This window comes from Gorilla gorilla, chromosome 7, assembly GCF_029281585.2.
Source record: "Gorilla gorilla gorilla isolate KB3781 chromosome 7, NHGRI_mGorGor1-v2.1_pri, whole genome shotgun sequence".
Taxonomy (NCBI): Eukaryota; Metazoa; Chordata; class Mammalia; order Primates; family Hominidae; genus Gorilla; species Gorilla gorilla.
Window position 1 is genome coordinate 137630971 of NC_073231.2, and position 243793 is coordinate 137874763.

The window sequence follows — 243793 nt, forward strand, 5'->3', positions numbered from 1 at the left end:
GCCACTGCACTCTGGCCGGGGTGACAGAGTGAGACTTCATCTGAAAAATGAAATAAAATTCTTAAAACACATCATTTTGCATATATGTGTTTCATGAATGGATTAAATGATAATATACTTAGTCAATTTTTTGTTGTTGTTGTTCTTCCTCCTCCTCCTTGACTTCCTTTCCTGGGCTGTGAACATCTCCAGGATGGGTACATGCCTGCTTAGTCTCTCCAGAGCCTAAGTCTCTCCAGAATTTAGAACAGTCTCCATATAGTGATTCTCAAAAAAGCAACAAATGCATATGGGTCCAGGTCGAACCAAATTCTAAATGTTCCAGAGAACTAAAGGTTACACACATGAAATGTTTATAATGCAATTCAAAATGATTTCATTATGCTTGCTGACACAATTTGTGGGTGCAGTAGCTGAGCTCCCTACAAACTGTTAAGAACCAATCAGGTCTCTGAGAGAGAACTTGAGGAGTAAAACAGAGGGCTTCAGTCCAGTGCACTGATTGTGATTCTTATTACAAATGGTACCACTTAATTCTCTTGTTCCAGACTTTGCTCCACATTGAGATAACCATGGTTTTACAGAAAGAATCCTGGAGTCCCAAGACCCATGATTAAATCCCACTTATAAGCTCTTATCATTTCAGGTTATTTATTTATTTATTTATTTTACTTTTTAAGGTGGCCAGACTTTAAACACAGGGAATAAGCAGCATTTACTATAAGAATTTGCATGGGACACAACTGGGACTTTGAAGTAAAACATTATCAGGGACGGAAACAGCTCTAGAGATTAGCTACTTTTTTACACTCTCTCTCGAGGGCCACACTGTGAAGTAGTATGCAGGGAGGGGAAGATGTTTATGGACCTGATATTCTGCCAGTAAAAACATACAAGCTGTTAAATATTGAAAAACTCTCAAACTAGTTGATAAATAAGTTGCATCCCACCTCAGGTTCTTAGCCCCAACTGCTCTATCTTTCTGCTGGGGTCTTCATTGACTTTCAGATTTTCCTACATAACAGCTGGAGTAATGTCAGGTGGCGCAGGTACTGAGGTGCTGCTCAGGTACCAGTCCTCCCATTTAGGAGCTCTGTTGTAGTTCATCATACCCTTGCTAAACTGGCTGTTGGCTACTTTAGACAGGCTTGTGTGTGTGTATGCATGTGGGACTATGTCTGTGTGTATCTCCGTGCCTCTCTTTCTCTGCTTCTTTCTGCACAAGGATTCCATTCTCCTCTCTCTGACATAAGGCTTCATGTGCCTACCCCTGGTTTCTCTTCCCTTATCACCTAGGCGGGCACAGAACTAACATGACCTCACTGCCCCTTCTTCATATCCTCACCCATACATCTCAGCTCCTATTTCTAGCTTCCAGTTTCAAATTCCTGGTGGCAAGAACGACATTGACCCAGTTAACTTTTCTATTCAAAGTCACATCACTGAGCCCTAGCTACCTTGATCTGACCGCCAAGAAAGCAGGGTGGGGGAAGACGATGGTTCAGCTTCCCTTGGAAGGGTTTGAGTATGGAATTGATCTCCACAGAACAAACAGTTTTTGTAGAAAGTAATTCTGAACTCGTTTGTAAAAATTCTTTTGAAAGAGCCTGGAACATAGTGGAGATTCAATAAATCCCTTCCAAAGCTGACTCTGTGAGAAGCTAGAAGTCAGTTCAAGACCAGTTCCATCACCTATCACCTGGGATGTCAAACTTGGTGAGCTCTCTGAGCTTCTGTATTTCACAATGCAAAGTGAAGAGGAGTAGCATTTCTACTTTATGAGACTATTGTGAGATTGAAATAAGAAGTTCCCTGTGTGTGATAGTAAAGATTAAGAGCTTTGGGGTCTATCAAACTTCTTCTACTCATTAGCCAGAGGATTGGAGGCAAATCATTTAACATTGTATATCAAACAATTCCCGATAATTGGAGTTGAGGTTTTTGGAAAATTGAAGCAACTCACATAGTCTAAGGCAATCTCCTGTCCAGGTTGGAAAGGGAAATTCGGCTGGTGAAGCCTGTGAAACTTTCTTTCTAGGGCAATACCACAGGACATTTGTTCCACTCCAGTTTCACATTTCTACAAGGAAGCATCCGACTGGCTCAGCTTTGATTACTGTATGCAATAGACTGAATGTTTATGTCCCCACCCCAAATTCATCTGCTGAAATCGAATCCCCATTGTAATGGTATTTGGACACAGGGCCTTTGGGAGGTGACTGGGTCATGACGGTAGAGTCCTCATCAACAGCATTAGTGCCCTGATAAAAGAGTTCCCAGAGAATGCCTTTGCTCCTTCTACCATGTGAGGACACAGAAAAAAAAAAAAAACAGTTGCCTATAAATCAGGAGTCAGGCCCTCACCAGATAACCCAAATCTGCCTGCACCTTGATCTTGGACTTCCAGCCTTCAAGACTGCAAGGAACAAATCTCTGCTGTTTGTAAGCCACCCAGTCTATAGTATTCTGTTCTAGCACTCCAAATGGATTAAGGCACTCTCTTTCCCTAAACGGGTCAGCCTTGGCTCAAGGACAGTTGGGTTGGGATGAGAAGAGTAAAAGGAACCTCCCCGCATGACAACTAGGACAATCACTATGGGTGAAGAATGAATGACAGAAAGCACTTAGCTCACTGTCAGACACATAATAGGGCCTCAGTGCAGCGTTGCTGTGTGATAGTGTTTTGCAAAGTGTGAGATCCTTATTCTCCTACATGACTATCAGGTTGCTGACATGGTACTACATTCCAGAGGGCAGAGAGAAGTATAAGAAATGGCCCTGCCTTCTAGAATCTTACAGTCTAGATGAGAAAAATAACAATGCATAATTATAGGCTTGATTTTATAATACAGATTATAAGCACAAAAGGACAAAGCGGAGCACCTTAACAGAGGGAGGGGTGAGAACAAATGAAAAAAAATTCCAAGAGACAAATAGAAGTGTTGTAAGAAAAATAATTTGGAAAAAATTGATTTTGAGGCCAGACTAGAAAGTAATTTTCTATTCCATTTCCTGAGCAGTCTCATACCCATAACAAAAACAGACTTATTTATAACACCATTGATTGTCTTGTATATAGAGTTAAGAATATAAAATAGGAGGGGGGCACATTCCATTTTGACAGATGCAGAAATAATAAGAAAAACGCAGTCATCATTCCTCCACTGCTCCCTCTGGATCTTTTCTGTTTTCTCTGACTCCCTGCCTTGCCAAGCAATTTAGTTTTATCCCTACGAATGAAGCAATTTACATGATTTGAGTTTGGCTTTGTTTGTGTATTACTGAGAAATGTCCTATACCTCCACCATCAATTACCTTGAACAATATCGTAAGGATTTATTAAAAAATAGATTTAAGCAAAATGTATCTTTCACACACACAGAGAATCAGACTATAGCATTAGAAGATAAATTAACATTTCCACTAATCTAATCCAGGCTGTCTGCGAAACATTTCTTAATAAGATAGACGAAAGGGCTGCATTCTGCTTATGCGCCAGCCTGTGGATTTTCACTGGGGCTCTGCCTCGCACCTCCACTTTATGTTCTTTCTCACACAGGCATTTCAATATTGCCGCATTCTGATTTCCTGCAGTGAGAGGCGATTTCATAATGAACGGTCCTGCAGTGCAGCAAGGCCAAGGATAGCTTGGACATGACACCTTCAAAGGAAATCTCTGTTCTAGAGCTTAGAGACTGGAGGGTGTGTGTGTGTGTGTGTGTGTGTGTGTGTGTGTGTGTGTGTGTGTGATGCTGAGGCTTCCTTCAAAGAGCTAGCTGGTCCAGGAAGGAAGAATAATTCTGATCTTGTCTCTTCCTTATTCCACAAGAAAGTAAAAATACCCAACATTTTTCATGCTGTGTTCTGGGATTTTTATACCTATTAATACTCATTAAAGCTTCAAAATAACTGAGTAAGGCTCATAGGATTATTATCACCATTTTATAGATGAGGAAACTAAGGCACAGAGAGGTTAAGAAAGCTGGCCAGATGGACGAACTGGTGGTACACTCTGGAGGCAGGTTTTGAACAGAGGTAATTTGACCCTAGAGCTTATACTCCTTTTCACTGTTTACTAGATTTATGAGTTACATGTGCATGTTTGCTACATGGCTATATTGCATAATGGTGAGGTTTGGTCTTCTAGTGTACCCACCAACTGAACAGTGAGCATTGTACCCAAGCTCAGTATACAGAAATAACAATATTACAGTATACAGAAATATTATAATGTACAGAAATAATATTCTGTATATTCTTTTTTCCCAACCTTCCCCCTTTTGGAGTTCCCAATGACTACTATTTCCCTCTGTAGGCCCAAGTGTACACATTGCTCAGCTCTCACTTATAAGTGGGAACATGTAGCATTTGATTTTCTGTTTCTGAGTTATTTCCCTTGGGATAATGGCCTCCAGTTCCACCCATGATGCTGCAAAATGATTTTATTCTTTTTTAAGGCTGTATAGTATTCCACAGAGTTTATGCCCTTAATCCTTAATCATACTACCAGAAGACATTTTGAGGGCCCTCCTACACATACACCAGCACCCAGAATATGATCCTGAAAAAAAAAACAATTTAAAATGTAGTCACTAATTGAAATAGTCAATTTCAGATCCTTGGCTCCAGACAAAACGGCTACACAGATCAACTTGATCTGGAAACATAACTCTGGCCTTTTATTTCCCCCTCTGCCCCACTTACTGTCAATGATTTTCCATTCCCATTCTCCCCAATGAATACTACTATGCTATACAGATAGGAGAGCTGCCATCCCCCTGTACTCTGCAAAAGTTACCCCATTTAGGGTATAATGGCCTGTTGTGGGTGCCATGGTTATTGTTATTATTATATAGTTATGAAGTGCTCATTATATTCTAGTACTCATATCCTAAGCACTTCCGACACATTATATTATTTAAACCACATCCCAACTCCATATGGGTTACTACTGCTATCCCCATATTTTCAGAGTTTGAGAATGAAATGAGATTTTGCATTTAAAGCCCATTGCTTATTTCACTTAGCATAATGTCCTCTAGGTTCACCCATGTTGTCACAAGTCATAAGATTTCCTTCTTTTTGAAGGCTGTATAGTGTTTCATTGTGTTTTTATATCACATTTTCTTTATCAGTTGATCACTTGATGGACACTTACGTTGCTTCCCTATCTTGCCTGTTGTGAATAATGCTGCAGTGTACATGGGACTATGGCTACCTCAATTATTATTTGTCAGTTAAAAATAACATATTTTTAAGCTCATTGATCAGTAACTAGTTCATAGAAAGCACCCAAAAATGTCAGCTGTTGTCATTACCATCATCTTTATCTTTTATTATTATTGTACTTTTTACTATTTCTTTAACACAGCTCATAGGGAATGCAGCACAGGTTAGAACTTGGATCTGCGTGCCTCCAAAGCCTATCCCTTCGTCATCCCCATAAAGTCTCTGTGTAGAAATCGGCAACCAAAATGGTGAGAGAGCTATGAGCCAGCACATCTGGAGTGGTTAACAGACAGGGTGTATTCAGTGGGGTGTAGCTAAGACTCAGGGAAGTGGAAATAATATTCTGTATATTTTTTGCCACTGAAGGGCCTATGTGGGACCAACAGTCAAGACTTCAGAAAGGTAATGTTTAACTCTACTTGTGGAGCATTGTCACAATCTTTCCTTATTAACAATGAAATAGGATTTTCTGCATGGTAGCTGGTATTTTTATCCCTGGGAATACTAACTTAGAAGATATACAACTATCCATCAGAGACCATGAAAAGAATTTCTGGAGATAGTGTCATGAGTTAACTTCAACCACCCCCTACAAATGAAATTCTATGATTCATACAGAAGTCTGGCAGCCTAGGAAATTTCCCTTCCTTGTCCCAACCCAGACACAAGTTGCAAGCCTTCTCCTTTGTTTACTTTCTATTCCATCCCTTTCAAATTTCAGGACCTCAAAACTTATCTGATAAAATAATGGTCTTAATGTATCGCATTTTCAGTGAATCAATATCTTACTCCTTCTAGTGAATTTGTTTTAAAACAACCAAAAATATTAATTACATAAATAAAATATGTATATTAAGGAAAATTAGAAAATATTTTTAAAAGATAATTATGAAACAAAATTACAAAATCTAAGAAAAAGAAAGAAGATAACTTATCTATAATCTCTATCAATATGTTGATACATATTTTCCCAACCCCTTTTTAACTTTTTGCAATTTGAAAGATGAATTCTGAAAACACAGATATGGCTCTAAATATAGAAATGTTCTGTAGAGTGGAAATTATACATATTTTCATTGCAGTAGACCAAATATTGAGCACTTAACTATATGCTAAACATTGTGTAAGTTACTAACAATACACAGTCAAATAAGTCAGGATTCTTTCTTTCAAGACTCTCATAGTCTAGGGCAGGAAACAGCACATACATAAACATTAATAAAAGTATGCGTGTAATAAGAGGTTCTGTAACAATAAGCATATATAGGCTTATTCGTGCTCTTAAAAATAATAATGGCCATAATCACAGTAACTAACAGTGACCAAAATTTTACATTTACTTTAGCTAGTTTTAACCTTAAGACAACCTTGGGAGTTGACACGCATTTTTATCTTAATTTCCATTTTAAGGTAAACAGAGAAATATAATGGAAAATCTGTGGGCTTTAGAACCAAGGAGATTTACATTCAACTCTAGATTCTGGTTCTGACTGGCCACATAGCCCTAAACTGTCACTTAGTATATTCAACTACCTCTCACGGTTGCTTTCAGGTTTAGAACTGACATCTGTAATGCGCCTGACACGTGGCAGGTAATCCCGAAAATGCAGCTTTTATTACTGAACAAAGCTCAGAATAAGTCAGTGATTTGTCCAAGTTCACACAAGTAGTGAACAGAGTAGGAACTCTAAAACAAAGTGTCTGATTCTAATCCTGTCTTCCTCCGCAGCACCACTTATAGCACTTAGGCAATCATCTATTGTAGGCAATGGGACGGTTCGAAAATAGAGCAGGTGCTACATAAATATCTCCATGTATCTATATATATACATTTTACATATTTTTCTCAGTTTTCTTTTTTTCTTAAGCGACCAGAAAAAAGAAAAGGTCAAATAAAAGTTGGTTTTTTTTTTTTCCACTGAAAATCTGCTGCCCAAATTCCCAGTTCACAGTCGCCAACGTCAATAGTACAGGCTGCAATTAAAAGAGAAAATGAGAGGGGCTCATTATGCCTATGGAGAAATCCATCCTATAACTGCAAAACCTTCAAAGTAACTCTGTTCATAGGATATGGGCCATTTACTTTCTAGGCTATGACTCCACTGTCCTGTGGACTGGGCTGAAAAGCCCACCCAAGACCTCTCAAGATACCTGTTTAGTTTCCGTTTTAATTTAATGGGTAATGAGTTCCCTTTATGGAAGATAGTCACTTTCCTTAGCTCTCTGTAATAATGAAACAGGGCTGCTAAAGAAAACACAGAGCGGTGGTGAAGAGAAAACCCCAGTCAACCAGGCCACTGCCTGCTGACCATGAGTCAGCAGGTAGCACTGTTATGCAACATGAATGCTGAAATGAGCCACACGATCTGAGAACAACCACAGAAGCTGGAGTTGCAAGAAATCTTAGAGCATTCTTTTTCAAAACAGATTTTTTAACTCATTCCACAATCAGAAATACATTTTACAATTACAAGCTAACACACATGTATAAATACATAAACAAAAAACTTTCATAAAACAATTGTTATCCTTACCACATGGGATGCAGTCCAATATTGCCTATTCTGACCCATTCTCTTCTTTACTACTTGACAGTAAGTTAATTTCTCAACATGCTATTAATCACCACATGTGGTTTGGTTGGAAAAAAAAAAAAGCTGCTTTGAAGAATATCTCATTCAATCCTCTATGCAATGTCCATGCAAGTTCTGATTCATGCCAGCATGGGGTACTCTTTAAGAATGTCAAAATCATTCAAGACACGTGAGTTTACAGAAAATGATGAAAGAATAATAATCTTCACCTACCATTGTGAACACTTCCTAGGAACTAGGCTCCATGCTGTGGCTCCAAATCTATATACTATTTTATCGTTACAGCAAGCCGTTTAGATGGTTCTGTTATCAGCCCTGTTTTACAGATGAGGAAATTGAGGCCTCCACTGAAGGCTAGCTATTTCTTACAAAGGGTCACTTGGAGCTCAGTTATTTGCAGTTAATCCATTAATCATCATCTAGTCCATTTAATCATCTAATCCATTTGGTACTCTCTCATCGGCAGGAGAGATGATACTAGTGACTAAAGCTTTCGTTACATTTGCTTTTCCTCTTGGATGTCACTTGACCCTGGCACTTGAGCCCTTTTTGATCTTGCCCTACTTTCTGTAATAGGAAGTTCACTGGTGTGTACAGCCAGAGTTAGCCCTGGAATGACAACATGGAATTCAACAAATCATCCCTGGAATTCTATCTGTATGCATTTCTTCTCTCTATCTTCAGCCTGTTCACTTTCATTATGAGGGCAAAAGGCTACAACAGTTCCAGGCATCACAGTCTCACTTGACTGCAGCCAAAGCGGAGAGAAAAGGGAGGAAAAGCGCTTTCTCCTATTTTTATTTTTGGTCGTTGTTGTTGGGTTTTGTTTTTGTTTTTGTTTTTTGTTTTAAGTTTTTGAGACAGAGTCTCGCTGTATCGCCCAGGCTGAAGTGCAGTGGTGCAATCTCGGCTCACTGCAACCTCCGCCTCCCGGGTTCAGGTGATTCTCCCTCCTCAACCTCCCGAGTAGCTGGGATTATAGGCACCTGCCATCAGGGAGGCTAATTTTTGTAGAGATGGGGTTTCACCATGTTGGCCAGGCTAGTCTTCAACTCCTGACCTCAGGTGATCCACCTGCCTCAGCCTCCCAAAGTGCTGGGATTACAGGCATGAGCCACCCTACCTGACTCTCCTATTTTTGGATTGGAAAACTTTTTTTTAAAGACCTCAAAATTCTTCCATTGGCCATATCCCAATCACTAGCTCACCTCAGACCAATCACTGATATATCTGCTGCCTTCCCTAAGGTGGGCATTTTGCCAGGTGTACAAAATCATGATTTTGTTATTGAGAAACGGGGTTGTGACTGTTGGGTAGGCAACTAACGCTACCTGCTCCATTGGCCTTTTAGAATCTGCATCATGTTCACCTTCCCAGCCATATCTCTCCCCACTTTCTCCCAACATTGAACTCCCACGCAAACTTTACTGACCTTTTTTTTCTTTAGTTCTTTCAGTGTACAATGACTTACTAATCTTAGAACTTTTACTCTTGTCCTTTCCTTTGCCTGAAACATTCCTTACCCGACTTCCATCTTCTTCTACTTGTTAATTCCTATGCTTGCTTAAGGTCTTGAATTAAATGTACTCTCCTTCAGTAAACCATGTCTGAGTAAGGTCTGGGTTAGGTCCCTCTCATACCTACTCTCTACTTGGCTGAAATGAAATTTAGAGGCCATGTCTGTCATTACCTTTCTTGTACCCTCAGTCCCTATTAAGGTACCTTCAATGGTCTTTTGCTAAATATTTATTGAGTAAATGAGTAAAAGCTGCAGTTATTCAGTTGAAAGGGCATTGTATTTTAATATCATCGATCTTGAGTACACATCAGAGACATTATCAAATTTTTATAAGCCACATAACAAAATTGCAGACTGTGTTCATCCCAATTTTACTCAATAGGAAATGAGACTCAAAGGGATCATGTTCAAGGCCACACAGCTTGTGGATGACAGAGACAAGATTCAAAACCTTGTCTGATTCTAGAGCCCAGGGATTTTCTGCTCCACCATGCTGCTGTCCAGTAAGAGACACATCAACTCAAAGTCCTCCACCAGCCCTAGTTTTTGATATGACCTAGACAAACATTTTCTGTAAAGGGACAGATAGTGAATATTTTAGGCTTTGAAGGACATATAGTTTCTGTTGCAACTAATCTACTCTGTTGTACTTTGAAAGCAGCCATGGATAACATGTAAACAAATGAGCTTTGTTGTATTCCAATAAAACTTTATTTGCAAAAACAAGTAACAAGCCAAATTTGGCTCATAGGCCATAGTTTGCAAACCCTCTAACCCAGAGCAATTCAATTCCCCAATCTTAGCTTTGTATTTTTCATCCATAAACTGGGTGGTTTGGATTTGATGCCTACTAAGGTGACTTTGTACTCTGAAACTCAAGTATTAATTACTGTTCTGAAGTCCCCCAAAATCCTGTTATGTTTATTGTATCAGTGATAAGAAAGGTACAATGTAAGTGTTATTCAATAAAAACATTAACATAAATGTGTGTTCAGAAAAAGAAAAACTATTAAAAAGAAACACACAATGTATACAGTGAAAAATGTAGCCAATATAAACTAAAGCACAAAAAAGGAAAAGCTTTAGCCATGCATTATCATACGAGAGTTTTTTGCTTTATCATTTCTACTATATAAAATAATCTAACACTTCTTTAAAACTAGGCTTTTAATTTTAGCTTGTTCTATCACTTAAAATGTAGGTGCCCTCATTCCCCTTTAAACATTTTAAATATTGATTCTTGCTTTTAGAAGGTTATAATTAACACATATGGAAATATAGACTTACCCATTATAAACCTTTAGAGATCCATAAATAAATATTTACTCTTATAGCATACAGTTGTTGTAAGCATTGAATAAGATTGTGTACCTGGCAAAAACCTGACCAAACGGAGGTGTTTCATCCATTTTAATTGTTGTTGTGGTAATCAGTTTTACTGACTTCTATTTCATGTTGATGTCAGAAGCAATGTTTTATACATTAGAGCTGTGATCCTCAACTGGGGGCAATTTTGACTCCCAGGAGATATTCAGTGATGTCAAAGATATTTTTGGTTGACACGACTAGGTGCTGCTTCTAGCATCCAGTAAGTAGAGACCAGGGATGCTGCCAAACACCCTTCAATTCACAGACTAGCTCCTCACAGCAAAGAGTTATCCAGCCTAAATATCAATAGTGTTAAGGTAGAGACACACTGCATCAGACCCAATAACCCCTATTCCTAGCATGGTTCCAAACAGAACACAAAGTATTGTCAATAAATGTTTGTGATTGAATAAATGAATAAGTGGATGAATAAAAGTAGTTACTGTTAGGCCTCTGAGCCCAAGCTAAGCCATCATATCTCCTGTGACCTGCACACACACATCCAGATGGCCGGTTCCTGCCTTAACTGATGACATTCCACCACAAAAGAAATGAAAATGGCCTGTTCCTGCCTTAACTGATGACATTATCTTGTGAAATTCCTTCTCCTGGCTCATCCTGGCTCAAAAGCTCCCCTACTGAGCACCTTGTGACCCCACACCTGCCCGCCAGAGAACAACTCCCTTTGACTGTAATTTTCCTTTACACTATGGGCAAGCTTCCGCCCTCCATTCCCCCTTCTTCTCCCTTAGCTTGTGTTCTTAAAAACCTAAAACCTCTTCAACTCACACCTGACCTAAAACCTAAATGTCTTATTTTCTTCTACAATGCCGCTTGACCCCAATACAAACTCGACAGTAGTTCCAAATAGCCAGAAAATGGCACTTTCAATTTTTCCGTCCTACAAGATCTAAATAATTATTGTCGTAAAATGGGCAAGTGGTCTGAGGTGCCTGACGTCCAGGCATTCTTTTACACATTGGTCCCTCCCTAGTCTCTGTTCCCAATGCAACTAGTCCCAAATCTTCCTTCTTTCTCTCCCGCCTGTCCCCTCAGTCCCAACCCCAAGTGTCGCTGAGTCTTTCTAATCTTCCTTTTCTACAGACCCATCTGACCTCTCCCCTCCTCGCCAGGCTGAGCTAGGTCCCAATTCTTCCTCAGCCTCTGCTCCTCCACCCTATAGTCCTTTTATCACCTCCCCTTCTCACACTTGGTCTGGCTTACAGTTTTGTTCCCTGACTAGCCCTCCCCCACCTGCCCAGCAATTTCCTCTTAAAAAGGTGGCTGGAGCTAAAGGCATAGTCAAGGTTAATGCTCCTTTTTCTTTATCCCAAATCAGATAGCGTTTAGGCTCTTTTAAATCAAATACAAAAATCCAGCCCAGTTCATGGCTCGTTTGGCAGCAACACTGAGATACTTTACAGCCCTAGACCCTGAAAGGTCAGAAGGCCTTCTTATTCTCAATACGCATTTTATTTTATTACCCAATCTGCTCCTGACATGAAATAAAGCTCCAAAAATTAAATTCTGGCCCTCAAACCCCACAACAGGACTTAATGAACCTTGCCTTCAAGGTGTACAATAATAGAGTAGAGGCAGCCAAGTAGCAATGTATTTCTGAGTTGCAATTCCTTGCCTCTACTGTGAGACAAACCCCAGCCACGTCTCCAGCACACAAGAACTCCAAAAGCCTGAACCGCAGCTGCCAGGGGTTCCTCCAGAACCTCCTCCCCCAGGAGCTTGCTACAAGTGCCAGAAATCTGGCCACTGGGCCAAGGAATGCCCACAGCCCGGGATTCCTCCTAAGCCATATCCCAACTGTGTTGGACCCCACTGAAAATCGGACTGTTCAACTCACCTGGCAGCCACTCCCAGAGCCCCTAGAACTCTGGCCCCAGGCTCTCTGACTGACTCCTTCCCAGACCTTCTTGGCTTAGCAGCTGAAGACTGACACTGCCTGATCACCTCGAAAGCCTACAGGACCATCACAGATGCTCTGGGTAACTCTCACAGTGGAAGGTAAGTCTGTCCTTTTCTTAATCAATACGGAGGCTACCCACTCCACATTACCTTCTTTTCAAGGGCCTGTTTCCCTTGCCTCTATAACTGTTGTACGTATTGACAGCCAGGCTTCTAAACCTCTTAAAACTCCCCAACTCTGGTGCCAACTTAGACAACACTCTTCTAAGCACTCCTTTTTAATTATCACTCCTTTTTAATTATCAGCCCAGTTCCCTTATTAGGCTGAGACACTTTAACTAAATTATCTGCTTCCCTGACTATTCCTGGACTACAGCCACATCTCATTGCCACCCTTCTTCCCAATCCAAAGCCTCCTTTGCATCCTCCTGTTGTATCCCCCCACCTTAACCCACAAGTATCAGATACCTCTACTCCCTTCTTGGTGACCAATGATGCACCCCTTACCATCTCATTAAAACCTAATCACCCTTACCCCGCTCAATGCCAATATCCCATCCCACAGCATGCTTTAAAAGGATTAAAGCCTGTTATCACTTGCCTCCTACAGCATGGGCTTCTAAAACCTATAAATTCTCCTTCAAATTCCCCCATTTTACCTGTCCAAAAACCGGACAAGTCTTACAGATTAGTTTAGGATCTGAGCCTTATCAACCAAATTGTTTTGCCTATCCACACCGTGGTGCCAAACCCATATACTCTCCTATCCTCAATACCTCCCTCCACAACCCATTATTCTGTTCTAGATCTCAAACATGCTTTCTTTACTATTCCTTTACACCCTTCATCCCAGCCTCTCTTCGCTTTCACTTGGACTGACCCTGACACCCATCAGGCCCAGAAAATTACCTGGGCTGTACTGCCACAAAGCTTCACAGACAGCCCCTATTACTTCAGTCAAGCCCAAATTTCTTCCTCATCTGTTACCTATCTTGGCGTAATTCTCATAAAAACACACGTGCTCTCCCTGCCGATCATGTCCAGCTGATCTCTCAAACTCCAACACCTTCTACAAAACAACAACTCCTTTCCTTCCTAGGCATGGTTAGATACTTTCGCCTTTAGATGCCTGGTTTTGCCATCCTAACAAAACCATTACATAAACTCACAAAAGGAAACCTAGCTGACCCCATAGATCCTAAATCCTTTCCCCACTCCTCTTTCCGTTCCTTGAAGACAGCTTTAGAGACTGCCCCATCCTAGCTCTCCCTGACTCATCCCAACTCTTTTCATTACCCACAGCTGAAGTGCAGGGCTGTGCAGTCAGAATTCTTATACAAGAACCAGGACTGCATCCTGTAGCCTTTTTATCCAAACAACTTGACCTTACTGTTTTAGCCTAGCCCTCAAGTCTGTGTGCGGGGGCCGCCACCGCCCTCATACTTTTAGAGGCCCTTAAAATCACAAACTATGCTGAACTCGCTCTCTACATTTCTCATAACTTCCAAAATCTATTTTATTCCTCACACCTGATGCATATACTTTCTGCTCCCTGGCTCCTTCAGCTGTACTCACTCTTTGTTAAGTCTCCACAATTACCATTGTTCCTGGCCCGGACTTCAATCCGGTCTCCCACATTATTCCTGATACCACAACTGACCCCCATGACTGTATCTCTCTGATCCACCTGACATTCACCCCATTTCTCCATATTTCTGTCTTTCCTGTTCCTCACCCTGATCACTCTTGGTTTATTGACGGCAGTTCCACCAGGCCTAATCGCCACACACCAGCAAAGGCAGGCTATGCTATAGTACAAGCCAGTAGCCCACCTCTTAGAACCTCTCACCTCCTTTCCATCGTGGAAATCTATCCTCAAGGAAATAACTTCTCAGTGTTCCATCTACTATTCTACTACTCCTCAGGGATTATTCAGGCACCCTCCCTTCCCTACACATCAAGTTCAGAGATTTGCCCCCATCCAGGACTGGCAAATTGACTTTACTCACATGTCCCGAGTCAGAAAACTAAAATATCTCTTAGTCTAGGTAGACACTTTTACTGGATGGGTAGAGGCCTTTCCTACAGGGTCTGAGAAGGCCACCGCAGTCATTTCTTCCCTTCTGTCAGACATAATTCCTCAGTTCAGCCTTCCCACCTCTATACAGTCTGATAACAGACCAGCCTTTATTAGTCAAATCAGCCAAGCAGTTTTTCAGGCTCTTGATATTCAGTGAAACCTTTATATCCCTTAAGGTCCTCAGTCTTCAGGAAAGGTAGAACGGACTCATAGTCTTTTAAAAACACACCTCACCAAGCTCAGCCACCAACTTAAAAAGGACTGGACAATACTTTTACCACTTTCCCTTCTCAGAATTCAGGCCTGTCCTCAGAATGCTACAAGGTACAGCCCATTTGAGCTCCTGTATGGACGCTCTTTTTATTAAGCCCCAGTCTCATTCCAGACACCAGACCAACTTAGACTGTGCCCCAAAAAACTTGTCATCCCTACTATCTTCTGTCTAGTCATACTCCTATTCACCTTTCTCAACTACTCATACATGCCCTGCTCTTGTTTACACTGCTGGTTTACACTGTTTCTCCAAGCCATCACAGCTGATATCTCCTGGTGCTATCCCCAAACTGCCGCTCTTAACTCTTAAAGTAAATAAATAATCTTTGCGGGCAAGGCTATGCTGAACCTCCTTAGGCACTCTCTAATCAGATGTCCTAGGTCCTCCCAATTCTTAGTCCTTTAATACCGGTTTTTCTCCTTCTCTTATTCCGTTTAGTTTTTCAATTCATACAAAACCGTATCCAGGCCACCACTAATAATTCTACACGACAAACGTTTCTTCTAACAACCCCACAATATCACCCCTTACCACAAAATCTTTCTTCAGCTTAATCTCTCCCACTCTAGGTTCCCACATCACCCCTAATCCCGCTGGAAGCAGCCCTGAGAAACATCGCCCATTATCTCTCCATACCACCCCCAAAAATTTTCGCCACCCCAACACTTTACCACTATTTTGTTTTATTTTTCTTATTAATATAAGAAGACAGGAATGTCAGGCCTCTGAGCCCAAGCTAAGCCATCATATCCCCTGTGACCTGCATGTGCACATCCAGATGGCCGGTTCCTGCCTTAACTGATGACATTCCACCACAAAAGAAGTGAAAATGGCCTGTTCCTGCCTTAATTGATGACATTATCTTGTGAAATTCCTTCTCCTGGCTCATCCTGGCTCAAAAGCTCCCCTACTGAGCACCTTGTGACCCCCACACCTGCCCGCCAGAGAACAGCCCCCCTTTGACTATAATTTTCCTTTACCTACCCAAATCTTATACAACGGCCCCACCCCTATCTCCCTTCGCTGACTCTCTTTTGGGACTCAGCCCGCCTGCACCCAGGTGATTAAAAGCTTTATTGCTCACAAAAAGCCTGTTTGGTGGTCTCTTCCCACGGACGCACATGAAAGTCACCATCATGACAGGGTTTTGCTTTTGCCATAAACTTTGCTAAGGAGACTGAGTCTATTGACTTCATAGTATTTAATTGATATATACATTAGATTATAAACTTCATGTCATCTGTGACCCTATACGTAATGTTCAAGGTTAAACCTCCAAAGTATGGCATAGCAGTGACATGTAATAGGTGCTCAATATATAGTGACTGAATAAATAGGTCATCAAAGAATAATCGGGGGTATTTCCTTTTGCCTATTGTACTAAAATAATTCATTCAGCCATTGTTATTATTATTGTGGAGTCTTGCTGCATCCTGCCTCTGTCCTTGGTAAAGGAATGACGCAGATTTCCCTCTCACCCTCCCTCTTACCCCCCAAAAGTAGGTTTGCATGTTTACATAAAATTTCATGTAACTCTCAGTTTTTCCACAAGCCAGGGTAAGAAATCTGTGCAGCAAACCCTGGCAGCAAAGCACAGCCCTGCTTGCTCAACACTGACAAGTTGTATGCATTTTGATGGGGTAGAAATAATATATAGAGATAATTACACTGAAGGAGCTGAGGCAGCAAATGCAAGAATGGCTGCTGAACATGTAAGCACACAATAACTGGAGAATTCCACTGAGCCCCAGGCAGCAAAGGAGACTGCAGGTCCCCAAGGGATAAAATAAGTGTTTTTAGTTTGTTAGCTGATGGAAGAACTTGTTATTGCAGAAGGTTTTTGTTTTGTTTTGTGGTTTTGTTTTTGTTTTAAGCCATTGCCTTAAAGGAAGAAAAAGGAACATTTAGAGAATCATCAATTCTAAAATCTCCCATCTAGGAGAGTCCTTCACAGGAAATATTAACCTTGGCTTTATTAACCCTTGGACGCCCACACATGTCTGAATCCATAAGGCCTCAGAAGTTTATGTAAGATTATTTTTCAGATTTCTATTTTCCTCTGGACATCTCTTAACAGATTCATGACCTCCCAAGAAAAGTAACCACTTAACCACTGCTCTTGAATCATTTAATTCTATCAATTAATGCTTTTTTTTAGTATGTGCCAAGTACTATACTTAAGAATTGTATGCATATATTCTCCTTTAATTGTAAAAATAACCCTATGAACTGCATAACGAAAATGTGGTACATACACACCATGGACTGCTATGCAGCCATAAAAAAAAATGAGATCATGTCATTCGCAGGGACATGGATGGAGCTGGAGTTGATTACCCTTAGCAACTAACACAGGAACAGAAAATCAAATACCACATGTTCTCATTTATAAGTGGAAGCTGATTGATGAGAACACATGGACACATATTGGAGAACAACACACATGGGGCCTTTCGGAGAGTGGAGAGTGGAAGGAGAGAGAGGATCAGGAAAAATAACTAATGAGTACTGGGCTTAATGCCTGGTGATGAAATAATCCCTACAACAAACCCCCATGAAACAAGTTTACCTATGTAACAAATCTGCACATGTACCCCTGAACTCAAAATAAAAGCTAAAAAAAAGAAAATGTAATTATTTTACTAAGTGATAATTTATCTGTGACACTTTTTAAATGGCCTATAATGATGTTTACTCCTGGCTCAAAAAGAACATTCTATCTAGTAAGTGTCTAAGTTGCCAAAAAATAATAATAATAATAATTCTATGAGGTAAGCACTTTTATTGTTCTCATTTTCTGGGTGAGACAGCTGAGGCTTAGAGAGGTTATGGTACTTGACTATGTGTGGAGGCCAAATTCTGACCTCAGTGGTTTCAACTGTAAATCCCACAACTCAGTGATAACAATGTTGGAGTGGGTGAATTCCATTCAGATAACTATATGTCTTGGGGTGATTATTTAACTCCTCTGATCCTCTAATTCTTAACCTATAAAATTGAGTTTTATAAATAATAATAATAACCATTTCATCAGGTTGTCATGAGGATTTAAATAAAAAGAGTTTAGCAGCATGTGTGTCTGGCACAAGCAATACATTGCAAAGCAGGCAATACATTGTCAGTAAGCACAATTACATAGCCCTAAGACTTAGTTTCTCATGACTACATTTCAGATAAGGAAACCAAAGCCTCAAGAGGGCTGGTGACTTGCCACAAGGCCGGAGAGTGATCATTTAGGGAATAGATCTCAAGTCTCCCATTTAATAAACCAGGGTGATTTCTGCTGCGCCTAATCTCATCCAACATCAGGGAGAATCCCCATCTCCCCCAGCCAGACAAAAGCTACATAAAAGAAAGCAAATCCCAAGGCAGTAGGAAAAGGTGGTACTCAATTGACACCTTTTTGTAAACCACTTAAAGAGATATTTGTAAGCTACTTAAAATGGCATTAAGCAGCTATGCTCCTTCTGTGTTTTCTTTAGCTTGTTCACTGAGATTGATCTGAGTGAAATGATAAAAGAAAAAGGAAGTTAGTAAGGCAGACATTGAATTGGAGTTCATCTCTCTATAAGAAAATCCTGATTGAATTCCTGCCTAGATCATTCTCTCTCCTCAGAAGAACTTGGAAGGATAGAGCAGTCACAGGTTCTGAAATCAGACAAATCCTACTTCTGAATTGAGTAAGCAGTGTTCCAGCTGCTCTGACACTCGTGACACTCAAGTGTAAAATGAGAGGAAATGCCCACTTTCCAGTGTGGGCAGAAGAGTTCAATGACATCATAAGACAATTTGAAAATAAGGAAGTTCAGGTTCTAAAGTTCAACAGACATGAGTTCTCTCTGACTCTAACACTTACGAGCTGTATAACTGAGAAAGGTACTTCACCTCTGTAAACCTCATAGTCTTCATTTCCAAAACAGGAACAACAATAATAATATGTATCTTGTAGAGTTGTTGCGATTAAGTAAGCTGCTATGCATGTAAAGAAGTTGATAAAATACCTGGCAAAAAGTAAGGTTTTCAATAAATGCTAACTAATAACTATAATAAATTACTGTCCTTCATATTTTTGTACTGAATAGAAACTAGTGCTGATGGCCTCTGAATTGATCTGTGCATTCACTCATCAAACATACCTTGACTAATCACTATACACCATGTTTTGTGCAAGATTTTGCATACCACATTTAGAAGATCAGAACTAAAACTCAAAAAAAAAAAACCCACAAAATTCAAGTGGACATAAAAAGTGTCCTAAATATTTGAAGGGGTATGACAAAAAAAGGGTTTAATTTTCATCTTAGCATATCCAGAGAGAAAAATGAGGCCCAAGTACTAAAAAATTACAAGATGAAACATTTTCATTTTGCATAAAAAAAGACTTCTCCTTCTTAGAGATATTTAACAATGAAATAATTAACCTTGAAAGGTATCGAGCTTCCTCTTGTTCGAAACAATACAGTTTTATTTTCCTCCATTTCCCTGCCATATGAATATCCTGGTTTTCCAAACATACCATGCCAATTCACATCTCTGTGACTCTGTGCATGCTGTTCCTTATGTCTGGAAAGATCGTCTCCCACCACGTCGACATTTTCTAGTCAAGGTTGGAAGTTTTCAAGATCCTTCCCCAATGTTAGTCTATTCTCTGTGGTCCTATAGCAGGTTGTACACCCTCCATGAAAGCATTTCCATTGTTTTAATTTTGATAACGAATGCCATTCTCACTTGACTGCTTTGGGGATTAGGACTGTGTCTCTCAATTTTGTGTTCCCTTAGGGTCTGGGACTCTACCTGAACATAAAATCCCCAATCAATAAGAGCTGAATGATAATTTACTAATTGCTGTATCCTGAAAACATCCCAGAAGAAATGCTCTAACCTATGTTAGACACTTCCATAGGTGGTCTGTAAGAGTCAACAGGATAGGCTAGCCCTATGCTGAGAAATGCAAAGTTCAAAAACTTCAGGTGTTAACTCATTTAAGTTTATTTCTCATTCATGCTGTGACTCAGAAATCAAGGCTGCTTCATTTTGTGACATCATCATCTCGACCAAGACTTCTGACCTCTATAATCTACATGGAACAAAAGAAAACCTGGAAACTCTTAAAGGTAATTTTTCCTACCCAGTCAGAAGAGACACACTTCATTTCCACTCACACTTCTGGCCAGAAGCAGTTCCATGTCTTCACCTAACTTCAAGGGGAACTAGGAAGCGTAGCATTCCATAGGCCCCAAAGGGAGGAAAAAAAATTGAATTTCTCAAACTTATTCATAAGTATTATCTTTGTCACATGGTCATCGGGAGTTAGTATAAAATATTTTTAGAATGCAATTAATGTTTGCCATGCTACAAAAATAATGTTTCTGACCCATTTAAAAAATCTACTGAATTTTATTCCAATTACAATAGTATATCCATATACCTAAATATTACATAGAAATTAAAACTTACATTAGAGAAAAGTCATAAAATATTAATGCAAAATAGTATTAAATAACATGTATATCATGTCTTCAATTTTGTTAAAAAGGAATATGTGCTTACATGTACATAAAAAAGACAAGAAGCACAGGAACAAATGAGTTAAGTCTGGTTATTTCCAAAAGGTGATAATACATATATTTTTTCACTTTCTTCATGTGCTTTTTTAAATTTCCTTTTTCTTCAAGAAAGAACTATTACTTTTGTTATCAGAAAAAATAAAGTTTTTCTTCCTAATTTACCAAAACAATGTACCTGCTGAGCCAAGAAACTATTAAATCACTCAAGGGTAGAATTACCTTTTAGTGCTTTGTGTTCTGAATACTCCTGAGGATTTGTAAAATCTGCCCAACGAGAGCAGGGCTTTTGCCTTCTCCTAAAAGAATAGGCCTAAAATTAATACACTGCAGATTTTAGACTTCACATGTGAGAAATGCCAACCCTAAATTTAAAAAGAAAACTCACCAAGTTGTAAAAACATAACAAGCACAGGCTGTGCCAGGTGTTGGGTGATGGGGGCAGGGACCCAGCAGAGACACATGCCCTAGCTAAAGAGGGTGTCAAATTCATCCAAGAAAGCACCCTGAGGGTCTTCCATGGGGTCAGGAGCTCAGGAGCATTTTGAGAAAAGGGTAAATAATTCAGAAGAAGGTGGGAGAGAAGTAGGAAGGGAGAAGAGGGAGGGAGTCTAAGGTAGAATGGCAAGACAGAATGAGTGACAGAATGTGGGGGAAGAAGGTGAAGGAAAGGGTGAAAAAAGAGAGAGGGGAACAAGAGGGAGGAGGAAGAGATGAATAGTTTTGGTTTTTCATACTCAAATAAAATATTCTCAAGGTTACAAAGGTGTTTGTCAAACCTGACAAAAGCCAGCAACGGGGAAAGGATTCCCTGTTTAATAAATGATGCTGGGAAAACTGGCTAGCCATATGCAGAAAACTGAAACTGGACCCCTTCCTTACATCTTATACAAAAATTAACTAAAGATGGATTAAAGACTTAAATGTAAGACCTAAAGCCATAAAAACCTGAGAAGAAAACCTAGGCAGTACCATTCAGGACATAGGCATAGGCAAAGACTTCATGACTAAAACACCAAAAGCAATGGCAACAAAAGCCACAATTGACAAATGGGATCTAATTAAACTAAAGAGCTTCTGCACAGCAAAAGAAACTATCATCAGACTGAACAGGCAACCTACACAATGGGAGAAAATCTTTGCAATCTACCCATCTGACAGAGGACTAATATCCAGAATCTACAAGGAACTTAAACAAATTTACAAGAAAAAAACAAATAACCCCATCAAAAAGTGGGCAAAGGATATGAACAGACACTTCTCAAAAGAAGACATTTATGTGGCCAACATACATATGAAAAAAAGCTCATCATCACTGGTCATTAGAGAAATGCAAATCAAAACCACAATGAGATACCACTCACTCCAGTTAGAATGGCGATCATTAAAAAGTCAGGAAACAACAGATGCTGGAGAGGATGTGGAGAAATAGGAATGCTTTTACACTGTTAGTAGGAGTGTAAATTAGTTGAACCATTGTGGAAGACAGTGTGGTGATTCCTCAATGATCTAGAACCATAAATACCATTCGGCCCAGCAATCCCGTTACTGGTTATATACCCAAAGGATTATAAATCATTCTACTTTAAAGACACCTGCACACGTATGTTTATTGCAGCACTATTCACAATAGCAAAGACTTGGAAACAACCCAAATGCCCATCAGTGATAGACTGGAGAAAGAAAATGTGGCACATATACACCATGGAATACTATACACCCAAAAAAAAGATGAGTTCATGTCCTTTGCAGGGACATGGATGAAGCTGAAAACCATCATTCTCAGCAAACTAACACAGGAACAGAAAACCAAACACCGCATGTTGTCACTCATAAGTGGGAGTTAAACTATGAGAACACATGGACACAGGGAGAGGAACATCACACACTAGGGCATCTCAAGGGGTGGGGGACTAGAGGAGGGATAACATTAGGAGAAATACCTAATGTAGATGATGGGTTGATGGATGCAAGAAACCACCATGGCAGGTGTATACCTATGTAACAAACCTGCACATTCTGCACATGTATCCCAGACTGAAAGTATAATAATAAAAAAAAAGAATAGAATCTTTTTATTTTCTAGCTATTTTTGGCTATTTGTTCGCATGTTCTTGATATAAATGGATTCAATTTTATTCACTTTTCATATTTATACCTTCGTTTTATGTTGTTTCAATTGATTTTCTTTGGTTTCCCAATAAATTATATTTTAAGTAAAAAATAAAAATAAAAACAGAAAACAAGAAAAAGAAAAAAAGAGACCTCAGAGAGCTGCCTTGCCTCTTCCACCCTGTGAGGCCACAGCAAGAAGGTACCATCTACCAGGAAGCAGGCCCTCACCAGACTTCAAATTTGTCAATGTCTTGATCTTGGACTTCCAGTCTTCAGAACTGTGGCAAATAAATTTCTGTTGTCTACAAGTCACCTAGTTTGTGGCATTTTGTTATAGCGGCCCAAAAGGATTAAGACTGAAGGGGAGAAAGGGAGGAAGGGAGAGAGAGAGGAAGACCAGTAATTATTACTATAGGCATTCCTATTACTTTTTATTTCCCTTGGATAGATAACGCTAGTCTAGTCAAGGTGCTATCCATACCTGAAACAACCTGATTAATAGCACCATTACCTGGATATGCTGTAAGCCAAAGAGCTAAGTCAAAGTAGTGACATGCTGCTAAATTGAAACACTTCTTCATTGTTATAAAGTTAGTTCTTCATGACTTCTTGCCTCCTGCCACCTCTGTAGTATCCAGCTGATACAGACCTTCTAGTGCTAGAAGAAAAGGCTCACTTTGCAAACTTTTGCTCTGAGTGTATGATTGTCCAACACAAGCTTCCCAGGGGCTCTGGCAAATGATCACATTTCTCAGAAGATTCCTCAATCCTTGTAAACCACCCTCTTCTCGTGGGGCCTTGCAGGAGCTCTGTTAAAATCTGGTTCACTGAGTGAGGATTAGAATGTGGAATTATGCATTTCTTCACTTTGGTTCCTCTTTGACATAATCTCGCCAAATACTTAGGGTTGTATAACTTCAATTAGTCATCCTTTAATTTTTTTCTTCTGAATTCTAGTCCCAAATATTGTTCCATTAACTCTCTCTAATTTAACTTTCATGAATGTGCTTCATACAATTTGTCTTATTCTTGGTGAAATAATCTTTCACACATTTCTTTAGCAGTATAGTTTAACAACATTTTAACACCATTATAGGTACATAAACACGGTCTATTTTAAGCAGTGTTAAAATACCATGTACAATTTATTTAAAGAGTATTATTTTATGAGCCAATAAATGTTTTTAGGCCCATGGCCACAAACCCGACAGTTAAAATGATTAAAATTGAGTTTCTAATTTAAGAACGTGTCAGTTTGACCCTCCAAGAAGCAAGGATGACACAGAGTTAGGAGTGCAAGAAGTTTTCTGATGTTAATATTCATAAAAGAGTAAAGGGGTGGGGAAGACAGAATTGGGCAGGAAAAACATAAGATTCACGATGTAGATCTGAGAAAGTTTCAGCCAACTAAAAAAGACATTTCAGAACAACGATTTTCCATTCTAGGAGGCCCTAGTACCCCTGCTTTGCTAGGTTATTCGCTGGAGCTGCCTGAGAAGAATGTAGACTAGGGTCCAGAGCTGAGGCAGATCCTAATCAGGTTGACAGCTGGTGAGCATCTACATGCCAAGGAGAATACAAAGGTACATGTGTGTTTAAAGTATAATTTTAATACAATTAATTTATTTGGATTTTAAAACTATTTTTATAGTCCTAATAAGCCCTTTCTTATGTTGCCCTGATATGAAAACTTTGTACGTACAATCCACTCTAATCAACCTCAGGGCTCACCTAGGAAACACAGTAACCTCAAATCACCGAAGAGAGAAAAAAAGAAAAACCCACCTGAAGTGGTTTTTATTGGATCAAGGTTTTCCTGACCTGAGGCTTGATCTCCAAAGAGTGGGTCACCTCCACCAGGCAGACCCAGATCCAGATAACAGGTGGCTTCCTGAGAGCAATCAGTTTCTTCCCTGGCCAGTGCACCATTCTCAAGATGTTTCTTTAGAGACTTTATACAACCTGCACCTTATCATATTTGCCTTTTTTTCTGATCAAAGAGTATCTAGTGGGTTTAATGGTTGCCCCCAAAATGAAATGTCTATGCCCCAGAAGCCTCCAGAAAATAGAAGAATTTTTGTTCTCCCTTGATTGTGCAATCAGTCAGTGAGTCATTGAGTCGATATTCATTGAGTATTTATCTAGCACTCCGTTCGATGTTAATTGAAAAGAATAAACTTACTCTTGGCATAACTTGGGAGTGTGACCTTATTTGGAAAAAGAACCTTTGAAATGAAATTAAGCATCTTGAAACGAGATTATCCTGGATTATCTGGGTGGTCCCTAAATCCACCAAGATATGCATCCTTATAAGAGCTAAAAGAGGAGAAGACAGAGAGGAGAAGGCCACATAAAGACAGAAGCAGAAATCAGAATTATGCTGTCACAAGCTGTGCCAGGCCGTTCCTGCATTGCTGTAAAGAAATACCTGAGACTGGTTAGCTTAAAAGATAGTAGGTTTAATTGGCTTACAATGCTGCAGACTGTCCAGGAAGCATGGCGCCAGCATCTGCTCAGTTTCTGGTGAGGCCTCAGGGAGCTTTTACTCATGGCAAAAGGCAAAAGGGGAATAGGTGTCTCACACAGCAGGAAAAGGAGCAAGAGGTGTGGTGAGGAGGTGCCACAATTTTAAACAGATCTCGTGAGAACTCACCAACAGCACCAAGCCATGAGGGGTCCACCCTCATGACCCAGACACCTCCCAACAGTCCTCACCTTCAACAATGGGGATTTGTCAGGGACATAGATTCAAATTACATCTCAAGCCAAGGAACTCCCGGAGCCACAAAAAGCCAACACAGGGTTCTCTCCTAGAGCCGTCAGAGGGAGGATGGCTTGCTGACACCTTGATTTTCAACTTCTAGCCTCCAGAACCATGAGAGAACAAATTTCTGTTGTTTTAAGCCACCCAGATGATAATTTGTTATGGCAGTCACAAGAAACTAATGCAGATCTGGCAGAAAACAGGTTAGCAGATAAAGTCTTGTACCAGAGTTAGAAAAATAGACCTTGTCAGCTCCTCATTAAAGCTCCAAAGGGTGTTTCAATGCTTCTTGCCTCTGAGTCTGGCACCTGGGATTTGGCAGGGGGCATTTGTCTCATGGTCCCATGAATGGACACAGTTACTCTGAGTCAAAGCACCAGTCTATGGTTTCTATCAGTGTGAAGTCTAAAAACTAGGCAGTAAGAAATGTCTGCTACCTCTCTGCCTGGGGAGTAAGGGTCTTCTAGCAAGCAGGAGGTGCAGAGAGTAATATCACACAGGTCTCTGAAGTTCTCCAAGAAGGTACAATAAAAGTCTAGCTTTGGAACAAGCAGTCAAATGGACAGTTGTATTAAGGGAAACTAGGCTTTTTCCCTGGAATGTTAGAAAAATAAATCCCTTAGCAAGAGCCTCAGAAAAGCTTATTACTTTCATAAAATATTTTTCTTTCCTTTACAATGCTTAGTGAAGATTAAAAACAGAAGACAAATTGTACTCCGTTGCTTGTTTTTATGTGTGTGAACAAAAAAATCCTGTAAAGATTCAATTAAAAAAAATCAATAATGTTTCCAGAAGAATTGTATGATCTGACGTTTCCCAGTATAGAACCATAGTTTGAAGGAAGGAGAAGAAACACAGAAGGCTTGCAGAATTATTAATTAAAGAAATTGGCTAAAGTGGGATCATATTTCCCCGAAATGGCTCTGAATCATCAAATCTGGGGGTTGGAGAAGGGACACTAGAGATCACTCTGTCATCTCCTAGCTCAAACACTAAACTAGAAAAATCCTTATCTGTTATTTTCCACGAGCCTTCAGAAAATAAAAGAATTTTCATTCTCCCTTGATAGTGCAGCCACTCAGTGAGTCACTGAGTCAATATTCATTGAGCATTTATTTAGCACCCAGTTCGATATTAATTGAAAAGAATAAACTTGTTCTTGGCATAACTTGGGCAGTCAGAAAAGAGGAGGCCTTCTGGGACTTTAGCCTAGTAGGTTCTCAGGCCTTGATCCTTGTTGTTCCCATCACTTATAGTTTTATTAGCCTCCATTCCTTCACCACTAACATGAGGATAAAATACTGCCTACTCCACATGATTGATGAGAGGATTACAAAAAAAGAGTATGGGCCTTAAAGTCAGACAGGCTTGACCAAGATTTAGATCCTAGCTTTTCCCTTTTATTGGCTTTCTGATATTGTAAGTCTCTTAATACCTCTCGGATCAGTTTCCTCATCTAGAAAATGAATGAGCGAAATATCATAAAAGGTTGTTGTGGAAATCAGAGCTAATTTACACAATTTGGTGGGTACATGTCCAATAAATGAGTTACTGCTATTGTTGAAAGTACTTCATCAACTGTCAAGTACTGTATAAATTTTGGAAATCCCTGACTCCATCCAAAGCCTTTGTTGTAATCCCCACGTAATTGGTGTATTGGACTGCCCCAACTTGGGCATAGACATGAAAGGGTTTTCTTTTTCTCTCATTGCTTCTTCTTCCCCCATTCACTGCTGTCACCACCAATGGAGCATCTCTAAGCCTCTTGCTGCACGTGTCCTCTTGCCTGACTGCTCAAGCCTGAGATGGGGCAGCTCCAGCCCGGTTATGATGTGACAAAAATTCACACATCTTTGTTGGCTAAACAGTGGAAGGATAAGGCTGCTGCACCACCAACCCTCTGCTTGGCAGTTCTTTCCTGCTCTCTTTCCACCTGCCTGGGTAGGCTTGTGCCAGATCCACAGATCCAGTGTCTAAGCAGACATCCAATTAGGGCGCACTCTTCCTCTCTTGCCACTGCCTTTGCTTCAACAAGGATTCTCTGGAGTCCCATATCCCTTAGATTGGGACAAGGTAGTAGAGTGTAAGCATTCTAATCCCTTCTCCCCTGTTGGCATAGAGGCAGTACTTGTTTCACCTTCAATACACTCCTCCTAAAGATCCCAAAGACTCCTTCCTCTTGTAACCATCTTTATTTATAAAGAGGGAAGATGACGGGGTTGCAAGGACAATGACTAGCATGGCAAATCCAGCTAAGTTATTTCTTAATAAGCCTAAGAGGGATATCTGGACCCAATTTCTGTTGGCTCCTTTGTGTGCGTTTTTTTTGTTGTTGTTGTTGTTGTTTGTTTTTGTTTTTTGTTTTTTTTTTTTGGGTGGTTGTTCTCAGATTTGGGTCTTGGATGCCAATCCACCCAGCATCCTATGATACTTGACTCACTATAATTACTCTCAAGAGATGTCAGATCTGTTGAATGGACCATGGAGCCTATACACTGTGGCAACATCAATAGTCTGTTTCTTTTGTTATTCTTTTCCTTCCAACTTTTAGTTTAGGTTCAGGAGGTACATGTGCAGGTTTATTACATAGGTAGGTTGCATGTCTCTGGGGTTTGGTGTAAAAATCATTTCATCCCCTAGGTAATTAGCACAGTATCTGAAAGGTAGGTTTCTGCTCCTCACCCTTCTCCCAACCTCCACCCTCAAGTAAACCCTGATGTCTATTGTTTCCCTCTTTGTGTCCCCATGTACTCAATGTTTAGCTCCCACTTATAAGTGAGAACATGTTTCTGTTCCTGCTTTAATCCACTTGTGATAATGACTGTCAGCTGCATCCATGTTGTTGCAAAGGACATGACTTTTTTTCCTGATTATGGCTGCAGAGTATTCCATGGTGTATATGTACCACATTTTCTTTATCCAGTCCACTGCTGATGGGCATCTAGTTGATTCCATGTCTTTGTTATTGTGAAGAGAACTGTGATGAACATAATGTGTACATGTGTCTTCATAGCAGAACAATTTCTATTCCTCTGGGTATATACCCAGTAATAGGATTGCTGGGTTGAATGGTAGTTCTGCTTTAAGTTCTTTGAGAAATTTCCAAATTGCTTTCCATAGTGGCCAAACTAACAACTCCCATCAGCAGTGTATAAGAGTTCCCTTTTCTCTGCAACCTCACCAACGTCTGTTATTTTTTTACTTTTTCATTAGCCATTCTAACTGGTGTGAAACGGTATTTCACTGGGGTTTTGATTTGCATTTCTCTAATGATTAGTGATGTCGAGCATGTTTTCATATGATTGTTGGCCATGTGTATGTCCTCTTTTAAAAAGCATCTGTTCATGTCCTTTGCCTGTTTCTACTGGAGTTGTTTGTTTTTTGCTTGTAAATTTGTTTAAGCTCTTTATAGACCTTTGTTGGATGCACAGTTTGCAAATATTTTCTCCCATTCTGTAGGTTGTCTGTTTACTCCATTAGTAGTTTATTTTGATGTAACAAAGCTCTGTAGCTTAATTAGGTCTCACTTGTCTATTTTTGTCTTTGTTGCAATTGTTTTTGGAGTCTTTGTCATGAAATCTTTTCCAAGGCCTATGTTCAGAATGGTATTTCCCAGGTTTTCATTTGGGTTTTCATAGTTTTAGGTTTTAAATTTAAGTTTTTAATCCATGTTGAGTGGATTTTTGTGTATGGTAAAAGGAAAGGGTCCAGTTTCAATCTCCTGAATATGGCTGGCCGGTTATCCCTGCACCATTTATTGAAGAGGGAGTCCTTCCTATTGCTTGTTATTGTCAACTATCAAAAACCAGATGGTTGTACGTGTGTGGCTTTATTTCTGGGTTCTCTAACCTGTTCCTGGTCTATATGTCTGTTTTTGTACCAGTACCATGCTGTTTTGGTTACTGTAGGCTTGAGGGATAAACATGAAGGGGAATTTATCCAAGAGTCCTTATATAGACGTTCTTTTTTTTTTAACAGGGCCAGAATTATAAAGTCAAAAAATAATACACTCAGGGCTAACATACATTTAGCTCCAAATCCACAGAGACACTCAGATTCTTTCCCATCATCTACTTTATCTTTGATCAGCTTCTCTAATTTTGGCTTGAGAAGCCAATTACTGTTAGTCAATAGACTACATGCTTTATCAAATATTAGCTCATTTTTTCTTCACATTTATTCTGTGGAGTAGCCATTGTTATTGTTTCCTTCTTACGAATTAAAAAAAACAGAGCTTCCAAGGAGCCAAGATGGCCGAATAGGAACAGCTCCGGTCTACAGCTCCCAGCGTGAGCAACGCAGAAGACCGGTGATTTCTGCATTTCCATCTGAGGTACCGGGTTCATCTCACTAAGGAGTGCCAGACAGTGGGCGCAGGTCAGTGGGTGCACGCACCGTGCGCGAGCCGAAGCAGGGCGAGGCATTGCCTCACTCAGGAAGCGCAGGGGGTCAAGGAGTTCCCTTTCCTAGTCAAAGAAAGGGGTGACAGACGGCACCTGGAAGATCGGGTCACTCCCAACCGAATACTGCGCTTTTCCGAGGGGCTTAAAAAACAGCGCATCAGGAGATTGTGTCCCGCACCTGGCTCGGAGGGTCCTACGCCCACGGAGTCTTGCTGATTGCTAGCACAGCAGTCTGAGATCAAACTGCAAGGCGGCAGCAAGGCTGGGGGAGGGGCACCCGCCATTGCCCAGGCTTGCTTAGGTAAACAAAGCAGCCAGGAAGCTCCAACTGGGTGGAGCCCACCACAGCTCAAGGAGACCTGCCTGCCTCTGTAGGCTCCACCTCTGGGGGCAGGGCACGGACAAACAAAAAGACAGCAGTAACCTCTGCAGACTTAAGTGTCCCTGTCTGACAGCTTTGAAGAGAGCAGTGGTTCTCCCAGCATGCAGCTGGAGATCTGAGAATGGGCAGACTGCCTCCTCAAGTGGGTCCCTGACCCCTGACCCCCGAGCAGCCTAACTGGGAGGCACCCCCTAGCAGGGGCAGACTGGCACCTCACACAGCCGGGTACTCCAACAGACCTGCAGCTGAGGGTCCTGTCTGTTAGAAGGAAAACTAACAAACAGAAAGGACATCCACACCAAAAACCCATCTGTACATCACCATCATCAAAGACCAAAAGTAGATAAAACCACAAAGATGGGGAAAAAAACAGAGCAGAAAAACTGGAAACTCTAAAAAGCAGAGCGCCCCTCCTCCTCCAAAGGAACGCAGTTGCTCACCAGCAATGGAACAAAGCTGGATGGAGAATGACTTTGACGAGCTGAGAGAAGAAGGCTTCAGACGATCAAATTATTCTGAGCTACGGGAGGACATTCAAACCAAAGGCAAAGAAGTTGAAAACTTTGAAAAAAATTTAGAAGAATGTGTAACTAGAATAACCAATACAGAGAAGTGCTTAAAGGAGCTGATGGAGCTGAAAACCAAGGCTCGAGAACTACGTGAAGAATGCAGAAGCCTCAGGAGCCGATGCGATCAACTGGAAGAAAGGGTATCAGCGATGGAAGATGAAATGAATGAAATGAAGGGAGAAGGGAAGTTTAGAGAAAAAATAATGAAAAGAAACGAGCAAAGCCTCCAAGAAATATGGGACTATGTGAAAAGACCAAATCTACATCTGATTGGTGTACCTGAAAGTGACGGGGAGAATGGAACCAAGTTGGAGAACACTATGCAGGATATTATCCAGGAGAACTTCCCCAATCTAGCAAGGCAGGCCAACATTCAGATTCAGGAAATACAGAGAACGCCACAAAGATACTCCTCGAGAAGAGCAACTCCAAGACACATAATTGTAAGATTCACCAAAGTTGAAATGAAGGAAAAAATGTTAAGGACAGCCAGAGAGAAAGGTCGGGTTGCCCTCAAAGGGAAGCCCATCAGACTAACAGCGGATCTCTCGGCAGAAACTCTACAAGCCAGAAGAGAGTGGGGGCCAAAATTCAACATTCTTAAAGAAAAGAATTTTCAACCCAGAATTTCATATCCAGCCAAACTAAGCTTCATAAGTGAAGGAGAAATAAAATACTTTACAGACAAGCAAATGCTGAGAGATTTTGTCACCACCAGGCCTGCCCTAAAGGAGCTCCTGAAGGAAGCGCTAAACATGGAAAGGAACAACTGGTACCAGCCACTGCAAAATCATGCCAAAATGTAAAGACCATCGAGACTAGGAAGAAACTGTATCAACTAACAAGCAAAATAACCAGCTAACATCATAATGACAGGAACAAATTCACACATAACCATATTAACTTTAAATGTAAATGGACTAAATGCTCCAATTAAAAGACACAGACTGGTAAATTGGATAAAGAGTCAAGACCCATCAGTGTGCTGTATTCAGGAAACCCATCTCATGTGCAGGGACACACATAGGCTCAAAATAAAGGGATGGAGGAAGATCTACCAAGCAAATGGAAAACAAAAAAAGGCAGGGGTTGCAATCCTAGTCTCTGATAAAACAGACTTTAAACCAACACAGATCAAAAGAGACAAAGAAGGCCATTACATAATGGTAAAGGGATCAAGTCAACGAGAAGAACTAACTATCCTAAATATATATGCACCCAATACAGGAGCACCCAGATTCATAAAACAAGTCCTCAGTGACCTACAAAGAGACTTAGACTCCCACACATTAATAATGGGAGACTTTAACACCCCACTGTCAACATTAGACAGATCAATGAGACAGAAAGTCAACAAAGATACCCAGGAATTGAACTCAGCTCTGCACCAAGCAGACCTAATAGACATCTACAGAACTCTCCACCCCAAATCAACAGAATATACATTTTTTTCAGCACCACACCACACCTATTCCAAAATTGACCACATACTTGGAAGTAAAGCTCTCCTCAGCAAATGTAAAAGAACAGAGATTATAACAAACTATCTCTCAGACCACAGTGCAATCAAACTAGAACTCAGGATTAAGAATCTCACTCAAAACTGCTCAACTACATGGAAACTGAACAACCTGCTCCTGAATGACTACTGGGTATATAACCAAATGAAGGCAGAAATAAAGATGTTCTTTGAAACCAACGAGAATAAAGACACAACATACCAGAATCTCTGGGACGCATTCAAAGCAGTGTGTAGAGGGAAATTTATAGCACTAAATGCCCACAAGAGAAAGCAGGAAAGATCCAAAATTGACACCCTAACATCACAATTAAAAGAACTAGAAAAGCAAGAGCAAACACATTCAAAAGCTAGCAAAAGGCAAGAAATAACCAAAATCACAGCAGAACTGAAGGAAATAGAGACACAAAAACCCTTCAAAAAATTAATCAATCCAGGAGCTGGTTCTTTGAAAGGATCAACAAAATTGATAGACCGCTAGCAAGACTAATAAAGAAAAAAAGAGAGAAGAATCAAATAGACACAATAAAAAACGATAAAGGGGATATCACCACCGATCCCACAGAAATACAAACTACCATCAGAGAATACTACGAACACCTCTACACAAATAAACTAGAAAATCTAGAAGAAATGGATAAATTCCTCAACACATACACCCTCCCAAGACTAAACCAGGAAGAAGTTGAATTTCTGAATGGACCAATAACAGGCTCTGAAATTGTGGCAATAATCAATAGCTTACCAACCAAAAAGAGTCCAGGACCAGATGCATTCACAGCCGAATTCTACCAGAGGTACAAGGAGGAACTGGTACCATTCCGTCCGAAACTATTCCAATCAATAGAAAAAGAGGGAATCCCCCCTAACTCATTTTATGAGGCCAGCATCATCCTGATACCAAAGCCGGGCAGAGACACAACCAAAAAAGAGAATTTTAGACCAATATCCTTGATGAACATTGATGCAAAAATCCTCAATAAAATACTGGCAAACAGAATCCAGCAGCACATCAAAAAGCTTATCCACCATAATCAAGTGGGCTTCATCCCTGGGATGCAAGGCTTGTTCAATATACGCAAATCAATAAATATAATCCAGCATATAAACAGAACCAAAGACAAAAACCACATGATTATCTCAATAGATGCAGAAAAGGCCTTTGACAAAATTCAACAACCCTTCATGCTAACAACTCTCAATAAATTAGGTATTGATGGGACGTATTTCAAAATAATAAGAGCTATCTATGACAAACCCACAGACAATATCATACTGAATGGACAAAAACTGGAAGCATTCCCTTTGAAAACTGGCACAAGACAGGGATGCCCTCTCTCACCACTCCTATTCAACATAGTGTTGGAAGTTCTGGCCAGGGCAATTAGGCAGGAGAAGGAAATAAAGGGTATTCAATTAGGAAAAGAGGAAGTCAAATTGTCCCTGTTTGCAGACGACATGATTGTATATCTAGAAAACCCCATTGTCTCAGCCCAAAATCTCCTTAAGCTGATAAGCAACTTCAGCAAAGTCTCAGGATACAAAATCAATGCACAAAAATCACAAGCATTCTTATACACCAACAACAGGCAAAGAGAGAGCCAAATCATGATTGAACTCGCATTCACAATTGCTTCAAAGAGAATAAAATACCTAGGAATCCAACTTACAGGGGATGTGAAGGACCTCTTCAAAGAGAACTACAAACCACTGCTCAACGAAATAAAAGACGATATAAACAAATGGAAGAACATTCCACGCTCATGGGTAGGAAGAATCAATATCGTGAAAATGGCCATACTGCCCAAGGTAATTTATAGATTCAATGCCATCTCCATCAAGCTACCAATGACTTTCTTCACAGAATTGGAGAAAAACTACTTTAAAGTTCATATGGAACCAAAAAAGAGCCCGCATCACCAAGTCAATCCTAAGACAAAAGAACAAAGCTGGAGGCATCACACTACCTGACTTCAAACTATACTACAAGGCTACAGTAACCAAAACAGCATGATACTGGTACCAAAACAGAGATATAGATCAATGGAACAGAACAGAGACCTCAGAAATAATGCCACATATCTACAATTATCTGATCTTTGACAAACCTGAGAAAAACAAGCAATGGGGAAAGGATTCCCTATTTAATAAATGGTGCTGGGAAAACTGGCTAGCCATATGTAGAAAGCTGAAACTGGATCCCTTCCTTACACCTTATACAAAAATCAATTCAAGATGGATTAAAGACTTAAACGTTAGACCTAAAACCATAAAAACCCTAGAAGAAAACCTAGGCATTACCATTCAGGACATAGGCATGGGCAAGGACTTCATGTCTAAAACACCACAAGCAATGGCAACAAAAGACAAAATTGACAAATGGGATCTAATTAAACTAAAGAGCTTCTGCACAGCAAAAGAAACTACCATCAGAGTGAACAGGCAACCTACAAAATGGGAGAAAAATTTCGCAACCTACTCATCTGACAAAGGGCTAATATCCAGAATCTACAATGAACTCAAACAAATTTACAAGAAAAAAACAAACAACCCCATCAAAAAGTGGGCGAAGGACATGAACAGACACTTCTCAAAAGAAGACATTTATGCACCCAAAAAACACATGAAAAAATGCTCACCATCACTGGCCATCAGAGAAATGCAAATCAAAACCACAATGAGATAACATCTCACACCAGTTAGAATGGCAATCATTAAAAAGTCAGGAAACAACAGGTGCTGGAGAGGATGTGGAGAAATAGGAACACTTTTACACTGTTGGTGGGACTGTAAACTAGTTCAACCATCGTGGAAGTCAGTGTGGCGATTCCTCAGGGATCTAGAACTAGAAATACCATTTGACCCAGCCATCACCATTACTGGGTATATACCCAAAGGACTATAAATCATGCTGCTATAAAGACACATGCACACGTATGTTTATTGCGGCATTATTCACAATAGCAAAGACTTGGAACCAACCCAAATGTCCAACAATGATAGACTGGATTAAGAAAATGTGGCACATATACACCATGGAATACTATGCAGCCATAAAAAATGATGAGTTCATGTCCTTTGTAGGGACATGGATGAAATTGGAAATCATCATTCTCAGTAAACTATTGCAAGAACAAAAAACCAAACACCGCATATTCTCACTCATAGGTGGGAATTGAACAATGAAAACACATGGACACAGGAAGGGGAACATCACACTCTGGGGACTGTTGTGGCTTGAGGGGAGGGGGGAGGGATAGCATTGGGAGATATACCTAATGCTAGATGACAAGTTAGTGGGTGCAGCACACCAGTATGGCACATGTATACATATGTAACAAACCTGCACATTGTGCACATGTACCCTAAAACTTAAAGTATAAAAATAAATAAATAAATAAATAAATAAATAAATAAATAAATAAATAAAAACAGAGCCTCTGAAAAATTAGAAACCTAAGAGATCACAAAACTTATGTGTGAAACAGAGCCTTTTCTGATTCCGTCATTTATACTCCTTTCACTTAATGATAATATGACTACCTTAATTATACTTCCACATTATTCTCAAAATTTGCTTTCTTGGGACAAAATATAGGACAAGAGGCTAAGAATGGTCTTGGGTGGATTTTACTGCTAATACAGATTCTACTACCTACCAGCTCAGCCATGGAAAGCCACTGATCTCTCTGAAGCAGTTCCTTCATTTAAAAATGAATCAGGGGGATGTCTATGTTGAAAGTGGTAAATACTAAATAAAATAACACCTATGAAAAGTGCTCCATGTGAAAGCGTTTTAACTTTATTGCAACGGGATATTGAGTCCTAGATGGGAGGTTTTTCCACTCTCAGGTTTCAAATAAATTAACCCATGATTTCTTTTAATACTAAAATGGGCTCATTATGTACATTCAGATACCTGATTCACTTGGAATGTGTGGTATGGAATATGGATCTCCCTTTAGCTTTGTTTAAATGTCTATTCATTTCAAATCTTTTTAATTAAAATTTTTTTAATTCAAAAGAATGTATTAAAAACCCCTCCCGAAAAAAAGAAAAGTGCTGTGTAAACAGCAAAGCAATTTTTGAAAGTTAGCTGCTATTTTCATTGTCACTGCAGTGTCTCTCTAGTTTCTTCACCTTGCTCTCCCCACGTCGTATCTGGCTTTAGAGCTCTTGGATCCCTCCCCAGTCCCGGTCACTAACTGTTTGTATGTCTGTGCCTCTGACTAAACTGAAGGTTTTTTGAGGGTAGACACTTCATTCATTTTTTCTCCTACGGTTCCCGGAGTACCATCACACACAGAGTACGCACACAACAAATGTGCAATAAATTAACCAAAGAATGACTGCTCTCATACACTGCTCTTGGAACTGTAAAGTACACACCTATTTTGGAAAACAGTTTAGCAGGATTTACTGACATTAAATATACAAATATACATGTATCCAACAACAAAGCAATTCCATTTCTAGGTGTATATGCAACAGAAATGCTTACATATGTGCAGAAAAAAAAAAGCTCTGTCAGTACTACTTACAATAGCCAAAAACTAAATGTGAATCAAATATCTATGTATAGTTGAAGAGATAAATAAAATGCAGTATATTTACATAATGGAATCTTATACATCAGTGACAATACATTAACTATAAATACATGCAACAATATGGATAAATCTCACAAACGTAATGTTGAGCAAAAGAAACCAGTCACAAAAGAAAAAATACTGTACACTTTCATTTGTGTAAAGTTTATAAACAGGTAAAATCAACCTATGTTGTTAGAAGCCGGGATGGTACTTATCTTTGGGGGGAATTAGGAAGGTGCTATATGGAGTTTTTGGGTACCAATCATGTTCTGTTTCTTCATCTAGGTGCTGTTTACATAGATCTATTCAACCTGTGAAAACTTGCTGAGTTTTCCAGTTTTCTACATGTATGTTTTGTATCAACAGAAACGTTTGAGAAAGAAAAAGTAGATTAATGAATCAATAAATGAGAAAAACGTGATGGGAAATAGTACGAGTTTTGATAGAGGTGAAGAATTTGAAAAGACCCAGAATAGTATACATGAGACCTTCCATAATCTGGGTGTTTTCTACTTTTCTAGCCCCTCACTTCTGCAATATGTTCCATACACTGTTTCTAGCAATACAAAATTATTTGGGGGTACAACTGTATTGCATTCACTGCAAGTTCACTGCAAATTCTCCAATTATCTTGCATTCTCTGACCCTTTAGCATATGATGTTGAATCCATTCAAGATAGTCCTACTAAGGACTTAGGTCCAAATCTTTGTTTTAACCTATTTTTTCCCTTTTAGAATGTGTGGATTCACTTTTCCTTTTATGGGTGAATCAAGAAACAAAAGAACTCCAACTTCCTACTACTTAAACTAAAGACAATGTATAATTTTTGTGTTGTAACTAATTATTGTTACAACAAAAATATTAAACATGTAGCAAAGATATGTACCAGTTGTCATGACCCAGGAGTCAATATTTATTCCCACCATTTATTCCCCAAACTGCAGCATGAAAGAAAATGCAGAGATCAGGGAAATGCAGATAATATATGCATTTGTGTCTCCTGACACCATTATCTCCAGTCAGTGACTTTATCCATATCTTTTGTGACATTTCTGAAACCTGGATGGCTGTCATACCAAGTGACCCCCGGCCAGTTATTCCTTGATCAGCTGAAACATGTGATATCATTTTCTTTCATTTGCTAGCAAGCAAGGAAAGGATAGTCAATTAGATAGCAGAGAAATACTTGTATTGGCAGCTACCATCTGCAGAGTTGATTGATTGATTGTGGACTCATAAGATTATAATGGCAATCAAATGATTAGACAGGTCTAGGACTGTATCTTGGTGTGTGTGTCTCTTTGTTTTATCTTCTACTACTATTCCCACCTTAATTTTTTGAATTCAGAGCTATGTCCATGTTTCCAGATACAAAGATCAACTTTTTAGGTCCTGGAGGAGAATGACAATGCACTTCGGGGAGTTTGTGGCAGCTCTTGCATATTTTTGTGAGTGTGCAAGTAGTAGAGATAAATGCTTTTATTCTAACTCCCAAGACCTTATTTCCAGCTCTCTTGAGTAATAGCCAGATTCCTAGCTATTACTCAAGTTTTCCTTATTTAACGGAGGTTTCTGAGACCACCCCAGGGAGTTCTAGGGGCTCTAGGTTTGTGCTACTTCTAGTACTTTGCACCTAATTAGGTTAAAGGCGGTTAGCCCTAATTTGTACTTACCAGCCCACATTTCTTTCCACTCTCACAAGATTCCCTATCTCTCACAGAAAGAGAATGATAATCACAGTATACCTGTTACGTAGCATATGCCCTTGGCATTCCAAAAATATCTGTTGAATTACCCTCCATGTTGAAAAATTCTCATTGAGAAAAATCAAAAGCCTTAGCAAAGTCAAAATATAATGTGTTTCAATTTGTCTATCACTCTGTCACAGAAGGAAAACAGGCTAGTTTGATGGTATTGATTCTCTGCAAAGCCCTGCTATTTTTCACCCAAAACCCTGCGCTCTTACGGCTGCTTAGGAATTGATTTCTGGTAAGATATTCAGTTTGTTTGTTTGTTTCACAGTATGACACACTGATGGATCCATATCACAATGCACTATCGTGTCTACGCTTTCATGAGAATGGATTTCAAATTGCTCCTTTCATTGACTTTGATCACCTCTCCCAAGCTTCATGAATCATTTACAATCATTGCTAGTGGTTGTCATGTCCCTATTTGACCTTGGGTAAACTCGACTTTGCCAATTAAAACACATTCCACTTACTTCAAATGTAACCAAGATTCCCTCAAGACGAATCAGTATAGTGGTTAAGAATAGGATTTTCTTAACACTAATAAAAAGTCTATTTCTCTTTCCTCCTTACACACTACTATGATTCCCATCTGATGCAAATCCTTCCCCATACAGTATCCCTGGGGGTCACTGAAAATGTCACAGATGTTTGTAAACAAATTCTCTTGGCTGCCCTCCTACCATGTTCCTCCTCTCCCGCCCCTCTGCTTTGATGTGTTCTGTTGTTGCCAGCCACAAAAGCGTCATGAAGCTGCCTATGTCCCTGAGGCACTGTTAACACCCACCAAAAAGTGACATCTGCTACCACGTCTTCATGTGAGACACAGGCTAGCTCACCCTGCTCCCAATCCCTCTGTGCCACTCTCTGCCACAGCAGCCACAAAACAGCATTGCCTTAGGGACTTAGCATCTCGTGGTGCTTTTGCTGAAATACCTCCTTCAGATTTGACGCTCAGTCCTCTCTGTGTGATCAGACAAAAGTGTGGTATTTAAGCCATAAACAAACAGAGTGGCAGACAATAGGTGATTTTCCAGAATGACTCCAAACTCCTGTACAAACTATTTTTTTCTCTGTCCAAACTGTCTTCTCAGAATGATGTCTTCCCCAAGAGATTGATGGTCCATCACGACAACAGAGCACCTGTGGGTATGTGCAAGTGGCCTTTAGACATACCCCAATATGTCTGCATCATAATGTGACCATAACTTAGGGTCAAACTAAGACTCTTTTCATATTAAATAATAGAAAACTAGTAGCTACAGTTCTATGTTGTGTCTTCCTATTCTCCCATGCTATGTGTTACCCTGTCCACAGATTATAAATGACATTTAACATTTTTCTGTTTTGGGGACTTCTGTTGCCTAGTCAGCTCAATTAAATTTCGTAAAAAGTTATTGAGCAATTCCAATATGCCAGATATTTGCCACTCCATACAATATAACAATAAATAAAGCAGAAACTCTAGACTGTAGGGTTTTCTAGCCGATTGGAAAGACACGAAAAAGTATTTACCCTGTAGATTGATGAATTTCATAATAGGGTTAAATATAGATGGGAACACAGAAGGGAGGAACTTTTGTTAGTTCAGGGATCAAAGAAAACTTCCTGAAGGACAGCATGCCCCAGTGAAGTGCTAAAGGACAAATAGACCTTATCAGATGGGTCAGGATAGAGAATGGTGAGGGCAGGAGAGCATCATGAGCCAAGATTCTGAGGCATGCAGATCTGAGGCAAACCAAGCTTTGGTGTTCTTGGGAGAACTCCAAGTAATTGGAGATCATGGGATCATAAGGCGAAACATTAAAGAAGGATAGCAGTAGGGGACTGCATCTATTTGTGGCTTCTAAGGCTTATGACCACGTCTTTATATTTAGCTTATTCCCCAACTCCAAACCATGAGGATTTGCATCTTCTTTATGGGTTTTGACAAAAAAAAAAATTTAACAATCCCAAGTAACCATTACTATTAGTAAAACATTTGTAACAGAGAAAAACTAAGAAATAAACAATTCAGTGGGTTAGTATAATAATCACTTTTGCTCGCTCACCTCAGAATCCAATACAGTAGACAGCGGGCTCTGTTCCACACAGTCATTCATGTATCCAGGATTCATCCATCTTGTGGCACAACTATCTTCAATAACTGGTCTCTAAAGTTCCATGAAAGAGCAAGAGAAAGCATGGAGTATTCCAGGGAAAGGAAGATATTTGTTTAGGAATGGCATATCACTTTTGCACACATTCTGGTATTTAGAACTCAGTCACATATCCTCAACCTAATTGTAAGAGAAATTTGGAAACATGGTCTTCCCATGTGTCCTAGGAAAAAAATGAAACCATTTAGTTTAAATACATGGCATTGTCTCAGACATATTTAGGAGCAAGGAAAAACTAGAGTTGACCACTGCCTTTTGTAGTATTGATCACTGACCCAAAGGATCATAGAAAAAACATGGGGTTACCCCACCATTATATCTTTGTATTGAACACTAAGCCATTTCCTTTTAATAAAATCAGGCTCAACACACCATCCTAGGCATTGAGAATGGCAGATGACTACGTTTTGTGCCTCTGTGTCTGGATCTATATGTGCGAGAGAGAGCTAAACATTTAAATGAGGCCTTGTAAGCTACTAGAGAGAATCACAGAATGAAGTATGCAGCTTTCTAAGCAAGAAGAGTCTGTGAGTTTTATTAATGAATACTGTAGTCTGAGAACTAGCCCTTAACATTTTCCCTCTGAGTCTATACTTTTAAGGTCGTTAGCAATTTTTTCCATATAACAAGATATCACATTCATAAGAACACTTGGCAACACTGTCTCCTAAGACCATTTCTCATTGGCCATGGTTACAATAGAATCAAATTAAATTTGAGAGGAAAAAAGGTACCTTTTTATCTTCTAGGAGCAAATATCTATCTAATAACACAGCCCACGTAACATTTACACATAGATCTAAAACGTTAGCTTCTTGGGAAAAATGATAGAAAATGAGGAAGGTCATTTTGGCTCATTATATAAGATTCTTGCAAAGCTGCACAGACTTTTGAGCTAATCCTACATTTTTTATGTGTATCATTTCAGTGCCTAGCTGTATTTGTGGGGTTGTTTTTTCTAAAGACCTCTCAAAATATCACAAAACATCTTTTTATCAAGATTTAGATGTTATATACGAATATAAAGCAATAGAATAGCTTGTGAAAGGGCATTACATCTCAAGAAATACCTTTATAATGTTGGTTTAGGAATGGTATTAGAATTCATTTTACAGTGGTTATCATTTTGTGTAAGATATTTGGGTTTCCAAACTTCCTTCACTTTCTACCCTCCTCCTTTCACCCTTTGGGTAATTGTAATCATCAGTATTTTCCTAATGAGGATAATGAAAGTCACCTTCTTATAGTGCTGGTATGGGGATCAAATGAGGTAATATGCACATAATCATTTTGTAATAAAATTTTGCATCTGTTATTATCACTTGGTCTTGTCCAGGCAGAAATGGCTCTCTCTCCCCTGCCCTGGGTGCATTTCTTCATGACAGTTTTATTCCCTTAAACTGGAATTCTTTATTATAAAGTCAGGACTCTGGGATAGGTGTAAGTTAGCTTAAGGATAAACTGAATGTATTAGCTCTCAAAATGAAAAGTCTGTGAGACTAGGCTTCAAGCAAAACTAAATTTGGGTGCTCAGATTATATGGTCTCTCTCTTTCACTCCCTCCCTCCTTACTTTTTTCCTTCTTTCCCTCTCTCCTTTTCTCAGTCTCCATCTCTAGTTATGTTTTCTTTAAGAGCTTGGGAGACTATTTCTGATCAAGAGAAAGCCCATCAAGTCTAAGCTTACATGGTCTTCTAGCTACTAATTTCAGAAGGAGAGAAACACACTCAATCAGTGTTTCTTTTGGTTTCCCCATAATAACTTTAATTGGTTTTCCCGGGTGAGTCACTGTGTCCCAGGGGAATGTGAACATTTGATTAGCCAGCTTAGTCATCCACTCCAGCAGCAGTGGAGTTGGGGATCCCAAATTGACAACCCCAGCAGAATCACATAGACTGGCAAAAGGGTGATTTTCAAAAGGTATGAGGGGCAGACACAAAATGGCAGATATTGTATCATATTCTATTCCATATTAGACTGTGATCTTCTGAGGAGATGCAAGTTGGACAAAACTTAGTAGTGAGCAGATAATAATAACACTTAAAAATATTAGTGGAATAGAAGAATTGTCCATCTCACTTTTGACTAAATGCAAATTAGCATGGCTAATCAAGAAGATAAGTTTGTAAAGCATAAAATGTGTTGGTATTACACATAAGCAACTAAACCGAGATATTACCATAACCTGATAATAATCTCAGAACCTTTCAATTACCTTAGTAGTACAAAGCAAATTTAGTAAGTAAATTGAAAGTATGGAATTTGCATTGAATTCCAATGGAATAATAAATAAGAGGGGGAAAACAAGCAGACTCCTTAAAATCATATTAGATCTCAGCAGTTCAGTTTGTCTTTTTGATCTCAAAACCCAAGGCCAGGTGCACTGGCTCACACCTGCAATCCAGCACTTTAGGGGGCTGAGGTGGGTAGATCCCTTGAGGAGTCTGAGACCAGGCTGGGCACATGGCAAAATCCCATTTCAACAAAAAATACAAAAAAAAAAAAAAAAGCTGGGCATGGTGGTGTGCACCTGTAGTCCCAGCTGGCCAGGAGGCTGAGGTGGGAGGATCATTTGAGTGCAGGTGGTTGAGGCTGCAGTGAACCTTGATCATGCCACTGTACTCCAGCCTGGGCGACTGAGTGAGATCCTGTCTCAAACAACAACAACAACAAAAAGCAATAGTTCTGCTTCTAGTATACAAATGACATCTTCAAGTTAAATTCATTTGAGGTGAACTTATTTGAAGAGGGAGACTAAGAGCAACTTCAGGAGGTCCACCTTTAAGTGGAAATGGACAATTCTGTAAAAGGTTGAGGGCAATATGTACACTACAAAACACAGGCTTTAGGGGCAAAATGGGGTCACTAATAGAGAGGCGTATCAGGTAGACCATGAAAATGAGTTGGACAGAATTAAAGTTAAGAAGAAATTGATGAGGATAAAACCCAATATGAAGGATAGAAGCATAAAAACTCTCATTCCTAGTTAGCAAATGAATACTTCAATTAGAGCCTTGGCTTTATTCTCCTCATCTGAAAGAGTCAAGAGAAATGAGAAGAACTGTAAGAAAATGTTGGACTAGACCTTTGAATCTCTTCCAAGTGTTCAAACTTCTAGGATATTATAGTACTCTGTATTCCCCAGAAGTATTTTCAGATATTTCCATTAAAGACGGATTAAGGTGGGCTAGTCTGTTTTAGATACAAAGCTCCTATTTTGCAGTCATCACTACATACCTTTCAATGGGAGGCTCATACTATCTTCTTATAACCTTATACCCTAGCATCTGTATCCCCATCACTATCATCAACCATCCTCCATGATTCATGTTGTTTACCACCCTGTCTCCATCAGTAGTGTCAGGCAATTCACATCTACCCTGATGATCTATCTGCTGTGTTGACTTCATGGTCATCTCAATCTCTTCTCAAATAATGTCCTCCTCCTTACCCATTTCATCTAGCCAGTAATGTGCATTTTAATGGGGGTTGTTTGTATTTGATACCTAACACCCAAAAAAAGTGAGTTTTCAGTTCAGACATACTCAATACTAAGGTAGAGACCAGCAGGAAAGATATATTGAACTTAGGGCATCTTTTAGCATGATCAAATTTATCATCTTACTTTACCACCCTCAATCAGTCATCTATAAATGCTCACCTCATAGACCCAAACATGTAAGCTCTTTTTTACCTTTCCACTTGTCTGCTCATATTATACTTTCAGAATAAAGTTAAGACTCATGGGCTCTATAAATTAATATTGTTTTGTTGTGTAACCTTGCCTTCATCTCCCTTTCCAAAACATGAGCTAAATTTAGTCCTAAGATCTATTCTTCATCTTCATTCCTTGCCAACCAGGTAAAAATGAATTGTCACAAGATAAATAAATATGAAAGCAAAATGTTATTTCACATACGGAAATTCAAGGAACCCAGAATAGTAAAACAATTTTGGAAAAAAAAGTTGGAGGACTCACATTTCCCAATTTCAAAACTTATTACAAAGTTACAGTAATCAAGACATTCTGGGAAGGATAAACATATATATTAATAGAATTGGAATGAGACCACAGGAAGAAATCCTCACATTTATAGTCAATTGATTTTTGACAAGGAAGCCAAGATGACAATTCAGTGGAAGAAAGAATAGTCTTTTTAACAAATGGTACTGGAAAACCTGAACATCACATTCAAAGGAATTAAGTTGAACCCCTACCTTACACCATATACAAAAATTAACTCAATGGATAAATACCTAAATGTAAGAGCTAAAACTATAAAACTCTTTGGAGAAAATAAAAGGTAAGTCTTTATAACCTTAGATTTGGCAGTGGTTTCTTAAATATGATGCTAAGTGAGCAAGCAACAAAAGAAAAAATGGATACATTGGATTTCATCAAAAGTAAAAACTTTTGTCCTTCAAAGGACATCATCAGGAAAGTGAAAAGACAATTCACAGAATTGGAGAAATTATTTGCAAATTATACATCTGGTGAAAGGACTTGTATCCAGAATATATAAAGTGCTCTTACAACTCAATAATTAAAAGGCAAATAACCTAATTAAATATTGGAAAAGGAAAAAAGTAACAAAATAAATGGAAAAGGATCTGAACAGACCTTCCCCAAAAAGGATATACAAATGGCCAATAAAGACATGAAAAGATGGTCAGCATTATTTGCCATCAGGAAAATTCAAATCAAAACTACAATGAGATATCACTTCATATCCACTAGGATGGCCAGGATAAAAAAGACAAATAATAAAAAAATGTTGAAAAGGATGTGGAGAGATTAGAACCCTTATATACTGCTTGTGGGAATGTAAAATCATGTGGCCACATTGGAAAACAGTCTGGCAGTTCTTCAAAAGGTTAAACATAGTGTTACCTACCATATGGCCCAGGAATTCCACTCCTACCCAAGAGAAATGAAAATATATGCCCACACAAAAACATGTATATGAATGGTTATAGAAGCTTTACTCATAATAGGTAATACGTGGGAATAATTCAAATGTCCATCAACTGATGAATAATGACACAAAATGTGGTATATCTATGCAATGGAAAATTATTGTGCCACAAAAAGGAATAAAGTACCGAGACATGCTACAGCATGAATGAATCTTGAAAATATTAGGCAAAGTGAAAGAAGACAATCACAAAGGCCCATATATGGTATAATTACATTTATAAGAATGCCAAGAATAAGCAAATCTATAGAGACACAAAGTAGGGTCAGTTGTTTTCTAGGGCTTGGAGGAAATGGGGAGCAACTGTTAATAGGTACAAGATTCCTTTTAGAAATGATAAAAATGTTCTAAAATTGATGGTGGCAGTTGCATAACTGTGTGACTAGACCAAAAACTATTTAATTATATACTTTAAATGGGTGAATTATATGGCATGTGAATTATATCTCAATAAAGCTGTTATGTAAGAAAAAAACAGTGTCCTGTCATTTTTATTAGCCCAGAGGAAATTGAAAACTATCACAAGTTTATCGAAAATTTGTCTTTTTGATCCTGGCTTAGTAGTCATTTCAGACTACATGGTTTCTTTTTATTGATATTCTATTGGTGAGGTTTGTTGATGCCATAATTATCAGGGTTTGAAATACTTTTTAAAAAATCACCAAATACTTTAAAAAAAAAAAATACCCCGGTTTGGGGGTCCTTTTTGCAAAGCTCTTACAAACCTGTCTGTATATGTCATACTGAGTACTCTCTCGATAGATCATTTCTATTACTTGAGAACAGATCTGTAAATTCATTTTCGTTGTAAAGATAACCACTTACTGTGATAACACATGGTGGCTTCTTTATTACTTCAAGTATCAAGAGCTGTTTCTCTAGTTTCTACTACTTATATCACTGGACTCTTCCACTGAAATTTTTATGTTATTTAAGAGCTATTTCTACCAGGGGAAGGTGATGAGAGAATAATGAGTTAAGCTTCCTGGTTCTTGAGTTAGTTGGGAAAGTACAGCTCTTTTCTCTAGAATTTGCCCATCTTGTCTTCCTCACTACTTGCCTTTTGGAAGGAGATTGCGATTCTTCATCCAAGACTTCAACCCTACACCAAATGCCTAAGGCACTGTGGCCTAATGTCCAGAAAGCTCCTCCCCACAAATGCAGTCTAGAATAAGTCTGATCTGGAATAAGCCTCATGCTGCCATCTGTCTAGGTCAACAACTTTAACCACCGCCCTTCGATTACTCTTGAGGTCGTACGTTTATTAAAAAGAAGCTCTGACTTCTCACTCTGACTGAAGGTGTCTAAACAAGAAGCTTAAAATTCTGACTAGAATCTATTTAACCACATAACTAACTAGAAATTCTGACTAGATTATTTGACTACATAAACCACCAATGTGTTTGTGGTTGGTTGGGTTGGGGAGTGCTGTAATAACACTGTGGGCATGCATGGTAAGCGAGATAGGCACCAAGCATGTCATCAAGACCAATCCATATCCCATGTGAAAATAGAAAGTATACTTTCAGTGTCTTCCATCCTTAGATAAGAGGACATTAAATACCTCTAAGCCCACTTTCTGGCCTCAGACTATGGACAAGGAGATTTTCACTTTCATCTCAGCTACAGAAATGTTGGAGAGAACACATCTAATCTGGTCTGTCTTTATCTTTTACTATGCCCCATAAGAGATTGTGAGATTAGAAAGAGTAAGATATGTTTAAGACCATAGCTATCTATATTCCAACTCTTTCTTTTACCCTCTTTGTTCTTTGTTCTGCCTAAAAATGGGTTGTGAGACAAAATTAACAATTTTCCATGTACCTGAATAGATAATAGGGCAGATGCAATCCAGAAGCAGATCTTAATTTCTCAATTTGGAGGAAAGGAGATAATAGGAGAACTTCACTTTAATCTCAGCTTCTAGCCACAGTATCTAACCCTTTATTAGGGAGTTATCAGCTATATAATTAAGGTTAATGGTGAGATTATTGTTTGGCTCCTCATATTTTCTCTTTATTGGTTAGAACCCAGAGAAGAGAATGGGTGAGGAATTGGTTCCAAGCAAAGCAGACCCTATGGTGGAGAGTGTCCATGATTACACACGTTTAGGGCTGGAAAAGGCAGGGGCTAATAAAACCAAACACAGTGCATTTCTGTCAACTCAACAAACATGCGTCAAGTACCTAAATAAGTAGACAAACAACATAATAAGATTATATCTACCACATTTATTGTAAGAAAATAATTGTAAGAGACATGGCTACAGGGTAAGGAACTTAACTCTTGATACTTTTGGTATACCATCTAGATGACCCTTCCAACACATTGGCCTCTCAGTTCCTTGGAAAATCTCTCTTCCAATGATCTTGTTCCTCATCCTACCTCAGTTCCTCAATCCCATGAGCTTATCCTAGACCTCATCATTACCAATAATGGCAACTCTAGTCATTTCATGCCTTCTACTCTCTGGCTACCACCTTCTAATTTCCACTCACTCTCTTAGTAACCTATGACCAAAAATCTCCACTTCATGGATCCTTCCATTGATCCACCCCCCTGATGCTTTCTCTCCTTCCTAAACCAGCTTAAATGTCATGGTCAATTTGCATTGACCCTTGATGTCCTTGATTCCACTGCCACTCCTTTACTTCATATTACTCACTAGATAATCCACAACTTAGTTCAAATCAACTCTCCACCCACCCATGCTTGGCATTGAGCAGCATGTCTAGATATAAACACCCAACCACCGCTGACTAATATCAATTTAAATCTATGACTGGGGACTCAAGAGGGCCCTTAACACAGCTCAGTAATTATCTTACACTTCCCTAGTCTATTCACTCTTCCATGTTCCTAAATCCCTATTGTGAAATGTCTCCTCTCTCATCAAATCTTCAACGTTGCCTTTCCTAAATTCATTTTCAATGAATAACTTTGCTTTCTATGTTGAGAAAATGGAAGTAGTCAGATGAGAATCACCACCCCCTCTGACCCATCTGCACTTTCTTCTTATTTGTGCCCACAGATGGACTTTCCACAATCCTAACACCAATTCTTCCTATGTTCTAGATTCCATCTCTCTAACCTATTCAACAACATTGTTCCAACAATTCTCTTCTGTCTGCTACAGTTTCTCCCTCTGTCCTAGACCACTCCCATCAGCATACATACATGTTAATATTGCTTTTATTTTTATTTACTTAAAAAAGAGTAAATAAACCTTTTCTAGATCCTATATCTCCTGACAGCTAGTGCTTTATTTGCTTGTTTTCTTTTGTAGAAACTCTCTTTTTTAAAAGTTTTATATACTTGCTGCCTCCATTTTCTTTCCTTGCAGTCTCTTTATCCACTCCCATCAAGTTTTCACATTTACTGCCCATTAGAGGTGTTGTTTTCAAGTTTACACAGAGACACCCACATTATTAAATGTAATGGCTCAGTCTTCAGTCCTCTTCTTACCTGACTCATCAGCTAAATGAACCAACTTTTTTTTTTTTTTTTTTTTGAGATGGAGTCTCACTCTGTTACCCAGGCTGGAGTGCAGTGGCGCAATCTCAGCTTGCTGAAGCCTCTGCCTCCCAAGTTCAAGCAATCCTCCTACCTCAGCCTCCCGAGTAGCTGGGACTACAGGCACGCACCACCACACCCAGTTAATTTCTGTATTGTTAGTAGAGACCGGGTTTTGCCATGTTGGTCAGGCTGGTCTCGAACTCCTGACCTCAGGTGATCCACCCACCTCAGCCTCCCAAAATACTGGGATGACAAGCGTGAGCCACTGCGCCCGGCCTGAACCAACTTTTGACACAATTGGTTTACTTCTTTCTTCTTGACCTTGATGCTTGCTTCTTTCTTCATTTGGCTTTCAGGATATCACACTCTGTGCTGATGAACAACTTCTTTACAGTCTTCTTTGCTTGTCGCTCCCAACTTCTTCTTACTGCAGTGTCCTTGTGCTTGGAGTTTGACATCCTTCTCTCCTCTATATAGACCCCTCCTATGGTGATCTCATCCTATCTCGTGGCTTTCGATGCCAGCTGTTTCCCAATAACTCACAAGTTCATGTACCCAGCCTAGACTTCTCTTCTAAAACACTAGACTTACATATTCAACTTCAAATTTGCACTGACTTGTCTAATGCATTTATCAAACACATGTCCAAAACTCAATTCCTAATCTTTCCCACTCTCCCTAAATAGTTTGCTCCCACAGAGTGTAAACTAGTTCAACCATTGTGGAAGACAGTGTGGTGATTCCTCAAGGATCTAGAACCAGAAATACCATTTGACCCAGCAATCCCATTACTGGTTATATACCCAAAGGATTATAAATCATTCTACTGTAAAGACACCTGCATACGTATGCTTATTGCAGCACTATTCACAATAGCAAAGACTTGGAACCAACCAAAATGCCCATCAATGACAGACTGGATAAAGAAAATGTGGCACATATACACCATGGAATACTATGCAGCAATAAAAAGGATGAGTTCATGTCCTTTGCAGGGACATGGATGAAGCTGGAAACCACCATTCTCAGCAAACTAACACAGGAACAGAAAAACAAACACCACATGTTCTCACTCATAAGTGGGAGTTGAACAATGAGAACACATGGACACAGGAAGGGGAACATCACACACTGGAGCCTGTTGGGGGTTCAGGGACTAGGGGAGGGATAGCATTATGAGAAATATCTGATGTAGACAACAGGTTGATGGGTAGAGCAAACCACCATGACACGTGTATACCTATGTAACAAACCTGCATGTTCTGCACATGTATCCCAAAACTTAAAGTATAATTTAAAAAAAAGAAAAAAGTTTGCTCCCACATATAGCCCCTTTTATCTCAACCAATGGCAACTCCATTATTCCAGCTTCTCAGACAAATAACATTGAGGTTGCTCATGACACCTTTCTTTTGCTCTCATATGACATCCAATGTCAGTAAATCCTATTAACTCTGCCTTCAGAGTATATCTAATATCTTATCACTTCTCACCAACTTCACTGCTACCATCCTGGTCTGTGCCACCATTTTCACATATCTAGATGGCTGTAATAGCCTCCTGAACTGGTTTGGATATATGTCCCCACCCAAATCTCATGTTGAACTATCAGAGATGGGGCCTGGTAGGGGGTGATTGGATCATGGAGGAGGATTTCTCATGAATAGCTTAGCACTATCCCCCTTAGTATTGTCTTCACAGTTGTGAGTGAGTTCTCCCAAGATCTGGTTGTTTAAAGGTGTGTAGCTCCTCCACCCTCTCTCTCTTGCTTCTGCTCCTCCCACGTAAGACATGTCTGCCCTGGCTTCACCTTCCACCACGATTGTCAGTGCATTCCGAGGCCTGTCCAGAAGCTGAGCAGATGCCAGCATTATGCTTCCTGAATAAACCTCTTTTCATTGTAAATTATCCAGTCTCGGGTATTTCTTTATAGCAATGTGATAATAGACTAATACATCTCCTAACTCATCTCCCTTTTTCTACACTTGATGCCCTAGAGTCTGTTCTCAACATGGGAAACAGAGGGATTTTGTAAAAAAATATTAAATCAGATTTCAAATTAAATCTCTCCTATGCTCAAAAATCTCTTCCGGATCCCAATTTTAGAACTCCTAGTATTCTTTACTATAGCATTCTACAGGTCATACATGGTCGGGGCCTCTGTCACTTTCTTAATCTTGTTTCCTATTTACTCTCATTTTTATTCTTTCTATTCCAGTCCCCACAGACTTTCTGCCCCTCTTTAAATATGCCAGACCTACTCTCACCTTGGCCTTTGTACCAGCTGTTCCCTCTATCTGGATTTTTCACCTCCATACAAGTGTGTGGCTCAGATTCTCATTTCCTGGATGTCTTCACTGCAATGCCCCCTTCTTTTTTTAAATTTCAACTTTTATCTTAGATACGATAGGTACCTGTGCTGGTTAGTTACACGAGTATATTATACCCAGGTAATGAGCCTAATACCCAATAGATGGCTTTTCAAGCCCACTCTCTCTAGTAGTCCACAGTGTCCATTATTCCCATGTTTATGTGCATGTGTGCTCAATGTTTAGCTCCTATTTAAAAGTCAGAGCATAGAGTATTTTGTTTTCCATTATTATGTTAGTTTTCTTAGGATTATGGCCTCCATCTGCATCCATGTTGCTGCAAAGGCTGTGGTTTCATTCTTTTTATGGCTGTGTAGTATTCCATGGTGTATATTTACCACATTATTTTAATACAATCTACCACTGATTGGCACTAGGTTGAATCTATGTCTGCTATTGTGAAGGGTGTGGCAATGAACATACAAGTGATATGTCTTTTTGGTATAATAATCTAGTTTCCTTTGGGTATATACCCAGTAATGGGATGGCTGCATCACATGGTAGCTCCATTTTAAGTGCTTTGAGAAATCTCCAAACTGCATTCAATAGTGGCTGAACTAAATTGCATTCTCACCAACAGTCTAATAACATTCCCATTTCTCCACAGCCTCACCAGCCTCTGTCGTTTTTTAACTTTTTAATAATAGCCATTCCGACTGGTGTGAGATGATACCTACCTCATTGCAATGCCAACTTCTTAATGAGGCCTACCCTGGCCACTGTTTAAAATGACATACGATTTTTTTATTTTTTTTTGGTTTTTTGTCCTTGCGATAGTTTGCTGAGACTAAAAAACCAAACACCGCATGTTCTCACTCATAGGTGGGAATTGAACAATGAGAACACATGGACACAGAAAGGGGAACATCACACACCGGGGCCTGTTGTGGGGTGGGGGGAGAGGGGAGGGATAGCATTAGGAGATATACCTAATGTAAATGATGAGTTAATGGATGCAGGACACCAACATGGCACATGTATACATATGTAACAAACCTGCACGTTGTGCACATGTACCCTAAAACTTAAAGTATAATAAAAAAATAAAAATAAATAAATAAATAAAATGACATCTGAGCCCTTCACATTTTCTATTCTCTCGCCGTGCTCTACATTTCCTTACTTTTCTGTAGCACTATCACCTTGTACTTTGTAAAATTTACTTATTATGCTTATTGTTTAATTTCTCTCTCACTGGAACATAAGCTCCAAAAAAAAATAATAAATTTGGTATGTTTTGTTCACTGATGTATCCTAGGAACTTAAAACTGTGTGTAGCATACATTTGGTACTTAATAAACATTTGTTGAATGCAAGATTTGTGCATGCATTGTATTGTTGAATGCAAGAATGAAATCACAAGGGCATGAATGAAAAATAGATAGGAATTTATGTGTAATGAGAACAGCAGTGAGGCAGAAGCCTATGAAGAAAAGTGTCAAGTGAGAAATGCCTGCGAGTAGGGAAGCCAAAGGACTTTTAAAAATAAGGGTATGTAAAATAAAATGTGGTTTGGTTTGCATCACTACACTGTAGTTCTTTCTCTGGTGGTGTTTTTTAAAAACATCCACAAATTATTTAACACTTCTCTTATTGAGAGGTGGGAGCCTATGTTCCCTCTCCTTGAATAAATACTCCCCATCAATACAAATAGCAGGAGTGAGGCTGTGAGACTTTTGAGGCTGAGTGAAAAAAGATCGTTCAGTGGCCAGGCGCAGTGGCTCATGTCCGTAATCCAGCACTTTGGGAGGCCGAGGCGGGTGGATCACCTGTGGTCAGGAGTTCGAGACCAGCCTGGCCAACATGGCGAAACCCCTGTCTCTACCAAATACAAAGTATTAGCCGGGTGCAGTGGCACATGCCTATAATCCCAGCTACTTGGGAGGCTGAGGCTGGAGAATCACTTGAACTCAGGAGGCAGAGGTTGCAGCAAGCCGAGGTTGCGCCATTGCACTCCAGTGCAGACAACAAGAGCAAAACTCTGTCTCACCAAAAAAAAAAAAACAAAAAACATTGTGCAGCTTCTCACTGGTCGTCCCGAATGCTTGCTTGGGAGACACTGGCTCTTGGAATCCAGGCACCACGCTGTGAGAAGCACAAGTCACCCTGAGAGCCCATGGGTAGGTGTCCAGTTGGCAGTCCAAGCTGGGCACAAGCCTCTGAGTCACACATGTGAGTGGAGACTCATCCAGATGATTCAGCCTTCTGCTGACTGAGTCATCTCCTGTGAAGGCCCCAGATAGCTAGTAGGAGAGCTGCCATGGCCTCAGTGCACTGTTTGAATTCTTGACCAAAAAACAAAACGAAAAAAGTGTGCTTAATAAAGTGATTGTCTTTTTATATCACTAATTTCCATGTGGAGTTTTTAAATGTGGTGATAATGACTGGAATAATAATCTCCATCCTCCAAAGTCACACATATGACCTGCGAGACGAAGTTATATGTTTGTGGAACTCTAGATCAGCATAGGGCAGACAGTAAAGGGCAAACACAGAAAGTGAAACTCTGATTTAGAGACCAAGCATCTGGCAGGAACAAAAACTCAGAGGTAGAAGCGGCTGAGCAAAAGGTCTGCAGAAAATCTAGGGAAAGCAGACAACTGACCACAGATTGTCAGATGGAGACTTGAGATAACTTATACCGGATGACTTAAACCTGAGTCTCAGTGGGGGAAGTAGAGGACCTTTGCATGTTAATTTGCCTGTTGATTACCAACTAGGATCTAAAATGTAGGATGTCAGCTGTAGGCATCAGTATCCTAGAATTGTATCTATCAGCTGACCTTGTGTCTTGAATTTGAAATCCGGATTTTTTTTCCCAACTCTTCTCTCTCCTTCAGCCCCACATCTAATACTGGAAGCCGGGAGATTAGACGTAATTAAGTGAGTGACTTTGGACCCAGCTCTCTGGTTTTGATTCACAACAACTCCACTTTCTAGCTGTGAATTCTTGGGAAATTTGTGTAACTTCTCCAACATTCTGCTTCCACATCTGTAAGTGGAGATTATAAAAGTGCTAACTTATGGGATATTCCAAGGATTATATAAACTAACATGAGGAAAGCACTTTAAGAAGTGTCTGGGACACAGTAATTCCTCAATAAATTCTAGCTATTCACCTTATCTGTGATCAAACTTCGTTAGCCACCCTTGTCAACAGTCTTTTAAATGTGCCTCCACTGTTCCGTCTATACCTTATTTCCTTCCTTCTTCTCCTTCTCCATCCTACTCTCCAGAAATGCTCCTGTATTATCTGTCTATAAAACAGGTCACCAGCCAAGGTAAAAATAACCAATGACTCCTCATTGCCTTAGAATACCACAAAGACCTTCCCAGTGTTACCACCCCAACCTCACCACTATGATGCCTGTAGCCTTTTTTCTTGTAACTGCCTTTTTTTCCCACAAATTTGTTACCTTCAGCAGCAATGACCTTTGCCTGCACTTTCCTCATTCTCTAATGTGGTCATTTATGAAGGAATGTTCTTGGCAAGGCACACTGAAATCTTTATGAGAACCCACTGACAGAGACCTTAATTCTAAGAATTTTTTTCTGCTTCATTCTGAAGTAAAAGGTGGGTAAAGGAATGTAAGTGAGCTCACATCAGGGAAACTCCTTTTAATAAATGATTTTCAGTTTCTTCTCTAAGAGCACTTTAGGTTAAACAGTTCCCTAACTACTGCAGGGCTGCGCTGGCCACTCTTTCCCTTCTACTCCCCAGCATACGGCCAGGAAAAAAAAAATGCCCATCTGAAGCTCAGCAATTGCACCCATTCCTCTAATTCTCTGGAGGGGAAGAGATAGGGAAGAGGGAAAAACAATTCAACAAAAGGAATCATGATAATGAGAAAACTTTTAATATTATAATTATTGGTGCACGTTTGTCTTTCTACCTGAACCTCCCTGCCACCCACCCAAATAGTGCAGGCACACACATGCACACCCATCATGTGATATTATCACCCCCTGACACATTAAGTATTTGTGCTGCTGTTGTTTACTGTCTGTCCCCTCCTCCTCATGTCACAAAATGCAAAACCCCCTATAGGAGACTTAGGTTTTTGTTCACTGTTACATATCAGTACATAGTAGTAGCAGCACATAGTAGGTTCTCAACAAATATTTGATGAATGAATAAACGATGAGTGAGTGAATATTGGAAAGAACTCACTAAAATTATAATCAGTAAAAGTTTTGTTACTTCTTAACTTCACAGCCTTAAGTGGGGTGTTAAACCCAGATGGGTCTCAGTATTCTCATCTGTAAAAAGGCACAACAAGGATTTTAGAAGGAAAAGTCACAGAAGAAAGAATCCACTCTACCCATGTCTCAAGGATCAGTTACACACCATCACCCCTATGAAAGATTTTCCCGTCTCTCCAGATAGCATCTGGCATTCACTCTTCTAGATTCCCTCTACACTTTCTACACATGTTTACTGCAGTTGATCACTAAGGTCCAATAATGTGCTCTAGAGAAGAACAGAGTTTAAAGACTGATTGAGTAGAGACCCCACCTGGAAAACTAACAAGGGCTAAAGGTAAAAACTGGAAATAAACCAGGGGCATTATAAGGACTCTAACAAAAATAAGAAACTTCACAAGAATAAGGGAAAATAGAAAAGGCAATAAGAAGGAAACAATGATAAATGTGCCCTGACTTCCACAAAATCAGGAAATTATCAGCATGGAGTTAGCAGGTATTTTTAGAGCAAGGAGGTTATGTGCTCAGGGCAACCAACAGTTCCGTAGACATTAGATCTCCCTGGAAAGGGCCATACCGACATCGTTCATTGCGTCGAGATAAGGAGGAGATGCCCATTTGTCAGTGAGTCACCTTCGTCCCAGCAGAAATGCTTACACTTACAAAGTGAACAAACTAGATGCGATATTGGAGGTAGATCTCAGGACTTAACACAGTGCTGAATAAGAGGGGCCAGAGACACGGTCATTGATGTCATAGATGAAGAGGAACAGTGCCACCCAGTGTTCTGAAGATTGCTCCTGTCCACATTTAATGTTTTTCATGACTGAAAGAATTTTAGAATTTATTTCTGTTAAAACATGCTTTGAGCTAAAGTACAGCCGGTTGATTCATTCCCAAGTACAAATGTTGCAGTCACTCATTTCATGCTTTGAGAGAGGGAGGATAAATTACGGAAGAAAAAAAAAGAGGTTGTTGTGAGGTCCCAATTATGCATGAGGATATAGCCCTGCTGAAACTGAAGAGAAGGCAATCAACACAGAGAACTGGTCTCAAAGATGTCTGCTTTGTAGAGGGCTGTCAATTGACGGGCAAGGACAAACAGAAGGTATGCACTAAAGTGATTATGCCAAAGCAAAGACAGCACAGGGGGAAGCTATGCCACAAATCCACAGTAGAAATGAATGTCACCATCTGTGGGAACAGAGAAGGGTGAAACTAATTTTCCATGTACAAGAGGAAGATTAAGATGCTGGACCACTGGGGTCCTAACCCCAGCTACCATTTCCTCACTGCAGGTCTTAAGAAAAGCTACCTTAAATCTCTCTGAATCTCGGCTTCCCCTGTGAAAATGGGGTTGGTAATAACGACCACACCACATTGCAAGAAGGATTATATAACTTAATGTATTTGAAAGAGCCTAACACAACACCTAGGACCTACAAATATTCACCAAATGTGGCTTACTGTTAAAGAAAAGACTTCAGGAAAGGTTTCATTGGAAAAGTAACTTCTGAGCTGGATCCCAAAGAACTAGCACTTCCGTTTTCTTCACTGAAGAATTCTTACCCTCTTTAATTGGGGGAATAGTTCAAACCCCCGGGACCAAGTTTTTTTGACAGATGTATATATAGCAGTAAGGACTGAGGCAGCCTAGCCCTCCAGCCAGCCAGATCAAGTGACTCATTCCAAGGGGTCAGTGGGTGATGGCTGTCACAGACAGATCACCCAGATATCCCAAAGAATGTGCAAGTTATCAACGCAGAGAAAGACTGAAAATGGAACAAACTCCCTATTCCTGAACACCCTTTTCTGCAAAGCTGAGGCTCTTTCCCTGAAGGCTCATAAGCTGTGACTGAAAATTGCAGGTCAGGGAGGTGTTTGTTAAAGACGGCAAGAAAGGTTATTCTTGTAAACTTATGAGGGTGATCTGCTCCTTTTCAGCTTCTAATGAATTCAGAAGGCTTTGTCCCTAGAGAAGATTAGGCTCATTCTATTCTGAAAATACCAATTCCCAGAAATGCCTATGTTTTCCTGGTTGGTGAGCAACACATATTTAAATATTTCTCAGCCCTCACACTGAAATTTACAGATTCCTCCAAGTCCTGATCAACAATCACAGCAACACTTCAGGTGAGAGGAAATAGATATCTATTGTAAAAATGAAAAGGCTTCTTTCCCCACACATAGCTAAGTGGAAGCAAACGCTTCTGTGCATCCTGATGCTTTGCTTACAGCACCACCTAATGTTCTGGATCAAATCCTTTCCTATGCAGGAGAGCTCTTTTAGGACTCAGAAAATTCATGCTCTTTTACCTTGCATTTGGCAATCACAATAAAGTGGAGATCAGCATTGCACAAGGCAACAGAAGTGAAAGTGACACACTCCAACCTAAGAGGCATTTTTTCTTCTATTTAGAAGGGCAGGAAGAGACGTCAGAGCAGAGGAATAAACTTGTGACTATGTGAAAATTAGATGTAATTCAATATGAAAATAATAATTGAGTGCCTACTGTAGGCCTAGCATTGCGAGGTCTTGATCGTATTGTAGTGCTAAAGAGGGCACAATTTTTGCCTTCAAAGAGCTAATTTCAAAATAGACAATTAAAATACAGAGTGATTAAGTATGTGACCAAGTTATAAAGAGGGTCGTAAGGATACTAAGGGGAAGACACACCTATGAAAGTCTAGAATCGAGCCAGAGGAGCCCATGTTGAATCTTTAAACAGCTAGCCAGATAAAGGCAAAAAGAGGAAAGAGATGAATTGCTCAGGTTGTGGGGCTTAGAAGATATAAACAAGGGTGTCAACCAAATCTGGGGGTCACCCAAGAGCTGCTTACTTCACTGATGGGATGGCTCCCCAGTTGCATCATGTGTATGACATCTCGCCAAGCCCTGCTCACGGCTGAATGGGCACACTTACCCAACCGGAGCTGGTAAATTTAGAACTGAGACAAGGCAGTCTCTCAGTGGGAAGAAAGTGACATGAAACCTAAGGAGCTGTATGCAATAGACATGCAGATCTGATAAAGCAGCAGAGAGAAATAAATGCTGCAGGAGAAAAATATAGTTTACCTACTTTTCACCACTCTTCATTACCAGCATCTCTCTCCTGGATTATTGTAAGGGCATCCTAATAGGAGTCCCCGGCTTCTGCCCTTCACCCTCTCAGTCGGTTTTATAAGTACACATAGCAGTCGGGGTGATTCAGTTCCCACTTTAATCAGATCAGGCCACTCACTTCTCTCCTCATCTGCTAGCTTTTGATCTCAGAGTAGAAGCCAAAGCACTTACATTAGTCCACAAAAACCAATATGCTCCCCCTCGTGATCACCATTATTTCCCTGATCTAATCCCCTGTTAACTCATCTTCCTTGTCTTGCCCTGGGCTCCCATCTCCCTGGCCCCCTTGCATTTGTTGGGACTTGGACTTGCTGCCCCAGGACCTTTGCTCGGACTTGGACTTGCTGCCCTAGGACCTTTGCACTTGCTGTTCCCTTGGCCTGGACTCTCTCCCTCCAGACAGCCACATAACTCACTGTCTCCTTTAGGACGTGCTCAAATGTCAACTTTTTAGTGAGGTCTTTCTTGATGACCCAATTAAAAATTAAAACACTCGGCCGGCCGCGGTGGCTCACGCCTATAATCCCAGTGCTTTGGGAGGCCAAGGTGGGCAGATCACCTGATGTCAGGAGTTCAAGACCAGCCTGACCAACCTGGAGAAATCCCGTCTCTACTAAAAATACAAAATTAGCTGGGCATGGTGGCACACGCCTGTAATCCTAGCTACTCCAGAGGTTGAGGAGGGAGGATCGCTTGAACCTGGGAGGTGGAGGTTGTGGTGAGCTCAGATCGCGCCATTGCACTCCAGCCTGGGTAACAAGAGCGAAACTTTGTCTCAAAGAAAAAAATAAAAACACTCTACAACATTTCTTACCCCATTCCTGCTGTATCCTTCTCCATAGAATTTATCGTTATCCAACATACTGTATATTTTCATTATTTATTTCACTTATTGTCTGTCTTAGACCCTATTGTGACCCCCACTCTCATTAGAATATAGGAAAGATATTTTAATTAATTACCTAACTAACTAATTAATGAATAGAGTGGGTCCCTTGTGCCTTCCTAGCTCCTGATCTTGATCTCTTTCCAACCCTACACATGCCCATCACTGAATTCAGGGAAATGCTCCTGCATCCTTTTATGAAATTCTTCTCTTGTGGCTTAAGGCTTTAAAACATCTTTAGTGCATGTTTCTTACAGATTTTCAAGCTGAATGCTAACTGATACAATGAGAAGACAGCCCCTAAACTTGCTCTGTCTGTCGTTACATTCCCAGGTATCCTTAAGGCTTGCTTTGTTTCTTCCCTTAGGTCTCTGCATAAGTATCTCTGTATCATTGATCCCTTCTCGGACCACCTTATCTAAAATAGCACGCTGCTCTCCCCATCACACTCTATGCCTATCCATACTTTATTTTCTTCATAGTACATACATCTAGCCTAATATATATTGATTTATTCATGGTCTAGCCTTCTCACTGGAATGCAAACCCAGAACAGGAACTTCACACTTTTATCACTGTATCTTCGGTGTTTAGAATAGTCTAATATATAGTGGATACTCAGTAAATGTGTATTCATCTATTCCACAAACGCGTATTAAATGCCAATCACTATTCCAGTTGCTGGGGAAATTTGTGCCCTTTTGGAATCTACATTCTAGTAGGAGATTTTTGTTAAGTATGAATTCAATGAACTCAAAGATGAGAAACAGATGGAGCCTGCGCTGAAGGTGCTGCTGGACCTGAAGATTCACATGGGAGCTAAAATTAGAAATCACTTCAGGGGGCCTGGTGAGTTGCAGGCTTTGGTTAGTTGCTTCCAAATCATCTCCCTCCAACCCCTGACACAAGATCCAGATTTACCCTTCTTCCATTTTCAGCAAGAGTTTGGGCATGAGTGACCTGACCTTCAGCTCTAGGGGGCCGGCCTTAGCTGTCCTAAGCAATCAGCATGTGACCCTTTGGACACTGACACTGGTTTTCAGAAAAGCCTATGACTCAGTTAAACCAGGAAGACAGGAGGAGACATTTGTTGGAGTTTAAGGGAAGGAAGTGTCTGTTTCCCACGGAAGGAGAAAGAAAAGACTTCTCTCTTGCTGTGGACAACTGTGTGTTCTACAAATGTTGCAGCTAATATTGTTACCATAAATTAAAGGGTTAACAGTATAAGGTGACATGTGGAGGTCAAAACAACATATAGAGAATGACAGAGTCCAGAGACTTGCCCTGATGAAAATCATGAACCGTGGAAGCACAATGTCTGACTGTATTACTCCATTTTCATACTGTTATAAAGATACTACCTGAGTCTGGGTAATTTATAAAGAAAGGAAATTTAATTGACTCACAGTTCCACACGGCTGGGAGGCCTCCGGAAACTTACAATCATTGCAGAAGGCAAAGAAGAAGCAAGTACCTTCTTCACAAGGCAGCAGGAGAGAAAGGGGGCAAGCAGGGAAGTGCCAATCACTTTTAAAGCATCAGATCTCATGAGAACTCACTCACTACGATGAGAACAGCAAGGGGGAAATCTGTCCTGAAGATCCAATTACCTGCCACCAGGTCTCTCCCTTGACACATGGGGATTACAACTGGAGATAAAATTTGGGTGGGGACGCAGAACCAAACCATGTCACTGACATTTTCATCTGATGAGGCAATCAACTACCTTTATGGATTACATTCATTTCATAACTTTCAAGCTGTAAAAGCAATATATGTTTGTTGAAACATGACAGACAATAAAAAGACTTACAACACAAAGCTAGCCTTTTTTCCATATGGCTTCCCTTCCCACCCTCTGAAATATTTCATACTAACAGATGAATGTTGTTACTGGCTGAATTTCATTCCCCCAACCACCTAACAAAAATTCGTATGTTGAAGTGCTAACCCCTCATACCTTAGGATATGATTGTATTTGGAGGTAGGGACTTTAAAGAGGGAATTAGGTTAAAATAAGATCACTGGGGGTAGTCTTTAATCCCATGTGACTGGTATCGTTGCAAGAAGAGATTAGGGCACAAACACAGAGGGAGGACCATGTGAAGACACAGGGAGAAGATGGCCACTACAAATCAAGGAGAGAGGCCTGAGAAGAAACCAACCCTGCCAACACTAGGATTGAACTAGGATTAGATTTGGAGGCTAGAGCCTCAAACCTGTAAGAACATAAACTTCTGTTGTTCAAACCACTGCTATAGACTGAAGGTTTTCATCCTCCAAAATACGTATGTTGAAACCTAATCTCCGATATGATAGTATTTGGAGATGGGCCTTTGGGAGATAATTAGGTTTATTTGAGGTCATGAAGGTAGGGCCCTCGTGATGGGATTAGGGCCCTTCATATGGGATAATAGCCCAGAGTTCTCTCTCTCTCCACCATGTGAGGACGCATCCTGAAGACAGCTGTCTGCAAACCAGGAAGTGGAGCCTCACCAAGAACTTGAGCATGCTAGCACCCTGATCTGGGACTTCTAGCCTCCAGAATTATGAGAAATAAATTTCAGGTGTTAAGCCATCCAGTCCATGGTACTTTGTAATGGCAGCCCTAGAAAACTAAGCAGATTTGTATTTTTCTACCCCTTCCTCCTTGCTTTTCCCTATATCTACAATATAGCTACATATAATTAGAGTTCTATGCTTGTTTTTGTCAAAATAGAGTCACACTATACTCATTATTCTGCAATTTTCTCAAAAAGCATGGAAATTGCTAAAAACCAATTTAAGCCAATCTAATTATATCTGTTTTCTAATTTTATAATGCATATATATAAACATAATTTTACATAAACATAATCATATGTATGCTGAGGTTTTGAAGGTATTTAGGTTTTTCTGAGATTTGTGGGTTTTCTCTTTTGTTTGGGGGGTTTCTTTTGGTGCTTTTTTCTTTTCATTTTATTTTTCTCTGGGCTTGTCCCACCCTCTCTTTCCTCACACCCAAGATAAATCAAATTAAAAACTTCAAGTGTGTCCTTTTAGCCATAGTTTTCTCTGTACCTTATTATTATTATTATTATTATTTTAGAGACAGGCTTTTATTCTATCACTCAGGACAAAGTACAGTGGCATGATTATAGCTTAGTATAACCTCAAACTCCTGGGCTCAAATGATCTTCCCACCTCAACCTCCAGAGTAGCTGAGACTACAGGCCCGTGCCACCACACCTGGCTAATTTTTTATTTTCACTTTGGGTAGACGTGAACCTGATCGTCTTACTTTGCTTAAGGTGATCTATCTTCAGCAGGGCAAAGACAAAATATAGTAGAGAGACTCCAGATCCAGAGAAATGCTGTGAAGAAAGCAGTGGACTTCCACACAGGGTGGCGTCCAGATCCCTGATGTTTAGGAAACAGCTCTGTGGTTGCTGAGTGCACACCGTTTCATGCCACACACCAGCCTGTCATCAGCATGTGTGTGCCCTACCATGCTGTTCTATTTTCCAGAGCCTCTGTTTTCACCTCTTCCTCTGGCTTAGGCACACGCTCAAGACTCAAACATGCTAGAAATATCATGGATCTAAGAAATGGATCATTTTACAAATCTGTGGGAAGAAGACAATCTCTTCAAAAAGAGATTATAAGTAAAGAATACACACAGGCTATGCCGGTGACCTGTAAACGGATGAAAAAATTAATGTTCGGCTTTAAAAGTAAGCAGTAAATGCAAATCAAAACCATAACTAAATATTTTTTGGCCAATCAAAAAGTGAAATAAAAAATATAGTGTTGGTAAGTATGTACGGAAACTGGATTGTCATACACAGTTGATCAAAGTATAAATTACTACAAGCTTCCTGAAAGGCAATTTGGCAATTAATAAGCAAATAAAAATGTGACTACTTTTGACCCATAATTCTATCTCTATGAATATAAATTATGACATTTAAGTATTTTATTATCATAGAAAACTATTCACAATACATGAGGTTTTTAAAAAGTATGCATAGAGAGAACGTATTCTCTCTGAGAAAAATGTCAGTATACTCATGTGCACACATACATAAAGAAAATTCTGGAAGAATGTACATAAATTTTAACAAGGGTTACTTTGGGGCTATAGACTAATAGATAATTTAATTTTTCTTTTCGTTTATCTATATTTTTGTATGAGCATGTATTCATTACTTTTTGTTTAAGTTTTTAAAAGGTTAAAATTGCAAAACAGAAATGGAGAAAGGGGGGTAGCATTCTATTAAACAACATACCTACGTTCAAGGAGGAAAGAAATAGACTAGCTTTCCCATATGCCTTACTCTTTTTCCAAATTTTCTACAAGAAATGTACATAGCAATAGTTTTTAACTAGGAAGGACGGCTGGGAGGCAAAGCAGAGGAAATGTGGCACAGCCCTTAGAACATTCTCAGTAATGGTCTCTCCCCAAGTTTTCCTCCCCTTCTGGCCCACCACCTTCCTCCCTCCAAGCCCACAGCCCTCATAACTGGGACCATATGCAATGAATTGGATGGCTGTGTACCTCTAAAGTTCATATGTTGAAATCCTACCCCCTAGTGTGATGGTATTAGGAGGAGACCCCTTTTGGAGGTAATTAAGTCATGAGAGTGGGGTCCTCACTAATGGTATAAAAGGGACCCTGGAGGGCTGTTTTGCTCTCTTTACACCATATGAGGATACTACAAAAAGTCAGTACTCTGCAACCTGGAAGATGGCCCTCAGAGAACCCGACAATGCTGGCACCCTCATCAGGGACGTCTGGACTCCAGAAGTGTCTGAAATAAATTCCTGTTGTTTGTAGCCACCTTTGCTGTGGTACTTTGTTATAGCAACCTGAATTGACTGACACCATGCTAGGGCTTTTGCCTCTGTTAACTCTGATTCCTGCCTTTGCATTCTGCCTTATATGTGAACTCTACTCTGACCTCCAAATTCTCCCTACAGCTCACCCCTTCTCCAGTCACGAGCATTTGGCTCTGATTCAAAATACCTGGTTGACTGAATACAAACAATACTTTTTTTTAAAGAGCTTAATAGAAAACAGTGACCATTCACCAAGCACCTGCTAGATGGCTGATACTGTGATAGAACAGATCAGATCACATCACTCTTCCATCCTAATGTCTACACTAGCCTCCAATCTCATTCATAATCAACCTGTTATCACAGTGGCCTACCAGGCCTTGTGCCTCGTGGCCCTTGGTCACCCTCTAACGCATCTCTTCCTACTCCTCCCTTTGCTCACTCTTGTCCAGCTACCCGGCCTCTCTGCCACTCCAGAGTATACATGGATATACATGGACACTCTGCCTTGAGGGTTTTCTATTGCAATTTCCTCTGCTCTGGAATTTTCCCACAGATATTCACTTGGCTCACACTCTCAGCTCCAAGGCTTTGCTTAAATGTCTCCTTCTTATGAGGCTTTCCCTCATCCTTCAAATTAAAACTGAAACCACCCCTGACCTCAGGACCTTGTCCCTTTCTTACTTTTTCTCCATAGCACTCCCCACCACCTAACTCACTATGCATTTCATTCATTCATTTATTAGCTGCCTTCCCCCTAGAACATTGGCTCCCTGAGGACAGAAATTTGTTTTCATTTTTGTATCCCAGCCCCTTGAAAAATGTCTGTCATATACTAGGTTCTGAATAGATATACAGAAAATGAAGAAATTGGTGATTTATGGACAATACTGTTCATTTTCATAGCCATTTCTGGAGGCAGGCATTCAAAATTCCATTTAAAGAAAAGCAAACTGAACCTCAAATTAAGAGTGTGAAAATTTCACTCAGCAAGAAACAGTAAACTAGATTGCAAATCCACAGACATCAGGCTTCAAGGCCAATCTTCTTTCCACTACAACTGCCTTACAACCACCCTAATGAAACATGTTTTCCAAAGGTGTGGAGGGACTGGGATCATTCTAGTGCCTATTGTACCTTTCAAAATCCTGCTAGCCATATTGATAACCATATGCCAGGTTTAAGAAGCTTAAATCAATAAGATGATAAACATCTATTCCATTTGTAGGGCATTCATGCATCTTGCCAGAGCCCGGTGCTCTTGCTCCAGATGTTCTTTTTTGGCAGTGCTGTACCATTGGCCCTGGCAAAGCAACTGGCTTTGCAGTTAGACATACCCAGGCGCCAGCCCCAGACCCAGCGTGCACTATCTGAGTGGCCTGAAGCAATTTGCCTCCCTCTCCTGAGCCTCCAGGTTCTCATCTGTAAAAGAACGTTAATATTCCAACCTCAGGAGATTCTTGCTAGGATTAACTAAAAGCATGCTCACAAAATGCCTAGCATAGTGCTTGGCACTTAGTAGTAAATGTGCAATAGAAGATCCCTGTCTTCCTCAGGTGGCGATAGACAAGGGTAACAGTGAATTTCTTGGGCCCATGGTCAAGGAGCTAAACACACAGGTGAGAACATATTGATGACAAAGATGCCCTTAGGCCTTTGTACTCTACAAAGATGCTCCCATCGAGTTCAACGACTTTTAGCGAATGATTGAAAGACATTTTGTTGTCTAACTTTTTGCAGTCCCCTCATGAGTGAAGAACGTAATGAAGACAGCATTTTCATGCAGGGGGTCAATGGCTATTTCTGATGCTTCCATTTATTCCTTTGCAGCAGATTCTTAACAAATAAGAGTATTTGTATTTTGTCAGAAAAAGTGAATTGCACAAATGTTATACTTCATCCACTTTTTGCTTCAACCTCATGCTAAGGTAATTTGATTATTACAAAGTATGTGTGTGTGTGCACTGATGGCACATTCACTGTGTGTAATTAATTATTCATATACTAGTCTCAATGTTTCATATATATTACCTCACTTAAGAAGGTAGTGAAACACCCATTTACAGATGAGTACACCATGTGATTTTTTTTTACTATGGCACTTAGTATTTGAAATTACCTTATTCTATTTTAGTATCTATTATCTTTCTCTTCTAAACGGTGAGCTCCTTGAGGGGAGAGACCATGTCTGTTTTTCTTTACTCCTGCATCTCCAGTGCCTAGATCAGTGTCTAGAACATATAAGATTGGTTAATTAAAGTTTACTTTTAATGGCAAAAACCTCAACTGCTTTTGCACCAAGCTATAATTGGTGTTGAATACATATTTGTCAAAGAGAAAATGTAAAATACATTTTGCTGAAAAGAACTGACCAGCCTGAACCAGAAGTAACCATCCATGAATCCCCAGCAATATGCTTTTCTGAAAAATTACTTGATTACTTGGTTATATTACTTGATATATTAAAATCCTGAACATATTTTCTAGAAAATTACTTAACTATTATGAATATTTAAAATCCTAACTTGTACTATAAGCAACTGATACCACTTCTGGATGATGTGTACACCTTCTTCCCACCAACTTTACCCCCACTACCCAGTCTTCCTTAGGAGAACAGAAAGAAACATTTTTAAAACCATCCCTGAAATCCCAACTATATACTCAGCAGATCCTCTTTATTCTTTTTACTAAATTCTTGGAGGTTTTTATTGTTAAACCATGGTGAAATTTCATTTGTGTTTTTTATAGTGTAATAATATTACAATGAGATCTACAAATATATAAACAGCCTAAAAATATTTTTGTGCATGGCTTGGAGACGCGTCTTCAAGAGTATCCTTTGAGGTATTCTTAAGAGTAAAAATGCTCTGGAGTTCTACCCTTATTGTTGTTGTTTTCTTCCTTATTATTCCCATATAGGAGAGAACATGTTGATGACAAAGATGCCCTTAGGCCTTTGTACTCTACAAAGATGCTCCCATTGAGTTCAGTGACTTTCAGCGAATCATTGAAAGATATTTTGTTGTCTAACTTTTTGCAGTACACTAGGGCAGTAAAAGATTTTCAACATATTTTTAATAGTCTAACCAGATCTTATAAAATATGCAAGCTGTATTTTGAAGAATACAAAAAAAGCTGTAATATGTACTAAAAACTGCAAGAAGGAAAACAGTAACAAGCAAGAAAAAATAAAAATTGCTAAAGCCTTCCTTTATTTCCTGGAAGGATTTTTTAAAAGAATTTTACTGTATATATTTGAGATTTCCAAAATGATGTTATGGGATACATAAAGATAGTAAAATGATGACAATAATGAAGCTGATTAACATATCTATCATCTCACATAGTTCTTTTTGTGTGACAAGAGCAGCTAAAATCTACTTATGAACTCCCATTCACAATTGCTTCAAAGAGAATAAAATACCTAGGAATCCAACTTACAAGGGATGTGAAGGACCTCTTCAAGGAGAACTACAAACCACTGCTCAATGAAATAAAAGAGGATACAAACAAATGGAAGAACATTCCATGCTCATGGGTAGGAAGAATCAATATCGTGAAAATGGCCATACTGCCCAAGGTAATTTATAGATTCAATGCCATCCCCATCAAGCTACCAATGACTTTCTTCACAGAATTGGAAAAAACTACTTTAAAGTTCATATGGAACCAGAAAAGAGCCTGCATCGCCAAGTCAATCCTAAGCCAAAAGAACAAAGCTGGAGGCATCACGCTACCTGACTTCAAACTATACTACAAGGCTACAGTAACCAAAACAGCATGATACTGGTACCAAAACAGAGATATAGATCAATGGAACAGAACAGAGACCTCAGAAATAACGCCGCATATCTACAACTATGTGATCTTTGACAAACCTGACAAAAACAAGCAATGGGGAAAGAATTCCCTATTTAATAAATGGTGCTGGAAAAACTGGCTAGCCATATGTAGAAAGCTGAAACTGGATCCCTTCCTTACAACTTATACAAAAATTAATTCAGGATGGATTAAAGACTTAAACGTTAGACCTAAAACCATAAAAACCCTAGAAGAAAACCTAGGCATTACCATTCAGGACATAGGCATGGGCAAGGACTTCATGTCTAAAACACCAAAAGCAATGGCAACAAAAGCCAAAATTGACAAATGGGATCTAATTAAACTAAAGAGCTTCTGCACAGCAAAAGAAACTACCATCAGAGCGAACAGGCAACCTACAAAATGGGAGAAAATTTTCGCAACCTACTCATCTGACAAAGGGCTAATATCCAGAATCTACAATGAACTCAAACAAATTTACAAGAAAAAAACAAACAACCCCATCAAAAAGTGGGCGAAGGACATGAACAGACACTTCTCAAAAGAAGACATTTATGCACCCAAAAAACACATGAAAAAATGCTCACCATCACTGGCCATCAGAGAAATGCAAATCAAAACCACAATGAGATACAATCTCACACCAGTTAGAATGGCAATCATTAAAAAGTCAGGAAACAACAGGTGCTGGAGAGGATGTGGAGAAATAGGAACACTTTTACACTGTTGGTGGGACGGTAAGCTAGTTCAACCACTGTGGAAGTCAGTGTGGTGATTCCTCAGGGATCTAGAACTAGAAATACCATTTGACCCAGCCATCCCATTACTGGGTATATACCCAAAGGACTATAAATCATGCTGCTATAAAGACACATGCACACATATGTTTATTGTGGCACTATTCACAATAGCAAAGACTTGGAACCAACCCAAATGTCCAACAATGATAGACTGGATTAAGAAAATGTGGCACATATACACCATGGAATACTATGCAGACATAAAAAATGATGAGTTCATGTCCTTTGTAGGGACATGGATGAAATTGGAAACCATCATTCTCAGCAAACTATCACAAGGACAAAAAACCAAACACTGCATGTTCTCACTCATAGGTGGAAATTGAACGATGAGAACACATGGACACAGGAAGGGGAACATCACATTCTGGGGACTGTTGTGGAGTGGGGGGAGGGGGGAGGGATAGCATTAGGAGATATACCTAATGCTAAATGACGAGTTAATGGGTGCAGCACACCAGCATGGCACATGTATACATATGTAACTAACCTGCACATTGTGCACATGTACCCTAAAACTTAAAGTATAATAATAATAAAAGAAAAAATAATAATAAAAAATTTTTTTAAAAATCCCTAATACGGAGAGTCCTGTAAGGTTTTAATTAGACCCAACTTTGTTAAGCCTGGAATGGGAAGAGAATAATGAGCTTCTACTTTGGGAGGTTATGATAATCAGAAATTCTGACTATACTGATTTACTGCAAGGCACAAGAAAGGCCTGGTCTCAGATGGTGGAGTGGAAGGGCATGCAGTTGCAATCTCTGTGAAAAGGGATTAGGTGCTTGGTCAACACACTAAATCTGTGTGCAAGAGCTCAAGATCACTCCAGTCTATAGGAATGCAGACATTTTTTTCCCATCTTCTTTGGTATTAAAAAATAAATAAATCCTCTCATTGATACAGTGGGAAAGAATTTCAGAGGACATGTGACCTACATCCCTTTTTCAACCAATGGGGTTGAAGCCAAGAAGGGTTTTCTAAAGTTCAGTAAATGAAATAGACCCACAAGAAGGCAAATAGCTTTTTTCTACTTTTAGTTGCTGAAAAAATAGAACAAATTAGCAAATTATGAAAAAAAATTAAAAATCAAATTCTACTGTCTTAGTAGTTTCATTTCATCTATGTAGGCATAAAGATTTTTGAAGTTGGGATGAGAAAGATGGATGATTTCCAGAGATTTATTTTATTTTATTTATTTAATTTTATGTTTTATTTTTATGACTACATCAAAGCTTTTATTTTCAATAGAGTTGATACGATTTGATCATAAGACTGGATGTGGCAACAGAAGATAGGGATTGAAGATTCCCAAGAATCTGATGTGGGTAACTGGGCAAACACCTTACGTAAACACCATCAGCCCCAGAAACAAATCAGAATCTCATTTTCACAAACTATTCTTAGTGAATACTTGGCTATGTGAGTCCACCAATAGGTTCTACCAATAGACGCACTGGTTCAAGATGTCTATTCAAAAGTGAACAATGGGAGGCAGCCACCAGGACATAGAATTCCTTTTCCCAGAGGTCTGGGAGTGAAGTAGCAGAGGTTCAAGCGTACAGAGGCTAGCATCCTGTGTCCGTGTCCAGGCTTGACATCAATGAGGTCTACTGTATCAGCCTTGCGTTGTGTTTTAGGGAATAATTCTTGAAAATGAAGCTTTCAAACCTGATTCTTTTGATTTCCTTGGGAGTTCCTAAGTTACTTGTTACTGTAATACATTTCTTTTCTGCTCAAGGATACTAGAAGGGTATGATAACTGATCTCCAAAGATGGCCCTCTGTGAGCCTTACCTCCCAGTATCCGCAACCTTGTGCTGAACCCTCCTCTTGAATCTGGGTTGGCCCTGGGATGCACTCACAGCTGAATGTAGTGCGGTGATGCTGTGCCTTTCGTGACTGAGTCACAGGTAATCTTAAGCTTCCGCCTGTGCTCCTTGAAATGACAGCTCTTTGGAAGCTCTCATTTGGAACCCAGCTGCCATGCTGTCAGAAACTCAAGCCACCATCCCACTCCCTCCTCCTAGGAGTTGGAATTTTTTAGATTCCATATGTAAGTGTGATCATAAAAGATACTTGTCTCTCTGTGCCTGGCTTATTTCACTAGTGTAATGTCCTCTGGGTTCATCTATGTTGTCAAAAAGGACATAATTTCTCATTTTAAAGGCTGAATAGTATGCTATTGTGCATACATATTACATTTAAAAAATCACTCGTCCATTGATGGACACTTACGTTGTTTCCATATCTTGACTACTGTGAATAACGCTGCAATGAACATGGATGCAGAAATATTTTCAACACACAGATTTCAATCCCTTTGGGTAGAGACCCAGAAATGGGATTGCTGGATCATGTGGTAATTTTAGTTTTAGTTTTTTGAGGAACCTACATACTGTTTTCCAAAATAGCTGTACTAATTTGTAATATCATCAACATCCTACAAGGATTCCCTTTTCTCTACATCACTTGTTATCTTTCCTCTTTTTGATATCAAAAGCTGGGAAAGTGAGGTGAACAGGGAGAAAGGAGAAGTTACTCAACTAGTACAAAGTTTCAGATCAAAAGGAGGAATAAATTCTAGTGTTTCACTACACAGCATGGTGACTACAGTAATAATGTATAATTCAAAAGAGCTAAAAGAGAGGATTTAAATGTTCTCATCACAAAGAAATGATAAATATTTGAGGTGATGGGCATGCTAATTTACTTGATGTAATCATTCCACAATTGATACATTTATCAAAACATCACATTGTACTCTATAAATACATAGAATTATTATGCATCAATTAAAATAAAATAAAACTAATGAAAAAGAGAAACAAGCCACATGGAGAAACTATGTATAGTGTCAGGACAAATGCAAATTAAAAGTAAGAGGCTTAATTCTCCCTATTGAAAATAAGGGAATAAATTTCCCTCCCCATCTTTTCATAGCATTTCCTTTGGAAAAACCTGTCATTTTAAATACTTTCTCCTTCTTTGAGGGGATAAGTCCTTTTTTCTAGATAAACTGTTTTAAAGACTAGGTAGGCCTTTTCTCAGCAGTGTGATCCAGTAATACCTTCCTCTAGGAACTGGGAGCCATCTCTTTGAAATGGAACATCAAGGGAGACAGCACCCCTACCTCCCAATTTCTATGAGAGAATAGTAATCTAACTTTGGTGGGTATCTTGATCCAAGTTGCAAAACACCTCCTATTACAGAGATATAAGAAGTTAGCTACCACAAATGGTCGCCCGATTACCAGGTAAAGTCAGGATGAACTAAATATGACATATGGTACTGTCAAGTCGTCTTGCTTGATGGCTAGTTATTGTTTATCTTGAAAACAAGTATGCAATGGGTGGTATTTGCTTGGCTATATAAAAGGGTGAGATGTTTTTTCCGTCTTTGCAGTGTCTTAGTGGACTGCCTGTGATGTGCATTGTACTCTGGTTTAATGTTTATTCAATAATAAAACTTTTATTTATCTACTACTTTTGTGGACAGATTTTCTGTGTTGGGAAAATAAATTTGTTTTAAATTACGCTTCCCCAAAAGTAGATGCCCTGTGTCAGCCCCAGTGGAGGTCCCAGATGACAGCCAGTATCAACTGTCAGCCATGGAGTGAGCAGTCCTGACATCCAGTCCCGTGAGCCCTCAGATGACTGCAGCCCCAGCCCACATCTGACTGCAGCTATGTGAGACCCTGCAAGCCAGAAATGCCCAGCTGAACCCAGTCAATCATAGAACCATGAAAGATAACAACCAATTATTGTTTTAGGCCACTATGTTTTGAGGTCACTTATTACACAGCAAGAGACAACCAAAACAAATGACTCGTTCTTGCAATTAAGAACTCTGGCTGATACATATAAACTTTCCTCTCCTTGGTGAAAAGTATCCTGAGAAATGAGAGTGCTTTCCACCTCTGAATTCCCCCATTGAAACTGGTGTTATTTTCTTTACAGAGTAGTTGCTAATGATTTTTTTTTTTTTTTTTTTTTTTTTTGCTTAAATCTCTTTGTGGACAGATTGGGATTTAAACAAAATAAAAACAAGTTGGATGCAATGCTTGTCAGTTGAACAGAATATTTTTATCTAACAACTGCCTCTACAAAGCATTTGCTTGTTTGTTTACACACTCTGCAAATAATTTTCCTACAGTTTAAAGCCAATACACAGGAAATTGTGTTTAGAAAGTGCCAAGTCATTTTCAAAACCATTTTCAAGCTCTTCCCTTGGTTCATTGGGCATTTCAACGCTTATGCTCATTTCAGGTGACACGATTTTGGGCTTCTGTGCCCACCTTTCTTCCATTTTAACGGTATAATTAAAAGCTCCCTATTTCTTCACCATAGGGACCTTTTTCATAAGCATCCACTGAACACTGCAAAGACTGAAACGAAATGAGTAGGCACAAAAAAAATGCTATCTGGAGGGATTCATTGTTCCCTTTCTCTGGAGCGTCAGCTTGTGTATGTAGCAATTATCGGATTATGTTTCTGCAGATGCATATTGTCTCCTGCAGTTTGACTTTCCCATTCCCCTGACAGATTACTGACTCCGAAGGTTTGAAGATGAAAGCAATTCAGACATAATCTTCATGCTTTTTCAGGATTGGCAGATGCCTTTTAGTTGAGATTTAAATTGAACTTTGGAAATTTAAAGCTGCTTTCCTTAGCTGATCTGGATCTTTCCTAATGTGATTACTCCTCAACTGAGATGCTCTGGAAGCATGGGCTCAAAGCATCAATTTCCCATCCTTCCTCACGACCATTTTTAAAAGCTGCATGTGACAGGAATCAGCAGACCAGCCATTTACAGAGAAAAGATTGTTGTAAAGGAAATATATTGAATGAAAACCAGACTGCAAAGTCTATTCCAGGCAACTACCTCATGTCTGGCTTGCTGCAATCTCTGACTTACCTCTGTTATCCATGCAGCTTCGGAAAATGACCTCATGACAGGGAGTAAAAAGTGCTTGAGCAATTTAGAAAAGTAAGATGAGCAAGTGAGGTCAGGGAGAATTCATTCACAGTCTCAGCAACCTTATCTGAAACAAGACAAAATGTTAGTATGTATCTCCCAGAGTTGACAGAAAGCCAGAAAGCCTGGCTCCTTGTAAAGCACTGAATCAATGTTGCCTTTCAGTATTGCCATGTCCAGGATAACAAATGGGAGCAATGCATTCTGCATTGCACACTATGCTTTTTTTTTTTAATTATACTTTAAGTTCTAGGGTACATGTGCACAACGTGCAGGCTCGTTACATAAGTATACATGTGCCATGCTGGCCCCCTGCACCCACCAACCTGTCATTTACATTAGGTATTTCTCCCAGTGCTATCCCTCCCTGCGCCCCCCACACCATGACAGGCCCCGGTGTGTGATGTTCCCCACCCGTGACCAAGTGTTCTAATTGTTCAATTCCCACGTATGAGTGAGAACATGTGGTGTTTTGTTTTCTGTGCTTGCGATAGTTTGCTCAGAATGATGGTTTCCAGCTTCATCCATGTCCCTGCAAAGCACATGAACTCATCCTTTTTAATGGCTGCATAGTATTCCATGGTGTATATGTGCCACATTTTATTAATCCAGTCTATCATTGATGGACATTTGGGTTGGTTCCAAGTCTTTGCTATTGTGAATAGTGCCGCAATAAACATACGTGTGCATGTGTCTTTGTAGTAGCATGATTTACAATCCTTTTGGTATATACCCAGTAATGGGAGCGCTGGGTCAAATGGTATTTCTAGCTCTATATCCTTGAGGAATCGCCACACTGTCTTCCACGATGGTTAAACTAGTTTACACTCCCACCAACAGTGTAAAAGTGTTCCTACTTCTCCACATCCTCTCCAGCATCAGTTGTTTCCTGACTTTGTAACAATTGCCATTCTAACTGGTGTGAGATTGTATCTCATTGTGGTTTTGATTTGCATTTTTCTGATGACCAGTGATAATGAGCATTTTTCATGTGTTTTTTGGCTGCATAAATGTCTTCTTTTGAGAAGTGTCTGTTCATATCCTTTGCCCACTTTTTGATGGGGTTGTTTTTTTTTTTCTTGTAAATTTGTTTAAGTTCTTTGTAGATTCTTGATATTAGCCCTTTGTAGATTCTTGATATTAGATGGGTAGATTGCAAAAATGTTCTCCCATTCTGTAGGTTGCCTGTTTACTCTGATGGTAGTTGTCTTTGCTGTGCAGAAGCTCTTTAGTTTAATTAGATCCCATTTGTCTATTTTGGCTTTTGTTGCCATTGTTTTTGGTGTTTTAGTCATGAAGTCCTTGCCCATGCTTATGTCCTGAATGGTTTTGCCTAGGTTTTCTTCTAGGGTTTTTATGGTTTTAGGTCTAACATTTAAGTCTTTAATCCATCTTGAATTAATTTTTGTATAAGGTGTAAGGAAGGGATCCAGTTTCAGCTTTCTATATACGACTAGCTAGTTTTCCCAGCACCATTTATTAAATAGGGAATCCTTTCCCCATTTCTTGTTTTTGTCAGGTTTGTCAAAGATCAGATAGTTGCAGATGTGTGGTGTTATTTCTGAGGCCTCTGTTCTGTTCCATTGGTCTATATCTCTGTTTTGGTATCAGTACCATACTGTTTTGGTTACTGTAGACTTGTAGTATAGTTTGAAGTCAGGTAGCATGACGCCTGCAGCTTTGTTCTTTTTCCTTAGGATTGACTTGGCAATGCAGGCTCTTTTCTGGTTCCATATGAACTTTAAAGTAGTTTTTTCCAATTCTATGAAGAAAGTCATTGGTAGCTTGATGGGGATGGCATTGAATCTATAAATCACCTTAGGCAGTATGGACATTTTCATGATACTGATTCTTCCTATCCATGACCATGGAATGTTCTTCCATATGTTTGTGTCCTCTTTTATTTCATTGAGCAGTGGTTTGTAGTTCTCCTTGAAGAGGTCCTTCACATCCCTTGTAAGTTGGATTCCTGGGTATTTTATTCTCTTTGTAGGAATTGTGAATGGGAATTCACTCATGATTTGGCTCTCTGTTTGTCTGTTATTTGTGTATAGGAATGCTTGTGATTTTTGCACATTGATTTTGTATCCTGAGACTTTGCTGAAGTTGCTTATCAGCTTAACTAGATTTTGGGCTGAGATGATGGGGTTTTCTAAATATACAGTCATGTCATCAGCAAAAAGGGACAATTTGACTTCTTCTTTTCCTAATTGAATACCCTTTATTTATTTCTCTTGCCTGATTGCTGTGGCCAGAACTTCCAACACTATGTTGAATAGGAGTGGTAAGAGAGGGCATCCCTGTCTTGTGCCAGTTTTCAAAAGGAATGCTTCCAGTTTTTGCCCATTCAGTATGATATTGGCTGTGGGTTTGTCATAAATAGCTCTTATTATTTTGAGATATGTTCCATCAATACCTAGTTTACTGAGAGTTTTTAGCATGAAGAGCTGTTGAATTTTGTCAAAGGCCTTTTCTGCATCTATTGAAATAATCATGTGGTTTTTGTTGACAGTTCTGTGATGGATTACATTTATTGATTTGCATATGTTGAACCAGCCTTGCATTCCAAGGATAAAGCAGACTTGATCGTGGTGGATAAGCTTTTTGATGTGCCGCTGGATTCTGTTTGCCAGTATTTTATTGAGGATTTTCGCATCAATGTTCATCAGGGATATTGGTCTAAAATTCTCTTTTTTTTTGTTGTGTCTGTGCCAGGCTTTGGTATTAGGATGATACTGGCCTCATAAAATGAGTTAGGGAGGATTCCCTCTTTTTCTATTGACTGGAATAGTTTCAGAAGGAATGGTACCAACTCCTCTTTGTACCTCTTGTAGAATTCAGCTGTGAATCCGTCTGGTCCTAAACTTTTTTTGGTTGGTAAGCTATTAATTATTGCCTCAATTTCAGAGCCTCTTATTAGTCTATTCAGAGATTCAATTTATTCCTGGTTTAGTCTTGGGAGGGTGTATGTGTCCAGGAATTTATCTATTTCTTCTAGATTTTCTAGTTTATTTGTGTAGGGGTTTTTATAGTATTCTCTGATGGTAGTTTATATTTCTGTGGGATTGGTGGTGATATCCCCTTTATCATTTTTTATTGCATCTATTTGATTCTTCTCTCTATTCTTCTTTATTAGTCTTGCTAGTGGTCTATCAATTGTGTTGATCTTTTCAAAAAACCAGCTCCTGGATTCACTGATTTTTTTGAAGGGTTTTTTGTGTCTCTATCACCTTCAGTTCTGCTCTGATCTTAGTTATTTCTTGCCTTCTACTACTTTTTGAATTCGTTTGCTCTTGCTTCTCTAGTTCTTTTAATTGTGATGTTAGGGTGTCGATTTTAGATCTTTCCTGCTTTCTCTTGTGGGCATTTAGTGCTATAAATTTCCCTCTATACACTGTTTTAAATGTGTCCCAGAGATTCTGGTATGTTGTGTCTTTGTTCTTGTTGGTTTCAAAGAACATCTTTATTTCTCCCTTCATTTTGCTATTTACCCAGTAGTCGTTCAGGAGCAGGTTGTTCAGTTTCCACGTAGTTGTGCAGTTTTGAGTGAGTTTCTTAATCCTGAATTCTAATTTGATTGCACTGTGGTCTAAAAGACAGTTTGTTGTGATTTCCATTATTTTACATTTGCTGAGCAGTGCTTTACTTCCAACTATGTGGTCAATTTTGGAATAAGTGCGATGTGGTGATAAGAAGAATGTATATTCTGTTGATTTGGGGTGGACAGTTCTGCAGACGTCTATTAGGTCTGCTTGGTGCAGAGCTGAGTTCAAGTCCTGGATATCCTTGTTAACCTTCTGTCTCATTGATCTGTCTAATACTGACAGTGGGGTGTTAAAATCTCCCATTATTATTGTGTGGGAGTCTAAGTCTCTTTGTAGGTCTCTAAGGACTTGCTTTATGAATCTGGGTGCTCCTGTATTGGGTGCATATATATTTAGGATAGTTAGCTCCTCTTGTTGAATTGATTCCTTTACCATTATATAATGGCATTCTTCATCTCTTTTGATCTTTGTTGGTTTAAAGTCTGTTTTATCAGAGACCAGGATTGCAATCCCTGTTTTTTTTGCTTTCCATTTGCTTGGTAGATCTTCCTCCATCCCTTTATTTTGAGCCTATGTGTGTCTCTGCATGTGAGATGGGTCTCCTGAATACACTACACTGATGGGTCTTGACTCTTTCTCAAATTTGCCAGTCTGTGTCTTTTAATTGGGGCATTTAGCCCATTTACATTTAAGGTTAATATTGTTATGTGTGAATTTGATCCTGTCATTATGATGTTAACTGGCTATTTTGCCCATTAGTTGATGCAGTTTCTTCCTAGCATCAATGGTGTTTACAATTTGGCATGTTTTTGCAGTGGCTGGTACAGGTTGTTCCTTTCCATGTTTAGTGCTTCCTTCAGGAGCTCTTGTAAGGCAGGCCTGGTGGTGACAAAATCCCTCAGCATTTATTTGTCTGTAAAGGATTTTATTTCTCCTTCACTGTGAAGCTTAGTTTGGCTGGAATTGAAATTCTAGGTTGAAAATTCTTTTCTTTAAGAATGTTGAATATTGGCCCCCACTCTCTTCTGGCTTGTAGAGTTTCTGCCAAGAGATCCGCTGTTAGTCTGATGGGCTTCCTTCCCTTTGTGGGTAACCCAACCTTTCTCTCTGGCTGCTCTTAACATTTTTTCCTTCATTTCAACCTTGGTGAATCTGAGAATCATGTGTCTTGGGGTTGCTCTTCTCCAGGAGTATCTCTGTGGTGTTCTCTGTATTTCCTAAATTTGAATGTTAGCCTGCCTTGCTAGGTTGGGGAAGTTCTGCTGGATAATCTCCTGGATAATATCCAAGTTTTCCAACTTCGTTCCATTCTCCTCGTCACTTTCGAATACACCAATCAAACGTAGATTTGGTCTTTTCACATAGTCCCATATTTCTTGGAGGCTTTGTTCATTTCTTTTTACTCTTTTTTCTCTAAACTTATCTTCTCGCTTCATTTCGTTAATTTGATCTTCAATCACAAATACGCTTTCTTCCACTTGACCAAATTGGCTATTGAAGCTTGTGCATGCATTAAGTAGTTCTCATGCCATGGTTTTCAGCTCCATCAGGTAATTTAAGAGAATAAACTTCTCTACACTGTTTATTCTAGTTAGCCATTTGTGTAATCTTTTTTCAAGGTTTTTAGCTTCCTTGCGATGGGTTCAAACATCCTCCTTTAGCTCGGAGAAGTTTGTTATTACCAACCTTCTGAAGCCTACTTCTGTCAGCTTGTCAAAGTCATTGTCTGTCCAGCTTTGTTCCATTGCTGGCGAGGAGTGTGATCCTTTGGAAGAAAAGAGGCACTCTGGTTTTTAGAATTTTCAGGTTTTCTGCTCTGGTTTCTCCCCATCTTTGTGTTTTTATCTACCTTTGGTCTTTGATGTTGCTGATCTCCAGATGGGGTTTTGGTGTGGATGTCCTTTTTGTTGATGTTGATGCTATTCCTTTCTGTTTGTTAGTTTTCCTTTTAACAGTCAAGTCCCTCAGCTGCAGGTCTGTTGGGGTTTGCTGGAGGTCCAATCCAGACTTTGTTTGCCTGGGTACCACCAGCAGATGCTGCAGGACAGCAAATATTGCAGAACAGCAAATATTGCTGCTGCCTGATCCTTCCTCTGGAAGCTTTGTCCCAGAGGGACACCTGCCTGTATGATGTGTCAATCAGCCCCTACTGGGAGGTGTCTCCCAGTTAGGCTACACGGGGGTCAGGAACCCACTTAAGTAGGCAGTCTGTCCATTCTCAAAGCTCAAACACCATGCTGAGAGAACCACTGCTCTCTTCAGGGCTGTCAGATAGGGAAGTTTAAGTCTACAGAAGTTTCTGCTGCCTTTTGTTCAGCTATGCCCTGCCCCCAGAGGTGGAATGTACAGAGGCAACAGGCCTTGCTGAGCTGCGGTGGGCTCGGCCCTGTTCGAGGTTCCCTGGCCACTTTGTTTACCTACTTATGCCTCAGCAATGGCAGACAGCCCTCCCCCAGCCAGGCTGCCACCTCACAGTTCGATCTCAGACTGCTGCGCTAGCAATGACCAAGGCTCCGTGGGCATGGGACCTGCCAAGCCAGGCACAGGATATAATCTCCTGGTGTGCTGTTTGCTAAGACCATTGGAAAAGCACAGTATTTGGGCAGGAGTGTTCCGATTTTCCAGGTACAGTCTGTCACAGCTTCCCTTGGCTAGGAAAGGGAAATTCCCCGACCTCTTGCACTTCCCAGGTGAGGCAATGCCCCACCCTGTTTCAGCTCGCCCTCTGTGGGCTGCACCCACTGTCCAACCAGTCCCAGTGAGATGAACCAGGTACCTCAGTTGGAAATGCAGAAATCACCCATCTTCTGTGTCAATCATGCTTGGAGCTACAGACCGGAGCTGTTCCTATTCGGCCATCTTGGAATGGAAGCTGGGCACTATGCTTTAAGGGGGACATTGCAAAGTGTAGTACTACAAGAGAGGGACGAAAAGGGGAGGAGAGAGAGGAGGAAAAAGAGGTGCAGAGGAAGGATAAGGAGAAGACAGAAAAGGGAAAGGAAAAGAAGAGAGAGGAAGATAACCAGAAGGATGAAGGACCTTTCCATAAATCCAAATAAGAATGTCTGCAGGAAACTAGATATCATGCCTGGATCATATAAAACACAGAGATCATGAGACTTGAAATGCCTTATGGTTAAGGGAACAGACTTTGTTCATTTAGCAATTACAAATGTAATGCTTACTTTGTGCCCAGTGTGCTATGAAGCAGTGAGGATACAAACATGGTCCCTGCCTTCACGCAAGTGAGAGTACAGCAGAGGAGACAGGTAAGTTGAAAGGTCACTACTATACCGTGTGTTATGGTACTGGGACAGTAGAAGTACAGGTGGCTGTCCTGGAGCAGAGCATTTAAGTAATGTTTTGAGGGAAGGGGAAGGTGTGGGTTTTCCAAAAATGCTTCCACCTGGCACTCACTAGGACTAGGATACCTGGGAAATTACTTAACCATTTTAAGTCTCAGATGTGCACCTGTCAAATGGGAATAATAACAGTTCCTGCTGCCTCACAGGGGTCTTGTGAAGAATCAGTACAGCACCTGTATGAAGTGTTTTGACCAGTGCCTGCTACAGGACAGAGACTCACATTGTAAATCTGTTATTTTCACTTGGGAGGGAGAAGAAACAGAGTACTTCAGGTTCCTCTAGAGCCCTCCTTTCCTAAATGGTCACCTGTTCCCCAGAACATAGATAATAGGAACATTCATTTCTTCTTCCATTTGTTCAGCAAGAATTTGTCCAGCTCCTACAGCCCTGGAAAGTTGACAGTGTAGCAGAGGAAACAAAGAAGTGAACATTGTCATTCTGAGATATGTGCGATTATTATGAGAATATATGATTACATCTTATTATTATAAGGCAGAGAGTCAGATTTCTGCTCAATAATGTAAGTAGACTGGCCCCAAAATAAAATATAATTCACACTATATTTATTACATAGGCTGTGCTTTAGGATTTCTTGGGGAGCTTTTTAAAATGCAAATACTCAATCCTCAGCCCAGACCAATAGAATTCAAATATTGGACTATTGTATGATTTAAAAGCTACCCCCACTTTCCGAAAAGGAAAGGCTATCCAGGTGAGCCCAACATGCATGCAGGGTTATGAACGATTTGTTTAGAATCACTGCCTGCCTTTCAAATGTCAGCATCCTTCAGAGCCGCCCACATTTTCCTCTTTCCTCCTATTACCTACTGCGTGTTCTCAGCCTCCTGCAGCTTCAGAAATCTTTCCTTCAGCTCCGGACACGTGTGCCTCACTGCATGATGGTCCATTCAGGGAGAAACAGGCAATTCCACCCTCTGCCTTTATCATCTTCTAACCTCAGTACTCACCCCAGTGAACGGGGCCGCCATCCACCACATAGACCTTTTCCACGCCTAGTCCGTTAGCTGGACAAGTCCATGTCCCCCAGCAGCCTCTCCCTCCAGTCAATCTTCTCCATCCCCACTGCCCCTACCTTTGTTCCCTGAAGCCCTCATCATGACACCACATTTCCCCCAACTGCCTTCTGACCGGTCCCCTATCAACCCCGCTGCCCAAATGTGCATCTGAACATGACTGACTCACTGGTAAAAATGCTTTCTCGGCTCCTCATGGTTTTCAAAGTAAAATCCAGCTCCTGGGACAACCTGCACAACGTGCCATGGCCTGGGCAAGGCCCAGCCTGCAGCCTCATCTTTGCCATTCTCTCACCCATGCCATGAATCCTGGCCCAGCTCAGCTTCCTCCCACATGCTCCTCTCTCTATCTGGAATGTCTTTTCCATAGTTGTCACTGGACAACTACTTTGCACCCTTTAAAACTTCTCCAGAACTCTCTTCCTGACAGGCAGGCCCCCTTCACAAGCCAGAGTTGAGGGGGAAGTCTCACTCCACTGTGTCCAGGAGCCCCTGTGCTCACCGCTGCCAGATTCATTCCACTTGGTTGAACTATGCCTAGCCCATTGTCTTAATACATCTGGGCTGCCTCACAAAATACCACAACTTAGGTGGCTTATAAACAACCAAAATTTCTCTCTCACAGTTCTGGATGCTGGGAGGTCCAAGGTCAAGATACTGGAAGATTCAGACTCTGGTAAGGGCCCACTTCCTCGTTCACGGATGGTCCTCTTCTCACTGTGTCTTCACCTGACAGAAGGGATGAGGAATCTCTCCAGGGTCTCCTTTACAAGGACACACATTCTATTCGTGAGGGCTCCACCTTCATGTCTTAATCACTTCCCAAAGGTCTCACTTCCCAATACCATAACCTTGGGGGTTAGGGTTTCAACAAATAAATTTAGGAGAAGAGGGCAGAAATATTCAATCTATAACACCCATAGTAGGTGTTCAGTAAAATTTTAAAGACGCCTGATTGATTTGAACTACAAAGATCTTTAAGAAACAGCTGAATGTGTTTCTGTTCCTGAACAAATGCAGGCAGACTTGGAGAGCATGCGGGACTCTAGGCCGCCCCATTTGATCATTCTGGAGTACCCACGCAGCATTGTGTGTCCAGGCATAAGATAGGGAAACCAACTAGAACAAAAAAAGAACTGGCCCCAGTCACCAATGCCAATGTGGCACAGTTACCTCTAGCATGAGTCAAGTGTGAATTCATACCCAAACAGTAATTCGGAGGTCTGTTACTAGAGTCAGACAGACCTGAGTTCAAATCTCAAGTCCATATTTAATAGCTAAAGGGCCTGGCGCAGGTTACTTAACATTTCTAAGCCTCAGTTTTTTGAGATATAAAATGGGGGTTAATAAATTAGACGCCTTTATTATAAGACTATTGTGGGGATTTAATGAGATTACTTACCTAATATCTAGCACATCACAGCTCTACAAACAATATTACATGAGTGAGACAGCATCAGGCCACCAAGGCAGGAGATTTAGATTTATGAACTTTCTGAAGAAAACAATGCCAGGGTGCCATTTCTAATAAGAATGAAAACTGGGAACCAGGAATCAAGGACCAAGCACAAGGCCATTTCAGCTGATGGGCCACTGTAGAGTCTCTCCTCCTACTGATTCTAACCCCTTTGTTAAAATGACCCCAGCGCAATCAAGAAAGGACAGAAAATGCCTTAAGGACACTATACTGCCACAATTCCTGGTGTATTTGTTTGCAAGGGCTGCCATAACAAAGTACCATAGATAGGATGACTTAACAAACATATATTATCTCACAGTTCTGGAGGCCGGAAGTCCAAGATCAAGGTGTCAACAGGGTTGGTGTCTTTTACAACCTCTCTCCTGGGCTAAAAGACCGCCACCTTCTTACTGTGTCTTCACATCTTCCTCCCTCTGCATATACCTGTGTCATAACATCCTCTTTTGATAAGAACACCAGTCCTATTGGATTAGGGCTACCCCAATGACCTCATTTTAATTTAATGCCTTCTTCCCTTCCCCAAATACAGTTGCATTTTGAGGTACTGAGGGTTAGAGCTTTAACACGTGAATTTTGTGAGAACACAAATCAGCACATAACAGCTGCTTACCAAAATCTCTCCCAAAAGCCACGGATCCTGAATTTCACTCTATTCACACTGATAATTACACCAGGAGGCTGGTGGTAGAGGGGTACCATACCCAAGAACTTCTAGCTTTCTTAGGCTCAGAATAATCCCTTTTATCTACACCCTAAGTCTTTTCCCTCATGGATTTATCCTTTGTCCACTGCCAACATCTATCCCAAATTCCTGCCTGCCTTTCTTCCAAGGTAGAAGTTGTTAGACTACTGTTGCTCCTTTCTAAATTACTACTTCCTTTATTATTAAGGAGTTTTCTCATTGTAATGTCATTAATATGGGGAGCAGGTCTTACAACCACAGCAAGCAGAATAGCAGGTCTCCAAACACTGCCCCTGCCAATGTCTCAGTCCTATCTCCCATTTTCTACTTTACCCTGTCTTCTCTGATCGCCCTGGGCCTTGGCTGCTACTCAAATGCACAAGCAAGTTTACGTTACAAAGTCTTCAAACTTATGTTTCCCTGTGTATCCAACACTCTTGCCCCAAATCACCACTGAATTCAGTCTTCACTTCATTTGCTTCTCAGCTTAAATGTCACCTTCCCTGAGAGAAGCCTGACTACTCTGCTTAGCTAGAAAACCACCCATCTCTCCAATAATACCTCCTGAATTTCTATTCCTGATCAGGCTGAGGCCAAAGAGCAGAAAATCCACAGAAGCATGAGGCATGACACCAGCCCTGCCCAGAGGATCTCACAGGCAGGTGCAAACATCCTGTTAGAATAGTATAATTATATACACATAATACTATAATGAATAAGTCCAGCCGGGTGCCTGATGGCTCACTCCTGTAATCCCAGCACTTTGAGAGGCTGAGATGGGTGGATCACTTGAGGTCTGGAGTTTGAGACCAGCCTGGCCAACATGGTGAAACCCTGTCTCTACTAAAAATACAAAAATTAGCTGGGCATGGTGGTGCACACCTGTAATCCCAGCTACTTGGGAGGCTGAGGTGGGAGAATCGCTTGAACCCAAGAGGCAGAGGTTGCAGTGAGCTGAGATCACACCATTGCACTCCAGCCTGGGCAACAAGAATTAAACTCCATCTCAAAAAAACAAATAAATAAATAAAAATCATAACTAAGTCCTAGTAACAGGCAACATTTGTTGAACACTTCATGTTGAGCTAGTTGCAAAATCATAAACGCCAGCACACATCTTAGAGTAGAAAATGAAAGAGAAGCAAAAAGGTGGAAAATAATAACCAATTCTCACACTTCCCAAAGATATCTGGCAAACATCCACATCCCCCCAGCTGGCAACATACAGGAAGGAGGAATACTGAGCACTAAGAATTAGTGATGCCTTGACAGACTCCCTTGCAGGACATTTCCTGTCTGGAAATGGGTCCAGGAACAGCCATATGTTGGGAGCAGTCATTTAACATAGTTTAATAATTAGATTTCTAGCATCCCAGGACCCCGTGTTAGCTTCCTATCATATGGGTCTCTGACTCATCCTGGTAAATTGAGTGTGATGGTTAATTTTATGTGTCAACTTGACTGGGCCACAGGGTGCCCAGACATCCGGACAAATACTATTCTGGGTATGCCTGTGAAGATGTTTTTGGATGAGTTTAACATTTGAATCAGTAGACAAGTAAAGCAGATCGCCCTTTCTAGTTTGTGTGGGCCTCACCAATCAATTGAAGACCTGAATAGAGCAAAAAGGCTGAGTAAGAAAGAACATGTCCTGTCTGACTGCTTGAGCAGGGATATTGGTCTTCTCCTGCCCTTGGACATCATCAACTCTCCTGGGTCTCTGGCTTGCTGACTCTTTGCAGATTGTGGAGCTTCTCAGCCATGTGTGAGCCAATCAGTATGAATGAATGAATGAATGAATGAATGAATGAATCCTGTTTGTTCTGTTCTCTGGAGAAAGCTAATACAGCAAGCATGGAATCTGATCTGGTGGCTTCTGTGACCTATCCCCCACAGGAATAAGGGTGGCTGATGAGGGTGACTCTGTGAAGCCACATAGGGAGCTATGAGGCCTGCCAATGACAACAGCAGCCTCTGCTGTGGGCACAGTAAATCCCAGCCAGCCACTTCATGAGATGACTACAGCCCACTTGGTGCAGGTACTCTTCCACAGTACTTCATACCCATCATAGCTTGGAGAAGGTGCCCCTAACCACATTTCACTGAGGAAGAAATCAGTCAGGTACTTGTCCAGGGTCTGGCAGACATATTCCTGGGACAAAGTAACACTGAATATCATAAGTCAAAGTGCTTAATGATTTCCCATCGTCCAGCAAGGAGCTCGACCTGGTGGCCTGCTGGGCAGATTAACTGACATGCACTGACATGTGCAATCAGTGACTCAAAAGGAAATGAGGTGATAATGTTTAAAAATTGAGAAATTTCACAAGCAATTTGTATTTCCAGCTTATCATGGAAAATAGGAAAATCCGGCAAATGCTCTCACAGTCTCCGTTTAACAGTAGGCTACAAACGAGTAACGGTTGATCTTCTGGGCACAGTTTTGGACCTTCAGTTTGCAGTGGGCTCTAATTTCACTCTCATCTGTTACTGTCTGGCCCTGCAGGCTTTTTGTTTGTGTGTTTGTTTGTTTGTTTGTTTGTTTGCTTTGAGACAGACTGTCACTGTTGCCCAGGCCAGAGTATGCTGGCGCGATCTCAGCTCACTGCAACCTCCACCTTCCAGGTTCAAGTGATTCTCCTGCCTCAGCCTCCCAAGTACAGGTGGGAGTACAGGTGTGCATCACCACGCACAGCTAATTTTTGTGTCTTTAGCAGAGACAGGGTTTCACCATGTTGCCAGGCTGGTCTCAAACTCCTGGCCTCAAGTGATCTGCTCATCTTGGCCTCCCAAAGTGCTGGGATTACAGGCATGAGCCACAGTGCCTGGCCGCCCTACAGGCTTTTGAATTGACTACTCTTTTTCTTGCCTTCTCCCTCTTCATTTTAGCAATGTTAACGTATTTCCCCCAAGATCTCTGAGAGCTTTTATGCTTTTTCTTGCTGTTCTTGTTGCCTGATGGAGGAAGAATAAATTAACTCTTGCTGAAGAGGACTCAAATCCCATTTTCAAGTATGGAAGGATTTGTCTGGACAAAGCCGTAGGACAAATGACACATCATCCTCTGGATAGTTTTAGCCTATTAATTCAAAAGAAAACAAAGGGGGTGGTGGTGCTTACTGTTATTGTTAAAAGAGGAACATTTCTGCTCTAGCTGTTGTTTCCCTCCAGGTGGAAGGAGCACCATCACAGTAACACACCTGGGTTCTCCCAAGTTTCACTTAACTCTCTCGGGGAAGAGTGCATTTGGGTGAGTTAAGAAGAAAGACTAGTAAATTCACAGCCTAGCCCCTTTGTCTCCCCTTTTCTGCTATGGGATAATTTGCCTACAGAAAGCATATGTTTTGTTTTGTCTCTGTCACATGGTAAAAGGGACTTACCTCAGTAAACAAACAACAACAACAACAACAAAACTGCAGGTTCCCAGCCCCAACTGTGTCTAGAAGGGCAAGGCTGTGTGGCAGATTATTTGCTAAAATGGCCACAATTACTCCTTGCCCTGTATGCAGCCCTGTTAAATAGTCCATACACCTTCTTGGGGCAGAGAACTGGGGGCAGAGTTGCAGGGAGCGAGGGAGAGATCATGAGGTTTCTGGATATTACCTTTCAACTCTAACCTTATTTCTGCTTGGAGTGATTAGACTCTTCATTCTGAAGAGGACAATCTGTAGTCTTTACCCATCCAACATTTAAGCTCTCCACAGACAAAGAAGAATCCACCTTCCACTCTGGAATCTGAAATGCCAAAAATTTGCTTTTCCTTCCTTCCCTGGAGCAAGATGGCCCTCCCCACTCCAGAATCTGAAACAAAAGTCTTCCCTGCCCAGAAATGTTCTGCCAGCAGGTCCGAAGAATTTCTAAACGCCTATTCATCATCAAACCATCACACTCCACATTGCTTCTGAACAAGAATCGTATTTTACAGTGAAAAAAACAAAGACATTTAAGTCCATGGAATTCACTAATCTTGTCACACACCCTATTTCCTGGGCTCTCCTGACCTTCTTGGACTACCTTAAAAGACTGAGTTACAGTTATGCATATAAAATGTAGTATATGAATGTGAGCCAGATAGTAATACATCGGCTGTTTCTTCTACAGTCAGAGTACATTGCATTCCATTACCACAACTCTGGACATCAATGATTTAGGAAATTTAGTGTCCAAGGGAAGAATGTTCCCTCTAGGACAAGTAACACTATTTTCTTTAACGGGAAGCTGAGCTGCCACCTCCCTATGCAGGTTCCTTCACTGGAGGAGCAGGGGGAAATGAGAGTTAAGGTGTTGGTGGGGGTGATTAATTCTGTCAAGCTAAGCAAGGTGGCACTAATTACCCCACAATGGGAAATGGGAAGTCAAAAGCAATAGGAAATGTGTGGCAGAGAAGTCGTAAATGCATAAACACTAAGCACAACCTTATAAAGAGTTACAGTAAATAGTTCTCAGCATCTACTGACACTTTTTCCTCATTGTCTTGCATATACACAAATATATTGACTAATTTTCTTCTTTCTTCTCTGTCCTGCTATGTTTTATAAGGTGGATGAGTGATAGTTAACTTCAGCATTTGCTTCCACACAAGGCAGAATATTGAGATGGGATTATGACTGGACTGGAATGAGAATAAAGAACCTTCAGACACCTAGACTTGAAGTTGAATTCAGCAACTTAAATGGCATTGTGTTGGCTTTTTCATAGGAGGAGATGAGAATATTGTCAAGTTTATGAGGCATGTTTGCATTATATTAGGTGATATGTTTGTTGACCAGTTTATTTTGTGGTTTTCTTTTGTTGACAGTGAAAATGTGGAGAAAACAAAGTGGATATGGTGATGTTGAGCAGTCAAATGGGTGTGCATTTGTCATGATTTTCTGCTGTCCAGTGTGTAAAGCCTCATTTGTATAGAAAATCTACCCTGGTAAGGCAGACCTCCTTTCCTGTTAGAATCTTAAAATACCATCTGTGTGCTTTCCCACCATTCTTACAGCTAGGTACTTGACCTCAACATTACCTACCAGGTTTAACCAAGCCAAACTTTGAATTAGAAGGTAGTGGCGCAAAAGAAAAAAAGGGCAGAGCCTCTCTGAATCTCTGCTTGTGGTGGGAGGCAGCAGCAGTAGCAGCAGGCACCCTCAGTAGCCAGAGGCAATAGGAGCAATGTCCAGTGTCGGTGAACAGGGCTCGCGACAATCGTGTATCTATGTTACAAGCAGCAGCCCGGTGATGCTGCACAGGCCAGTCTCGTGTAACTTGTCTATAGCCACTGAGCTGAAACCTCAGGCTTTCCTGACTACTCCATGAGTTACCCAGTTATCATGTCCTGAATTCCTTTTTGGCTTAAATCAGTCAGACTTGCTTCCTATTGATTGAAATTTAGAACTCTGACTAATACATACCATGTATTTAATGAAGATTAACTGAACTTTTATCATGTGCCCGGCACTAGGGGCTATCAGATGCTACAGAAGCGATATTGAACAAATGAAGATGAGGTTGCTGCCTACACGGAACTTATAGGCTAGAGATGGAGATATTAATAGAATAATAATGAAAATACATTTGATATTAATTCTGTTGTCTTTTCCACATTTACAGTTCCTTGAAGTTCATGACATTACTTTCTCCTGGCATTAAAGCAAGAGTATTTAAATCAGAAGGAAAGAGGCAAAATGTTATTCATGACTAGGGGAGAGGTGAATTAGACATAATTAGTATTTGTTAAAATACTTTTCTGCATTTTACAGTTTCTCTGTAATTGGCATGCATGTCTTCTTAAAACATTTCCATTAGACAGATTGGACTTTACTCTCCAGCTGGAATCATTGAAACCTGCAAAGATTTTTAGTTAATCCTATCAAAAACTGCTTTTCACTAGCCTGCGTCATTATAATAGCAGTTGGAAACTGTAGTTGGTCTATGTGAGATTATACTAAATTTGTTAACATAATATGTCTTAATATGATTTAGAAGATATGCTTTATTTTCTTGTTAGCACTGTTATAAAACAAGTAAAGCAGGCCAGACTATATTAAGAACAATTTTATTGAATATTGGAATAAATAACCATGGAGAGAAACTACTCTTAAAAGATTTGCAATTAAATTAGACAATTTTAGAACTGACTTATTAAATGTCTAAGCTCTGTCACATGCTTAGTTATGTAAAATTGTATTACTTTACCTCCATGGTGGGAGAACAGTCATATCAACAGAAATCAATGACATTTTTCTCTCTTCTCTTTCCCCACAGCTCATTCTTCATGCTGTGCTTGTTTATCTGAGTTGTCTAATGATCCCTTATGTTCAGAATTCTGCATCCTACCAAGCCTGGCTGTAGTGGTGCCATTTAAAAGTGTGCAAACTTCACTGTGGTTTTGGACAATTAGTTCAAAACTAAGTTTGAGAGCAAAGTGGGAAATTCCACTGGCCATATATTATGAGTCCATAGGGTTTCCTTGCATCAACTACTCCCTTTGTTGGGAAACTACATTCCTTTCCACTTTGCTGCTAAACTTCTTTTTCTATAGCCTTCTTTCCTTCCTACCTTGTTTCTGTTTCATTTATTTATTATGAGTTACTCAGTTAAAAAAGCTCACTCTGTGGTTACCAGTAATCTATCTTTCTTTCTTTCTTCCTTTCTTTTCTTTTTTTTTTTTTTTTATTTTGAGATGGAGACTCACTCTATTGCCCAGGCTGGAGTGCAGTGGCGCAGTCTCCGCTCACCGAAACCTCCGCCTCCCAGGTTCAAGCGATTCTCATGCCTCAGCCTCCTGAGTAGCTGAAATTACAAGCACACACCACCAAGCCCAGCTAATTTTTGTATTATTAGTAGAGACATGGTTTCGCCATATTGGCTAGGCTGTTCTCAAACTCCTGGACCTCAAGTGATCTGCCTGCCTCGGCCTCCCAAAGTGTAGGAATTACAGGCATGAGTCACCACACCTGGCCTCTCAATACCAATTGGAAGTATTTAGCCATAGAACTCTGGGTGATGAATGACTGCTTGCTGCATGATTCAGTCACACCAAGTCGCCTAGCTTTGAAAATTATCTATTATTATGCTCTATTACCTATAATCTAAACAGAGCTGTGATTTAGAGAGAGCCATTTTTTACTGACTTTAGGCTCATTGCCTGCACACACAATAACTTTTTGTTTAAATGCTGCATTATAGTGTGGTATTTTTGAACCAATTTAAGGAACAATTAGATTTGATTGAATTCAAATTTACATTAAAATTCAATCACGTGTGATGACATTAGTGAAAATAACTGTTGAGACAATTGCCTGGATCTAGGTATGGTTGAGTCAGACAGTGACAGCTACAGTGCTAGGGAGCAGAAATTTATACCTTTCCTTCCATAGCTGGCAAGTTTCAGCTGACATCAAATGTCAGTTGTATTCTTATTCCAGAAACATTTAAATGAGAAAAAAAATATATCCTAGAATTGGGCAAATCTGGTGTTTTGATTTTGCAACTTAACTCCTTGAGCTCTGAGCATCTCTTGTGCTCACATTAGATACCTCTACAGTAGGATACTGGCTCTCGGATGCTTCCATCACTTCCCTGTTACCTCAGTGCATGTTTCTGGATCTAGCAAGGCAGTTCGATTCACGCACTTGTCAAAAACATTGAGAATTTATTTTGCTGTGTTAGGCCTAATTCTTGCTCTTTTAAAACAAATACTTTGTTGAAAATCTAGGACACAAAGAGACTTATAGACCACTCAAAGTGGTCTATAACATAACAATGCCCCTGATTCTCTAATAAAAACAATAAGCTACAACAACCAGAATTATCCACACTAGTTCCATCAATATGCTTGTGAGATGTATTTTTCCATATTTCCAAGCAGGTCTACCACCTCTCTCCCTTATTTCATTAGATATAAATAGGATTTGGTTGAACTGCGTTTCTGCTTTAAAGGTATAAAATGTTCTGGATTTACTTCTAACTACTTCCTGCTCCCACCCCCCAACTACCCCTGCCAGTTCAAGATTCAAGGTAAATATAATTAGTAGCGATAATAGCTAATCATAACTCTATTACCTAATTTGAGGCAAATTTAATAACTATCCTCCACCCACTCATCATTTACTAGCTACATTAAAGACCAAGATGGAACAATGTATGGACAAAGATTTCTCATAGGAATGCACAAGTATTGAATGTACAAGTATTGCAATATTTTAAAGTTTATTTTCTGAGAAAGATGAAGGTTGATACAATTAGAACTTGCTTGAAACAACAGTTATAGTTTGAGACCAATAGTCAACAGTCCCAATTTCTTATTTCTATCTTTTTCCCAAATGAGAGAAAAACAAACAATTACATGGTGATTGTAATTCAGCTTCAAGCCTTTAAAAGGAGACTCAATACAAAACCTACTGGCATTTTTTTAAGGAATTAGAAACAGATGGAAAGCATAATTCTTCCTCTGGAGGGTTTGACATTCTTTCTGCAAAACAGATTGGAAAAAAGACAATAATTGCCTCTAAATCCACCCGTTGTAAGTATGCATCTCCTATTGGGCCTTCTAATTTGCTCTTCAGATGACTTTGCATACTGTCTGTGGTGAAGATCTTGGGTTTGCGGGGGGCAGACAGGCCTGAGTTCAAATTCCTGGGTCATGACTGACTTGGGTGACTTCGGGGAAACTATTTAATCTCTCCATGCTTCAGTTTCCTCATACTAAAACAACAGGTATACTTGAGCGTATCCATTCAGTTTTGTGAGGATTATGTCAGAAAATGTACTTAAGGTACTTAGCATGATACTTGGCACGTACTAAAAGCTTGATAAATTATACCACCCATGATTACTTGTATACGCTATTGATTATTAGCAACAGTTATAGTGAAAACTAGTAATAGTGATTAGGGGATACATAACTAACCACTCCCAAACTTAGTGGCTTAAAGTAACAGCTATTTCTTCAGCTCGTGCTCCTGTGTGTTGACAATTTGGGCTGGTCTCAGCTGGGTGGTGCTTATGTGGCTTTTGGCTAGGCTGACTTTTGAATTCTTGTTTAGCTGGGTGACCAGCAGGGGCTGACTGATATATGGTGGCCTCATCTGGGATGATTAGGAGGATTGGCGCCTCTCTCTTCAAATAGAAAGTTTGGGCTTCTTCACCCTTTTTAAGTCTCTGCTCACATAATGTTTGTCACTGCCTCTTTGGTCAAAGCAAGTTACAAGAACAATGCAGATTCAGAGATGAGGAAAAAATTATCTCTTCGGGGGAGGTATCCCCAAATCAACTGCAAGAGTGTAGATATAGCCAGAGGTAAAAAAAAAAATCAAAGCCATTTTTCTAATCTACCACAAAGATCTCCTTTCAATACTTCAACTGACCTCTCTGTGATGCTTGCTCTTTATGTTTTTCCCCTTCCTCCCTCCCTCTCTTCCTCCAATTCCCACACTTCCTCAAATATTTATTAAATAAAATATTTCATGTGCAGGAGATACAGCAATAAATAAGATTTGATACCAATTGTCATAAAAGTCTTGTAAAAAACTCACTGCCTAGCATGAGACCATATTTAGAAGATTGTTCCTCTCCTTTCAGCAGCTCCCCTACACTCTGTGTTAAATGCTAAAGCTAGCTAACATTTTAGTAAATAACAATGAGAGTTAATGCTTTCCTCTAATTGTTTAAAATGATAGTGTTTCTAAGGAAGGGTTTCCAGCTGTTTTGTCTGATTTAATCAAGAACTCTTAACCTGATTATCTCAAGATTTTGCTCCACCCATTTGCAATTCTCTTTATAAAGCAGAGATGACTGAGACATTTGGCTCATGACATGATCGGCAGTGTCTGCCTTGCACGGTGTCCTAGTTGGCACCGAAAAGTTTGGGCAATGACCTTCTGGATTAGAGGCTGTTAAAGGGTAAGCTGGCTGGGTGTGGAGGCTCATGCCTGTAATCCTAGTACTTTGGGAGGCCGAGGCGGGCAGATCACCTGAGGTCAGGAGTTCGAAACCAGACTGACCAACATGCTGAAACCCGTTCTCTACTAAAAATACAAGATTAGCTGGGTGTGGTGGCACATGCCTGTAATCCCAGCTAATTGGGAGGCTGAGGCAGGATAATTGCTTAGACCCGGGAGAGGTTGCAGTGAGCCCAGATCATGCCATTGCACTCCAGCCTGGGCAACAAGAGCAAAACTCCATCTCAAAAAAAAAAAAGAAAAGAAAAGAAAAGAAAAAGAAGAAGAAGAAAATGTAAACTGAGGCATAATAAAATTTTAAAGAGTTTATTTGCACAAATAGCGATGCATGAATCTTCGGAGGGAACACCAGGGGAAGGTTTCTATAGGATGGACATAGAAGTAAAGCAAATAAAATATTTGATTGATTATAATTATACAGTCCCCATACTTGGTTTATTCTGTTAGAAAGTCCCTAGTTATATAAATTTGTTGATAACTTCTGATTGGTTGAGCTTAAGTTCTGTTTTTCTTGAATTTCAGCATTTACGAGAAATAGCTCAAGTTAAGTTTTACTTACATTTGCAAATCAAGCAAGGCTTAGTTCACTCACGAGGCCTAACTGGTTTTATCTGCTCAGGGGTTCTTTAGATCTGGTCTGCATCTTAATTTACTTTAGCAAGACTTATCTTTTTCGTATGTTTTCATAAGTGTTTCCAATTCCTTTGTGGGGAAAGCAGAATTCAAACTCAGGTTTTCTGTGTCTAAAGTCTGTGTTTTTTATGCCTCATAAGAACCGGAAAGCCTTAAGTTATGATTAATCAATGGTAAAATGAAATGGAATGAAATGAAAAAAAGGGCATATTATTGATATGTATTGTGAGAAAAAAACTAAGCAATGAGAGCATCAGATTGCATCATTATGACTTTTTTGGAATAAGCTTTTAGGAGGAGTGAATCTATAGCCTTATTAATTATTTCCCATAAACTGTAAATTTGCTGGCAATTACCTTTGAAGCACTAAAATGCATGCTAATTAAAAGTGAATTCTCTCAGTGCAGGATTTAGAAATTGGAACAAATACTACACTAAACTGGAAACAGAGCTATTTTGGACAATTTGAGCTAAAAGCCAATGCTCTAATAGGATATCAACGACGACCTTTCTAATATTATTTTGACCTCTTATTTTCTGAGAAGGAATAAAAGAAGGGACAAAGAACTTCTATTTTTAATGGCATGTATTCTGAAAATGTGCCAGAAAACATAAAAAAAAAGTACTCTTCTATTTAAGTGCTAGTGAATGTCTTTCTTGATTTGAACTCAACATTGGCTTTTGAAGAGTTTACACAAAATAAACAGGTACTATTAGTAATGATTAATATATAGCTAATGAGGTAACAAATGTCCCAGTCCTGACCAGCCTGTATGTATAAATAAGGACAAGTTAATGCCCACATTACCTTGGTTCTTTATCCCACCTGCACATGCAGGCCTCAGCAGCCCTCCTTAGGATCCACCCCAGTTACTGGGAGTCCCCAGTATCTGCTATGTACCATAAGAAGCACTAGGGCCCTTCAGAGACAGGATGGAGGTATGCAGATTAGCTCTGGAACTTGAAAGAAACACCTTAAAGCCAACTTAGAAGTCTTGGAAGGTCTTTTTGTACTTAGTGATATTTGAAAATAATTTGTTCCTTTTTTAAAAAAATCAGTTGCAAAGACTGCAGCAATCACTTTCCTTTTTCATTGTACACTTTCGTCTTTCTGTTCAAAGCCCTGTTTTTGTTAATTTTATTTCCCTATTCTCACTCCCTTTCCCTTCACCTCCTTATATATCATTGTTAAGATCCATGTTTTCTATGTGCATGTTTTTTAAAAAATGACACAAATAGTACTGTGCTATAAATATTGATGCTTCTTAATTCTGCATTTTTTTTTTCGAGACGGAGTTTTGCTCTTGTTGCCCAGGCTGGAGTGCAGTGGCACGGTCTTGGCTCACTGCAACTTCTGCCTCCTGGGTTCAAGCGATTCTCCTGCCTCAGCCTCCCAAGTACCCGGGATTACAGGCACCCACCACCATGTCTGGCTAATTTTTGTAATTTTAGTAGAGACGGAGTTTCACCACGTTGGCCAGGCTGGTTTCGAACTCCTGAGCTCCAGTGATCCACCCGCCTTGGCTTCCCAAAGTGCTGGGATTACAGGCGTGAGCCACTGAGCCTGGCCAATTCTGCATTTTTAAGATCAAGCCATGTTGTTGATGTGCATCCACAGTACGTATGAATCCACCATGTTCTGCAAGTGACAAACGCCTAGGTGGCCTCCAACTCCCCATTGCCATGAACAACACGTCAATTAACCTTTTTATCCATCTTCCTTGTGGACCCTGGTGAGAAATTTTCCAGGATATATTCCCAGGAGGATGATCTCCAGGTCATAGGGCATACTTAATTACACCAAACACTCACAAGGACTTTGGAAGTTAGCTAGAGCAGGGGACAGAAAAGCTCATTCCAGCAGGGCAAAGAGCATGGGCAAAAGAATGGAAGAGTGCTACAGCAGAGTGGTTTCTGAGAACTGTGCACTCATTAGGACCAGGGGAAGCAAAGCATAAGTTGCGACGCGGGGGAACTGAAGAGCTCTCAATGTCAGGCCTTGAAAGGCTTCCTGTGCTAAACTAAGGGCTTTGAACCGTAGACTGAACACTCTACTGAGCCATAGACAAGTGTTAGCAGGTGAGAGGTCATAGTCCATTTCCATTCCTATAAAGGAATATCCGAGGCTGGGTAATTTATAAAGAAAAGAACTTTATTTGGCCCACAGTTCTGCAGACTGTATAAGAAGCATGGTGCCAGTGTCTGCTTCTGGTGAGGGTTTCAGGGAGTTTCTACTCATGGTGGAAGGGGAAGGGAGGAGGCATCACATGGTATGAGAGAGGGAAAGGCGGTGCCAGACAATTTTTAGCAATCAGATACTGCAGGAACCAACAGAGAACTTATTCATTACCTTAAGGAAGGCACCAAATTGTTCATAAAGGATCCACCCCCATCACCCAAACGCCTTCCACCTAGGCCCCACCTCCAATGTGGGGGATCAAATTTCAATATGAGATGTGGAGGGAACAAATATCCAAACCATATCAGAGGTATCATTAGATTTGCATGTTAGAAAGGGCACTCTGCCTGCCCTGCACCCTGACAAAAGCATCACCTCAAATACCAAGCTCAAACACTAAAGTGGCTCAAATGCCAAGGCAGTGCGTCTTCTCTTAAAGGGATCTGGTGACTCGTCTCCATGTCTACCACACATAGTGTCCAGGACAAGAGCTGGGCAGTGTGGGCACCAAGAGAGATGGCTAAATCCTCGTTCCTGCCAGCCTAGACTGGGCTCCAAGAGAGGAGCACTGACACAGAGGGGATAGAAAGGGGAAGGGTGTTTGCAAAAGGGGATAGGAGGAGTGGCCCAAGAGGGGCTAAGACCAAGTACCAAAGATGATGGCAGACTCTCTGCTCTCAGAAGTAGGGGGTAGGGGGCCAGGCGTGGTGGCTCACACCTGTCATCCCAGCACTTTGAGAGGCCGAGACAGGCAGATCAGTTGAAGCTGGGAGTTTGAGACCAGCCTGGCCAACATGACAAAACCCCGTCTCTACTAAAATTACAAAAATTAGCCAGGCATGGTGGCATGCACCTGTAGTTCCAGTTACTTGGGAGGCTGAGTTAGGAGAATTGTTTGAACCCAGTAGGTGGAGGCTGCAGTGAGCTGAGATCGCACCACTGCACTCCAGCCTGGGCGACAGAGTGAAACTCTGTCTCAAAAAAAAAAAAAAAAAAAAATCAAAAAGGAAGCGGGGGCTGGCTGGGGGGGATACACCGGCAGAACTCTGATCCAGAGGATAGGTTAGGGAAAGAGTATGGTAATATTGCTACCAATGTGCACAAACTAGGGAAAAAAAAACCACGTAGGTACTGTATGTATAATCAAAACATTACGACACTATTTTTCCTGACATTCAGCTGTCCTTCCTTAGAATCTTTGGCTGCTGATTTTTATTTCTGGCAACAATACAAAACCAAAAGACCAAGAGGATTAAAAACAGAAAGAAACGAAAAACAAACAAACAAAAAAACAACCAGTATGTGCAGGACAATTTCAGGGCCTTTGGGATCTGCATCTTTTTCAAGGTAATGTAAGCAGAGATGTCTGCCTTTTGGAGTCATGTCTTCCCTTGGCTCCTGGGGCACTGTATCCTGTGGATCTCGTCTCTCTGTGCCTTCACTGCCTCCACATCTTCCCTAAAAGGGCTCTCTTTGACACCCAGCTTCAGCTCCTGTCCCGGGACCAAAGATTTCCAAATCTCCCACCCTGAGGTCCCTCAGCCCACCTTCATCCTGGCTTGCCCAGCTGCCTTCAGATTCATTCACTCGGATGTCTCCCTCTGATACCACCTCAAGCTCAATATGTCAAGGAGAAACTCACACCTTTCTTCACACCCCTTCCCTAAAACAGCATTTCTTCCTGACTGGTCTACTGCTCTCCAGCACCACCACTTTCCTTGTTCCAACCTTGGAGTTACATAACTAACAGATGCCTCTCTATTGCTCCCAAGTCAGCAGCCAACAAATCCAGGGATTCTTTTCCAAAGTAAGATTCAGTTCTTTCTTTTTCCACAGTCACCACCAAGACTGAGCACCTAACACTCTCTCCTGTATTGGGGCCTTCCGATTTGGCTGCCTACCTCCACGGTTTCTCTACCACACAATTCCCCCTGCAAGACCCTGCTTCTGATAATTTAATGCTACTGTTATGCTTTTTATAAAAATCACAGAACAGTTTCTTAAAAGACAAATTCCAAGGTTGAATGTAAAGTTGTTTATCAGTTTTATTTACCTGTTTTTGTTTTCATACTCTTGAATAAAATCCTTTATTTATATATTGAATTAATATACTCTGGCCCCCACCTGTGTGCCAGCCAAGGATACATAAATATGAACAGAATATGGCTTTTGCCATTTTCTGAAAAGCAAATAGGCCCATGGTAAAACACAAGCACTCATGACAGTTTATTTAGGATGCAGTGAGAAAAGTGCTGTAGCAGAGAGGAATCAAGATAATGCCAAAGTCTTAGGGAGAAAACTGGGAGCATGAAAGATTTTATAGATGATAAAATATGCAACAGGGCATTAAAACATGAATAAATACTAGGTAGTTTGGTCTTTACTGTTACTGTTATCAAGGGACAGTCTCTTTTTTTTTTTTTTTTTTGAGATGGAGTCTTGCTCTGTAGCCCAGGCTAGAGTGCAGTGGCCCGATCTCGGCTCACTGCAAACTCCGTCTCCTGGGTTCAAGCGATTCTCCTTCCTCAGCTTCCCAAGTAGCTGAGTGAGAATACAGGCATGCGCCACCACCCCCGCCTAATTTTTGCATTTTCAGTTCAGACAGGGTTTCGCCATGTTGGCCAGGCTGATCTCGAACTCCTGACCTCAGGTGATCTGCCCACCGCCCACCTCGGTCTCCCAAAGTGTTAGGATTACAGGCGTGAGCCACCGTGCCCAGCTGGACAGTCTCTTTTATAGGTACAGTACACACTCTCCTCTCCCCAGCTGCCATGACTCACTCTAAATTACCCTTCATCCTCTCCCCAGCCTCTTTCAGGGCTCCCCTAGGCTTTACTAATTCAAATTCTGCTTTCTTCCAAGTCCACCTCAAGCCAAGACTAATTTCTCCTCAACGCTTCCTGGCTCTGATCTTCATGTTCTTCATCTTCTCCTCCCAGTACTGCACAATATCATTTCTTAATCAGAAGGTTAGCCCTACTTTTTAGGACAAAGGTTCTCAGTATTAACATTGTATTTAAATCATCTGTATATGTGTTCGTAGATTTGGCTCAGCACCTAGGAATCTGCTTTTCAACAAGTCCCCAGGGGATCCAAGCACAAAAGGATCCTGGACCACTTTGACCCACTTTGAGGAAGGCTGTGTTAAACCTTTGCGGTTGGCTTTTATATCTCCATATGGGCTGTCCGCAGCCCACGGCGCCTAGCATAGTGTAGGTGCGTTGCTCAGCTCTCTGGCTCCCGGTGTCTGCTCAGCTTGGTGACTATTAGATACCTCAATTATTAATGACACCCAGAGTCAAGAAGAGTAGCTTAGCCAAGTGCACAGAGCTGCCCTCTCCAGAGGAGACTAACTCCTGAGGGATAAGGTCGCTCTGAAAGTCACAAGAGCAAAAGGAAATTACATTTTCTGCCCTCTCAAAAAATGAGCAGCCATCACCCCAAATGACCTTAGCGCATCTGAAATAAACCATGCTTTCAGAGTATGCAAAACGCACTGCAAGTTAAACCGATTGCAAAAGAAAAAGCCCACAGGTACTCCGTGCGCTCAAAGCCATCATCCTCACAAACGTAAAGTGATGCACTCCAAATAGAGATCAAGGAAAACGAATGCCACGCAGGTCACCAGGCTTTGAAAATAGAAGGCACCCGAAGTTGTTCTACGTGGCTGTCCCCAGCCACCCATTCCACCCGCTCGACAAGGGATCCTGGGCCGAGCCCGGCCATCCGCGGGGGCGGGGCCGGGACGGCGGCGGCGCGCTGACGTAACGGGCGTGGGTCGTCCGTCGCGCCGCCCGGCGGGGAGTGGGCTGGCGGCGGTAGCTGTCGCCCGCTTGGTTGCGTGACCGCGGGGTCCGCGTCTGCTCCCTCCACCCTTCGCCCTTCGCCCTTCGCCTCGTCCCGGCCTCCGCGGCCCAGCAACGGCCGTCATGGTGCCGTCGGCGCTCCCTGCGCGGCCCCGCTGAGCCTCGGTGCTCCGGCGAGCGCGGTCGAGGTCGCCATGCCTACCCGTGAGTGGCCGGCCGAGGGCCGGGGGCGTTGGGAGGCGACTGCCTGCGCGACGCGCTTGGGCCGGGTAGTCCTCCCGGGCGGCTGGGGAGGCTGGGCCGCGCTGAGCAGAGCCAGGAAGTGTCTGCGAGCGGCGGAGTTAGTTTCGTTTCGGCTTAGCCTTCCGGGGATGGCGTGAGCCCGTTGCACGGATCGGGAAACTGAGGCCCGAACGTTAAGGGAACTGCGGGGACGCTCTGTTAGGAGGCGGCAGAGCTGGTGGTAACCTGACCCGTGGGATTTCAAAGTTAAAGCCCTTTTCCCACGGCCACACGGCTTCGTGGGACTTTATGGAAATATTGAAAATAACTGCGGTACCATTGTCAGTCCCTTCTCACCTCGGGCCGGACGTCGCTAGTGGACGCGCCAGCCCCGAGTCCCTTCCCGCGGCCGCCAGACAGACCCCCGACAGCCTAACTCGGCGTCCGTATCGCCGTCGGGGCGGCTGAAGTCGGAGCTTTCTGTGGAGCTTGTTAGGCAGAGGCACCTCGACTGTGGCTTTTGGACCACACCTCGGATTCACCCGGGCAGATGATTAAAAATGCCGGTTTCGGGACCCGCCGTGTTCCCATGGAATTAGTCTGGAGCTTGGGCCCCGGAGTCTGCATGTCTAATAAGCGTCCCTGGGGTTACCAAGGCACCCCAAAGTTTAAAAGTCACTCGGTGTTGGAGGATTTTTAGACAGACGCGATACTACAAGTACTACTAATGACCTATTTTAAAATGACCCAGATAATCGCAGTATGACTTTATAGCCACAGGTCAATGTGGATATGTGCAAACTAGGGAAGCTCCTGATCTTGGGTAGAGAGGAAGCAACTTTGTCATTGATTTGAGAATTCAAGTAGGACTCTTTTGACTAAGTGTTCAATACTATAGAATCTTTACACACTTGTGAATATATTTCCTAGAATTCATAACTACTTCTAGTTGTCCTTGTTTTTGTAGCCATCTGGGACGCTGAATTTCCAGGTCAGTCTCCAATGCACGTTTCGTCTAGTGGTGGGAAAAGATGAGTTATTTCTTGATATTAGAAATATTGATATTTTCCTGATATTTAAGGATATTAAATTTAAATTGATATTAAAGATATTTAAATATCTTCTTGAGATTTAAAGATTTTCCTGTGGCAAATCTTTACATAGTCCTGATGTAGAGATTACTTTTAACTCCTCATACATGTGTGGGTACTGTGGATTTTGTTTTCTTCACACAGTACTGTGTGTCCTTAACTCACGTTCTTGGACTTCGCATCCAGTAAATATGTCCAGTTTAAATTTCTGTTTTATTCCTTTTGGCTGGAGGAATATCATTTACAATCATCTTCATTGTTATTGCCAGTTTAGTACTTCTAAATTCATGTTCACGTTATTCAGTGAATATCTGAGACTAGCACTATGCTAATCTTTTATTTTCTGAGAAACCAAAGGGGAGGAGGTAAGCACCTATTGAAAGTTGAGGCTTCAAGTAGAATTTATTGGTAACATGCCAGAATTATCCTGTGAAATAAAATTTTTAGTTATGTTCTAGGGTTATCTAGCTTCACAGAGTGGATTTAGTAAACTCGTTTCTTTTCAGATGTTTAGTTTATTCTGCAAAATGATTTTAGGATGGGCCATGGTGGAGTTTACATAGTTAAGAATGCAGGTTTCACACCCTGACTGGAAGACAAGTGAAATGTTTGTTTTATCTGTCATTGTTAATATTTGTCATGGTACATTTTTTATGACTGAATAAAAGTGTGCTGTGGATTGATTGGGGGTACCAGTGTGAGGTGAGTAGTGTTCATATTTGCCTTTTCTCTCCTTTGGCAGTCACAGCTGCCGAAATTGCTGGGATAGTGCAGTGGACAACAATATTTCTTTGAAATTCTGTTTGTAGAATATATATCCAACACAGAGATGGCAAAATTGTTATTCTCTGTAGGAATTTAGTAGGAAGTTCACAGCTCTTAGGAGGAAAACTGTGCTCAGATAAGCTAAGTGTTTTTGTTTGATTGGTTGTTTTAATGTTAAATGGTTGAGAGGCTCAGTGATAAGCCCAAGCCAGTTAATCCCTACGAGTTTTAATTAAAATCAAAGGGTTGGAGGTGATCACTATGGTCTCTCAGACTCTACAATTCTGAGAGCAACCCTTGCTGTAAGTCATAGAATTATTCTACTCTTGCTATTTTGTTGCTTATTTGGAATATTGGTACTCATTGAAACTGTTGTTAATAACTAGAATCCAGTGAAGCATGCAGTAACCCCACTGGCTAAGCAATGATATATCTCGTGAATATTAACAGCCACTTCACTAGAATTATTTTGGAGATCCGTAGACTCTTTGAGAAGGCAACCACCTGGACGGATGCCTGACAGGAAACTGCCAGGACACAGAAACAATTTTGTGGTCGTGTTACAAGCCTGTAGTCTGAAACAATCCTTAGGCACAGATTTCAAGACTATGCTGCTGAATGCTGTTTCAAACCTGTAAACCTATAATTTGACACATCATTTTTCTAGAGGCCTTTATTTCATTCTCCATTCAAAGGACCATTAAGAAGCGTTTTATTTTAAAGATTTTCAAACTCTGAATCGAAGTTTGAGTTGGAACGACTGTTAAAGCTTCTTAATCATTTTATGTTGTGTATCGGGAAGCTGAGCCTTCTGAGAGTTTCCATGGAGTAAAACCATGACTTGAACACAGAACTGGCCCCTATAATCAGTAACCACAGTGAGCATAGTAACATTAATTTTTCTCTAGCACTAAATTGATAATAGTTTAGCCTTTTTTTCCCCTTGAGTTACATTAAGATAAATGTAAGCTTGGTCAAAAATTTAAATTGTTCTGTGAACTTACAAGAATGCATTTGCTTCCATCCTGTCACAGAAATCTTTGGAAAAGCTGTGGATATCACTGGTGTGCTAAGTAGATTCTTGTTTATATAGACACAAACTTAAACTTTTAGTAAACTCGTTATGTGAAAATGGCTCCTGAGTTCACAGATAACTTGCCTCAAAACAGGTCCAGTAAAATGTGCTCTTTTATTTTATATGAAAAGTTATTCTATATTTTCTAGGGAAAACCAAAACTCTCAAATATTGTTTGCTGTTAAACTATACTTTGAGTAATTATGTGTGTTGAATGCTTTCTTTTCTCATTTAGGTACTGACGTTGAGGTCTAGGCAAATTTCTTAGGCTGTAATAATAATATGGCTACTCCATGTTTGTTTTTCTTTTGATGAGGCTAATTACATTTAACTTATTTTTTAATTTATTTTTATGAAAGAAATGCAGAATGAATTATAAAAGAGGGTTGCTGATTGAAGTGTTTTCCTTTTAGAGACACATTACATGCAAACTTGACCTACACTTTCATATTACTGGATTATTAGCCTTTTGTGTTCATTCATATTCTCATTCTTTCTCTCCCCTTTTCCCCTCTTCCCCCCTTTCCTCATTGTCCCTTTGCTTCCTTCTCCCCTCCCCTCCCATCTCCCTCCTTCCTCCCTTCTTCTACCCACCACCTATGTGTCCTGCCAGAGTTGTAGCTGATGAATTTTCTTTTTTGCAGTGATCTTTGGCTTGACACTGCCCTGTTTGCTGCCCAGATCTCATCTTTCAGTCTGTCCCCACTCATGGGGACATGGGGCTACATTAATGATTATGTAGGTGGTAGGAGATAATGCTGGAGAAAGAGAAAGCCAGAATTTGAGTTTTTTTTTTTTTTTTTCTTTTTTGAGAGGGAGTCTTGCTCTGTCGCCCAGGCTGGAGTGCAGTGGTGAGATCTCTGTTCACTGCAACCTCCAAATCCCGGGTTCGAGCAATTCTGTCTCAGCCTCCCTAGTAGCTGGGACTACAGGCATGTGCCACCACGCCCAGCTAATTTTTTGTATTTTTAGTACAGATGGGATTTCACCGTGTTAGCCAGGATGGTCTCAATCTCCTGACCTCATGATCCACCCGTCTCGGCCTCCCAAAGTGCTGGGATTACAGGTGTGAGCCACCGCTCCCAGCCATTTGATGGGTTTTATATGCTCTCACAATCACAGTTACGGTGGCTTTTTTATAGGCTTAGTAGCAGTTTCCAACTTACTGATTACTTTATGAAGACTTACAGTTTGCTATTAGTAATAGGAAGTAATTATTGAATACTGATTGTGTGCTAGGCAGTATACTTTGTGCTTTACCTGAATTATCTTCTTTAACTCTTCCACTTTGAGGGAGGCCCTGTTTGACCTGTTTTAGAAGATAGAGAGATTGAAGTTCAGAAAAGTTAAGTAACATTCCTAATGACAGTAAGTGGTAGAGCTGTTATTGCAACTAGATGGGTCTGACCTCTTAAGTCCCAGCTCTTTTTTCATACTATAGTGCTCTGAGCCAGGCAGGAGTTGAACAGGATCCCATCAGTTTTACACTGTCACTTTTCCTTAGCACTGTGCCTGGTTATATAATAGGTGCTTGTTAAATGCTGAATAAATTAATAATTGAATCTTTAAAAAATTTTTAAATTGATACATAGTATTTTCACATTTATGGAGTAGGGTACATGTGATATTTTGTTAGATTCATACAGTGTGTAACAGTCAGGTCAGGGTATTTAGGGTATCCATCACTTTGAGTGTTTATCATTTCCATGTGTTGGGAACATTTCAAATCCTCTCTTCTAGCTACTTTGAAATATACAGTACATTGTTACTAACTATAGTCATCCTACTCTGTTATCAGACATTAGAACTTACTCCGTCTAACTGTATGATTTACCTATTAACCAACCTCTCTTCATCCGCCTTGCTCCCCCACACGCTTCTGGCCTATATGCAGAATAGATTGAATTGTAACTGGAGTCAGATAAGTTATTCTTTGGATACCATAACCGGAACTTTTTTTTCCGATAAAGATAGTGTTATAAAAGTTTTATAATTTGGCCAGGTGCAGTGGCTCACATCTGTAACCCCAGCACTTTGGGAGGCCAAGAAGAGAGGATCGCTTTTGGCTGAGAGTTCTAGACCAGCCTGGGCAACATAGATCCCACCTCTACAGTAAAATTAAAAATTAGCCAGGTGTGGTGGTACATGCCTATAGTCCTAGCTACTTGGAGGCTGAGGCAGGAGGATTGTTTGAGCCCAGGAGGCTGAGGCTGCAGTGAGCTATGGTCTCACTACTATACTCCAGCCTGGGCAACAGAGTAAGACCTATCTCTAAAAAGGAAAAAATATATATATTTAGTTTATGATTGTGTTCTTTGCAGGCCTGTCTGTACCATATTTGAGGTCTGAGACAAGAATACAAATGGAGGTCTGCAAATCATAGTTTAAATCAGGGATTTTCAGTTTTTACACTAGTGATGTCTGGGACAGGTTTAGGGGTAACAGGGGCTGTCCTATGCACTATAGGACATTAAACATCATCCTTGGCCTCTACGAACTGGAAGCCAGGAGTAACCCTCCTGCCCCAAGCTTCTGTCAACCAAAAGTGTCTCTAGATATTGCCACATGTCCTCTGGGGGACAAAATTGTCCCTGGTTGAGAACCACTGGCCTAAATATTTAAATGTTATAGACCATACTATGCCCGCAGCCTGGCCTGCTTTCCCATGCAGGGTCCCCAGCCTGCTCCCTAGGCATTGCCTTCTCAGTGCAGAGGTCCAAGTAGCTTGCAGGCTTGATCCAGTCAGTAGGACCCTGGCCTGGGATTGACTGTCAGTTTCCTTCAGGGAGCCAGGGTGGGCAGGTTCCCCTCCTTTGATACTGTACTTTTCCATCTCAGGATTTCTAGATAGATAGTTCCAAGCATCTCCCAGAACTGTACTAGCCGAGTAGCTGGACAGATAGAAGGTGGAAGCCTAGCTTTCTGGGGAACTCATTCTGCTTAGACTCTGACTCTAGGTGACGTGGAATGGGGAACTTGAAGCAAAAACAGCTGCAGCCATCTTTCTCTGGTAATTTGAGATGGAGTCTCACTCTGTAGCCCAAGCTGGAGGGCAGTGGTGTGATCTCGGCTCATGGCAACCTCCACCTCCTGGAATCAAGCTATTCTCCTGCCTCGGCCTCCCGAGTAGCTGGGACTACAGGTGTGCGCCACCACGCCTGGCTAATTGTTTTGTATTTGAGTAGAGATGGGGTTTCACCATGTTGCCCAGCATGGTCTTGAACTCCCAAGCTCAGGCAATCTGCCTGCCTCGGCCTCACAAAGTGCTGGAATTACAGGCGTGAGCCACTGTGCCCAGTCTTTCTCTGGTTTTCTAGGGCAGTGATTTTCAGTTATCACTACTCCATGCGCTTTCCCACCCACACACACCTCTGTAAAAGGAGAGACAGTCCTCTGTGTTTTGCAGGGCAGAGGCCCTTTTTTTCATGGGTCAAATAAGATACTGATTTTTAGGATGAAACCACATTTTACTCATTACATGGCTCAACTCTGGTGTGGAATGATCCAGTTATCATATGCAGTGTTTCTGTTGTGGTGGGATGGATTGCAGTGAATGAATCTTCATCCTATAGTGGGAGTAGAGAGGTTTTTATTGGTACCATTTAAGGAAAGGGGTCCCAGACAGTCTCAGAAATAAAGAGAAGGGCACAGAAAATCCCAATATGGCCCGCAACTGCTTCAGAGAAGGAAGAGTGGGCCGGAAGATAGGACATGAGTCATTTGTCTAGGTTAAGGAGTCTTCAGTCTTTTTGCTAAATTAACCCTTTTGAGAATCTGATGAAAGCCATGATTATTCTTCCCCAGAAATGCAGATTCTCACCCAAAGTTTTGCATGTAATTTGAAGCAATTCAAAGGCATACTAAGATGGAAAAATGAAGTAAATCACCACAGTGGCAGTTCTCTGAGAAAAGCACCCTAACTGAGGTTGTGGAAGAATATCATTTGCCAAATATATGATGCCAATATAAGTATGTCTTTTTTCTGCTTTTTTGTCTGTTTTCCCCCTAACGTTTTAACATTATCTTGTTTTTTCTTACCTTCTCTGTTAGCCTACTGAAATCTTTAAGGTATTATATAATATATAGATGGATATTCAGTAAGGCTTTTCTAAAATTGGTATCTATGAAGAGAGTTAGTTTAAGAATTGCAGGATCACCAGAGAAGGAACTTTAAGAGAGGGAAAAATGAAATTGAAGAGAATTTGAACTTAAAAGGCCGTTTTATCTAATCATTAAGGGGAAAGTGAAACCAAAGTAGTTTTGGGGCCAAGGGTAAAGTTCCCCTTTGCCCTCTGAAGGTTCACTGAAAAATCAACTGACAAAAGGCAGATTAATTGGAGAAAAGGCATACAAATTTATGTAACGTATATAGGCACTAGAGCCTTCAGAATGAAGACCCAAAGATACGGGGGAAAATGCCTATTTTTATGCTTAGGTTCAACAAAGTATGGACATTATATAGAAATATTGGCCAAAATACGAATGATCTAATGTTAATAGACTGAGTGGGGAAACTCAGCAAGGCCCATCTAGATTTTTCTTGGATTATCTGAGCATGCATTCTTTTCTTCTGGGTATGGGGCAGGGCCCTGTCTGGCTTGGGGTCTTGTGACCCACAGTCAAACAAGGTAGGTCAGGTAATTTCTTTATGATCAGTTTTTACGCAGAAAGGCCGAGGGAAAGTTAGAGTAATATTTTTCAGTTTTATGACTGGGTTTGGGGAAAAAGCGTTCTGGTTTTTGTAACCCACCTTGGGGAAGAGCGATTCTGGTTTCTATAGCTAGCCTTAGGGGAAAATGGGACTAAGAGACAGGAAGGCAGGAGACGGTCAGAGAAAAACTTTTGTTTTTGAGGCATTCATTTTGGAGTATGTTTTCTGAGGCCCAACAATAGGTTAACTGTGCCATTCAGCTAGATAATGGTGTGGTACTAGAACCCAGCTCATCTGAATCCTGGGTGGGTGTGCTCACAGCTACATACTTCCTACGACCTGCATGGCACATGGAAGGGGTGGGAGATAAGCAGGATAGAAACCATGGCTAACAGTATGAAGAAAGATTCAAAATTAATATCAAATAGGAAAAAGATATTATTTACAGCATTTGTACAAATCTGAAAGCAAAATACTATGAATCCTATGTGGTTAGAGTACATTTTTGGTCTCTTAGATTACCAAAAGACTTAACACTAACATGCAGAGGCAGTGAAGTACAGTAGAAAAGACAGAAGTTTAAATTGGTACAGCATTTTTAGAAAGCAATATAGCAATATGTTATCAAATACGCAAATCTTAAACCACTGGCACAGTAATTTCACTTTTGGGGATCTATCCTTTTTCTTCTCTATAATTGGTGTTTTCCTTCTACAGTTAGCATTCTACAATCAGAGAAGAAGATTCTTAAGATGATTTTACAGCTCAACATAATTTTTTCAACATTTTTATAATTCAACATTTTATAAAAATTTTTATAATTTTTTTCAAAACCTTGAAATTACATGTTAAAATGCTGCTTTGAACTGGTTTTTCTTTAGCCTGTAGAAAAGAACTTTGAGTTACTGGTCAAGTAGTTTTGACCATACTGGCTTAGGAAAACAGCGCATCAGATCAGCTGTCTGATTGCTATCGTGTAAAAATCTGTGAACGACTTTGAGCAGTCATTGGTGGATTATGTTGTTCAGGAATAGGAATGGAGCTTTTTTCCTATCACTTGTATTTTTTTTTTTTTTTTTGAAAGGAGGAGGAAATAATTTCTGCTTTATTAAGTGGTGGTTTAAATCATGAAAACCTGAAAGGTTGAGGTGAGTCATGATGTGGGGGTTCAGTTTATTGGGAACTGACAGGTTTTTATTTTTCTGGTTTTTTTTTTTTTTTTTGGAATGATCTTGTAGAGTTGAATACAGTTCTAGGGAAGTATGATCACAAAATGAATGTTGGCAGTTCCTCCTATGATTAATATGTCAGACTTGTCAAAATTCTCTCATCATGTGTATTTGCCGGGTTTATTCAGTTCTTGAAATGAGGCAGCTCTCAAGTATATTCTAAAGCAAACAGGAACTACTGTTTTTCTTCTTTCCATGTATGGTATCATATTATCCCTTTTGCATATGTATTTCTTGCTCTCTGACTTTAGGTGTTATTAGATAGTGTGGTTCTAATTTTTATGGAGGAAGGAAACACTAGTCAGGTTTTTTTTTTTAATTTTACTTCTGAATCAAGAGTTTTCTGTATTCTTAAATTAGGCATTAAGCCATTTGCTTTACAGTCTTTAAGAGGAATTCTGTCCTAAATGCTATTTTTGTTTTTAATCTTAGTTGGTGAGTTATTCAGCTGTACCTTTTTATTGTTATTACCTGAACTCCAGGGTATTTCTGCTGCAGTAGTTTTCTGGATAATGCTAAGTGTTCTTCACATCCCTGTTGTTTAATTGGTGTTTTTGAACAGCTGTCTTGGCAATTAGCTACCAAGTTCCCTTGCTGTGGTTACAGTTAGCTGTAAACGAATTTCACTCCTGATGAGCCGAGTGAAGTGTAAGGTGTCCAAGGTTGGCGTTGTCATTTCCTGGAATCTCATAAACTTTGCAGAAGGTACTGTGCCAGGCTAAAGGAATGGCCCATTTATGACATCTGACTTGGATTGTTTTATTTTATTAACTTAGTTAAAAATAATTTACTAACTTTTTAACCCACTAACTGGAGAAGATTTTATCTCCTACGCATATTTAGATGCAATAGAATTTACATAACTGTGCTTTAGAGGTGGAAATGCTTTATGAACATGTTGTTAGAATCAGCAGGTTATCAGTTCTTGCATTATCATCCCACCATCTGCTGCAGCTGGCTCTAGAAGGGCATCTACAGTGGGGAGGACACTCCAGGCAAATGTATAACACCTAAGATTCTGCCTCTAAGTCCCTATGGCTTCTCCTGTTTTCTTAGCTGGGCTGGAGTATGTGAATTTCAGAGGTCCAGTTACTTTTCATTTCACAACTCAAATTGGAAGCAGACTTAAGTGACTTGTCATGACCCCTTTTCCCTTGGTTCCATCTTGCTTCTTTGTTTGGTCTTCCAGTGATGGGGGTATCTGCCCCAGGACAGTTCTATTTCTAATACCTGTACAGAAGCTCCTTCCCCTGGCACAGCATCCTCATTGTTGGTTCCTGAGGATTCCATATTGCTCTTGACCCACATTGATGAATACAATCAGTGAGGGTGGCCCAAGGGAAGCTTGAGCTTTTAGAGCCAAGTTTTCAAAATTTCTTCCACAGAGTATAATAAGGACTGTTGTATGGGAAGGATCCCGACAAGACTGTGCAGGTGGCCCTCTCTATCTGACCACCTTCAGCTGGAGCAGCTCTGTTTTTTTTTTTAACTTTTATTTTAGGTTCATGGGTACATTTACAGGTTAGTTAATAGGTAAACTCGTGTCACAGGGGATTGTTGTAGTACTATTGTATTGTTGTAATATTATTGCACCCAGGTACTAAGCCTAGCACCCAGTAGTTATTTTTTCTGCTCCTCTCTCTTTTCCCACCCTCCACCCTCAAGTGGGCCCCGGTGTCCATTGTTCCTTTCTTGGCGTCCATGAGTTCTCATCATTTGGCTCCCACTTATAAATAAGAACGTGGTGTTTGGTTTTCTGTTCCTGTGTCAGTTTGCTAAGGATGATAGCCTCCAGCTCCATCTGTTCCCACAAAAGACATGATCTCCTTCTTTATTATGGCTGCATAGTATTCCATGGTATATATACACCACATTTTCTTCATCCAGTCTGTCATTGATAGGTATTTAGGTTGATTCCATGTCTTTGCTATTGTGAATAGTGGAGCAGCTCTATTTTTATCTCTTTTATTTGTGACATTCTGCATTTGGTTTCAGTAGTGTTGGCTACTTGTAAAAAGTTTGAGGTTTATAGTATTAGACATTAGAATATGCCCTCTGACGAGAATTTAAGCTGTTTTATAATCAGTAGCTCGGGAACCTAGAGGCAAAAATAAAAACTGTTGAGTTGATAGTGCCTCACCTGTTTTGTTCTCATGATCTCCAAGATGGGAGATTTTATAATCTCTTCTTGTAGTCATTTCAGTCATAGGTACTGTCAGTATGTTCCTAGAATCACAAATGTTCTTTCAATTTTTCTTGTTTTCCTGTTGGATTTCTCTTAGCAAATATTTTTGGGCCTACATTTGTAAAGCACTGCTGGCTGGAGAATACAGAGGTGAATAAAGCAGTCCCTAGCTTCAAAAAGTTTACCTTATTTATAGAAGGGTATAAATTGCTATAACACAGAGAATGGCAAGCACGATTAGAATGGTGCTATTGGGGGCCCAGGGGAGAGACTGCACCTCTGATTGGGAGAAGAGCGCAAGGGGAAGATGAGTGGAGGACAGCTTTCTAAATCCAAGTGCCTTGAAGTATACTACAGATACAGTGGTCAAAGGAGAAATGCTGGTTTGGGGAAACTGTTTGAGATGACTTATGCAGGTGGAAATAACCATTAAGCAGTTTAAGTGAGACAGTAGTGCTAGGGAAGGTGAAGAATCTAAGGCTGTGTATGTGTGCACACCTGCGCATGGTAATTTTGTCTTTTATTCACATATTTATTGAATGCTATGTGTCATTTATTATGCTAGACACTGAGGATACGGTGCTATCCTCATACAGGACGTATGGACACCAATAGGGGTGTCGTCCCTGCCCTCATGGATCTTGGTCTGATGGGGAAGAAAGGTGCTCAGCACGTAGTTACACTGATGAGACAGGGAGCTTTAGAGGGCCTATGGTTTCTTTCCTTTACTGCTGTGTTTATAGTTTTGGTATAGTGTCTGGGCCATGGCACACATTCAATGTATGTTTATAGAGTGAATCAAAGAAATGTAATAGATGTTAATAATAAAAGAAACACAAGTTGCTATGTAAACATGTAAGTGAGCCTGGAGGGAAAGCAGTTAGAGGTTATTAAAATACAGTAGTCGAATTGGTGGGCTTTGGACTTGGATGGTGGTTGTAGGAAGGACTGCAGTGAACAAATGTGAACACTTTTGAGGAAATACAATTGATAGGATTAATTGGATCAAAGGATTGAGGGAGAAAGGGGAGTAAGGATTTACTCAGGTTTCTGGCTTTATCATATGGGTGAATGGTTCTGGTTTGCTATAGGGACTTTTTGGAGGAGGAGCAATTTGGGGAAATTGAGATGGAAGATGAGTCCATTTTAGGATATGATGAGTATAGTGCCTTAAAGACATTCATGTTATGTTTGTAGGAGTAATAGTGCATAAAATTACTAAAGGATAGGTTGTATAGAGGCTAAAGAAGCTGAGGGCAAACTCTTGAGGAACATGTTTATTTAAAGATGGAGTGAGGCACAGGAACCAAAGAGGGAGCAGGTGGGTCATTTTTTAAACAAATACCATTGCAACAAATGTTTGCAGGATGAGAGTTATGCAAGACTCAAATGACTCACACTTATTTTTAGTAGCATTTGAATATTCCAATGTAGCAAGAAGCAGAAACACTGGACAGTCTCTTACAGTTTGATTTGATATGATGACAATAAAGGTAATTTATGAAACAATTTTTTTTAAGCTTTAGGACTTAAGAACAATTGTTGTGTCTCAGCCGTGGCGGTTCTGTCCTATATGTCTGGCCTAAACTGTCTTTTCACAGCTTCCTAGCTGGGGGAGGTGATTGTCAAATTATAATTGGGTGAGAGGATGTAAACTGTAAATTGTGCAGTTTGCAAGTAGAAATTAGGGTGGCTCCACATATATAAGCTAAAATAAATAATATAGAACTAAACTGTTAGTAATTTATCAACCCATTGCCATCTTGAGAATCATAATAATGTATATTTGTGAAACAGAATGATTTGCAGGCAGCAGATGTAATGCTTATGCAGAGTTGCTGGGAAACTGCTTTATTCACACAAGGAACCGAGGGACATTAGAGACGAGCTGTCACCTGAGAGTATCAGTCAGCTTTTGGAGTTTTCAGTAAGATTTCTTTCCCCTTATACAGCGAATACTGTTCTCCTTTCCTCCCCGTCCATTGGTTTCTCGGCATCTACTTGGTCTGACACAGTAAACAGGCTCTATTCTCTGTTTTCAGCAACATAGAAATATTGTTCAGCCTGTCCTGATGGAGTACAGCAACCTGCTGATTAAGGGATTAACAATTTTAAAAGTATTTTGTACAGTGGTTCAGGGAAGATTAGAGAGGGTTGAGTATAATTGTGGTTTGGATGCTTTGCTTTTGCCAAAATTGGCAGTTGTTTCAACCATTCTTAATATTTTCATCTAAAATTGCACAGTAATTAAACCCTGCTAAACACTTTTAAGTATTTGCATAGAGGTGAGATAATGTTCTATTGATTCTTTTAATTTGTAAGAGTAGATTAAGTTTATCTTTATAGTTGCAGTAATAAAATGAATTATACAAATATATACAGAATTCCAGGTTCTTTGTGTATAATGCTACAGAAAAACTGGTTGGTTTGTTTTTTTTCCATGCGTCGGTAGTAGTAACCCTTATCTTTGAACTTGAGGTAATTTTGTCAGTTGGTAATACATTGAATTCTTAGGGTAGCATCAGATTTTGGTTTATGAGCCATTTAAGAATATTGATTAGAAAAGATTTGATTTTCTTCTTAGAGGCATATGATTAACATAAAAATACCTTGTTCATGTTGTGACCACAGTGTGTGTTTGTGATAAATTAAAAGAATAGGGGCCTGGCACAGTGGCTCACTCCTGTAATCCTAGCACTTTGGAAGGCAGAGGCGGGCAGATCACGAGGTCAAGAGGTTAAGACAAGCCTGACCAACATGATGAAACCCCGTCTCTACTAAAAATCCAAAAATTAGCAGGGCGTGGTGGCACATGCCTGCAATTCCAGCTACTCAGGAGGCTGAAGCAGGAGAATTGCATGAACCCGGAAGGTGGAGTTTGCAGTGAGTTGAGATCGCACCACTGCACTCTAGCCTGGGTGACAGAGCAAGACTCTCTCAACAACAACAACAACAACAAAGAATAGGTTAAAATTTAAAGAAGTCTTAGGCTTTTGACTTTGTGTTACTATAATTTCATGTATAGAGCGAATATAAAATGTTTAAGGTTTCTTGGTTTTAGTTGGAAGATTGGAGAGAATATATCAGGCATTGAACTTTGAATGCTTAAATTAGTAGAATAATTTTTTAATTGAACATTTTACTTAACTAGTCCTGCTCAGCAAATCCTGTGTTATATGTTGCTATCTTCAAATGTTGGATAGAGAAATTACTTAAAATATATATTTTATTTAGATATGTAATTAGACTGCTACTTATCTTTTCAGTTACTGTTTAATCAGAAAATGTAATCATCTCAATTCAAATGAAAATCTCTAACATATGGCATAGATGCTGTGGGTGTTATGGAATCTATAAGAAGAATCAATGCTGTTGGTATATTAAATGTATTTCCTCTAAAAATAATTTTGGAAGTTACAAACACTCCTACAGATTTAACACTTTTGTTGCTCTGTGACTAATGAGGAAATAAATTTTTTTAAAAAATTTAAGTAGTTAGGGTTTTAAAGCTGTTTTAAATTTTGCCTGTGATAACTCATATCCTATTTGTGAATTACTTAGAGGACTTTTAATTAAAGTAACTCAAACCAACTTGGTTAGCTAAGAAAGATCCTAGTCATTGCCTGTGATCGATTCTTTATGCTCATAACGGTAACAAACTAATATTTTTTGATTTAGGGGTTTTCCTAAGCTATGGTGCCTTACTTTGTTTAAGCAGACACTGTCCTTTGTCAGTGATTTTTTTTTTTTTAAAGCTTAGCTAAAAATCTGCAGAAAGCCCCAAACCTATCTTTTTTCCCCCCATATTCAGCTTTTCATTTTGGACAATAGGCTAGTAGAATTTTAAACTGTGACCTTAGTATTACTAATGCATATTAAGGTCACAGTAAGTATACTGAAGGAAATGATTGATTTTTAAAACAGCTTTATTGAGATATAATTTGCGTACCATAAAATTTACCTGTTTTGGCCGGGCGCAGTGGCTCATGCCTGTAATCCCAGCACTTTGGGCGGTCGAGGCGGGTGGATCACAAGGTCAGGAAACAGAGACCATCCTGGCTAACACAGTGAAACCCCGTCTCTACTAAAAATACAAAAAATTAGCCGGGTATGGTGGCGGGCGCCCACTACTGTGCTACTCAGGAGGCTGAGGCAGGAGAATGGCGTGAGCTCAGGAGGCGGAGCTTGCAGTGAGCTGAGATTGCGCCACTGCACTCCAGCCTGGGCGACAGAGCAAGACTCCATCTCAAAAAAAAAAAAAAAAAAAAAAATTTTTTACCTGTTTTAACGGTATGAGGAAACTTCATTTTTACATTAAACAAAATCCCTGGGAAATCACCTGGACAGATACTTTTAACAAATGTGAATTTTAAGATGCTCCACCTTTTCTTCTCCCTAGATTTTGGTTCGTTAGGACTCAAACTTTAGTAAGTATTAGGAGACTTGTGAAAACGAAAGACTCTGAAATCCCAGTTCTTTTTAACTTTTTAATTGTAAGGAAGATACATTTATTTCTGGATTTTATATATATATATTTAAGTTTAAAAACCTGAAAGCTTCCAGTATCAGATTACTATAGTGACAAGCATTTTAATATGTGCAGGAAAGAGTAAAAAGTAAAGACTTTTCTGCATGCTGAAGTTACAGTACATACGGCAGAGGATTCTCACCTTAGTTTTACAAAATAAAAAGGGGCCTTAGCTTCAAAACTGGATTTTGCTTGGGGATGGATTTGCTGCTAGAATTTTGTGAAAGATTATGTAAAAATATTTCCATTATTTTCCTTGTCCGTTTTGGGACACTTGTGCCGGAGTGCTTTGTTATTGTAAGCTGAAACTTCAGTGCACAGTGCACTGTGGGTAGAAAAGCTTTAAGACATTCTAGACCCTAAGCAGCAATGGCCATTTTGCTGTGAGTTTGTAAAGTAAAAACGTTCTCTCCCCCTTTTCCTAAGATGTGCATGTAGCAAGGATGGCAAAGTCCTCCCTGTAGCTCTTGCTTGTGGTCTTGGTATGCAGGGAGTTTACCAGGAACTTCTTATGTAGACCCTCTAACAGCATAAAAGGCTTCTTTTTTCTTTCTCACATGTTCTTGTATTCTTAGGGACATTTTTTAGCTCAGAGTAACCTATGATAGGAAAAGAAGATAACTTCTAGAAGTGGTAAGTTTTGTAGTATGACAGATTCTCAAGCAGGGTGTCGCTTCCCCATTCTGTACCATCTGACTTAAGTTTTGTACGTCTGGAGAGCAGTGGCAGTAATTGTATAATTTTTTGGCAGCTGCACAATGTTTTGATGACGTTGCTTTAGTCTCCAAAGTAGACAGTTCAGATTTTTTTTTTTCAAAAAGAACTTTCTCAGAAAGGCAGTATAGTGTATAGTGTTGAGAGTACAGGCTTAGAGGCCCTTAACGAGATCCATGCTCCATGCTTCTCGTTGTATGGTCTTGGGGATATTATTGTCTTTCTGATTCTCTATTTGTAAAGTGTAAATAACAATACCTACCTCATAGGGTCATTCTGAGGATTAAATAAGACCAAACCTAGAATTTAGTGGACACTCAAATATTTGGTAAATACATTTTGAAAGAATCAGACTAGTAGATGAGGGATAGATAGGAGCAGGGAATTCCTGGAGTAGATTGGATCTTGTTGCCATTTGGTTAAGTCTTCTGATTTTCCACTGTATTTGCACAATATCCATGAAGCCAGATTTTGTGCTTTTGAAAAACACTTGGATTAGAATTTGGTGTATTAGTTTGCTGAGCTGTTGTAACAAAGTGCAACCAACTGGATGATTTCCACAACAGATATTTATTGTCTCACTATTCTGGAGGGTAGACCTCTGAAATCAAGGTGTTGGCAGGGTGGGTTCTTTGTGAGGGCTGTGAAGGAAGGATCTGTTCCAGGCATCTCCCTGGCTTTTAGATAGCCATCTACCTGGAGTTCTGACTGTATGTGTGTCTGTCTCTAAATTTCTCCTTTTTATAAGAATTCTAGTCGTATCGGATTAGGACCTACCCCAATGGCCCTATCCTAACTTGATTACTACTACAAAGACCCCCCTCTCTCTAGATATGGTCACTTTCTGAGGCACTGGAAATTATGACTTCAACATATGAATTTTGAAGGGACACAACTTAATCCATAACAGAGGTATATCAGACATGAGAATGAAACAGACTTTTGCTTACAACATTTTCATTTTTTTAATTGTGCGTATTTATTAAACTTTGATGTAAATTAATGGTATAATCTTTTTTTCTTTTACTGAGCCCAGACATTCATTTACCTAAACTTAAGTGAAGTGTATGTGGCACTTGAAAAAGATTGGTAAAATTGAACAAAAATTCCTTATTTCCTTGTCTTAGTTATTTTGTATGTTACTATTGAGATGAGGGAGGAATGTTTGAGTTTGAGTGACTGAAATATCAAGGAAGGAGTTAAATTCTCTGGAGGCTGACCTGAAGTCATTTTGGCATTTAAACTGGTTTCAGAATGGTACATATCTACTAAATATAGAATTTACTGGTGTACATGTTGTACGAAATCTTATGTGTATTAGTTTTCTAGGGCTACAGTAACAAGGTAGCACAAACTGGGTGGCTTAAGACACCAGAATGTTTTTCTCTCACAGTTCTGGAGTCCAGAAATCCAAAATGAAGGTTTGGGCAGGATCATGCTTCTGAAGGCTCTAGGGAAGAATGCTTTTTTGCCTCTTTCAGCTTCTGGTATTTACTGTAGTCCTTGGAGTTCCTTGGCTTGTGGCAAAATAATTCCAATCTCTTCTGCTGTCTTCATGCAGCCTTCTTGTGTGTATCCATATCTTTCTTTTTTCTTATAAGGATACCAGTCATTGAATTTAGGGCTTACCCTAATCCAGTATGACTTCATATTGATTATATCTGCGAAGACCCCATTTCGAAATAAAGTCACAATGGCAGGTATAGGTTGAATATTCCTAACCCGAAAATCTAAAATGCCCCAAAATTTGAAACTTTTGAGCTCCTTTTTGAGCACTCAAAAGAAATGCTCTTTGGAGCAATTTGAATGTCAGATTTTTTTATTAGGGATACTCAACTAGTATGTATTCTGCAAGTACCCTTAAATTAAAAAAAATTAAAAATCTGAAACACTTCTGGTCTCAAGCATTTTTGATAAGGTTAATTCAACCTTTACTGGGGTTAGGACTTAACCATATTGTTTTGGGGAACATAATTCAACCCACAACACTTGTCCATTGCTTCTTAAAATCACATTTACTGTTAATTTCTCTCTTAAATTCTCCAGTTATTCTGACTAGTAAATGGACAGCCTTGTTTCCACACATTAATGTACTTGAGTGTGACAGCTGAGAACTCTCCCACTTTCCTGCATGTTAACCTACTGCCTTGGTTTTCCAGCTACATAATCATGCTTTCACTCTTTGTCCTTCTGTTTCAGCAGTTTGTTGGAAATTCTTAGGTTGGTTTTGGTTTCTTGTTGTCTTTACCAACTCAGTATCATAAGTTGTATTTAAAATTGTTGAACTTTCTGTTTTATAACTTACAATAGATTTTATCTCCAGGAACTTTTTTGTAATTGGAATGCATATTGACTTACTACTGAATGCTTATTACTAATAACACTTTCTATGGAGACAACAATGTTCTCCGCAGAATGAATGGTATGAGCACATGCATTGGAATGAAAACATTTGAGACTTGATTTGAAAGCTGTATTCACAGGTTTTGCTGTGAAAAATGTTATGCTTTATTGGGAAGTAATGCTGAAAAGGTGGAGATTGTGCATAGGTTCACCTCCAAGACCGGCCTGTCAATGAAGCATAAATAAATTGGGGAGATCATTATTTCGGCAAAGTATTATGTGGCTTTACTGTTTAAAATATGTTGGCATGTGTGTGTATAAAGCTAAAATAAGCCATTGATCATGTATACTTTTTAAAATAAGTGATTTGGGTTTTTGTGGGTATGCACTGAAGGAACTATCTTTTAAATTGTTTAATTGTGGATACTATATTATCTTTTCTATTCTCAATATTTGTGTGACATATAATAAAATGTTTTGTACTCATTCTTTCTAATGTGTTCATTTTGCTCTGTATAAACTTCATGGCCTTTAAAAAGGCATCTGGGAAAATGTCAGGGTGTTTTTTGTTTTTTGTTTTTTGACAAATTGGAAATGCCACATTCAGATGACTTCTTAGGAAGAATAAAATGTTGTTATTCTGAGTCTAGGTTTGAACTTTAAAGATTCATCTCGTTTTAGTATAAAGTGTTTTATTTACCAAGAACTTCAGTAGGCTTTCTTGTCACCTGAATGGCAAGTTAATTCAGAAGGAACGTATCAAAATAATAAAATGAGAAAGGTTAGGAACCAGCATTAGCTGAGTCACAATCCTCTGCTTAACCTCATTTGCCAGTGCGAACTCAGAAGAACTGCTTCTTACCAAAACATCTGTCTCTTCAGCTTTCAGTAGGAAGCAGTGTCCTTTGGCTTACAAAAGAAGTGGTAACAGAACTAAGTGAAGATGAATGAAACAGTTTGAAATTGGCATTGGTAGATTTAGTTTCTTTTTTTAAGCAATTAAAATTTAAAAGCCCGCAGCACTGTGATTGGCATTTTTGACGTTTAGCTTATGCTACTTAGTATCAGAGACTTAGTATCAGGGACTTATCAGTAAGTCCCTGATACTTACTGTAGTTGCTGTATCTTGCTAAGACCTGCTGTTTAGATATTTCTTAGGTCATAAAATGAATGCTTATTAGATTGTTTCTCGTGAGAACTAAGGACCAGTATAGAGATCATTTATTACCAAAGTATGATTATTAGCATTTTATGCCAAAGGAATTATTTCTGCATACCCCATTCAGCATTTTTATATACTGAGAAATAACATTAATAAATATCTAATTATTTGTCCTTGACTCAGCATTTTTCTTCATAGTTGTTAATATAATTAATTTTTTCACCAAGTGATTTTTTTATCCTTTGACACGTGAAAAGACTAATCATATAATTACAGTGTTTTCATCATGCTACTGCCCTACTCTAACATTTTGAGTTGTTTACAGTGCTTACAGAGTCCAGGCTTAACATCCATATATATGTACAAGGTTGTCTAAAGTTTTGAGGAGAGACAAGTATATATCGGCATTATATGCTTGTACAGCTACTGCTAACTTATCTTTCTGATTCTTCTCTAAGGCCCCAGAGCTAAATCTGCAGTTCAGCTGGGTTAGTCATTTTATTACTCCAGAACATCCTGTTTCCCTCAGCCTTTCTGGAATACTCTGTTCCCTCTGTTCATTTTCTTCCTTTCTTCAAAGGCTAGCTCAAAGCTCAGATTTCTTGAAAGGAGAAACTTGTCCTAATCAGTCCAACTCAGAAAAGTCTTTTCATCTTCTGGTCTGTAAGAAATAGTCTGTTCTACTCATTTCGTGTTCATGCTTGGCTGAGCTCGTCTTTTACATCTTCTAAGAAGCTTTTCTAGACTTCGATTTTTCTCATTTCTCTTATATTTTATTTATATTGTTTATAGGTGGGTCCTTCTATTCTTTCAAGCATGTAAGTTCTTGTTAGATAATATTTTCCATTAAGGTTTTTTTCTTTATCTTCCACAGTACCTTATATACTACTTTCAACAAAAATTAGTTAATGTTTGTTTACATTTGAGTTGGAATGTCATGTGCTTGATAGAATGATCCTTAGTCTTAGTTCCTTAGTCTAACCTCTGGTTTGAGTCTCAGGAATCTATTTACATCCAGGTTTGGTCCTTTGAGGATATCATAGACTAGTCCCTTTTTCACATGATGTCCTTTAAATATTTGAGTAATATCTGATATTTTAACATTTACTATGTGATACATCCTGTGCTAAGCATTTTGTAACTAAAATAATGAAGATTTTTGTTATGCATTATAAATTGTTCTTAGTGGCCTTCAAATACACCACAATCTGCGCAGTTAGTTAAATTCAACAGCAGTTCATTTTTGCAGAATCTGTGAAGTGGGGCAAAACGTCCTTCAATTATCAGTAAGATACCTACTTAGCTCTTGCAGGCAGGTAATGCATTGCACTCCATTTCCAATCAATAATATGTGATGAGCATCCAGAGAATTACATAAAAATGATTATGAAGAAATTATCTTGATTTGATTTGAGGACATTAAATATGAAAACACAAAAGCATAAAAATGATACAAATATACTGATATACAAATATAATGAGGAAGTTCTTAGTAATATGTTTCCTGTGGCAGAGGGAAGTAATTTTTTTTTAATAAGGTCTTCTCTCCCTGAAGACCTGATTATAATTTTTAAAAGATAACTCTTAATGCTATATTAAGTATAGTGAGTGCTTTTAGGTAAAGTTGCCTTAAATTGGGTTTTAGTAGAAAGATCTTCTACCTGTACTTTGTCCCTGATCCTGCGTTTTCCTTCACAGTTGTTAAAATAATTATCCCCCTCCCAAATTTTGCTAAGGCCTAAAACAGAACAGTAGTGTATACAATAATGAATATGCCAGGCTAATGTTGGTATTCATTGTGGCTAGATTATTTTATTTTAATGTTATTTTTTTTTTGAGTTTTAAAATAAATGCAACAAGGTCAGTAATCACACTGTCAAGGCTAAAGCCAGATCAGTCAGTGAATAAAATAGTTAAAATCTATTATAGGGTTATAGTTGATTATTAGCTTTATTGTGTTGTAAGACTAGAAAAAAAAGACTAGAAGACTAGCTTCATGTTATAAAAATTATAAACAATATACTTCAAATATTAATATGAATTGCTGTCTCAAAGGCTAATTCATTGATCAAGAAATGGAATATATTAGTCACAGTTTCAGAATGTATTATGGTGACTTTAAAAAACCATTTGTATTGTCTGATTTCAAATTTAACTTCTTTGTAAACGTCTGTGATGTACTATATAGTTAAAATTAACAGACTGAAATTGTTACTTTTTTGGATGTAAAAATAGCACATTTTAAACACCAGAACCACATCAAAAATGATGAAATTGAAGAAATAAAAAAAATTTGTATCTTCTTATTTCATGTGGTCAAAGCTTTATTGTGGCACAGTGATGCAAAATGACCTATAATGGCATATGGGGGTGCTAGATACTAAAAATTACATTTTAACATATATGTCTGCTTACTGCCAAAACTTATTTACTTTATAGCTCAGGAAACACACCTGTAAGTTGTTTTTTTTAAAAAAAATTTTGGAGGGTTTTTTTTGAGAAAGGATCTTGCTCTGTTGCTCAGGCTGGAGTGCAGTGGCATGATTGTAGCTCACTGCAACCTCAGTCTCCTGGGCTCAGGCGATCCTCCCTCCTTAGCCTCCCGAGTAACTGAGGCTATGAATGTGTGCCACCGTGTCCAGCTAGTTTTTATGATAATCAGTTTAAACTTTCTATGTACTTTAAGTGTGGGAGTCAAATGCTGTTAGTTTTCATTTTTTATTATAGCATTTTGACTATAACTGATTGCAACTTATAAAATGATTAATATTTTAGTCTAATATATTAGAGAGGACTTCTCATTTCCAAGGTTGCATTTTTCTTTCACGGAGGGGAAAGGTGTACATCATAACTGTGGACTTTCTTAGCAGTCATTTCTGGATTCCTTCTCAATGTAACATTTCACCCTGTGAGTCTTTCAAAAATGAATAAACCACAGCTCTGCCCTTGAGGAGCTTATAGACCTCTGAGAAAAATAGATCAATAAGTTATTAACCCAAATGGTAATGGTTGTGGCAGCAGAGAGTAGCACCTGCCTAGCTTTAGGTCGTGGTTAAGGACAACTTGAAGAATAATGCTGGGCTGAGGCTGGGAGGTAAGTTAGCTGAAGACAGGGACAACATGAGCAGAAGCCTGGCCTATTCTTCATACATGTTAGTTTGCCACTGCCTTTTTTTGTAGTGTGGCAGACAACATTGCCTATTTGCTCAGTATCCAAGCTATCAGATTATTAAGCAAAAGTACTAAATGCAGAGCTTTGTGGCAGTGACTGGAAATCTTCCTCTAGGTTACTGTTCCCCAAACTTGAGAACTCTGACCATTAAAGTGTTGTCACACCCTACATCAAAAAATTGCTGCATGAAAAGTTAAATATTATTATTTTAGGTGATTATTTGGTGCTAATATGATTTTAGACACAGAAGTGAACATGGGCAGCAAAGTCGGTATAGTATTACATGGTTATAAGGTGGTCATACATATACTCATATACAAAATGAAATGGTTTTTAGCAAGAGCTTTTTTTAGGAACCATAACGTGTGTGCCAATCAGTTACCAGCTATCAGTTAATTTTTTGGCATTGAGTTTATTCATTTACAATTTACAACTTCTTTTGTCTCCTCACTTACTGGAAATTGAATTATCATTTATTATTTTAGAAAAAAAACCAAAAAGTTAAAAAGTGAGAGTATAAAAAGATGAATGAGAAGAGCCCTTCCCTTATGAAACTACCCGGAAACAAGTTAAAGAACAAATATAGACGTGATGAACTGTGAAAGCCTTGCAAATTCCCATCCTTTTAGAACTTCCTGTTCATCATGATTTTGCAAGCATTGATAGTAATTCTGCAGCTATAATCTTAAAATTGTCTTCTGACAATGGAAAATAAAATCTGACAACTAGAATTTTTTGAATTTTAGTCTTTCTAGTTTGGGAACTTCTTGAAGACATACATGTTGCATTCCTGGCACTTTGCGTGTAGTTAAGTACCTTATAAACCTAATTGACTGGTTGACTAGTCATGAAATACTTAAAATGTTCTTTGAATGTCTCTCCTGGAAGAATGCTTCAAATGTGGAACTTCTGTTACTGTGTGTATTATAAGAATAAGATAGTTGCCCAATTCTTGATCCTGTTAGAAGAAATCTCTGCTTTTCTTATATGTTCGACATTAAATGCTAAATGAAAGGTGGGGTTTCTGCAGACATTATACAATTTTTTTCTTCAGATATTTATTATCAGACTTTCCTTTTGTTGTTATTCTGATCAATTATTTTATCCTTCAGCATTTACTAGAAATTATAAAATGTAATCTTAAATTCTGTATTTTAGATAGCAGACTTTTATCTTGCCAAAAGCTGATTAAAGTAGCAATAAATTAGTAAATCCTCATAAAGGAAATTTCTTATTACCTAAATAATAAGTTATAATCTTGTTGTAAACTATGTTATCAGTTTCTCCTTTTTCCATGTCAGATGTGGTCTGTGTGGTCTGGGTATTCTGAAACTGCCACTGTTGTGATTTATTTTGGTCACAATATTTAGTCCATCTTGAAATTTTAAATTACATTATTGTAAAATCATGTTTTTACTTGCATTTAAAATGTTCTTAATTTCTTTTTCTGATGTTTCCTCATTACTGGAGCATTTTTTTAAAGTCCATGTATCTTATCTGTATAATTGGTACCTTTGTAAAAAGTACAGTATTTGAAAAATTATTCTTTGCATTTTCTAACACAATCCTTTTGTAATTTTCTTTCTGTTTATTCAGAGGTCTTCTCTTTCTGCTCTTATTGTGCTGATCATCCCTTAAATGTTTTCTTTCCTCAGGATTCTCTAAGTCTCCTATTTGCCTTTAGTGATCTCAGCAGATTTGCTTTTGCTATCACTTAAATGCTTTTGGTTTTTAAATTTGTTTCTAGTTTAGATCAATTGTCTGCTACAGGATATCCCACCTTCAAGTTTATCTCAAATTTAATATGTGCAAAACAGAATTTATTCTCTCTTCTTGATATCCTCCTTTTACCCCAGAGTGTATCCTCTTGTGTTCCTTGTTGGTCAGTGACACTAGCATCCAACCAGTTGTCCAAACTTTCCTGTATCCTCGTCTTTACCTTCTATACTCAGTTGTTTCCAAGTCAGCTTCCTGCAAGTTTGCCTAGGCATTTTTCTCATGTTGCAGAACTTTATGCTTACTTTCAAATTAAAACCACATTGTTTAAACCTCTTAAGAGCCTTAATAGATGTGGCTCCCTTTGCCTGGGAATAATCTCTCCTCTTTGCCTAATTTCTACTTTTTCTTCAAGACTTAATTTAGTCATTACTTCTTGCAGAAAGGTTTGTTATCCCATTAGCTATTATCTCATAGCAACCTGTGATAGTTGTTATCACAGAGATAATTCTTTCTGTATGTGATTATCTTTTCCCACCAGACTACGAGCTACTAAATGGCCAGGGATTGTGGCCTGTATTTGTATTCCCTACATTTAGTTTAGTGCCTAGGGCATGGTAGGCTTCACTAAATGTTTGTTAAAAGAATACATGAGATTGGGTATTGTTTTTCCCAATTATGTATATTTCTGAGGCACATTTTTTTTTTTGGTTTTCAGGGGGTAGCAGTTTCACCTTTGTCCCTCTCTGAGTTGAGAACCAACTGAAATACAGAAATATAAGAGTCAGTCTGAAGCAAGTCAAAATACCAGTTTTACTACTAGTAAAGCTGGGTTGGAGAATGCATCTTGATCTTTGTCCATTATCAGTCTTTCTGTTACTTTTCCTCCAAATCTAAACTTTCCAATGATGTGTCTGAGGGACACCCCAAGTTAGCAGAGCAAACACATTGACCAAGCCTTTTGCAAGGAAGGCACATTGATTCGAACTGCCCTATAACTCCATGGAGATCATGTAAAGATACGCACTTCCAGACCCAGGTATGCTTATAAGCAGGAAGAATGAACTGCAGACTGCACATCTGAAGGAGAAACTCTTAAGAGTTTGTTTATTCATTCATTTAACAAATAGATATTGAGCTCTTACCATGTGCTGGATGGACATTGTGCAGATGGTGCAGATATAGATGTGGTGCTTATGTTTTAGAGCCTACTAGGTTCCTTTTTCCAGACTGACGAGTAAAATAAGTCACTTTTCCTCTTATAGCAGAAGTCTTCTCTAGGGAAGATAGGAACAGATGAATAGAATAGTTTATCCAAAGGTATAACCTGTTCTCTAGCCATTGCATGTAAAATAATTCCCAAGGACTGATAATTTTAAGAACACGGTGGAATGAAATACAGAGAAACATATCAGCACAATCTTAAGAGAAATTTCAAAGGTCTGGTCATGTTTTAGAAGAACGTGGAAAATTTGATCATGATAATTTCACTTTTCCTTTACTATACTTGAAATACTTGGCTTAGGATTTTAAAGACCATTTAGTCATGATTTATTTCTGACATGAGTCTGCTAAGTATTCATTTATACAAGTTACTTAGAAAATCTACTCCCTAATGAGGTCTGGTGGCAGCATTTGAAAATAATGGGGAAATTCTGGTGGTCTTAGCCACAAATACCAGCTCCCTGTTGCCAGTGATAGGTCTTTATCACATCAGCATCTCCTGTGAAGTCTTTTCTGAATGTCATAGCATTCGTTATTTTTCTCACTCATTTGGTCTCCTGGTTCTTTATAGTGCTATTTATGATTCAGTTATTGTAATATATAAGATGATCTTACGAGGTGCAGCCTATATTGTAACTTATCTATTGCATAACTTAGATAAGGACAGTTTCCCGAATACCTGAAGTACACAATAAGAAAAAGTCATATGCTAAATTCTCTACATCATTATACAAGGGGAGTGGTTCTCTAGAGCAATGGCTCCCGAATGAACGTGGGTGTGCATGAGGGCCATGGTGGGAGGGGGAGGCTTATTTTTAGAAGAATTCTGGTATGCCATCCCAGGGATTGATTCAGAAAGTCCTGGGTTGGGGGCAGGGAGTATTCACTTTTAAAAGTACTCTAGGAGATTCTTCTTCAGAGGGCTCATAGGCCACCCTTAGAGAAGCATTGTACTATGGAAACATAGTTCGCTTTGATTGTATTTATTCCAAGGCAACCTTGTACAATTAAAGAATAAATACAAACAGTAAGAGAAGATTTTTATGAATGTTGATTTTGTTAGGGAGTTAGAAGTTGTGGTAATTGTTTCTTAGAGATGTGTTAATGTTAAACGTTTGATAGACAAATCAGTATAATTAGGTATATATAGTTATACCCCAAGACTGAGGGTAAATCCAGTCATTTTCTATTGTTATTATTTTGTTTGCATGTAGCTTTGTTTTTAGTAAAGGAACTATATATTTTGTTTTCTGTAATGTTGATTTCTTACAATCTTGATATATATTAAACTGCTTAATATCAGGAACCAGTTTTATGAATATTTGCAAATTTCACAATGCCTTATATGTAGTAGACATTTTAGAAAACATTTTCATTACAAATGTTGCGTAAATGAGCTTTCTATAAAAATTGTTGCATTATTTGATACATGGTAAGTATTATTGTTATAGTTATTATATATGAAAAAAAGCCAGCTAACATCTTAGGGTTTTTCATTTGTTTTACTGGTCTTCTATGTTTCTTTTTGTCTTCATCTTTGTCTGCCCTGACTGGATTCTTGCTGCTTTTCTTCATTTTGCAGTTGTAGCTGAAAATTTGACTATTTGATACCTTTAGACATGTTCCAATACGCAGGAGAATAAGTAGGATTATCCTGGCTCCTGGTTTGCCTGGGATGGTCAAAGTTTATGCCACTGGTCCTGGCATAATTAATAATAGCACCCCCCAGCCACTCTCAAAATGCCAAATTATATAAATTCCTTTGAAGCTTGAAACCATGTAAATAAGTGATTTGCAAGTTGAGTTCTTGCCTTCACATATTCTTGCCACAATCCCATTTTTTGTTGTACTAATGTTATTGGTTCTTTCTGTATTTTGATTTCTAATTGTGAGCATTTTTGAGACCCCCTAATTTGAGGTGTCTTTATTTTTTATGAGAATTTTTCTGTTTCGTATGTGGAATTTTTAATTTACCTTAATAGTATTTTTAAACTATAGAAGATTTTAGTTGTCTCAAAATAATTTGTTCTTTTAAAATGGTTTAGAAATGAGTGACAGACAGTTCCTGGGCCATTAGCTTATGTTCAAGCATTGATGTAACAAAAGCAGTTTTCAAAAAGACATTTAACAATGTTCCTTGGTGTTCCATGAATATTTATTCAGGTTGTTAAAAGTCCTTTACAGGAAATATTTAGCTTATAAATAGGCTAATAAAAGGGAAGCTGTAAGTTCAGTTTCTTTTGTCCTCTCGGTATTAAAGGAAGCTGTTACCAGAAACACAGATCTCAGTTTTTAAGGTAAAATACTCCTATACATGTTAGCTAGCTTTGTTACTTTGTGTATTTACCAAGATTTTCTCTAAGACATGGAAGTAAGTTCCTATAGAAAGCTCCAAAGATATTGATTGATTGGTTGAAATACACTCTATAAATGGAAACTGTCTCCATAATGACTTTACCAATTGTTTCCCTACAAATATAGGGAAACACTTTATTTTTGCCAACAAGTGCTTTTGTTAGAGTGCATTTTAGCAGGACTCTTAGAACATGTTAGTTCCATTATAAATTGTGGATAGTCTGATTTGCCTTATGCCTTTCCTCTGTTTTTCTCCCTCTTAATCACGATCCCTAACATTTGTCTTAGACCACTACATAATTACTACACTCCTCTAAAACATATTAATTAGCAAAGTAAATTTCAATGTGATAGTACCATGGTTTGCATTAAAGAAGAAAGTCACTGCTTACATCTTTTTAAAAAAAGAGTTACAACAATGAAAATGTTCTTTTTTTAATTCTAAGAGTACTACTGACATTGTAGAAGACATTAGCCAATCTTTTATATATTAAAAAAGGGAATCACATACTGTTTCAGTTTTTATTTTTGCATCATTTGATTACTTACCTCTGTAGATTGGGACACCGGGGCGGTATAGTCTTCTTGCCAAGACTCTTCCCCCTGAGCACATTGAAGATGGTCAGTGACATGTAGGGTCCAGGTACATGGTCTTGAAAATAGGAATGAACCATGCAGTGTTGTACAGTGGTGGGGCAGAGGTATGAGTACTTTTCTCTCCTGGTTGCAGCTCTGGTTTCTCTTTCATCCATTGGGTTGTTTCCTATTTTGCAAACTAAGCCAGGATCAGATGAAATGAAAAGGGAATGATATTATCTGATTTTAATATTTGTGTTAATTTTTTTTCAAATGATGATTCTAGAAGCTTTTCGAATGAAATCTCTCAGAATAATATTTTCCAAAAGCTGGGATTATTCTGTATTTTATTGCTCTTGTCTTTGTGTAACTCTGCTGAGTAATATTTAATTTTTTTCCAATAAATATGATAATATACAGTAAAGTTAAATTGAAGTGTAAGTCTACAACATGATTACTAATAAGTAGGATAATGTCTAAAATTAAAACTTTTTAAATTAAAAATTGTAATAGTGGGAAAAAATCAGATATAAAGTATAAACCAGTTAATTGCCTCAGGAAAAAAAGGTGCTGTTTTTTTTTTTCTACAGTTCCCCAGATTTGTTTGGAGAAGTGTACAAGAGTTTTGTCTGTGTTATGCCTATTATAGAGCAAAGTATTGCAATGTAAGGAGAAGACCATCTTTTAAAACAGAATTGGAGCTTTAATTCTATTTATTGCTTTGTTGTCCTCTTTTCCGTAAGGTTTATGTGCCTAGGAATTAAAAACAAGTAGTGAAATTGAGAATGAAAGGAGAGAAGGTATACGATTATACGTGGAAAGAATCATGTAATAAAATACTCCTCTAATGGATTAAAATCCTTTTAAAAGGAACACTTTTCTGAAGATAAGATTATTTCGTTCCCTTTCTTTTGACCCCATATCTAATTAGTCACCAGACTCTTTTCATGTTTTCCCACTTTTCTTTCAAAGCTCTGGGACACTAGAATATGCATTTTGTTTTTCCCATGTGCCATCCTGCCTAGTGTTGCTTGCGTTGTTCCATTTGATTACAGTTGTCCTTCACTGTCTCTAGTTTATTCCTGTAGTTCAGTCTTACTCGTTCTTCACGGGAGTCCTCAGTATCCAGTTCAAGTTCCATGTCCTTGGTAAAACCTCTTTTCACTTTAGCCGCAAGTTGTTTTCTCTCTCCTCTGAACCTCTGTGGTGCTTACAGCTGTGCGGTCTATTTGACATTGGAGAGCCTTTGTCCTAAAATGTCCAAATTTTGTTTTAAAACTTAATTTTTAAACTTTGTCTTTTAAAGTATGTAGTCACCTTTTTAAGTCCTTGTAGTTGTCATTTGTAGCATAGTGTGCTAAAATAACACCTATATTACAGGCTTTATAGATAATACATGTGTGTATGTGTGTATATATATAAAAATACAGAATTATATATAATATGTGTGTGTGTGTGTGTATTGCTCTTTGGGTAGCTCTGTTGAGTAATATTTAATTTTTTTCTGATAAGTATGATAATATGCAGTACACAGACATATTTAGCTTTACTGCGTATTACATATATGTGTATATACACACACATACACACATATTATATGTAAATTGTTTTGGTACCTGGAAAGGATATGTGTGAGTGTAACTGTAATATTGCTAAATATTTTTGATTGTATGAAGTAAATGTCTTGTTCTGACATCAACTGAATGAGTAACTTGACTTTTAATTTTAACCTTGGAGGGAATATATGTGAGGCAGACTCTTTTAAAGGGTTTTGGACACCACAGAGCTAGAGTTCTTGAAGTGGTTAATTTTAAAATTCTTCTAATAGAAAGTCTGTCTCTTTTCACCTTGATTACTGGTGGACTCTGCTAGACCTAAAAATAAAGCATGAATTGTTCAAAGTGATTCATTTGACATTGTCATCTGTTTGTTGGAAAAATCTTATCATTCTGGCACTTATTTAGTGTTTTATGGTGGACAGTGTACTTTATTGATTTTTATAGCGTATAGGAGCAGATGTTAAACTCACTTTATATTTTGTTTCCTTATTTATTTAGGAAAAAGCATTTTTATAAATGTCTGCTTTATGCCTGACATGCATAACAATGAGTAAGATACATGGGCTTTGCATTTGAGGAATTCATATTCTGGTGGTGAAGACAGACACATATATGTAAATAAGAGCAGTAGATTGTTACAGGTGCTGTGATAGAAATATATAATGAGGGCATGAAGGACCAAAATCCAGTAATCGTAGGCACTGTCATTTAAAAGTACGAAATCTAGTGAGCCATACATATGTCAGTGAATTTCTATTATGTTACATGTGAGAATTAAATGAGAGAATTGCTACATAGAAGGTGTAGATACTATTATTGTATGCTTTTATAGATTATGAAACAAACTTAATTCAAAGCCATACAGTCAGTTTCCATAATATTAATACAATCTAAACATTCTTCATCTCCAGTGACAGTGTTACTAACTTAGCATTTTTGTTTTGGAGGATAGCTTTATCCCAAGTAGCCAGTGGCATGGTGGCAGTTAGTGGTGGAGACATCAATATTTCCAGTTAAATTATCATTGAATAATATAGTCCCTTGAAAGTGGAAGTTGCTTATTTTTAAAGGGGTCTTTTTTTTTTTTTAATGATCCACGTCCCCAAATTTATAGAGTTGCATAGGAAAGCAAATGTTATCACAAACCAGAAGTACTCAGTGGTCAACCAACCACTTACAATATTGGTTCCCAGTATTCAGAATTCTCCTAGTACCTTTGAGTGCCTGCGTGCCTAATCCATACTATCAGTTTCACCTTGAGTTTCTCTATGCAGCTGCTCAAGTCCTTCTATGAATGCCTCTCTGAGACAGGATGGATTGGAAATTAGCTCTAATACCTCATTATTGAAGGAGGAGGATGTTTCCTCTTCTAGAGGTCGATTGGCATCACTACTGTTTAGGGACTAAGAGGCATTGCTGAATCTATATGAGAATGATGTTAGGGGAGCAAAGGAGAAGAATTTTCTTGCAGTGTTGAGTAGATAAAACAAACTGCTTGCTTCTTCTACTATACTGTCACAACACTTGAACGCTTCTGTGAACAAATGTGTGGGAGATTTTCCCCAAGCACCGAGCCAGCAATTCCCCAGCTGGGTGTCCTCTAACATAATTCAGTTCTTAGCAATATTTACCTGGAGGTAGTGTCACAACCCACAGGTTGAGGGCTCTGTCCCACAGGACTGCCTCCCCCCGCCCTCCTCCCCCGCAGCACACACACACAGTCACATACACACACACATGCTCTCTCTGTCTCTCTGTCTCTGTCTCTCTCTCTCAGGGTGCCAGTTGGAAGCCCCAGGTTGTTTTACCTGTGCTTCTGCCAGCTATAAATTAGGATTCCCACACTCCCTCCTTGGGCTCAGCTAATTTGCTAGAGTGGCTCACAGAACTTAGGGAAATACTTTACTTACATTTACCAGTTTATTATAAAGGCTATTAGGAAGGAGACAGATGAACAGCCAGATGGAAAAGATGCATAGGTCCAAGTATGGGAGAAGGAGTGAGGAGCTTCCATATATATTTGCTCCAGGTAAGTCACCCTCCGGAAACTTCCATGTGTCCAGCCACCTGGAAGCCCATCCACACCCAGTCCTTTTGGGTTTTTTTATAGAGGCTTCACTATAAAGGCACGATTGATTAAATCATTGGCCACCTGTAACCAACTTAACTATCAGCCCCTCCCACATCCTTAGAGGTTAGGGGTTGTGGCTGAAAGTCACCATCCTCTGGTCATGCCTTGGTCTTTACTGTGACTAACCCACACCAGAAGCTATCCTTGAGCCTCCAGCCATCAGTCAACTTATTAGTATACACAATGACACTTGGCACTTTGGAGAACCTAAGACTATCAGAAGCTATTTGTTAGGAAATGGGAAGACCAAATATATATTTCACAATATCACAGATGTCTTTAAAGAAATGTTACTTCAGGAGTATGTAAAATTTACTCATAAAAAAAGAGCTTATTAAGTGTTTAGGTGGCTTCTACACTCCAGGCACTTTTTATATATTATTAATTTAGTACCCTTAACTGTGAGAAGTAGGTAGTAGGATTTTCCTGTTCACTGACTAAGGCTCAGAGAGCTGTATTGAATAGATTACTTCTGAGCTTATGTGTACACTACTATAATATTCAGCCTGGCACTTTTTTGGTTATAATTTATCCACTGTGTCTGAATTCTATTTTCCCAAAGTTATCCCACTTGAGCCTTCCTATTTCATATTCTCCTAGTGTATCATAATCAGAGTTCTGAATTCCACATGCTGTAGGAGGAGAATAGTGGATAGTTTTCTCTTTTATGTGCTGGAATTAATTTATTTTTACTGATAATAGTATTTATTGAATATTTCCTAGGTGACAAACACCGCAAAGGTACTAGACATACAATTGGGGAAAAGAACTGCAATATAGAATTAAATTTAAAGGAAGAATTTATATTGCTAAGACTTGCCAGTTGTTGGAGACTTTCTAGTTGTTGGAGACTTTCTGTGATATGTTCATCTCCCTCTTTTTTTTTTTTTCTTTTGGGAAAGAGGAAGTTGGGAAGAGGTCAAAAATATATTAGTTTTGGGACCCAAGTGAGTTTGTTGGAAGGGATCAGAAGCTAGGATAAGGAGGAACTAAAGGAATGCTTTAAGGAAAGGGGGTGTAAGTAGGCTTGCTTTCTTATTTAACCTGTATGAAAAACCTACTTTTATTAAGCTAGCAATATAAGTACTTTAATAGTATCTTATTTAAGCTAGTTGGCTTTGCTAGCAGAACTTGATATGGATATTATCAAGTTCTTGATAGCTTTATATTTGATGTCAATGACAAGTTAGGTAAGTTACAGTACTTCTGTGCCCTCTGCTAATTAATTAGAAGTAAAGTGAACTAGGCACTTCCTGAACAGTAGGTAAAAGGATCTACAGTCAGAAAGATCGACTAGAAAATAGTCTGATACAACATGAAGGACTATGTTCAGGTACCTGCAGCTGAACTCGAAAAGCCTTATGAATTTACTTCAACAAGGGAGTCACCTACATTTCTATACTTGAGTAGGTCCAATGATTTTATTTTACTTGTTCTTCTGATATTTATAAGTGGAATATTCGTATTTATTTAAAAGTCTATATAGTAATTTCTTTTGTGATTATTATTGCCAGTTATTTCAACCTTACATTGTCTTTGATATAATTTTATAAAAACCTGAAATTGTAAATGAAAAATTTTAACCTATATGCCTTCTTTATAGTGGGTAGTTTTTTATTTTTAGTAAGTGGTCAAAAAGGTGTTTTTGTTTTGTGTTGGGCCTTCCTGAGAAACTCACTGTGATCATTTATTTCCCTATATGGCAATGCATCCCTCATCTGTTAGGCACACACATTTCTGCAATTATGTTCATTGGTCATGATTTATAGAAAGCTAAAATATTTAAAGTAATTTAGAAATTTGCTGGTACTTGAGTTTAGTGTGGCAGTTACTCTTTGAAGTCATCAGGTCTGGGTTGGAATTGCAGTTCCTCAGATCCTCCCCAGCTGGGTGTTACTGGACAAAATTGGCCTCTCTAAGCTGGTTTCCTCATTTATCCAGTGGAGATGATCATAACCCTCAGAGAGTTACGATAGGAGTGAGTGAATAATATTGTAACATCCTTAGTACAGTGCTGCACACGTCATCTTCAGAAAATGGTAATTGTCCCTCCTGCTGTTGATATAGTTATGGTTGTGAACCATATGTAAAATTTATTGTGATTTTTAAATTATGGGCTTACAACAAAGATTTTTATGCTATTGGGAATCCTATCTTAAGGGTCCTTGATCATCATCTGCTTACCCTGATTGTAATACTCCTCTTACTGCATTACTAATAATAGCTACCATTTTATTGAGTGCTTGCTTAATAAGAGCTTTATATACAATTTTATTTAATTCTTATTATTATGAAGACGGCATTATTACATCTATTTTTACTGATGGGGAAACTTGTGTGTAGTAAGACAAAGTAACGCACCCAGCCCAGCTGGACGGAGGGAGACTGATTCACTTCAGATCTGTCTGTTCCAAAACCCATGTTCTTTAACCCATGGCTGTCCACTAGACACTTCACCATTTGCTTATCTGTCTCTCCTGGTAAACCTAAGCTTCCCAAAAGTGGGAACTGGACATTGTTTGCATTCCAAGGTTACATTTATATTTCAAGCTCTTTTAAACTAAAAGCAGTGTATAGTGTATAACATCAGAAATGTTAATGTAAGTGAAACTTAATAGCTTATTAAGAATCTTTCTTATTGTAAATAACAAAATTTCCCATTCTTACAGAAAACTTGAAACATTAGGACTTGTTTTTTAGACGTATGGCTAGTCTGTGCCATGCTAACAATTTGAATTTACTATATTTGGCTTTGCATTAGTGTTCACTAAGTACTCACTTAATCTTCTTTTCAGGTTATAAGCTTCTTTCATCATTGCAATACAGGACCTGGCTCAGTGCTTGTGTGCTTAATACATATTTGATTTTAATTTATTTTAGTGTCAGTATTAATGTTGATCTAAAGTATTTTTAGATTATTTCAGTTGTTTGGGATTCATCATTGAGCAAAACAATGATCCCTGCCTTCATCTGAGTTTGTCCTGGTGAGGGGGCACAGATGAGGACCAGTAAACACAATAGAAAGTTTATTTAATGTGGTAGGTGATAAGTGCTACGGGAAAAAGAAGGTAGAGCAGGGTAAGGGTGGTCAGAGAGGCGTAGATGAAGAATTGAAGAAGGTGACAGAGTTATTATAGCTGTTAGTAGATACTTGGGCATGCCCCAGGCAGAGGGAACAGTGAGAGTTAAGATCCAAAGGAGGGGGTCTAGCTGGTTAGAATTAGCAGGGAGACCACTGTGGCTTGAGTGGAGTGGATTGCAACAGGTGGGTGGGGGTATGCCAGAGTTGCGGGCAGATGACATCAGAAAGGAGGTAAAGGGGGCACGGATGATGTTTTCACTTTGTCAGATGAATTTGGCAGGATGTGTATGCATGTTACATAAAAATTCTTAGAAGCTGTGTGTCTTTGGAGTAAGGATAAGAAATTTAACTTTGTCTTTTCTTAATCACTGATTACATTTGTATGTCTTTATTTGTGACAGTTTGAACTTTGTATTTTATATAGCCCATTAATATTCAGAAACTTGAATTTCCAGGCCAGTTTACAATATTAATAATATCTGTATTTCTTGATTTTTTTTTTTTAAACAGGAGTATGCTGCTGCTGTTCCGCTTTGCGTCCTCGCTACAAACGCCTGGTGGACAACATATTCCCTGAAGATCCAAAAGTAATTTGATCTACATCTACTGATCCTTCTCTTTGCTGACCCATTCTGCCCCCCGCTGACCTCCTTAAGGTTTCCCTAATTTCATTTCTCTACTTTTACCCTTACATCTCATCATTTATACTACTTTTTTTATACTTTTCTTTTTTTTACTCTTAAATGGCCCATGCTTGCTTGTCTAGTTTTCAGATCCTTTTAGTAGATTAGGCACAAATCTAGAAAAATGGACAGTTGATGTTATTTTATAGTTTATATAGTGTCTAAGTAACACTGTCTCATTAATTTATGTTCATTAATTTATGAACCAGTGCCAGATTATTTAAACTAAGTGCTCACGATACCACTGTGAACAGAGAGGTTTTCTGCTCTCATTATGCACATATATAAGTAAATTGGTAATTACAATTTCTTGTAAAAAAAAAAAATGTTGTACTAGACAAGTGAAGTATGGGCTGCTCCTGGAGAAGATAGGAGTGATACCCAATTTGGGTTGAGGAGAAGAAAGCCTGGAGGAAATAAAATCTAAGCTAAGATCCAAAGAATAAATAGGGATTGACCACACAGTTTTTAGAAGAGAACTGAGAGGTAAAGAAAGATTGTTTCAGGCAGAGTTTTTCTTTTTACTTAAATACTATTTAATTTTTTTATAACAATTATTTTATTTATGAAGATTACTGGTTTCAAAGCAACTGGTTGGGGTGATTTTGTTTCACATTGCCTCAACCTTTCTAAGACTTCTGTAGTCTCCTGTTAAATGAATAGGAACAAAAAAAAAGTTACATGGCTTTTGACTTCCAAAATTTGCTTTATTTTAAAATGTAACAAACTGTATAAAGCTTTTGGTTATCTTAATATTAACTTAATGTTGATATATCTTATTTTTAACCAAATCTGTTTAAACATTCAGTTATGTAGAGGAGGTTAATCAATTAAATATTATTGGCTGCCAGATACCCTGGAAAATTTGTGGCATATTAAAAACCCTAAGATACGGTACTGCCTTGAAGGACCTTTCCATCCAGTAACTGACATAAAGCAGAAACATACTAAATATGAAATTACAGTGCATAAATCAGTAAGTAAAATGCTAAGTAAATCAGGTGGAAACTTTTTGCCTCTAAAGCAGGGAGGTATCACTGTGGGTTGGGAACCTCTGGGAAGCATTCACAGAGGAAATGAGATTTGCTGAGCTTTGAAGTATGTATACCATCTGGAGAGGTAGACAAGATTAGTCTCTTTATTGCAAGTGAGGGGAAAGAGAAAAGACATGGGAAAGCAAGACATATATTTGAAGCCTAGAGCAAGTTATCCATCAGACTTCAAGCGAAGGTTTATATAACCTAATTGTAGAGTGTAAGGGTGGTAATCATGTTGACCATGATTTCTCATTTGAAATTTCAGATGTTATCAATTAGTAGACTGAATATCCAAATAATTATTTTCCTGAGAAGTCTGGGACATATGGTTACTGAAGGTAAGGTGGAGGCCAGATTTTAGAGGATTGTGAATGACAAGGAAGGCCTCTACTTTAGTCACTTTAACTTGTAGGCAGTGGGGGAGCTTTGAACACTTGATCATTGAAATGACCATAGGTAAATTAGAGAAAGAATCCTTATTTTTGCCAAGGATTTATATAAGATTTGTTTAAATAGCAATCTTTAAAATAAGATTTTTAAAAAGGAAAAGATCTACATGAACCTTGAATATATATGGCAAACATTACTCAACTTGCCATATTTCTTATTTTTAATTTATTAAAACAAACAAATCTTGTGATATGTCCATAATGGGTCAGACAGTAGGTACCCAAATGCAGAAGCAGATGTCATAGTCCCTGCCTTGAAAGAGAAATCTAGTAAGGGGGACAGATAAACAGTTTCTTAAAATTAGTAGCCAGATGATCTTGGGCAAGTCCCTTGTTTTCTCATCATGTAATGGAAGTAATAAGTAGTACCAATCTCATAAGGTTCTCATGAGGACTAAATGAGTTAATGCAGCTCTTTACTCACTGTTGCTTTCCTAATGTCTGTCATTGTGCCTGGCATATAGTTGGCACTCAATATCTGTTTAATGAATGAAAAGATAATCTGATAAAATATAATAGTGGAGGTAAGTACTGTGAGGTAAAAGAACATGTAGTTGGAACATCTCACCCAAACTTGGAGCGGGGGCTGTTGGGAGGATGCAACACAGTATTGGAGGAAGCTAAGACCTAAAGGATGAGTAGGAATTATCCAGGTGAACTGGAGAAGGGTTCCTGGGCAAAGAGAAGAGTTGAGTGAAAGAAGTCTTGCACAAAGTATATGATTTGTAAACTGTATGATTCTATTTATGTCAGATGCATGCTGATTCATAGTGATAAAAAGCAGAGCAGTGGTTGCCTGAAGAGGGAGAGATGGCCTGCAAAGGACATGGGGAATCTTTTGTAAATGTTGAAAATGTTCTGTACATGTTGAACATCCCTAATCCAAAAACCTGAAATCTGAAATGCTCTGAAATCCAAAACTTTTTGAGCACTGACATGATACTCAAAGGAAATGCTCACTGGAGCATTTTGGATTTTGAATTTTTGGATTAGGGATATCTCAGTAGTTAAGTATCTGCAAATATTCCAAAATCTGAAAAAATAGCCAAAGTTGAAACACTTCTGATCCCAAGCATTTTGGATGAGGTATCCTCAACCTGTATCTTATTTTTAGCAGTGTCTTCACAGATGTATGCAACTGTCACATTTCCAATTATATACCATAAGTCATTGCAGTTATTTATATATAGATTATTCCTCAATAAAATTAGTAAGGGATTAAAAATATAGGAGAGACACAATTGTATTTCAATGATGATGTGGAGGAACTGATACAGAGGGAGAGGTCAAAGAACCAGGAATAAGAGGGGCTAACCGATGGAGCCAGATCATGGAACTGTGTGTGGAAGAGAGCCAGAGCAGAGGCAAACCAATTCCTCCTAGACAGAAAAACTAGATTGCTTCACTTTGCCTAGGGCAGGGTTTCTCAACTTAGGTTCATTTGACATTTTGGTCCAGATAATTACTTACTTTTGGGGGCTATTTTGTGCATTGTGAGATATTTAGAAACATCCCTGGCCTCTACCTACTAGATCCCAGTACCCACCTTCACCCATCTATGACAACCCATAATCCCTTTAGACATTGCCCTGGAGGGGCTCAGTTACCCCTGCTTAAGATCTACTGGCCTAGCAGGCACTGAGAAAGCAGGGATGTTTTGCCAGTAAATACTAATCTGATGGCTTCCACCTTCTCTGGGAAAGAGAAGAGCTCATTTGCTGTCTGAGAGAGGAGAGAGGCACCAAAGTAGCAAGTTTGAGGAAAACGGAGTAGGTACAAAATATGAGGGGGTGACTCAACTAGGGAAACAGCAGAATAGCCAAAGAACATTGAGGGACCAGTTGAAGGTGAAAACACACATCTACACAATTTTTGTTGCAGATTCACTGTCTAACATAGTTTCCCTTTCTCCCTTCTCACCTATTCCAATATTCCTAAGCAACACTTACTTGGGTTATATATGGCCAAGAAACTTACGTGGTAATTGGGGAGAATTTATGCACCTGTTGCACATCATCTTTTAAAAGGCAGAGACAAATGACCGTTTTATAATCCCATATCAGGGACCTGTTGTTGCTTTTTAAATATGTTGAATAAGTATAGATTCTACAGCTCTGAATACTTTCTTGTTTATTAATTACAACAAAAACTTATAATGATATCACTGACTTCTGAATCGTTAAAAAAGCCATATGTTGACTATCGTATAAGTAAATGAGTAAAACAGGCTTAATAACATTTCACATACAAATTTTGTTTGAAATCTTTTTACATCTATATCCCATTCCCTATGTACTACAGATAATTGAGCTATGTCTCTATAAAGGAAGATGTTAGAGTCTAATTTACTGTTTGTGCTTTGCATAAATGGGGCATTGTAAAAAATTTTTTGAAAGTTCTATGTATCCATCATGGTGAATGTTAGCACTAAGGAGGTTATGTGCAGAAGGGTTCTACATAAATATCGTTTAATCCCCAATCCAAAAAGGGAAATTGTAAAGCAGGCAACACTTAAAGATATAATAAGCATGAAAATATAGATAATCTATTTATCTTGTTATTGTTTTTAGGATGGCCTTGTGAAAGCTGATATGGAGAAATTGACATTTTATGCAGTATCTGCTCCAGAGAAACTGGATCGAATTGGTTCTTACCTGGCAGAAAGGTTGAGCAGGGATGTTGTCAGACATCGTTCTGGGTAAGGAAACTAATGGCTGCTAAAATAGTATCTTTGGAAAATTCTTTCTAGACTTTTAAATCATTCTATAGATTATTTTGCCATTTAGTGAGACAAAGATAATATATAGAGGATAAAACATTATAATATTATACAAAGAAATGTATAATACTCCAATAGATGCTCTGGCTTTTATTACTTTCCTGGCGGTCAGGTTTTGTGAGTAGACTATGTTAGTTAACTGAGTTACTTTTTGCTTGTGTCTGTTGATTTTTGAGTCTTTTCTAATGGGAAATAGTAGAAATTGACTCGCTTAGTCTATCAGTGCAATACTGTAATTTAAAAATCAGTCTCTAAATTGAAAACAAACAGAAAGATCCTGTTAACCAGATGATTTTTTTTCACACAGCTTCAGTTTTACCTCTCGGAGGAGTAATAAGAGACAACCGTGTTAGGCTTAGATATCAAGGCCCAGGAAATTCAAGCATGCTGATTTGGAACTGTGCTAGCTATACTCTTACTGATAAATAGAAGTCTACCATCCTACTGTATTCTCTGTGCTCGAACAATAATAACTTTGCAATTTGGATTATAAATACTTTTTCATTCTGTCATTTTATGATCCAAGTTTATTGGAGTATTCTATTCTCCAAGTGATATATTAGCTTTCTGTACCTTTGCGTTGTTACCACTTAGAACATTTTAGTAAGTGATGGCACACATAGCTTTATGGTTGATTGTTGAAGGAAAAGTATCCAAAGACTGAATTTTAATTTTGTTTTAGATTTACCCTTTAAAAATTGATACATAATATTTTACATATTTATGGAGTACCTGTGAGTATTTGTCACATGTACAGAATGTGTAAAGATCGAGTCAGGGTATCTGGGCTATCCATCACCTCAATTTATTTATCATTTCTGTGTGTTGGGAACATTTCAAGTCCGTTTCTAGCTACTCTGAGATATATAGTACATTGTTGCTAACTTTAGTCACCCTACTGTGCTGTTGAACATTAGAACTTATTTCTTTTATCTAATTTTGTAAGTTTGTATTCATTAACCAACGTCTCTTCATCCCTCCATACCCTGCCCTCGCAACCGCACTTACATGCCCTTCCTATCCTCTGGTATCTGTCTGAATTTTAAGTGCAAGATGTAAAATCTAATGAATTGTAAAGTAATATTTATGAGATTTTTAAAATAATATTATGTTGCTGATAGTGTTTTATCTACTCATTTAGACATGTAAGTAGATTATATTGGAAATTGTCACATTAATAATTATTTTGGGTCAGATACAAGTAAATATGGTTAAAAGTCTGGAAAATAGAAAATGTCCATATTTACAAAGAAAAATATACACAAAGTTAATGTTAAGCTCAGATAGTTAAGGAGAAAATGGAGGAATACAGTGTATATTTTCTGTATACTTCGATAAAAGGATTATTTTATAACCTACAAGATATTAGTGCTGTGTGAGAATTAAGATTTTACTTAGGAGTTACTAAATTTGCATTTCTTTCTTTGGTGTATTTCAATAGTCTTATTTCAGTTCTTCCAATGGAAAGCACTTAGGAGAATTAAGAGAGGTAGAAATGCTTTGACATTCTTTTTCTCCTACATGTAGGTATGTTTTGATTGCTATGGAGGCACTGGACCAACTTCTCATGGCTTGCCATTCTCAAAGCATTAAGCCATTTGTAGAAAGCTTTCTTCATATGGTGGCAAAGCTGCTGGAATCGGGGGAACCAAAGCTTCAAGTTCTTGGAACAAATTCTGTGAGTAAAACTATTCTGTTACTAAATGTATGCTTAATTAGCATATCTAGAATTAATTACTTCTTAGAGTGACTTTACCTGGTAAAGGCAAATTCCCTGAATAGGGCATTTGAACAGTCAACACAAATTAAGATAATTAGAATACTTTGCCTCTCAGTTTTTCTGCTGTTTCTTGTGAAATCTGTGGTATTAACTAATCGTAATAGAATGTCTGCATGTAAATGAATGCATACTTGTCATTTTTATTTTCTCTTGGTCTTTTATTGCAACACTAACTTTGTGTCCTACATTCCTTTTGAGTTTCATGCCTTTTCATTAATTAAGGTTGTTTCCATTTTTATGACTAGTATGAATAATGCTGCTATGAAGATTTGTGTACAGGTTTTTGTGTGGATGTATGTTTTTCATTCTCTTGGGTATATACTTAGTAGTGTAATTGCTGAGTCATGTAGTAACTGTGTTTAACTGTTTTCCAAAGTGGTTGCATTATTTTACATTCCCACCACCAACATATGAGTGTTGTTTCTCCACATCCTCATCAGTACTTGTTATTGTCTATCTTTTTTTATTTTAAGCATCCTAGAGCATCTGAAGTGGTATCTCATTGTGGTTTTGATTTTCATTTCCCTAATGATTAATGGTAAAACTGTGCACGTGCTCGTTGACTATTGGGTATATTTTCTTTGGAGAAATGTCTGTTCAAATCCTTTCCCTCCTTTTTTCAATTGTCTTTTTATTGTTGAGTTGTAAAAGTTCTTTATATATTCTTGATAAGAGTACTTTATCAGATATATGATAAAGTACTATGGTTTTGTCTTTTCACTTTCTTCATGGTATGCTTTGAGTCACTAAAGTTTTGATTTTGATGAAGTCCAGTTCCTTTTTTTTTTTTCCTTTTGTTGTTGGTTTGTAATGTGTATTTGGAGGGTGGTGGACGGGTATCCTTTCAGTTTCATATCTAAGAAACTATTGCCTAATCCAACATCAGAAAGGTTTACTCCTATAGTTTCTTCTAAGAGTTTTACAGTTTAAGTTTGTATTTAATAATCCATTTTGAGTTAGCTTTTGTATGTGATGTGAATTCAGCATTCAACTTTATCCATATTTTGCATGTGGATATTTAACTATGCCATTACTATCCGTTGAAAAGGCTATTCTTTCCCTTTGAATGGTCTTGGCAGTCTTTTAAAAATAAATTTACCATAAAAGTTAAGGGTTTGTATGTTTATTCTTTTTTAGACTGCTTCTGAACTATTTCTGCTCACCACATTCATTTTCTTCTATCTTGAACCATTGTCCCTTAAAATAAGTTTGGGGAAAGCATACCTACTTTAAAAAGAAAATAGTGATAATGTTTCTTCTCTTGTCTTTAGTTTCATTGTATCACCTTCAGTCTTTCAGTTCCAACTTCTTCTCTGAGAAGCTTTAAGGCATTCAACCTACATGAATACCATATGTTTACATTCAGAGTTTTAATAAAAAAAATCATATATTACCTGCTATTGTTTATGGATAATTATTTTCTGGTATAGGAAGAGGAAGTATACGAGGTGCTGACAGTGTGGATTCCAGAGTCTGACTACCCCAGTTTGAACTACGCCTGTACCGCTTTCTAGCTGTATACCTTGAGCAAGTTATTTATTCTCTCCTTGCCTCAGTTTTTCATCTGTGAAATGAGGAGAATGAGAATACCAATCTCGCAGGATTGTTTTGTGACATGAGTTGATATATATGATGCTCTTGGAAGAGTGCATGGCACTGTTAGTTATTACTGGTAGTAAGAGCGTTAAATAAAGCCTCATTCAAAACTCTTAATATGATTTTTATCACTTACTTCAGCAGGAATAGATTGGGTATTTCCAAATGCATTTAGATGATGTGACAAGCTTAGTTTCAGGCAAGGTAGCTACTTAGGCTTCTCCTGTTTTGTTTACATTAGGTGAGGAACGTTTTGGGAAAGTGGCTTACTAGCTAGGGGGAGAATTTGAGTATACATTTCCGGAAATTTCTTTACTTTCACCCAGCAATGCCATTAGATTGTTTTAGTGAGTCATTTGGGCAAAAGACCAAATTCCCCAGTTACCTACCTTAATTTGAGTGAATTTTATTAAATGAAATGCCATGTTATCTTGACCAACATTAATTACCTAGTATTTCCTGGTGGTGTAATTTTCTTAGTGGTGCTGAGTGCCTTATGTTGTCAAACATGACTAGTGCTAATTTAAAATTTATTAATGGTGTTCGTACGGTTTAATTTGTTGACATTTTCCTCTTCATGCTAATGCCAACTCAGTATGACAGTAATAGATGCAATGTATTTCGGTTCTCGTTTGTTTCAGAAATTGTGCTAGATACTTTTTATTTTTACCTCTTTTTTATTGTAAAGTGTTTCAAATATAGAAAAGTGTGGAGCATAATATAGTATAGCTATATATCTACTGATTCAAGAAAGAAAAATATTAAATAATATCAATAAATGATAATATAATTTTTGTTATAAATAATACATAATGGTAATACATGTTAATACTATGTAACATTGGTTCATGTTCTTTAAAAGAAATAATACAGTATATGCTAGATATTTTACATATATTAATTATGTCATGATTCTCAACCCTTCAAGCTTAGAAATATTATTTTCATTTTATAGATGAGGAATTACAGCTAAATAACTTGTCCAAAGACACAGTGAAGTAAAGCTGTATATAATAGGAGGATTCAATCTTAGGCCTTTCTTAGTTCGAAGCTTGTGTTCTTTGTACAATGATAAATACACTGTCATTATTATGGATTAAGATTTAGGGAAAGCACAGATTATGTTTTTTTCTTCCTCTTGTTTTCTAAAAGTTTATTATTAAAAAGTTTCTTTTGGGTTGGTGCAGTGGTTCATGCCTATAATCTGGGTGCTTTGGGAGGCCAAGGCAGGAGGATCATTTGAGGCCAGGAGTTCAAGAGCAGCCTGGGCAACATAGCAAGACCCCCCATTGTTACAAAAATAAAATTAAATCAAAAAATTAGACAGATTTGGTGGTGCGTGCCTGTAGTCCTGACACCTTGGGAAGCTGAGGTGGGAGGATCACTTGAGCCTAGGAATTCAAGGCTCAGTGAGCTATGATCACACCACTGCACTGCAGCCTGGGCAACAGAGCAAGACCCTATCTCAAGAAAGAAAGTTTCTTCTGTATTAATGTCGTATTTGATGTTTTGTTTGTTACTTATTTTTATATTGCTTGTTAATATGACAGTGTATGAAATTAAATGTATTTGGTTCACACTTTTGAAGAAGGTGAAGTATATTATTTGTGTTTTTTAGTTTGTCAAATTTGCAAATATTGAAGAAGACACACCATCCTATCACAGACGTTATGACTTTTTTGTGTCTCGATTCAGTGCCATGTGCCATTCCTGTCATAGTGATCCAGAAATACGAACAGAGTATGTATTATTTTACTTTATGATCTATAGTAAGTAATTTAGAGATTAATATTGTGTTTATATGTTACATAATGATTACCAGAAGAAACAAGAATATGCCTGAAATATGGCTTTCCATTGCTGTTAGAAGCTATAATTGCTGACTGAAGTAGCAAAATGAGAATGGGTTTCCAGCTTACTAAAATGCAGTCTTTACTGTAGCCTAGAATGTCTCTTCATGCCCTGCTTACTCTGTCAGATCCTGTCCTTCTATCATTTCTTCCTACCTTCACTCTAATCCTGCCATGTGGATCTCCTTGCCATTTCTTGAATACTTTAGTCACACCTCTCCTCAGGCCCTTTGGACACATTGGTCTTTGTGCACAGAACAATTCCCTGGATGCCCACATGGCTCGTTACCTAACTTTGTTCAGATTTCTGCTCAAATGACACCTTATCACAAGAACCCTCCCCAGCCACGCTTTATTAAATGTCACCCCTCTCATTCTACCCCTAGTTATCTTTATCTTCTTATCATGTATCTCCTTGTTTCTTGCTCCTCTATGGAATATAAATTCCAGGAGCGTGAGGACTTTGGTTTGAGGACTGCAGTATCGCGAATACTTTGAATAGTGCCTGGTACATAGTAGGCTCTCCGTTAGTACTTTTTGAGTGAATAAGTAGATAAATTGAATGAATGTATATTACTGAATCACTATCCATCTGAGGTTGTCATGACAACTGTCTTGGACATTTTTAAACATTTCTTCTGGATATATCCTACTAAAAATCTGGAATCAAATATTTTATAAACTCAACTATAGGCTGATAGAATGAGACATACAGAAATGAGAAACTTTAAAGTTAAGAAAGTCAAAATGACTTTAGGAAACATAGAAAGTAATTGGAGCATTACTATCTTACACCTAAAAAACAAGAAATCAACCAGGATTTAGAGTTACTGTGGGCAGTTGATAAGATATAGCATGCTTTATAACTTTTACTTTTATTTTAAGATAATTAAAGGAATGTACAGAAATATAACTAGGTTTTAGTTAAAGTATGCAAGCTACAGTGCTGGTTTACATGAAACAAAAACAAGTACAAATGTTATTTTAACTTGGAGAAAGAAAGCTTAAAGGTGATTAAATAGTTATTTTCAGGTATAATATTTGTTTTTGTCTGTGATGCTGCTGGTATGATTTTTGCTCAGTAGAGTATAGGCCATTTAGAGTCCTGCTATTATTCCTTTATTATGAAGTGTAAAGCCTTCTCAGAGGTAAAAAATACTATAATTACCTTACAATAATTAGTTTTCTATTTGTCTCCATCACCAGGAAAATTCTTTTTTCTCTCTCTAAAGGATATCTTTTAAATGTTTATGAGACTATTCTGTCTCTTCGGAGGCTGATAATAAGTTTTTAATGGGGCAAAAAGATACAAAGATTAGCTAAAGAAAATGGCAGTTTTTTCAAGATTTTAACATTTTTGCTTTCTTTCAAAATATAGAAAATATCTGGAATGTAGTATGTTTTTCTAAGTATTTATCATCCCCTAGTGAAATATCTTGTCTTTTGAATATATTTTTACCTGTTCTTCATTACTGCTTCCAAAAAGAAACTTTGACATTTTCTGTAAACCAATGAAAGGACTTATAGTACAATTTGCTAACTCTAGGTCTTTCCAATATTATATCATATTTGAAGTTCCATAATGCCAACATTTTATTTGAATTCCTGTAAAACATGAGTAAATTAAAATGCTATTTAATATAAAATAGTTTGATTATTTCTGCTTTAACTTAAATAAAAGCCCTTTTGATTTTCTTTAAGTATATTTATATTCTATTTTAAGTTCTAACTTAGAGAAATCATCAGTCCCTTTATTTTTTTACCAAGCTGTTACCAAATAGAACTCCAGGGGACATGGACAGTAGGAGATGGGGCTGGTAAATGTTAGGATTTTCTTATTTTCCTTGAAGAACTGGCTCCCACTTGTAGACTCATGCATCACAATCTTTAACTCTAATTTTCTGAAGAAACTTCAGCTGTGGTAGAAATTACCACCACCACCACCATCATTGTCATCATCCTCGTCGTGGTTAGCAACAAACAGGAACAGCTAACACTGAGTGCTTTCTGTGTGCCAGTTATTGTTTAACCACTTTACATGAATTAACTCATTTAAATTGTTCAACATTTCTATGCTGTGGATGTTCTATTTTACTGATGGGGAACTGTAGAATTCGTTTTGGGGGGTCATGGCTAGAATGTACTGATTAGTCTAGATGTTAGATCTGAATTGGATGAAGCTGTGTAGCTATAGTAGCTATTGGTGGTTACCACCAACACTGCCCTTTAACCTTGAGCAAGGGCACCGCTATCTGCTGCTGCACCATTTAGGCTGCTGTCTCACAAGACATGATAAAAGTTTCATCTTGTTTGTTAATGTGCTCCATGCCACCTTGTGCTTGGCCTTCTCATCACCCAAGGTGTAGCAGCAGTTATGTAAAGCAGGCACCTTTTGTAGGAATGTTAGGCTTGCCCACTGTGATAGCTGCACGAGAATCTCTCAAGACTCTTTATGTTTTAAAAAGCAGCATGTATAGACACGGCTTTGAAATAGGCAAAATTTGCCTTTGTGTCTTCCAATTCATTTTTCTCACCTGTTCAGTATCATATTACTGCCACCTCCCATTGTCCATCTGCTACTCCTGAATGCCTGCATTATTTTGCCATGGAGATGTAAAGCAATGTCACCTGCCTCCCCATATCTTCTATTCTTTAAACCTATTTACAGTTTTTAGAAGACAATGCTAGGTAAACTGAATAAACAACTAATTGGTGAGTATTTTAGATAGCAGAAAGAAAGGAAGTACATAGCCATCATATTTGACCAGAAGGAAAATGTTTTGAGACTCATTGGGCCACCAAGTTAGCTCTGCTTGAGACTTTGTTCTTTTGCAGTTTTTAGAAACTGTTTTCTAGTCACTTTTCTTCTCATTCTTGAACCTATAGATTTTTATTTTCTTTTGCTTTTTTAAAGAAGTGTAAGGAAGAGCTTGAGGAGGTTTGGTGCTCTGATCTGGGATGGGAGGATAAGGCAGCATTCTCTCACTACTATATTGATACATTTTAAGTCACATTATCAGATTATTATATGATAATGTATGTGTTTATAGACATATTTGTATATATATTGCTGAGGTTATCTCTGCTCCATTTCGATAGTTTTTATTTGTAATACCTTTTAAAAGAACCAGCTTAGTCTTCTATGTAGGTAGTCAAAGGGAGTTGAAGGGCTGTTAGGGAGGAACAGTGAGAGAAGTCTGAAGAAGCATGAAGGGTGTTCAGAACAGTGAAATCCTGTTTTCACTCAGCTCTTAAGACTTCTGGGTAAGAAATGGAGTATCATTATCATTTTAAGAAAACCTATGCTGTTGATTTTTTAAAATTGAAAAATAGATATTTCTGTATTTTGTAGTCCTTTTAACGTTTTAAATGCGGATTTTAAGAACATGATATTTGAAGTAAGCCTTTTTGCGGCACATCTCTATGTCTCTTAAATTTTTGAGATTTACTTTCTTAGACTTGTGTGTTATTTTAAGATATTTTATTGATAAGATAACAGTATTTACTTGATATCCATTCTCTTAGCTAGGCAAACAGACTTGTTTAAATAATTTTTTTATGGCTCATTTTCTTCCTTTTTTTTTTTTTATAGGATACGAATTGCTGGAATTAGAGGTATTCAAGGTGTGGTTCGCAAAACAGTCAACGATGAACTTCGGGCCACCATTTGGGAACCTCAGCATATGGATAAGATTGTTCCGTCCCTCCTGTTTAACATGCAAAAGATAGAAGAAGTTGACAGGTATTTAAAAAGATATTAGTGTTGAGACAGTGTACTTTTATATATATGTATGTGTGTTTGCTAGGATAAGAATGTTTTGTCTTTAGTACTCTGTAAACAGTAGTCTCATAAAGTTAAGTGAGTTTAAAAATATGTACCTTTCTGAAAAAATTCTTAGTCTGTAGTGATCACATTAGGCTTAGCAGACTACAGATTATTATTCATACACTTAAGCCTTTATTTTCTTTTAGAATAAGTTTAAAGTTTATTTGCCACCAACTATTGAATATCCAAATTGCTGTTTTAATGGATACTACTTAAAGTTGCAAATGTGAGAAAAAGAAATTATAGCTCTACTTTTGTTAATATAAAAGATCCAGCATACTTTTGCACAGGGAGTTAGAACTAACCAAAATAATAATGATAATGATAATAATAGCTACCCACACTGTATTTTATTTTTTCAACAAATGGTTAGATACTGTTCATATTTGATTTGTCCTAAGATGTTTTGGAACTGAATATTGTTTTAGGATATAGGCTTATGTTTTCTTTTTCCTCTACAACATTCACTTGCAGTTAGAATTCTGTACTTTATTCCACTTTTTCAAATACTAGAAGCATGCTTATCCCCCACATTTCTGTTGCCATACACAGAGATAATAAGTTAATAATAAATGAATAGTGAAATATTTATTATAAATAATATTTTAAATATTTAATATAAATAATAAATTAATATTTCAGAAGCAGTATTCTCCAATGGCTTATTATCCTGACTTTCCTGATTCTTGCAGTTTGAAGAGGAAAATTTGAATCAAATTTAAAAGTGATTCAATTCTATAGTTCTAAATTTAAATTTTATTTATGATTTTAGTGATTATATGTGTAATAGCAGCATAAAAGTAGTCTAGAAATGAGATGTAATTGATAACTCTATGGTAACACACGTTCATGTTAATTTACACTAATTACAGAAAGGATTCATGCTTAATTCCTTAGATGTGACTGTCTCCAGCTTTGGGAACCTTTCCTAAAATGTGAAACTTGATGTATTTTAGCACTATCTGTATTTTTCCTATTCTTGGCACTGTAGCTGAGGTGAAAGTTTCCTTATCTAAAATATTTACTATTTAAAGGATCACTAGCTAGTTGGGAACCCATTTTCCATAATTATGGCTCTTGAGGTCCAGGATTAGCATAAGTAATATACCAGAAACAAAGCTCATTGGTTGTCAGTTCTTAAGAAATTACATTTTTTCATGATATAATCCCCGTGCCACATATACATTTTTAGAATTATTATTCATAAATTCATTAGCCTAAAATAATGTTTCAGGATATGAACAGAATATTGTCTGCTGAAGACAGCTACGTATACAGATATTCTAATTAGCTTTTAAATTTTATTTTTTATTTACAGGCTAGGTCATAGTTTTTCACTTTATTTTTGCCCATTTACAGTTAAATTAAGGATACCTAAAGATGGTCTCTGGGCCCTGTGTTTTTACTAAGATTTTGCTGTAAATATAGAAAAGTTGAATGAAAGTGAAAGCAAGCTGCTGAGTATTTTAGTTATACATAAAAGACATTCTGTTAGCTAGAAACAATTTGCACAGCCAAGTTTATTTCTTCAATTTGAAAGAGTGTATGATTCATTTTGGTGGTGTTAAATTCATGAAATTAGAATTAAGCTATATATTTTCTGGAGTATAAAAAGAAAATGCCATTTTAACATTTCTAAAAAGTAAAGTATATTTTGTTTATTAGAACTAATATTAAAATTCTTGTGTTTTTCTTTATTTCTCATTCTTTTGTAGTCGCATAGGCCCTCCTTCTTCTCCTTCTGCAACTGACAAAGAAGAGAATCCTGCTGTGCTGGCTGAAAACTGTTTCAGAGAACTGCTGGGTCGAGCAACTTTTGGGAATATGAATAATGCTGTTAGACCAGTTTTTGCGTAAGTAGTTGGTGTTTTCCTGGTTATTTGTGATTTTGCTGTATTAATTCTGTGTTAACTTATTTATAGAGGACAACTACTTTTTTACTTGCATGACTGAGTTATTAATGGAACCAGTGTAACATTGTGAAAGTAGTACAGGACTGAGTCATGCATGATATGTTTGAACAGTGGTTCAATTACTTAATTAGCTTTTTCCCTTTAAGTATGAAGTGTAATAATGTGTTAATATCATGTGCATTAACTTGAATATCTGCTTACAGACCTTGAAATGCATATGTGCAGTGAAATATTTAAACAAACAGTGTCTAAGCATGATGTATCTTGTTCTACTAACTTTCATGGTCAGTTTTTCCTGGTCCCTGGCTTCTATTTATTGGGTCTCTTTTTGCCATGGCTGGGCTGCCTTAGATTACATTCACATCTCTGAGTGAATTCATCTTTTACATAGTGATTAATCAGAGCAAGAATATTAAATATCTTGTTGGTACTTTCATGCTCTCCTCCAGGCAAAATATGTTAATGACTTTGAGTTTCTCCACATAGATATGGTCTCTCAAGCCTTGTCAAGCCTTTGTGTTTCTGACTCAATCACCAGATGATAGATCTACTATATAATATTCTGTGTAATTTCTGGACATTTTTGCTAGTGTTTCTTTTGTTAAAATTCACCTTGTCCTTTTCTCCTTCTGACTGTAATAGTGGCTTTATAGAATATGTACGATATTCTAAATGTAACATCCAGAATTCTTTATTTAGGACAGATGGATGTTCTTAGCCTAGAGTTCAAAGTTGAGCCTTAGTTACAAGAATCTATAAATCACAAAATTATATTAAAAATTAGAGAATCATTAGATTTTCAAAGGGATCTATGTTTCCTCCCACCTCCAAAATATTGAGATCTATTGTTTAAAGGCTCCATAAGCTTATGGAAATGCTACTAAAAATTAATCAGAATTACACCAAATATACTAAAGGCAAATTTATTTTTTTAATATCTAGATGTGCTGACTTAATGTCAGAATTCCATTTTTTATCTTAATACTCTTAGAACTAATCTATAAGGCCTTAAAAATCTAGAGAGCTAGCTTGGAAGAAAGAATTTACCAAATAAGTTGTACTTGAGTTGAATAACTTGAACTCAGTTATATTCTTTTCTACATAGAACTTAAAATTTCTGATCATGTATTAGTTAATTAATTAAATTAATCTTAAGTAAATATGTGATTACACATTAACCATTTAGTTAATTAAATATTAAATGCCCTCTGCAAGTGAGGTGCCAGATATTTGGGGAATATATGCATGAATAACAAATTTGATGGGTGATTGACATGCATAATATTTATAAAATAATATATGGATTATGAGAAAAGGACAAAAAGTGCTCTAGCAGATCAAAACAAATAATTCATGTCTAATTTGAAGATTTAGGGCCAGTGTCTTTTTTTTTTTTTTTTTTTTTTTTGAGACAGAGTTCGCTGTTGTTGCCCAGGCTGGAGTGCAATGGCATGATCTTGGCTCACCACAACCTCCGCCTCCTGGGTTCCAGCGATTCTCCTGCCTCAGCCTCCCGAGTAGCTCGGATTATAGGCATGCGCCACCATGCCTGGCCAATTTTGTATTTTTAGTAGAGATGAGATTTCGCCATGTTGTTCAGGCTGGTCTCGAGCTCCCAACCTCAGGTGATCTGCCTGCCTTGGCATCCCATAGTGCTGGGATTACAGGCATGAGCCACAGCACCCTGCCAGGGCCAGTATCTTTTAATGTAGATGAAGGTAGTTATCAAAAACTGCTCTGGAAGTTGTATTTTATTTGTAAAGAATGCTTTTGTTTGACATTGAAGTAGGTTTTTAATTTCAATTATTATTTGATCGAGTAAAGAAAATAATAGATGATTTAAAAGAAATTTTGAATATCATATTTTTAATCAACAGTGAGCACAAGACACTGATATTGTTGGCTGGAGTGTTGGATATAGTTTAGGGGTTACGGTGAGATAAGAGGGAAAACGTTTAGGCTATACTGTAGAGATCTTAAAATTTTATATTTAAGTTTATAGATAATTAGTGGAGACCTTAGCTCAAAAGTATAAAGTGGCTATAATTTCCCTTTGAGAAAGTTAATCAGATAGGGCTATATAGGACACATTTGAGCCAGGGCCAGTATGTTAGCAGGTTACTGTAATAAAATTCTTGACAAGTGCATATGCGAACTATAAGTAATTGGTAGCATGCTTGAAGCGGTATATAAAGTTTATTTTTCTGCCTCTTAGGAGATAAATATTGTATTGGACGATATTTAACTTGACTATTGGGTAAGAATCCATAAGATCATGATAATACAGGTCATATTAGCATTAAAGATTTATTTTATATCTTCTGAGAGTGAAGATGGAAGAATTTGCCTCAATTATAAGACAAACTACCCAATTTATCAGATTCAGGTTAACTGTGCATTTGTTTTCTGCATTTTGTTCTGTAAATTCTCTGAATGTATTTCTATCACTGCTTCTGTCCACTTTATTTTAATTAGTGGGTTTCATTTCTGCCTTCTACTCTTCATTCAGGCTTCTTTAGAACAGGCAGCCATGTTCAAATTCTTCTTCGAATGTATAGAGCCTAGAGCATAGTATGTAACACGTAGTAGACCTTAATAACTACGATGATTCAAGAGGGATTTCAGGTCCTTTTTTTTTTTGTACCATTTCCATTTTTAATGACCCAAAAAGTAATTATTACTTTCAAGGAAATGAAAGTTATAAGAAGCAGCACAGATGTTAATATAGGTCATATCAGGATGTGCTGTTTATTAGTTGTATGAACTTGAAAAACTCATTCAACCTCTCTGAGCTCCAGTTTTTTCACCTTTGAAGAGTTTTGAATGCATGCATTAAATGGTTTAGTTATATATTAAAATAGAAGCTACCACTTATCAAGTGCTGGCTGCGCCCTGTGACTATGCTAATAACCTTATATACTTTATCTTACTTAATCCTTTTACCCTGTGAAATGGATGTTGTTATTATCCCCATTTTCCAGGTCAGAGAACTGACCCTTAGAGAAGTCAAGTAACTCACTCATGGACAAGGACATATAGGTAGAAAATGAAGTCAGAATTCAAATTCTGATCATTTTATTCCTGAACCCATGGTCTAGATTAACCATTAAGGTTGATAATATATGCCTAGCATAAAGTATATTTTCAACAAATGATAGTTACAATAAAGCTGGTTTCGATATGGAAGTACAATTTTTAAAATTTAATTTTGATACAGTAGGTGAGAAGTAGATCTGGCAATCTGTGAATATAATCTAAGGCTGTTCCTCTGTTGTTTTCCAGCCTTGTATTTGTCCTTCATTCACCCTCTTTCATTCAGATTTACTTGTTAGTTAAAATTACCCTTTGAGAGAAGTAAATTAATAAATCACAACATTAAAAAAACAGGGAATCAATAAATATTTGTTGATTAAATGTTCACGAAACTACTTCTGGTCCACAGCATTGCTTTAGAAATAGCTTTAATTGCAACATATATTTCACAAAGTTCATTAATTAAGAATTAAATTGAAATCTTGCTTTTCTTTTAGGTAATATTCTCACTATTAAGCTTTTCCTATTGTTGAGGTTTCTAGAGGAAGAAAGTATAGTAAAATAGAGAATTTTAAAGTAATTTTTGTTATTTGCAGGCATTTAGATCATCACAAACTGTGGGATCCCAATGAATTTGCAGTTCACTGCTTTAAAATTATAATGTATTCCATTCAGGTAAGGTTTGATTAACTATTTACTGTATTTATATAAGTAATTTTGGTTCTCTATGGATAAGCACATTATCAAACAGATGTGGGAAGCTGTAGGATATAAATCATTGCTCTTAATTTAGCTCTTTTGTCTCATTCATTTTCATTTGCTACTTATTTTCTTATTTGCCAAGATAAAAAGATAGATCTAATAAAAATAAATCATTCTATCATGGTTCCCCTCAGAGCCAAGGCCAACACAGACAAGCTTCTTGACAGTCTCCTGCTATCCCCTGATTCATTGAGGGTGTTGTCTTTTAGGGGTTCCGAATTGTCACAGGGATTTCTAATCTCATAGCCTTCATTTCCTGGATGGGCCCTAAGGTTTGTATCTAGTCTCCTATGTATACAACCATTTAAATGAGTAGCTTTGGGCACTGGAAAGCTGAAGATTTGCCTGGGACTGCTGCTGGCCTCAGTGTGCACTCGCCTTTCCAGATGCTTACCTTCTTGTGGAGTTTAGACTGAGGGACTTTCCTTTCTTGTCACTTTATGTGGATATCAGAAAGTCTTATATATAGCTGATCCTTGAATAACATGAGTTTCAACTGTGCAGGTCCACTTATAGTATAGATTTTTTTTTTCCAACAAAATGCAGATTGAAAATCTATTATTTGTCAGATTCAAAACCCCATGTATATGGGGGCTGATTTTTTTCCTCGCAGGGCCAACTGCAGGACTTGAGTATGTGCAGATTTTGGTATGGGGTGGGGCTGGAACCTATCCCCCAGTATATCAAGGGACAGCTATAGTCTAGTATTTTACTATTGTTTTATGACAGGGTTTGGCAATTTGGGAAAACATGTATAATATTTCTGGAAATGGTAGTATGTACTAGAATAGGAATTTCTGTTTATTATCATTGTACAATTAAAACTTTGGATAGCTTTGAGCGTTTTAGTTACCATTTACCATAAAATTGGTGCAGGTATCATTCTTAGGTAATATTTCACCCTCTCTCCATAAAACAAACTAGCTGGTCTTGACCAGGATTTATATCCTTAAGGGTTTACATAGTTTCAAATATAGTAAGGCATTTCTGGTAAAGGGAAAGTATTTTACTTAAAGCCTATCTTTTGTGCTAAATTTATTTCTTGAGGGTAATAAGATGTGATTAAGAGTTGTACTCTGGGATCAGACAGAGTTCACTATTAGGCTCTTCCTTAAGAGTTTCTGCAGGCAGCAACATTTGCTGTTCACCAGTATTCACTGTTCTGCAGCCTCCGCTGCTGATACCCAGGCAAACCGGGTCTGGAGTGGACCTCTGGCGAACTCCCAACAGACCTGCAGCTGAGGGTCCTGACTGTTAGAAGGAAAGCTAACAAACAGAAAGGACATCCACACCAAAACCCCATCTTTACGTCACCATCGTAAAAGACCAAAGGTAGATAAAACCACAAAGATGGGGAAAAACAGAGCAGAAAAACTGAAAATTCTAAAAATCAGAGCGCCTCTCCTCCTCCAAAGGAATGCAGCTCCTCATCAGCAATGGAACAAAGCTGGATGGAGAATGACTTTGACAAGTTGAGAGAAGAAGGCTTCAGACGATCAAACTTCTCCGAGTTAAAGGGGGAAGTTCGAACCCATGGCAAAGAAGTTAAAAACCTTGAAAAAAGATTAGACAAATGACTAACTAGAATAACCAATGCAGAGAAGTCCTTAAAGGACCTGATGGAGCTGAAAACCACGACACAAGAACTACTTGACGAATGCACAAGCTTCAGTAGCCGATTCGATCAACTGGAAGAAAGGTTATCAGTGATGGAAGATCAGATGAATGAAATGAAGCGAGAAGAGAAATTTAGAGAAAAAAGAATAAAAAGAAACAAACAAAGCCTCCAAGAAATATGGGACTACGTGAAAAGACCAAATCTACGTCTGATTGGTGTACTTGAAAGTGACGGGGAGAATGGAACCAAGTTGGAAAACACTGCAGGATATTATCCAGGAGAACTTCCCCAATCTAGCAAGGCAGGCCAGCATTCAGATTCAGGAAATACAGAGAACGCCACAAAGATACTCCTCGAGAAGAGCAACTCCAAGACACATAATTGTCAGATTCACCAAAGTTGAAATGAAGGAAAAAATGTTAAGGGCAGCCAGAGAGAAAGGTCGGGTTACCCTCAAAGGGAAGCCCATCAGACTAACAGTGGATCTCTCGGAAGAAACTCTACAAGCCAGAAGAGAGTGGGGGCCAATATTCAACATTCTTAAAGAAAAGAATTTTCAACCCAGAATTTCATATCCAGCCAAACTAAGCTTCATAAGTGAAGGAGAAATAAAATCCTTTACAGACAAGCAAATGCTGAGAGATTTTGTCACCACCAGGCCTGCCTTACAAGAGCTCCTGAAGGAAGCACTAAACATGTAAAGGAACAACCGGTACCAGCCACTGCAAAAACATGCCAAATTGTAAAGACCATCGAGGCTAGGAAGAAACTGCATCAACTAACGAGCAAAATAACCAGCTAACATCATAATGACAGGATCAAATGCACACATAACAATATTAACCTTAAATGTAAATGAGCTACATGCTGCAATTAAAAGTCACAAACTGGCAAATTGGATAAAGAGTCAAGACCCATCAGTGTGCTGTATTCAGGAAACCCATCTCACGTGCAGAGACACACATAGGCTCAAAATAAAGGGATGGAGGAAGATCTACCAAGCAAATGGAAAACAAAAAACGGCAGGTGTTGCAATCCTGGTCTCTGATAAAACAGACTTTAAACCAACAAAGATCAAAAGAGACGAAGAAGGCTATTACATAATGGTAAAGGGATCAATTCAACAAGAAGAGCTAACTATCCTAAATATATATGCACCCAATACAGGAGCACCCAGATTCATAAAGCAAGTCCTTAGAGACTAGAAAGAGATGTAGACTCCCACACAATAATAGTGGGAGACTTTAACACCCCACTGTCAACATTAGACAGATCAACGAGACAGAAAGTTAACAAGGATATCTAGGAATTGAACTCAGATGTGCACCAAGTGGACCTAATAGACATCTACAGAACTCTCCACCCCAAATCAACAGCATATACATTCTTCTCAGCACCACACCACACCACACTTATTCCAAAATTGACCACATAGTTGGAAGTAAAGCACTCCTCAGCAAATGTAAAAGAACAGAAATTATAACAAACTGTCTCTCAGACCACAATGCAATCAAAGTAGAACTCAGGATTAAGAAACTCACTCAAAACTACTCAACTACATGGAAACTGAGCAACCTGCTCCTGAATGACTACTGGGTGTATAACGAAATGAAGGCAGAAATAAAGATGTTCTTTGAAACCAATGAGAACAAAGGCACAACATACCAGAATCTCTGGGACACATTGAAAGCAGTGTGTAGAGGGAAATTTATAGCACTAAATGCCCACAAGAGAAAGCAGGAAAGATCTAAAAATTGACACCCTAACATCACAATTAAAAGAACTAGAGAAGCAAGAGCAAACACATTCAAAAGCTAGCAGAAGGCAAGAAATAACTAAGATCACAGCAGAACTGAAGGAGATAGAGACACAGAAAACCCTTCAAAAAATCAGTGAATCCAGGAGCTGGTTTTTTGAAAAGATCAACAAAATCGATAGACTGCTAGCAAGACTAATACAGAAGAAAAGAGAGAAGAATCAAATAGATGCAATAAAAAATGATAAAGGGGATATCACCACTGATCCCACAGAAATACAAACTACCATCAGAGAATACTATAAAAACCTCTACACAAATAAACTAGAAAATCTAGAAGAAATAGTTAAATTCCTGGACACACACACCCTCACGAGACTAAACCAGGAATAAATTGAATCTCTGAATAGACCAATAACAGGCTCTGAAATCGAGGCAATAATTAACAGCTTACCAACCAAAAAAAAGTCCAGGACCAGATGGATTCACAGCCGATTTCTACCAGAGGTACAAGGAGGAGCTGGTACCATTCCTTTTGAAACTATTCCAATCAATAGAAAAAGAGGGAATCCTCCCTAACTCATTTTATGAGGCCAGCATCATCCTGATACCAAAGCCGGGCAGAGACACAACAAAAAAAGAGAATTTTAGACCAATATCCCTGATGAACATCGATGCAAAAATCCTCAATAAAATACTGGCAAACCAAATCCAGCAGCACATCAAAAAGCTTATCCACCATGATCAAGTGGGCTTCATCCCTGGGATGCTAGGCTGGTTCAACACACGCAAATCAATAAATGTAATCCAGCATATAAACAGAACCAAAGACAAAAACCACATGATTATCTCAATAGATGCAGAAAAGGCCTTTGACAACCCTTCATGCTAAAAACTCTCAATAAATTAGGTATTGATGGGACGTATCTCAAAATAATAAGAGCGGCTATGACAAACCCACAGCCAATATCATACTGAATGGGCAAAAACTGGAAGCATTCCCTTTGAAAACTGGCACAAGACAGGGATGCCCTCTCTCACCACTCCTATTCAACATAGTGTTGGAAGTTCTGGCCAGGGCAATCAGGCAGGAGAAGGAAATAAAGGGTATTCAATTAGGAAAAGACGAAGTCAAATTGTCCCTGTTTGCAGATGACATGATTGTATATCTAGAAAACCCCATTGTCTCAGCCCAAAATCTCCTTAAGCTGATAAGCAACTTCAGCAAAGTCTCAGGATACAAAATCAATGTACAAAAATCACAAGCATTCTTATACACCAATAACAGACAAACAGAGAGCCAAATCATGAGTGAACTCCCATCCACAATTGCTTCAAAGAGAATAAAATACCTAGGAATCCAACTTACAGGGGATGTGAAGGACCTCTTCAAGGAGAACTACAAACCACTGCTCAACGAAATAAAAGACGATATAAACAAATGGAAGAACATTCCATGCTCATGGTAGGAAGAATCAATATCATGAAAATGTCCATACTGCCCAAGGTAATTTATAGATTCAATGCCATCTCCATCAAGCTACCAATGACTTTCTTCATAGAATTGGAAAAAACTAAAGTTCATATGGAACCAAAAAAAGAGCCCGCATTGCCAACTCAATGCTAAGCCAAAAGAACAAAGCTGGAGTCATCACGCTACCTGACTTCAAACTGTACTACAAGACTACAGTAACCAAAACAGCATGGTACTGGTACCAAAACAGAGATATAGACCAATGCAACAGAACAGAGCCCTCAGAAATAATGCCACATATCTACAACTATCTGATCTTTGACAAACCTGAGAAAAACAAGCAATGGGGAAAGGATTCCCTATTTAATAAATGGTGCTGGGAAAACTGGCTAGCCATATGTAGAAAGCTGAAACTGGATCCCTTCCTTACACCTTATACAAAAATTAATTCAAGATGGATTAAAGACTTAAATGTTAGACTTAAAACCATAAAAACCCTAGAAGAAAACCTAGGCAATACCATTCAGGACATAGGCATGGGCAAGGACTTCATGTCTAAAACACCAAAAGCAATGGCAACAAAAGCCACAATTGACAAATGGGATCTAATTAAACTAAAGAGCTTCTGCACAGCAAAAGAAACTACCATCAGAGTGAACAGGCAGCCTACAGAATGGGAGAAAATTTTTGCAATCTACTCATCTGACAAAGGGCTGATATGCAGACTCCACAAAGAACTCAAAACAAGTTTGCAAGAAAAAAACAACGTCAACAAGTGGGTGAAGGATATGAACAGACACTTCTCAAAAGAAGACATTTATGCAGCCAAAAGACACATGAAATAATGCTCACCATCACTGGCCATCAGAGAAATGCAAATCAAAACCGCAATGAGATACCATCTCATGCCAATTAGAATGGCGATCCTTAAAAAGTCAGGAAACAACAGGTGCTGGATAGGATGTGGAGAAATAGGAACACTTTTACACTGTTGGTGGGACTGTAAACTAGTTCAACCATTGTAGAAGGCAGTGTGGCAATTCCTCGGGGATCTAGAACTAGAAATACCATTTGACCCAGCCATCCCATTACTGGGTATATACCGAAAGGATTATAAATCATGCTGCTATAAAGACACATGCACACGTATGTTTATTGCGGCACTATTCACAATAGCAAAGACTTGGAACCAACCCAAATGTCCAACAATGATAGACTGGATTAAGAAAATGTGGCACATATACACCATGGAATACTATGCAGCCATAAAAAATGATGAGTTCATGTCCTTTGTAGGGACATGGATGAAGCTGGAAACCATCATTCTCAGCAAACTATCGCAAGAACAAAAAACCAAACACCGCATGTTCTCACTCGTAGGTGGAAATTGAACAATGAGAACACATGGACACAGGAAGGGGAACATCACACACCAGGGCCTGTTGTGGGGTGGGGGTAGGGGGGAGGGATAGCATTAGGAGATATACCTAACGTAAATGATGAGTTAATGGGTGCAGCACACCAGCATGGCACATGTATACATATGTCACAAACCTGCACAATGTGCACATGTACCCTAAAACTTAAAGTTTAATAAAAAAAAAAATAAATAAAAACAAAAAAAAGAGTTTCTGCATGACCTTAGACAAGTTACTAAAACTTGCCTTATTTATACTGTGAAGAGCGTGGAGTAATTACGGTGAACCTACCTCCTAGAACTGTTTGTGTAAATAATACATATATAGTACTTAGAAGAGTGCCAGTGCTTCTGGTCACTTCTGAATGAAATGCTCTTTTGTCGTCATTATTGTTATGTTCAATGTTAATAGTCATATATTAGCTCACAAGTCACAAATTGAAAAGTAGTAATAATAACTAATACATATTAAGCATTTTTCTTACAATAGACACAATTTGGGTGCTTTATACAAATTAACTCATTTAATTGCCCCAAGAATCCTGTGAATAATTGTTACTGTTTAAATATTGTAGATGAGAGAAACTGAGTTACAGGGAGATTAAATAATGCTCTCTTAATCTGAGAGCTATTTAGCTATTAAATGATAGTCAGAATTCTATCTTGGGCGAGTTTGACTCCAGGGCTTATGTACTTCACCACCACTGTATTATGTTGCGTCTTAAAGCAATTCATCTGTTAACATTGCCTTAAACTTCAGTGTAAGGGCAAATTTTACCATAGGTAAATGAAACCTCAGTACACGTGACTTCAACATGCTGTATTACATCTTCTCACTTTCCTTCCTTTCACTCCATATTCTTTTGTTTAATACATGATATCATTCTTGAGTTGTTCTTTATAAGTAGAAAGAACACATGCTGTGGTTTGCTTAGTATAGTACTTTATAATTATTGATAATACCTCCTTCACTCTCTGCAGTGTCCTCATTTGGACAGTAAATCAAATGGCTACCTTACCTATAAAGGCAGACTAATAATTGCACAAGGTTCACACATCAGAAGCATGCAGCTTCCTGGACAAGAAGTTCAGTTTCAGGTTTTGTGTGTGTCTTCCTGCCTAACATTCATCTATTTTAACATAACTTTAAATGAAACAAAGTAAAGATGAAAACACAAACTTAGTTTTTACCTTGGGTGATTTTAAAAGTAGATGTGTATTATGACAAAAATTTGAGAAATACCTAGAGATGAAATCTGTTACTTGATAGAGAAGGAGGGGAACTTTTTGCTTTTGAGCAGAGTAACCATTATGCATAGGGCACTCCTGCTTCTTATCAAACCACACATTCCGAAGGAAAGAAAGGTAACCAGCCTGAAAACAGGGCAGAGGGGACCTGTCTGAAGACAAATACAGACTGGGAGATTGAGAGCCACAGGTGCTTTTTACAGCTTGGTGCATGATAGTAGACCGATCGTGACATATGGGTGTAAGTGTAGGTTTTAAAAAAACAAAACTTTGCTGTTCTTCAAAAAAAAAAAAAAAAACCTATTCACTGGAGTTAAGAATAAACATTTTTTTGGCTATCCTTTTTTTGATTTAGGCCCCAATATCATTCACTATGGTTGATCAAATTTATTTATATGTGATAAAATTGCCTTTGTTAATTGCACATCTTTTGATATCTCCTTGATTTAAATTTTGTCAGGTACACATGGATAATATTTTCATTTTGACACTAGCTCTTGATTAGATGAGTGTTTTGACTCTTTAGCATTGTTAGGTGTCCATGTTAAATAGTATTTATCTAGTTTGGGTATGGGAAAATACTGTGAATGTCATAATTTATGTTTTTTACAAAATTTTGTCCTATTAAATTATAAAAGTGTATAAATGCACTTTGTGAAATTACAGAGAAATATAAAGATAATAACGTTTTGTCATAAATCCCTTTCTCAGAGGTGGCCAGTGTTAATCTTTTTATATATAATTTTAATTTACTTTTTAAAAACTAGATTGAATTTTATTAAACATAGAATTATGCAGTATGCTTTTTTTCACTCAGAGTGTCATAAATATTTTCCAGCATCTCTGTTTATTCTTTAAAAGAATGGCTTTGTATTGTGGCTATTTATTGTCTCATAACATGACCACCAGTCACTAATTGGTCATTTATGTGTCAGGTGGTTTTTTTATTCTTAGGAATTTTGCCAAGGTACATGTACTTTTTATACATCTTTGTACTGTTTTGTCTCCTTCAGGCTCAGTATTCTCACCATGTGATCCAGGAGATTCTAGGACACCTTGATGGTCGTAAAAAAGATGCTCCCCGGGTTCGAGCAGGTATTATTCAGGTTCTGTTAGAGGCTGTTGCCATTGCTGCTAAAGGTTCCATAGGTGAGTGCCAATAAAGAGAATAAAATAGTGCATTAATCTGGTTCAAAGTGTCCTTTCAGTAGGCATAGCAGTGTATGAAGAACTCTTTAAGAATATTTCTACACATTTTTTGGTGTACAATAATTTTTTTTGAAATTTGGGTTCATGCAATTATTTTCAGGCTTCTTTAGCACACAGTTAAGTATTTTCCTTCACATCAATTCCTCCTCCCTTTCCTTCTAATAAAGGTTTTTGAGTATTGATTATATACTGAACATTGAGAGAATGCAGATACAAGAAACTGATGGTGTACTTGTGATTAGACAGCTCCACCTAATACTGTAATATGTGGCAAGCTTTGATCACGTATCATTTAAAAAGCCAGGGTTTACAGAAGGGAGGGAAAATGGATTAGCACGAGCAAAATTTTATGTGGCCCATTTTGGGTAGAATGTATGGTGTTAGTTTAGAAGTCAGAGAAGTGGCTTTAAAATTAAGTTGTAGCCAAATTTGGACATAGTTCTTCAGCTGATTAATAGTCCTTAAAGATTTACTGTAATCTTCGTGAGAAATGTGCTATAGGATAATTTTTCTGGCAGCAAAATGTAGGGCACATTAGAAATAACAAGTCAGTGTCATTGTTATATCCATGAGGAAAAGAACTTGCCCTTGCATGGAAGCAGTAGGAATGACAATGTCAAGTTGATAGGATTTGATAATGGGTTAATGAGAAGAAGGGATAGTTCAAAAATTACGATATTTTACTTACATGTAACTACAAAAATGAAATAGTGCGTATTAGAAATACAGAAGTTTGAAGGAGAATCTGGTTATGGTTTCTTTGCTTGAAATTCAAAGTGGAAATATATTATCTAATGATATAGTCATCCCTCAGTATCTTCAGGGGATTGGTTCGAGGACCCCTGAGAATACCTAACTCTGCAGGTACTCAAATTCTGTATATAAAATGGCATAGTTTTTGCATATAACCTGTGCACACCCTCCCATACTTCACATCATCTTTAGATTACTTATAATACCTAATGCAGTGTAAATGCTATGTGATTAGTTGTTACACTGTATTGCTTTTTTATTTGTGTTTTTTTTTTTTTATCGTGGGTTTTTTTTTCCCCCAAATATTTTCAACCCATAGTTGGTTGAATCTGTGAATCCAGAACTGCAGATATGGAGGACCAACTGTATTCTTTTGTTCTTTTATTGTCAAATAAAGGTGGGCATCTTGGATGTGAATTTTCTGTTTTATCTTGTAACTTGAAGAGATAAAACTGGTTATTTAATTGGAAAGTTATTTAATTGCAAATCATGAAATAAAACATAGATGATACATTGAATCATCACATGGATTAATGTCTACTGTGTGTTAGGTACTCTGTGCTAGGCTCTATACGTTTGAAGAGGCATTTAAACACGGCTGCCTTTCCTGAAGAAGCTTAAATCAAGAGTAAAAGGCAGAAATGAAACCCACTAATTAAAATAAAGTGGACAGAAGCAGTGATAGAAACACATGCAGAGGATTTATACAAAAAGCGAGAACAAATGCAGTTAACCTGAATCTAATAAATTTGGTAGTTTCTGTCTCATAATTGAGGCATATTCTCCCTTCAGTCTCAAAAGATACAAAATAAATATTTGATGCTTCTGTGAGCTATATTATATGATTTTGTGGATTCTTACCCAGCAGTTAAGTTAAATATTGTCCTAGTACACATTATTGTGAACAGAAAAGATTAAATAGGTAGAAAGTTTTTGGTAATTCTTACATGCCTATACACATTTTTTAAGGGTGGAACCAGAGATTCAAACGGTGAGTTGCTCATAAATGCCCAGTAAATGTTTGTTGTTATAATGAGGGTCTTTCTTAATTATTTCTCATTTACTCTTTTTTAAAAAAAATGAAATAGTTTATAAATTACTATGGATTTCTGACTATTTAGAAAATTACAAAAACAATCTGTGGAGAAATAAGGTAATTGACTTCAAATATGCAATACTAGAAACATGTATCTTCTCACATAAGTGATCCTTTATAGGTCCGACAGTGCTGGAAGTCTTCAATACCCTTTTGAAACATCTGCGTCTCAGCGTTGAATTCGAAGCAAATGATTTACAGGGGGGATCTGTAGGCAGTGTCAACTTAAATACAAGTTCCAAAGACAATGATGAGAAGATTGTGCAGAATGCTATCATCCAAACAATAGGTGAGTACATTTCACTTTTCAAAACTATCATGTAAAACAGTGATTTACAAAGCTCTTACATAAGGTCCTGGACTATCATAGTACATTTGTCAAAGATGAATGATAGCTTAAATTTCTGAAAACTTAATTTTCGAAAACAAGCAAGCATGAGAATGGAACAAAGAACACTATGTTGTTCCATTAAATCTGCAGGACACAAATTCATCTATTGTTGACATTTTATGGCATTTACTTCTTCATTTGCTTTTACTCTCTCTTTCCTGCATCTCTTCCTGCCTTCTCTCTCTCCCTCTCTGTTTCTTTCTCTCCCTATGTGTGTCTCTTTGTGTGTGTATGTATATGTGGGAATGCACACATACACATGCATATTTTTTTCTAAACCACGAGATACAGGAAGTTGCATACATCATGGTCTATTACCACTAAATACTTCGATGTATTTTTCCAAAAAATAAATGTATTTTTCAATATAACCAGAGTAAAATTTTCAACATCACTAAATTTAGGATTGATCCAGTACTTGAATCAACCTTTCATATTTCAGTTTTATCAGTTGACCCAATAATGTACTATATTGATTTTTTCCTTGAATCCAAGATCTAGGATCATATATTGCATTTAGTTGTAATATTTCTTTAGGTCCATTAGTCAGGAACATTTCCATTATGACATGGACATTTCTTATGAGTAAAGTCCCCCTCCCACTTTTTTAAAAATAGAAAGTTCTTCATTTGGTTTTGTATGGTGTTTCCTTGTGATTAGGCTGTGCGCGGTGACTCACGCCTGTAATCCCAGCACTTTGGGAGGCTGAGGCGGGCGGATCACGAGGTCAGGAGATCGAGACCATCCTAGCTAACACGGTGAAACCCCATCTCTACTAAGAATACAAAAAATTAGCCGGGCGAGGTGGCGGGCGCCTGTAGTCCCAGCTACGCGGGAGGCTGAGGCAGGAGCACGGCGTGAACCCGGGAGGCGGAGCTTGCAGGGAGCCGAGATGGCGCCACTGCACTCCAGTCTGGGCGACAGCAAGACTCCGTCTCAAAAAAAAAAAAAAAAAAAATTCAAGTTAGATATTCCTGGCTGGAATACTACATACATGATATGTTCTTCTCAGATTAGCACATCCAGAGGTGCACACTGTAACTTGCTCCTTTTTCATTATATTAATTTTGATCACTTAAGGCATTATTATATTCCTCCACTGTATAGTTTTAGTTTTTTCCATTGCAAATAATAAGCAAGCTCTGAGAAGACACTTTCAGATCATGCGGATATTCTGCTTTTCATCCAGACTTAAGGTTAGATCTAGCATTCATTTATAATTCTTGTCTGAATTAGTCTTTACGATGATGGCTGCAAAATGATGGTTTTTAAACTCTAGCACTCCTTCCAAACCTATCAGTTGCCTCTCAATGTTCTATTGTAAGCAGGAGCCCCCTTTTCTACCTCTCTATGTATGTAGGAATGCATGTATTTGTTTATTGGTATGAACTCAATGGATTTATATTTTAATGGTTTATAATTCATTACTGTAGTTAATCATTTTAGTGCTCAGATTGTCCCTGATTTGGCTCATGGGAGCTCCTTCAAGACATCCCCCCACCTCCCTGAACCTTTTTTTTTTTTTTTTTTTAAAGCACTGCCTTACATGAGTAAGCGGTTCCAGACGAATTCTGTACTTTCTGCCCGAGCCCTGGAATCAGTCATTTCTCCAAAGGAGCTGCAGTTGTTTTTAGTGGGTAGTAGTATTAGAGACTAAGATCTGGATGCCAATATCTTGGACTTTAATATCATATGCTTTTCTTTCTTTTTTAAATTTTCTTTTTTTTTTTTTCCTGTCGGTAGTCAAAGTACAAACAGTGAAGAGCTTCCTTAAGAAAACAGCCATGAGAATTTACAGTTTTGGAAATGAAATAATCTGACTGTGTAAATACGGATTCAAGCAAGCAAGCTATTTTTCTAATTTAACTTTTTTCTTTCAATATTTTCTTTAGGATAGCCAGATCATATTTTAATATAACTACCTGGTTGCTATGATAATTTCACAATTGGATGGTATTCCTGGGGTTTAGTACCTAATTTCTAACCTAATAATAGTTTCAATTAATAGTAGAGTCATATATAAATTTCTTCTGAAACTGGGCTTATGCCTTTTATCTGGGTAATTTTTTCACTTATGGGCTACTTATTTATAATAATCTTTTGGGATACTTAATACAGAGTTTCTCTTGGTCATCTTGTTTTTGAAGTTTATGGATATGCATACATGCATTTTCCATCTCCATTGACACCACCTATTTATTTATTGGACATATGCGTACACCAGTTCTTGTACTAGGGCCTCGTGATACATGGGGCTCTCACCTTGTAGAGGCATTTGTTGATCTGCTTGGAGTGGTACCTCTGTTTCATCTAGTTGCAGTCTCATCACATGTCTAGAAATTGTCCTCATTGAGGGAAATACCCAGGAGTGTCTCATTCAACACACTAACACAAAGTAGGCACTTAAGATTTTGAGATTGACTGAAAAGACAAAATATCATAAACTCCAACATTACCATGGAGTCATAATAAAGCATAGACATTCTAGTTATTGCTTAAAACAGTTAGTATTAATATATAGTGAACCTCGCTTCTGTGGTGACTTTCACATTTATTTCGGTTAGTTATAGATTTTTTGCGATATTCGAGGATGTTAAATCAGCTAATCTTGTTTTCACAGAATTGATTTACATTGCTTTAATGACTTCTAATTAATTCAGTGTTACTCTTTCACTCTAGAATATTTAATGTATTGTTTCTTAAGTATTATAAACTGTATATATAGCAGACTCAAGCCATATTTCTGTGATACAGCACATTCAGAATAACATGTAAGAATTTAAAAATGAGAGGAAAGAAATGCAGTGTGGCACAGTAAGATTTCTCTTTTAAAATCAAACTTTAAAAAAAAATCTGGTTTCCTTAATAGTTTCCTTTTTAATTTCTCAGTATTCTGGCAGTTGTCAGATCATGGCATTATTCCTGTCGGTGGGCCATGGAACAGGGCTGCTATAGCTTTTGCACTTTAAGTTATCAGGCTGTTGGCCAACTTCTCTTTCTTTTAAAATAGTGAAGAACATAGCTACCTGCTGTGTTCTTTTCTTCTGGGCTCATTTCTCTTCACTAGTTCAAATACAAACAGTAGGTATAGTGAATGAGATGCTTTTGGTGACTTTATCCTTAGAGTTAATCATGTTGAAGACTCCTACCCAATTTTAAGTTAAAAAAAATCAAAGCAATTCTAAAGCATATATTAGTTGCATTTCTTTCCTACTATTATTTTTAGGTCTTTAATAGTCGTTTGTCTAATTAACATCAGATATAGTGGACTCAGTTGACCATATACTTGGGAGACAAAAATAAGAGTTTTTCCTTAGGACAGTGGTTCTTAACTTTGTTGCACGTTGAAATTACCTCAGGATCTTAGAAAAGTACTGATGCTTGGACTCCCACCCCTAGATATTCTGACTTAATTACTTTGGTATGTAACCTATGCATCAGCATGTTAAAAGCTCCCCTAGGTAATTCTAATATGCAGCAAAGCTTGGGAACCACTGGATTAGAGGAAACTATTCCACGCATTTGAAAAGCATGAAGAATGACCTTGAATCAGAGATACAAATGTTGTTGAATACAGGGAAGTATTATAGTGCTTGCTAACTCCAAACTTTTACTGTTGTTAGGTGCTGTGGTAAAGAGAAGTGCAGGGTACTTTATGTCCTTGTGGTAATAACTAACTTGTTTGAAACAGAAGGTCAGTGTCCAGTTTTCTGCAAGACTAGGAATGTATCTAGTTGTATGGAAGAAGTATAGAATAATAATAGCATAAGCTTTGGAAATAAATAACACTTACCTCAGGCCCTAATGTTAACTGTGTAATTTTTTGGTAAGAGTTCTTGACTTCTCTTATCGTCATTTCCATAAGAGGAAACTGAGACAAATAATAGAACCTAGACTCTAAAGGTTATTTTGCGGATCCAAATACAAAATAGTTTCTTATTCCATAAATATGTATTCCGTAAGTGTTAACAACAATATACTTTATGGAGATGGAGTCATGTTAAGGTTATGAGATTTTTGACTGCTAATGTACGTGATTGTGGGAAATGACTTTTACCCCTAAGTCCAATCAAAATGATGAATAGAACAGTTTGAGTTTGTATAAACACATCATTAACTCCAGTAATAGAAGCTGAACAGTTACATTGAAAAGTCAGCTTATTCTTAAAAAATACTAAAAATGCAGAAAGTTTCTGTAATGACTACATTGAATTTTAAGAAAGGAACATAACAGCCATGATTTGATAGTCTGTTCCAATCTTTCAAAGAAATAAGAAACTTTTAAAGTGTGAGTAAATGATAATTAAAGGTTACAAATCTTTTGTGACCAGGAAGTAAGTATCAAAAGCTACAGCAGATAAATTTAAAATATTCTCAGAAACTAGACTGCATAAGAAAAATGACAAGTAAGTTATTTACTTATTTTTTACATCAGTTGAATTATGTATGTTGAATTATGTATGTTGAATTAATTCACAGGGGTAAACTATAAACTTGGCTTATTACAATGACATTCAAATATTTGAGCAATCCTGGAAAACCAGAGTAGTGACTAATTATTAATTTCTTTATCAGACAATGTGTGGCCTGATTACCGGAACAAAAATTTAGGCTTACGATGTGTGAACTAGAATTTCATCAGAAATACTACCAAAATATTTTTTCTTTTTTTTTTGGAGACAGAGTTTTGCTCGTGTTGCCCAGGCTGGAGTGCAGTGGCACGATCTTGGCTCACCGCGACCTCCACCTCCCAGGTTCAAGCAATTCTCCTGCCTCAACCTCCTGAGTAGCTAGGATTACAGGCATGCGCCACCACGCCCAGCTAATTTTGTATTTTTAGTAGAGACGAGGTTTCACCATGTTGGTCAGGCTGGTCTCGAACTCCCAACCTCAGGTGATCCGCCCACCTCGGCCTCCCAAAGTGTTGGGATTATGGGCATGAGCCACTACACCCGGCCAATATTTTTCCTTTTTCTAAAACTCCAGTCAACTCAAGTCAATGCCGGTTTGTCACTGTTATAATTATATAAAAAAAAGACTTTGATATATTTATCATTTTATCTACCAGTCCATTATACACAGTTTATATTGTACATAACTAAATGATTTTGTACAAATGAAATTGTAATATCCTTTAATGTTACATGTAGCTTACAGACTTCTGAGGGATTGTTTTACCACATATTGAAAACTTTGGCTAAAAATAATTTTGTATTATATGGAAAAGTAGACTTTTTCAGTTTCTAAAATTTATCTTAATACTTTCATAGGATTTTTTGGAAGTAACCTACCAGATTATCAGAGGTCAGAAATCATGATGTTCATTATGGGGAAAGTACCTGTCTTTGGAACATCTACCCATACTTTGGATATCAGTCAACTAGGGTATGTTCTCAGACTGTAAATTTGAACTTAATCTTGAGTTACATTTTATCCTAACGAAATCTAGAAAATGTTAACGTTTTGTTTTTTTAAAAAATCATTAGTAATGGCATTCCTATGGAAAGCAGTTAGTATTATTATGACAGTAGATTGCTAAGCAATTGAATTAGCATTTTTAGGCCTTTAGAATCATTTTCAGCTTATAAATTCTCAGATATTTCCATCTTTAGAAATTGTTTGGCCTGGACATTGTGTGTGCATACACATTTAGGGTAAAGCTTCAAGTTTCCTGTATAAATTTTAAACATTAATGTCAATACATCAGAAATATTGGCTTATTCCTAGAATTTTAGAACTGAAAGTAATTTTAAAGATTATGTGACCCCGTTATTTTATACATTTAATTTGATTTTATAATATGCTAAAGTTTTTGTTTGTGAATGTTTCGTTAATTTAATAAGGAAGTAATAGTATCTTATTCGACTTACATTTCTTTGATCATAATTTGTTATTTTTCAAAATTGTTCTTACCTGTTTATTCATATTTGTTAAAGAAAGATTATATTCATCAACTATGTTTGTAGTAATTATTTTCTCCAATTTAAGGTATCTTAATTTGGGTTGTGTAGTTGTCTGTTTATATGATTTAATTTTCTTGTCATCAGATGCATAGGACTGTTTGAGAGCCAATAACAAATTTTTTTGTTTGATATTTTTAAATATATATGGTTTTAATTCATGTGAAATTTTACTTTGGCATGTGAAGTGAGCCATGACTTAAACTGTTACAAAAATAAAATCTATTTAGCCAATAAGAATAGAATTTTAAAATCAGTAATTGAAATAAATGAAGTAATATAAATGCTAATTAGTATAATAATAATTCAGCCTTTTGTATATTTTAGGGATTTGGGAACCAGGAGAATTCAGATAATGTTGCTGAGATCTTTGCTTATGGTAAGGCATTTAAGACAAATAAAGGACACACTTAACCTTAAATTACTGAAAACATTAATTGAATAGCTTCATGTTACAACCGTTCTTTCTTAAGTAAGTTACTGTTTATGGTTAGTATTTTATTATGTTCTTCATTTTAAAGATTATCCAATATTTTTTACCGTTTATTTCTCACTTCTTCTGTCACTGTGTTTGATCTTCATAATGATGAAACATACAGAGGGCAGAAACTTGCTGTCTTATAGATGAAGATACCTGGGCTCAGAGACTGTGAGTGGAAGGAGTTGATGAGGTCCGCCAAAGTCACTGGGCTAAAAAACAGAACTCAGACTTGAAATCCAAAGTTCTTTCAACATATTATGCTAATTCTGTCTCATACTGACCAAATAATTGCTTCTGATTGGGAAAATAATTCATTAAAATGAATATTTGCCATTTAAAATTTGAAGTGGCTGTAAGTAGCTGAAAAGGAAAAGTATACCCAGAATGAAAGGTCCTCTGGTTATTGTCTAGCAGTTGTACTCATATTTGATTCAGCCATTGCTAGCACATATGTGTCCTCTCAAAATCAGTATCTTTCAGATTTATCCTAGAAATGTTTACTATACATGATCTAATTTTTTAAACAGACTCTCTCAAGTGCAGAAATACCTTGTATGGTTTTATTTTTAATTATTTTTAATTCTGTTTATGGAGCTTGTCATTTAGAAGTTTTGAATTCTAATATAGCCAGATTTATCAGTTTTTTCTATATGTTTTGCACTTTTTCATTTGTATCTTACATAAGAACTCCATTCCTCCTCTGATGATATAAACACATTTGTTTGTATTTTCTTATAGCAGTTTTAAAATTTTTAGCTCTCTACATTTAGAACTTTAATCTGAAGTTTATGTTTATATGTGGTATGAGGCATGGATTTTCCCAGATGGGTAGACAGTTGTCCCACCAGTTTCCCAGCTGACTTATAAAACTATCTCCATCCTATAATAAATGCCCAAATGTAAATGTTAAGTGTTCCATACATGTTTATAATCCTGAAAATATGTTGAGATCTCCCACCTGCAATTTAATTTGATCCTAAGCCTTTATTTATATTAAACAAATTCCCTAAGTAAATTGTTTTGCCTTGCCTTTCTGATTATACCATATAGTCAACTGAATATATGTTATGCTTAAAATGTTTAATAGCATTTAAGTATATTCTCTTTAAAAGTTTTATGTTTAGAAGATATTGACGTACTCTTAAATGTCAAATCAAGTAACTAAGTACAGCTTTCCAAAATGAAAATGTATTCCTGTTAACCAACTGCCTAATTTAAAATGAAAGAATAATTTGCGAACTTAAATTTAAAATTTGCAGGTCTTACTTTTACTCTTTGTCACCTAAGCTCCTTATATCTGTTTTGTACTAACCTTAACCTCTCTGTGCCTCAGTTTCTCCTTATGAATGGAGATTCACTAGTGTCTACCTTACAGGGATATGGTGAGGACAAAGTTAATACATATGCAGTGCTTAGAATCATGCCTAACACATGGTAAATGTGTGCTATTATTAACTTTATTTTTCTTATGAATGATGTTTTTATAAATTCAGCAAAATCCTTCATTACTTTGCACATTTCTTTTATGTCTTTTCTCCAGGCTTCTGTCCATATTTTCTTTCCTAAGTTTATGGTTCTTATAAAACAATATGAGAATTTTACAAAAAAAGGACTCATGACAAAAGGTTGTTTGTTTTCTTCTCGATAATCAGGTGACCTCTGGATATAAAGCAAAGACGATTGTTACTGCACTGCCAGGGTCTTTCCTGGATCCTTTGTTATCACCATCTCTCATGGAGGACTATGAACTGAGACAATTGGTCTTGGAAGTAATGCATAATCTCATGGATCGTCATGACAATAGGGCAAAGCTTCGAGGGATCAGGTAATGTGCCATTTTGAAATGGATCTAATGATAATGTTTTTAAATTGCTAAATTAGTGTATTTAAGTATTGTGATTTTTAAAAATCTAGCATGTTCAGGTTTTATTAATCCAGAATTTTATTTAATTGGTATTGAGATAATTTAATCAATATGTTTTAAGATAACAAATTTTTGGAGGGCACGTATGTACTCTTCAGAAGCAATTCAGTAGTATCATTACATACAGGCTTATCAAACTCCTAAGTATAAATACAGTTTTCCATATAAGATGTGATATTGTAAATAAGTGTGCTATTCATTAAAAATGATATATTGATCGTCTCTAGAATAATACCGGATGTAGCTGACCTAAAGATAAAAAGAGAAAAAATTTGTAGACAAGACACAAGTTTCATGAAAAAGGTAAGACATCTTCTAAAAAAATAAATGCATAGTGTAAATTACAGCCGTTTGAATTGTTAGGTGGTTTTATATTGATCTGTGACCTTGAAATTAAGCCATAGAATTTTGAATTTGAAAGACCTCAAGACGCCATCTTCAGCCTCCCTCAAGTGTAACATTCCTGTCGGTGTCTCCTCCAGCCTGTATTTGAGCATTCTATTGTTGGGCTGCTGTAGTAGTTCTACATTTCTTCTCTGAGTAAAATGTTTTCCTATAATTCTTGCCCTGGCAATCCTCTCCCACTAAAAAACACACGTACTGATTCCTCTTTTAGCAGCTCTTTTATAGACAGCTTCAAGTTTCTGAAAATAGCTATCACCATCAAATAAATTAACTATGGTGAGTTTTTACTGTCTTATTAGGCATTGTTTTCTACACTATTTGGGATATAAAGATGAGTTGGGCAGGATCTCTGCCCCAATAATGGTTTTAGCTGGATTTTCATGATGATAATTTAAATTCTGTAGATCTACTGGCAAATGGCTGAATTTAGAAGATTATGATATTTATGGTTATTTGCATATTGAGTAAACTTTCTGTGCGGTTATTATTCGTCCAAAGCTTGGGCACCTAATATTTGCTATACATTGAGTCAATATTAAGAGATACAATAGCCATGACACTGCCAGCTGCCCTTATAACGAACACAGTCTTGCCTGCTAAGGGAGCCTGTTTTTAGAGGTGCGAGGAAAAGGAGACAGAGCCCCGTAGGAAGCTAGGTGCAGAGACCCGTAATCCATGTTCTTTTTTGCCTCTTTACTAGACCATGCTTTCTCCCTGACACTGTCTTTAATGTTTCTGTCTCTACCATTACTATTGATTGCTGTGTTTCAAGTTAACTCCGTTTTAAAACTTCATTTAAAAAATAATTTACAAAACATCACTCTTCCTAAATTAATGTGATTCCTTGAATAAAATATTTAAATGAGGCTATACTGTATATCAAAAAACTGGTTAATAAATAGGACAGATACATTAATTCCTCTCAATTTTTATTTTTCTATTTCTTTATATCACCTAATGAATTCTGCATAACTGAGGAACCTCAAACAATTTTTTAAAATATTTTTTATTGACATTATAATTGTATACATTTATGGGATACAATATGATGTTTTGATTATATGTATATAATGTGGAAAGTTTAAATCCAGCTAATTAACATATCCATTTTCTTGCTTACCTATCTTGTTTTATGGTGACATACTTGAAATTTACTCTCTTAGTTATTTTGAAATATACAATACACTATTATTGACTATAGTCACCCTGCTGTGCAGTAGATCTCAAAACTTAACTCCTTCTATCTGTCTGAAACCTTGTAACCTTTGATCAATAATCTCTCCATACCCTCCTCCTCGCTCTCAGGCCCCAGCTCTTGCTAACCACCATTCTCTACTTCTGTGAGTTCAACTCTTTTAAATTCCACATATAAGTGAGATTATGCAGTATTTCTTGTGACTGACTTGTTTGACCTAGCATAATGTCCTCCAGGTTCATGCATATTGTCGCAAATGAAAGAATTTTCCTCTAGTGTAAGGCTGAATAGTATTTCATTATATATGTATATATGTATATATATATATATATATATATACACACACACACTACATTTTCTTTATCCATTCATCTGTTGATGGACACTTAGGCTGATTCCATACTGAGGAATTTTAAATCATTACTGATATAATGAATTTTGTAAACTCAATTTATAACTGATTTTTGAGTTTTTGACTTTATGCAATGACATTAAACAGTCATGAACATTGAGACTGGATTTCATTTTATCCATTATGAGTTATAGAAATAATACTTCTGCTGTTTATTTTGCTAGTCAACCAATTTGAAAGGCTGTAATTTAACGGCAAGATTAGACTATTATTTCATGTTAGATTTTGAATCCTTAAACTGTTCTCAGAATTAGTTATTCCTCTGTTTTATAATTTAAAGTAACTTTCCTTGCTAAGCATTTGTTGTCATTAATGTAAACCATTCCTTTTTGGGTCTTTCTCTTTAGAAGCAATGTGTTCACACTTTTTTTCCTTTGTCAAAATTTTATTTTTATAATTTGACACCATTTTTCATTTACCTTCCAATTTGTTTTATGAGTAAAAATGTTGTTTGATTTTCATATGAAACCTTAACTAGCAAGTCAGATAAGTTTCTGCAAAGAACTAAAGAAAAAAAATTGGGTTCTGTAGCCACAGGATGATGGACTGGCCTTTAGTTAAGAGAATCCTAGTTTAGCATAGACAGTATATTTTCTATATTAACGTTGTTCAGGCAACTGTGTCTTAGATTACTACCCAGCCTAAAACTACTCCATCTGAATGTTTTAGGGGCATCTTATATACGGAGTCTGCTTGAAAAACGGTTCCAGGGCTGGAACCCCTTATACATTGGGAGGTATCACTTCACCTGTAATTTCCTAGTGAAGCGTATTCTTCCAGAGAAAATAGCTGCCACCACTGAGTCTACAACTCACTATATAGTTTCTCACCATGTGAAAAAGCTCTTGTTAATGTTTCACCAAATCAAGGAATTATGTCGAAAAGAGTACTTTTTATTATGAAATATAAAATACATGGGAATTATTACTTTAATTATTTTAAGGTGAACAACAGTACAACCAAAAGCATCCCACATGTTCTGTCTTCTTCATAACTCCATCCTCTCCCCTACAGGTAATCACTATCATTGCTCTGACTTTGATGGAAATTGACTCTTTCAAATTTTTTTTACAGTTTGATAACCTAAATATACATTATGTCCTTGAACTATATTGTTTAGTTTTGCCAGTTTTTGTAATTTGGGTGAAAGGAACCATACATTGTGTATTCTTTTATGTTTAGTTTTTTTTTTAATTCAGCTCTATTTTGGTAAAATTCATCTGCGTGTGGCTTCAGTAGTATTCCATGATATGAATATACCACAAGTTTTCTTTTGTTGTCAGACATTTGAATTCTTTCCACTTAGTGAGTGTTATGAACTGTGCTCCTAAAAACATGCTTGTACGTGTGTTATGCTATATATAACTCCCATTTCTCCAAGGCCTGTAGGAGAGGAATTGCTGAGTAATAGGTTATGTATTCTTCAGATTCACTAGATAATGCCATACCAATTTGTAAAGTTATTATGCCTATTTGTATTTTTACATTACATATTACAAATTTTTTATTTCATCTAATATGGTGACTATGTAGTAGGTAATTTTTAAAAACAAACTTGAATTACTTAAGGAACCTGAAGTCTAAATTATCACGTATGTATGCACCACTTTAATGTTTGTTAATGATGTTTAGAACCATAGAATTCAAGAATATTTTGAGGTTTTGAGAGGACCCAATACACAGTTTTTTTTACCCCACCCAAGTATAGAAACCTTATGTGTTTGAGAGAGAGAAAGAAAGAGAGAGACAGACTCTAGATTCAGAAAGGTGGAAACCAAAATAACAACTTCAGAAATAAAGGAATCTGGTGGGTAGCTTTATATCTGTAGCCAAAAAAGACTTACTAACACTGTAACACAGATTTAAGCCGACTTAACCAGTCAGTCATTGTCACAGCTGGAGAACTATAGGCCTCCTTACCGGGATGGGACCTCAGTACATATTAAATAGAGAACAGAGCAGAATGCATACTTGTTACTGACATGCTGGCTTTAGAAGAGTCTGTGCTGTTCTCGTCCAGTTTCTTCTCCTAAAATGATCAGAAGAATCTTCTGAGAAACAGGCTTGGAATATTAAGCCTAAAGTCTCTCCACGTGGGAAAAAATGAGTGTTCTTAACCCTGCCTGCCCATTATAACCACATGGGGAGCTTTATACTTGAAAAATACTAATGCTTGTGCTTTGCCACTGACCAGTTACATCATATTGGAGGAGGGTGGACAGTAGTGAGAAGTGGGGAGGGCAAGAGCATGGTGGTCGTTCCAGTTGTCCAGTGATTCCAGCGGGCAGTTAGAGTTGAGAGCTAATTGAGTTAATGTCGCCATTGTGACTGGATGTGGCATTGCACCTATATCCAGGAATGCTTTAGAAAGGAAAGGCTTTAATAATCTTTATTATAATAATAAATAATAAATCTTTATTATAATAATCTTTATTATAATAATAAATAATAAATCTTTATTATAATAATCTTTACTTAGATCAGTCTAGTTTAGGGGAGACCTCTGTGCAATACCTGGGGAGTTTCTATAACCTCTTCTCTGTTAATAGGCTTTAGACTCACCTTCAGGGACTGCATGCCAAAATGTAACAGAACCTGCAGATGCTCTTCTCTGTACGGCTAACCCACAGCACAGGGATTGTTCCCCAGTCAAGAGAGCCTCAGTACATTTCCTCTCAATACAATATTCTTTATCATTGCTGAGGCTGTATTGCCAAAGTATGTCAGGATTCTGCCATCCATTTCACTTTTTTCTCAAGTCAATCCATAATTTGCTTTTGTTTTTTCAAATTACTATTAAAAAACATTTTCATTGTTAGCACAGGAACTTTTTTTTACTGGTTATTTTTATTTAAGGTTTGTCTTCAACTTTAACATTAGTTTGTAGTTGTTTATTAGCATGTTGTTTGATATTTATAATTGAAATTTGACTATCTGATCAACTTAAATTTCATTTCCATGTTAAGCTATATAATAACACAGCTACACTGTAAAAACGTATGCATGTGAAATCTGCCTTTTCTACATTTTAAGCAAAATTACCTTTGTCCTCTGTCTTTTCTCCTCAGAATGGGCAACAGCTGTATCGGCACATATATTTGGGTTGTAAAGAGGAAGACAATGTTCAGAAAAACTATGAACTACTTTATACTTCTCTTGCTCTTATAACTATTGAACTGGCTAATGAAGAAGTAGTTATTGATCTCATTCGACTGGCCATTGCTTTACAGGTATGCTTTCATAACCATTCACTGCAGAAAACATTTTTTATAAAGCAGACACCATCTTTGAAATGTTGCCGTTATCCAAGGACATGAATTTTAAAAGGGAGGTATCTAGTTGTAAATCTAAAATACTCAAGACTATGATTTCATTCTTCGTTTATTCCTTTTACATGTGTTGCATGAGCATCAACTTGTGTGCTAAATATCCTTCAAGGCCACAGGGATATAGTGTGATGAAGCAGACAAACATAGTCCCTGTATCCACACTTCCTACACTGGGGGGGATAGTCACTAAATAAGAATGACATACATGCAGTTGTTTAATTAGAGTTGCATAAGTGTTATGTAATAGAAGGACAGTATGCAATGGCTATATATGCATGTGCGTGTGTGTGTGTATATATATAAGAACAGGAAAGGCTTTCCTAGGGAAGAGAGTTTAAGTTGAAAAAATTAACTCTCTTGTAAAAGAACATTCGTTTTCCTTTCAGAATTGTTTTAGAAAATAACTTCTGATAAAGTGGCATTTTTGTTAGCTTTCCAAACTACCTGCAGTTTTCCAGTGTAATCAGAGAAAATGCTGGTGAAGTATAAGAACTTGATCTCTCTGATGTGTTTGTTTCTTATTAAAGGACAGTGCAATTATCAATGAGGATAATTTGCCAATGTTCCATCGTTGTGGAATCATGGCACTGGTTGCAGCATACCTCAACTTTGTAAGTCAGATGATAGCTGTCCCTGCATTTTGCCAGCATGTTAGCAAGGTAATGTATTTAGAAAAGTCCTTAAATTTGAATTTTGTACAGAATTGCTAATTTTATTCCAATGATGATTATTTTTAACTTTGGTGATTACGTATCAAATTAAGATAATTCTATAAAAATCTACAGCCAGTAAACTGAAACTACAGCTAAAACTGCAGCTACTGTTTTTATATTTTCTTAGATGCATGTTGTTTTATTATAGTTTAATGTAGTGGTTGAATGGAATATATGGTTTTCTTTTAGAATACCTTATGTGATTTATTCTATGACTTTTTTCCTTTGAACCCTTATGACTCTTAGTATGTAAATTTTCTTAAATTATACTCTTTTGTTGTTTATTCTGAACTACTTGAGGCAGATCTCAAAAGTTGAATAATTAATGTGCATCTCAGAGAATTGTCTTGTGTCTTTCAAATATATTTAGTTGTCTTTAGCAGTAACTCTTACATCGTTATTTGCATGACTTAATAAACATTTCAATGCCCCCAAGTTACCTAGCAGAAAAAGTCCACTTTTAAAGACATCTGTAAGAGAGAACTTTATTTTTCTTAAATTGGAAGCACATCATTTAGTCCTTGCTAAAATGTAGACTTGTAGTGTACTCTAAGAAACAAAACTCATCCATTCATTAATCAGACATTTGAGTGAATATTTGATGCCCACCACTAGAGAAGTAAATACTACAAAAGCAGAGTGCCTCTTTGCTCACAGTTCATTGGAGGAGCCAGACCACACAAGTGCCTGGAGACCTTGTACACAGGCTGCAAAAGGTAATGCAGCAGGTGGAGGATGGTGATTTGTAAAGCGATTTCCAAAATAGTGCATTTGAGAAAATAGATATTCTTGCTTTATTATAATAGGCTTAATCAAATGTAATGTGTCATCATTTTTTGCTTTATATATTATTTTATTGTCACAGTTTTATCTGTTAAATTTTAAAAATAATAGATGTGAAAACAAAACAAACTTTACATTTGGGCTGTAAACTTAGCTTAAATTCAAAAACAAAGTGATGGTATTTCTTATAAATGTTTAAAGTTGTGTTGTTTTTAAGCTGTTTTCTGAGTTTTTATAGCAAGGTCCTGAGGGGTAGGGTTTTTGATTTTTGTTCTGTTTTTGAATATTTTTTAGGTTATTGAAATTCGAACTATGGAAGCCCCTTATTTTCTACCAGAGCATATCTTCAGAGATAAGTGCATGTATGTTAATTCTTTACATTTTAAGGATGGGGTACTGACTTGATAAACCCATCAGTAATAATTATAAAGGAGTAAATATTGTTACAGTAGTTCCTGGTGCTTTATACTAATCATCGTTTTGTGTCATTTAATTCATTTAATTATTTCCCTTGTTATAAAAGGGCCTGCACATTATGGATGTTGACTTATGCACAACATGGAGTCAATCTTGAAAAAATTTTTTAAGAATAAGACTTGGCCAGGCGCAGTGGTTCACGCCTGTAATCCTAACACTTCGGGAGGCTGAGGCGGGTGAATCACCTGAGGTCAGGAGTTTTAGACCAGCTTGGCCAACATGGCGAAACCCCGTCTCTACTAAAAAATACTAAAATTAGCTGGGTATGGTGGCATGTGCATGTAGGCCCAGCTACTCAGGAGGCTGAGGCTGGAGAATCGCTTGATCCCAGGAGGTGGAGGTTGCAGTGAGCCAAGATCACACCACTGCACTCCAGCCTGGGCGAAAGAGCAGAGCGAGACTCCATCTCAAAAAAAAAAGATAAGAAAACTTACCCCACTTTTTAAAAAATGTTGGATATGTCTCTTAAATATAGCATATTTTATGTTCTCATATGTAAATGATCAAACCTTTACGAGAGTACAGTATCCTGTTGAAGACGTTCAGTAATAGGTAACAATACTCAAAATATTGTGGAAGAAAGAATGTATTAAGGAAAATCAGTGTTATTTCCTGCATTATTTCTTGTTCTCTAAAGAAAAGTATATATATGAATAATATTTTGTTTGAACTTTTGGGCTATAAAAGCAGTTTATTTTGAAAGCATCAGCATAAGATAATATCAAGCAGTTTGCAAGGAAAGTGAAACCTTATGTGGGTGGGCAAGTACTTCCTAACACTTAGCTGGCTAATGTGGTTTTCATTAACAATCAGTGGGCTAATGATTTTTTTTTTTTTTTGTCTCTCAGTACACTTTTTAATTAACATGACGATAAAAGCTACATTTAGTGTTCTTTATTACTTAACAAGTAAAGATCAACAGAGTAATATAAGGCTGAATTCACTATTGGAATGTTACTGAGAGAAGAATCACTGCAGAATGGTTAATATATGGGACCACATACTGTGTGTTTTTAAAGAGCTCAAATTAGTTGCCTTAAATATACTGATTTTTCTACTACAGTTTACATTGTGTTTATATTTAGAATATTGAGGCTTTTGCTCTGGAATGTTTTGCATAGTAACTTATTTTTGCTCAGTAATTTAATACTGAATGATTGTTGTTTTGATGAACTTCGCAGGCTTCCAAAATCTTTAGAGAAGCATGAAAAAGATTTGTACTTTCTGACCAACAAGATTGCAGAGTCTCTAGGTGGGAGTGGATATAGTGTTGAGAGATTGTCAGTTCCATATGTACCACAAGTAACAGGTAAGAGGAGGATAATTAGAACTCTCACTCTGGTGATTGCTTATGTTATAGTAATTTTTTCATTACCCAGTTACCAATGAAAATTAATTCTGGTGTGTGTCCTTACTATAGCCCAGCCATTTTCAAATGCTTAAGAGTATTTACTTCTGTTTTTTAATTTTGCTATTGAAAACCTTCAGTAAATCTCTAATGACATAGATATGATTTTACCAGGAGCAAATCAAGTCCTTGAATATTTATTGTTATAATACTTAATATTTTATTTAATAGTATATTTTAAAGTGAGATCTTTTCTTATTAAATGATATTCTATTTACTTTATGGAAATTGATGAAAATTGTTTAATGATAAGTGATTATTTAGGTTAATGAATTAGGCAACTTTCGTTATTTGAAAGAGTACAGACTGTTGTTATATAAATAAAACTACGAACTTTTTGAGTTAGGGATTTTTTTTTCTCTGTGAACTATATATTTCCTTCTATTTTTCCCATTGCCTGAAATAATTCTGTTTGAAGGCAAAATTGCATAGTGTCTTGTATTCAACTTTCACTGTAAAAATTAAAATCAAAGAATTTATGTCTTATGCTTTCATTTTAATTTGGTGACTATATAAATATTAAATTTTGTAAGTGAATTAGTTCTTTGGGGACACCTCTGTTCTACAAGAGAACCATTTGATTTCACTTAGAAAGATTTCTGGATTAGTCACTACAAGTAGTGCAGTCTTTGTAAATGGCTTTTTTTTAATAACATGGATCCAAAATATATACATTTAGTACAGTAATAGTTGTTCATAACAGTCTGAGATGTTAATGAGTGCTTTTGCATTTTCTTTTAAATTTTATGCTATAAAAGATTGTGTTCCTCAGGAACTCCTTGAGGAAATAAAAGTGCTAAGAATAAAAGATTATTAGAGCTTTATAATTTAAAATATTAAAAAAACATTTAAAATATTTTACTCTTATAATTTGAATTTAGCTCTCTTTCCTTCAAGCAAAAAACCTCTTAAACCCAGGCACAAGCACAAAGGTAAATCCAGTTGTCAGTTTGGCCTGCCCTTTCCCTTACCTGTCCTCTAGGAAAATAGCTTAATAAAATGTGCCTTTTAGAAAATGGGGCCAGTGGCCTGCATATTTTCTATAGTTAGTTTAATTATTATTTTCCTTTATCTTCCTTATAGCCCTAGTTTATTTTTACGCCTGTTATTTCTTTTTACCCTGTTCCTTTAACTCTTAACAATTTTTAATGAAAGCTCTGGTACTTTCAAAATTTTTAACAAATGGTCTGCACTTCCCTGATTCCTCCCACCCCTAAAAAAGATGTATTCTCTCATAATGCATCTCTACCAATGACTAGAAGAATTCTGTATATTTTAGTGTCTACTTAATTGTATAACTGCACTACTAGAAATCCTACTAGATTTTTCTGATTTGTGAAGACTGATAGTTTAGAACCTATCTGTGGCATTAGTATCCTACCTTAATGCAGAAACAGAATAAACAGTGATATTTTATGGGATACTGAATCTGTAATTAAATTTCGTTTTTCTGTGTAACCATCAGATATTCATTTAAAAAATTCAAGGGATTTAAGAACAATGTATTAAAATAAAAAGCAGAACATATTTAGTTTGTTGTGTGTCATGTAGTACCCATCATCATCACAATAGTAGCTACCATTTATTATGCACTGTGTGCTAGGCACTGAGATAAGTGCTTAGTATTCATTTTCTTATGTAATTCTCATAATGGTTTGGTGAGGAAGATAGCATTATCTTTGTTTACAAATGAGGATAGTGAGGCTAAAATTGAATTAAATGATTAGGTGACACCACTAACCGCCTCTCCAGTTAGTTGCTTAATAAATTATTTGATTTCACTATTTTTCAGGGACTCAAATATTGTTCAGGCATCCAGAAAGATTCAGATTGATTTTTACCATTTCTTTCTCTAATTTCTACTGAGTGCCTACAATGTAATATATATCAGGCACTGTTATGACTTTCATAGGGTAGAAAGATGTTAAGATGCAATTCTTATCCTCAAGGAATACAGTCTAGTGGGAAAAGCAGATGAATGAATGAAACACAGTGATAACTAGATCTAGAGAAAGAATGATGATCTACCTAAAGTTTATTGAACTGTTGATGCCTGGCATCATCATAATGTGGTTGATAAATGTTAGCTGATTATTGTATTTTACTTATCTCTAATCAACCTAGAATTCGAATGAATAGTGTATGTTTAGGCCTGTACCAAGTACTGCTTTGTGAGGGGAAAACAGTAGTGTCCCCCATCTGAATCGTTCAGAGGTACCAGTGGCTTCAGTCAACTCATACAGTTATTTAAGTATTAAGCGAGCACCTCCAGTGTGCCAGCTGCTGTGCAAGCAAAAGCCAGAATGAACAAGATGGGTAGGTCCCTACTTTCACAAAGCTCACAGTCTCTCTTAAATGTATTGTTCACTTGAACCACAAAACACAGCAGCTGATTTGGTATTATTCTAGGTGCATAGGAAATAAGTTAATTTCATTATATAATTTTTCTCTAAGAAGATAAATAACCAGGCAATTGTAATATGACTATTCGGCTATTATTAGGGACATTTAGGGTCCTCCAATAGCACATACAAATATTTAATCCAGGTTTGGCTGGCCAGGGATATCTTCCAGAGGAAAAAGCCTCTAAGATGAGCTTGAAACAGGTGTTAGGCAAGTGAACTGTGCTTCATATGGTAGTAACAACATGTGTGAAGGAATGAGGTAGGCAAGAACAGGATTTGTTCCGTGAATTAATATAGAGTAACAGCAGACTTCAGGGAGTGGAGTTAGGAATTGTAAAGCAAGGTGAACTAGTTTGAACTCTGTTCTGAAGGCAATGGGGAAGCATGAGTGATTTTAATCAGAGGATAACATGATCAGAGTTGCATTTTAGAAGTAGTACTTTGGTTGTAATTTTGCAAACTGGAGATGGGGTGACTATTTATTTTGATGGCATGTTAGTCATCCTTAGGAGAAATGACAGTGGCCCATAGTAAAGAGGCATCAGTGAGGATACAGAGTAGGTAGATTCTAGAAAAATTTATGAGAGAGAATTTATAGGCATTTGATTGGTATGGAGAGACAAGAAGAAAGCCAGGGATTTTGTCCAGGATTCTGGCTTGGGCACTTGAGTGAATGGTGTAAAACTGAGGGGATGCATAGGATTTACTTACCATTTCATTTGCTTGTTTTTTTGTGTGTGTTTTGTTTTTCTGGGAGGGATGACAGATATAGCTGGTGTATTAGTCCATTTTCACACTGCTGATAGAGACATACCAGAGACTGGGCAATTTACAAAAGAAAGAGGTTTAATTAGACTTACAGTTCCATGTGGCTGGGGAAGGTCTCACAATCATGGCAGAGGGTGAAAGACAATTCTTACATGGCAGTGGCAAGAAAGAATGAGGAAGAAGCAAAAGCAGAAACCCCTGATAAACTGATCAGATCTCATGAGACTTATTCACTATCACGAGAATAATGTGGGAAAGACCAACCCTCATGATTCAGTTACCTCCCACTGTGTCCCTCCCACAACGGGTGGGAATTCTTCAGATGCAATTCAAGTTGAGACTTGGGTGGGGACACAGCCAAACCATATCAGCTGCGTTCAAGTGAAGAAGGAAAGAAGTACATATTTCAGCTGAAACTCTCTATAAGTAGTTTTGAATCTGGGGTGGTAGAAGGATAGAGTTTTTATTAATAGAAATGAATAGGAAAAAGTGGCTGGTTTTGGAGATAAACCTCTTGTTGAGTTTGACAGTGGAGCATGCAAGTAAAGTAGCTTGTAGGCAGTTAGGAGATAGGACTGGGTTTTGTGTGAGGGTTAGGAGGTTATAATGAAAATTTTGAAAACAGCAACATAGGGGATTTTGCTAAAGCCTTCAGGGAGGATGACTTCTCACAGTGAAGGCATGGAGAGAAAGAGGATGGAATGGCTTTAGACAGTTCTCTTTTCCCGAGGAGAGGCCATGTTGGGAAGGAACGTAAAGCTCCAAAGCCGAAAGTCTCAAGAATGTGAAAGGAAAGTAAGGTAATGTTGGAATGTGGGTGCTAGGAAGTTGGGGGGTGAGAAGGCAGGTAGAGGAGCTTCCAAAAAGGGAAAGGTGGCACAAATTGCTGAAGCTTCAGAGAAGTAGAAAATTGATTAAGACCTGTCTTTGGATTTTCCTAGAAGATGATTATTGATCACCTTTGAGACAACATTATATTTCCTTTTTGTTCTCAATGATTTTGCCGCTCAGTGACCCCTTTCCTGCCCCCATACTTGTCTTTTCTTTTTTATTATTGGCTTCAACATGACTTTCTTTCTGCAACCCCTCAGCTTTCATAAATTAACCCAGAAATTATTTTATAGCCTCCTTTGAGAGAAGCCCTTATTTTCACTTCCGGTGAGACCTTGAAAGTTAATTTACCTAGATGCTATAAGCAGATCAGCAGGCATGACCACATACTGCTTTGTGGCAATTCCATTGATGTCTTTATGTCCAGTTATTTGTATCAAAGCATATGATTATGAAGGAAAAACAAAAAATACAGGGTCTAGGTTAACTCAGCAGTAGCCACATGCAGGATATAAAATATTCTCATCCTGAAAATTCTTGCAAAACGATGTGTCCTGTTTTGTTGCAGTTGAGTATGTACTGATTCTGTACCTTCAGCCTTCATGCAGTAGAACCTGGATGACTTTTGTATGGGAGATACAAAACCCAGAGTCTCACTGAATTTCGTGCATGGATATATAGGTCAGACATCAGTGTACATGACGGTAGTACAAGGGTGAAGGATGATGGAAGGGAAGTTCATTAATAACTGGTAGTAAGTTTTTGTAGCTCAGAAGAAAGAGGGACAAGTAGAAATAATTGGAGTAATATTTAACACTTTAAGGAAGCGATGTGATGTTCAGATAGGCCTTGAAAGATAAGAATCTCTGTAGTGAAGAGGATGACAAAGAAGGGCAGGAAATGACATGATTCTAGAAAGCAGATATCCCACAGCGTGCACAGAGGTTAGAAAACAGGCATCTTTGAGTTGAACACTAGATTAATTAGGGAAGGTTGAAGTTACTGTTGGTAAGATCTGATGAGAGAGCCTAGAATGTCCTTTTAATTCACAAGCAGTTTGGGGGGCATAGCTTGGGAAGTTATGTGGTTAGTGTTTTAAGAAGCTTAGTTAACATGGTGGTGACATACAGGTAAAATTGTAGAAAGGTCTGTCAATAGGATGGACTGAGTTACTGGTTCTCAGCTAAGGGTGAATTTTGCAATCTTGGGGAAATTTTTAGTTGTCACAACTGGGACAGAGAGAGATGAGACAGGCCTATTGGCATCTAGTGCATAGAAGCTAGGAATGCTGCTGAACATCTTATAATACAAGGGACAGCTTCCCACAGCAAGAGTTATCTGGCCAAAAATGTCCATAGTGTCAAGGTTAAGAAACCCTAGCTAGGTTATGCTATAGTAGCAAACAACCCCAAGTTCTTAATGGTTTGAAACAGTAAAGATTTATTTATTGCTCAGACTCGCTGTACATAACTATACATCATCCACATTCTGGAATCCAAGCTAATGGAGCTACCACTGTCTCGCACATTACTCATACTGTATTGGCCAGGACTTGTTACAGAACCCCTCCTAACCACAGAGAGGACAGAAATTGCAGTCTTGTCACATCCCCAGAAAGGGGCAAACTATAATATTGACTAACAGCATTAGTTACAACCATGGAAGGCTATCTTGGAGTAGAGGAGTTGTCAGTAAGAGAGAAACCAGTTTCTTGCTGATTGCTGTTAATTCTTCATTCTTTGCCCCTTCAGTAAAGTAAAATCACAGTATATACAGAATGGGATTAGAAAGATGGAGCATAGGCTGGGCACAGTGGCTCACACCTGTAATCCTGGAACTTTGGGAGGCCGAGGTAGGAGGATTGCTTGAAGCCAAGAGTTGAGACCAGCTTGAGAAAAAAAAAAAATACCCGATTTCTACAAAAAGTTAAAACAAAAAATTTAGCCAGTTGATTCCATGTCTTTGCTGTTGTGAGCAGTGCTGCAATGAACATAGGTGTGTGCAAACCAACACAGGAACAGAAAACCAAATACCACATGTTCTCACTTGTAAGTGGGAGCTGAATGATGAGAACACACAGACACATAGAGGGCAACAATGCACACTGGGACCTGTTGGAGGGTGGAGGGTGGGAGAAAGGAGAGCATCCAGAAAACAACTAATGGATACTAGACTTAATATGTGGGTGATGAAATAATCTGTACAACAAACCCCCATGACACAAATTTATGTTTATAACAAACCTGCGCATGTACCCCTGAACTTAAAAGTTAAAAAAAATTAACTGGGCACGGTGGCACATGCCTGTAGTCCTGACTACTCGGGAGGCTAAAATGGGAGAATCACGTGAGCCCAAGAGTTTGAGGCTGCAGTGAGCTCTGATCACACCACTGTACTCCAGCCAGGGTGACAGAGAAGAGACACTGTCTCAGGAAGAAAAAAAAGAGAGAGAGAGAAAGAGGAAGTGTTGCCAGATGATACAGTAACTCTGCTGTTACGCTGATTCTAGACCTGAGCTTCCCTACTGTTTTGGGGGAACATTATAGGTGTGTCTGGGTACTGTTCTCCTTAGCTCTTCAGGTAGCTGGAGAGGGCCTGGGGCAGTCTGAGCCTGCAATATGATCAGGCCCTTCCATTTATCTCTGTGTACCATGCATGCATTATAATTTAATGTGTGCAGTGAGGTAGAAAACCTTGGGAACTCTGCATTAAGCAGTGGGCTGCATTTGTTTAACAATTATAATTAGGACTGAAAATGATCTGTTTTAGAAAACTCTATTGGTAGTGTAGAAGGGAGAAACATACTAGGAAGACCCACTTGAAAGCTATACTAAGAGTTTAGGTAAGAAAAGATGAAGATTTTGAATGATGACACTCTTGAAAATAAATAGGACAATGTGGAGATAAAGATGGCTTATTTAGAGATGCGGAATTGGATTTAGAACATGTCAAATAGAATTGGTTAATAAGAAATTGGAAATGTTGAACTCAGAAAAGGAGGTGCCGGAATCCTGCTCAGTCACACAAGTATTTATAGAGTACTTACTAGGTGCCAGCTGCAACCCTAATAGTACCTGGGAACTCTTTGAGAGAGTTAGAAGTCCTGGGATGTGACCTGGGTGAGTACATTCCTTTTAGGACTGGGAGTAGAACAGTAGCCAACTTGGCATCATTGTCACCCTTTCTGAATTCTCTTCTGTATCGTAAAGGAAAAATTGGAGCTATGTTTTTTCAGAATCAGAGACTGACAATGAAAAGCACTCAGAAAAATTTGCAAGTAGAAGAGGAAAAACTATTATCTTTGAAAGACAGTGTAGCATTCAAATGGGTGGAGATCAGACTAGAAGCTTCCAGAAGCTTCTTGAGAATTACCATCTCCATGCTGCAGATTGAGACTATCCGATGGGTAGCCTAACTTTTACTCACTCAGCTTTCCAAGGGTTGAATAAGCCTCTAATTCTATATGTTAGAATACACAAAGTGACTTCCTTTTTTCGACTGTAATCATGATTATTGGATATTTTCCTAGCATCCTGTACTCTCATCACACTTTAATAATTTGTGTGATTTTATTGTATATTTTCCCTGTTAAACTGTAAGCTGCACGGGATGTGTAATGTCTATTCAGCAGACTGTCCCTAACACCTAACAGGATCTCTAATCACTTCCTAGATTTGTTGAGTATTGAATGCTAAAGTAGAAAAACAGAAGTAGAAAAGAATGTATGTAAGGACATTATGATCAACAAATTCAAATGTTCATGAAGTGGTTAAGCAGAAAATGGGCTAGGAATAGCTTTTGAATTTAGTGATTTGGAAGACCGTGGAATTTTATTTAAAAGCGCTGTCAGAAGAGTGGTTGGGGTTGGGATTATAATTACAGGACTTCAGCATAGTCAGTAGTGAAAAATCAGAGCAATTTGTTCAGACTGTACAAATGAATTGGGGGCACAAAAGTAGATTAGCTAGAGCACTCAGGTAAAGACAACATCTTTCTGGAGAAGTGGTCAAATTATAAAGCAAAATAACAACAGCTGATGGAGATGACTGAATGGACAATGCTGGAGGAGATATTAATTGAAACAGCAAATTCTTTCAGCCCACAAATTGTAATGCACTGTAAACACCTTTAGACATTGCTTCCCAAACTGTCATCCTAGAACCAGAGTTAGCTGACAGCTTTCACTGTTTCGTGAAAATATTAGAGATATAAGGGCAATATTGTCAGTTTTCATTTAGGCTAAATGTATTAAGTTTAGATTATGTACTTCCTTCATTTGCTGTTTACACTGACTTGCTTTTTTTAATTAAACTATTCGGTAGTGGTTGTTGATGTTGCTGTCCTAAATGCCCCTTTTTGAAAAATAAAAATTCAATAACCTTATTTCAGTTCACCTCATCAATTTTACTTTTTAATCTGCTTCACGAAATGTAAAAGTCCGAGAACACACTGCTTTATGTATTTAGAAGGAACAAAAAAGACAAACTGTCTGAATTTTTTGACAGTTTTTGAAATCTGAAATAAGTAGAGTTTATAAATGAAAACCAACATAACATTTCTAACAAATAATGGGAAGGAAACAATTTTATTTTAGATGAAGATCGACTTTCTAGAAGAAAAAGCATTGTGGACACCGTATCCATTCAGGTGGATATTTTATCCAACAATGTTCCTTCTGATGATGTGGTAAGTTACTGAAAGTTTATGGTAGAGTACTGTCTTGGTAGACATCATTTAAAAGAATTTTTTGCCTTCCACACTTTCAAACAGGAGGAGATAAAACTCAATTATCCTCAAATCAACTAAATTATTAGTAGAAATTAATCTGATTTAGCTTTGAATTTATTTATAATTTATTTTACTGAACTCATTTCAGCTGTCTGTAAAGATATATAAACCTAACATTATATGTTACGATGTCAGATTTCACATTATAATTTAGTGTAATAAAAGGAACTGTAAAGTATAAGATTTTTTTTTGCTAGGAAACTTTATACAAAGCCTGTCATTAAATTAGTGGGCCCTCTAGGTCCTACTTATTTTAAAAAATTTAGGAAATGCAAATTACAGAAATAAATAGAACTATACATCCTCATGTGAAGCCAAATGCTCACTACCTTTGAAAAGTTTTAAAACTTCATCTATAAGGGAAAATGTTTTAATTATTTTGGATAGTAAGAATGTTGTTTAAGCTGTGTCAGTGAACTATGTACTCTGTAAGGACTGTGGCTTATTTAAAACATCATAGATTTCATGCTCTCCTCCCGTTTCAAAAAAGCACAAGAGTGTACCCTCCTGAGTTATAGGGGAAAAAGCAGCCAGTATTCTCTAGGACTTATTCTACACAAATCACCAGAGAATTTTTTCATAGTCAAGTAAAAAGGCCAAAATGCCAGCATGTCAGGTTTATCCATTGTTTGCCTTCCTAAGTATTTTATTATTTCTCATTGGTACAATATGCATAATTAAAAGAATATCCATATAGGGAAAGGGAAAGGAAGTTAGCTGAATTATGCTTTCTCAAGCCTCCCTCCTACCCCCTTAAAATTCCTATTGATTTATTTGTCTTCAGGTACTAAACCTATTTGGTGGCCAGAGTACAGCCAACTGACTTATGTTTTCTATGCCATTCAACTTCCCATTACATAGAAGTTATGTTTTATTAGGAACTTATCAGCACGGCATCAAGAGTAGTTGAAGAAGCACTTAGTGTTCATTTTGAAACTCAACGCATTAAGGCTAAAGTTTCTTACCAGTTTAAGGCTTAATAACAACTTTTCCCAAATTCACCTCTTTCTTCAGAGCTATTTAATTTATGCACTCCTTACCAGTAAGAAGAGTATCTTGCTAGTTCTGTCTTTTAATGATTATGAATTTGCCGCTATTACCTTTCTAGGGAAGAAATTCATCCAGAGTCTTAGATTATAAACTTAATTTTGTTAAGGGAACACTATGTGTTATTGACTGGTATTTTCACCTTTTCTCCTTTTGTTAACTATTCTTACTTTCAAAAATATATAGAGAACACTTGAAACTGTTGGAAAGAGTCAGTCTATTTTGATAAAATCAACTGAAAAAACATTTGCATAAAGACTCAATGTAGGGGAAAGATTCTTGACACAAATCTTACATTAAAAGTCTGTTAATATTTTTATTAACTTTTACAAGATCCTGTTGTTTTTCATTTACTATAAGTCCTAAGTCAAATATGTCTCACACCAAGCATCTGAAAAGTTAAGTACAGTGTAGTGTCACATTTGCTTGAGCACATTTGAGTTTCAGACTCATTTACCATTGTGGAATCTGCTTTTGGATATTAGAGATGTTTGTTCAAATACCAGAAGACAGAATAATACTATCTTCTAGGCTAAAACTAATTAATTACTTTCATATAATGGACAGGAGAAATTCACATCAGATAGACATTTTCCAGTTAATGGTGCAGCAGAATATCAAACTATTTTCTTAAAATGAATCAGATAAGAACATTGCTCATAAAAAATAACTTTTTTATTTTATCAAAATTATTTATAGTTTTATGTGTATAATCCTAGTTTATCCTGAGATGTATTTGCTTTTGCTTTTTAAACTTATAATTTAAAAAAAAGAGAGAGAATCAGAAGGTTGTTTAGATGGAGACCATAACAAACTTCTGTTTCCCTAAACTCAAATTGTTACTCTAGTCTATTGAAATACCTGATCCACTTGAGATCTGCCAGTTCTGACATTTGCAATTCCAACCTTGGCCTACTGAGAATCATTTGGTGAACTTTTTCTAAAAGTTGGCATATATAAAAAGATGTATATTATTTTCTTCTAAATAATACATTATTTCTTCTAAAAATGTGCTGATGCCATAAAATGTATTATTGATATTTTTATCATAAAGCAGTTGATTTTATACCTTTTACATATCTCAAAGCAAGAGGGAGATTTGAGAGACTCAAGGTAAAAGGTATTTTTAGAGAGTATAAATTGGTGGTTGACTTTAGAGGAATGCTTCCCAATGCATATATATGCACACTACACATATATATGCATATATGTGTGTATACACACACATTTTTATAACGATACCTAATTTAAATTAATGTATTCAAGAAGATAAATGACTAAAATAGAACAGAGGCATCTCTGTCTCCTGAGATAAAATTATCAGCTTGACTAATAGAATAAAGCACTATAGGCATGATTTTTTGCTTCCTTATATATGTATAACTGATATGAGTAAAACCTGAAATCACCACACTACTCTTCTCTCTAAAAGCTTATAGTAAGTGCTCGATTATTTAAGGGCATGGGCAGGATGTTATATATATTAAATTTTGAGTATATGTTAAATTTTTTGATATAAAATTAAGTCACTGGTTGACTGTAAAAGATTGTTGTTTTTTCTATTACAAATAACAGATCTTTGTTTTATATACATGTACTCCTGCCTTTTTTCCCCAAATACAACTGGAGAAACTTGTGTGTATGCTAGCATCTAGTCAATATTAGTCACACTCTGTGGTGCTAGATGCTATCAAATTACTATGATATTAGTAGAAGTGACATAGCAACTACTATAATTAGAAAAAGATGAATGGCAGATTTTATGTAGGCCCAAGGGCATTATATAGTCTAGGTTAGTGTTGTAGATCATAGATAAAGCAAAAGTCATAGATTATAAAGGGAATGTTGAAATTCCTTTAGGATGGTGCCTTTGCACCACTTCTCTATAACTCCAACATAACCAGTTTTCCCTCTAGAGTTGGAACAGATTGTAGTTTAGTAGATCACCAAATAAAGTACGTAGCTTGTATTTACCAGCTATGGTATATAAAAATATGAATCATTAAATGCTAGTAGAAAGCAGTTAGTCTTAAAAAAAAAAAAAAGATCCACAAAAGGGATGCGTGGGAGATAAGATTGAAGCAAAATTATAGAAAGTTGTATACCAGGCTGAGGGCTTTATATGTCACTTCACAGGAAGTATGTAAACACCGAAATTTAGTCAGTGTCATTATTAGAGTTGTGCTTTCGTAAAAAGAATCTCTCAAGTGTGACAAGGCTAAATTAGAAAGAAGAGAGTGGAGGTAGAGGCGAGTTAGGAGATCCTTGTAATAATCCACAGCTGATGGAATGAGGATCTAGAGTAGCCAGGCTGGAGGTAACAAAAAGGGACAGGAGGGCAGGAGTACTCTACTTTAAAGTAGAATGAATAGGACCAACAAATGACTTACAGGGATTTAAAGAAAGGAGACATTAAAAAAAAGAAAAAAAGTAGACACTGACGGCATGACTTAGGGGTTCTTTTTTTGTTTGTTTGTTTGTTTTTTGAGACGGAGTCTTGCTCTGTCACCCAGGCTGGAGTGCAGTGGCGCGATCTCGGCTCACTGCAAGCTCCGCCTCCCGGGTTCACGCCATTCTCCTGCTTCAGCCTCCTGAGTAGCGGGACTACAGGCACCCGCCGCCACGCCCAGCTAATTTTTTATATTTTTAGTAGAGACGGGGTTTCACCATGTTTGCCAGGATGGTCTCGATCTCCTGACCTCATGATCCACCCGCCTCGGCCTCCCAAAGTGCTGGGATTACAGGCGTGAGCCACTGTGCCTGGCCAACTTGGGGGTAGGAAGCTGCATCATAATTACCTGAATTAAGGCAAACAGGGACAAAAAGAGACGAGTTAGTAGGGTAAGGTATTTTAGCTCTTTACTTATCTGAGATTGACAGGTGATAAGTAAAAATTATATGTATCAAGAATGCTGGCCTTCTAACTTCTCCATGTTCTTTTTCCTCTACTGTAGTTGTGTCTCAAAAGTCAGAAGCTCCTAGCCAGTTCTAAGAACAAAAGCAATTTCTTTTTTTCACTGAAGTACTAGAATGCTTATGAGTACAAATAATTGACCAGCCAGAGCCTAATCTTACATGTCTGCTCCGAATATCTAGAACAAAATAACTGAAGATTCCCGAGTTTAATCTGACTTCAACTAGAAATATGAAGCTCAGTAGCAAAACTGAGGGAGTGGAACTCTTGCTGCTTGATTTCCAGCTAAAGCCTTTGTATTGCAGAGAAGCTAAGGTGCAGAGAATGAAGTCTTTTGCTTTCATTAGTCTTGCTGCCTTAGACTTAGCAAAAGAAGCTCATGAGCTAAAATTAGGGATGACCAGATTCCCAGGCAAGTACTCATGTATCGTTTCTTAATTTTTATTCAGAGATACTATAGGAACTGGATATATTATTTATCCTAAAAATGTGCTGATGCCATAAAATGTATTACTGACTTTTATCATAAAGCAGTTGATTTCATACCTTTTTACGTATCTCAAAGCAAGAGAGACTTGAAAGACATAAGTTAAAAGGATAGTTTCAGAGATTATAAATTGGTGGTTAACTTTAGAGAAATACTTCCCAAAGTAGTGATTCTTACTTTTAAATCATTTAAAATCTTAGTTTTCCTTTTGATTTGTAAACTGTGTGTGGTACCAAAATCATAGAGGCTGTAGAGTACTTAGTTGTTTTTTATCACATGGCTAAAAATGTATTTATGTATAATCTCAGCCTTCACTCTCTCAGAGCATTGTTTACTTACAACACAGTGTTCAGTCAGTGGGACTGAAATCTTCTTGTACATCACAGTACTGGGACTGAGTTCTGTAATTCAAGGGTAGTTTTGTTGCCTAGGGTATGTTAATTATTGCAGTCTAATGCTAATCTATAGACTTGTTTTGGGGAACCACTGCAGTAAGCCATTGTTAGAACCAATGAAAAAGTGGAGATTATTTGGTACTGTGGAGTACAATCACAGCTCACAGCTCAGACCCAACACAAAGAAGAAAACAAATCTGAAAAACTTCTTAGATGACTTGTAACTAGGTAAAGGTGTTATTTATATTGACCCTTTTTAACTCTCGATTTCACTTACCACTTTTCTCTAGGTTAGTAACACTGAAGAAATCACTTTTGAAGCATTGAAGAAAGCAATTGGTGAGATATTTTGCACTTGTTAGTACTACCAATATTTAACTTATCTTTATCTGCTGCTTTTTTCAATGACAGAATACGTAGAGGGGACATTACAAAAACAAAACCAAAGAAACTTGTTGGCTTCTATAGACATGTATCATTTATTTAGCTACATGTTTTAGGCTTCAGAATTGTCTTGTCCCTTCAGGGTCATATTCCTGAACAAACAGACACAATTATGGCAGTGATATAAAAGAAGACATTTATTAATTTACTTTCTCACAAACTTTGGCCAGACCATACACCATCATAAGACCAAGAAAATTCCTTTCCAAATTGTGGTAAATAAATGGAAAAGGCTACAACAACATGGTTCCAAATGACCCCATTCTTATTTCAGTTATTCCACTCAGTACCAAGATTCAGTTTAGCAAATATTTTATGTAGTACCTCGTATGTGCAAGAACATAGTTGTATAAAAGAATCATCCTTCAGAAAGGACCGTGAAGTAGTTCGACTTGTAGGAAGCTCCCATTCCCTTGCCGTTTTTTGGTAAGAGAGACAAAGGCATTCTATGAAAGAGAATCTTGTGATGTGTAGTTTTAACCCTTAGATTTTTTGGGTTTTTGGGTGTGTGTGTGTGCTTTCTAGCCTTAAACAAGACATTTCGTTGATGTTAGGCCTTTTTATTTTTTTCTTATAGAAGCCCTGTAAATTGCCCTTAATTTTGGATGATATATCATTAGCTCTTAACGGTCATTGACTGGGTTCTGTGAAATTATGTATTCCCTTTAATGGGTCTTTATAAATATTTGTATAGATACCAGTGGAATGGAAGAACAGGAAAAGGAAAAGAGGCGTCTTGTGATAGAGAAATTTCAGAAAGCACCTTTTGAAGAAATAGCAGCACAGTGTGAATCCAAAGTAAGTGAACAAACGGTGAAGGGATTGTGGGTGGACTGTTGTTTTGTGGAAACTCTTCCTTGATGATTAGTTGATAAGTTCCAAGCTTTAGTCAAATCAGCGGAACACAGGAAAATATATCAGATAAGGCCTGAAACTCTGAAGGCGTATCTGTGAGACCTAAATAATTCCTTTGTGTGATGTAAGCTGATGGAAATGGTGGAACTGTTTTCCCAAATTAAGTATTAGTGATTGTTATTGTTTTGATAGTTTTTTGCAGTGGTTTTCCATGATTTTGCTGCAGGTATTTTGTTTTCTGTGTTTGTTGATATGTTTTTAACATTGAGATGAGGAAAGGGAAAAAAAGACAACCCTTACATTAAATTCTAATAGATAAGACAGATCAAACCAAAACTTTAAAGCATTGTGTACTTAATAATTAATCAGCTTAATAGTCACAATTATACTTTGTCTCTTAAGTTACATTGATATTATTATATATAGATACCTAGAAAATAAACCATTCTTAACATTTTTTTCTCTTTTGCAGGCAAATTTGCTTCATGATAGACTTGCCCAAATATTGGAACTCACCATACGGTAAGGGTTTTGTTATCACAATAGCAATAACACACACACACGAATAGAAACTGTCAGACCCCTATGAATTTGTGGTTCATTATGTTTAAGTTATCATGTTAAAGTAATGCTTTTCATTTAGGATTAACATAGGATCATATAGGTGATCCTTTGCTTAATAGTGATTCTGTTTTTTAGGCAGAGTCTGATACCCTTTCTTGACTAGTTGTCCTCTAGCTTTTTAGCTTCTTTTTTAGATTATTCATTCCTTCCTGATGATTTCTTAAGTATATCTGGGTAATTTGAAAGACCCATATTCTAATATTATGCTTAATTAGGAAATTGCTCATATTGAATCGTTTTGTCCTGCAGAAACTGCATTTTAATATGTCAGCCTCATGGTTCTTTTCAGGGCAGTACTAAGTCTACTTATGCAGATGGCTCATTTGAATTATTGAACTTTAGTTTTTTTACATCATATTCATTGGAATTCTGTTGTGAATTATTATGCTCTTTGATTATCCTATGTCTATACATTAATAAGAAATGTAGCACCTGAAGGAAGGAGAGGCGAACTCTAGGTTCCATCTAAAGAAGGAACTTCCACATAGTCTTATATTGACTTCAGTGTGGAAACCTGCCTTTGTGAGAGGTGGCCAGTAGAGATGTCTATGCTTCTGGAAATTTTTTCTATATCTGCCATATCTTTTATATTTTTAACTTGATTAATTAAGTCTGTTTTGCTTCAACCCTGTATTATATTAATATTAGAGACAGGTAAATGCTCTAGGCCACTTGCTTTTTTGTTTCAGTCTTTTTTCTGCTTTCATAAGCAAGGCACATTTTTGTCATTATATATCTTACTCTAGACATTTCCCTCCCATTCCTGCTACACTCTCTAAGTTGAGAATCACTCATTTATAAAATTTAAGAACAGAAAATCAGACTAAGATATTCAATATGTGCTAGACAAGGGGTCCCCAACCCCCAGTCCAGAGACCTGTACTGGCCCATGGCCTATTAGGAACCAGGCTCCACAGCAGGAGGTGAGCGGCGTCAAGTGAACATTATTGTCTGAGCTCCGCTTCCTGTCAGATCAGCGCGGCATTAGATTCTCATAGGAGCAGGAACCCTATTGTGAACTGCTCATGCAAGGGATCTAGGTTGCATGCTCCTTATGGGAATCTAATGCCTGATGATCTGAGGTGGATCAGTTTCATCCTGAAATCATCCCCCCAGTCCCCATACTTGGAAAAACTGTCTTCCACAAAACTGGTCCCTGGTGCCAGAAAGGTTGGCGACTGTTGTGCTAGATTTAGGATTCAATCAAAATTGCTGGGTGTGGGCATTTACTTCTTTGATGACTAAATGTCAAACATTTAATAGTAAATGTCTACTGTGTACTTGATCTTATGCTACATGGTTTATATCTATTATTTCTGCTAATCCTCACCATAGCCCTGAAAGGTAGGTAGACACTATTTTTTTCATTTTTCAGGTGAAGACACCAAGGCTTAGAGAAAAGTAAAATAATTTGCTGAAGGGCATACAGCTAATGAGTGGCAAAGTCAAAATTCAAATCCATAACTGATGTTCTTAAAAGGAATGTTGCTAGAGATCACCATATCACATTTAGTCAAACTAACATAACTATATGAATTTAATATTTTAGAATAAGTATTATAACTAATTCTGTTTCATTGGTACCACAACTACTACTAATACTTACATTCGTTGAACAGTTACTACTAATAATTAACATTTTTAAACACCTATGTTGTTCTAAGCACTTTGCTAAATGTATTATTTTATTTAATATCTGCAACAGACTCTAACAAACAGATAGTGATTATTCTCATTTTACATGTTTGTAAACAGAGATACATGGAAGTTAGGTAACTTATACAGGGTCACCTATTTAGGAAGCAGTAGCTCTGGAATAGCTTATGGAGAAACTAAATAGACTTTATAGAAATGTGTCTTCAGAGTTTTCAGGTCCTGTGTGGTACATTTTCGCTTGTTAATTTGCCTCACCCTAACCATCAGACAGTGGAAAGAGTTTGTATCCTCCATAAAAGAAACAGAACACACAATATTATACTTCGCTCCCACTGTTCTTTCATTTACATTTTAACCATACCTGAGTATGGTTAAAAAAAAACAAGAAAGGCAAAGAAGCAGTAAAATACAGTGAGAATAAGCAGCCTCACAGATAACCCAGTTATTGGAATTAGTAGAAAAGGCCCTTAGAACACCACACACCCACACCCCCCACCCAGGCCCCACACACACGTCAAAGAATTTAAAGGACAAGATACGTATAGTTTGGAGAGAAATGTGTGTGACACTGCTTATTCTCACGATAGTCTCCTGTTTCTTTGCATTATAATTGCAAATTTTAATGTTCCTCTCATAAGAGTACTAAAACATAACTAACAAGAAGACAAAAATGCAGAAAGGATATAAGATTTGAACCATTTCAGTCAATTTAAGTGGCCTTTAGAAAACACAATGCTAGGCAAATACAGAATATAGATTCTTTTGAAGTGCACATACAACATTCACAAAATAGACAGATGTGGGACTATAACAAGTGTAAGTAAATATCAGGAAACTGACATGTTAAGACATCATATTGAGTATGTTCTCTTGCCACAAAAAAAAGTATAATGCATTAACACGTACCTAGAAAAATTTCAAATATCTGGAAATTAAAAGACACCCATACCTCAAAGAAGAAATGACAGGACGAATTAGAAAACATTTTAAACTGAAAATACCTATCAAAGTTTTGTAAGATGAAGCTAAAATCGTGCTCAAGAGCAATTTTATATCTTTAGATGCTTTTGCTTGCAAAGAAGAGAGATCTGAAAGCAGTGAATTAATGACTTTTGGTGAGACATTAGAGAAAGAAGAACAACATAAGCTAAACTAAGTATATCAGAAGTCAATGAAACAGAAAATAGGCAAACAATAGAAAATATTAACAAACCTAAAAGTTTGTTCTTTGAAATGGTTGATAAAATTGGTAAACCTCTAGTCAGTGTTAAGGAAGAAAAAGAGAGAAAACACAGATTACCAATATTACAAATAAAAAAGAATTATAGATAATAAAGGAATGTTATACACAATTTTATGACAATAAATTCAACACTTTAGATGAAATGAGCAAAAATTATTGAAAGTCAAAACTAACTAAAATTGACACAAAAAGTAGTAAAACATCCAAATAACCCTATAACTGTTGAAATAGATTTGCAGTTTAAAAGCATCCTACAAGAAAATGCATTTAACTTCACTGCTTACTTTTATCATACATTTAGGTAAGAAATAATACCAGTTTCATATATATTCAGGAAACAAAGGAAGTAGAAACATTTTCTAACTCATGAGGCCAGTATAACTTCAACACTTAAATGAGACAAGGATATTTTAAGAAAAATGAAATTATAGACAAGTACCCCTCATGAATATAGTCACAGAAATCTTTATCAAAATGTTAGCAGATGTATAAAACTGATGATATGGCCTAAATAAATGGGGTTACTATGAGGAAAGCAAGATCAGTTTTACGTTAGAAAATTGATCAGTCAGCAAAATTCACCACATTAACATAGTAAGAAAGCAAAGTTGCATGATCACACCAGTAGCAGGAAAAAAAGCATTTGAAAAAGCTCAATGTTCATTTAAGACAAAAATTATCAGAAAATTTGGAATAGAAGGGAACTTAATCTGATAAAGAGTAATTATAAAAAAATCTATTGCTGATGTTATGTATAATGGTGAAAGTCTGATGCCTTTCACCTAAAACTGGGTCAAGGATGTCTACTCTCACCATGTCGACATTGTATTGAAAGTCTTAGGTAAGTAAAGTAAAAAAAGGAAAAATATAAAGATGAGAAAGGAAGAAATAAAACTATCTTTTCACAGATGACATGGTTGTGTATGTGGAAAATCGTAAGTAATCAAGAAAAAAAACCCTACTGGAGTTAATACGTGAATTAAATGAATTTTAGTAAGGTCACAGGATTCAGGGTATTCAAGGTCAGTATTCAAAATTCAGTTGTATATCTATATGTTAACAACAAACAATTGCAAGAGTAAATTTTTAAACATAGCATTAAAAAAAATTAGCCATAATTTAACAGTATGTAAGATTTCTGTTATGAATATAAAACATGAATGAGAGAAATTAACACCTAAACAAAGGAGAGATATACCATGTTCATGGACTGAAGGATTAAATATTGTTTATATGCTGTTTCTTTCAAGTTGATCTGTAGCTTCAATAAAATCCCAATCAAAACCCCAACAGACTTTTTTGTAAAAACGTATAAATTGATTTTAAAATTCAGATGAAAGTACAAAGGACCTGGAGTAGCTAAACAGTTTTGAAAAGGAAAAATAAAGTTGAAGAATTTACACTGCCTAATTTCAGTACTTGATTTATAAAGCCAGAGTAGTCAAGACATTATTGGTATAAGAGTACACAAAGAGATCAAGATAACAGAATGGAGAGTCCTATCAAAAACTTAAGTGATTTTTGATAAAGGAATCAAAACAATTTAATGAGGAAAAGAAAATATTTTCAACAAATGTCCTGGAACAACTAGATAAGCTAAAAGAAAAATACTAATCTCAATCCCTACCTTCCACCAAACACAAACATTAATTATTAAGTTGGGTAATCAATGTCTATGTAAAAGCTAAAATCAAAATTTCTAAAAGAAAACATAGGAAAGAGTCCTCTCAGTCTTAAAATGAGCAAAAAGATTTCTTAGGACACACAAAGTACTAAACAAAATTGGTAAATTGGTCTTCATCCAAATTAAAAACTTACCCTTAAAAGACTCCAGTAAGAAAATGAAAAGGCATACCACAAACTCAGAAAATACAGTATACAAAATAGCAATATCTGATAAAGAACCCCTACAACTGAAAAATAAAAAGACAATTTTCAGTGGCCAAGACAGTAGATGTTTTACAAAAGGAATGTTTGAATCGCCAATAAGCATGTGTAAAAGTGTTTAAAATCATTAGTTAACAAGGAAATGCAAATTTAAATAAGATACCATTTTGTGCCCAATAAAAGGAGAGAATTGAATATATTCACAGAAAGATATATGTGAATGTTTATGACAGTTTTATTCATAGTTGCCAAATGTCCATTAGCACGAGAACAGACAAATGGTGATAATATAATGAAATACTATTCAGCAATAAAAAGGAACACAATTTTTGGGGTAAATCTAAAAAACATATTAAGTAACAGAAATCAGACATAAAAGAAGACAGTTTGTTGGACTGTTCATAGAGCCTGTATAGACCATTTACGTGAAGTTTAAGAACAAGCACCACTAATCTTCAGTGATGGAGATCAGAACATAGTTGTTGCATGTGGATGTATGTGTATGGGTATGTCAGAGTGGGGAGAAATTGACTGGTTAGGGACATGAAACATTTTGGGGGTGATTGAAAGTGTTCAGTATCTCTTGAACCCAGGAGGCGGAGGTTACAGTGAGCCAAGATCACACCATTGCACTCCAGCCTGGGTGACGAGTAAAACTCCATCTCAAAAAAAAAAAAAAAAAAAAAGAAAGTGTTCGTTCATTATCTCTATTGGGCTATGATTTACATGGGTGTGATTTACATGAGTGTATACATTTGTCAATTTTTGTCAAACAGTACCCTTAAGATCAGTTTATTTCATTCTGTGAAAATTATCCCTTAATAAAAAATTTAAGTGTATTGTAAATACTGGAACAATTGCAAAATTGTTATTTACCAAAAATAGATATACCAGGAAAATATAAGAAAACCAACTGAATAACTTAACAATTGAGGACAGTTTGCAGTTAAAAATAATTATATGAAATTAATATCTGTGCATTTATTAATTAAAATGAAAACACTCTTAACCATGAGCTAATAAATTCAAAGAAGTATATAAGACTTACATGAAGAAACTATATATCTCTGAAATATGCTTAAGAATATTTATATAAATGGAAACATCTTATTCTTGAATAGGAAGTTAACATAGACGTCAGTTTTCTGTAGATTAAGCTATCATTTTAGTAAGATAATTTTTTTTAAGTATTTGAACAAATGATCAATGGTCACAATGGTCACAATGGTCACAATGGTCAATGTGAAAGAATCCACATGCAAGAGCAGTCAGGAAAATGCTGTAGAAAGAAACAAGGGAGCATTTGCCTTGCTTGGTAGAAAAACATATGACAGATCTTTGGTACTTACACCAGATTGGACCTGCATATGGGTAAGTGGAAGAGAGGAAAATTCAAGTATAGAAGGTATTTGTGGTAAAGATAAGATTTCAGATTTTCAAGGAAAAGGGCAACTGTTGAGTTGATCTCATTTGGACAACTGCTGAACACTACTGACCAGCGAGGGAGGGTCGGGGGAAGTTTTCCACTTCACTTCTTTTGCCAAGGTAGACAACTTCACTCATTGTTTAGAAAAATACATAAAAACACTAGAATTAATACAGGAGTATTTCTTGTAATCTTGATATAGAGGGAAAGTTTTTCTTAGCATAACTAAAAAACTAAAAATTATAAGGAAATAATTGATTTTTTTGGTAAGGCTTTTAAGCATTTGGCAACAAAAAAAGTTGAGAATTAAATAATGAATTGGAGGAAAGCATTTGTGTCGTATGACAAAAGGTTAGTTTCCCAAATTGATAAGAGAAAAATATCTGAGTAGGATTAGAGGCAGTGGACTTAAATAGGCAGTTTACATTTTCAAAGAAATGCAAAATGAATACTACAAAGATACTTACCATTAATAGTAACATAAAATTTAAAAATGAAAATAAGAATGAATTATCTCCTACCTCTCAGATTGGCAAAGCTGTTTTAAAAAGACTGACTATATCTAATATTTGTAACAATGTAAAAGGTACAGTGAAATGCTGAAAGTGTAAATTGCTGGTATTCCGGCAATATGTATGTACCAAAGTCAACATTTTGAGTACACTTTGATGCAGAAATTCTACTTGTAAGACTATAAACCAAGGTGATAACCAGTCGGAATAAAATTATGTATGTATAAGAACAGACTTTTTAACATTATTTATCATGATGAAAAAATGAAAATGAACCTGCATTTGTTCTCTGGATTAAATCAAGTACGATATATATATATATATAATGAAATACCATTCTGTCATCAAAAAAGATAATATCTGTATACATGAAATAATTTTTTACTAATGAAACAAAGCTCACAAGAATGGGTAGAGTATAATCGCATTTAAAATTGTATATACATATTTTCCAAGGAAAATGTCTGCTTTAGACATAAAAACAGTTTGACACTACTGCGGTCTGTTTCCCATGCAGCCTTGTAGGTGGCCAGTAACTACAATGGCATTGATCACTGCAATTAAGGAGTCTGACTTTGATATTCGCAGATAGTAGATAGAATACTCGGTGAAATGAACAGCTTGTAAGTACACCTGCTGACAATGTATTTTTGTTATTTTATAGTCCTCCTCCCAGTCCATCAGGAACACTGACCATTACTTCTGGGCATGCCCAATACCAATCTGTCCCAGTCTATGAGATGAAGTTTCCAGATCTGTGTGTGTACTGATCGGCTCATGAAGACCTCAGCCTATGATTTGTAAAGCCTAAAAATTAAGGCCAAGCTGAGCTTTCAGGGTTTACTTAATATGTATTAACATACTTCTTGAAAATAATGATGGAACATATCTTTAACCAAATGCTTGGCATACCATATTAGAAGTTTTGGAGCTATATATAATTTCGAGTACTTTCGAAGATAGATTTATGCCATGTTAATTTGCTTTGAGGTTCCTGTTGCCTTTTTAAGTTGAACATGTTTTGGTTTCACTTTATTCCACTGTTAAGTAGTATATTTTAAACTTTTCACAAATGTAATGTTTTTTAAAAAGTAAGCCTTCAGAGGATTGAAACTGTATAAATTGTTTATCTCTTAAACATCTACACAGCCGCTTAGATGTAGAATTTTTGTTGTTGTTTTCTGCAAAGGCAGATACATTTAAATATATTCCTAGTCCTGGGGCTGCAAAACTGTTCGGTGGCTTTTTGTCCCCATGCTTTAGATAAGCTGGGATAGGCACCCTGCTATTCAGTTACTATAATAATATGTGATAGGCATTCCTCATCTTCTTCACAATAATAGGTCATCTGTTGAATAGCATTCCTCGAATATAACCCTAAAAACGCCATACTTTAAATTGTCTGGTTCTTGTAATATTGTGTTTCCTGCCAAGAGTTTGACCATTCTGCTTGAGAAGTGTAGAGCTTACTCTTGGAGTACCAAACTGTGCAATATTTTTACATCATAAGATGTATTAGTTTACAGGCTGTGCTTTGAAATTATAGTAGTATTTTGCTGTGGCTCCATTAATTAAATGAGATATATATTTAGTGCAGAAAAAAGACATTTAAAACAGCTATTAGTTCACCTGTGAAGAGTCTGTACATTTTGATTTCTATTAAGAGCACATTTATTTACATTTGTATATTGTTTTAAATCCTCATAGTCAAAAAATTCTCCAGATGGACTTTTAATTTGTAAGATTTGAACTGTGACTTGTATACATCTGTTTAGAATCAATTATATTATATTTGAAAAGCTGCCTGTGTTTTAACAGTCAAGTGTGCTAAAGTTTGTCAATTTAAGCTGCTTTTGATTTCAGCTACCAAGATCACAGGTGCACTCTACACATAACACTGACAGACCCATAACATTACATACATCTTAGTGAATTCTATCACATGGTAAAATGAACAGCTTTCTGTGTAACTCATAAAATTCTCTTAGGACATTTTTATAAAGTCACCTGTTTATAGTTCTATCTTTTCAGATTCCATTTCTTTTTACATAAAACAGCATACATATCAAAAACTGTAGCCTAGAATACAGTTTAATTTTTGGCTTTTGTTTTTGTTTAAAAAATTGCAGTGGAGAATGGGATGTTTGTGTTTATGGCTATTTGGGCACCTTTATTAGAAACAGACAAAAGTAAGGAAACGATAATAGGACAAGCATACTTGAAAATTTCTGAATACTTAAACAAAAGCGCAACATCTTGAAAACCAGTCTAGTCATTGAAACCTATGAAATGACACTGAAAGATCCTGGGCTGCTTCTTAAATAAATGTAGATCAGCAAGACTTGTTTCAGAGTGACAGTGGAGTCGTTACCACTGGAGGACTAAAGGGCCCTGTGGCAGTTGTCACTGGAACTTTGCCTCTTGATCAGGAAAAATGCTTCACCAGTCAGTAAAGCCAAGTTGTATTTTTTTTATTGCCCTTTTTTCCTTCTGTATTTTTAAAGAAGGATGTTAATTTTTGACTATATATTTTAAAAAAATCTAAGCAGGGGGACATGCAAAAACAATCATCATCCACTTGGATGTCATTTTATAGATTAACACTGTGTGCTTTTGTATGGAAAAAATATATATAATTTAATAGTATAAAAAATATATATTCATTTGCACTTATGTGAAACACAAACTTTGCTCTACAAAATTTCGTGTTTCTTAGTGATTTTAAAATGCATGTATTGCATGTAAAGGAAAACCATTACAATTAACGTTTATCACACCTTTATCTTGGTCTTTGTTGATTTGGGTTTTGTTGGGGTTTTTGTTACTGTTTTTAAATTACAGTAGGCTTCTATATATCCTGGATTTCTGAACTGGTCTTGTTGACAAGGATTCCCAAGAAATGGATCTTTTCACTGGCTGACTCTCCCATATCTGCAAGAGATTCTGCAGGAACTGGGTGTGCACACGGTGTTGTAGCCAGTTCAGGTACTGAATATTTAGGATTTGGTGAAGTTCACTGTATTGCTATATTTTTGTAGATAAATAAAACTCAATAAATTGTTAATCATTCTCTTTTTGCTGTATAGAATTGCTTATATCACTCTTTCATAACATTGAACAGTTAACATTTAAATGTTCCTCCTGTATTTGTGTTGTCTGTGACCGCTTATAGAGTTTTATTGTTATTGGTGTTTACCTGAATACCTATGCGTACACACACACATATTTCCTTAATACTTCTGAACTCATTATTTTTAGAATAATAATACTACTACACTTTACCAGCAATTAACTTCTCCCTACCCAAAATGTTTTTCTTCCTGTCTGAAAATGGAACTAATTTGTCTTATTCGTGCTTATATCTGTATTAAATGCAATAAAGTTAGTTTTTGAAATGTAAAAATTCACTGTGCAATTCATATGTAAGCAATAAAACATAGATTATTTGTATATAAGTTCATTTTTATAGCTATTGTTACATTTAGTTAAATTTATTCAATATTTGCTTAAATTAAAAATGAATTGCTTCTTTTGAGCCCAATAGTTCAAGGCTGCAGTGAGCTAGGATCATGCCACTATACTCCAGTCTGGGTGACAAAGCATGACCCCATCTCAAAAACAAAAACTGAAGAGCTTTAGTAAAAATGAGTATGCCAAGTGAATTCGTTCCCATGTACATTGGAAGTATCAGAATGATAACTGCTAGTCATGACAATGACAAGACATAGTAAGGTAAAGTTCACAGTGTGTGCTTGTGAAAGTGTAGTTGCCATCTCTGTGTCAGTCTTAATGATTGTCTTTTCAACCTTACCTCCTTGTCCTATAAATTACACAAAGCAGCTCTTAAAAAATATATATATATATACACATATATATAGATATATATATAGATATATATATAGATAGATAGATATATATACACACACACACACACACACACACACACACACACTCTCGGTACCCTATCCCCACCTGGTTTGCTTATTCTACCACTTACAAAGATGTGCATCATAGCCTAAATGTGGTTCAGGAACCTCCTTTGTTAGGCAACGTAGCATAGCGGTGAGGAGCTCAGGCTGTTGTTCACAAATTCAGCACCACCACTACCTAAGTGACCTTAGGCCAATGACTGAACTTTGATCCGTGAAGTTCTCATCTGTAAAGTGAGTATGGTAAGTTCTGCCCTCCGAGGTTAGCTGTGAGGAGTAAGTGAACCACTTAGAAGAGGTCCCTGTGTCACGCCTACGTGACACAGAGTAAGCATTCAATAAATGATTAATAATCATCTTTGAGTTCACTACACTGGGACATAGGCAACTGGGCAGCCCTCAGCTCTGCAGTCTTAGGCCAGCCATTCCACATTTCTGAACCTGTTTGCATGGGTATAAAATGAGCATTGTGTTTGCTGTGCTATCCCATATACTTTCCTTCCAACTCTAACTTGCTGTGATCCTGTTACCTGTTCTCTCATCTGATAAAATTATTAATCTCAAGTGCCAAGTTCAAATGAATGAAAAAGCAGAGGCAAGGTGGAACATCAAACTCTGCCTCTTAGTTTTGCTGTATTCAGCCTTTTACCTATACGTTGAATCAGATGCAGACTCTTAAGAAGGCACTGTCTTAGCCTAGGTTTCTCTAAAGCAGAGCCTGAGACAAGGTGTATGTGGAGGTATTACTTTGGGAATTGATCTAACATGGAAGCAGAAAAAGCCGATTAAGAGGATTTCTTGATTGTCTCACTTGAGGTGCCTGGATAACCATTCCACTGGCCATTCTAAGGAGTCTCATAAAAATAATCTCAAAACTTCCCAGGGGATGAAAAATTGGGAAAGCATTTATTATTTGGCTTCTGTTCATGGTTGAAGGTGGCCCTGTGGTCATTAACTCCCCCACATTTTTGGACTGTTTGTGCTTGAGTGCTGAGCTGTTACCCCAAGTTTCCCATACCTCATTCTCAGGGAAGTCCTGTGCCAGAAGGCAGGAAGTACAGCAGTACAGCAAGCAGGCAGGCATTGCCATTCCACTAGAACTGGTAGGCTCAGGAACTGAGACAGCAGAGCTAGCTCCCTCAACGTTGCTCCAGTTTACAAAAGAGCTATCTCCAACCTTGCTCTCATTTGCAAAACTGCCTCCTGTCCTTAACATATGATAAATTTGTTTTGCCTTCAGATAACCAGCAATTAACAAACACAGATGGCTAATCACGTAGACCAGTCCCCCTTACATCCTTCAGTACATTTCCTTTAGCACACCCCAGCCAACAAACTATGCTAAGGGGAAACTAAGAAAACAATTGGATTTACATCTGTAACAGAAAATAAAATACTTAGGAATTATCCAGAGATGTAAAAGACCTATTTAATAAAAATTATGAGACATTGATGAAGGAAACTAAAAAAATCAAATAAATGGAGAAACATTCTTCAAGAATTGAAATAATTAATATTATTAAGATGTCCATAATACACAAAGTGATCTACAGATTCAATGCAATCCCTATGCAAATCCTTATGGCATATTTTTTTTACAGAGATAGAAAAAACCATCCTAAAATTCATATGGAACCACAAAAGATCCTGGATAGCCAAAGCAATCTTGAGAAGAACAAAGCTGGAGGCATCACACTTCCTGGCTACAAAGTATATTACAAAGCTATAATAAACAAGTATGGTGTTGGCATAAAAACAGACACAAACCAATGGAACAGAATAGAAAGTGCAGAAATAAATGCACAAACTAATGGTCAGCTGATCTTATACCAGAGTACTAAGAACACGCAATGGGGAAAGGAAACAAATGGTGTTTGGAAAACTGGATATACACATTGAAAAAATAAAGAAATTAGGGCCATATCTCACACCATACACAAAAATCAACCCAAAATGAGTTAAAGACTTAGACATAAAACTTGACGCTATCCTAGAAGAAAATATATGAAAAACCTTCTTGACATTGATCTTGGCAATAATTTTTTTGGAGATGACCCAAAAAACAAAGGCAAGAAAAGCAGAAATAATCAAGTGGACTATGTCAAATGAAAAAGTTTCTGCATACCAAAGTAAACAACAGAGTAAAAAGACAACCTACAAAGTGTGAGAAAAAATATATTCTTAGACATTTTGGTTTGTATCCAAAATATATAAGGAATTCATATAACTCAATACTAAAAATACAAATAATCTAGTTTAAAAATGGGCTAAGGACCTAAATAGACAGTTCTCAAAAGAAGACATTCATATGGCCAACAAAGCATATAAAACAGTGTGCAACATTCATAATCATCAGGGAAATGCAAATCAAAACCACAATGAAATACCACCTCAAATCTGTTACGGTAGTTAGTATCAAATATACAAAAAAGTGTTGGTGATGATGTGTAGAAAAGTGAACTCTTTTATACTTCTGGTGGGAATTTAAATTGGTACAGCCATTATGGAAAACAGTATAGGGATTCCTCAAAATATTAAAAATAGAACTGCTATATGATCCAGCAATCCCTCTCCTCTCTATAGATATAGATATAGATATCCAAAGGCATTAAAAATAGGCTTCAAAGAGGTATCTGCACTCCTGTGTTCATTGCAGCATTATTCACAATAGTCAACATATGGAAACAACCTAAATATTTTTTGACAGATGAATGATTAAAGAAAATGTGGTGTATATATGCACAATGAAATATTCAGCTACATCCACAAAAAGAAAATCCTGCCATTTGTGACAGCATGGATGGAGCTAGAAGTCATTATGCTGAGTAAATTAAGCCAGACACAGAAAAATTCTGCACAATCTCACTTATATGTAAAATCTAAAATTCTCAAACCTGTAGAAGCAGAGAAGAGGGACTTAAGGGAGGAAAGAATGGTGTGATGTTGGTCAAAGGATACAAAGTCTCAATTGTGCAACATAAGTTCTAGAGATCTAATGTACAGCATGGGGACAGTAATTTACAATATTGTATTGTATACCTGAAAAAAGGCCTCTCACCTTTTGTTTTCGCAGAGTTGAGCTCAAGTTGCCCAGAGGTCTCTCCTCTACTGCAATAGTACTGAATAAAATCTGCCTTGCCATTTTAACAAGTGTCTAGTGCAAAATTTTTCTTTTATGATGCCTAGGGCTGAGCCCTAAAGTACACTAACATTTAGAGGGTTGCTAAAGAAAGAGGAATAAGCAAAGAAGACTGAGGGAAAGTAACCAAAAAGGTAGAATGAAAACTAGTAGAATGTGTAGTCATTACTGGTAACAGGAAAATGTTGAAGAAGGAAGGAGTGGTCAGTGTGGAATTATGCTGGAAGGTTAAGATGAGAACAGACGTGTGTCCAATGGTTCAAGCAGCATATGGAGGTCATTTGTGACTTTGACAGGAACAGTTTCTGTTGAATGATGTTATGTGCCTGATTGAAAAGATGATGGGGAATGTAAACATTTTTTGAGAAGTTGTCTTATGAGAACAAATAAATAAATGGGGGGTGATATCTAAAGCAGAATGTAGAGTCAAGGGAGGGATTTTTATAGATGGGAGAGTTTAGGCTGTGTTTTTACACAGATTAGAGTGATACAGAAGAGAGAGAGAGATTGATATAGAACGAAGAGGAGATATTTGCAGGAATCAAACCCTAGAGAAGGCAACAGGGCATTGTACTAGATGATAGGTGGAGAATTTGACCTTTGATAAGGAAAAGGAAAACTTACTTCATTGTAACAAGAAGGAAAAGAAAGACTATGCAGGGAATTTTGTAGTTTTGATGGCAGGAAGATGAAGGTATTCCCACTGGAAAGTTTCAATTATCTCAATAGAGTATTAGATGAGATCTAATTAGATGAGTATTAGATGAGAATTGTGCTAAACAATTCTCCATGTGTCTCTTGCATTTCTGCATGTCTTGTGAGCTGAGACATTAACTACCTTTATTCTGGACTAACTTTTCAAGGATGCGGTACAGCAAACAGACAGGGAAGGTAGGGATAATGTTTCCCTTTGGCTCCATAGGCAGACATACTTATTTTCCTGTATTTTAAAGATAATGTCTCCTTCTGGGATATAAGACAGGCAGTCTTAAAGCCCATTATAAAACATCGAGGTTCCCTAAATTCAGCATTCTCCTGTGTAATTAAAAGCACTGCATGCGTAGGTGTCCCCTGGCCCTCTCTGCACTGCTTCAGGTTTCAGGAAAGCAACATAAATGCTGGGACTCAGGTTACTGTCATTGCTGTAAGTAATAAAGTCCTTTGTCTCTGACCCAAGCATCTCAGGTCTTTGGCCAGCATCCATGAAACACAAACTTGTAAGGTTGTAAGTAAGGTAAAATTTCAAATTCTTCAAAGTTCTTGAGTCATCAATTGAGAGTGAGGGGGAGGCAAGGGGAGTTTGAGGGCAGAAGAGAAGATACCAAACAGTTGTCCCAGAGAGCAGAAGAGTCAACTGGTTAGGAAAAGGCTGAGCATCCATTTGAGGTTTCGTGGTTGTAAACTTGAAGTGAAATGGCTCAGCTCAGTTTCATTTTTTCCCTCCAGTCACATTCAGCTGCCTCTAGTGAAGATGTGGAGAAGGCAGATGGTCATCATACTGTGGGTGACTTAACACGGTGATAGCCACGGTGAGTGGACCCTTAGTCAATTCCTCCTTGATTAAAGGGAGGGAAGAAGGAGCCAGCCAACAATCAATTTATTACTTGCAGCAAATGCCATGGGGCATGCCTCCATCCTTGCCATCTTAGTGCACGCTGGCTGATTGCCAGCTGCTGACACCTGCATTTCTTTGCCTAAAGACTTCTGTGGCCACCAGAGCCCACTTTGCCCCCAACTGTGCAGCAGGCCAGGAGGAAATAGCACCCTCGTCAGGAGCAATGACTGATGGAAGTTTGTCTCCCTCCATCCCTCTCTCTCACTGTCTCTGCTTGTCTCTTTTTGTCTGTGTGTGTGTATTCCACTTTTTTCCCTTGGATGAGATGACTTTGAAATGTGCATCCTATCCTGGCTCCCAGAGTCTTGGATGGCACTTCTAATGGGAAGTGGTCTAGGCCCCCACAGTGGTATTTGGCTTGATAAACCACATTCATTGGCTGCCTTTCCTTTCCTTTCTTATTTCTTCACTATCCTCACAGTGTTTTCTTCAGTTTCCAAATAAACTATGTGCCCTCAAGTCCTCATTTAAGGGTCTACTTCTGGGACAACCCAAACTTAGGCTAGTAGTTAAGGTCATGTTGTTGAAAAGATTCCAGTGTGTTGTATTCATAAAAAAAAATATTATCACATGGTTTCCCTAGAAGATAGGGAAGGGTATCAACTGTTGGTTTGGCACCATGATATTTTGATTACTTAAGGTGTTGCCAACCTTGGGATATTTTCATGCCATGAAAGTCAGCAAACACTGAGCTCTTTAGAAGTTCTGCTTTCCTGTCTGAGGAGAGGGAGAAAAGGAGATATCCTCTCACTACCTGATGTATGGGGGTTGAGAACCACAGATGTGATAGGAACCACAGATGTGACAGGAACCAAAGAGTTTGTGTCCCCATAGAATATTAAGGGCAGTTCTGGTAGAACATTGCCTTTTGCCAGGTACACCATAAAAGCTCAATAACTATTGGGTGGGTGAGTGGATACGTGGATGGATGAATGGCATTTAATTTTTTTTAATCACCATAATATTAAACTGCCTGTGTCAGAATGGGCACCTGCATCCCTGGAACTTCTAAGCACTGAGATAAACCCTATTTTTAAAAAATGAAGTCTAGGACCCAGGACTGGGTGATCAGTGATTTCTCGTGGTGGTGGCTGTGACACAGGGCCACTCTCTTAGGCTGCCAAGTGTATTTTTTTAGGGCACACACCAGAAAAGCTGCCATCTCAGTCCTCGGCATTGGTGGGTTATTGGTGGCCCACGGGTAATCTCATAAGGCTGAAAAATATGCTCTCTCCTGTCTTTTTTTTTAAGAAAAGAGAAGTAGCTTTCAGTGATTAGGAAGTTGAGGTATTTTTTCCTCCATTGTCTCCATCTCACTTTTATAATGTACTCATGAGACAGTATCTAAACATGTCTTAAAAGCAAAACAATCAGAGCATGTTGATTGGAGTATTTATTGAGCTTCCACAGTGCACTAAAGGAGCATGGAGGTACCATGGTCTGCCTTCTCCAAGTGTACATTGGCTTGTGAGGTGACCACAGGTGATGAGGCATGGGCAGGGCTCACGGCCTCTGTTCCCTCCCGGCCTCTGGGTTAAAGGAAGGGAAGAAGGCTCCAAGGGACAGAGGTGGCTGAGAGATAAAGAGCTGAAGGTGGAGCAGGAGCCACGCTACTGAGGGTGTTAGCCATTTTCTCTGGGCATCTATCTTCCATGAAGGGGCCCGATCCCCAAGGGACCCAGTGACTTCCGCAGAAACCTCTTGGCTCTGCTGAGGTCCTCCTGTGGAGGGTCCTCCTCGCTGTCCTCCTCAGAGCTGGAGCCCAGGGTGGGGGCTGCGGGCACAGGGTGCAGGCTGTCTTCACAGGCTGCTGGCTGCCCAGGGCACCCGAGTCTGCTTGGGGACTTGAGGCTTTGGTTAAAGGAGGCAGAGGTCATGCACTCAGCTGCCGTCTGGTCACAGGCACAGAGCAACTTCTCACACAGGCTTTGGCCCCCACCTTAGAAGGAAAGAGCAGAGTAGAAGCCATGAGACCTCTGAGGATGGCACTGGGAGGCCCCCACGGCCCTGGCCATCCCTCAGCCCTTCTCCTTCCTCCCCATCTTCCACACACCTTCAGGGTATCCACCTTATATGGCTGGTAATTTTCCAACTTTCTCCTCCTGCTGGGAATGATCCCTCTGCCAGGAATGCTCTCAATGCTCTCAACTAGTGTCTGTCAAGACTAGGCTGGCTTCCCCTCCTCCAGAAAGTTTGCCTGAGCTGCCAGGCTAAGGGAAGTGTCTTTCCTGTGGGCTCCCATGGAATCCCACTTCGTGTTTTTTTCTATCACTGCAGGTTATGTGTTAATCACATTGTACAGTCATTGTCTGTTTATGTATCCATTTTTTACTCCTGGTGTTACAGTAGGTAGATAGGTAGATATGAGCAGGGCAGGATAGGGCCCCAAAGAATATCAGGCAACTGTCAGGTGACTGTCAGGCAATTGTAAGGCAGCTGGCAACAGGGATGAGAAAATTTCCTAACAGGAGATACCTTGAGCTAGTGGGCAACTTCCCAATAAAAACTTAAAATGGCAAGTTTGACCTTCCTCTGGGGACATGTCCAGGCATGCACAGTAAGGGCAAAATTGGCAGCATTTGACCCATCTATTCCCTTCTTCTGAGGGTGCTAGACCAGTAAGGGGAAATTGCCCTAAGAGAGTATGCACAAAACTTCAACCAGCAAAGGGTGCCTGTGACCCTTCCTAGATACTGGCAAGTCATTGTGCATGCAGTGATTAGCTAACAGCCTGCCCAGGGGGAGGGATGAAAGGAAGAGATTGAGGGAAAAAGACAGAAAATAGCAAATCTGTAAGAGCCCTGAGCCAACCATCAGGCAGGACACTCAAATCTTTCAAGTTGCCTGCTTGGCCCCTTCCAAGTGTACTTTACTTTGCTTCAGTAAACTCTTGTTTCTGCCTTAGATGTACTTCTGTCTCTTGGCTGAATTCTTTCTCCCAAGAAGAGATTCGGATCAAGGACTGCAGAGCCTGTCTGGATTTGCTGCCGGTAACACTGCTGGACAGAGAACCTTGCTGACAGAGCAGAGTCCAAGCACCTAACTCAAACCTTGAAAAATATTTCCCAAGTTAGTGCTAAGGAAATATGTGTTAGATTTGATGGTTACTTCTTCCTTCTCTGGGCCAGAATTTCCCTATTCATCATTCATATTACCAGATAAAATATAGATGATCAGTTAAATTTGAATTTCAGTTAATACGTTTGAATATACTTCCATTTAGGACATACTTATACAAAAAAAAGTTCATTGATTATCTGAAATTCAAATTTAACTGGGCATCATGTATTTTTATTTGCTAGATCTGGCAAACCAACCCTATTTTTTTCAATGTATGAGTTGCATGCAGTGGGAGTGGTGTGACTCAAATGAAATAATATCTTTGAAGGTTCTACACATACATAAGCTTTCTACAAATATTATCCTTGTTATCTGTGGTTTTCAATGAAGCTAAGGGATTTTTTTGGCATCTAATCCTACTTTGAAATGTTCATCAACCAGATTTTTTCCTATCATATACCACAGAGGCCTTCCAAGCCTCCTAACTTGGTCTCCACATCAGCCCCAGACATGCCAGTTGCATTTCAGCAGCAGGAAGTGACAAGAAGAGGAGGAAAATGTACCAAGTGTGAGAGCACAGTGGAGACATGAAGAGGTCCTGTTCCCCAGAGCCACTCTGTCCTTCCTCCCTGCATTTATCTTATGATAGCACAGGCCAGGATTTGAGATGCTCTCATATCTCATCAACTAATACCTGGCATCTGGTACAGGAGGCTATCCTTAAATCTCACAGAGGGTCAGAACTGGTTTACTGAAGCTGTGAATCAGTTCAATCTTCAGATGCAGTGTTCCTGGATTCTGTGATATTGGAGGAAGGGAGAGCAAGGCTTCAGCCCAGCAGGTGAGACCTCCTGGCATGATTGCATCATGTGACAACTCATGGGCTCTAAACCCTCCCCTGGCTCCTCATCCCCTATAGGAAAAAATGGAAATGCTTCAGTCTTGCAAATGGGTTTCTTGGGCTCATGATCTGGCACCTGTCTGTCTCCTCAACCTCACCTTGCACTACAACCAGGCCTCCCACTTCCACTTTCTGTTCCAGCAATACAGAACCACAGCTCAGTTGTCCCTACACTGCCCAGCATTCCCCAGACACCACCATTTTTCCCTTTTCCCTTTGCTTGGAATATCCATGCCCAGTATGGCCATCTGGGAATGTGGTAAATCTCATCTCACACCTCTCTTGAATTTTCCCAAATTATCCTGTTCTCATTGCTATACTGTAGACTCAAGTGCCTTTACCCACATTCCCAGGGCCCCTGTGCTAACTGTTAGTACATACTACATGAGATTAGAATAGTTAGTTGCTTGCCTACATCTCTTCCGTCCAAGCTGTGAGCAATTTGAGGCAAGGATCATGAAAGTTCATTGTTTTCCTGGTTCCTGGTGAAGGTTTGTTGGTTAAGTGGATAATAGAATGAACGAATGAATGAGTGAATGAATGAGAGAGTGATATGTAAACACAAAGCTCCTGGGATGTGACAGACATACCTGATCGTACAAGGCAAGATAATATGGCAGTCCATGCACTGTGCTGAGGTTGTGTAGAGGAAGAAGAAGGGATGGAAGGTCCAGCCAGTGGGCTGCCCCAGACGAAAATGAAAATGAGAACAAACTCTTATAGGGCCTCTGTGAAATTCTAGGGCAAGTGTTTCCTTTTAAACTGCAAAGCATAAGGAAAATGCATCCACCAATATGAATGAGGAAATGGAGCTGGAGAATGCAGATAAAGTCAATTCTACAGCAAGTCTCCATTTGCTATCAGGGGCATGCTCATGGGGATTGCAGTTTTCAGAGTGGTCCCTGCCTGAGGCCCTGAAGGGATACAGAGGAGCCTCTGGTTTCTACCATAGAGAGGAGTGGAGCTGCAGGAACACCTCGCTCTTCAGCCAGGGCCAGTCCCCCATTTTAAAATAGTATTCCTCAAATCTTCCTTGGGAAAAGGACTCTTTCTTAGAAAAAGAAAAAATTTACTTGGAAACTCACTGGTGTGGTGAAGAATCAGCTTTAGTTCTGAAATGATATGGTTTTACAATTCAAATCTCAGTTCTCCCACTTATTTCTAACTGTGTGATCTTGGGCCTCAGTTGCCTTATCTGCTAAATGGGAAGAATAATAGTGCTACCTCGTGATACTGTTTTGAGGATTAATTCTGTTAACACACATTAAGAGCTGAGAATCAGTAAGCTTGGGCTATTTACGTTAGTCCCAGCCTGCTCGTCACCGGCCCTGTGACTTAGGCAGCTCACCCCCTTGACAGTGAATCTCCTCATCAGTGGAAGAGGTATGATAATACATGCCTCAACATTAAGAAGAGTATTGGTCGGGCACGGTAGCTCGTGCCTGTAATCATAGCACTTTGGGAGGCCAAGGCGGGCAGATCACAAGGTCAGGAGATAGAGACCATTCTGGCCAACACGGTGAAACCCCGTCTCTACTAAAAATACAAAAATTAGCTGGACATGGTGGCACATGACTGTAATCCCAGCTACTCGGGAGGCTGAGGGAGGAGAATCGCTGGAATCAGGGAGTTAGAGGTTGCAGTGAGCCAAGATTGTACCGCTGTACTCCAGCCTGGTGGCCGAGTGAAACGCCATCAAGAAAGAAAGAAAGAAAAGAAAGAAAGGAAGAAAGAAAGAAAAAGAAAGAAAGAAAAAGAAAGAAAGAAAGAAAGAAAGAAAGAAAGAAAGAAAGAAAGAAAGAAAGAAAGAAAGAAAGGAAGGAAGAAAGGAAGGAAGAAAGGAAGAGAGAGAGAGAGAAAGAAAGGAAGAAAGGAAAGAGAGAAAGAAAGGAAGGAAGGAAGAAAGGAAGAGAGAGAGAAAGAAAGAGGAAGAAAGAAGAAGGAAAGAAAGAAAGAAAAGAAAGAAAGAAAGAAAGAAAGAGAGAAAGAAAAAGAAAAAGAAAGAAAGACAAAGGAAGAAAGAAAGAAAGAGAAAGAAAGAAAAGGAAAGAAGGAAAGAGGAAGGAAGGAAGGAAGGGAAGGAAGGAAAAGAAAGAAAGAAGAAAAGAGTATTAAGTCACAGTTAAGTGCTTGGGAAAGCATCCACAAGTCTGAGCTACAGTCACGATGCTGACCTCAATGAAATAATAACTCAATGTGCAACCAACAGCACTTACACTTGGGCGTATGATCCACACACACCACCGGTGACCAAGGAAGCCTCTCAAGCAGGCAGCCCAGCCTTCTCACTTGCTCTAGGCAGCAGTGATGAGACAAGCAGCACCTAAGAACAAGGAAAACCCTTTACTTCTCAGAGCTCCTGGCTTCCCTAGGAACCCCCTCAAGCACAGCCTGCTTCTCCCACATACCCTATAGTAGTGAGGGAAGCCAGTGCCTCCTTTCCAGTGCACACAGGGCTGACTCATATACACACCAAGGGCCGTCACGTATGGTTATTCGGGTTGTATACTGCACAAAGGCCACGTCTAAGGTGGCATCACTTATATTGTATGCATCTTATTATTAAAAAACATTATTTTTGATTTTTATTGTAACTGTTCATGGCAAAGATAGGTTATTTACATATTTATTTAAACGATTTTCTAACAGATGGAAATAGAGTCTTAAGGAAGGGGTACCCTTTTAAATTTATGCAAAGGTACCATGTGGGCTAGCAGTAACCTTACTCCCTCCAATCTTTGACACAGAGGAGTTAATCTCACATCCACAGTGCACTGTCATTTGTCCCTAGCCTTAAAAAAGAGCAGAGTAACCATCCTGAGCATAAATAAAGAACTGCATCTAGAAAAGTGTCCAGCATAGATCAGGACCTCGTAAATACATGAAAATGAGTCAATGTCTTCTTTGTATATCCACCCATCTTGGCTGATACGGCCTCACAATATCCAGTGTCCCCCCTTGCCAGGTGGACATCCTTAAGAAACTTATGATGACTTCAGCCAATAGGGAGCTACAGTTGCTCCCCAAATACTCCCTTTTCAGCTTTTCCCTTTCTTTTAATAACTCTCACTTTGTCTGGGAGGCCACAGCTCCAGCAGGGATAAGTCATAGGCTCTTGTGGCTTTTTTATTGCACCTCTTCTCAACCAATTATCTGCTTATTAACTTTTCCACATTGCTAGCAATCAGAGGAACAATCCCCCTTGTATGCTCACATAGCCACTGGCTAGAGTTCAGCGTCTACCTCCTTCAGCTATTAGCACAAAAGAGACACACAATCTTGTGTGTGTATTTGGCAGGGATGGGTGGGGATGGATACTTGATATAATGCTTAAAATCTAAAGTCAGTGAGTGAATCAGAAATCATATATAAATCAAAATACTCATAAAATCACTGAAATTGTCCATCATGTACAGTATATGTGGTCTTGAAAATAAATTCTTATAAAAAAATTATATCAGTTTGACTAACTTTTCCTTAGTGAAGAGCTTTCTCCTGTTGGCCTCAAGTTTTTCAATTTCTTTCTACAGATATGAAGTAGCCATATCATAACTTACCTGCCCAACTGGTCAAATTTTATATTTTTGTGAAATGTGGTCAGTTATCAGGAAACACCTTCAAAATCATCCCCACTTTTTCCCAAGAGGTTCAGCAGAATACAGAAACTGCTACTGGCTGTTTCTATCTGTTGCCTTGTCTCATTGAGGGCTATGTACTCAAAAACCTTGACACTATTTAAATTGTCCTCTGTCATGAAGAGCAGCAGGCATGCGGTTGAACCTCAGAATGTAAACATGCTTATGACTGCACAGTGTGACATCACCTTTGCTAGAGTGAAAACTTCTTTAGGGTCCACTGGTGGGAGGTAAGTTTTGAAGGCTGACTATGCAGCAGAGCCTGGATTTCCTTCACTGAAAATCTCAGAGGTGGATGATGAAGCCGGGATGGCTGACAGGTAGAGGCAGGGGAAAGAAAGTGGATGGGTAAAAAACACAGCCACCCACACATCAAACCTGCAGCTGACATGCTCCATATTCCTGCCATTACTGTGTCCTTTGTGTTAGCTATGACAAGCTTTGTCTTTTTGTGTTTCTAAAATTCATCGATAGCTGCTGATTTTGCTTTGGCAACCATACCATCCGAGAAGGACATGTGCCTTTTGAATGCAGGTCTCTCCATTGGCCGTGGACAGGGGCTGTCCCCATGTGCAGTCTTTAAACTTGATCAACGCTACTTTGAGAAAATTCCTCAAACTCAGGTTGAGTGCTCCATGGTTTCTTCTGTTTACCCTACTGTATTTATTATATTGGGTAGTACTTTTGTTTAATTGTCCATCTCTTTCACCAAATAAGCTTCCATTGGGCAAAAATAGTTTGTTTTATGTTGCTTTGTGAAGGTTGAATCATTGTTATATCTCTACCACCTGGCATAGTGGCTGGCACAGAGCAAAAGCTCAAGCGGTATGGGTTTGATGCATATTTAAACGAACGAATACATTAATGAGTGCATGAGGTCAATGAAAATTCTTTCAAGAGTGGTACACATGAAAATTACGGTTATATTTAAAAGGTGTTGAGAAAAGTTATACTTAAAAGGCTAATTTTAATGTGGCCTTCTGCAGGAAAAACCAAGTGGAGACCTCAATTCTACATGTTGGTTATTGCAAATTAGGTGGACTTGGGGTCATTTGAAGGGTATTTGCAGATTGGCCCTCTTGGGGTAGCTGGGCAGTATTTGTCAAAGTACTGAAAGGGCTCTAGGCCCCCAGATCAAAAGATGTGGATCTTTCTGGCTCTGCCTTTTCCAAGGTGAATGACCTCAAACAAGTCAGTCCCTGAGCCTCAGCTGCTCACTAGGAAAGTGGGCCTATAATGCTGTAGAGCCACCTAAGTGAGCTACTGTGTGCACCAAGCTTTTAGTGAGGCCCAAGTTTCAGCCTGGTGTCCAGGAGGGCTGTCACCACCCTCTGGTGCAGACAGCATCAGCATTACTACACCAGAGCTGTCACCGCTGGCTCTCCATACCTGTCCAGGTCATCCCTTGGCTCGCCTCTTCCTTCTTGTCCACAGTAACAGCCATAAGACTCAAATTCCTCTGGGCACCGGGATGTCAGACAAAAGAGCATCTCTCCAAGCTGTGGCATCACCTGCATGTTGTCCCCACTTCCCAGGTGCAGGAAGGTGAATCTATCACAGGCTGAAAGGAACAGGAATTGTCAGGAGAGCAAGGACTGTCGGGGCAGCCGTCGCAAGAGGAAGGCCATGTGAGCTTCCGGGTTGTATGTGGACAACCCTAGGCATGCAAAGGAACCCCATGTCTTACTCCTTGGCTCGCCATTCTTCTGGGAAAGCTGTTATGGCTCATCCCCTGCTTGGGATGCATTGTCTTTCGGAGAGCAAGTCTTTTCTCCCTAGGCTTCTAATGCTCTATAAGACTCCTTATTAAATCCCCTTAAGGGATGGAGACTTGTCAGGACCCAAGATGCTGTTTGGGGCCACGTCTTATTACTGAGTAGACCTGGCATCCTGGGAGCATCCCAGCTGAACTCTCATGCTTTCTGGTCGCATCAGGTTGGCACACCTGGCTGGGCTTGCCTTTCTCTCCTCTGCCTCTCCGTCTCCCCACTCCCCTCTCTTTCTCTGTCTCTATTTCTCTTCCTTCTATCCTTCCTCCTCTGTCCACAAATCTCAAATGCAGCTTTCTCCATAGCTCTGCTTTGGACACCATGGAAGGCACACCCAGATACTAACAAAGCCCCTCCTCTGTATGCCCAACAGGCTGTGGCCTCCTTGCAGGTGGAGGGGCTTTTTTAAGGCATCAGAGGGAGGAGAGACAAAGGGGGAAGATGATCAAAACCTAAGTGCTTCATGCTTTCCAATAAAGCACGGTGTGGACGAAGCCAAGCTCTTTCCCTCTGGGCCAGTAAAAGTGGTGGCAGCACAAGGTCAGGGGCTCAGAAGACTGTGGCTCCTCCCCCCAGGCTCAGCCTCCCAGTGGCTGAGTGGCTACAGGCAGCTTACATCTCCTCTGAGCCTCAAGGTGCTCATGCAGTCAGGGGGATGATGTCTTCTAGTCACACCACCATGAGAAGGTCACAGTGTGAAAAGGTGGCCTACGTTGATTGTTCACAGCCTCACCAAAAGATCCCAGCGGTGGAGAGGACAGACACTGCTTCTGCTCACCTTTTTCAGTGGTCTCCTCAGGACCATTTTCAACAGATGACACTGCCAGCCCCAGAGATTTAATGCCAGCAGGGACAAGGGTTACAACTTTAGCTGTAACGCTTGTTGCAACTATCTCTGCAGATCCTGAAAATGAAAAACTTCATGATTCGGATTCAAAAAGTGGCTCAAGGAGAGATTTGCAGATGGACATATGAAAGCCAAATGCAAGCAGATAGAACAACATAGTGTTAGGTGAATGTTCCTCAAACTGGGTTTGCAGATGTCCAAGCAGAGTCTTAGGGATCCATGAATTCTACATGAGAATTTCCATATTTTCTATGATAACCTTAACAGTGTCGGGAGCCTGTGCTAGACCACCTGGATGACATCCCAGGGATGAGGACTGCTGAGGCTCCCAGGCTTGTGTTTGTGTCATGTTTAGTATCACATGCCTGCCCAGTGAAGGGGCATTATGGCGCTCACAGCAAGTGAAGAGGTAAAGAAACTGGTGGAGAAATTAAGGCGACTCATGATACACAGCAAGGTAGGCAAGCAAAACAACCCCTGGAAGCCCTTATTTCCTTTTTCAAGTGCAGTAACAGCTTCTCTTTATTTACAGAATCCAGTGCAAGTTCCTTCCTGTGGTCTGCAAGGATTGCCTGTGACCTGGTCCTACCTTCCTCGCCATCACATCTCTTACCACCTGCCTGGCACTCTCTCTGGATCCCCCTTTGCTCTGATGTGTCAGTCTCACCTGCCCTCTTAGCTGGAGGCAGCAAAGTCTCCCATGCACAGGCCAAATCTCCAGCCTTCCCGGTACAGGGAAAGAGAACAGCAGCAGGCTCAGCCCCACCAATCTGCTGACCCAGGCTCAGTTCCTGGAGTATTGGGTAAGGTCTGGCATATTTGTGCCCGCTGGATTGCAGTCTTTCCCCAAATCCACCATATTGGTTTGCTTCGTGCATCTGGTCATCTACTTCCTCTTACTCAACCCCAGTTCCTATGAGACTAAAGCCCTGTTGTAATCTCAGTCTCCTAGGTTTAGCATCCTGCCCAGTTCTCCAATCCCACAAATAGAAGCAAGTTATCTAATTTCTTTCTATCATGTTCTCCACTGCTGGAAACTCACCTAGTCAGTGTAGTAGAGTAGAAAGAGTTCACGAGTTAGTGTTAAAGAAATCTGAGTTTGAGTTTTAGCTTAGCTATGTACTAGATACATAACCCTGGGCAAATCACTTCACCTCTCTAAATCTTAATTTCTCCATTTGTAAAATTATATTAATAATACCTCTTTTGGTGTTTGAATAATCCTTCTAGTTAAATGCCTAGCAATTAGGAAATAGTCAGTAGTAGCTATCAGAATTGCTCAGTGAATGAGAAAATAGCCATACATCTAATCCAGGATTAAGACTCTCCAGCTAGAACGTTCTACAAGCCAAAGGAGATCCCAGAGCCCAGTGTCTGCTCTCTGCTGAGTCTGAATAGCCAGTAGCCCTCACCTCCTGAGGAAGAACTTTCTGAACTATTGGTGCTAATCTAATTTGAGATCTCCTCACTCTCTTTAGATCAGGGTGTTTGGTGTTAATCACCCTCCCTGGACCAGCTGCCACATTTGGGGAATAAATGCTTCCGATTCTTGCCCCTGTCACCTCCCATGCTGACAAGGTCACAGTGCATTTCATTTGGAACCCAGCTGATGTCATAAACATGTCAAGGACAAAGGACATAAATGTGTCATGAACATAGGCAGGTGGAGCCCAGTAGGCTTACCTGGAGGGGACGTAGCCCTAGCAGCTCCCACTCCTTCCTGATCTTGGCCTGCTTCTGTTCCCCAAAGAAGAGAGACAGCATGAGCATCCACCCCAGCCTGTCCCACCTGGGTTTCCAGAGGCTCTTCCCACCCACTGCACACAGGCAGCCATGTGCTCTTCACTCTGCCCCTGGCTGACTTCCCACCATGAGATTTCCTAAGCGAGCTGGTGAGACCAGGGCTGCTGCTGAGCCAAAGGGAACCCCCCAGAAAAAGGCTTGCTGGCAAATGCAGCCACAGCTTGTCAGGCTGGAAGCAAGTGAGTTTGTGCAAATACTTTGGGAATAACAGCTTCTTTAGAATTCGGAGAAAAACTAAAAGAAAAGTACATTTTGGAACAGAGGAGCATTGCAGTACAGAGACAGCAGAATTGCGTGGTTGAAGTTGTTTGCTATGTGACTCCAGGAAAACCACTGAGCCTCAGTTTCTCTGTAAACCGAATTTGTTGTTATTGTTATTTGACAGTTATTAAGCTCCTACTACATGGTAGGTATGGCAGCAAGGGCTTCTTTTACTAACTTACCACAACCCCTTGAGTTGGTTCTATGCTCACCCTCATTCAGAGATGAGAAAGGAGACACACAGAAAAGTTAGGTCCCTTTTCCAAGGTCACAGAGCTAGGAGGCGGCTGCAAACCCAGGCAGCCTGGTTGAAGTTGGTATGCTTAACCACTAGGCAGACTATTTCACTTCTGGCTGTGCCACACGAAAAAATGTTAGAGATGGTGACTACAAAGTTCTTTGGAAAGACAGAAACTACCTTAAGTTTAATGTATTCAAAAATCAAGACTATGCTAGTGTTCTATGAAAACCAGGCTTTGAAATTGACTGATATAGACACAAATGCTCCATGAAAGAGGGAGATTCTGGACCATTCTAAACTGGGGCAGATTGTTCTATTCAAAAGCAAAACCTATAGACTCAGAACGAAAGGACTATCAAGCTGAACTACCCTGGGCAAATGACTCTACTTCTCAGAGCTTCTTGTTTGTCTGTAAAATGAGGATAGGCCTCCAAGGACCAGGGAAGACTAATTCAGAGGATGTTTGTAAGGGGCTTGGGAATGATATGCTGGCACATCGGAGGCCCTCAACAAGATCACTGCTCGTTAACCAAAGAACCCATTTACTTACTTATTCATTCTAAGTAATTGGCAAATAATTATCATTGATTTATGCTTATTAATAAAGGATCCATAGTTATTTACAAAAGCAGAGTAAATGGTTAGGTTAACTCTGCTGATGAAATTTTGGCCTAGATATTTTTAGGGAAGACAGTGTTCTCTATGAGCCACTATTTTATAAAGGAAAGAAATAGTCTTACAGCCTAAAGTCTGGGCTTGGAGAACAGCCCAAGTTACTTGCTGAGTGACTTGCAACTTTTATTCTTCCTGAGCCTCAGTTTCCTACATATTCTGTAAAATGGGTATAATAATATTTATTTCAGGTTCCATTAAGAAGTGGTCACAGGACTGAGCACAGATTTTTAGATATTTGAAATATTTCTCCACTGGATTCCAGGCTGTCCTTTTCCAAATTCCCCTCTGCTTACTTTTCTTGGAGAGAGTGATCAGTCTGTCAGCCTCAGTCTGTGCAGCCACTGTGAAAAGAAATCACCCAGTTTTAATGATCGGTTCAGCTAGGTGCCAAAGCCAAACAGGGGAAACAGATTTGGGGGCTGAGGATGTAAGAGAGGAGGCTTAGGGTAATCTGATCAGGGCATATGGCTGCACAGTGGTGTTCACCAAGGTCTCAATTCAGTAGGAAAGGGGCCAGACTAGAGCCAGGCCTGTGTTTAGGCACAAAGACCGGCAAATGCCATCTTCAGGGGTGAAGGGCCATTATTTCCCTGAGGTTTGGAACAGGTCCCTGTGGGAAGGAAGCTTAAGAGAGAGTTTAGGAGGAAAAAGTCTCTAATAGCAGCTTTGCCACTCAGGTCTGTGACAATTCATCTCTGAATCTCAATCACCTGTCTTAAAATGGAGGCTGTAGCAATTATTCCATAGGGGTGTATAAGCATTAAATTAGATCATGTATTTTAAGCAAGCTGCCCAGTATCCAGCCTACGATTTGCTAGTGTGTGCTGTTTTTTATAGCCACACCTGGGAGAAGATACTGATCTAGAATCTCCCCATGCTGGCTCTCATTTAATCCTTATGGCACTCTAAAGGATAGGTGTAATCATCCCCTTTCAGGGATTAGTGAATGATAGACTAGCTCTCAGCCTGTTTCGTAAATAAAGTCTTATTGGAACACAGCCACTTGCATTAATTTAGGGGTTGTCTGTGCTGCTTTTATGCTACAGTAGCAGAGCTCAGCAACTGTGACAGAGACCCTGTGGCTCACAAAGCCTAAAATATTAACTGAGATAGTTTGGATATGTGTCCGCACCCAAATCTCATGTTGAAATGTAATCCCCAGTGTTGGAGATGGGGCCTGGTGGGAGGTGATTGGATCATGGGGGTGGATTTCGCATGAATAGTTTCACACCATCCCTTTGCTGCTGTTCTTGTGATAGTGAGTTCTTGTGAGATCTGGTTGTTTAAACGTGTATAGCCCCTCCCCACTCTCATTGTGTGTCTTTGGGTTCCACACTAGCCCCTTTTGGCTCACCTTCTCCTGAAAGGGCTGTCAGGCTGGCGTCTGTGGGCTCCACAGGAACCACTGGAAAAAGAGAGTTCCCAATAGCAGTGACTCATGCAACACAGTGTCAAAACCAAGCACAGGGTCTCAAAGGAGAACAGGCTGGTTGCTGGCCCAAGGGAGGAAAGGGGCTGAGAAAGGGGTTGCTTAGAAGAGCTGTTCATCCTGTCTTAGGAGTCACTTGCCCCTGTTACTCTTCCCAGAGCATGGAGTGCTCTGCAAGATCCCAGCTCAGGAGGGAGCACAGCCACAGCTGGGTTCAGGTTCAGATCCTGGCTGAAGGCAACAAAAGAACTGAAAACCCCAAAGATATCCCAGCTTGAGGAGACCTCCGTTCCAAAGGGAGGCAGGGGGTGTTGAGGATAAAAACAGTGCTGGACTCAGAAGATACATAGAGATATGACATGCACATATGCACACACCCATACACATGCACTCACACACTCATGTACACACATGCACACCCCCACACATGCCCATGCACACATCCATACACACTCATGCATGCACACACACACCTGCTTTCTCTTTAACAAACACCAAACCCTGCATGACTAGTTCTGGGAGAGAGACTCCAACTCCAGGAGAAGGATGCCCTGCCAAGGTGTACCTTGGACTTCTCATCCCCAGATGCCTAAAGGTGTTGGGACTGAGAGATCATGGAAACTGGTGAACAAGGAGTGGCAGGCATAAACCTGACTCCCATTTTTGGCAAGATCTATATTTTAGATTAGGAATCATCACTTGCTTAGTTCAGTGAACAGTTATTAAGCACCTACCCTGTTCTGAAAATAAACATGCGAAAAGCAGCCTCCCCATCAAAAAGCCTCTGTTGGACCCAGGCTGCCCCTTTTGCTGCAGGCTCTGGAGAATGCATGGAGAAAGGGGAGGAAGGGAGAGGAGGAGGTAGTGGGTCTGCTCCTGGGAGGCTGTGGCAGCCAGGAGCTTACTTAGTTAGGAGAGACTTCACTCCACCTGAGCACTACGTCTTGTCCCAGTCACACTACATACCAGGGCTCTGACTACAGAGTGAGAAAGGGGAGAGAATGAACTTGGGGTCTATATCCACACTGGATTAAATTCACACCTGTCCACACAGCATGGGGCTGAGTTTGCACTGGGGCCATTTGATGTTGGGCATTTGAATTGGGTTTATCAGAAGTAACACATCTCCTAGCCAGGGAAGGCAGGACCACTTCCAGTGTCACAGTCACTCCAGCTCCAGTGAGGCAGGCCTGGTGGAGGAGGTGTATCCACCGGCTCCCATCAGCATCTGGGCCCTTGTGGTTCAAGAGCCAGCAACCCTGGGAGGCCTTACCTCTGGGCAGAAGTGTTGTCAACTCTTCCTTGATGGTTGTCTCTGAAAAGAAAACACTTTGGAAAGTCTGTTGAGAGCAGTGGGTTTGAGGGAGGGTTTGAAGATGCTGGACTTGGCATCTAGAGACATGCAGCAATAATTGATCCCAAACCAGCTGCTGTCCAGATCCTCAGCCCCACGGCTGATGCAGCCAGGTTCTTCCTACCTGGAGTCTGAGCCAGGCAGAAGGAGGTGTCCAGAAGGTTCAGGGAAGAGTTGAGGCTGGATTGAGCCAAGCACTCTATGGCAGCCTTATCACAGGTACACAGCAGGTGCTCACAGTTGTCCTTGGACTCTGCACACAGCAAGAGCATAGCCAATTGGAAAGATCTCAGCTGGAATCCCAAGAGGTAATGCAAGCTCCAAGACTGAGATCCTCATCTCTCCTGCCAAAAAACCCACTCCCCTTGCAATCTCCATCTCATTCATGTCAGCTCTTATCTCTTTAGGGGTGTAGACCCAAACGAGGTCCATACCCACTCCTCTTCTCTCACACTTGCACCCAGGGCAGCACTATTGGCTCCACTTTCAACATGGAGTCTGACCACATCTCCACACCTCCACTGTACCACACTGGGCTGAGGCCCTCTTGTCTCATGCCTGGTCATGGTAGTGTCCTCCTAACTATGCCCCCAGCTTCTACCCTGCTGCTCAGTCTACTCTCATCCAGGAGTCAGAACAATCCTTTAGAAATTCAGGTCCAACCATGCCTTTATTCTGTTCAGAACGTCCCAGCGTCTTCCCACCTCAACCTACAAGTCTCACTGTCACCTAGGAAATGTCACATGATTGCTCCCCCCACCCACAACCCCTATTCCTTCTCAGGCCACATCCTCTTCCACTCCCTCCTCATCAACCCATTTGTGTCTCACTGCTCCCTTATTTCTCAACCACAACAGTCATCTCAAGCCTCAGGGCCAGTCCATGAGCTGTTCCTCTGTCTGCTTTGCTCTTCTCCCATATATCTGCAAGGATGGCTTCCTGCCCATTCTTTAAGTCATCCTCAACTCTCATCATCTCAGGGAGGCTTTTCTTGACCTTCCCATTTAAAGAGAACCCCCCCTTTCCCTCCACAGGCCTTTCCCCTGATTCATTTTCCTCCACAGCTCTTGTCCCTCTCTAACATACTATACAATTTGTTTTGGATAGCTTCAGTGTCTGACAATGGTGAGGACATTCCAGAAGGTCAGGCTATCCCCAACACAGAAGATTGTCTTGCATTGGTGTAGGTACACAATACATATATGTTGGATGGATGAATGAATCATGTTTTCTGGGTTCACTGTGCCTCCCACCTAGTGGTTCACACCCACCTCCTCCCCTCAATTCCTCCTTGATGCTCCATGCTCCAGCCAGTCCATGTTATATAGACTTGAGTGTTAGTCAGATCAGGGTTCAAACCCTGGCTTTGCCCCTTTGCAGCTGTGTGGCTTTGGGCAAGTTATTTAAGCTACAAACAATGACCTCTTTCTAAATAGGGTTGTAAGGAAGATCAGAGTTTCTGTGTATAAGCCTACAGCACATAATAAACACACATAAAGTATGGCTGTAATATAGGAACCCCTACATGCTGTGTTCTGTCTTCCCTCCATGCCTTTGCGTATTCTACCTCCGCCAGGGTTGCCTAGAGACATGAAATAAAATTCCTGGAGTCACATAGCAAATAAAGTGGGAACTGAGATTTGAACCTATGTGTTTCTGATTCTTACTGGCAACCACCACCGCAAGCCTTATTCACATATCGCGACTTCCACCTCCACGTCCATCTCTGAGTTCTTAACACATGTTGGTCCCTGTGCTAACCATTTCACAAGCATTGTGTAATTTGATTTTCACAACTAATCTCTGAAGTAGGTTTCTCCTCCCCTTTTTGAGGGTCAGAGGAGTTAAATAACTCTGCAATGTTACACAATGTGTAAGTAGCAAACAATTTGCCCTTCCCAAGGTCTCAGTGTTGTACAAGTATAAAATTGTAAATCAGATAACTTGCTGATCAGCTAATATTTCAACTCAAAAACATTTATTGTGCATTTACTCTGTGAAAGATACAGATGCCATTGATCCAGCCCTCGTGGGGCTCTAAGTGCTGCCAATGATGCTGCCAGTGGTGACGATGATGTGAGAGGATCACAATGCCCTCAGCCTGGTCCAGGCTTGGGATCCCTGGACTGTCATTTCTGGGCCCAGGCCCCTGGGACACCTGGAGATGCTTACCACATATGATCTTCTTGCCGACACAATCGACCTCTGTGCTAAGTTTGGCAGGGTCTTGGAGACAGTCCATCTCAGCAGCCTCCTCATAGCACCTGCGGTGCTGGAAGCAGCAGCTGTAGGAAGGCCGAGAGGAGGCAGGGTGAGAGTGTGGGTTAGAGGGAGGGAGGGCAGGCAGCTCATGATCTTTCTGTGTCTCTGGATGGATCCTGGCAGTGGTCTATTTTAAATATTCAGTGCACTAAAATGAAGTTTTGCATAACAGACATAACATAGGATCTTAATAACTTCTGAGAGTGAGAGCTGATCACAGATGACATTGCCATGTAAAGATGAGTCACCCAACTAGTAGGTAGTGGAATTAAACCCTCTCCTGAGTCCCAAGTCCAGGGGCTTTTCCGTATTTGTGCTCTTGCCAAGGTATCAACCAGGCCTCCCATGAGCTCACTTTTTTTGGTCTTGCTCACCTGTGGAACTCACTTACCTGTCAGATTCATCCACAGGCAACCCTTCCATCTCAAACCTGCAGGTGCAACCATAGTCTTCAAAGTCTCGGGGGCAGAGACCAGCCACACACTTCATACCATTGACAAACTGGATCAGCACAGGGAAATTGGTGAAGACAGCCTGCAGCCAGGTGAAGTGGGGGCCCAGGCAATCTGTGGGGGTGGGGGGCAGGGCCTGATGAGCACTGGGAACTAGGACTAGGAGGGCGTCCCTGTCCCCTGGACTTCCTATACCTCAGGCTGATGGTGCCTTATCAACCTAGTAAGCACCTACTCTGTAATAAGACTGTTTTAGACTAAGCCATCATCCCTGCTGGTTTTCTACCTAACAACCATTTAAACCTTCTTCCTTACTGACAAAACTAGAAAGTTCTTAAGGAAGGTGAGCCTTCTACCTAAGTTCCTGAGGGTATTTCATAATCACTCTCAGCTGGTCATGGTAATCCCATGTTACCAACTGATTGGTCTATGGCTGTGCATGTGACCCAGATTTGGCCAAAAAACCTTAAGGCAAAGTCTTTAAGTGTCTTCTGAGAAACATTTCTTTTCTTTTCTAGCAATGAATAAAGGCAAGTAGGAAGATCCTTTAGATCTACACCTTTTCTCTACCTTGAATGTGGATGAGGATGTGCTAGCTGGAGCTGCAGCAACCACATTATAATCAGGAGGCCCCAAGTCTAAAGTCGAAAAACCAATATGCTCAGGGTAGCAGTGGAGCAAGATAGACAGAGGCTGCTGGGTCTTTGATACCTGTGTTGAACTACCACATGCATATTGGTGCCTTCACACCACTTGAGATAATGAAATGTCTTTATTCTTGTTGTTATTTTTTTTAAAAAATCAACTTCTATTATAGATTAAAGGGTACACAGGCAGGTTTGTCACATGGGTAAATTGATACCGAGGCTCGGGGTCCCAACAATCCCCTCACCCAGGCAGCAAGCGCAGTACCCAACCGGGGTTTTTTCAGCCTATGACCGCCTCCCTCCCTCCCTGACTAGTGGTCCCAGCGTCTATTGTTCCCGTCTTTATGTTCACGTGTATTTAATGCTTAGCTCCCATTTATAAGTGAAAATAGGTGGTATTTGTATTTCCGTTCTTGCATTAAGTCACTTAGGATAATGGCCCCAAACTCCCTCCATGCTAAATGCAAATCCAAACCGCAATGAGACACCATCTCACACCAGTCAAAATGGTGATTATTAAAAAATCAAAAAACAACAGATGGCGAGGCTGCAAAGAAAAGGGATTGCTTATACACTGGTTGGTGGGAATACAAACTAGTTCAGCTACTGTGAAAAGCAATTTGGAGATTTCTCAAATAACCTAAAATAGAACTACTATTTGACCCAGGAATTCCGCTACTGGAATTTTCCCAAAGGAAAATAATTCATTCTGTCAAAAAGACACATGCATCTGTATGTTCATTGCAGCACCATTCACAATAGCAAAGACATGGAATCAACCTAGGTTCTCATCAACAGCGGATTGGATAAAGAAAATGTGGTACAAATATCTTTATTATTTGAGTCACTATTAGTTCACTGAATGGATCCCAAATGATATGGTGATGACACTATAAAACTATAAGCCAGTATGGGAAGCAATGTGGTACAGATATTCACAACTTTTGAGCATCCATTAGGTGTCAGAAGCTGCACTGGGTGCTTTCACTAGCACAGTAATTCAGCCTGGCGGAGTGTGTAATGCATTGGAAAGCATTTGCTTTCTCTGTTGTCACATAGGCCTCCTGTTAACCCTGCAAGGCAGATGTTTTCTGTCACTGCCAATTCATAGTAAATAAACTTGCTTTACATTTCACAGTAAAGAAACCGAAGGCCAAACACATGCCTAAGGCATCAACCAGGGATAATGATTTGCCCTAAAGTATACAGCAAACAAAATTGGCAAGAAAACCATATCAACAGTTTCCAACTCTAAATCTCGCATTCTCCTCCCCATTCTCTACCTTTCTGACTAGAGGATCCTTGAGTGCTGCATGGGTTACCCCTCACTACTGATTTAACATGCACAGGGTCACAAGACGGAGCTTAAGGGCATCAGGAGTAGTTTGTGAGGACCAGTTCCACCTCATACTATTCACCTCATTCAAACTTCCTTTCCCATGTTTTGTACCCACAAGGCCTAATCAGAAAAATAAAGACAGAATTCTATGCTGATTGAAAAAGCAACACTAAGCTTTATGCATGCGTGTATTTATGTAAATATGCATTTTCATTCAGAAACTTACAAGGCACCTGCACTTAGTTATACAAACAGCTTAAGCACAGCCTTATGCCCAGCATGGCCCGACCCAAAAGTAATTCTGAGTGTCTTTGTTCATGTCAATCATATTATAGTCTCTTTTTTTGGTACTTTTAGTAGTTGATGATAGGAACCATCATAGTGTCCTGATAGTCACATAATAGATTTTCAGTTGATAAATGGGATCCTTGACACACTTTGACATTCTTAAACTTTATGTTTACTAGTCAGGGAAGAAAAATAAAACTACTTTGGTGTACAGGACTAAGCTCTAGATTCCAAGGAGAGCTCCTCCCTTCTAGCTGGGTGGTCTTGGGCAAGTCACTCAACTCCCTTAGGTTGAGTTTCCTTTTCTATAAAATGGGGATACCATTCCCTTCCTGGAGAGTTGTGAGTCAGGACTAATGAAGTAAGGAATAGGAAGGCACATGGTAGCTCAGTGGCTCACCCTGCAATAAAAGACACCACTACTCTGTCGGAACTTGAGTCTCCTTGTTGGGAGGTAGCTGTGGAGGCCATGGGAGCTCCGAGGGTTGAGACCAAGGCCCTTGCAATTTCCTTAGATTTGTCCACACATGCCCTGACCTCTGGTGGATAAAAGCAATTTTAGACTTAACTTACCAAAAATTTCAGCCACACTTTCCACATTTGTAAACATCCCACTGAAGAATGTGATATCTAAGTGTAAGAAAGAAAACAAATGAGAGTCTTGGTTTTTCCTTTTTTTCACCTCCCTGTCCACCCTCTAGGTAAAGTGTACATAAAACCTTTCTTCATTCTCCAAAGACACAATTGACCTTGGGCTAAGCTAGCTTTCTACTAACACAGGTTACCATGGAAACCTGATAGAGATGAAATGTGAATTCCATTACTGGGTAGCATTGCACAATGGTACAAATGACCCCTGGGTGGTAAGGTATATCTGGACTGGCAGGAATTATGGGTGAACTATAAATACCTGGTAGGAAATCATCATCTTGGGTCTCATTCAGTGTGATGACTCTTATAAACGGTCATCCTACTGGGTGTCCTAGAAATTATACCCACGAGGTCATTACTAGAGATACTGATTCCTATGGAGAATGAAGCTTCTAAGCTGGGGCTGGTCATACAGCTGCTCCACATAAGTCCCATTCTCTTGTACCTGAGTTGTTTGTTATCTGGGATCCCCAGGACTGCTGTGTAGATTGCTGTGAGGGCTACTCTTGCTGAAGAGGAGTGGCTGCCATGGCCTGCTGGCATGCTGTGTTCCTTAGCTTTGATTCTTCTAAATGCCAAGTGTGGCCTGTGAGTCTTAATGTCTAATTAAAGAAGGCCTCCTGGTGGGCATTGCACTTCCTCTAGAAGTTATGCCATTTGGAGAGAGGCCACTTGTCATTTGCATCTGAATGGGACTGATTACTTTGCAAGTATGGACTCATGCATGAATAATTTGGTTGACCCAACTCACTCCTCTGAAAGGTTGGAAATGAATGCTTGATTCAGGGCTGACATCACCAGCGAATTCACTATGCATTATGGTCTTCAGCCATGCCCACCTTCAGGGACTCACCTGAGAAGTGCTTATAAACTATCGCTGAGAAAATTTTCGCTTCCCTGGGAAACAAATAGGGATCCTCCTTTTTTACAACCAGAGCAAGCAATATATCATTTATCCCTCTTGGTCTTGCCTTCTTGGAAGCTCAGAGCTCATTCTGAAGCTAAGATACAATTAATATATAACCTTCACGTCAGCCCATTTCCTGCCTTCTCCTGGTTTCCCTTTTCAGCTGACCTTTGTCTTTGACAGAAATTTTTAGACTTTGTCTCAGTTGTGAGAAAAAGGTTGGGCCAGACACCAGGGGAGATTGTTGGGGAGATGCTTTTGAGTCCCACTTCAATCCCTTTACTTACAAATGCCACAGCAGTGAGTGGCTCTAGGGTGTATTCAGAAGGGATCATTTTCTCTGCCAATATCCTAGACAACTTTCTACTCTGCTCCTAAGAAAAGTTCTAAGAATCCTTACTGATATTGTTTGGGAGTCCTGGAGGCAGCTCCTGTGGAAGATGTGGAGTGTCCAGAGGATGGCCCCCTATAAATAAGGAAGAGAAAGTAGGGTAAGCACAAACACTGATACAATTCACTTGCTGGACTAAGGCCAGAAGGCGACAGCCAGACAAACAATGGGAATTCACATAAATTCAGTTCCATGCATATTTCCTAGAGCCTGCTATGCACTAGATTTAGGAGGTAGTTCCTGAAGGAAATAAGGGGATGGCTGGGGTAGCCCTGATGTCTTATATTGGTAAGCCTTAACAGTGGCATTCTGGTTGGGGATGGAGAGGTTGGGAGACTTATCTTGAAGCCATCTTTGTGTATGAAGCATCCTGTTTTATTTAGATTGCAGGTTTGTTTTGGACTTTCTTGACATAAAGCATTGGTGGAAAGAGGCAAATACATGAAAAATACCCCAACCCCCAAGGAGTTTATATAATAATAGAGGATAAGGGTTTTCCCCAGACTATCAGCATCAGAATCACCTGGGATGCAGACTCCGTAAACATTCTGATTCCTATGCTCTCACTCAAGTTTGATTCAGCCAGTCTGGACTGGGACTCAGAAAGAAGCAATTTTAGCAAGCTCCCCAACTAGTTTTGAAGCTGATGGTCTCGAAACCTCGCCTTGAGAAATGTTACTTAATGGTGTAATAACAATAGTGTCCTAGTACTACCAGTACCCAAATACAACCACCACCTTCAGCCAAGACTTCATCATGCTGGGGGTGTGAAGATGCAGCCTGGGCTAATGGGACAAATATATGGGAGTTGGAATCCCAGGTTCAACACAGATTTGCTCTCTAAAAGTTCAGAGAGCTTATAGACTTGTTCCTGCTCATATTTTTCTTTCCCCAGCAATATAAAGCTTGTAAGTAGTTGGAAATGATCAAAAGGGTTTTGTCTTTCTTCGTCAGGTGAAGAGTTATGGAGTCAGCACTGTCCATCTGACACTGTGTAGAAGCCCCATCAATCTGAAAGTCACAAAGGGCCATCCTTCACAGAAGCATGTTAGACTAAATCTGTTCAGGAAGATGCCCCCAGGTGGTGTCTAAGTTGGCCTTGCTTGGCTTAGAGCAGGTTTCTCAGCTTCACATTATTGACATTTTGGGTTGTGAAATTTTCTGTTGCTAGGGATTGTCCTGTGCATTGATATTTAGCAAGATTGTTCTACGTTGTATATTTAGCAAGATCCCTGGCCACAGATACCAGCAGGAAACACTTCCATACACACTTTCTTCTGATAAAACTCATTCCCTTGGAGTTTCCACAATGCATAACTGAGAGAGTCACTGAGGCTCGCCAAGTCCTTCCTAGTGGAGACAAAACCACCACTGGTGAGAGGAATAACAACAGTGGGTGCTTGTCCTTGCTACCAGTACCAGGACTGGCACTACCAATATACCATCCCACAAGGTTCCTCAAACTTCAGTCACTAGCATATTGCCTCTACTATTACTTATTAATGCGTATTTTTAAGTCAGCTCACTTTTTTTTATTAAAGGAGAATTTGATTTACTTTTCAATTATAAAAAAGTTTGTTTCATCTGGGAGTTACAGTGAGTCTAAATTTGTATGCACATAATAACATTTCTTAATGCAACATTTTAAGCCAACTCACTTTTTTGTTGTTTTATTACAGGATAATTTTATTTACTGTCCAATTGTAAAAAGTTTGTTTCATCTGGGAGTTCCAGCGACTCTAAGTTTGTATGCACATAATAGCATGATCCAAAATATATAAAGCTAAATTTGACATAATTGAAAAGACTATTTTAAATCTGTCAGTGGGAGATTTTAAAAAAATAAGCCACATTGCTTCCAAAAAGGTAAGTATTTTTACTTTTAAAGGAAACTTTTATTTGTAAATGGGAAACTATGGTAAAGTGCTGACTGGAATGAAAAAAAATAAGTTATAAAAATTGTAAAACAGTAAACATTTAAAAATTAGAATTATAAAATGGTCATCTATGCATTACCCACTATCATCAATGTACCCTGCTATGGTTTGAATGTATGTATTCCTCCAAAATTTATATCTTCATACTTAAACCTCAAGGTGATGGTATTAGAAATCAGGGCCTTTGGGAGGTGATTAGGTCTTGAGGCTTTGCATTCATACATGAGATTAGCATCCTTCTAAAAAGGCTGGAGGGAAATAGCTAGGCCCATTTGCCCTTCCGCACTTCTTTCATTTGAGGACATAGCACTCATCCCTTCTGTCATGTGAAGATAAAACGAGAAGGCCCTCACCAGACACTGAATCATCTGGTGCCTCGATCTGAGACTTTCCTGCCTCCAAAACTGTTAGAAGTGAAATTCTGTTCTTTATAAATTACCCAGTCTGTGGGATTTTGTTATAACAGCATGGACAGACTAAGCTAAATTTGACAGAATTGAAAAGAAAAACTTTCAAATATGTCAGTGGGAAAAATTGTTTTAAATGAGCCACCTCACTTTAAAAGGGGTAAATATATTTTTCTTTTAAAGCAAGCTTTTATTCATAAATGGAAAACCATTGTAAAGGCCCAGGACCCAGGATCCACAGAAGGAACTGAGAGCAATTCGGGATGGGTGGAGTATGGAGACTAAGGCAGTCATGGTCCCAGCTGCACTAACCCACCGTGGTCCCCCAAATACACCGCACATTTTCACAGTATTAAGTCCTCGCTTTTGCCTCTTTCCCATCTTTCCTGACTGAAAAACCCTTGTCCTCTAATGACCCTATGCAACTTTTACCAAAACCCCCTACACCCTTAGCCACACTCTGCACCTTAGCTGTTTTTCTATCAGCGTCAATAACTATCATCAAGGGAATGGACAGAATGACTGGGGTCCTTGTCTTTTGATCTGGAAAGTCTTAAGGTGACTCTTTTGTCCCCACTCCCCCCTGTTTTACAGGTAAAATATCAGAGGTTTAGAGGGGTGGCACCTGCCACGGCCACAGAGCACAGCAGGAAAGGGAATAAGGATCAGTGTTTGGCCAACTTCGTCACAAGGGATGGCTGGGGCACAGTCTACAAGAGGGCAGCTGCAACCCCCCATGACTCATCTCACCAAAGGGCCTGCCTGCAGGGGGCCTGAGGCTGAGGCACCCACAGGGTGTGTGGGTTGGGAGCCTGCTCTTCCACCTGCTAAAGGTGTCTGTGTCCCCAGAGGTAATTCCATGATGAATTTGCTCCCCAAGATAATTCCATGGTGAAACGATGAGGTTGACGATGAAGGTAATGTCCAACAATGCAACCCATGTGTTAATGAAGAGGGGAAAGGGAACAGTGAACATAAGAAGCTGTTAATGATAATAGTAACAAATAACTGGCTTAACCTTTAAGCACCTGTAGCATGCCTTCTGATGTTATTTCCTTCTACCTTTACAACACTTTTTTGTGTCAATGTTATCAAGTCTTGCAGACCTATGTTTGTCTCCTACCACTCCAGTACTCCAAACCTTCTGTGATTCTCTAAGATCTCCAGCTTCTTAATGAGTAATCAAGGCTCTTGGGGAAGCAGCCCAGCCTAGTGATCATGGCTGGAAAAAGATCTAGTCCAACTAGGTACCTGCCCGAGGATCTCACGCAATTCAAAATTTGCATCCTTTATGTTTTCACAGTGGATAAGTGCAGAGTAAAGAGCTCCAGGTCAGGGTGTATGAATGCATAACGGTTATTGTTTAGAAGGATATTAGGGAGCAGGAAGGAGTGTTGATCTTATAGCCATGATATCTCCCACCCTTTCATTCTCTGAAGATGTAAAAGTGTGTCTGCTTTAAAGCAGCTTTTTGTTCTCTCAGAACATGGATAGTATTTTGTAAAATGCTCGCAATTAATAGCCTGACATACCTGAGGACTGACAGCCCTTTCCATATAATTTTTAGCTATATAACCTTCTTCACACCTTCCATTCCCAAGTTATTGGTTTGAGGTTGCATTTCTCAGCTTGAGCTCAAGCCAAACCACTTAATGAACAATTACCTGTTGCCATGGCCGTATGACATGGCTGTAATGTATCACAGATGATAACGTCTTCAGCTGCCATCTTTGGACTGCTAAGATGTGTGCCAATTCCATTATTTTGAACTATTTGTATAAATGGATGTGTCATTAGCATTTTCTGTTGTACCATCTCACCTCTACGTGATTCAAATTCACATAAAATATGACTGCATTATAAGGGTTTTTTGTCCAACAGGCCTGACTTAAAACCTTACCTCTACCATTGTGTCACCCTAACAAGTCACTTAACTCTCAAAGCCTCATTTTTCTGTTGGATAGAATGGAAGTAATAAGCCTTACCTCACTGCATTATTACAGAGGCTTTCTAGGTAAAGGGGTCAACAGGAGCAAAAGCTGAAGGGTCTGGAAGCAGTTGGCTGTGGGGAGGGCAGACTGGCAGGAAAGAAGACTGCAAAGGGAGGAGGATATCAATGATGTGGACCCTGAAGGCCTCAGAGGGGTAAGCTGTGGAAGGTTCTAAGTAGGCACAGTGACGGTGGAGTCATAGGAATGCACGATCCATGAAGACTTGTTCACTAGGGGTGGGTAACTTTGGAATCTGTCACTCATGTTCTCAGTAACATAAGCCTCTTCCTGGGACATGGGACATGTCCTACCTCTAGGTAAGATCCCAGGGATGTTCATGAAACTCACTGAAACCACCTCTGCCTTAAGGATTCTGAGAGGCTGCAGGGGATGGAAATAGACACTGAACATATCAGGAGACCAGGTTAGAGGCTTCACTTTCCTACATGCCGGCTGTGAGACTTTGGGCACATGTTCTTTCCTCGTTGAGCCTCACTTTGATCCTCTGTAAAATGAGACAATTGTATCTGCCTGGCAAGATGCTTCCAAACACAAAATGACTCAATGTATATAATATAACTGCATAGGCCGGGCGCGGTGCTCACAACTGTAATCCCAGCACTTTGGGAGGCCGAGGCAGGCAGATCACCTGAGGTTGGGAGTTCAAGACCAGCCTGACCAACATGGAAAAACCCCATCTCTACTAAAAATACAAAATAAACTGGGCGTGGTGGCATGTAATCCCAGCTACTCAGGAGGCTGAGGCAGGAGAATTGCTTGAGCCCGGGAGGCGGAGGTTGCAGTGAGCTGAGATCACGCCATTGCACTCCAACCTGGGCAACAAGAATGAAACTCTGTCTCAAACAATAATAATAATAATATAACTGCATAATTCCAGGCTCATGGAAGATCTCAACAGTCTGCATTTGTTTTTCACACTGAAGAAGGGAAAAACAACAGGGTTTAAAGAGATCTAAAGATGATCCTATTCAGCCCCCACTCTAGAGATGAGAAAACTGTTGGATAGAACTTGAAGGCAGAGTAGGAACTGCTATCTGGGATTCCTGAACCCCAGCC

At 38.6% G+C, this 243793-nt stretch overlaps 2 protein-coding genes across 5 annotated transcripts; one reads left to right on the forward strand and one right to left on the reverse strand.

The window, feature by feature from the left end:
• The first annotated feature begins 100885 nt into the window (after window positions 1-100885).
• Window positions 100886-210189, forward strand: EFR3A (EFR3 homolog A). 4 transcript variants are annotated; one of them, XM_004047535.5, is made up of 23 exons: window positions 100886-101171; window positions 137258-137334; window positions 141487-141614; window positions 143223-143373; window positions 146690-146811; window positions 150514-150663; window positions 152463-152600; window positions 156290-156368; window positions 164982-165117; window positions 167148-167315; window positions 172688-172802; window positions 173705-173756; window positions 175511-175683; window positions 176010-176085; window positions 180863-181024; window positions 181651-181782; window positions 182914-182981; window positions 184278-184405; window positions 193103-193194; window positions 198430-198478; window positions 199278-199381; window positions 199911-199960; window positions 207451-210189. In XM_004047535.5, the coding sequence occupies exons 1-23, from the start codon at window positions 101162-101164 to the stop codon at window positions 207554-207556; spliced, it is 2466 nt and encodes an 821-aa protein (XP_004047583.1). In that variant the 5' UTR covers window positions 100886-101161; the 3' UTR covers window positions 207557-210189. The 4 variants fall into 4 exon arrangements, with proteins under 4 accessions (XP_004047583.1, XP_018888099.1, XP_063565566.1 ...); XM_019032554.4 differs by having other exon boundaries at window positions 101096-101171; window positions 137258-137403; XM_063709496.1 differs by lacking the exon at window positions 100886-101171 and adding an exon at window positions 113660-113678 and having other exon boundaries at window positions 137258-137403.
• Window positions 210190-216851: 6662 nt separating this feature from the next.
• Window positions 216852-242453, reverse strand: OC90 (otoconin 90). The gene is made up of 14 exons (XM_055348238.2): window positions 242390-242453; window positions 238391-238456; window positions 237006-237062; window positions 234098-234272; window positions 233617-233729; window positions 231569-231697; window positions 231364-231405; window positions 230016-230066; window positions 228955-229002; window positions 227365-227418; window positions 225613-225738; window positions 224455-224626; window positions 221647-221753; window positions 216852-217408 (listed from the first exon to the last, which is right to left on the reverse strand). The coding sequence occupies exons 1-14, from the start codon at window positions 242451-242453 to the stop codon at window positions 217113-217115; spliced, it is 1500 nt and encodes a 499-aa protein (XP_055204213.1). The 3' UTR covers window positions 216852-217112.
• Between the last annotated feature and the right edge of the window lie 1340 nt (window positions 242454-243793).

Bases quoted from the DNA above. Each gene is read 5' to 3' on its own strand.
- EFR3A (XM_004047535.5), top strand. The intron at 137,335-141,486 runs GTAATTTGATCT...TATTGTTTTTAG, and splicing joins TATTCCCTGAAGATCCAAAA to GATGGCCTTGTGAAAGCTGA. The intron at 193,195-198,429 runs GTAAGTTACTGA...ACTTTTCTCTAG, and splicing joins ATGTTCCTTCTGATGATGTG to GTTAGTAACACTGAAGAAAT.
- OC90 (XM_055348238.2), bottom strand. From the start codon at position 242,453: ATGGCAGCTGAAGACGTTATCATCTGTGATACATTACAGCCATGTCAT. The intron at 237,063-238,390 runs GTAAGGATTCTT...TCTTACACTTAG, and splicing joins AGGACTCCCAAACAATATCA to ATATCACATTCTTCAGTGGG. The intron at 225,739-227,364 runs GTAAGCCTACTG...TTTCATTTTCAG, and splicing joins TAGGGCTACGTCCCCTCCAG to GATCTGCAGAGATAGTTGCA.